Source organism: Schistocerca cancellata, chromosome 11 (assembly GCF_023864275.1).
Source record: "Schistocerca cancellata isolate TAMUIC-IGC-003103 chromosome 11, iqSchCanc2.1, whole genome shotgun sequence".
In the NCBI taxonomy this organism is placed as follows: Eukaryota; Metazoa; Arthropoda; class Insecta; order Orthoptera; family Acrididae; genus Schistocerca; species Schistocerca cancellata.
The window spans coordinates 165,446,925-165,699,708 of NC_064636.1; the positions used below are offsets into that span (position 1 = coordinate 165,446,925).

The 252,784-nt window shown below is 41.5% G+C and overlaps 2 protein-coding genes and 1 non-coding gene across 3 annotated transcripts; 2 read left to right on the forward strand and 1 right to left on the reverse strand.

Moving 5' to 3' along the window:
• Positions 1-21,699: 21,699 nt before the first annotated feature.
• On the reverse strand, positions 21,700-164,329 carry LOC126108402 (uncharacterized). The gene is made up of 6 exons (XM_049913612.1): positions 164,254-164,329; positions 163,980-164,166; positions 100,415-100,571; positions 81,204-81,314; positions 49,769-49,980; positions 21,700-21,970 (listed from the first exon to the last, which is right to left on the reverse strand). The coding sequence occupies exons 1-6, from the start codon at positions 164,327-164,329 to the stop codon at positions 21,700-21,702; spliced, it is 1,014 nt and encodes a 337-aa protein (XP_049769569.1).
• Positions 62,633-62,707, forward strand: Trnas-cga (transfer RNA serine (anticodon CGA)). The gene has a single exon. It is a non-coding gene; the product is annotated as a tRNA-Ser (tRNA).
• A 317-nt stretch (positions 164,330-164,646) lies between the features above and the next one.
• On the forward strand, positions 164,647-220,369 carry LOC126108438 (protein SCO1 homolog, mitochondrial). Its single transcript, XM_049913654.1, has 5 exons — positions 164,647-164,958; positions 165,083-165,281; positions 176,634-176,831; positions 200,955-201,163; positions 213,680-220,369. The coding sequence occupies exons 1-5, from the start codon at positions 164,905-164,907 to the stop codon at positions 213,827-213,829; spliced, it is 810 nt and encodes a 269-aa protein (XP_049769611.1). The 5' UTR covers positions 164,647-164,904; the 3' UTR covers positions 213,830-220,369.
• Positions 220,370-252,784: the final 32,415 nt, after the last annotated feature.

Sequence of the window (252,784 nt, forward strand, 5' to 3'; positions counted from 1 at the left end):
ATAAGGCACAGGAGATTTGATTTTGTGCTAGGTTGGAAAGATAATTACATTCTGTGAAGGCCACAGTGAGAATCTTGGTATATTTCGAGAGGAACCACTTGTCACTGTAGATGCAATGACCACGGGTGACTAGGCTGTACGGAAGTGACTTCATGGAACGGAACGGGTAGCAGCTATTGAAGTGGAGGTATTGCATGTGGTTATTAGGTTTGATATGGTCAGAGGTACGGATGTAGCCAACTTTGAGGTGGAGGTCAACGTCTAGGAAGGTAGTTTGTTGGGTTGAGGTAGAACCAGGTGAAGCAAATGGGGGAGAAGCTGTTGAGGTTCTGCAGGAATGTGGATAGGGTGTCCTTACCCACAATCCAGTTCGCAAAGATGTCATCAATGAATGTAAGTAAGTGACGGGTATAGGATTTTGGGTGTTTATGAAAGATTCTTCTAGACAAAGCACGAAGAGATTGGATTATGATGGTGCCATGCTGGTGCCCATAGCCGTACCCCAGATTTGTCTGTAGGTAATGCCTACAAAGGAGAAGTAATTGTGGGTGTGGATATTGTTGGTCACAGTGGTGGTTGGTTTGGGATCTGGCAGGCATTGGGAAAGGTAGATTTCAACAGCAGTAACCCCATGGGCATTAAGGATGTTACTGTAAAATGTTTCACCAGTGGCAGAAGTGCTGTGGCCAGTGTGTATGTGCGGATGGGAACTACTTCGAGGTTGTTGGTGACCATTAGCCCAAATGTAAGGTTTTCAACAGATGGCAGCACTAGTCCTGAAAATTTTGGATAGCACCTCACAGATCAATTTGAAGGTACAAGATTAATGATATCGGTGGAAGTAATGTGTGGCGTAAGATACTGCACCGACAACCAATGTGGTCTCGCACCCGTCTGTTGTGCACAGCCAAGACAGTCGATACACTGTGGTTCGTAAGTAGAGTATGCAGTGTGGTTTGTAAGGCGACAAGAGAAACACAGGAAAGAATAGAAAGAAGGATGGACACTGAGTATAGTAATGCATTAGATAATAATAACAAAGGAAAACAGTGCTGGGTTGGAATCGAAGAAATGACGTCAGGCAAAAATCAGACAATAGAAAATCCAGGATGGAATGTAACAATATTATGTAAAGGGAAGTTGCTATTCACCATATGCTGAGTCACAGATAGGCACAACAAAAAGACTGTCACAATATAAGCTTTCGCCCATTAAGGCCTCTGTCGAAAATAGACGACAGACACGTAAACACAGACACACGTGCATGCGCCCGCTAACCCGACTCACAAACACACGACTGCAGCCTCTGGCAGCTGAAGCCAGAATGCGAGCAACAGCAGCAGTGCACAATTGGAGCGCAACTGGGTAGGGTTACAGAGGAGTCTGGGGCAGGGAGGGGGAGGTATAGCAAGGTAAGGGTGGGGAACAGTGAAGTGCCGCTGGGGAGCGCACAAGGACAAGGTGGAGAGAGGGTAGGGTAGCTAGAGGTTAGATGTAGGGCAGGAGAGCGGTGGCTGGGAGGGGAGGATAGCAGAAGAGGAGAGAAGTCAAAAGACTGGCTGCATTGGTGGAATAATGGCTGCCTAGTGCTGTAATGGGAACAAGGAAGGGGCCGGATGGGCGAGAAAACTGTCAGCGACCTCATTCCAAAAATCCAGCAGGATCTCCAGTCTCTCGTCAAATCCTTATGTCCATTCCAAAACCTCTCACTCGAGTCCACCACTCTGCTCACCCCTACCACTCCCTGCACTCCTACCTTCTACTTGTTTTCTAAACAAACACAGCCCGGGACATACGGATCCTTCCTGCCAGCACCAGCTTTTATGAATTGCATAGGTGGGAAACCCCCCTGCAATATATCCTACATTCCTGTAACCCGTTCCATACCGAGAAGTCCCTTCTGTACGGCCTAGCCACCTGCGGTCGTCACATCTGTAGTGATAAATGTCCTGCCCACTGTCCTTCCCACCGCTCTCACAGTGGCAGTCTGCCGTCCACTGAACCTACACGACATACTCGTCCATCCGTACACACTCCTGCTCCTGAACCCTTACCTCGTGGCTCGTACCCCTGTAATAGACCTAGAAGCGAGACCTGTCCCATACGTCCTCCTATCACCACCTATTCCAGTCCAGTCACAATCGTCACCTACCCCATCGAAGGCAGAGCTACTTGTGAAACAAGTCACGTAATCTACGAGCTGAGCTGCAACCACTGTGCTGCATTCTGTGTAGGGATGACAACCGACAACCTGTCTGTCCACACGAGTGATCACCACCAAATTGTGGTCAAGAAAAAAGTGGACCACCCTGTTCCAGAGCATGCTGCCCAACATGACATCCTCATTGCAATGACAGCTTCACAGCCTGTGCCACATGGATCCTTCCCATCAGCACAAGTTTTCACGAATTGCATATGTGGGAACCCCCGCTGCAATATATCCTAAGTTCCTGTAACACTCCTGACCTCAACCTTTGTTCGTCATTTTTCTCACCCATCCAGCCCCTTCCCTATACTCATTCCAGCACTAGACAGCCACCATTCGACCAACACACCCAGTCTTCCCCGCCACCGAACCCCTTCCCTGACCCTCCCCTGCCCGCTGTCTAACCTCCCAACTGCACCTAGCTGCCTTACCCTCTCTACACCTTGTCCTTGCGCACTCCCCAGCAGCATTTCACTATCCCCGATCCTACCCTGCTTACCCTCTCCCTCTCCGCCTCAGCCTCCTCCTTATCCTCACCCAGTTGCCACTCCCATCATGCACTGCTGCTGTTGCTCACAGTGTGTGTGTGTGTGTGTGTGTGTGTGTGTGTGTGTGTGTGTGTCGTGTCACCTATTTTCGACAAAGGCCTTATTGGCCAAAAGCGTATATTGTGACACTCTTTTTGTTGTGCCCATCTGTGACACAGGATCTCCAATATATGGCGAGTAGCAATTCTCCATTACATAAGATTGTTATGTAAAACATTTTAGCTAAATTCTACATTCAGTTGTTTTTTCTTCTTCTTTGTTTTGTAGTTTGCTGGTTACCCAGAGCATCAAATACAGCACTGACACTTCCCATACTTCACTTCGTGTGGACGAGACCACAGACTCCTGCAAAAGAGATATTTGTTATGGGATCAATAGAAAATTTGATGAAAATCAATCTGGGACACATCACCTAATACGTAGTAGTTTTCTAAAGCACACCAAGAAACAAAATTTGCCAGAACTGTGCATGATGCACTTTTATAAATAAATTCTTTATGAGTAACATAAGACTTTCAGTTCAACTAACTCTAGTGGAAAAAGCATATTTCCCCATAACTTAATACAGTTTTTGTTTTGTTTTTGTTTTGGCCATTTGAGAACTACATTGATTTAGGTCAGCTTTGTTTCTTCAGGTCTTTATCCTTGTCTAGTGTTCTTTGTCTCATACTTTGCAATCTTCATCACTCTTCTCTCCATTATGATTTTTCCCTGGGTCTAATTCTGTCCTGTAAAGCTGTCAAAAACTGAACTTTAATTTGAAAATCACCCTGTTGTCATTCCCTGGTTCTTGTATTCCCATTTCTTTCAGAAAACTCTTTACTTATGGATCCAGCGTACTTCGGTTCTTTTGTTCACAAGAAATTGTATTATTTGATGTGTCAACTCCCACTGGACTGTTCTAAGAATGTGTCTGAGGAATGTATCACTTTTTTTCCTGGTAAGATCCTAGATTCTCTCTATCCGAGCATACAGTTCTTGGTTCCTTTGCCATCTGTATTGACCATGTGGTTTCTTTGCCTTTTGTATTGACCATGTCATGTTCATCAAGGTCCCAATATCCTCCTGAGAATCCTTTGTCCCACAAGTTCTAGTCTCTTGTTCTTACTAGGATCAAACTTCCTGCGGTATATAAGGCTTCAGGGCAGAATAACTGCCTGATAATGTCTAGACTTTGCATTGAATGAAATGTACTTCTTACTGTAGACATTGATACTTAGTTTGCATTTGTGTTTATTTGTACTCCCAGTGCTTCTTTTTTCTGCCAGCCCAGGTTCCATCCATTCTCCTAGGTATTTAAACCATGCCACTTTCTTAATTTTCCCTCCTTGTATTGTCATCCACCTAGGACCTTTTTTCATATAATGAGGGAGATCTGTAGGCCTGCTTTAAATGCTTGTCTCTGTACAGCATAGTTTGGTTAAATGCCTCTTCTAATGATTCTGACAATATCACAGCATTGTCTGTGAATGCCAGACAGTCTACCCATATCCCTCTTTCTGTGCATCCTAGTCATATACCACCCACTTGTTTCATTTCTCATCACCATTCCCTTATTGTCTTATCAACTGCACAGTTCAAGAGCAAAGGTGGAGTCTGTTTCCCTGTCTGAGTGAAGGTCTCTGAAAGCTTTCGTCTGAATTTTACCTTGGATGTTATGTTGCTTAAAGTCTGTTTAATCAGTTCACTGTATTTTCTATCCAAACGTATCTCCTCTAAAATTTAGGCTTCCATGAAGTTTACAAATGTGAGCACAAAATTCTTGCTCCTTAGTTTTTGATGTGTGACTACCAGTTTCAGATTCAAGATTTGATCTGCTCTGTCCTTCCTGAAGCCTCCTTGATACGCACCAATTTTTGAATGTAGTTGGTTTTCCATGACATTCAGCAGTGCTTTTGAAATTATGTTATAGGTCACTGATATTAATGATATTCGTCTGTAGTTCTCAAGTTTGAACTAATGGATTTTTTTTTGTGTATATGGGGGGGGGGGGGGGGGGGGCGGCAATATTTCTGCTTTAGCCCCTATAGTTTCATGAAATTCCAGCAGGTGGCAGCATTATACTCAGCTCTCAAAATGGCATCTGTAATGGGGGTGTTTTCCAACAAGAGTGCTATCATTGAGTTTCTTTTGCCAGAAAACCAGAGCATCACAGGCACTTGCAGAATGTCAACTGAAATCTGGCTGTGGACAAAAGCACAGTGAGTCATTGGGTGAGGCGTCTGTTATCATCGCTACAAGGTCACACAAACCTGTCGAATCTCCCGCATGCCGGCCGGCCGCACACACTTGTGACTCCTGCAGTTCTGGAACGTGCAGACACCCTCTTTCGAGGTGATCGCTGGATCACATGAAACACCTCATCACTCAACTGGATGTCTCTGCTGGCAATGCTGACACACTCGTCCACTAGCTGAGGTACTGAAAGGAGTGTGCTCGCTAGGTTCCTTGCCACCTAACAGAAAACCAGAAACAGCAAAGAAGGATTCTCTCTGCAGAATTTCTTTTGCATTACAAGGCTGATTGTGACAATTTTGTGTTAAACATCTTCACTGGTAATGATGGGTAAGGACAGAGATAGGAGGGTGGTAAGGGGATGGAATGGAGTTGAGAATAAAGTGTGTGAGAAAGCTGTTTAGGTGGTGGGAAAAGTGTCACTGGGATAACAGTACACCCATTAGGAGGGGAGGGGGGGGGGATAGGCAGTGGCCGGGGCAGGGGGAGAGGGGGAGGGGGGGGATGACACAGAATCAATGGTGAAATGGGTGGGGAAGATACCAGTTAAGTGGTGGGAAACATGTCAGTGTAATAGAACCTAATAAATCTAATGACTGGGGGAAGTGGATAGAGGGAGGGGTGAAGGGGGAGGGGCAAAAATGCCAGTTACCAATCTATGTAAGGGAAATGGAAGTAGTAATTACAGGAGGTGGAACTGTTGGATAAGTACAACACTCTATTCAGGATGTAAATCTAGCACTGGCCAATGGAAATGTGGGGAAGGAAAGTGGGAGAAGGGGGCAGAAAGCTATAGACCATATCAAATGTGCTTGTGTATAAACAAATATATACCAAACGCCATGTGATAGAGGTGTAGTGCACACATCAGTCTCTTTAGTTATATTGTACAAATACTGAAGGCATAAAATGAGTAAAGGAAATTAACTTGCTTCAATGAAACTAACTACACAAGGTACATAGTTCACAAAGAGATTGAACGTGCTTTATCCAGACCCCGAAAAGATACAGATCACTTGTTTCACATGACATACTTAGGTCACAACTGTCATGTTGTTTATCAAAGTCATTTACAGACATAAAAGGGAGAAGGAATGGAGGACGGTGAGTGAATGAGATGCATTAGGGGGAACATCAAAGAATGTGGAATGTACAGCCAGGCATAAAATAGCCAGTATAAATAGTATGGTACAGCTATGGAGAGACATGGTGAAAATAATAATGTAATATAGGAAATTGTAATATTATGTATCTTGTGTAACAATATAAGTCATAAATGCTAAAGTATAAAAACTTATCCCAAATATGGAAACATTAAAATTTGATATGCTAAGCAGGTCGCATTTGTTGTATACAGATGAACTGGGATACAAGAGATATTCTTTATGTTTTGTTAGGTTATTCCTTCTTAGTTCTATGATTTCTGGGACCAGGATGTAAGTGTACATGTTGGTTATGTCAAGTGACACAAGTGTTTCGTTACAGGGAATTTTTAAGTCTTTCATTTAATGGGCCACATCTGGAGAATTTCTGGCTCTGTAACTGTTCTCATATCTATAGAATTCCCTAAGTAATCTAATTAATTTTTTATGATTTTGCAAGCTGGGCTCTTGATGCAGTTAACAATAGGTCTGACAGGAACATAGACTTCACCTATTTTAGATTGTGACCTCTTTGATGATGTTCACTTCAAAACTGGTATCAGTGCCCATGGCACAGTTGTGGCAAAAATGATTACCAAAGTACAAAGGACAACTAAAACAAGTGGAAAGATATATATGTTCAGTAAAGTAGATAACAAACATCAGTAATGTCATACCTCAATGAGGATCATGAAACTTTCAGCACAGGGCAGGAGCATGTAGAGGAAATATGGTTCAAGTTTAAAAGAATAGTTGATCAAGCACTGGATAGATATGTAGCCAGTAGAAGAGTTCATAATGGAGGGAACCTCCATGGTATACAGTCACTGTAAACAGATTTCTAAAGAAACAGAAATTACTATGTAATAGGTGTAAAACAAAGTGTAGGGTTATAGATAGAGAGATGGTGAATGAAGCGTGTTTGGCTCTTAAGAGAGCAACATGTGATGCCTTCAGTGACTATCACAGCAGGATATTGTCAAATGAATTTTCACAAAACTCAAAGAAATTTGGTCATATGTAAAGGCTGTTAATGGCACCAAAGTTAGAGTCCAGTCCCTAGTGAATGAGACAGGAACTAAAACTGAGGGCACCAAAGCAAAAGCTGAAATGCTTCACTCTATTTTCAAACATTCCTTTACAAAGGAAAATCTGAGAGAATTGCCCCAATTTAATCTTTGTACCACTAAAAAGTTGATGTGATGATGATGATGTTTGGTTTGTGGGGCGCTCAACTGCGTGGTTATCAGCGCCCGTACAATTTCCCAACCTTTGCTCAGTCCAATTTCGCCAATTTCCTGGATGATGATGAAATGATGAGGACAACACAAACACCCAGTCATCTCGAGGCAGGTGAAAATCCCTGACCCCGCCGGGAATCGAACCCGGGACCCCGTGCTCGGGAAGCGAGAACGCTACCGCGAGACCACGAGCGGCGGACTAAAAAGTTGAATCGAATAAGTAATAGTGATGGTGGTGTTGAGAAACAGCAGAAATCAATAAATTGAATAAAGCTCCATGGACCAATGAAATCCCTATCAGATTCTATACTGAATATGCTGCTGAGTTATCACCTCTTCTAACTATAATGTATTGTAGAGGTCTCAAACAGAAAACCATGTCCTGTAGTTGGAAGATGTACACACCACACTTGTCAATCAGGAGGGCAGTAGAAGTGACCCACAAAACTACCATCCAATGTCCTTGACATCAATTTGTTGTAATTCTTAGAACATATACTGAGCTCAACCTAATTAGGTATCTTAAACAAAAAGATCTCCTCATTACCAACCAGTGTGGGTTCCTAAAACATCGATTATGTGAAATCCAACTTGCGCTCTTCTCACGTGATGTAATAAAAGCTTTGGATCGAGGCAGTCAGGTAGATGCACCATTTCTTGATTTCCAAAAATCATTTGGCTCAGTACCACACCTGTGCTTATGATGTTGATGACATGGGGTATCAAGTGAAATTTGTGACTGGATTGAGGACTTTTTAGTAGAAGGACACAGCACGTTATCTCAGATGGAGATTTGTCATCAGATGTATAAGTAACTCTGGGTGTGCCCCAGGGAAGTGTGTTGGGACAGTTGTTGTTCATGCTTTACATCAATGACCTTCCAAACAAATATTAATATTAACCTCAGCCTTTTTGCAGATGATGCTGTTATCCATAATGAAGTACTTCCTGAAAGAAGCTGCATAAATATTCACTCAAATTGTGATAAGATTTCAACATGGTGCAAAGATTGGCAACTTGATTTAAATGTTCAAAAATGTAAAACTGTGCACTTCACAAAACAAAATAATGTACTATCTTATGAGTACAGTATCAGTGAGTCACTGTGGAATCAGCCAATTCATACCAATATCTGGATGTAACACTTTGTAGGGATATGAAATGATCATGTAGGCTCAGTTATGGGTAAAACTGATGGTAGACTTCAGTTTATTGGTAGAATGCTGGAAACGCACAATCAGTCTACAGCAGAGATTGCTTACAAATCACTCGTGCAACCAGTTCTAGAACACTGCTCATGTGTGTGAGACCCATACCACATAGGACTAACAGGAGACATTGAACACACACTGAAACTCTAAAGCAATCAGTATAGGCATGCATATTCAAATACAGACATATGTAAACAGGCAGATTACAGTGCTGCATTTGGCAACACCTGTATAAGACAACAAGTGTCTGGTGCAGTTGTCAGATTAGTTACTGCAGCTACACTGGCATTTTATCAAGACTTAAGTGATTCGAATGTGGTGTTATAGTTAGACACGGGTGATGGGACACAGCATCTCTGAGGGGTAGTGATGAAGTGGGGATTTTCCTGTACGACCATTTCACGAGTGTACCACGAACATCAGGAATCTGGTAAAACATCATATCTACGATGAATCCTCCCACAAATTGCTGCAGATTTCAGTGCGGGCCCATCAACAAGTGTCAGCATGCGAATCATTCAAAGAAACATCATCAATACAGGCTTTTGGAGCCAAAGGCCCGCTCGTGTACCCTTTGATTACTGTATGACACAAAGCTTTATGTCTAGCTTGGGCCTGTCAACACTGAAATTGGACTGTCGATGACTGTAAATGTGTTGCCTGGTCAGACAAGTCTAGTTTCAAATTGTATCGAGCAGATGGACGTGTACAGGTATGGAGACAACCTCATAAATCCGTGAACCCTGCATGTCAGCAGGGGACTGGTCAAGCTGGTGGAGGCTCTGTAATGGTGTGGGCACGTACAGTTGGAACGATACGGGATCCGTGATATGTCTAGATACGACACTGACAGGTGACATGTATGTAAGCATCCCATCTGATCACTGGCATCCATTCATGTCCATTGTGCATTCTGACGGACTTGGAGAATTCCAGCTGGAAAACGTGACACCCAGCAGGAAAATGTGACACTCCAAACATCCAGAATTGCTACAGAGTGGCTCCGGGACACACTTCTGAGTTTAAACACTTCTGATGGGTACCGAGCTCCCCAGAGATGAACATTATTCCGCATATCTGGGATGCCTTGCAATGTACTGTTCAGAAGAGATCTCCAGCCTCTAGTATCCTTCCAGATTTGTGGAGAGCCCCGCAGGATACACGGTGTCAGTGCCCTCCGGCACTACATCAGACATTAGCAGAGTCATGCCATGTCACGTTGTGGCACTTCTGCGTACTCGTGGGGGGCCTACATCATATTAGGTAGGTGTACAATTTCTTTGGCTCTTCAGTGTGTACAGAGTAGGACGGCACAAATGGTCACTGGTTTGTTTTATCCGTGGGAGAGTGTCACAGATATACTCTAGGAACTGAACTAGAAGACTCTTGAAGATAGATGTAAACTATCCCAAAAAAGTCTATTAACAAAGTTTCAAGAACCAGCTTTAAATGATTGCTCTAGGAACATATTACTAACTCCTAAGTATCGATCACATAGGGATCACGAGGACAAGATTATAATAATCACTGCATGCACGGAGGCATTCAAACAATTATTCTTGCTGCCCTCCATACGTGATTGGAATGGGTAAGAGCCCTAATAACTGGTAGAATGGAACATACCCTCTGTAGTTTGCGAAGTATGGTTGTAAATGTACATGTAGAATTTGGGAGCACTCAGATACATCACCAAACATTGCCTAACCTTCTCATCTGAAAACAAAAAATAGAAAACCTGATTCTTTGATTTTGTTTTTTAACTGTTAGTTAAATTTTAAAGTAGGGTTTTTGTCGATTTTAGTAATATTGTCACTACCAGAAAAATTCTAAAATCTTAGCCTCATAATCTGATTCTTTCCATAATGACAACAGCATTGTCCCCTCCTTCATCCCCCCCCCCCCCCCCCCCACACACACACACATATCCACTTCACCCAATCACTGTGCCATTACACTGACATCTTTTTCACCACTTACTTGGTATCTTCCTGACCCATTTCATCTCTGATTCCATGTTATCCTTCCCCTCCTCTCCCACCCCTCTCCTCCTAATGGGGACACCTTCTCCACACCTTAACAGCATTCTCACACACTTTGTCCACAACTCCATTCCACCCCCTCCCCCTCCCCCCAATCCCTGCCACACCCCCCCTCCTCCTCTCCACACTTTCACTCCATCTTTACAAACACCAAATTAATGTATGTATTTTGCAGTTAATATCTTATATTTCATGTTTTATATTTCTTCTGCAGCAGATTGATTACAACACAAAATATTTTAATGGCAAACTTTCATACTTTTGTGTACCATGTTTACGCATTACGCACAGCCGTTCTTTATAATAAGATTCAACAGATGACCACGTTCTACATTGCACTGACGTATGAGTGTTTCTCATTTAAACCATGTAGGATTCTCCTTTTAGCAAGATGTCACATTTTTATGCTATAAACATACTGTTTTCACCTCATACTCACAGAAAACACTGTTCTTTCGTAGATGAATATACAGATGTATTTTAACCTGATATGAAGAGAAGATACACAATTCACCCAAGGATGCACAAATTTTTGTACATACGATCTTTCTGTAGCCGTGGATTATGCAAGATACAATTACAACCTGTAGCGCTCACCTTCACCCGTCAGTCAACCAGTAACTTCCGTAGAATATTTTCAGATCATACTCACTGCACATATAATTACTATATCGGTGTTCATTCTGTGGCTCAATTGTTTTACAGGTGGAGAACACGTTTGCTACCTGTCTGCGATACAGTAGTTGTTTCTGTACTTATCTCCACACTGGGAGATCGTGATGATGACTTCATTTAACAAAGACTAATTATACCCAACATGTAAGCAGTGTTACTTTGATCATTTTTAATCTGACACTGAAATGGCATACTGATGTTAATTTTGATCCTTTTCGCTTTCTACGCATTTGCACGAAATTTTTTTTTCCTTTTCGCTTTCTATGCATTTGTACAAAACATTTTTTCAGAGTTGTACTCAGTAATGGCTTATGGCCAAAATTGTGATAGTAATGTAAAATAAAGAAGTTGTGCAGTCGAATGGCAGAAGTATCATTCAAACATTATTACACGGCTGTGGCCCAAAAATATGAGTAGATTACGACCTTCTCCTTCTCCTTCTCCACGACAATGCGAGGTCTTACACAAATGTGCGCACCTGAACTTCACTGGACTGTTCCCCCTCATCCATCAAACAGCCTAGATCTCACTCTTCTGACATCCATCTGTTTGGCTCCACAGGAAGCAGTATGTGGACAGTGAGGAGTTTATAGATGAAGCAAGAAATTGGCTCCAACGTCCGTGTGGGGATACGGGCACTCCCAGTAAAGCGGGATAAGGCTGTAGCAATGAACGGAGACTGTGTTGAAAAATAGGGTTTTGTAGCAGCCGAAGGAGTGGGGAGTAATGAACACGAGCAACCTGCTCTCAGAATAAAAAAGAAAGTGTTCGATTACTTATCGAATACCCCTCATTGCCAATGTCCACCCTTCTAGAAGCTGCTGCTCTTCACGCATTCTACTTATAATAAGTGTCAGTTCCGCGATCGTATTCCCGTTAACACGCATCGAGAGTTCTGCGACAGTCCCATCTTCCCCGAGAGCTTTATTATTCTTCGAGGTGTTTACGGTGCTCCTAATCTCTTCTACAGTTGGTGGTTTTGAGTCGAGATTTGGTTCTTTCTAGTTATAGCTGAATGTCTCCGAGAAAGCTTTACAGTTTAGGAGCTCTTGAAATTACTTGGCCAAGATCTGACTGTTTTCCACATCACCTTTCCTTCTTTGTTCTTAAAGCAGAGGCTTGGGAGATTATACCAACATAAGTTAGTATTGAATGCTGTATAAAAGTTTCCCATATTTGTCTTTCAGAAGTCCTTTTCTATTAGAGTTAAGTTTTCCTTCTCATATTTTCCCTTGAGATTCCTGACAGTTTTGAAAGTGTTTTTCCTTACTTTTTGGAATTTCTTTTATTTTCTGATGTTTTCTGAGAACAACAATCAACCCACACTTTCTAGCATAGTTTGATTGCCTTATCTCTTTCTGCAGTCCACTGTTTGTGTCTCCACCTTTCCCCTCAGAAGACTGTTTCCTTCACACAGTTAATGCTTCTTTTAACTGTGAGGGTCACTCCAAAAGAAATGCACATTATTTTTGTAAAAATACAGATGTCATTCTGCAAGTGTGAAAGTTTTACACTGTGTAGACACATCCTTCCTGCTCGTTTTCAAACTTAGTTCAACCTGTTCCCGTGAGTAGCGCCAACACTGCATGTCTTCGAGATGGCTGCTACACTTGACATTCGTCAGAAGCAATGTGCTGTCATAGAATTCCTGTGCTGTGAAAACGAGACAGTGGGAAACATTCCTCAACAGGTTGAAAAAGGTGTACAGAGATGCTGCTGTCGATCGCAGTACAGTTAGTCGGTGGGCAAGCAGGTTACGTGATGAAAGCGGGCACGGCAATATTGAGGATTGTCCTTGCAGCGGCAGGCCTCGTACTGCACACACTCCAGACAGTGTGCAGAGAGTTAATGAATTGGTGACTGCTGACAGACGCATCACAGTGAACCAATTGTCACGCTACATTGGGATAGGGGAAGGAAGTATTTGCAGAAGACTGAAAGTGTTGGCGTTAAAAAAGGTTTGTGCCAGGTGGGTTCCCAGGATGTTGACAGTGTTTCACAAAGAAATAAGAAACACGGTATACAGCGAACTTTTGGAGTAGTACGAGAATGGTGGAGATGAATTTCTTGGAAGAATTGTGACAGGTGATAAAACATGGCTCCATCATTTTTCACCAGAGACGAAGAGGCAATCAGTGGAGTGGCATCATGCAAATTCACCCAAGGAAAAAAAATTCAAAAGCACAACTTCTGCTGGAAAAGTTGTGGCTAGGGTGTTTTTCGATTCCGAAGGACTCCTGCTTGTGGACATCGTGCCAAGTGGAACCACCATAAATTCTGATACATATGTGACAACACTGAAGAAACTTCAAGCGCGACTGAGTCATGTTTGACCACATCGGCAAAAGCAGGATGTTTTGCTGTTGCATGACAATGCACGTCCAAAAAACCATGGAAGCGATCATAAAACTCAGATGGACAACACTGAAACACCCGCCTTGCAGTCCTGAACTGGCTCGATGTGACTATCATTTCTTTGGGAAACTGAAAGACTCTCTTCGTGGAACATGGTTTGAAGATGATGACTCGTTTGTGCATGCTGCCAAACAGTTGCTCCAACAGGTTGGTCCAGAATTTTACCGTGCGGGTATACAGGTGCTGGTTCCAAGATGGCATAAGACAGTTGAGAGAGATGGAAATTATGTGGAGAAATGAAAATATTGTTCCTAAAGGGTGTATCTACACACTGTAAAACTTTCAAACATGTAGAATAAAAGATGGATTTTTAAAAAATAGTGTGCATTTATTTTGGATGACTCTCACATTTCCATCCACTTTAGTTCTTCTGATTGAAATTCATCCTAAAATGTTTGTTAATTCTAAGTTTCTCTGTGTCACACTTCACTTAGTGAAGTATTTTTAATGGTATTCCCAATTTTTTAAATTTTAATTTTTTGTGGCTTATGAAAAAAATGAGAATAAGTTCCTTGTCATGTCTGGAGATGCAGCTGCATATATGAAGAAAGTGCTTACAGTTTTTAATTATAAATTAAAGCATGCAACTTGTCTGGCACAAGTCAGAATAGCTGAAGAATTAAGATTCCGTAATACTGGACTGAATGTTTTAATTTCCAGGATAAATAAAGTATTTATTAGAGCTCCTTCAAGAGTAAAACTTTTCAAGGATATGTTACCAGAAACATAGCTGCCATCAGGACCTGTTTCAATGGATCACAGTACACAACTTGTGGCTGCTAGTTACAATTCTGATGACGTAGATGTTACAGAGATATATATCTCTGTTACAGTGTTTAAATATTTAAGCTGCCTGGTCAGATTGTATAAACCAGATGTCATCCTCACAGTCAGTTTTATTTGAATGAGAGTGACATTGTTATAATTACACTGTAATATTTTTTTCTTAGTTACACAACTAGTTTTTGGTTAAACTATTTTTGAGTTTTTATGCAGATCAAGGTGCGATAGACATGAAAACTGGAGTGAGCTCACTCAATGTCCTACCATTCACAATGGTTTAGAAACAATGGTAGAAATGCTTATGTTCACGACTGCACTATAAGCAGGCTGGTTATAAACCATTACAAACAGTAGCATTTCTACTACAATTGGTAACCCATCATGAACAGATTGTATGAATTTACTGCCAATTTCATTTCTATATCACCCTGGGGGTCAGTAAAAAAGTCTTCTAATATGGAACTAGTTGTGTAACTAAAGTAGGTGTTAGTAAATGCAAGGTCTGTTCAAAAAATTCTCAAACTGTCCACATCATTTTTCTACACTAATGAAGTTGAGAATTATAACAATGCATTGTGACATAAGAAACCAGACCTATATTCCAATAATGCTGGGGAATTATAGACTCAAGTTTGTACTTGTATGTTACAAACCATTGAATTTTACACACATACAAGTTTTGCATACTACCTGTGGTAATAAAAAGTGCTCATTAGATTTGCATAAATATAGTATATTGTAATGGACACAACTAACAGTCATTAACAAAGTGAAATTATTACTGTTGTTATTGGAAATTTCTCATGAAGTGTCAGAGTCTATAAGGAGTTCTGTTTTTATATTAGCTCATCCTCTAAAATTCATGCTTGATGTACTGTTAATGTGTATTGTCATGCAGAGTTCTGGTGGTTTTAGTGCTTATATGCAAGAATATTTTGGATGCTTTTGTGCTTATTGCTCCATCCTCTATTGATCCTCATTTTCTCACAAACATTGTGTTGTCTGTTAAAATTCTGATATTGCAACTAAGGCTATCCACTAAGTCATTAATATTTAAAACAAACAGCATTGGCCCTATAAGATTTACCTAGGGCGCTTGCAAAGTTTCACCTACATCTGCAAATAATTCCCTGTCTGGTGTAATCTGCCACATTTGGCCTGTTGCGAGGTTCTGAGACCGATCACGAACATTTTTAAATATCCTAGCAAATATACTTTCTTTCATGGTACTGAGTCATATGGTTTTCAAAAGACCGGAAACAGTGAACCCACTCAGCTACCGCACTTCTGAGAACACGAGAACCTGTGATCGCTCTTGCACATTTGGTGTTTTTGCAATCTGCATCAGCTACATTAAATAAAGGCATAAAATACACACAGACTGCGAACTGTACCATTGAAATGTAGCAATGTGCAGCATATCCACTTGCCCTGATATAACCCCTAACACAAATCTCTCTCTTTTTTTTCCCTATCTAATCTGCTGGGTTGGTGCTTCACTTCATAGTGTTTCTCCATAAGTTTAATAAACACAACGGATACACATAATAGAGACTCTGGACATCAATAATATAATCCCAACAGTCTGCCTACGCTAGAGTAAAAGTTTTCGATTCTGCGACTGTAGAAATTGTGTAGTTTTAAAGCGGAGAACTTGTCGAGCCGTGTTCAAAGTGCATTTTTATTAAGAAAGGAAGTTCCTCGAAGGCTGTTTGACAGAGAGTGGAAAATGTGAAAATCTCAGGGTACAGGATCAGGTGAATAAGGTGGATGTGGAATGACTTTCCAACACAACTCCTGTATACTGTTTTTTGTCAGTCCAGCAGAATGTGGGTGGTAGTTATTATGGTATAGCATCCCTTCACACAGTCCTGGTCATTGTTCTCAGATTGCGTCTGCAAGACATCTCAGTTGTTGACAATAAATGAAAGCAGTGATGGTTACACCTTGGCATAGCCTTTCACAGTACACCACACCATCACTGTTCCACCAAATGTGTAACGTTATCTTTTGTGACTGCACGTATGTCTTTGTATGGGGAGTTGTTGTTTTGTTTGGGCTCAACCATTCCTTTCTTTTCCCTATGTTAGCTTAAAGACACCACTTCTTATCACCAGTAATGATACAGAATAGTAATGGTTAGTATCATTCACAAGCCATTTGAAGACTAGCCAGCAGAGATGCACATTTGGTCATTGCTGATTTTTGTGATTTTGGTTTGGAGCATACAGAACCCATGCACCTGATTTTTGAACCTTCCCCATTGCATGCAAATGTTGCACGATGGTGGGATGATCACAGTTCATCACATTTGCCAGTTCTGGTGTAGGCTGACATGTATCACTGTGGATTAATGTGTTTAAACAATCAGCTTCATCAAACCCCGAAGGCCTCCGTGAACACGGAGGGTCACAAATGTCAAAATGAACCTTGTTTAAATGAGAAAAACATTTTCTGGCTATGCTCTGTCCTATGGCATTGTGCCCGTATGTGCGGAAACATCTCTGGCTGTCTCCTTCTACTGAACTCAAACAGAAGAATGTGTCGGAAATGTTCCATTTTCTCCACTTGGCACTCCATTTTCTAATTCCACAGCTCCACTCACTATAAATGTTCCATTTTCTCCACTTGGCACTCCATTTTCTAATTCCACAGCTCCACTCACTATCTCCAAATGATACAATGACAATTGCAAACTCAAATAGCAACAGAAAACTACAAATAAAAAATGATAGTTGATAAATAAACCCACAGCAGCCAGAATACCAACATGCTAAAAACTTATGCACCAACCTAATATATACAAAAGTCATGTGAAATGTCAAAATTCTTTTCTGAGCTGTATTTTTATGGTTCTTACTGTCTAAAGTATAGCTTATATTTCATTGATCACCAAAATATAGAGATTCTTTCCAGAAACATTTTATTTCAGGAAAGCACTAACATTTAAGGATTAGTTAAGACTGTGGGCTAAAAAATTTTTACTCTTAACAACAAAATTTTGTAGTTTAGGAAATATTAATACTCAGAATTTTTTTTACAGCAACACAAGACTGCACAATTTTTAAAATGTAACCCTTCAAAAATCCATATTACCATTCTGTAGCCCTGATTTCCCTCTGTCAGAAATGTATTTGATACTGGGAAAGTCAATGAAATATTTAAGTACAGAAGTTTCTTTCTGGAATAATCTCAACAGTCTTTAATACAAAATGCTGGAGAAATTTATGGTCCAAAAACTGTGCTCTTAAAAGTAGAACCCAGTATGAAAGCAATTTAAGACCTAGACAATAACTGAACAAAATGAGTTCATTTAAGAAGGTATTGCCTATAATTCCAATTTTTTGTGTTATCATCGTGAGGATTAAAGAAAAGAAAAAATTGCATTCATGCGTGAAGGCAGACCCTCTCGAATTCATTCTTATGTCATTAATGAAAATGTACATGTAAGTCAGATGCATTTTATTATTTTGTAAACAATTTGTAGACAATTTTATACGAGAACCTACAAATAGCCACAGTGGACACTCTCACAGCCAGTCAGACATTGCTAAGCACAAAGCTCCACGCTCAGGTTTTCGTGCTCTGTACTCACTGTGTCGATCCGCAGACACGGTCGGTCGTATAGTGTTTGCTCCGTTCTACCCTGTGGTATAATCTTCTGGGACATTGCAGCTACAGTGAAAAAAGGATTTATTGTAAAGAAGTTTGCAACAAGAGTGTTGTGCTGAACAAGGTGGTGCAGTGGTTAGCACCCTGGACTCGCATTGAGGAGGACAAAGTTTTGAATACGCATCCGACTATCCCAATTTAGTTTGTCTGCAATTTCCCTAAATTGAGCTTGTGCTCAATTTATAATGACATCAGTGTCAGTGGGACCTTAAGTGTCAGTCTTCCTTCCTTTCTTCTTTCCTTCGTCGAGAATATTATGGGAAGTTGATAACATCTTTCAGAAGACATTTCTGGGACCTATGGATTCTTACAATTACATACTAATACTTTTACTCCCAAATGGATGGACTGTGAAAGTCACAAACACAATACTATAAGTGGAAATAATTTCCATATAGAATATGTTTCTCTCTCAATGGTTCAAAATGAAGCTTTATTCTGTCCGTAACAGGTTTATAGATGTCAGACAGTGAATAAAAAATCCTCAAAATATTTAAAAATAAAGTAGAAAGACATATTATTAGCTACTCATACAATTTATCACAATGCTTGAACTCAGGGATGTAAATTTTGCATAACTCTAATATTTGTATTAGACAGATCCCGACTTTGCCAACATATAGCCTCTGATAGGTGTCAGTGAAAAGTTACATAAATGCTTTGTTTGGTGTATTAGATGAAAAAAAAAAAAGACCGGTTAATGCAGGAGGAGGAGCCACTGCTTGTTTCAACTTAGGTAACTTACGAAAATAAAGTAACCTAAATGGTACATGTGATGAATTGTCTCAGAAAGTAAAGAAAACAAAAGTTACAAACAAAATACCTTTATTGGCCTTCAAAGTAATCACTATTAGCTACATCAGTTCAAAGCTGATAGAAACTGTCAGCAAATACTTCTTGTGGGATCACGCAATGCCAGGTATCTGCATTATTACAGAAGATGAGACCTGGTACTAGCAATACGATTCAGAGACTGAGTGAGCCAGAGGTGCAGTGTTCACCGTCTTTCTCACCTCGGGCCAGAGTAGGAAGTTTTGACCGATCGAGCCCTCACTGTCGTGAAAGGTGATCGATGTCGTCATTTTCTTAGGTTTTGTCAGCTGACTTTTCTTGAAAGGCAGGTAGGTGATGAACACCATGCCACTGACTGTCACTCGGTCACGGATCATATCGGTAGCACCACATCTAATCCCCTGTAATGATGCATGTATCCGACAACAGGTACCCACAGCACTTTGAGTGATTCCATGAGAAATGTTTGCTGACAGTTTCCAATAGCTGAACAACTGATGTCAGACGTACGTTGTAGCTAATAGGTGGTATTCTGAAGGCCAGTAGAGGTATTTTGTTTGTAACTCTTCTTTTCTTTACTTTCTGACACCAATAATAAAAAATTATATTAGTACAAAGTAAATATTTCCTGCATCCATAAAAACTGAGTCCTCTTGGAGCTTTATAGCAAATTACATGCTAAGTAATTAACAGAACTTTACAGTCCCTCAATCTAGATAGATAATTTAAATGAAGTTATGTATGTTTTTAATTTTCTTTTGAATTGGTGGAGATTCCCAATTTCTTGCTTATTTTAGACAGGAGCTTGTTGAACATCTTCCCACCAGTGTATATAACTCCATTCTGAACCCTGGACAAGGGTGTAAATTTCTTGTATAATATGAGATTCTTCAGAGTAATATATTCTACTATTACCCCTGATGAAAGATGTTCGTGAGAGCGGATAACATATTTTAGATAGTTATTACACCAGGTACGTTCTGTACACACCCTCGTATTACGTCTGCGCAAACGAACTGTAAATAACACCAGTTGCAGACAACGGCAAGGCACGATGCGAATAAGAAGCTCCACCTATTGTGGTGGTGCACTCGTTCTTTGGGACATCACAGCACCTTGAGGGACAAGGAACAAAAAGAGGTGCACAAGAGTGTCAATGAGAAAAAAACAAATGATTGATGTATAGTTGTTACAGCTCTTCTCAATTGTTGGCTGATGTCAAAACAAGAGTTATGTATGTTGAAATAATCTGAGATATGTCCACCAGAAATCAACACTGATGTCATATATAGAGAAAAAGTAAATGCAAGATACAGAAGAGTTAACAGTACATTGTTTACTTCATTTCATAAATAGTTGGTGTAGATCTGAGTTCCCTCACAGCCTTTGACTCTCTACAGATGGAGACGAAATCACATACCCAGAAATAGCAGCACTGTGTGGCTAGTCCACAGCATTGAGAAAGCTATGAGAAGGTGACCGCCAAGTTCAAATAAGGTAACAGTGATCGATCAAAGCATCGAGATGACAGATCCATTGAGAAGTGATGACATAGTTATGACTGGTAATCGGAGAACATTTTATTTCACTTGAAACTCTACACAAAAATTATTTTTGTGCCATGTGTTGTGACTGTTTATTTCACAGTTTAGTTGAAACTGATTTTAATCATCAGCAAAGATGAAGGAGTAAATGTATTGGGAAATTAGTGTAAGTATTCCAAGCTCCTTAAAAAGGCTTCTGCAAAATGTACTGTTATCCACTTCATACAATATTCTTATTGTTGACTCCAGCTGCACAAACACATTATTTATTTCAGGCGCACTGCCCCAGAAAATAGGCAATGAAAATATGCAAAATAAGACAGCTCTGTTATCTTTTTGTAAACACAATGAGAAATGCTTCTAACAGCTCAACATCAAATTTCTCAATTAGTTTATCAATGTACTGACTCCATTTTAACTTGTTATACAGCTGGGTACCAAGGAATTCGAGGAATTTTATGCAGTTCGTTTCATTTAGTATAGGGCCATTAATGCCTACAACTGCTGCCAACATGTAATTATTCCTCATTTGAAATTTGGTTTACTGGGAAGGGAGGGAATGTGCATATATGTGTGTACTATAGCTTGAAATAGGAGTCATCCAAAAGCTAGCAAAGATTTCAGTCTTGTTTTAAATCTAATTTATAATCATTTCTTCTGGGCAACTTTTTCTGTTCTATTGAAGGATTTCTACTTAAAAACTGGTAGCCATTTAAAAAAATGAAAAAAAAAAACAAAAAAACACATGTGTGTAAGTGTTCATTAATGTTACCACTAATCACATATAAGTGTCCTGTAAACTGTCACATTCCACATTATTTCAATAAAAGAATCATTCAAATGATCCACGGAACATGTAACTAACTGAGTAACTATATGGCTTATGACAACTCATTCTTTACTCCTTAAATTATTTATCTCTCATCAGCACTTTCAGTTACCACTTTCATTGAACTGTACTAGACTCAATGTGAGTCAGTATATTACTGACCTACTATATTACAAAAAATGCTGGGAATGCAAACTGCAAACTGATCACTACTTCATCATTTAAAATAAATGTCTTTTGACAATATTCCAATACACACGTGCAGTGTTGCCTCGTCAGACGAAAATTCTTACCGTCACACACCGTATCACCAGTAGGCGAAAAGACCATCGGAAATGCGATCGCAGTAAGTAAGATTACGATGCGATTAGATACTAGAGATTACCCGCCTCAGGAGGGCACCGAGCAGCCCCGTGGTGTGCGCCAGTACCGCCACCGCCGCTTCCACGTCCTGGTGTGCGATCCCCGTCACTGCGGACACCTCCAGCACCGTGTCCAGTGCGGTGCTCCCGGGTGACACCTCCCCACTGAGCAGCAGTCTGTCGGCGTCGGCAGCAGTCACGAGCAGTGCCGAGAGGGTGACCGTGGCCACCGACAGTAGGATGCGGTCGCAGCGGGCCGCCACCAAGTCCTCGTCACTGTGGACGACCCGTTTGTTCGTGTCTCTGTCTGCTCTTTTTACTGTCACTGACACCAAATAAATGATAGTTACAATTGAGTCTCTAATAATGAAACAGAGTGACAGCTAAGCTCGGTATTAATATGATGTGATTTTCAAAGGTTCCCAAAATATATTAATTAAAATTATTACTTCTTATGTACATCTTATCCTGCACTGTAAACTTCAAAGTTTATTTCATTTAGCATAGGGCCATTAATGTCTACAACTGCTGCTAACAGGTAATTATTCCTCATTTGAAATTTGGTATACTGGGAAGGGAGGGAATGTGCATATACAGGGTGTTACAAAATGTACGGCCAAACTTTCAGGAAACATTCCTCACACTCAAATAAATAAAAAATGTTATGTGAACATGTGTCCGGAAACGCTTAATTTCCATGTTAGAGCTCATTTTAGTTTCGTTGGTATGTACTGTACTTCCTCAATTCACCGCCACGATTTCGTACGGGATACTCTACCTGTGCTGCTAGAACATGTGCCTTTACAAGTACGACACAACATGTGGTTCATGCACGATGGAGCTCCTGTGTCCGGAAACGCTTAATTTCCATGTTAGAGTTCATTTTAGTTTCGTCAGTATGTACTGTACTTCCTCCATTCACTGCCATGATTTCATACGGGATACTCTACCTGTGCTGCTAGAACATGTGCCTTAACAAGTATGACACAACATGTGGTTCATGCATGATGGAGCTCCTGCACATTTCAGTTGAAGTGTTCGTACACTCCTCAACAGCAGATTCAGTGACCGATGGATTGGTAGAGGTTGACCAATTCCGTGGCCTCCACGCTCTCCTGACCTCAACCCTCTTGATTTTCATTTATGGGGTCATTTGAAAGCTCTTGTGTACGCAACCCCGGTACCAAATGTAGAGACTCTTCGTGCTTGTATTGCGGACGGCTGTGATACAATACGCTATTCTCTAGGGCTGCACCAGCGCATCAGGGATTCCATGCGACGGAGGGTGGATGCACGTACCCTCGCTAACGCAGGACATTTTGAACATTTCATGTAACAAAGTGCTTGAAGTGACGCTGGTTCGTTCTGTTGCTGTGTATTTCCATTCCATGATTAATGTGATTTGGAGAGAAGTAATGAAATGAGCTCTAACATGGAAAGTAAGCGTTTCCGGACACATGTCCACATAACATATTAACTTTCTTTGTGTGTGAGGAATGTTTCCTCAAAGTTTGGCCGTACCTTTTTGTAACACCCTGTATATGTGTACTACACCTCAGGAGTGAATACATTGATCTGTACATTTCTGCCTCTTTTAAAATGCACCCTGAAGTCCATCGTTAAGATTGTGGCATCGATAGGTCACATCGACCATGTAAAGCATAATCTTTGAACTCTAACTGCTCTGACGAGCCGCCACATTAATGCTCCAGTCAGCCTTTGTACCTTGTACAGTGTACAAGTGTATCTTTCTTTGTGCTGAAATATATGTATGTATAGACATTTATGAGAACAGTTTGATGCATATACAGTTATCCGTATTCACGTTTCCCACATTGGTGACCCCAAAGTTTCTATGTCTTCCGCGACTTCCGTGCCGGCTGTGTGGAATCAACGAGTTTTACGTTCGACGCCACAGCTGCCTCACCCTACGTTTTATATGAGGATTTGGAGGCTCATCTACTACTACCAGGCCACCCCAATCCTCTTCCAACGGTTGTTTCGTCGCTAGTGGACAGTGATTCGCAACCTCCGACAAATTTAACCTCAAACTTTGCAGCTCTACAACAGCTGAGTGTTACGCCATTACCTCAAACAATGGACTCAGGTCCCGCGTTGCTGGACTGTGCACGCCAACATGTGAAAGGTGCAGTGGACGATTTCCAGAATCGTGTAACAATCGATCGCTTGTGTAGTATTCAAAGGGACCCAAATTCGCACACGTGCTTTGATCCTCTACACGCCAAAATGTAGGTTACAGTAGTGCCGTGTGCAACGCTGCTATTCGTGCAAAATGCACATGCGGTCAACTGCTATCAAGCTATGCCAGTTTTGCCTTCCTCACAATTTAATAATGGACATTTTTATACATCAAGTTTGCCACGCTCAACCACCAGATCTGTCACCCAGTTTCTAGACCACGTGGGTTTGAGCACACCTGACAGTGCTTAGCCATCCAGGAACGTTGTACTACGACAATGTGACTGCCAGCAGGTTTCACCAGTGATTTATGGTGCTACCACATGGGGTGAGTTTCCAATGTGCACAGAAAACTCAAAACTCTCGCTGTTGCCACACTGAGTTCCAAAGTACGCCCCCCCCCCCCCCCCCCCGCACCACCCCCCGTTCCCTCGCCACTCATGAGGGCCCTCGATTCCGACCATACAGCCGCTCGCTCCTAGTGCAGTACCGTCTGCGCCTGCCGAGCTCTGACCTTCTGCGTCATTTCTGAGGTGGACAATTTAAGTACTGTGCCTTTAACCTCCGGTCCAGTCTGCAGGCCTACCTCACGCACCGCTCATCCATTCGTTCCCACTGTACCGACCGTGGCTGCCGCATCGTGCTTCCGTGACTCGTCAGGGACATTGCAACCGGTCATTGTTCGGGACGTGTCTGCTAGTAACACACCCACACCAGTAGTGCCAGGTTACAGGACAGCATATCCTACCACGGGACAGCAGGCCTTACAAGATACGCCAAAGACACCCTCGTCTGTCCCCCCTGGCCGTCTACTGAAGCTACCTCCTTTATACGAGGACAACCCCGTTTCGTGGTTCGCACTTGTGGAGCACCTTTTCGAGTTACATCAGGTGACTGACGACAACTCTAAATTTCTATGTCTCATCGAGCACCTCCGTGACCACTCGGATTTAATTTGTGACCTCCTCCTTTCGCCTCGAGCACCTCCGTGACCACTCGGATTTAATTTGTGACCTCCTCCTTTCGCCACCGCCTCCACCAAAATACGAGTTTGCCAAGAAGACGATATCGGACCGACTCGCCTGCTCGCCACAGGAATTAATAATCGAGATCCTGTACGAGGAACACCTGGGGGACTGCACTCCGTCACAACTCTGGCGCCGCCTTTGGCTACTTGTGAGTGAACACACTATGTCGGACATTACCCTGTGGGTGGTACGGTCTGCCAAGTTACCTACTGACCTGCAGATAGACCTGCTGCTACACTCCTTTGAGTCTATCGGCTCTCACCTTCGCATCGCAGATCGGCCGTATGCACAACTGTGACAAAAACAACCGGCACACCTCTCACCACCGGTCGGCACTATGCCGCCTGTTTACCGGCCGTCTGTGGGCAGAGACAGGGCTCATTCTGCCTCCACGCCATCTACACCACCAGGCAGTACTCGTTTGCTCTCTCCTCTTTCCGAGTTCTCGAGAATCTCACACGCACCGTACGTCCCAGTTTACATTCCGGAACAGATCGACGAGGACAAACCTCCTCCGGTGTCACAATCACCGCAACCGCCACATCTGGCTCATTAGTACTGTCGGTACCACAAGATTTTCAGGGATGAGGCCAAGAAGTGCAGATGACAAGGAACTAGATGTCAAGACAGTGCACAGCACGTCCCTCCCCCGAGAGTGCAATCCGTCGAGAGTTCGTGCATTCGTCTCCTCGGAAGGCTCGATCTAAATTAGGGGCAGGCACACTCACGTGCCACACCCCTCCCCACACCTCTACTCCTGTACTCCCAGGCCATACGACGCATCGTCCGCCCCTGCTGGCTGTCTGATTGTGATGTGGACCTGAAGCCAGTCACTGTGGCTTCGCATGCCACCCTGACTGAGATGGAGCATCCAGTCGTGCGCCTGCCGCCTCGCACCACTCACTCCGGCGCCGACGCCCACACGACCGCCCCTCGGGCCTCACAGGCCATACTCCGTACTGCGGGAGAAAGGGGGGGGGGGGGGGGGGGGGGCTGTGTGGTGTCGCGATAGGTCAGAGCAGACACGTAAAGCGTGAGCTTTAAACTCTGACGAGCTGCCACGTTAATGTTCCAGTCAGCCTTTGTACCTTGTACAGTGTACCCGTGTATCTTTCTTTGTGCTGAAATATATGTATGTATAGACATTTATGGGAACAATTTGTTGCGCATACAGTTATCTGTACTCCCGTTTCCCATAAGGTGTTTAGTACCCTATAAAATCTCCACTAGAATGTCCTCCATTGTATCAAATCTTCACTTCTTCAACACAATTTTCATCTCTGTACTCTTTCTCTGGTGTGTATGATGTGTGGAGAACACTGTCATTCTTATTTTTGGTCAAAAATTCCTGAATACTGAAGGTGGGTGGATGCTCAGTACTTGTTCTCAGACTGGCAGGCCACACATGATGAGATTACGACGTGCTCGATACACGATACGGAGATCCACTCTCGTGGTGGTCAGACGTAGGAGGAGGAGGAGGAGATTAGTGTTTAACGTCCCGTCGACAACGAGGTCATTAGAGACGGAGCACGAGCTCGGGTGAGGGAAGGATGGGGAAGGAAATTGGCCGTGCCCTTTCAAAAGAACCATCCCGGCATTTGCCTGAAGCGATTTAGGGAAATCACGGAAAACCTAAATCGGGATGGTCGGAGACGGGGTTGAACCGTCGTCCTCCCGAAGGTCAGACGTGACAACAAACACGCACGGCCTGACATTCCCGTGCAGTCTGACATTGGGACATTGTCACATCTGAATGCCCCACAAATTTGGATATTACACAATTCCACCAGCCATCCAAATGGAGATCCACAATGAGCCCCTTTCAAACACTGTCAGTTGCTGTTTGTAAGTTGCATCCTATGTCCTTCACAGTGATCAGTTAATATCTGGATCTGTTTGTGGGCCTTGTACATTCTACCAGGCCACACAGAACTCACATTCAGAAGGACAACAGTTCAAAACCACTTCTAGCCACCTAGGGTTAGGTTTTCTGTGATTTCTCTAAATTGTTCCAGACAAGTGCCAGGATGGTTCCTTTGAAAAGGCACAGCCAATTTCCTTCCCCTCCTGAACACAGTGTCAGTGTGTTCTCTGTCGCTTCTTTTAGCTGAGGTGAAGAAGGACTCTCCCATTACAACAATTGCTTAGTTTCAGGATTGTAGCAATAAACTAAACTTTTGTCACATGTGACAACTTTTGGAGGAAAGTTTGGATTGTTCCTTAAGCAGTTACTGAAGTTCCCTGCAGACTTCTATATGATGTGAATTCTGATCATCTCAAAGCAGTTATGGCACAATTTTTGCTGCAATCCTCCTGTTTAATTCTTCTGACAGAATACATCCACACATACCACAGGTAATTCCCCAGTTGTCTCTGATGGTCTGTCTACAATATTTCAGGGTCAGGCTGCTTGATTTCTGAAGATTTTCTGATGTGATATCAGTAGATAAATGTCCAGAATGGTCCTGACCATCAGTCAATGTTTTTCCATTTTTGAGATGCTTATTTTAGTTGAAAGTCGGTGTCTAATCTAAATTACTGTCTCTGAAAGCTCGCTTCAATATTTGGTGCATTTCTGCAATGGATTTCCTGAGTTTAAGACAAAACTTTCTATACATAAGGTGCTCCTTTGAGTTAGCCATTGGAAAACCACAAACTTGAGGAAATGTTATAATGGAAATTTGTTCACTGATGACTAACTACACCACTCAGCTTGCAGCCACTTGCCAAGCTGATTCTGGGGGGATGTACGGTGAGACACCTTGCAGTATTCACAATCATTTGTGTGAAAAATACAAATTTCGGGACCATTTGGATATGGCCCAGTTTCATTTAAATGGGAGTACAGTTCCAATATGCAAATCCAAGTGCTAAGAAATAGAGGATACATAAAATAACTGTATGAAAAAAACAGTAGATAGTTAATGTCGATCAGTTCAAACTGACTTGTGAAACAAATTAAAGCTTTACCTTTCTTTTTGCATGAGCTGAGCAAAAGCTTGGGAGGTGCTTGACACACACTATGTTGTCAGTCAGAAGTATAGCACAAGTAATGGGCCAGACTGTGGTTTGCTCTCTTGTGCACTTTTGAAATGTAGCATACGCTGTAAGCAGTTCATGTTGGCAGCTCAACTAAAGTACACTTACCGTGTTGGCAGCCTTTGTGTTGAGTGCAAATATCAGCAATTTATTGCTGTTGGTCATAGCCTATCAGATGACTGTATATGAGAATCAGTGAATCTAATGATTTCTACTGGCAGAAGACACTAATTAACTGCTCCTGTTTTCAATATGGAGAGGTATAGACAGGTTTCCTGAAGCCAGAAAGACAATCATGTAGAGGAAGAAAACAATTATTAAAAATCACCTGGCCCTCCAAGTTGGGAATTTGGGCATTAGACCTGGACTCTGTCCTAGAAGGAGAAACCATATGCAAAATTTCCCAATTTATGCTGGGAGTGGGATGTATCAGAATGGAGATGGTAATAGGTACAAGAAAGGAAATAAGAATTACAACGTGGAATATACAAAGGATTGCCATAAAGAAACATCAAGGCTTGAAAGAAATAAAGTGTCTTGACATTGATGTAGTGTATATAACACAAACTAAAGGGGAAGGGCAGAGATATGATTAGATATATATTAATAGTGGTGTACCAAAAGAATAATGAGCTTATACCAGAGTTGCCATTTTCATAAAGAAACAATTAAAAAAAAAGATAACTAGCTGGGAATATGTCAACAATAGAATTCTGCAATTACAGATGAAGTTAAAGGATCATTTCATGGCAATTATCATTGCTCATTTATCAAATGACGATGCTGATGAAGCGGAAAAAAAAGACCGTCCACTTATTCTACACCTGACTGACAAGACCTCATAGAAATAAAGAAAATCACAAAGAGATAGTTTTACTTGAATGAAAGTGCAGGGTGGAGAGCCAACATCAATGTAGTGGGACAATATAGTGAAAACACAAGAAATAATAATGGTGAAAGGGTTATAGAATTATGTCTCCAAATTGTCTTGGGAATTCTAAATGACTGGTTCAGACATACAGATATCCATAAATATACACAGACGAAACAGAGCATTCATCCATCTTAAATCCATTATAAACTATGTCATAATCAAGCAAATAGTAAAGCTAGTAGCACAGGATATGAGGGCTATGAGAGGTGCAGATTGCAGATTAGATCATTTTTTTGTTAATGGTAAACTCTTATTCAAGTTTATCCAAAACACAGAGATTCAATTAGACACTGAATCACAAAAAAACACTAATAATCAATACAACTTATAAAGTGTTGACAGTAATTCTAAACATTTTCATACCACCTAAGGCTATCAAAAGAAAACATGCTACTGTTGAAGAACTTTCTGCAGAAAATATGTACGAAACTGTTAAAGAAGCTATTCATAAGGCAGCTTACGAAGCACATTGAAAAACAGAAATGCAAAAGAAAAATAGAAAATTTGATGAGTGGAGGAAAAACACATTGCAAGAGCAAGTAGAAAATGAGATGAAAGCTAATAAGTAGTAACACAAAATAAGACAATGGTTGGCAGGAATACAGACAGAGAAGAAAGGATGCACAGAGAATAGCAATTAAGCCTAAGAATGAGAATAGCAGAAAACTACCAAAGAGAGAAAAAAGCAAGGGGAACACATGAGAAAATAAAGCCTGGAAGAATAAAGATCAAGCAGACATAAAACTTTTTAGTATGCAAGAATTGATACAACATCAACTAGGATTACTACACGAGAATAGAGTGGCATTCACTGAGAACCCACCAGAATCTGAAATTAAGCTGTTTTATACCAGTGGTAGGGTTTCCTGTCAGGTACAGCTGGTTCATGTTTATCTTCCTAGATGGCAGTTGAATACAAACAACTGAGAAATTCTAAAACAGACTTGCCCTCTGTGCATGTAGTGAGTGAACTAAGCAAACAACAAGTCATTTCTATTGCAACTTTTGTATGCAGTGGTGCTTAAACCCACAGTTTACATCTCTTCGGTTCATAATGCGTGCTTCATATCACACGAGGTGAGCTTTCTGCCACTTTACTTATGTGTACTTAAATCACAAGACATAATAGAGGGTGATTTTTTCCTCCATGTGCAAACTCTAGGGATTGATTGATGATAAGGTACAGAACAAAAAAGGTCTAATGAAGTTATGTCCACCAATGCTAGGTTTCTGTGCTAGAGACCATTTATTCAATCATACATTATTACAGAGACAGCAATCTAATATGCAATGTACCATGCAGCCACAGCTGCAGTATGTGTTGAAAGTGTGGTTTCCACGTGTTTCAACACATGCGTGTATCTGCCGTAGCATGTCACGTCTCTCATATTCACATCAGCCAGGCTGCATCCGAACAGTGTCAAAGGCAGCACGAATATACTTCTCCAGTGTCTCAACACCTGGAATGGGCTCTACATACTTTTGAGATGGCCCCATAACCAGAAATTGCACAGGTCGAGATCCGGCGAATGAGCAGGCCACGCGACCCTCGTCAGATCCGTCGACCAGGGAAAACACGATCGAGATGCGTCCGGATATTAAAAGTGAAGTGGGCTGGAGCACCGTCACATAGTAGCCACGTAACCCTTCGAATCGTCGATGGCACTTCTTCCGTCGGGGGAGGCAAAATCACCTGCAACAAACACTGACAGTTCTGGCCTGTCGGGCAATGTGGAAGGAAGACCGGTCCCAAAATACGGTAACCGATTATCCCGACCCACACATTCCGAGTGTACCGATGCCGATAATTCGCTGTCACCATACTGTGGGGGTTCTGCATACTATCCCAAAGATGACTGCTACGAAATCTGGAGAAACCGTTACCTCATCTGTGAATAGGACGAATGACACAAATACTGGAATCGTGGTTGCCTGGTGAAGTAACCGGTGACAAAATTGCTCCTGCTGTGGAAAGTCTGTTGCCAGTAAGCCCTGCACCTGCTGTAAGTTATAAGGGAGTAACACTCGTCACGGACAATTTTCCACACACTCGTCCGGCTTACCCTGTCCCGGCGAGCCGGCTGCCCGGTACTGACACGGTGTCTAAACAGTTCGGGTATGTCCTCCACGATTTCCTGCTTCCCAAAATGACCCTGTCTCAAATAAATGGTGAAACACTGTTGCAAAAATTGAATGATGCGGTCGTTGCCAGCAGGGATAGGTCTGCCGATACAACCTCGCTGCCCGTCCCCCGTTGCCATTTGCCTTTCCACAAGTAAACACCGTGTCGGCAAGCTCTCGATTCGAATACGGAACCACTGTGTACGAGGCTGTATCACATTCACTACAAGGTGAGTCAGCAAGAGAAGTGAATCAGACACAACATCACCAATTACTATGGCAGGAGAGGGCACTAAGATGTGATGTACGAGGGCAGTATCACCCTCTAGGAGGAAACCACGCATACTGTAACCGCGGCTGTGAGGTACAGTACGTATTTGACCGCAGTCTCTGTAACAATATACGATCGAATAAATGGTCCCTAGCAAGGAAACCACAAATTTCCTGATGTGAGTTCATTAGATCTTTTGTGTTCCATATCCTCTCATCCATCAGTCTCTAGAGTTTTTACACGGTGGAAAAAATCACCCCGTATTTAAACATATTTCAATGTACAATAAATTTTAAAACAATTTTTGTTCATTGTTATGCTTTGCTTTATTGCTGATTATGTCTGGCAGATTTTCCTGCAATCGGTATGCAACAGTCTCATTACGAGAATGTCGGATTACAGTAATTGAGCGACGGTTACTCTCTGTAGGGGCTTACCGGCCAATGACATTACTGAAGCATTGGAAGCAAGTGATGGCAAAGATGATTCACCGTGGATACTATTATGTTTCCTCCAGTTAAATCTGAAACTGATGTTGATTCTTTTATGTCAGACAATGAAGCAGAAGGAAATCCTGTACATCTCCCAAGAAGACTACACCAGTACTGAGGTGAATTGTCAGTGCAGTCAACTTCTGATTAAGATTGAACTAGAAGTTTCAGATAATATGCTTGAAGTGGGTGACATTCAAGTGAACTAAGAAAATGCCATTCAAGTGAGTGATGAAAATGTGGTTAGTGTACATGAAATGACACAGCAGCCTAATACCGACTAAGCCGAGAGCCTCCCAACTAGACAACAAGAAAAGGCAGTACATCATACAAGAACTAAGAGTGACATAAGCGTAGGGAAGAAAGAAAAGGGAGGTAAATTGAAAACAGATGCACACGATAAAAAAGAAGAAGGCATCTTCGTGCATGAACATGAAGAAAAACTGAAATCTAAACCTCTTGCTGTCTCAAACAAGAAAAGAAAGTGGTGTAAACATGAAAACAGTGTGGGAGTAAGATTGCTTCATATGTCATTTACAGCCCGAGGTCTGCAGAGTTCATCACAGAAAATTTGGAAGCTACATCACATTATATTTCCACATATTTTGAATGGGACCAGGAGCTGTCATCACAGTCAAGAGTAAGCAATATACAGCTCAGAAAAACCTAATGACATGTTCACAACTGAAAACATACTTGGCTTTATTGAAACTTTTCTTGTATCATGCAATGTGAGACATTATCTCTTATACTGGAGCACTTCACAAGATATGCACAATGAGTTAATATCCAGTGCAATGAGGCAATAATCTTTCAATGCATTTTGCTGGTGACACACAAATAAATGAAGACCCTTTTTCCAAGATTCACTTGTTTTCTGATGTGATCAGTGTATCACATAAAATCCTTGATGTGCCTCAAAATTTGTCAGTTGATGAGACTTTTGATTCCCTACTTTGAAAGACGCTGGGGTAAGCAACAGAGAAGAGATAAGCAATGTGTTCTGACTTTAAAATGTGGTCTTTTTGCTCCAGTGATGGATATATGCTATAAGTTTAACCACACTGTGGTTTGAATACCAAGCTGGAAATCAATGGAAATTGTCAAGGCTATGATGTAGTTATGGATTTGCTGAAAAAGCCAATGTTATAGCAGACTGTCATTTACTTTTTGACAATTTCTTTAACACTCTAACACTAATGCAGGAACTTTAGAGCAGATGCAAAGGAACTACTGGTACAATGACAGAGAACAGAATGAATGACATCCCACATGTGATGAAAAAAAGCTTGAAAGGAGAGATGGGTTCACTTGAGAAAGTACAGATTGCAGACTCATTTACTACTTTTGATGAGTAGACCAACTGTGTGTTCACCAAGGCCCTATCAGTAGCAACTTGTGGTGATATGGCAAGTACACTATCTACAATAATTCTGGTGTGATTGATTACATCTAAGGGTTGGTTGTGTACTGCTGCCTTTGGCCCAAATAGTTAAGCATTTATTTGGATTAGTATAATAGTCAGTGAAATTTTGTAGACTTAAGCACATGTTTTTGAGTATATTAAACCAGAATTATCAACAAATGATATGAGGTGTAGTATCCTGAAAGATAATGAGATAGCATAATGCATTGGTTTAAAGTCAACATGTAAATTTACTTGCAAGCAAAGAATCAAACAAGGAGAACATGTATGAAAAGGTGGCCATACATTTCTAAGTAGACTTGCAACAGATACTTAAATGAATCAATCTATAGAGCATAGCAAAGCAAGCAGAGCATTAGTTGAAAAGTTCCAAACAAGAATTGCTTGAGTGCAGATTTATCAAGGGATGAATTACTGGAGAGATGTTTAGGTGGCCACACACAAAATGCAAATGAAAGTTTTAATTCCACTATTTGGCAGTTAGCTCCTAAAAACCTGCATTCCGGACTAAAGGTCATTGAATTGGCATCGTATTTAGCAACGGGCTTATTCACTGAAGGAAATTCGTCCCTTCTGATGATGTTAGGCATGAAAAGCTTCAACTATGTTGAACAAATGGATAACCAGTGTGCGAGCTGGCAGAATCGACATAGTTCATTGGAATCGAAGGAAGGTCTAAAAGCTCAAAAAGCTCTGCAGCAAGCGGAAAATGAAGCCAGTGAGGAAGAAGGATTACTATATAGTGCCGGAATCACAGATTAACCGGTAAGCATTTTACATTAATGTTAACATCCTTGAATTTCTAGTTTCTGAGAATTTATTTTTCAAACACATGTATCTCGAAATGACTTTTCTCACATTTGCGTGCAGTCTAACTCAAAAAGTATATAACCGATCATTATGAAAATTTATAGTATGATTCTTTATAAAATTATAAATTATATGAACCAACTTGTGAGGTGATATCATGATTTTAAGTGTATTTTTCTTTGCATAATTAGAGAAAAAACTCGTGAAAATTGAATTAAATTGTTCCAATGCCTGCAAAATTTTTAATTTTCATTATTTTCACCTGTATTGAGGTTTATATTCTTAGAAAATAAGTTATAACTTTCTGTGGATATCACAGCGTATCTTTGTTATTTCTGGCTGAAATTATTAAAAAAAATCACAAAAATTGTTTGGAATATGAATGAAATGATGTCAAAAGTTTATTAAATTCTAATTAATTCTTCTCACCCAAAAAAATCCCAAAAAATGAGTGTCAAACATCCTCCTAATGTGGTTTCCCCCTTAACACTTTGCAGTGTTCTCAGAGTTCCATTAAAATTTCTTAAAGATCAAATTAACTTGAACACTGATATCAGTCCGACTATTCACTTGCTTAATACTTAAATGTCCCTGTATGGTCAACTACAGTTGTACTTAATGTGTATTACGACTATCTTGAACTATTTAATCACGTGTGGCTCATCAATTACCCAATCTTCACTCCACAAACGATAATTTCAAGAGACTATGATGCTCCTCTGCTTACCTACTCTAGAGCTTGGTCACATGACCAACCAATGCAGTCAAATCTGCTACTTTCTCTGGCCCACTTATCGAAAATATACTTCACACTATTTTGAATACATTATGAAAGTTCAGTAAACATATTCTTAAATCTACATGTATTTACATCTTACTCTGCAACAAAATATCTATGCTTCCTTCTTTTTATTTATTATTTTACTTTTTGTTGTGACTCGCCGATCATTCAAAGTGCCACCGCGCAATTACGCGCGTCCTCTACGTGCGGCGCTGTCTGCCAGCCATGCAGCAGCTGCGCCACCTAAGCGGCCAGCCCAGCAGCGGCCGCTAGACTGGGACTCTGTGGTCATTCGAATGCTAACGTGTACACATGTCTTACTTGTCAACTTACTCTGTGACTTATATGTGTTGTTGTGTCGTTCCGAAATATATGTGTTAAACTTGAAGTTCTAACAATTGGCGATAAGGTAGTGGATTTTTCCTTTCCACCTTTGACTCACAGGGTTCCATGGCTACTGTCGAGCAACTATTGCAAAATCTCCTTGAACAGCAAACGCTTCTAACAGCGGCGATTCGTGATTTCGTCGCGGCGTCAAATGCGGGGCATTTCTCGTCATTGGCTATACCTCCTTTTCCTCCTTACGACGAGACGGCGGAAGACTGGTCTGATTATGAAAAACATCTTCGACAGCACTTCTTGGCATTTCATGTCACGGACGAACAACCATGTAAGTCTCTGTTCCTTTCCTGGATTTCACCTCAAATGTATCGGTTGTTGTCGCCATTGGCACCTTTGGAGGATCCTGCGTCTTTGTCCTTTGCTGAAATGTGCTCACTTCTGTCTGTCTATTTTCAAAAGCAAACGCATGTGGTAGCCTCTCGTGTTGCCTTTTATCGTTGTCAAAAACAACCAAATCAATCCTATCGCGCTTGGGCTGCTGAACTTCACGGCCTCAGTCGAAAGTGTCAATTTGTTACTGACGTTCACAAAGAATCCTATGCCGATTCCATGGTACGGGATGCTATTATCCGGTCAGCGCCTGACAAAGAAGTTCGGCAACGTGCCCTTCAGTTGGCGAATCCGACTCTAGATGAAGTTCTCTCCATTGCGCAGTCTTTTGAAATTTCTCGCGCCGCTAGGGCGCAAATAGAGGTGTGGGGGGTGATGTCAGGGGAAATACAACCTCTGTGCGCTGTTGATGACGCGTGCGGCGCGTCCCCGCTGGCCGACGTGGCCGCAGTGCGCTCCCACGCGCAGCCTCGGCCTAGCTGTAAACAACCCGCTAAGAAACTGCAGCAAAACCCCCGGCAACTTCCTTCATATCCGCGGTGTTTTACGAAACATTCACGCGAGGATTGTTCCCAACGTTGGGCTGTGTGTCACAATTGCAAAAAGAAAGGTCATGTGTCTTCCGTTTGCAAATCCGACCGCATACATGATGTTCATGAACATGACGCTGATTCTGATTCTGTGTTGTCTGTCAATTGCACTTCTTCCCTTTCAGGGAAGTTATTCCTCACTGTCCAAATCCTTGGTCGAGATGTTCGCATGCAAGTGCATACCGGTTCTGCTGCCACTATAATTAATTCTCAGACGTATCTTCAGCTGGGTTCTCCACTCCTGTCCCCTGTCACTCGGCAATTACGGACGTACAATAAACAGAAGATTTCTCTCTTGGGACAGTTTAATGCTGAGGTATCTTACACATCCGTCGTTCGCACTGTTCCCATATTTGTGGTCGACCAGAGCAACGCAGAAAATCTTTTTGGTTTCGATGCCTTTCACGTTTTTGGGTTCTCCATAGATGACTCTGTCAATATTGTCTCTGATGCTATTCCTTATGCTCAACTGGATTCCTTGTCGACGACATTTTCATCCCTTTTTTCTCCTGGGTTAGGCCGTGCAAATTACTTTGAAGCTCATATCACGCTCAAACCCACTGCTCGGCCTAAGTTTTTTCGGGCTCGGCCCATTCCTGTGGCCCTTCGTGATCGGGTAAAACGGGAGTTGGATCGTCTCACTGCTTCAGGGGTCTTGCTTCCTGTCACTTCCAGTAAATGGTCCTCTCCTGTCGTTGTAGTTGCTAAGCCAAATGGTGATATTCATCTCTGTGTCGATTTCAAAGCCACAGTAAATGCTCAATGCCTCATTGACACTTACCCTATGCCCCGTCCTGAAGAACTGTTCACTAAACTTGCTGGAGGCCAGTATTTTTCTAAAATTGACCTGTCAGAAGACATCTATCACATACTTGGGGTTTCAACTCTCTCGGGATGGTATTCGTCCGCTTCAAAAAACTGTCGCTGCAATCGATGCCCTTCCTCGCCCTACATCTGTTAAGGAACTGCAGGCCTTCTTGGGGAAAATAGCATACTATCACAAGTTTTTACAGTCTGTGGCTTCGGTGGCTCAGCGGTTGCATCGCCTGTTGCATAAAAACGTGCCTTTTCACTGGTCCGTGTCATGTGAAGCGGCTTTCCAGAAGTTGAAGACTATGCTGAAACAGGCCCTGTGCCTGGCTACTTATTGACCTGGCCAACATCTTGTTCTTGCCACAGACGCCTCTCAATACGGGGTCGGTGCAGTCCTTGCGCACCGTTTTTCTGACGGTTGGGAACAACCCATTGCTTATGCCTCCAAAACGCTCACGGATGCCCAACAAAAGTATTCTCAAATTGAGAAAGAAGCTTTGGCCATCATTTATGCTCTTCATAAGTTTGGTGTTTTTCTCTATGGCTCAAAATTTCATCTTGTTACGGATCACAAACCACTTGTTTCCTTGTTTCATCCATCAACGTCACTTCCCGACAAGGCTGCATACCGCCTCCAGCATTGGGCTCTTTACTTGTCCCGTTTCAATTATGAGATTCATTTCCGGCCAACGGCTCAACATGCGAATGCTGATGCTCTGTCTCGCCTTCCCACGGGTCCTGATCAGGCATTCAATAGGGATGAACTTTTGTGTTTCCACCTGGATGTTGCTGAGCAGCGGGTTGTGGACGGGTTCCCCGTCACTGGGGACAGGCTGGCGGCTGCTACAGGTTCTGACCCTACCCTCTCCCGGGTTTTACGCTGTATTCAGAAGGGTTGGCCAGATCGCCCGTCCACTAAGACTTCTGATCCGTTGCGGAACTACTACACTTTACGCTACCGCCTCACGGCTAGGGATGGTGTTATCCTCCTCTCCACTGACAATGCTTCGCCGCGTGTTGTGGTACCTGCATCTTTGCGTGCTTCGGTCTTGCGCCTCCTTCACCAAGGGGCACAAAATCTCTGGCGCGCCGTCACGTGTACTGGCCTGGCATGGACTCTGAAATAGCACACACGGTCGCTGCCTGCGGCCCTTGTGCATCACAGGCCGCTGCCCCGAAGTCATCTTTGTCACCGTGGCCTTTGCCTGAGAAGCCCTGGGAGCGCATTCGTGCTGACTTAGCGGGACCCTTTTTAGGTACTTATTGGCTCCTCGTAATTGACGCCTACTCTAACTTTTTTTTCATTGTCCGTTGCACATCGCCTACCACCGCGGCAACGACCAGTGCTCTCGCCCGCATTTTTTCTTTGGAAGGCCTCCCCTCTACTCTTGTTACTGATAATGGTCCGCAATATGCCTCTTCTGAATTTGTGGATTTTTGTGCTCGTCACGGCGTTACGGATGTCACGGCCCCGCCGTTCCATCCACAATCAGACGGTGAGGCTGAACGACTGGTCCACACGTTTAAGGCTCAGATGTGGAAACTTCTGACTTCTTCTGCTGCTGATGATGCGCTTCTCCATTTCTGGCATCTCACCGTTTCACCCCCACAGGCAACCACAGCCTGGCTGAGCTGTTACATGGCCGACAGCCCCGCACGCTACTTCATCTTCTGCGGCCTCCCACCTCACGGCCGCGGGTGCCTTCACTCGGCCGGTTCACCGCCGACGACCTCGTCTGGGTACAGGGATATGGCAGGTGGCCAAAATGGATGCCCGGGCCGCATCTTAAGACACCGTGGCAGACGCCTGTATGAAATCCAGACGGACACGGGTGTTGCAGTGCGTCATTCGGACCAGCTTCGGCCTCGGGTGCCAGCAACGCCTGTTCCGAATGCTGCCGCACCACCTTTGGCTCTACCTGACACTCGGGATCTCGGCATCTCTCAATACTCACAACGCAGCCCTCTCACCGTCATCGCGATGCCAGCACCAGAACGGACGCCACTAGGAGACGTGCCCGTGCAGGAACCGGAGAACCATCCTCTGTCAGAGCAAATCTACTCACCTCCTCCTCCAACGGACGCCGACACATTGCCCGTGTCTCCTGTCGTATCGACTGGACTTGCCGCAACGGACAGATTGGTGCACGGGGCCCCAGCAGATTCGACCCCTACATCTCCTGTCATCTCGACCCGTTATCGTCGGGGACACTTCCGTCCGTACGGGAAGCCTCCTCCTCGAGACTTTACGGTGAGTCAAACGACGCCTATGGACGTTAACCATCTCCAGGACACCTCCATTGAGACCAGTGCAACAATTTCAAAGGGGGGAAAAGTGTTGTGACTCGCCGATCATTAAAAGTGCCGCCGCACAATTATGCCCGTCCTCTACGTGCGGCGCTGTGTGCCAGCCGTGCAGCAGCTGTGCCACCTAAGCAGCCAGCCGAGCAGCGGCCGCTAGACTGGGACTCTGTGCTCATTCGACACACGTCTTACTTGTCAACTTACTCTGTGACTTATATGTGTTGTTGTGTCGTTCCGAAATATATGTGTTAAACTTGAAGTTCTAACACTTTTGTTCTTAAAGTAACTTACAATAGCTAGTCAAATGCATGTCTGTATTCTACTCATCGTTGCAGCACTATGAGACTTAAAGCACATCTCCGCAAACTGGTGACAGGAGGGTAATATCGTGGCGTGTGTAATGAGGTGTGGTTCCAGCCAGAGCACGGTAGTTCACAGCCCGGTGCTAGAGGGCACACGAGCACATCACGTGGCTATACAGAGCTAGCAGCAGCGTGCCTCAATCATCCACACGAGTGCAGGAAAGATTATGTTGACGTTCTTCTTTGACCGAGATGGCCCCCTTCTGATTCACTTCCTGCAGCATGGGACAACAGTGAGTGCCCAGCATTACTCGCAAACCTTGACCACCCTTCACCGAGCGATGAAATCGAAACGACCAGGCAATCTCACCTGTGGGGTCATTCTGCTCCGCGACAATTCAAAGCCTCATACGGCCAACACAGTCACTGCACTCCTGCAGGAATTCAAATGGGAGGTTCTTGGCCACCCTCCATACAGTCTGGGCCTCTCTCACTGTGTTACACCATTTTTAGTCCCCTTAAAAAGGCTCTGTGGGGCAAACAATTCACCTCAACGACCACGTCCAGCTGTACGTGCAGAACTGGTTAACATCACAGCGCTGGGAATTTTATGAGACACCCATTCACCACCTTGTGTCACAGTGGGACAAGTGTATCAACAGCCAGGGTCAACACTTCTAACTTACAGATACTGGTTTCTGTAATAACGTCTCTGGCTCATTTCTTTTTGAACTTCCCTTATCCATCTAGTCATGATGAAAGTAAAGCAGTCTGTTGGAGCAGTCAGAAAACAGGTAAAACTGAAGTTCCTCAACCTCCACGCATTGCTGATTATAATAAACACATAGGAGGGTTAGATGCACATGAACAGTAAACATATACGCATCGTGTGAAAGTAAAGTCAAAGAAGTGGTGGTGACGCTTCTTCAATTGGGCCCTCAATGCATCAGTTGTAAATGCTGAGTCAGTCTAATATCCTTCTTCTGAACCTCACAAGGGATCTTTGTGTCCGAATACTTCTTAGCAAAAGCATTCCTAGGGAAATCACCAAATCTTAATTCGAGGTTAACACTGCCACGAGATATGATGGTAAGGATCATTGGTCGGTCATAAGTGAGTGACCACGTTTGAGATGCGAGTATTGTGGACAGAGAACACTGTTGAAATGTAATATTGCCTTACACCCTGTAATGGTACTTGAATTATGTAACCATTACGGCACCTCATCTGAACCTCTCGATACCAGTAATATTCTACTGTGTTTCTGTAAAGTAGTTGACATGTTTCTGAGACAACATTCAGATTTTATTTCATTAATGTAGAGGTACTTTGATACATCAATATGTTTGTATTGCAATGATATTATTCTTATGTGTATTCTTTCTTTTGTCACTACGATCTTTGACGTACTTGTAACTCTGATTTTTGGGCGTGTAAGCGATTATTAGTTAGTTGTTAGAGAGTCGGACCTTGAGAAAGTCAAGTCTTGGACGTCATGTTGGAAAGGCGCATAATGTAGTCAGCTTATAAAATGTGAACTTTAACAGTGAGGAAGATGTTTTCAAGTATGTTTTGTATTGTGAAGTGATGTTTTGTGTGTTACATTATATTGCAACAAAAGCAATAAAAAGGAAGTGTAACTTAAATTCGAAGTGCTGATTATTTTTTTACATCACCATTGTGCTAACTTTGAAAGGTTTAATCTTCAAGAATGGTTTGTGAAGTGCATCTACAAAACTTTTGAATATAGCAGAATAACACCTAGGCCTCTTTGCATCCGAGCTTGTAATCACCACCACCCAGATTTTCGACGATTGAGCCATGATTTTACAACGAGACCAGCGTGGGAAACATGAAAAGATGAGTGCCTAGTTTATTCGTTATTACATGAAATGACTTTATTAACTGTGCTCTAATGACACCAAGCTAACATTTGGTTTAAGAATCATGATAGAAGGTTGTATACATGGAAGAACCCTAGAGATACTAAAAGGTATCAGATAGATTATATAATGGTAAGACAGAGATTTAGGAACCAGGTTATAAATTGTAAGACATTTCCAGGGGAAGATGTGGACTCTGACCACAATCTATTGGTTATGACCTGTAGATTAAAACTGAAGAAACTGCAAAAAGGTGGGAATTTAAGGAGATGGGACCTGGATAAACTGAAAGAACCAGAGGTTGTACAGAGTTTCAGGGAGAGCATAAGGGAACAATTGACAGGAATGGGGGAAAGAAATACAGTAGAAGAAGAATGGGTAGCTTTGAGGGATGAAGTAGTGAAGGCAGCAGAGGATCAAGTAGGTGAAAAGGCGAGGGCTAGTAGAAATCCTTGGGCAACAGAAGAAATATTGAATTTAACTGATGAAAGGAGAAAATATAAAAATGCAGTAAATGAAGCAGGCAAGAAGGATTACAAACGTCTCAAAAATGAGATCGACAGGAAGTGCAAAATGGCTAAGCAGGGATGGCTAGAGGACAAATGTAAAGAGGTAGAGGCTTATCTCACTAGGGGTAAGATAGATACTGCCTACAGGAAAATTAAAGAGACCTTTGGAGATAAGAGAACCACTTGTATGAACATCAAGAGCTCAGATGGAAACCCAGTTCTAAGCAAAGAAGGGAAAGCAGAAAGGTGGAAGGAGTATACAGAAGGTCTATACAAGGGCGGTGTACTTGAGGACAATATTATGGAAATGGAAGAGGATGTAGATAAAGATGAAATGGGAGATACGATACTGGGTGAAGAGTTTGACAGAGCACTGAAAGACCTGAGTCGAAACAAGGCCCCCGGAGTAGACAACATTCCATTGGAACTACTGACGGCCTTGGGAGAGCCAGTCCTGACAAAATTCTACCATCTGGTGAGCAAGATGTATGAAACAGGCGAAATACCCTCAGACTTCAAGAAGAATATAATAATTCCAATCCCAAAGAAAGCAGGTGTTGACAGATGTGAAAATTACCGAACAATCAGTTTAATAAGCCACAGCTGCAAAATACTAACACGAATTATTTACAGATGAATGGAAAAACTAGTAGAAGCCGACCTCAGGGAAGATCAGTTTGGATTCCGTTAAAATACTGGAACACGTGAGGCAATACTGACCTTACGACTTATCTTAGAAGAAAGATTAAGGAAAGGCAAATCTACGTTTCTAGCATTTGTAGACTTAGAGAAAGCTTTTGACAATGTTGACTGGAACACTCTGTTTCAAATTCTGAAGATGGCAGGGGTAAAATATAGGGAGCGAAAGGCTATTTACAATTTGTACAGAAACCAGATGGCAGTTATAAGAGTTGAGGGGCATGAAAGGGAAGCAGTGGTTGGAAAGGGGGTAAGGCAGGGTTGTAGCCTCTCCCCGATGTTATTCAATCTGTATATTGAGCAAGCAGTAAAGGAAACAAAACAAAAATTCGGAGTAGGTATTAAAATCCATGGAGAAGAAATAAAAACTTTGAGGTTCGCCGATGACATTGTAATTCTGTCAGAGACAGCAAAGGACTTGGAAGAGCTATTGAACGGAATGGATGGTGTCTTGAAGGGAGGATATAAGATGAACATCAACAAAAGCAAAACGAGGATAATGGAATGTAGTCGAATTAAGTCGGGTGATGTTGAGGGTATTAGATTAGGAAATGAGACACTTAAAGTAGTAAAGGAGTTTTGCTATTTGGGGAGCAAAATAACTGATGATGGTCGAAGTAGAGAGGATATAAAATGTAGACTGGCAATGGCAAGGAAAGCGTTTCTGAAGAAGAGAAATTTGTTAACATTGAGTATAGATTTAAGTGTCAGGAAGTCATTTCTGAAAGTATTTGTATGGAGTGTAGCCATGTATGGAAGTGAAACATGGATGGTAAATAGTTTGGACAAGAAGAGAATAGAAGCTTTCGAAATGTGGTGCTACAGTAGAATGCTGAAGATTAGATGGGTAGATCACATAACTAATGAGGAAGTATTGAATAGGATTGGGGAGAAGAGAAGTTTGTGGCACAACTTGACCAGAAGAAGGGATCAGTTGGTAGGACATGTTCTGAGGCATCAAGGGATCACCAATTTAGTGTTGGAGGGCAGCGTGGAGGGTAAAAATCGTAGGGGAAGACCAAGAGATGAATACACTAAGCAGATTCAGAAGGATGTAGGTTGCAGTAGGTACTGGGAGATAAAGAAGCTTGCACAGGATAGAGTAGCATGGAGAGCTGCATCAAACCAGTCTCAGGACTGAAGACCACAACAACAACAATGACACCTGCCACATAATAACTTTGTTGTTGCCCGAAAATGCAGTATTTAGCAGCATGAGAAACACCACAATCATTAATTTTTGACCTTTGTTGTGGTATGGTTGTTAGAACCCGAATGTGAAAAGCATTTTTGTGCACAGTAAACAGTGCACTGAAACAGACAATTCATAAAATGTTGATAAAGTTTGTAAGTATATAGTTTTACAATATGTGAACTTTGATTTTATTGCTTATTACAAAAACTGAGCCAATCTTTAGAATCCATATTAATTGACTTTATTCTAAAACACACTTATTGCAGTTCCATGCTACTTGACCCCTTCACTTACTACATGCAGGAAAAATTGCCAAACCAAAATGTGATGTCAATAAAACTAAAATCCATTTTATTTCGCTAAAATGTTGAAATGTGTCACACTTTAATGGTTGTATTGAATGTATATAAATATCAAAAGATTTTGGAAACATACTCCTAAGGAAGTCTCACAGGCAGCTAATGCCATGAAAAACAGATGGGCAACAGTTCAGGGATTAATTTATATAGAATTGAATAAAGCAGCAGCATTGAAACTTTTTGAGATATTGACAGTGATTTCTGACAAGTGCCTTAATGATGATGGAGCTCCAAAGGAGTAGAAAAAGCTGTCAGATTGATCTGCAAAGGCAGTATATATGGTAAAAATGAGAAATCAGCTATCTCAAGAATTTGAGGTGACAAAGGGGCTCCGCCACGGATACCACAATCGCCCCTACATTATTTAAAATATATTTAGAGGAGGTGTTGAAATTTCAGAAAAGGAAATGCTGGGAAATGGCTATCCCTATTGATGAAAGGATCTTGTTCACCTTATTTTTTTGCTAACGACTGAGTGATAGTAGCTCAGGATGAGGAAAATGCTAATCTTTGAAAATTAAAAGAAGAATCTGAAAAAATGGGAACTTACTATTGTGAGTGACACCATACGGATTATATAGACAATAAAATTGGCCAGTGCAAGTGAGCAATAAAACAACTAAATGGTATCCTCTGGAACAAAGTGAAGCTGTGGATTTTTCAGGCTCGATCACATTAGAAATGACATAATCAGAGAGATTAGGAACATCAAAAGAACAACTATAGACTGAATAGAAAGGAGGAGCCTTCTCTCATTCAGTCACTTGTAATATATACCAGGCACGAGATGTCCAAAATGAAAATGGCAATGGACACCACATCAGAGAAGAATGTGTGCCAGACCTTTCTGAGATGTGGAAGGATGACATTACAGAAGCAATGGCAGTGAGAGGCCTCGATGAATGAGACTGAAACGACGAAAAATTTGGCTACGAGACTTGAGGACAACCACAGAAAACTCACTGTAATAGAGGGTGTTTAAAAAGTATCACTTATCCTTACAGGAGGTAGTACTGGTAAAAAGTACAATAATAAGTCCTATAAACATACATATGGAAACAAATAATTACTGAGATACAGGCAGTTTCTCTCCTGTTCAGAAAAGACAGCATTCAGTGATGTAGGCTGTCTTGCAGTTGACATTCATTTTTGACTGTCTTTTTGTTGTGCCTATCTGCAACTCAGCATCTCTGCTATACGGTGAGTAGCAACTTCCCTTTTCATAATGTTGTTACATTCCGTCCTGGATTTTCCATCATTTGATTCTTGCCTGAGAGCTTTTCTTCAATTTTAACCCAGTGGTGTTTTCCTTTGTTACTATTTTCTTATGCATTGTATACTCAATGTCCATCCTTTTTTCTGTGCTTTCCTGTGTTTCTCTTGTCACCTTACAAATTGCACTGCACGCTCCACTTACGACTGCACCGTATCGACCATCTTGGCCGCCCACAACAAACAGCTACAAGACCACACTCATTGTTGGTGCAGCAGCTTATGTCTCACATTACTCCAGCCGATATAATTAACCCTATACTTTCAAACTGATCACTCTAACTGCATCAATCTCCCGTATTTTCGTGTGTTACTTCCCGCACCTTTCCGGTGCCATAGGATCTTATATCTCATCCTACGAACTGCTGCCCATCTCCCAGTCCCTCTCTGCTCTATCCCAGTTCACGGCCACTAATCCCACCTCATCCAGTCACATCTTCTGTCCCCCTTCTTCACACTTATCCACCCTCAGACCGGCTACCCACAGTAGTATTTATTTTCATTATTTATTCTTTACTTTCATACTTGTGACTTCTCACCAATTTTAGCGAGTTTTCGCCTTTCGCTATCATCAAATCCTTCAGATTTCATCTTGTTTCCTCCTGTTGCATCCATTTCATTCCTTTTGTGAATTTTCACATGTATTTGAGTGTATGTTTGCAAAATTTTTAGGATGTAATTCTACACTATATATGTAATTTTTAACATTTTTTCCACCACCATGGATTCTTGTTCCTTCCATCTGCGTCAATACAGAAAAGTTTCCTTACCCCTAGCCAGATCCCAGGCGCACGTACTGTTCCTGCATTGTTGCTTAGCTCATGGAATCCTCCCAGATTGCCTTACCATCAAATTACCCATCTCGGGCTGCCACCACTCCTTCCGCAATGACCTCCACCTGTTCAGATTTCGCCAATCCTTAAGCCCTCACCGACATAGTCTTGCAAAACTATATCAACCAAACCCAAACCTCCTTGCAGTACCTCCTCTCCATCTGCAAAATTCCCATGCTACGCAATCCAAAATTCCTGGAACTCATAACACACATTGAAACTCAGGAACTTCAGCAACATGCACAATGCCACCTCAAAACAGACCAGTAACACAGTCGTGAACCTTTCCTCCAGATGCCTTAGCTCCACAGAAATATCAGTCCTTTACAAAGGCCTCACGTTTTGCCCCACTCCCAAATTCAATCATACAGGACTTGTTAAAGGCCTCTTCTCATTCTCCCAGTCCCTGTAGTGGAAACACTTTTTCGCCACCAACCCTACCAATGAGACTCAACCAAAGACCAATAATGAACCCTGGCCAACTCATTTCACTCCTCCATTCAACCGTGATTCACACCTACTGCCCCAAATCACCCCCTGTTAACTTTCCAGAATTTCTTAAACTTGTACCTTGCCTCACCATCATTCCCCAAATCCCTCAACATGCAAATTAACCTTACATCCACAGAAAGAACTGCAGTCCACCAACTAAAAACTGATCCTGATCTTATAATCCTACTTGCAGAAAATGCTCCACCACTGTTATTTTTAACTGCTGGGATTACTTGGCGGAAGGACTTTGCCAGCTGCCAGAAAGTTCCACTTACAAAATGTGCCACAGTGACCCCATTCCAGAAATCCAGCAGGATCTTCAGATTCTCCTCAAATCCTTGGGCGCATCCCAGAATCTCTCCCCGGAGTCCATCTCTCTACTCACCCTACCTTCTACATGCTTCCTAAAGTCCATAAACCCAACCATCCAGGATGCCCCATTGTGGCTGGTTACTGTGACCCCACTGAGAGAATCTCTGCTCTCGTAGACCAACACCTTCAACTGGAAACTACCCTCCTATATAAAAGATACCAACCATTTCCTCCACCGACTCTCCTCCACAGTTCCTGTCCTTTTACCACATGGTACCTTGCTTGTCACTATTGATGCCACTCTCCTTTGCACTAACATTCCTAATGCCCGTGGCCTTACCACCCCCTCTCCCCCCGCTTGCCCCCACTGTGCGTGCACATCACTCTTACCTACAGTGCAGCACTGAGACACACAAATCCGAATGAGAGTTAGCTTCTTTCACAAACGTACACATAGACAAAGCAATGCAATAAGCTGTGAACAATCACATTTACAAGGATGATGATGTAGTTGTGAAATTTAAAATTATCCTGTCAAGATTTCCATGAAATGATTTACAAGGAAAATAAAGTTATAGGTATAATGGGTTCACAGTCTGAGTGATATGACCAAAGTTATTGAATATCTTTTTGGTTTCCATCTCAGAAAAGTAGAAAATTGTTTATTTTGTTTAATGAAAAACATTTCCACATACAAATTTAGTGTATTTTGACAGAGGATTATCTTAGGATAACACTGAGCAATTAAGAAGACTCAGCACTTAGTTGCTATCATCATTGCCAAATTATAAAGCGGTTCACTAACAGTTTTTCTAGTTTAAACACATTTAAGGTTGATCTCAAAACAAATGGACTATAATTAACAAATTAGTTAATTATTAAAATGATTGAAAATGCGCAACTGACTATTTCTGTTTGAGATAAATTGTCCAGCTTTTAGGGCAAAATTTCCAGCTAAATATAATGCACAGTCTGGCTTTTCTCTTTTTGACTTGGCAGTCCTAGCTGAACAATATACTTGATGCTGCATTTCATCTAAAAAATGCTTAACAAGTTGTTTTAGCAACTTACAAAAACAGGATTATTCAGAACAAGGAAAAGGAGTTGTGGTATACCTCACATAGTTGTGGTTGACAGGCTTATGAGTCCATTCATTTTGTCTGACAAATTAACAGGAGCCGTTCATCACCAGTTTCAGCATGACAAAATTACTTGTGGTTGTGTAGAATGTTACCTTTGCAAGACAGACAATAGATGTGGGATATACACAATACCTCATTTCCTAAGCCTCGCATAGCAGCACCTGACACACAGCAGCTTCTGGGTTGCTGCCGCCTACTAGCATGACCTCCATGTTCACCTGACCTTAATCCAATATATTTCTGATAGTGGAATCCCTGTATCCCACATTCAACAATGTGCACGTGTTACAGAAGTGTGTCCCACATGTGAATAAATCTGAGGGCAAATGAGAGTGTATGCATGAGTTCATGAGTCTTTCAGGAAGAAGGCTAAAGGCTTGGATAGTAACCACAAAGAGCAGTTCCTGTAGTGTCAATAGACAAGTGGCTGTCATAGGACAGAAGTTCCAACATCTTAACAAGTATTTTTGCTGTATATATGTTTGGAGGACTTTTTTCAAACATCCTGTATAATGATACAAAACTGTGATGCAGACTTATCACACAACATACCTAGGATTAATGTTTATATCATCTGTATAAGAGGCTACAGTATCAAATAAAAAAAAGTACTGTAAACAAATTTATGTTAAAAGGTAGCACTATGTCTAGTTTGAAAGACAAAGAAGTTTACTTCTGCTGTTAAATTTAAATATGTTTCACTTGTGAAAATGAGTAATATCAAGCACTAATATGTTCATTTTCATTAAATTTAAGCCACTCTGCTATTTAATAGTCTGTAAATGCAAACTGTGAAGCTGTAAACAAATGTGAATTATATATACTGTAATAAATACACACCCCTGGCTACAGAACAACTCTTTCTGTTTGGTCTTTTAGATATTATTTATCTTGTATCTTATTGTTTTGGCATTCAGTTGACCAATTTCATCTCTGTTACTGTTTGTTGCATTTTCATTTGCCCCCTAAAATAATGAAAGAGCCAAATTCAATTTGTTCTTCTCCTTGTAGCTGTGGAATATAGTGGACACAAAGAGAAGTGTGCTCACATGTTTGTAACATATTTGATAATAAAACTAATAGAACATTACTGTAAAACCATTAACCCTTTCATATTCTGTTAATAAGAAGAAAGAGTATTACACAGGCAAAACAGTCATAAGATTTCTCCCACCAGTTTCAGCAGCAGTAGTAGTAGTAGAAAAAAGGTATACAAGAATACAGAGCTCATCAGCTGAATCATCCAACATAAATTCAACACAAACAGAGCCATTTATCTGTGTGACACGTATGGTTTCATTTAAAGTGTGACTTTAACATTTATCTTTAGATCCCATACATCATTTTAACTTATTTTGAATTTCTATAACATTAATGAAATTTGGACCTAATGTGACATTACAATAGATAATCAGAACTTTTTTAAGTCAAAAAGAGTAAGTCTCAAATCGAAAATGAGAGTTACACATAAACGTTGCCTTTTCGGGTAGCACAGTGCACGAGTGTCGGGCACTGAAGCGAAGCCCTGGCTTACCTGACGTTAGACCCGGAGTTCCTGCGGGCAAATTCTGCGAGGCTGTCGTACACCTCATGGTGGTTGGCAGTTACCAGACGCAGAATCCTGCCACTCACTTCCCACAGCCGAGTCATGACACGTGGCGTCGCGAGTGCCGTCGGCACGGGGCGGAGACTGGACAGGAGGCAACACAGGGCATTCACGTACGTCAGGCTCGATGTCAGCGGAGGCTGCAAATGCGTACAAAATCGTCAGTGGCTCGACTTCAAACTTAATCCGTGACTTGTGACCGCATCTGTAGCTGTGGTGCCTCAGATGGGGAAAATTCGTCAGAAGTGTAGATAACACTAGAAGTGTGCGAAGAATTAGTGAAAACGAACCGATGTTCAAAAGTTGGAGCATCTATACAGACATACTTGTTATGTTATTCGTATATCTAGTTGCACAGGTTCCCTCTCGAACAAGAATCTTCAGGGATGTGGGACAAGTGAATCCACAAACTAACACAGGAAAACACTTGTCAGAAACTTATTGTAGACCATCACTTAACTGATATACTCTGTATATGGTAGAAGTACAGAAAATAAACATACAAAGACTTCAGAAAAGAAGTCACACATTATTACAGCAGGCCAAGTAGCTTTCGTCGAATGCTGCGTTACAGTGACACAGATATATGACACTGTTTCTCAACATAGCCACCGAGCCTCTGTAAATGACAGTCGGAACATTCTATCAATCGTTCAGTACCTCATCAATACAAATCTGCTTCTTAGCCGTGAAACCATTCGAGAAACACCGTGCAAATGTCCTCGGCACCAAAAAAATACGGGTTTTCTGTGAATCAGTTGCTCAATTGCCTGTTAGCTACGGCCGATGACAACGGCCTTCCTTCCCGATAAGCGCGACCAAAATTGTGCGACCTCCATCAGATTTCATTATGGCTCGATGGACATTATGTTTGATCTGTACACCACCAGAATTTTATAGTGAACTTGTGTGTAACTTAGATGTTTTACCTACAAGAATCATATGGTCCTGCATACTTTAACTTTAGCTTATATTTCTAGTTGCCACACCATTTTGCTCAAACACTGTGTTGCACCTGTTACCCTGCAGTAGAACAATGTCTACAGAAAGTCCTGAAAATGTACTCTCTCCTGCCAAAAAGCCACTCTCTTTGTCCAACGGTCACAGCTTCCGTACGAGCCCTAATTTCCTCGCCTCGTCTTCGTGGTCCTTATGCAAAATGTTTGTCGGTGACAGTAGGATTGTTCTACAATCTATTAGAAGTGCCATTTCTTTAAACTTTCTCAATAGTGTTCTGTGAAAAGAATATTTTTGCCTCTGGAAAGTCACACTTGTGTCTGCAGAGAATTTATGAACTACGTGTCAATTGAACCTGCCAGTAACAAATCTAGCAGGCCGTTTCTGAATTGCTTCGATGTTTTCCTTTAATCTGACCCCAAACTTGAGCAGTTCTCAAGAATGTGATGCATCGGCATTACGTATGAAGTCTCTTATATAAATGAGCTACATTTCCCTAGAATTCTCCCAATAAATTGAACTCGATCATTTACTGTCCCTGTATCCACATTCCATTTCGAGTTGCTTTGCAACATTATGGCTGTATATTTATTCATCTGACTGAGTTCAGCAGCTCACACTAATACTGTTTTTCCTACTCGTCTGCACCAATCTATGTTTTCCTATGGTGACAGGAGGCTGCCATTCATCTCACCAAATAGAAATTCTGCCCAAGTCACTAGGACGTATACAGAATTTTGTCAAAGGGGGCTCCAATTTGTTGAAAAGGACCCTAGAAAGACTAATACTATTCATTTATTCTGAAAATTTCCGTAAAGAATGATAAATCATTTTATTCAACAATGATCCTGGAGTTCTCATCGAGCAGAGATATGATTTCGTTACTTAGAGAGATGTATTTAGGCAGACCACTAAGAAACATTCGTGCTTCAACCTCCATTCATCTTCCCAGGTCATTTTGCACTCTTTGTATTCCAGTCTGGGGTTGAGCTGAGGAAGTGATCAGGAATGTTTGTGACACCATGATTATTAACCACAGGACTTTTGGAATGAAGAGATCTCTGTTCAACAGCATAGCTAGAACAATTTTTGATGATGAAAGTGCAAAAGATCCAGAATTATTCAACCTTACACTTTCCCAAATGTCCTCATTTAAGTATGAATCTGCCATTTCTTACAACATAAGAAAGATAATTTCCTGTATTAAATAAAGTTCCAACAGACAAATGCACAGCATAAATGAGAAGAATTTTATTACTATTTATTTATCATATGGCTTTTAGTGCTGGGAGTCTCTGAAGAGATGCTCGGCTCACCTTCGGTGCAGCTCTTTTCATTTAAGCAGAGGGACTGCATCTTTAAGGAACTGAAATTTGTCAGCAAAGAAAGGTATTTGGAAGGAATTGGTTGTGACCTATAGTAACAGACCAACCCCGTCTTTACCTAAATTGGAAATGGGAAACCACAGGAAACCATTTTTAAACTGTTTCACCTCTCGAATTCAAGGACTGCTACCTGAACGGCTCAGCACACAGAGCTACCCCATACCAGCAGAGAATTTGGAAAAACTGGTTGTTATACATTGTTTTAACATAAAATAAAATGCATCACAACAAAAGATTGAAGTCTCAAATTGAATGTTTTTCCTTTCATTGTGCATGTTTAGTCATTTGATAGTGCACGAATGCTTGCACATTTTAAGAGTTAATTGTACATGGAATTGGTGGCTTCAGTTATTAAAGTAATACAATAGCATAAATAGATTTTGGATAAAAGGGGGAAGGAAGGATTCAGGGCATAAACAGCTCAGACAAATTCAAACAGCCCACTGAAAAATCTTTTAGAAACAAACATACTACAGATTGTACTGCCATCACATACTCCTTTCACTCTCCATAAACCCCTCCTCATCGACCCACATAAGAAATGCTTTTCAAAATTGAGTACTGCACAGATGACCAGGGGCAACTTTTTATTGTTTAGGCTACTAATGATAGAATGTCAAGCAAATATTTTAAAGAAATGCAACCATCACAATTTGGATGATATTTTTGTTGATCATTGTGATTTTTGGGTGACACAGACAAACTGAAGTGTACTTTCATGCACTGATTTTAATTTAATGTTATTTGTAATGGCATTTACTGTTGCACTGCCATGTAAAATACTGAAATATTGCAACCCAAAGTTCCGCCAGCCTCCAAATAACGAGTCCAGTGTTGTTGTAGATAGGTAGGTAGACAGACAGACAGACAGACAGACAGACAGACAGACAGATAAAAAGGTAATTAAGCTCTTATAGTAATGTGTACATATTTTTAACTTGCCACAATGCTAGCGAGTGAATCAAAAGCAGTTTTCTTCTTCTTTTTTGTTACAAACCTATCCATAATTAGTAACTATCACAATAGCACACAGCACAAAAACAATAAACGAAAGCACTTACATTAAATTCCACTGGAAGTAAGAACTGAACCGATTAACAAAACAACAACTGAGATCAAGCGAAGTTAACAACTGTCACAGTTAAAATAGGGATGGACGATAGCCAATAATGCTATGAGTATATAGACAGTTTTAAACTCTCATTGGCCTTGCTGACTATTGATAGTGCAATTCCCTTTTTCATGGTATAACTGAAAATCAAAATATCTTTCAGTTTCACTAAATGGCAACTAGGTCACGTGTAATTTCATTTAGGTGATGGGAGGGGTAGTCCAAACCCCCTGGGCCCACCCTGTGATTACGGGTCACTCAACATGTACACTTTCCTACACACTACGGCATCATATGCAAACAGTCACAGATTAGTGCTCATCCTACCTGTCAGTTTGTTTATGAATACTGAAAATAAGAATGGTCCCATTGCACTTCCCTGGGGCACCACTGGCAACACCCTTGTCTCTGATGAACACTGACTGGACAGGACAGCACACTGCCTTTTATTACTTAAAAAATCTTCAAGCTATTCACATATCACTTATGTGTGCTCAGACCTTCATTAAACATCTGCAGTGTAGCTCTGTGTCTAATGTGTTCCCGAAATGTAAGAATATGGAGTCTGCCTGTTGCCCTTTTATCCACAGTCCACAGGGTATCATGCGAGGAAAGGGCAAGTTGAGTTTCACATGAATGACGATTTCTAAATTTGTGAATATCTTAAGTCTGAAGACTGGTTTGATGCAGTTCTTCATGCTATTCAATCCTGTGCAAGCCTCTTCATCTCTGAATAGCTACTGCAATCTACATCCTTCCAAATCTGCTTACTATATGTGTCTCTTGGTCTCCCTCTATGATTTTTAGGTTCATGGCAAGCATAATCAATGCATAACCAATACACTGAGGTCAGTGTCCACATCTGCCCCTGGAAATGCCTTAGAATTTAAAATCTCATTCTGAAATCTCTGTCTTACAATTACATAATCAATCATGTCTGAGCTACATCTGTAATTAATTGATAGACTATATATACTAGGTCACAAATACAATTAAATAATAGTTATACATTTGTGAGGATATGGGGTTTGTGGGTAAAGCAGGTGGCAGACTTCAGTTTATTGTCAGAATACTGGAGCTGTGCAATCAGTATACAAAAGAGATTACTTACAAATCACTTGTTCGACCCATCCTAGAATATTGTTCAAGTGTGTGTGACCCATACCAGATAGGTTTAAAGGGGATACTGAACATATACAGAAAAGAGCAGCACGAATGGTCAACCTGAAGCATTGCATTGTCTCCAGGTCTCTCTTAATGTATGCTCTCTGAATTTTAACAGAAAATTTTCCCCGGATTCACACAACCTCTCTAGTAGCATCTGGCACTAGAGTTTGGTGAGTATCTCCATAATGCTCTCATGCTCACTGATAAACCTGTGATGAAATATGCCTCTCCTCTTGGGATTGTCTGTATCTCTTCTATTTATCCTAGCTGGTGAGGGCCCCAGTCTGATGAGCAGTAATGAAGGATCAGTTGAATAAGAGTTTTGTAAACCAGTCCTTTTGAGCATGAATTATACACTACCGGCCATGAAAATTGCTACACCAAGAAGAAATGCAGATGATAAACAGGTATTCATTGGACAAATATATTATACTAGAACTGACATGTGATTACATTTTCATGCAATTTGGGTGCATAGATCCTGAGGAATCAGTACCCAGAACAACCACTTCTGGCCGTAATAATGGCCTTGATACACCTGGGCATTGAGTCAAACAGAGCTTGGATGGTGTGTACAGGTACAGCTGCACATGCAGCTTCAACACGATAACACAGTTCATCGAGAGTAGTGACTGGCGTATTGTGACGAGCCAGTTTTCATTTGGTGAGAGATCTGGAGAATGTGCTGGCCAGGGCAGCAGTCGAACATCTTATGTATCCAGAAAGGCCTGTAAAGGATCTGCAACATGCGGTCGTGCATTATCCTGCTGAAATGTAGGGTTTCGCATGGATTGAATGAAGGGTAGAGCTACGGGTCGTAACACATCTGAAATGTAACTTCCACTGTTCAAAGTGCCGTCAATGCGAACAAGAGGTGACCGAGACATGTAACTGATGGCACCCCATACCATCATGCTGGGTGATACGCCAGTATGGTGACGACGAATACATGCTTCTGATGTCGCCAAACATGGATGCGACCGTCATGATGCTGTAAACAGAACCTGGATTCATACCAAAAAATGACTTTTTGCCATTCGTGCACCCAGGTTCGTCATAGAGTACACCATCGCAGGTGCTCCTGTCTGTGATGCAGCGTCAATAGTAACCGCAGCCATGGTCTCCGAGCTGATAGTCCATGCTGCTGGAAACGTCGTCGAACTGTTCGTGCAGATGGTTGTTGTCTTGCAAACGTCCCCATCTGTTGACTCAGGGATCGAGACATGGCTGCACGATCTGTTACAGCCATGTGTATAAGATGCCTGTCATCTCGACTGCTAGTGATACGAAGCCGTTGGGATCCAGCACGCATTTTGTATTACCCTACTGAACCCACCAATTCCATATTCTGCTAACAGTAATTGGATTTCGGCAAACGCGAGCAGCAATGTTGCGATATGACCTTTATCAAATCCAACCTTTATCAAAGTCGGAAACGTGATGGTACGCATTTCTCCTTCTTACATGAGCCATCACGACAACGTTTCACCAGGCAATGCCAGTCAACTGGTGTTTGTGTATGAGAAATCGGTTGGAAACTTTCCTCATGTCAGCACATTGTAGGTGTCGCCACCGGTGCCAACCTTATGTGAATGATCTGAAAAGCTAATCATTTGCATACCACAGCATCTTCTTCCTGTCGTTAAATTTCACTTCTGCAGCATGTCATCTTCATGGTGTAGCAATTTTAATGGCCAGTAGTGTATTTATTTAGGCTTTCAGATTGGTATCTGCTTATCTTACAATTAATTTTACGTTACTGTTGCATTTCAGTACCACAAGATGGGTACTCCTAAATATATTGCTGTATTATTTTTTCGAGCGACTTAACGATAATAATTTAATCAAACTGTAAAGGGCCTTTCCACCTTTTTCTCAACAGTTCATGTATATCTACACCTACATCTATAATGTGCAAACCTCCATGAGGTGAACGGCAGAGGGTACATCCCTTGTATCAGTTATTAGAGTTTCTTCCTGTTCCATTCATGTATGGAGTGCAGGAAGAATGGCTGTTTGAATGCCTCTGTGTGTGCAGTAATTATTCTAATCTTATCCTCATGATGTAAGTGATATGTAGGGGGTTGTAGTATATCCCTAGAGTATTCATTTAAAGCTGGTTCTTGAAACTTTTTCAATAGACTTTCTCAGAATAGTTTATGTCTGTCTTCAAGAGTCTGCCATTTCAGTCCCTTCAGTACCTCTGTGACACTCTCCCACAGATTAAACAAACATGTGACCATTCATGCTGCCCTTCTCTGTATATGTTCAGTATCCATTTTAGTCCTATCTGATATGGGTCCCACACACTTGAGCAATATTCTAGGATGGTTCGCACAAGTGATTTGTAAGCAATCTCTTTTGTTACCCGATTACACATCCCCAATATTCCACCAATTAACTGAAGTCTGCCACCTGCTTTACCCACAACTGAACCTTTGTACACATTTCATATTCACCCAAAGTGTTACATCCAGGTATTTGTATGAGTTGGCCAATTCCAACAGTGAGTCATTGATATTATAGTCATAGGACACTACATTTTTTCATTTTGTGAAGTGCACAATTTTACGTTTCTGAACATTTAGAGCCAGTTGCGAATCTCTGCACCATGTTGAAGTCTTATCAAGAACTGACTGAATATTTATGCAGCTTCTCTCAGATAGTACATCATTATAGATAACTGCATCATCTGCAAAAAGCCTGATTTTACTACTAATATTGTCTGTGAGGGCATTAATATGCAACACAAACAGCAACAGTCCCAACACTTTCCTGGGGCATATCGAAATTTACTTCTATGGGGTGACATAGGAAAACTGGAACATTTCCACAATCCAATAAAACTAGAGGTGATGAAGGAAAAATATTGCACTCATCGTAATTGAAACCTTACAACTTTGCTATTTATGAAACATTAATGGCATTTATCATTTTTTTAAAATTACGTCCTTTAGATGGCATCCGCCTGTACGAATACATTTGTGAAATCTGTTCAGATTCCTCACTGATTGCTGCAACATCTCAGCTGGGATACTGTGAACTGCATCCCAGATTCTCTGTTTTAACTCATTCAGGTTTCTTGGTTGAGCCGTGTAGACTTTGCTCTTGAGGTAGCCCCACAAGAAGAAATCACAAAGGATAAACCTGGTGATCTAGGGGACCAGGGAATGTTACCAAATCCTGAGATCACACACTTGCCAAACAATTCTCACACATATGCCACTGATTGCCACACATGTGTGATGTCGCTCCACCGTGTTGGAACCGGGCTTCTTGACCGTTTGGAAAGTTGTTCAATGCAGGTGTAATAAAAGTTTCTAACATCTTCACATAACGATTGGCTTGACACTTATTGTGTTTCCCCATTCATTTGCAAAAAAAATATGGTCTGATAATCCCATGTGGTGAAACACCACACCATACTGTCACTTTACTAGCGTGTAAAGGGCACACGTGAATGTCATTAGGATTTGTGTTTGCCCAATAATAGTAGTTCTGTTTATTCACATAAACTGTGAGATGAAAATGTGCCTCATCTGACATCCACAACTTGTTTAGAAACTCATCATAAATGTTTATTTTTGTTTCCATTTGTTGACAGAATCCTAATCGTAACCGGTAATCATTGTCCTACAATTGTTGCACCATCTGTAGTTTGTACGGATGAAATTTTAAATTGAGATGAAGAATTCCGTGAACACTCTGCTGGGACATGCCAACCATTGCTGCTCGCTTACAAATTGAATGCTGTGAGCTCCGCAAGACAGACTCACATACGACATCAATGTTCACTGGAGAATGCACCCTTCTTGGCTGTCCTATTGGTTTCTTCGTGATGGCAAATCCAGTCTCTTCAAAGTTATTAATCCAACATTTTATCACGTGTTTCAACAGAATGGCATACAATGTCCTAAATTATAAAAATATCGTAACTCCCTCTGCCTCACTACCAAAAGATCATTGTTTTTATAAAACATTTTTATGGCTAATGCATGCTGTTTTCCATTCCACTGATCCACGATTACTTATATAGTGGACTGTTTACTCATTAACTGCCACAAACCCGCAGTGCTGCCACCTGCCCGTGGCTGCCACTACTCATTTCACACATTCCCCTTATTCTGTGTCATCCTGTACATCTGACAGTGACTCTCCATTCAAGTAACATGCTGTGTTCTCCCTGCTAAAAAGTCCTCAATCCAGTCACAAATCTCACATTATACCCCATATGATCATACTTTAGACAATAAATGTAGGTGTGGTACTGAGTGAAACGATTTTCAGAAATCAAGAAACACTGCACCTGCATGGTTGCCTTGATCCGAAACTTTCAGTATGTCACGTGAGAAAAGTGTGAGTTGGGTTTCACATTATCAGTGTTTTCTAAAACCGTGCTGGCAGGCATTGAGGCGGTCATTCTGTTCAAGATACCTCATTATGTTTGAGATCTGAATAGGTTCCAAGATTTTACGATAAATTGGTGTCAAGAATATTGAACATTAGTTTTGTGGATCACTTCTACTACCATTCTTGTAGACAGGTATGACCTGCGCCATTTTCCAAGAACTGGGCATGGATTTTTGTTCATGGGATCTATGATAGATTATACATAGAAGAGGGACTAACCCAGCAATAAATTCATTACAGAAGCTGATACGGATTCCATCGGGGTCTGGATCTTTGTTCAGATTTAATTATTTCAGCCTTCTCTCAATACCACTGACATTAATACTGATTTCTTTCATCTTTTCAGTATTATGAGAATTAAATTGGGGCAATTCTCCTGGGTTCTCCTGCATAGAGGAACATTTGAAAAGAGAGTTCAGCATTTCAGCTTTTGCCTTGCTAACCTCAAATTTCAGTTCCTGTCTCATTCACGAGGGACAGGATCTAACTTTGATGCCACTAACAGCCTTTACATACAGTCAGAATTTCTTTGGATTTTGTGAAACATCATTTGACAATATTCTGCTATGATAGTCATTGAGGGCATCACACATTGCTCTTTTGACAGCCAAACATGTTTCATTCAGCATCTCTCTATCTATAGTCCAATACTTTATTTTATACCTATTATGCAGTAAACTCTGTTTCTTTAGAAGTTTCTTTACAATAACTGTACACCACGGACATTTCCACCCATTACGTATGAACTGTTCTACTGGGTACAATCTATCCATTGTATGATCAATTATTCTTTTAAACTTGAGCCAGACTTTCTCTACGTGCTACTGACCTGTGCTGAAAGTTTCAAGTTCCTCATTGAGATATGACATTACTGATCTTTTTGTCTAGTTTTCTGAACATATATGTCTTTCTGCTTGTTTTAGTTATCCTTTGTATTTTGGTAATCACTGTTGCCACAACTGCATCACGGTCACTGATACCAGTTTCAATGTGGAAATTCTCAAAGAGATCAGGTGTATTTGTTGCCATAAAATCCAATACATTTCCACCAGTGGGGTTCGTAAATATCTGTTCTAAGTAGTTTTCAGAGCAGGCATTTAATAAAGTTTCACATGATGTTTTATCACATCCACGAGTAACAAAATTTAATTTTCCCAATTAATTGTTGGATGATTACAGTCTCCACCAATGATTACAGTACGATTGGTGAACTTACATCCAATGAACGGAGGTTCTCTCTTAAGCTTTCAGTTACACCAGGAGATAAGTCTGAGGGCAATAGAAGGATCCAATTATCATTTTATGCCCACCCTGATACTGAGTCTTGGCCAAACAATCTCACTTGCAGCTTCAATTCCTGTCTTGGTGGATCTGAGTTTTTTAATTTACTGTGACAAATACACCACATCCATTTCCTATTTGCCTATCCTTTTGACAAACATTTAAATTTTGCCCAAAAATATCACTGCTATCAATTTCTGGTTCGAACGAGCTTTCTGTACCTAGTATCGTGTGAGCTTCACTACTTTTCACGAGTGCTTCAAACTCTAGCACTTTGTTACAAATGCTTCAGCATTTTACCATTAGGGTTTTAATACTTTTACCTGTGGGAGGCAAATCTTTCGATCTTACACTGATACTTCCGGGTTTATTACAGACGTCATTATCTGGACTGGATGGAGAGTTGCTCGATCTAAAAAAGCCTTGTGTGCTGCCTACACATAATCAGCTACCTGTGTAGCAGCCTCTAATGTGTAGTGCACACCTGACCTATTTAGGGGGATCCTACAGTTTTCAACCCTACGGTGCTAGTCGAGAAGGTCACCTCCCAGCTCATCGTAGAGTCTCCGGTTCAGTCCTTCCATTTGACTCGGAACCGAGGGACGACGATCAGTTCTGGGAACGGTGCTGCAAATTGTGAGCTTTGTTGAAACTCCATCTACAAGACCTATCTTTCAACCTTCTCTGCCAGTCACTGGAATGACCCAAGAATGACTTTGGAGCCGAGATGACAGGCATCACGTTTTTCAATGTTTACCACAATCTGCAGTCGGTTGCACCCCGTTTCCTCAATGGCTGCTGGAGTAGCCTCTTTAGTATGCTGAATGAGGCCCCCAGGCACACTCATTGAGGGCACCTGGTGTCCTTTCCTGTCCCTTGCTGCCATTTCCCTGAGGGGCACCATCATTCGCCATACTTTTGAACTGCCAATGATTAATAGACTCCTACCCCTTTTGCATTAGCCTCCTCCTGACACCAGATGAAACTGGTGAAGTGAGTCCCACCGACTGTCTCAGTTTCAGTGAAACACAGTACCTAAAACTTGTCAGTTAGGGGGATCGGTACAACACTCTCCCTGGTCCCTGTCCCCCTGTACGGGATGCCTAGATCTACCACTGATGTGCCACTTCCTGTCTAGTGGATTCTTTCTGCAGAGGAGACAAAATCCGCAGGAGAGGACAGTATTTGAGGTACCTCCGGTAAAGGTATCACAGGTACCAGACTCTCGGGAGCTCTTCCGAAATATCGATTCGCAGCAGCTGTCAATCATTTGATAGTAGCCGGGGCAACTTCCTGCTGCTTACAAAAGTCAACCGACTCGTGCCGTGTTTGGAAACGGCATTCACAGTGGGGCTGCATTGTGGCTGGTGCAATGTATTACATGGGAGTAAACAAAGAACTTTAAATTAAACCTGCCGATTATCTTTTAATCTGTTGAGCTAGAAAGTTGCTAATTCTCTATAAGAATTGAAGCAGATACACAAAACAAGATTTCTATTAAGGCGATGCAAAAACCTGTGGTAAAAGTTGTTTCCTAAATCATTTTCATGTTAATTATAGTTGTTAGCAAACTGAAAAACCGAATTAATTTATGATAAATGCAGGTAATATACAGGGCTACCCGAATTTAAAGCCAACGACCTTGCCGCAGTGGTAACACCGGTTCCCGTCAGGACACCGAAGTTAATCGCTGTCGGGCTCGGTCAGTACTCGGACGGGTGGCCGAGCACTGTCGGCGAGCGGGCTGCACTCGGCCCTCGTCAGGCAAATTGAGCAGCTACTCGATTCGGAAGAAGTGGCTCCGGTCACAAAAACTGACAACGGCCGGGAGAGAGGTACGCCGACTTCACGCCCCTCCGTATCCGCGTCCAGTAACGCCTACAGGTTGAGGATCACACACCAGTCGGTCAGTACCGAGCCTGTTCGGACAGAGTAACCTGACTTAAAGGGAAACTAGATGTAACACAAAATGTTAGTTAGAAAGTCTGCTACAGTAACTAAATCACAAACCCCGAATGCTTGTAGATTGTGCAAAGGTCAATGGTGCCTTCCAAAAATTCACAAATATGCACGTTTATTTACGTCGATATACAGTGAAATTCAGGGTGTCGTATATATTTCTCGGATTCCTCCCTGGGTCTACCAGTTGTCCTCCCAGTCAGCCCCACTCCGGGAACCTGCATCACTTTTGTTCACCAAAATGTGTAAGTTGCTGTCAAATTATGTCTGTAAATGTACGCATGTCATTGCAATGCACGTAGACTTCTATTGTTGTCAGCTCCACCATCCTACTGGACTCAGGTAGTTGAACGCTACGACCTCAGTCACAAATGTCAGTTTGTAATCGATGCCATCACAAATGATATTTTCACTCTGCAGCGGAGTGTGCGCCGATATGAAACTTCCTGACAGATTAAAACTGTGTGCCGGACTGAGACTCGAACTGGAAGAATTGAAGCTGTGGGGACGGGTCATGAGTCGTGCTCGGGTAGCTCAGTCGGTAGAGCATTTGCCCGCGAAAGGCAAAGGTCCCGAGTTCGAGTCTCGGTCCGGCACACAGTTTTAATCTGTCAGGAAGTTTCAATACCCACTACAATTCTTATGCCGATTCTATGAACCACGGTGACACCGTTCGAGTGGCTCCCAATGAGGAGCTACGTCAACACACACTGCAGTTCGAGAGTTCGTAATTGGCTGAAGCGATAAATATTGCTCGATCTTTCGAGGTATCTTGTGCTGCTGGTGATCAGATTAAGGCTAAATGTCATCTCGCCCCAGTGGCTCCTGTTCCCGGTCGTAGGGTGTCAGTCAGTTCTCGGCCAGGAAGGGGGGACGATGAGACGTGGCGACCGTACAAATGCGGACTCCGCACGACACTGGACAGTAACTGCAGCAATGGCAGCACTCAGCACTCCCATCTCGCCTGTACTGTTTCGTATGACGTGACGGGGCCGCACGCTATAAGTGTTCGGCAACTTGCAACGACTGTACGAGAAAAAGACATGTAGCATCTGTGTGTCATTCCCACCGTCCTCCACGTGGACATTAATTGTGTGTCTGTAATGCTTACAAATTGTTACAAACAAAGTGCACAAAAAACAAGTGGACACAGCTGCAGCCATGACTTTACTGAACTTACAAACTTAAATTTGTTTCCAGTTACTTGACGTTTGGAGAGTTACGACAGGCACATATTCCAATTTTGGGGCAATCTATGGCTCCCACTATGTATAAATGTGTGGTTTATGCCTTGACATTTTTGGTAGCTGGTACCAAAAATTTGTAGAGCCTGGATGCTTTCAGAGCTTTTGGTTTTTCCACTTTGGATATAGTGCAACTCGGTTCTGACCATGTCTCTTCCCATCAGTTAGATTCCCTGTGTTCTTAGTGCTTGTCTCTTTTCAGATGGGTTAGGTTGTGCAATTCATTTTGCAGCCCATGTTACCCTGACACTTATTGTGTGGCAACACTTTTTCCTGGAGCGTCCTATTCCAGTGGCTTTGTGTGATTAAATGAAATCGGAAATGGACAGACTGACATTGCTGGGGTTCATACAGTCTATTACACCAAGTGAGCATTCTACACTCCTCATGACTGTTAAAAAAACTGATTGGTTGGCTTCACCTATGAAGTGACTTCAAAGTTTCATTTAAAGCTCAGTCTATCATTGACACCTACCATTTGCACTGTTGTGATGTTCACCTGCTTTATTTCTTCGTTTGTTGTCCTCAGAGTCGATGTACTGCGTTGCTACTCTGGCTGAAAAATGGGGGTTTGAAGTTCAACACTAACTACTTTAAACGATGTAGCCAACAGGTGCACATTTACGTTTCACAGTTCTTTACTTTTACTGTTCACAACCCCCAATAATACACAATTATATGGGCAGTGCACTATAGTTTAGCTTTCAATGAGCCTCATTAATAGTTTGCAGGCAAACCTTCACATACTGCTACAATAGTCTTCTGTTGAACACCTACAAACAGTAACAACCTAACCACACAATTCACAGTATTTCAAATTAATTTAACGACACTATCATTGTTTTAAGAAATGGCCTATTTTTGTTACACTTATTTCACAGTTAAGTTTATGCATTGTTGTTGTTCTAACCAACACAGGTTTCTTGCCTGAAACTCGGCCACGGACTGACTGTGTCGGGACCAAACATCGGGCCCTTACACATACTCACAATAATAGGCCGTGAAACTACACATTATTCGATGTTTAATTTACAGAAACTACAATTGAACCTACTCCTTCAAATTAACTGCATGCACTGAAAAATTGCATCTTTTTAACAGTTTCTTCTGCTGCAAGGATTAAGCCGTATTATTTGTTTAAATCATGAAATTAATAAATATAGTTATGCAAAAAATACTTTTGACAAAACTGGAAATTACTTTGGAATTAATTAAAAGTCGGCTTTGCTAACATGTTTTCGAATAAAGCCAAATAGATCTTTTAAGAATACTATTAGTTGTTCCATCAAATGTTTACAATTAGTACAGAATTTATGTTTGTTTATAAGTCAACAGTAGAATTTAAGTTACAAAACAATTACTGATTTCACCCTATAACAAAAGATACTAACTAGGAATAGTCAAAATAAATTAGAAAATCAATTACAAACATAAAACTAAGCACAAAATTAGCTCTGGTGTTATATTCTTTAAAACTGAGGGCCAACCTTTCTCTTTTATGGAAATGCAGATTACACTCACATATGTTAATAGTAATTAGTCAGGCATAAAAAAATGAATTTTAAGGAGGCAGATGGCAAAACAAGAGAGGAAGTAAAAATATCACAGCTAGCTTCGTTACATGGTCTGGACAAGTTTTTGGCGAAACTCGCTGGGAGCCAGTTTTTCTCCAAAACTGATTTATCTCAAGCCTTTTTACAGGTTCAAATAATGGAAAATCCAGGATGGAATGTAACAATATTATGAAAAAAAAAGTTGCTGCTCACCATATAGCGAAGATGATGAGTTACAGATAGGCACAGCAAAAAGACTGTCACAAATAAAGCTTTCAGCAATTAAGGCTTTCGTCAACAACAGATGTACACACACACACACACACACACACACACACACACACACACACACACACACACACACACACACACACACACATAACTCCCACACATGACTGCAGTCTCAGGCAGCTAAAACCACACCATCACAGTGTGGTTTCAGTTGCCTGATACTGCAGAGTGTGTGTGTGTGTGTGTGTGTGTGTGTGTGTGTGTGTGTGTGTGTGTGTGTGTGTGTGGTTTTTTTTTTTTTTTTCCCATTGCTTGAGGAGTCTATCTCACTTCTAATGATTAACACACTGTTCAGATTGTACCAGTACTGTTGCCTGCTACTTAATGTGGCTAGTGCCTGGCAATTTTTCAGCATTTTCTTCAAATAACCGACAATGTCTGTTCTGGGGTGCCTCAAGTATCTCGATGACATTGTCACAATGGGTGCTGCCACAGAAGGACATTTACATAACTATGGGCCTTGTTCACAGTCTTACATATTTCAGGGTTGGAATGCAACTTGGCCAAGTCACACTCTTTTCAGCCCTCCATTTTGTATTTCTCGGGACGGTGCTAAGCCGTATGTCACCGGGTTGCCACAGTCAGAGCTCTGCTTCAGCCTACAAATATCAAAGAACACCAAGCATTTTTTAGTAAAATTACTTACTATCACAAATTTATTCTGGGTGTGGCCACATTGTCCTGTCCCCTCCACGAGTTGCTTCACAAGAATGTTTCTTTTTTTGTGGATGCCAGTCCGCAACATTCTGCTCCTTGTTTTGGTTCTTTCCATCCTGGCCACCAGCTGCTTTTGGCTATGGATGCCTCTCAGTATGGACTTGGGGCCATCCTAGAACTTTGATATGATGGAGGTTCCAAACATCCGATAGTTTACACATCGAAAGCACTCGTCTGTGCTCAGCAATGCTACTCCCAATTTCAAAAGAAAGTGCCCGGTATTGTCTACGCCCTCAAAAAGTTTCGTGTGTTCTTGTACGGATCAAATTCCACCTCATTACTAACCACAAGCGCTCAGTTTCATTGTTTAATTCTTCTGATTTCTTGCCCAGCAAAACAGCACAACGCCACCAGTGCTGGGCTCCATTTCTGTCTCACTGCAACCGTGAAATAGGTTTTTGGCCTACCACACAATGCCAGTGCCAATGTGCTGTACCAGTTTTCAATGAGGCCAGATCCTACTTTGGACCAGGATAATCTCCTTTGTTTCCTCTCAGATGCTGAGGCACAAGGTACAGTTTTGTGTTACGGGCTATCGGATAGCAGTTGCCGTTGCTGTTGATTTAGTTTTGCATCGAGTTTCTCACCTCGTTCAGCAGAGTCGGCCAGATAGGCCTCTGGACAGGGCTTTTGATCCTTTGCATAACTATTTTGCTGTCCGTCGCCACCTTTCGGTATTTGACAGTGTCGTTCTCTTAGCTGAGGACAGACTGTCACCTACGACTGATTCTGGCTGCTCTGTGGTGCGATGTGCTTCAGCTCCTACATTGTGGACACTACCAAGTTATTGACCCATTGGCACATGTTTTGCTCTGGCATCAACAATGACATTGTACATCTGCTCTCAGCATGTTATCCAACAGGGGGGACTGTGGGTGACGCTCTCCCTGTGGCCTGCACCGCAGCGTCCATAGGAAGGCATCCACATTGATTTTGCAGAAACCTTCCTAAATTTATTGGTTGTCAACATCTTTTCTGAATTTCCGTATGTTATCTGCTGTCACTCAGTGTCAGCCACGGCTACGATTCAGGCCATTTCCAAAATTTTTCCTAAGGAGGATTTCCTTATACGCTTCCGACAGATAACAGTCGACAGTTTGTGTCTCGGGTCTACCACCGTTTTTGTACTGGTCAAAGCATTCACGACATGACTGCTCCTCCTTTTCACCCCCAATACTGCAATGAGGCAGAACGTCTCATCTGCACACTTGAGGTTCAAATGAAGAAGTACGATGCAGACTACTCCACAGATAACACCTCGACGCGCTTGTCGATGTCCTACAGGTTTACACCAGTGAACGATAGGAGGCCGGCCGAGATGCTCCACGGTCACCGGCCAGACGTCTGCTCACACTGCCCTGCCGACCGTCAGTGCGGACTTCATCGCGATTCCCTTCGGGCTTTGCAGTCCGATCTCGAGGGTTCAGCTGTCGACCGAAATTACTTCTGGCTACGATTCACAGCTGCCGAGGCAACTGCCTCTGTTCCGTACGTACCAGTGCGTCACTGTGACTGGCTACGTCCTCGCAGCACGGTGAGCGCTGCACGTCTGCCACCTCCACTCCACTGCTCCCTCGGCATCTGTCTCGAGTGGCATCCTTTCTGCAGGGGCAGAAACGCCCTTCTATCTCTCCTCCAGGGTCCGGCCTTCCGACACCTGCTTCCGTGCCTCCCTTTGACGATTCGCTGCCACTGGCAATTCTACTGCCAGCCGGGCCGGTTCCTCCGGGCCTCCGACACTGGCGTCCCTGGTACACATGACCGAGAGGCCGGTGCCTTCCCCGTAGGTACAGTTCCGCCGTGTCTCTTATGGTACTTTGCAGGGAACGGCTGCCTCGCTATCCACAGCCGTCTCGCCTCTGCCCGTACTGACCGGTTCCGGCCTCAAATCTCCTTCTGTACCACTGTCACGACGCACGGCATCTGCTGCAGAAGTTTCGACAGTAACACAGACGCCGACATCAGCGGAGCCCCCTTCCCTGAGGGAGGAGAGGTGCTATAACCCCGTACGTAATTCTGGGATACGTGCCACGGCACCGAGCCGCCAGTGCGAATATTCTGCCGACATCATCTGTGCGGGCTGGCAACCGGAATATGTCTGTGGTGGGCCGTGTGACTCGTGTACGTGGCTTGGCACCCGTCGTGCCGTATGCTGGAGCCCTCCTCTTTTTAAGCACAGTGTAACAGGTTCTTGCCTTCATATTGTGTTTCCACTTAGTGTCAGCAACTGCTTGTATCGGTACCTGAATTGTGCCTACAGTCTCAACTGTTGTTTGCTTACCTGTGGAAGAAGAATAAACAGTGGTTCATTGTGGCTGTGCTGTTGTGTCTTACAGTGTGATACACTGGTGTTTATTGATAGAAAAATGCATACTTTCAAAATATCTCACATGTAGTGTAAAAAAGGCATATAAAAGGTGTTTTTGAAAGTGGTACTATTGGTTAAAACTAGAATAGAATTTCCAAAGGTGATATGTTTGGAAACCAATACCTGTTCAGATAAGACCGTAGAAGCAGTTCAGTTCGTAGCCTGCATTTTATTTACAGATCAGGCAGGATTTACAGGATAGTAAATTACCACAGTACACACACGTGAATAGGTGGAATCCCTCGAGCATCACGGAGATGAGGTATCGGGATCAGTTTCATTGTACGGGTACATTTTATTGGAGAGACAAATAGGTGTCTCGTATCACCGTTTTGCGTACTATTAGTTACCCACACTGTTGGAGAACATTACCTTTGCAGAAAGACGATGTCTGTGGATACAGATGTTGGGCACCACCTCATTGTGACCTCGATGCAATGTTTCCCAGATGATAGCACGGCCTCTCTATTCACTGAACCAGAATCCGATGGAGCTTTGTTGTGGGGCAGTTATTGGCGTCGGTCCGTGGCTAACGTGTTACAACAGTGTCGGATGTGATCTGAGTGCAGTAATGTGTACTAAAAGAGTGCTCAATTCACTGTGAAGGAGGGTTGAAGAGTATGTCAGGATATGTGGCAACCACATGCAGCACTGCTTATAGTGTCTACTTCTACATAACAAACAGATGAGAATGAGAGGACAGGTCAGTCTACGTATCAACATGTACTCGTTTCCGGACTTTTCATTGTAGGAACTTTTCCTCTAGTTACTGTCCGCGTGCTTAGCTGAGTGGTAACACGTTTGCCTACCACACGGCAGGCTCAGGTGCGATTCCTGGCCAGGTTTGAGATTTTCTCCGCTCGTGGATTGGGTGTTTCGCTGTCCTCGTCACCATCTCGTCACCACCGATGAGCGAGTCACCCGATGTGGCCTCACCGAATAAGACTCGCAACCCGGTGACCGAACTTCCCCGGATGGGGCCTCCCGGCCGACAGTGCCACATGGTGATTTCATTTCGTTCTTCTAGTTACTAGGAGCGTGTGACACTTTTTAAACACCCTGAATACAGAAAATGAGCAAAATAATACAAGCATCTACCTCTTCGTGTTGTCTCCTCTTTGGTACCTAAAAGAGCCACAAGTTAGATCTCCATTCGTATTCCACAAGCCATCTTACAGCATGTGGCAGAGGGCATTTCTTATACTACTAACATTTTCTGCGCTTCCTATTCCACCTGTGAGCTATACGCAGGAAAAGATGCTGTAAAAACGCCACCTTACTCACGTCAGTTGTTGATAGGCTAGTGACATAGCAAGATGGATTTTTCCCATCTTTTATGGTTTTTCTACTCCCATAAATAACCAAAAAATCTTTTGCTAATTTTTATTTTATTTTCAATATATTTATTAGCACACAACCCTTATGAAAATCTCAAGATCTCATTTACATTAATTTCACTTAAATTTACTGTTGAGGTTATCATTGTGGTTGTTCTGTTTACAATGAGGTACTCAATTTTTATTATGGCATTCATAATTTGAAAATATAATTAATTGATGTTAGTACTACAGTTTGCAACATGCAAAAGCCTATCAGCTAATCCATGTACTTGGAAAAGGTTATGCACATCAACAAAAAGTCAGGCAGCCCCATTTTCCTTAAAGTACTTTGAATCATTTGAAATTAACATACACAACAATTAATGCCAAAGCCCCAGACTATTACCATTTTCTTTTGCAGATTTTGTCATAACTATTGTTAGATTCTAAACATTAAGAACATACTGTTGTTACTTTAATTTTTCTATACTAAATAATATACATCACTCAATAATTAGCTCACTAATTCCAGAATGAGATTTTGACTCTGCAGTGGAGTGTGCACTGATATGAAACTTCTAGGCAGATTAAAACCGTGTGCTGGATCGAGACTCAAATTTGGGACCTTTGCCTTTTGCGGGCAAATGCTCTATCAACTGCGCTACCCAAGCACGACTCACGCCCCATCCTCACAGCTTTACTTCTGCCAGTATTTCGTCTCCTACCTTCCAAACTTCACAGAAGCTCTCCTGTGTACCTTGCAGAACTAGCACTCCTGGAAGAAAGGATATTGCGGAATCATGGCTTAGCCACAGCCTGGGGTATGTTTCCAAAATGAGATTTTCACTCTGCAGTGGAGTGTGCGCTGGTATGAAACCTCGTGGCAGATTAAAACTGTGTGCCGGACTGAGACTCGAACTCAGGACCTTTGCCTTTCGTGGGCAAGTGCTCTACCAACTGAGCTACCCAAGCACAACTCACAGCCCGTCCTCAAAGCTTTACTTCTGCCAGTACCTCATCTCCTACCTTCCAAGCTTTACAGGAGCTCTCCTGCGAACATTGCAGAGCTAGCACTCCTGAAAGCACACACTCCGCTGCAGAGTGAAAATCTCATTCTGGAAATATCCCCCAGGCTCTGGCTAAGCCATGTCTCCACAATATCCTTTCTTTCAGGAGTGCTAGTTCTGCAAGCTTCACAGGAGAGCTTCTGTAAAGTTTGGAAGGTAGGAGACGAGGTACTGACAGAAGTAAAGCTGTGAGGACGGGGCGTGAGTCGTGCTTGGGTAGCTCAGTTGGTAGAGCACTTGCCCGCGAAAGGCAGAGGTCCCGAGTTCGAGTCTCAGTCCGGCACACAGTTTTAATCTGCCAGGAAGTTTCATACCAGCGCACACTCCACTGCAGAGTGAAAATCTCATTTTGGAAACATACCCCAGGCTGTGGCTAAGCCATGATTCCGCAATATCCTTTCTTCCAGGAGTGCTAGTTCTGCAAGGTACACAGGAGAGCTTCTGTAAAGTTTGGAAGGTAGGAGACGAGGTACTGACAGAAGTAAAGCTGTGAGGACGGGGCATGAGTCGTGCTTGGGTAGCTCAGTTGGTAGAGCATTTGCCTACAAAAGGCAAAGGTCTCGAGTTCGAGTCTCAGTCCGGCACACAGTTTTAATCTGCCAGGAAGTTTCAGCTCAATAATTAATAATTTCATGTAATTTATCCTAATTTGCAATATGGCACTCATATATGTAAACAAGAGGATGCACATCATGGAAGAATAGTAGTGTCTAGGTATTTCTCTAAATTTCAAAGCAACATTGTCTCCAAAACAAAATCTGATAGTTCATCCAAAACAGTAAAATCCACCTAGCCAATGTATGAAGCATTATGCAGTTTGCAAAATAACAGTTTATTCTTACATCCCCCCTTAAGTAGTTGTCACCCGAAATTGGCAGCTCACTTGGATGATTTATTCACAGGAAAGAGCTTCACTAATTGAGCAAGTGAATAATGTTTTGCTCCAGCTCTGGCCCCTAAGCAGTTATTTGGTTTGGCAGTGATAGATTGAGTTGTCAGATGTTCTCCTGAAGGATATCATGTCAGATTGGCAGCTTAGATCATTAAAATCCAGAGATGTTTGGAGGGTCCTGCCCAAAATCCTCCAAGTATTCTCAGTTGTGGAGTTTCTAAACTATCACTGTGTATGGCCAGGCATTGTGTAACTGAAATGTAAGACCAAGATATCTCGCCATCAAGTGTAACAAAACAGAGCATAGAAAATTGCCGACAAACTGCTGTGCTTTAAAGGTACTGCAGGTGACGAACTAAAGGGCCCGGCTATGAAAAGAAATTGAATCCCAGATCATAACTCCTGGTCAATGAGCCACATGGTGGGTGACAGGTTGGTACCCTCCACTGTCTGGGACATCTCCAGACATGTCTTCAGCCTGTAATCTCATTGACTGTAGTGGAATTGTCTTCAGCAATGAGCCTTGCTTTGAACTGAACCTCAGTGACCAGTGAAGATGAGTCTGGAGCTGCCCCAGACAGGGATACATTACCAACCTAACTGTTGCTTACCTTAAGGCCTGACAGCCAGGAGTGACGGTCTGGGTGTCACTTCACTTCATAGCAGAACCCCTTCGGTCGTCATCCGCGGTACCCTTACAGTACGGCAATATATTGGTGTAATTGTGCACCCCGTTTTGCTGCCATTAATGGCAATCCATCCTGGGCTCACATTCAGCAAGATAATGCCTGGCCACACACAATGAGGGTTTCTACTATTTGTGTTCTTGCTTGCCAGCAAGGTCACCAGATCCCTCACCAACCAAAACATTTGGACCATTATGGGCAGCGCCCTCCAACCAGTTCGGGATTTTGACGATCTGATGTGCTAAATAGGTAGAATTTGGCACGCTATCCCACCAGAGGATATCCGACGGCTCTATCGATCGATGCCAAGTTGAATAACACCTTGCATAGAGGCCAGAGATGGACCGATGCATTATGATTTGCTCAATTTGTAAAGAGCTGTTTCTCTTGAATAAATCATCAATTTTTTCTGAGAATGAAAAAAATTTGTTTGTCTGTACATGTACATCACATTTACCAATTTCCTTCTCATTCCGATAATTCGTTCCTTAACAGTGCATCTCCACCTCTGCCTCCCATTTCTTAAGTGTGTCCGTGCACCCGTGTCTGCAAAACTCAATAACATTAATGTTTAATAACTTCCAAGTGACTTCTGTATGTACGGTGAATGAACATTTTAACTGAAACTTGTCTTAATAAACAAGAAAATATGTGTCACTGTCATTGGAGCAGCCTACTGTAGAACATGGTGATTCTCATTATGGACTGACTTAACTGAACTAACATAGTATATTTCTCTGAGAAGTTAGTACGGAATAGTTCTAAGTGTAAGCTGTGCATTTTTGTGTATATGTGGACTGCATTTTGTGCCTAGAACCACTTCACCACTGAGCTGTCGGTAGATAAATGCAGGTTCTGGCCTCGTTCTATCAGCTGATAGATTTTTGCAGAACATAAGCTGGCCTGTCTCTAAAATTTAACTCTGCAAGGCATAAATCTGTGTTAATGCAGTTCTAATTGTGGTGTCATGCACACTATTGAGCAAACACCATCCTACACTCATTTACACTTTCAGTTTCAAGGTGACCAGACTTTGTGCTACTGACAAGAGACAAAAAAATCAGGTCAGAAACACTATAAAATGGTTTCTATAAGCCACCCTATGTTCATGAACTTCCCCGGTTTTCCAGCCGTAAACATTTCCCGAGATTTACTTCCGGGGAAGTCGTACATTTCTCGACTCTTCCCAGAATGTTTTGAAGACGAGTGTCCATTCCTTTTGTAAATCAGTGTCACCTGTTCACATTTACAGAGTGGCAAGTTACGTATTTACCTTTTCCTGTGTTTTCCTAGTAGTATATTTCTTGAATTTTAAGTATATTTTTCCATTCAAAAGGTTTAATCCCACGTTATGCAATTGTAAGTGTAAATTCAGGCGGTCCGTAATGCAGTAGATACTCATTGTTTTGTTTTGAAGACAACTGTCTATTTGTTTAGAAAGCCAGTTAGTCAGGCCCTCAACTGTCGCCCGTTCACATCTCCAGAGCAGTAAGTTATCTATTTAGCTTCCCTGTGTTTTCCTAGTAGTACATTTCTTAAATTTCTTGCACGTTTTTTTCTGTTTAAGAAGTTTAATCTAGTAGTTCCAATTGTAAGTGGAAATTCAAGTAGTCTGTAGCGTGGTTTTCATTTCTTCTGGATAGTCAGCCACAGAGCTCATTAAGGCATCAGTGTGGATTGGTGACACATCAGGAGGATAGCAAGTTGCATGTCAAGGTTTCTGTCTACTTTTATAGTTTACTTCTTTAGTTGATCTTGTTAGGATAGATAGAATGTGTGGATGCCGTGCGTGTGGATGCGAGAGAAACTGGCCGCAGTTCACAGAATACTGAACGCACTTTTGGCTACAGTCAGCCACCTTCAGGCTGGTGCCTAAGGGTGTAGCAGTGCTGGAGAATCTGGCACGTCAAGGTGTCACTCGTTTTACCCACGGGCTCTGCTGTCGAGACACTTTAGAGTGCATCCGACGTGGTGGATCCGTCCTCGCAGCAGGGTGAGTAGCGGTGGTAAAGTGTTTTCGTCACTCGAGGCGGAGGGCCAGTGTGGAGGCTGGCTGGCCCTGCCTATTCTCCCTGTGAATGAACAGCCAGCTGTTTCTTCAACAGGGTCTGAGCAGGTACGTGTGGGCGGTGGTTTTCTAGTTATTGGCATCTCCAATGTTAGGTGCATTATGGAGCACCTTAGGAAAATAACATTCAGAACTGGAAAGACAACCGATGTGCACTCGGTACGTCTGCAGAAGGACTCGTCCGGGATATGGAGGAGGCCTTCCCTGCAGTAAAAATAAATGTAAATGCCATGTGGCTAGGGCCTCCCATCGGGTAGACCGTTCGCCCGGTGCGAGTCTTTCGAGTTGACGCCACTTCGGTGACTCGCGTGTCGATGGGAATGAAATGGTGATAATAAGGACGACACGACACCCCGTCCCTGAGCGGAGTAAATCTCCGACTCAGCCGGGAATCGAACCCGGGCTGCTGTGGCATTCCGTCGCACTAACCGTTCGGCTACCGGGGGCGGACTTCCCTGCAGTTATCGAGCACGCAGGATGCAGTCGTTTGCACATTGTGGCTCACATCGGCACTGATGATCCCTGTTGCGAGGGTTCTGAGACTGTCCTCACTTCGTACGGGCAGCTGGTGGAGATGGTGAAGGGTGCTGGCCTTGCATGAAGGGTGGAAACAGAGCTTTCAATTTGCAGCATTGTTCCCAGAGTTGATTGGGGTCCTTTGGTTTGAGTCAGGTGAAAAGTCTCAACCAAAGGCTTCATCAAGTCACGGCTGCAGGTTTCTGGGTCTGCATTATCGGTGGGGAATTGTAGGACCCCTATGAAACATCAGATGCGCACTACACAAAGAAAGCAGCTACCTGGGTAGCAGCGTACTTGTGGATTGCATATGGGTTTTTTTTTTTTAGGATAGGTGGTAATTTGATGTACTCTGATGAACATTCAGCACTCGATATGAAGAAAGAGAAGTCAGATTGCTTTCAGACTAAAGACGGTTCAGCTGTCAAAATTTTATCAATAAATTGTCAAAGTATTCATAACAAAGTTTCAGAATTTACGGCCCTCCAGGAATGTCCTCGTGCTCAAATTATTCTTGGGGCAGAGAGCTGAAACCCGAAATATAAGGCTCTGAGATATTTAGCGAGTCATGAAATGTATATCGGAAAGACAGATTAGATGCCATAGTAGGGGAAGTGTTCAGTGCAGTTGACATAAATATTGTCTCTATTGAGGTCAAAATTGAGTGTGGCAGTGAAGTTACCTAGTTGCGTGTAACAGGTGTTGGTGAAACCGTGTTAATTGTTGGATGTTTTTACTGGTCATTCAATTCTGCAGTGACAGTTCTAGAGTCAGTCAAAGAAAGCCTGTCATCAGCAGTGCATAAATACCCAGATCTTGCAAAATTTGTTGGAGGCGACTTTAATGTACCGAGTATAGACTGAGATGATTATGGATTCACAATGGGGTGTACAGACAGACAGTCACATGAAATACTTCTGAACACATTTTCTGAAAAGTGCCTTGGGCAGCTAGCTCAGCAGCCCAAACATAATGGGAATATCTTAGACCTGGCAGCTACAAATAGGTTGGACCTTCACAACAATGTCAGCATATACAATTTCAGTATAGGAACGGGGATTAGCGATTGTGGTGTCATTATTGCAGCTATGATTAAAAAAGTTAATAAATCAGTGAAAAAGGCTAAGAGAGTGTTTCTGCTAGAAAGAGCAGGTAAGCAGCTGCTATCATCTCACTCAGGCAATGAACTGGCATCATTTAATTCTGGTATGATGGATACAGAGGAATGATGGGCAAAGTTTAAACAGATTGTAAATCATGCTCTGGGGAATTATGTGCCTGGTAAGTGGGTTAAGTGTGGAAAAGACCCATTGTGATTTAACACTGAAATCTGGAAAATCCTGAGGAAGCAAAGGCTATTGCACTCTCAGTTCGAAAGAGAATGCACAAATGAAGATAGGCAAGGGGTAGCAGAGATTCGTGCATCTGTGAAAAGATCTATGTGTGAAGCATACAACAACTACAACTGCCATACCTTACCAAAAGATCTGGCTGAGAACGAGAGAAAATTCTGATCCTATGTAAAATCGTGATGTGTGTCTAAGGCTTCCATACAGTCACTCACTGACCAGTCTAGTGTGGCAGTAGAAGACAGCAAGACAAAATCCAAAGTTTGCAGGAGAATTGTACAAATATACCATAGTTCGAACATCACATAGATTCTCATATTGAAGACATAGTAATAAGTATCCGTGGAGTACAGGAACAACTGACAGAGTTGAAAATAAAATAAGTCACCAGGTCTATTTGGAATCCCAGTTTGGTTTTACAAAGAGTAGTTTATGTCACTGGCCCCTTACTTAGCCTGCATTTGTCATGAATCTCTTCTCCAGCACAAAGTCACAAGTGACTGGAAAAAGTGCAGGTGACTCCTGTATATAAGAAGGGTAAATGGACAGAAACCCAAAATTACAGGCCATATCATTAACATTAGTCTGCTCCAGAATTCTTGAACATATTCTGAATTCAAATACAATAAATTTCCTTGAGACCAAAAAGCTCACGTCCACAAATCAGCGCAGTTTTAGAAATCTTTGCTTATTTTAAACTCAGTTTGCCCTTTTCTTAAATGATGTACTGTGAACAATGGATGAAGTGCAATAAACTGATTCCATATTTCTAAGTTTCTGAAAAGTGCCCCACTGCAGACTATTAATGAAGGTATGTGCATATGGAATAGGTGCCCAGCTATGTGGGACTTCATTAGATATGTGAAGACTTTGTAAGTAACAGAACCCAATGCATCGTCCTCAGCGGCGGGTGTTCGTCAGAGACAAAGGTATCACCAGGAGCGCTCCAGAGAAGTGTGATTGGACCACTATTATTTTCTATGTACATAAATGATCTAGCAGACAAGGTCGGCAGAAATTTGCAGTTGTCTGTTGATGTTGCTATGGCACACAGGAAGGTGGCAAAGCTGGGTGACTGTAGGAGGATACAAGATGATTTAGGCAAAATTTCTGGTCGGTACAATGAATGGCAGCTAGCTCTAAATGTGGGAAAATGTAAGTTAATGTGGACGAGTAGGAAAAACAAACCCGTAAAGTTCAGATACAGCATCGGTAGCGTCCAGATCGATACAGTCGTGTCGTTTAAATATCTGAATGTAACGTTGCGAAGTGATACAAATGGATCTAGCATGTGAGCACTGTGGTAGGGAAGGTGAACGGTCAACTTCAATCTATTGAGATAATTTTAGGAAAGTGTGGTTCATCCGCAAAGAAGATTGCATATAGGATGCTAGTGTGGCATATTCTTAAGTACTGCTCTAGTGTTTGGGATCCGTACCAGGTCAGACTGAAGGAGCAAATTGGAGCAATTAAGAGGCGTGCTGCTAGATTTGTAACCAGTAGTTTTGAAGAACAAGTAAGTGTTACAGAGATCCTTTGGGAACTTTAAATGGGAATTACTGGAGGGAAGGCGGTGGTCTTTTCGAGGAACACTGTTGAGAAAATTTAGTGACCCGACATTTGAAGCCGACTGCAGAAAGATTATACTGCCACCGAGGTACATTTCGCGTAACGTCCATGAAGATAAGATATGAGAAACTAGGGCTCATGCTCTATTTGTGAGTGAAACAGTATATAGATATAGATGCAGCTGTAGAATGTGCATTCTCAGCATTTTGACAGTAAACCTCTCCTCAGTGCACGTATAGCATCTGCAAATTTACTTGGAACGGTATCTCGATGATGCTCTCACTCTTAGTGAATGGACATGTAACAAAACATGTTGCTCTCCCTTGTATGTTCTCTGTTTCCTTCACTGATTCTAACTTGCATACTTCTCCTTCTTCTTCTTCTTCTTCCATTTCAAATAGTGGTGTGAGCCCATTCAAAAATCAAAGATATTTTCAGTTGTGTCCATCATTTCGTTGGCTGTCCTATATCCCATACTTCAGTTTAGTTAAAAGTAATGCTTGCCATGACAGGCACTCAAGTGGCATCCTTTTGATGTGTCCATATAATATTTTTTATTGCCTGATCTCTTCTGTGATTGTTGTTTACACATCTAGATGCAGTCTTACGTCTTAAGTTCTCTCTCTTGTCTCTTCAAGGCGGTCCAAAAAATGACCTTGGAAACCTTATCTCGGCTGCTTCATTTCTTTGTTCCTCTACTTTTCTTGGAATCCAATTTTTTCTACTACACATAAGATAAGCCATTGTGCAGTCTCAGTGTTATTTCTTTCGTCATAGTTCCGCCAACGTACCTCCTTATACAATGATTTATAGCATCGTATTTCTGTATATTTTCAGCCACATCTGATTCAGTTTTGTATATTGATATATCTGTTCCAAGATATTTAAAGGAATTATCTGTACAACTATCTTATTGTTTATCAATATTTTTGTTCTTCTCATTTGTGTCCCTTCCATTGTCATTACTTCTGTTTTATTTAACGATATAACCATTTGATGAGTTTGTGAAATGTTATTTAGTTTAACCACATGTTTGCTAGAAGAGAACCTAGTTGACCAAAACTAATGTAGTGTTCCTTTCCAGTTTCATCCTCTTGGTGTTTTTAGAATTCCATTCTTCTAAAACTTTGTCATCATACATACCAAAAAGAATTCGTCACAACCACACCCTCATCTTAGTTCCTGGTTTACTGTCAATAACTTTCCATTTTTAATAATTTTAGTATAATCATTCAGTGATTTAATATCATTCAATCACTTTGGAGTAAGGGACAAGTGTTGTAGCTAGAGGATAGTGTACCTAGAAACACACAAAGTTTTTTGGTTGGTACTTCAATCTAGTCACTGATTTCAGAATACATTGAGGAATGTGCACTAGAAACCACAATAAGCAGTTTCTGCAATTTTCTACAGTTTTTGTTGTTGTGTCTGTATATGTGTGGATGGATATGTGTGTGTGTGTGTGTGAGTGTATACCCGTCCTTTTTTCCCCCTAAGGTAAGTCTTTCTGCTCCCGGGACAGGAATGACTCCTTACCCTCTCCCTTAAAACCCACATCCTTTCGTCTTTCCCTCTCCTTCCCTCTTTCCTGATGAGGCAACAGTTTGTTGCGAAAGCTTGAATTTTGTGTGTATGTTTGTGTTCGTTTGTGTGTCTGTCGACCTGCCAGCACTTTCATTTGGTAAGTCACATCATCTTTGTTTATATATATATATATATATATATATATATATATATATAAATATATAAAATACATTAAATGAAAACAATTTTATCATTTGCTGTGGAATCAATACAGTGCTATTTTGTGTACTGTATTACTGTGTGTTGTCTTGCATATTGCTGTATAAGTCAATAGTGTATAATGTACTTACTTTAGTAAAATAGTCATTAAATGATTATAATTAAAAAATGAACATAAAACCAAGGTTTGCTTATTTTAGGGCTCCATAAAATATTGAATAAGTCAAAAGGGTTTCATCACCAAAAAAGTTTGAAAACTGCTGCATTACACCATCTTCAGGCTCCCCTATGATGAAGCTGATCATACAGATATGAGGTAATCATTATACGAGGGTTATTTTTCCCGTGTTGCGATTGGTCGTTAAATAGAAACCACAATGAAAGTAAAAATGTTTTATTTGCAACATTCCAGTTATTTCTCTATATAGCCACCACTCCAGCTTAGACATTTGTTATAGTGTGGTTTAACTTTTTAATACTGTCATCACCTGTGCTTTCAGCTATTTCTCTCTGCTGTCCTGCAGCTCGTTGTCTGTGCCAAAATACTGCCCTCGTAGTCAGCATTTCATGTGAGCAAAGGGATGAAAATCAGAGGGAGTGAAGTCCAGGTTGTATGGTGGGTGATCAAACAATCCCCATCAAAAAGCTGGCCACACACTGTAACCACAACAGCCACGTGATTGGGTAGTTCAGTTGGTAGAGCACTTGCCCGCGAAAGGCAAAGGTCCCGAGTTCGAGTCTCGGTCCGGCACAAATTTTTAATCTGCCAGGAAGTTTCGTATCAGCGCACATTCTGCTGTAGAGTGAAAATTTCATTCTACAACAAAGATGCTCCTGCAGCATTTTAGATGGGAATTGTTTGACGGCCCACCGTATCGTGTGGACTTTGCTCCCTCTGATTTTCATCTCTTTCCTTGCATGAATCAGTGGCTATGGGGACAGCATTTTGGCACAGACAATGAACTGCATACTACCATAGAGAAATGGCTGAAAGAACAGGTAGCTGCCTTCTATGACAAGGGTGTTGGAAAGTTGGTACTATGCTATGACAAATGTCTAAGTCAAAATGATGACTATGTAGAGAAGTAGCTGGAAGATGTAGCTAAATGTTGCAAATAAACATTTTTTATTTTCACTATGGTTCCATTTAACAAATGACTGAAACTTGAAAAAAAAAGTAGCCCTTGTACATCTCATAGATCATATAATAAATTGATGTCTGCTATGCTGAAGTTGTTTTCCTATTTACCAATTTTGTATACCCTCTAAGAGACATTTAATGACTATCCGGTATCCATATGATCAACTAGTATCACAGAGAGATGTGAAGATGGTGCAATGGAACACATCAACTAAACTGAACAGTTTAGTTATTTGCTGCCACTGTTCACACCACAAACAGGAATGCAACTTCAGCATAGTGTGTATTGATGTATTATATCTTCTGAGAGATGGATAATGGTTAGCTGGTATTCATGTGATCAACTGGTATCACAGATGGACCTCAAGTTTGCGTAAGGGAACACCAAAATTAATTACAATAAAAATACAGCTGTAGAGGTTATGCTTACTACATAAATAAAAGCTAGAATGTTTTTCAGTCTTGAGCATGTGCAATTCAGTAACTCAGTAACTCTACTACTTGGTAAGCATATTATGCAGATATTTGAATTTTTAAACTAGTCAATAAGCCACAATACACAATGCTTACCTTATAGTCTATGAGTCTAAGGATGTGAAATTCAGACAGACAGACAGCACGTATTGTGATTGCCCTGTCATTCGTGGACAAGTATCGAGCGAGAACCTTGGGTTTCAGGACCTGAAAGTATTACAACTGTGAGAGATGGACAAGTATGTATACATTGTTAATTCGAGTAATAAAATCAGAATGATATAGAATGGGACAAAGAGAGTAACTTGAACTACATTCTACACCAAAGTGAATAACAATTTTATGAATGTTAATAATTCAGAAATAACTGACAATAGTGAAATGACAAAAACTTTTGATCAGCAGTTGTCACTGTTACTTCACAAAGAGGTTTCAATGGTTCTGCAAATCTGTAGATATGCAAGCTGGGAGTAATATCACTGAGACAATTTCTCAGAGTCTGGCAGGAACATAAGGCAAGATTCTCAACAATTTGCAGCAGAACATAAATATAGTACAACCAACAGTGTGCGTATATAATTGCACAGTAAATAGTGCTTCTTCTTGCGGCTTCACAGCACTTCATGGGTCATTGCCTCCTTAAAAATTTCCTCTCTGCCCCATCATTCATCTTCCTTCTCCCTTCTCCATCCTCAAATTCCTAAGGCTCTGAGGTTTTCTTCCGCATCATTCAGCCGTCATATTTGTGCTCTTCCTTTTACTCTTTTTCCTATTGGTTTCCACTGGAAGGATTTCCTTGTGTACTTGTGTCCTCCATCCAGGCTATTCTTTTATTTTTAATGAGCCTTAGAGTACCAGCTCCCTGCATGAAAAGATCCAACTCATAATCGATCCTTGCTCTCCGACTATCATTATTATATCGGATCCCTCCATACATTTTCCACAGTATTCTTTATTCAAATAGATGAACCTTCACTCATGGTGCTCGCAGTTTGAGAGAGCGTGCATCCGTACATCTCACAGGCCTGCTTATAGAGGCCATCTGTGTTGCCCCCCTGTTGCACTCTGGTGAGCCACCAAAGAAACAGCACATTTAAGTAATTCCAAACAAGTGCTTGACCTATTCTTCATGCTGTCTTACTGTTGTCCAGTGAATATGTTCAGTGCTACATGCCACCTGTAAATAGGTGGTCCTCCATATTTTGTTTGTTCTTGGTATAACAAACTTGGCAACACATTTCAGTGTCAGTGCTAAGTCACCTGACAAACATCTCGGTGGGAGAAATACTCCAGTGTCTCATTGCCCAGTAGCAAGCTTGTTTGGAGCAACAGCAGGTTCTTGCCACTGCTCTCAATCACACAGTGTCTACATGTCTGTGGCAATCACCGCCCTTTCTGGTGTACGACGAATCGGCTGAAGATTGGGACTCGTACGAGACACGGTTACACCAACATTTCAAGGTTTTTTGCACGGGTGATGCAAACCGGTGTAGGGCTTTCTTCCTTTCCTGGCTTTCACCATGCATACATCAGTTGTTGCGCAAACTTGCACCTTTGCAAGAACCGGCCAGTTTACCGTACGATGAAGTGTGCAAGCTTCTCTCAGTGTATTACTGTGACAGAATGCATGTCATTGCAATACATGTAGAATTTTATTATTGTCAGAAATTCACACATCAATCTTACAAAGCCTGGGCTGCAGAATTACACAGGTTGAGCCATCATCATAAACTTGTCACTAATACCCACTGTGAATCCTACGCTGATCACATTATATGTGATGTTATTATTTGTCTGGGTGTGGATAGGGAAGTCTGTGAACAAGCACTAAAATGTGAGTATCTGACACCTACAGCTGTGCTCAATATAGCACAGTCCTTTGAAGTGTCATGGTCCACAGGCAATCAGATTGCTGCTGTGTGAGGAGAGGTATCTGAAGTTGCCGTGTTAGGCACGCCACAAATGTCCAGGATGACGGGAAAGCTGCTGCAGCAGGACAACCTTCAACAAGCAGTGTCGGTTGTGACCACAGCATCAGTGGGCTGAGTCACAACAGTGGACAGTGGCTGTGCACCCCCCCCCCCCCCCTTCTGTCTTCCTCGTACTGCTTTGTCCGACGTGAGCATACCGTGTGCCCTAAGCACTGGGTGATTTGCAACAAGTGTTGAAAGAAAGGCCACATTGCATTGGTGTGAAACTCCTCTTCAAATGTGGTAGACACAGTAGTACCGATGGAAATAAACTGTAACTCTACTACAACTGTTTCTCAGAACAAATTGTTTATTGACTTGCATGTGTTTAATAAACCATTAATGATGCAAGTGGCTTTACTAAACACACAAACGTATGTGAACTTTGGCTTCCTTCCCCTCAAACAGGTTTCACGGAAGCTGGTTAGCAGCTTATGCTCCTGTCTCTTACAAATCCATTGTTTTCCCTCTCACCTTCCCTGTTGTGGATCATTCCCATACTGCAGACCTATTTGGGTGAGATGCATTTAATGCTTTTGGTTTCTCCACTACCGGTGAGTTAAATTTAGTGTCAGATCAAGTTCTGTATCAGCAACTGGAGTCTCTCTGTTCTGTTTTCCCCTAAACTAGGTTGTGCTACCAGTTTTCAGGCCCACATTACCACGAAAGAGACTGCCCACACTCATTTTTTTCTGGGCACGACAGGTGCCTGTCGTGTCGCACGTGTCCGTCGAGGCCGAATTAGACCATCTGACATCGTTCGATGTCATTTGGCCTACTTCATCCAGTGAATTGGCTACAACACTGGTCACTGTTAAGAAGCTGACGGGTAGGCTTCACCTCTGCAGCACGATTAATGCACAGTCCGTAATACGTACGTACCCTTTGCGTTGCCCCGACACATCTCTCTCAAAATTGTCAGGCAGCCACTACTTTCCTGAGATAGTTTTGTTGGAAGCATACCTCCAGCTCACCTCGGATGAGGCCTCTAGGAGCCTTCTTGTTGCCACTGTGCTGGCGTAAGCTGTCGCCAGCACACGATTGGTAAAGACGTAGTGTGAAGATCGATAATAGGCGCTCGATTTTGCACACCTATCACGAGTGAGGCCAGAGACAGTCTCTAAAACAACACACTGCCAACACCCTCTCAATCACAAGTATTTAGGCTGCCACTGCTGACCGGACGATCAGTCACTCAGCCTCACTAACTCAGTCACTGTCGGACTAACTCACCAGTTTGGCATCTGTCATTCACTGCATTGCCGGCTCTGTCCGTATCTCAGGCTACGGCAGTACAGAGCGTCAGATTATAGCGAGATTACTGAGATTGTCTGCGAGAGGACTGTTATGGATGAGTTTGCACCACAACACGTGGACTCTATTAAAGTTAAATAATAGCTATCTATCTGTTCGTGTAAATAAAGAATTGTGTTAATCCACGGGTGCATTTGTGTTGTAAAAAGAGGATACCGACCACCAAACAACATCCTCTCCCTCGATTCCTAAGGTACGAGACCCTACAGTGGCAACGAGGATAGGATCCGACCCACACATTCCAAGCATCTCGTTGCTTACAATGGACAGCAAATTCCAGTGCTTCGACAGTGTAGTTTGCCTGCGGCTTACAAATCTCACACTGTGACAGTGAATTTTGCTGTGTTGAAATCGAGAGACAGTGAGAACATATTGGGTTTAGATGCCTATGATTTGTCTGGACTTTGATTGTCAGCTTTTGACCCAAAAGGCAGTGTCGTTATATTGGTTAAAGAATTTCCTGAACTATTTTCAGAAGGAATGGGAAAAGCTAATAGCTTTGTAGCATATGTTACATTGAAATACAATGCACAGTTTTTCCGGATCTGCCCCATTCCAATTATTTTAAGAGACAAAGTAGCCAGTGAATTGAAAGAATTGTGAGATAATGGTGTAATTGCTCTGATTCGAGCTAGTCAGTGGACATGTCATCACATTTTGTTGCCTAAGCATCTGGTCGCATATGCATTTGTGTTGACTTCAAGTCTACAGTCAACCTACAGACAGGAGTTGACACTTAACTGTTACCTCGTCCTGACAAACTCGTGCACAGGCTCGGTGCAAGATGTTACTTTTCTTAGAGAGATTTGCATGATGCCTACTTGCAAATTCCATTGGATGATGAATCACAGAAATTGTTTGTCATAAATAGACACTTAGGACTGTTCAAGTATTTGTGTCTGCCATTTGGCAGTACTTCTGTACCAGCCATTTTTCAACTGCTGACTGCAAAAGTGCCACTTTGTTCAAACTACCTTGACGATATTGACGTCCCAGGTCGTACAGAAGTATTGTCAGAAGCAGGACTCAAGTGTCACCACAAAAAGTGTGACTTTTTTCTAAACTGAAGTACAGTACTTTGGTCATGTGATAAAGAGTCAGGGCGTGCAACTTCCCCCCCTTCCAATCTCAATTGCTTGTAATCTGTGACCTGCTTGTTCCTTGCAATGTGTCTGAACTGCAGGCAGTACTAGGTAAGATGACACTACATTCAGTTCACACCGAATGCCGCTCAGATCACAGCTCCATTGCATCGCTTGCGTTGCAAAACCTTTTGTATGGACTACAGACTGTCAAGATACATTTCAGAAACTCAAAAATGCCTTGCTTAGTGATAGATGTTTAGAGAATTTTGATCCTGCGAAGTTGGTAGTTTTGCAAGTCGACACTTCTTCCTACAGAATTGACGCACGCCTCAAAGTTGCTCACTCGAGTTCAGTTCAATTATTCTCAGATAGAAAAAGAGGCTCTCGCTATTATGCACAATGTGACAAGATTCCGTCACTATTTGTATGGTCGCAAGTTCTAGTGACATATTACAGCCATTGCAGTCCTTGTTACATCCATCAAAGCCGGTTCCTACACACACTGCAAAAAAATTGCAACATTGGGATTTGTTCGCAGTATCAGTATGAAATTGTGTACCGACCTACAGGAAATCACGGCAATGCAGACACCCTCTCTCTCCTTATGATCGACCCAGACTCTGATTTTGATGCATCTACTGCATCTTTTTGCCAGATCAATGTGCAGGACTCTGAATTGCTGGAATCTTTTTCCCAGCACTACAGAAAAAATTGCACAGGCCATGGAAGCAGACCCAGATCTAAAGATTTTGTTGCATGTCTTGGCCTCATTCATTGAACAGTATAAAGAACTCAGTTGTGTGCCAGTATTTTACACATCAACATAACCTTTCAGTTCAACACAGTGTGATTCTAGTTCAAAATTACAGTGGACAATCGCGTCTGCTTATTCCCAAAGTATTGCAAAAGGATGTGTCGTGATTGCTCAACCGAGGACACGGGGGAATTGTTCGCACTAAACAGTTAGCGCACCAGCACGGTACTTGGCAGATCACCTCACAGTGTCGCACATACGTGGAAAACCTCAGACATCCAGAGCTCGGCCTAAAATTCAATCGCCACAGCAACGAGTGCACACTGACTTCGCAGGACTATTTTGGAACACTCGTTGGCTTATAGTGGTAGACTCTTTTAGCAAGTTCCTGTTTGCAGTGCCAATGGCTTCTACCACATCATGTAGCACAATACAAGCATTGTCCTCCATATTGTGCATAGATTTGCCAGAAGTACTTGTGTCAGACAATGGACCACAGTTCACTTCACTTTATCTTTAACAGTTTTGTGAACGAAATGGCATCCGTCATCTAACAAATGCTCCGTTTCACCCCAGTCCGTCGGAGAAGCACAACGCTTCATTCGCACTTTCAAACAACAGATGGCTGAGCTTTGCACCACCCACACACAGGAACAGGTGCTGCTCTTTCTCACCTCCTATCGCTACCACCCACAAGACAGACCGACACCAGTGGAACTTCTGCACGGCCACTGCTAACGGACGCTGCTACACTTACTATAACCACCACAGCATCTGACGCCACCAGAACCAAATTTGTGCACATCATTTGCCCACGATTTTGCTGTTTTTCTCCACTCAGATTCACAGCCTCACGGGACTGCACAGCATTTGCAGCCACCCACCGGTACCACCAGGAGAAGCAGACGGACAATGCGCCCTCGCCCCAGCCTTCCCCACACGCCGAACCGGTGGGGACGGACCCGTCATTGCCGTCATCGCCCGAGGACAAACCCTCGAGCCCGGACGTGTGCCCGAGTGACAGTTTTCCAGAGGACGTCTGCGTTACCTCGCAAGACTGACGGGAGATACAGTCGGAGTACACCGTCCTCCACAGTCACGGCTCCCGGCCTATCTCTAAGTCCAGCACCTGCCTCCCTCCCCGTCGTCATTCACACCTTCCCTACACGATGACGGTGACGCATTTGGGGGGGGGGGGGGGGGGAGGGGGAGGTGGGGAGAAATGTGCTGGCATAAGCTGTTGCCACCACACAGGTCGGCAAAGGTGTAGTGCAAAGATCAATAGTAGGAACTCGATCAAGTGTGCTTATCACAAGAGAGTCCAGAGACAGACTCACAAGTGACATGCTGCCACTGTCCCCTCGACAGCAAGTATTTGGGCTGCCGCCACTGACTGGAGGGTCAATCTCTCAGCCTCACTAACTCAGTCACGGTCGGACGAACTCACCAGTTTGGTATCTGGCATTCGTTGTAGTGCGCGCTGTGCAGATTATAGCAACACTACCGAGAGGGCTGTTACGGATGAGCTCGTACCACAACACGTGGACTCTATTACAGTTAAATAGCAGCTATCTGTTAATGTAAATAAAGAACCGTGTTAATCCACATGTGCATTTGTGTTCTAGAAAGAGGATACTGGCCATCAAACAACATCCTCTCCCTCGATTCCTGTGGTACGAGGCCCTACAGTCATTACGCCTTTTGCCCTATACCCGTATCGACAGTTGCCTCCTAGGCTCATTAGCGCACCTGCAATTTTTCAGTGTTTTTTAGAACGTGACAGCCACTGCAACCAGCTGCATCAATTATCTCAACGATATTATTGTTTCCAGTTCTTCCACTGAAGACCACATCAGCAATCTCCGGTCATCGTTTTCTGTTTTGCAGTCTGCAGGTCTCGAGTGCAATCTTGCAAAATCTCAATTTTTTCAGCCACCAGTTGAGTACTTAAGTTTTGAGGTTCCTTGCACAGAGGCAACTGTTACGTCATCATGTTGACGCAATAGTGACCTTGCCGTGGCCGACCTCCGTTAAGGAAATGCTGGGGGCAGGGGGGGGGGGAAGTTCTAGGTAAAGTTGTGCACTTCTGTAAGTTTTTACTGAACACATCCCCTGTTGCTCAGCCCTTGCACATGCTTTTGCATAAAAATGTGTCTTTTTCTGGGCCCCAACTTGTGACTAGGCATTTGCTTTGCTTCAATCTAAGCTTCAATCTGCTCTGTGTCCTGTGTCTGGCCACTTTTTGGCTTTGTCAGCATCTCGTGCAGACTACAGATGCCTCTCAGCACAGTCTGGGCACGGTGTTGATGCATAAATATGTGGGTGAGTCTGATTGACTCTTTGCTTATATTTCTAAGACTTTAACTCCTGCTCAGCAGCAGTTTCTCAGATTGAAAAGGAGGCTTTAGCTATTGTGTTAACCCTCAAGAAATTTCAGTTCTTCTCATACGGTGCTGAGTTCCATTTAATCACCGATCACAAGACATCGGTTGCTCTTTTTAATCCTCAGGCTGTCGTGCCAGACAAGACAGCACATTATTTGCAGTGGTGGGCCCTCTTCCTCTCCCGTTATCATTATCAGACCCGTTACTGGCTGAAGGTGCGACATGCCGTCACCTTCCGATCAGGGCAGACCCGTCAGGACGAGTTGCTTTGTTTCTGTTCAGGTGTTGAGAACTGGAATACGGTCAACGGTTTCCCATCGCTAGTGCCGTGATAGCATCGGCTGTCACTGTAGATCCTGTAGTTAGTCAGATCCCCTCTTTTGTGCTGCACATTTGACCAGAAAAACCCGCAGGTCGTGCCTCAGATTGGTTGCATAATTACTCCTCCCTCCAGCACTGACTTTCTCTGTTTGGTGGTGTTCTTTTGTAAGCTACAGAGGATGCTGCTCCTCAGTTCGTGATTTTCACTTCTTTATACCGTAATGTGGTGCGGCTTCTGCATGTCGGTCATTGGGGGATCTCTCGCAATAAATCTTGGGCTCGCCGGCATGTGTATTGGCTGGGCACAGACGAGGACATTATGGGGCTTGTTGCCACTTGCATTCACTTCGTTCTGCAACAGGTGGCCCCAAGGGTGTCTTTTTCTCCCTGGCCGACATCACAGCACCCGTGGGAGCATCTATATGTCGATTTCACTGGGCCTTTCCTAAATCAGTATTGCCTCATTGCAGTGGGCACCTATTCCAAGTTTCCGTACACGGCGCACCATCTGTCTACGTCTGCGGCAGCCACTATTTCAGCCTCGTCTAAGATTTTTGCCCTCGTGGGACTTCCGTATACTGTGAGTACCGACAAAGGCACGCACTTCGATTCTCGAGAATTTGCATCTCTTTGACAGATTAGTGGAGTTCACCATCTCACAACTCCAACATTTTTCATCCTCAATCTAATAGACAGGCTGAACATGTGGTTTAGATATTTAAAACTCAAGATGCGGAAGTACGTATCTGGTAGGTCTTCTGAAGCTGCTTTAGACCATTATTTGAGTTCGTACCATTTCATTCCTGTGGGGGGGACAAGAGCCCGGCAGAGCTGCTACACAGATGCCAGCCACGGACATACCTCCAACAGCTGCATCTGACACGACGTAAGTTGGCATCCCCGGCTCCACGACCGTCGTGAGCGAATGTGCATCTCTCAGCTCCGGCCTTCAACTGAACGGGTTTCCTGCCGTCATCGAGAATCACCACGGCCAGCACCTGTGCGACGTCTGCACTCCTGACGGGTGGATGCCCCGTCACTTCGACCTGCTGCAGCCAGCACGGCAGGCCCTCTTCTGGAGAGCCCACCGCCACCGATGTCTGTTACTGTGCCACACAGGTGGCTACCTGACAGATCACTATCTGGCATTCCTGCCTACGGCCCCACTCCTCGACTACCATCACCGGTGCAGCCCCCACTGCACCTGCTGCCGCCACCTCCGTTGCCGGGTCTTCTGTCGCCACTGTCACCGATGCCCCCCATCGGTGCCTCCGGCACTGGCCTCGACGAGGATGTCGCTACGGAGATGCCGTCCCCGGTCCTGCCCTACGGCCTCTCACGAGAGGGGGTTTGGTGCACCAATTTGACTCCCCGTCACTTCCGCACCTACTCGACGGTGCTTGCGTGCCACGTGCTGCAGCAGCCACCGTAGTCGGGCAATGAAATGGATGTCAGTGCCGTCCTCGGTGTTTTCTGAAATTCGTAATCTCCGTGCCTTGTGAGATCACCGTTTTTCTTTCTCGTGGTATTAGCACTTTTTCAGTACCCTGCTTTTTTGGTACCTGTACTTTTTTTCTGCATCATGCATTTTTCTGAGCCGTGTGTTTTTTATGTATGTATGTATGTGGTTCTCCCATCCCCAAGAAGGGAGGAGTGATGTACCTTCATTCACAATGTGCACGATTTCAGAGAGTGCGTGTCCATACGGTTCACAGGTTTGCTTATAGAGGCTATCTGGGTCATTCCCGTGGTGCGCTCTGGTAAGCTGCCACGGAAACATCATTACTTAAGTAATCCCAAACAAGTGCTCGGGCTCTTGTTTACGCTATATCACTGTTGTCCAGTCAATGTGTTCAGCATTACACACAACCTATATCTTACATGTTGCTGTGTGAAGCACTATATTTTGTACATTGTGTTTGTTCTTGCTATAACGCAAATATCCTGAGTTGCTGTTCATCACTGCTGGTTAGTGTCCGTGCATTACATTCATATGTAACCACTGGCCTCATCATAACTTTATATATGTAGTCATTCTGAGCTGTTGACTTACCATCTCAGATTTCATTAGCTTTTTAAATGTATGATAACATCTATTACCACTTAAAATACAGGCTTTTATTTCATTGAATATGGAATATACTTTATTAATGTTAGCCCCTATTTATTCAAAATTATTTTCATGCTCAAAACTGAAACCTGCTACTGTTCAGTTATTCAAGTTATTGTCACCCAGTTCTATGAAGTTTCATATATTCAGTCTTTGATTCATTATTCACTAGTCTCCTATGCTGTTTGGTTTCTTTCAGTTCCATCACTATTCTCTCCAATGACATCCTTCCTCAACTAATAAACACAATGTTGTCATCACACACAGCCAGCTGCACGGTCCACATACCTATGTACCCAGATATTTGCAGTTTTCATACAATTGCTTCTAACGTCAAACTGAAAAGCATTGTGGAAAGGGCATCCGTCACCTTGTCTGACTACTTCATCAATACTGATACAGTCAGTTAATTCCCAATCCACTGTCACCATTGCCTCGGAATCTGCCAAGGTTGCGTTAATAACTAAAATATATTTGGATGGAATGCCGAGCACTTTCATATCTGTAACATCTCTTCCCAAAGGAGACTATCAAAGACCTGCTCGAAGTCCATACAGATGTCGTCGAGTTTTGTATTGTATTTGCACGCTTTTTTCTGTATTTGTCATAGTGCAAATATCTGGTCCACTGCTGATCTATCAGGCCTACAGCTGCACTGATAATCACCCAATATATCTTCCACATATGATACTAGTCTATTACACAAGATTATGGATTAAATCTTATATGCCACATTCAACAGAGTAATCCCTCTGTAGTTAGAGCAACATGCCTTGTCATCTTTCTTACATATCTGTCTGTGTAAAGTAATGCCTCCTCTCCTTAGCAACTCTGCAATTATTCCATTATTTGCCAGAGATTTGTGATTTTTCTCCTGTTGACAGCTCACCACCTTTTCTTACTTCTGTGAGAGCAGGCTCTTCTGTTTTTGGTTCTACTCCATCCCATCGGTGCAATCACCCTCCACCATTTCTTTAAAATATTCTCTTCATCTGTCCACCGCCCTTCTCTTTGCTGTCAGCAGGTTTCCACTCTCAGTCCTATTATAATGCTCTTTTCTATTTTCTGTCTTCCTTTTTAAGGCTTCTACTTTCTTTTTTCTGCATATTCTTACTGTTCCTATCCTCTTTTCACTATGTATATGCAGCCTAGTTAATTACCATATTTTGCTGAAGACATTTTAATCTTGTTCCTCTCTTTATGTTGTAGCAATTGACTACATTCACCATTGTATCACTCTTCCTTTCTGGGTGTTTTAGATTCCCCTACTACATCTTTGCCGGAGTTATGATTTATTCTTAATACATTCTCATTCCTTCTCTACATCATTACTGTGCTCTACAAACTGTAATATCTACCTGTTTCAATTTAATTAGAATTATATTAATACTTACAGCTGCTGACGGACGTCGATATATATCAGTGGGGACAGGTGAAAATGTGCGCCCTGACCGGGACTCGACCCTGGGATCTCCCGCTTACGTGACAGACGCTCTATCCGTCTGAGCCACCGAGGGCACAGAGGATGGTGCAACTGCAGGGACTATCTCACGCACGCCTCCTGCAAGTCCCACATTCTCATCTCGTATGTCGACACACTACATTCGTAGTGTCCCATACCGACACACTCGTTACTCGTGGAAGACATTCTTACCGAGTCCCGTAAGAGTTCGGGGACCGTGTGTGCGTCCACACAGAAGAAGAAGGTCACGGCCGGTGTTGCCAGAACTACGTACTTATATTGATACGGTGTCCATTCTTTCGGAGATAGTCTGTTAACAAAGTTTCAAGATCCGGCTTTAAACCCCATATTTATTGTTCACATAGAGGTGATGAGAGTAAAATTAGAATAATTACTGCACGCACTGAGGCATTCAAATAGTCATTCTTCCAATGCTCTATACACGAATGGAACAGGACGAAGCCCTAACAACTGGTACAATGGGATGTACCACCTGCCGTGCCCCTCGTGCTGGTTTGGAGTGGACAGATGTAGATGTAGATTTGACTCAGTACCATACGTACATTTATTTTCAAAAGTATTGCAACATTACCTGTGGTTAGCAGTAACTACTCCTGTTAGCAATTCAGCAGAGGGCGAGTGCACAGCCTGTTAAATGGCTCATCTGCACCATTGCATTATGGCCTTACATAAGTGAATAACGATTATTAAGATGGCCTTTGGGACAGGTCAGTAAAATTGTGATATATAAGATAAGTGTAAATTAAGTAATGAAATTGAGAAGTAAGGTCATGGACCTTTGGGGTATTAATGTATGTTTAGCACACATTTGAATTATAATATTGCTTTATTCATAAAAAAATGCTTTGTTATGAATGATGGCCCTGCATATACTATACACAATGGCCAAGTTGAAGTCTGGAATAGTTCTAGCAGAGCAGCTGCAACCAAACAAACAGTTCACTACGTTACTGTCACCGTAAGTTGCACTACATTCACAGTTCAAATTGGGAAAAAAAGAAATTTGTGGCATAACTTGACTAAGGGAAGGGCTCAGTTAATACGACACACACTGAGGAATCAATAAATTATCAATATGGTAAGGGGAGGAAGTGTGAGGAGTAAAAATTGTACACAGAAGCAAGAGAGAAATGTAGTAAGCAGGTTTAATAGAATGTGCCACAGATATGATACACAAACTGTGGTGGTAGCCATTAAAACTAAAGCATTTTTTGTTGCATCAGGATTTTCTCTTGAAATTTCAACTACCTACTTTTTCCTCAGAGTGTGAAAATGTTTTGTTGGCACCCACCTACACAGGGAGGAATGGTCATCAGAATGAAAGAAGAGGAAGATTTAAGCACTTGTTTATCCTGCACACAGTTAGAGAGTGGAATGGTAAAAAAAAGCTTGAAGGTAGTTCAACGATCCCTCTGCTGAGCACTTAATTATAAATTGCAGATTAATGATTTAGATGTAGATGGTAGAGATGCAAAACAAATTGAAATTAACTTGTTTTCTAAATTTGTTACCTGCTCTAAAACACAGTCAAAAGTCCTGCAGAGGTGTTCATATCTTAGACATGTCTGCACTCTGACTGCTGGAACTGAGGGCTACAGTTAATTACATAAAATCATAAGTTACTAACTCTTAAACCACGATTTTTTTATCAGTCTTCTGAATGGTTTGATGTGGCCCACCACGAATTCTTCTTTCCTCTCCTGTGCTAAGCTCTTCATCTCGGAGTAGCACTTGCAACCTGCATCCTCAATTATTTACTGAATGTATTCCAATCTCTGTCTTCCTCTACAGTTTTTGCCCTCTACAGCTCCCTCTAGTACCATGGAAGTCATCCCCTCCTGTCTTAACAGATGTCCTATCATCCTGTCCGGTATCAGTGTTTTTATTTTTTATTTATTTATTCGTCAAATTCTGTAGCACCAAATTGAGGAGCAAATCTCCAAGGTCATGGAACGTGTAAGTACATGAAATTACAACATAAACGTAATAACAGATAAAAGTAAATGTTCATGAACCTTAAAAAGTCAGTCCATAAGCTTAAGTAAACGCTATCAGCAATACAATAAAAATCAGCTTAATTTTTGAAGGAACTCCTTGACAGTTTCGATTTGAAAGCACGTGGGTTACTGCTAAGATTTTTGAATTCGAGTGGCAGCTTATTGTAAATAGATGCAGCAGTATACTGCACACCTTGTTGCACAAGAGTTAAGGAAGTCCAATCCAAATACAGGTTTGATTTCTACCAGGTATTGACTGAGTGAAAGCTGCTTATTCTTGGGAATAAACTAATACTGGTAACAAGAAATGACAATCAGGAATATACATATTGAGAAGCCAATGTCAAAATACCCAGACTCGTGAACAGAGATCGACAAGAGGTTCGTATACTCACACCACTTACTGCCCGAACCGCCCGTTTCTGAGCCAAAAATATCCTTTTAGAATGAGAAGAGTTATCCCAAAATATAATACCATACGACAATAGCGAATGAAAATAAGCAAAGTAGGCTAATTTTTGTGTTGGACAATCACTCACTTCTGATACCGTTTGAATAGTAAAAATTGCAGTATTAAGTCTTTGAACAAGATCCTGGACACGGGCTTACTATCTAATATGAACTGTTCAGTTTCACTTATCATATGCCCATTCTGTGAAATTAAAATGTAGGTTTTATTGAATTGTGTGTTGGAAACTGTAAAAACTGAGTCTTACTGTGATTTAGCATTAGTTTATTTTCTACAAGCCATGAATTGGGGTCATGTACTGCACTATTTGAAACCAAGCCAATTTTGCACACAACATCCTTTACTACCAAGCTAGTGTCATCAGCAAACAGAAATATTTTAGAGTCACCCGTAATACTAGAGGGCATATCATTTATATAAATAAGGAACAGGAGTGGCCCCAGCACTGATCCCTGGGGCACCCCTCACTTGACAGTGCCCCACTCAGACACCACATCACAGCTGTTATCAACATTATGAATAATGACATTTTGCTGCCCATTGCTAAAGTAAGAGGTGAACCAATTGTGAGCTACTCCCCGTATTCCATAATGGTCCAACTTCTGGAGCAATATTTTGTGATCAACACAATCAAATGCCTTAGTTAAATCAAAAAATATGCCAAGTGTTCGAAACCTTTTGTTTAACCCATTCAGTACCTCACAGAGAAAAGAGAATATAGCATTTTCAGTTGTTAAATGACTTCTAAAGCCGAACTGTACATTTGATAGCAAATCATGTGATATAATTATCCTTACATACATAGCCTTTTCAATAACTTTTGCAAACACTGATGGCATAGAAATAGGTCTAAAATTATCTACATTATCCCTTTCTCCCTTTTTATAATGCAGCTTTTCTACAGAGTACTTTAATTGCTCAGGAAACTGACCATTCCTAAAGGAAAAATTATAAATATGGCTAAATACAGGGCTAACATGTGTAGCACAGTACTTTAATATTCTGCCAGACACTCCATCATAACCATGAGAGTCCTTAGCCTTCAGTGATTTAATTATTGACTCAATATCCATCTTGCCTGTATCACGGAGGAGTATTTCAGACATCAATCTCGGAAAGGCATTCGCCAAGAGACTTGTATGATTTCCTGTAGAAACTAAATTTTTATTTAATTCACCAGCAATGCTTAGAAAATGATTGTTAAATACAGTATATATATCTCTGATTTATCAGTAACAGAAATATTTTTACTGCAAACTGATTTTATATCGTCGACCTTGTGCTGCTGACCAGATACTTCCTTCACAACTGACCGTATGGTTTTAATTTTATCCTGTGAATTAGCTATTCTATTTGCATACCACATACTCTTTGGTTTGGTTTGTGGGGCGCTCAACTGCGTGGTTATCAGCGACCACATACTCTTTGCCTTCCTAATAACATTTTTAAGCACCTTTCAATACTGTTTGTAATGGGCTACTATAGCTTCATTGTGACTGATTCTAACATTTTGATATAATTCCCGCTTTGTTCTACATGTACCTTTCCTCTCCGATTCTGCACAGAACCTCCTCATTCCTTACCTTATCAGCCCACCTAATTTTCAACATTTGTCTCTAGCACCACATCTCAAATGCTTCGATTCTCATCTGTTTCTGTTTTCCCACAGTCCATGTTTCACTACCATACAATGCTGTATTCCGGATGTACATTCTCAAAAATTTCTTCCTCAAATTAAGGCCGATATTTGATATTAGTAGAATTCTCTTTGCCAGGAATGCCCTTTTTGCCATTGCTAGTCTGCTTTTGATGTCCTTCTTGCTCCATCCATCATTGGTTATTTTACTGCCTAGGTAGTAGAATTCCTTTACTCCATCTACTTCATGACCATCAATCTTGATATAAAGTTTCTCTCTGTTCTCATTTCTACTACTTCTTATTACATTCGTTTCTTCAATTTACTCTCTTAATCCATACTCTGTACTCATTAGACTATTCATTCCGTTCAGATCATGTAATTCTTCTTCACTTTCACTCAAGATAGCAATGTCATCAGCGAATCGTAAAATTGATATGCTTTCACCTTGAATTTTAATTCCACTCCTGAACCTTTTTTTTATTTCCATCATTTCTTCCTTGATGTACAGATTGAACAGTAGGGGTGAAAGGCTACATCCTTGACTTACCTTTTTAATATGTGCACTTCGTTCTTCGTCGTCCACTGTTATTATTCCCTCTTGATTGTTGTACATATTGTATGTGACCTGTCACTCCCTATAGCTTACCCCTACTTTTTTCAGAATTTTGAACACCTTGCACAATTTTACATTGTCAAATGCTTTTTCCAGGTCTACAAATTCTATGAACGTGTCTTGATTTTTCTTTAGTCTTGCTTCCATTATTAACCACAACATCAGAGTTGCCTCTCTCGTGCCTTTACCTTTCCTAAAGCCAAACTATCGTCATCTATCACATCCTCAATTTTCTTTTCCATTCTTCTGAATATTATGCTTGTAAGCAACTTGGATGCACGATCTGTTAAGCTGATTGTGCAATAATTTTCACACTTGTCAGCTCTTGCTGTCTTCGGAATTTTGTGGATGATGCTTTTCCGAAAGTCAGACAGTATGTCACCAGACTTGTATATATTAAACACCAATGTGAATAGTCATTCTGTTGCCACTTCTCAAGTGATTTTAGAAATTCTGATAGAATATTATCCATCCCTTCTGCCTTATTCAATTTTAAGCCCTCCAAAGCTCTTTTAAATTCTGATTCTAATACTGGATCCCCTATCTCTTCTAAATCCACTCCTGTTTCTTCTTCTATCACATCAGTCAAATCTTCCCCCTCATAGAGGCTTTCAATGTATTCTTTCCACCTATCCGCTCTCTTCTCTGCATTTAACAGTGGAATTCCCATTGCACTCTTAATGTTATCATCCTTGCTTTTAATGTCACCGAAGGTTGTTTTGACTTTCCTGTATGCTGAGTCTGTCCGTCTGACAGTCATTTATTTCTCGATTTCTTCACATTTTTCCTGCAGCCATCTCATCTCAGATTCCCTGCACTTCCTATTTATTTCATTCTTCTCCAACTTGTATTTCTCTATTCCTGAGTTTCCCGGAACATTTTTGTCCTTCTCCTTTCATCGATCAATTGAATTATTTCTTCTGTTACCCATGGTTTCTTCACATTTACCTTCTTTGTACCTACGTTTTCCTTCCCAACTTCTGTGATGGCTGTTTTTAGAATTGTCCATTCCTCTTCAACTGTACTGCCTACTGAGCTATTCCTTAGTGATGTATCTATATCCTTAGATAACTTTAACCATATCTCATCATTCCTTAATACTTGCATATCCTACTTCTTTGTGTATTGATTTTTCCTGACTAATGTCTTAAACTTGAGCCGACTCTTCATCACTACTATATTGTGATCTGAGTCTATATCTGCTCCTGGGTACACCTTACAATCCAGTATCTGATTTCGGAAAATCTGTCTGACCGTGATGTAATCTAACTGAAATCTTCCCCTATCACCTGGTCTTTTCCAAGTATTCCTCCTCCTCTTGTGATTTTTGAACAGAGTATTTGCAGTTACTAGCTGAAACTTGTTACAGAACTCAATTAATCTTTCTCCTCTCTCATTCCATGTCCATAGCCCATATTCTCCAGCAACCTTTTCTTCTACACCTTCCCCTACAACAGCATTCTAGGCCCCCATAACTATTGGATTTTCATCCCCCTTTACTTACTGTATTACCCTTTCAATATCCTCATCATACATTTTCTCTACCTCTTCACTTAGGCTTGTGATGTTGGCACGTATACCTGAACTATCATTGTTGGTGTTGGTTTGCTGTCGATTCTGATAAGAACCACCCTATCACTGAGCTGTTCAAATAACACACTCTCTGCCCTACCTTCCTATTCATAACAAATCCTACACCTGTTATACCATTTTCTGCTGGTGGTGATATTACGCTATACTCATCTGGCCAGAAAGCCTTGTGTTCTTTCCACTTCACTTCACTAAACCCTACTATATCTAGATTGAAACTTTGCATTTCCCATTTCAAATTTTCTAGTTTCCCTATCATGTTCAAGTTTCTGACATTCCACGCCCCGACTCGTAGAACGTTGATTATTCAATCTTTTTCTCATGTTAACCTCCCCTTTGGCAGTCCCCTCCCAGAGATCTGAATGGGGGACTATTCCATAATCTTTTGCCAATAGAGAGATCATCATGACAGTTCTTCAATTACAGGCCACATGTCCCGTGGATACACATTGTATGTCTTTAATGCTGTGGTTCCCATTGCCTTCTGCATCCTCATGCCGTAGATCATTGCTGAATCTTCCACCTTTAGGGGCAGTTTCCCACCCCTAGGAGAAGAGAAAGCCCTGAACCTCTGTCTGTTCCTCCGCCCTCTTTGACAAGGCTGTTGGCAGAATGAGGGAGATTTCTTATTCCAATGCTAATTATTAATCAAAAGTTAAGCAGTGGCGGGATTCAAACCCAGGACGTTTTGCTTATGGATCAAAGATGCTACCTCTAGACCACAGATCAACCATGAATATAAGGTTAAAAATGTTTGAACCAAAAATACTGATTATAAGACAAAATTTTTGGAATTTATAAATTTGTAAAACATTCCTCAACTGTGTAGATAAGCTCAACGACACTAGAAGCATGATAGGCAATGCCTGTCAACAGATGCAATCTATAGTTAGTGAACTGGTAGCTGCTGGTCACAAATATACACTAAAATGCCATAATGGAACAACTGATAAATCAAGTTTTATGAAACTTGACACGGTCAAGTTTATGAAGTATATGATCTTAATTTCCAATATAAAATTTATTTGTTTTGATTATTAATTTGTACAAGAATAACTAGTTTTGATTGGCTGGGCAATTGTCTCCAGATCATCAGAACCTCAACACAGTAGCTTGTCAATGCACATACTATTAGTATATGCTTGTACTGCATTTGACAAGTTACTCACTGAAAAAAGGTTTTAATTATCTGAAGACAATTGCTCAATTAATGAAAAACTGTCATCCTTGAAAAAATATGCAGCCAAGGCAAATAAATATATTGTCAAATCGAGCTACTATCACACAGTGTGGACTGGGAGAAAAAGGAAACCCTGACAAAAAAGGCAGAAATGAGGAGAAGAGACGTAGCAAAAGATCATAAAATACTTCAAAAATTAATTTAATAACTGTTTAATCAATTCACCTGACAATGACAAAAACCAATAATGATAAAATTTCTGTGCATTAAGGTTGAAATACATAATATTACTATTGTTTTTTATGTAATGCAAATTATTCAGCTGGGATGTACAGCCTCTGGCGTACAAGAACTCTCTCCTCATCATTTTCGTTTTGTACGATATATATTTTACTCACCCTGCCAGGACTGCCTTCAATCTTCGAGGCGATGCCCACGCAGCACAGCAAGCGCAGCATGAATTGCTTTTTGACCAGCGACAGTGCTCGCTCCCATTTGGCACTGTCTGTGCTTCTTGACCAGTTCCAGACGGCCATTATTTCACTGATAATAAATCTGTAACAATATCATGCTACTTAACATCCGACCTCAGACACCCATTATTACAGTCTTTGCTCATATAAAAGCTACACACACACAACACATCAGAGGGAAATAGAATCTTAAGCATAGCTGCAATTTCAGCAACTGTGTGACAGTAATCTCAGAAAGGTTGAAAAAAATTTAGAATCTTAAGCAGAGCTGCAATTTCAGCAACTGTGTGACAGTAATCTCAGAGAGGTTGAAAAAAATCGACTGACCAATTGCAAATAACTCTTCACCTAGGTTTAGAGTATTTTAAAACTGTCTTCTTCAGAACATGTAATGGACCCTAATAATTACATTAATGGCAACAAAACTATTTTAAACAGGACAAAGAAACAACTGTAGCCAAAAGATTGTATGCTAAGTATAGTCACTTGTTACATCAGATGCTGGTTAAGTACACTGGATAAAGCCAAATGGGTCTTATCATATCCGACGTCCATCTTAAAATAAAGAACACAAATAATCACAAGCCGTGACAGGATTGCAGCACTGTAGTATTACAGGGGAGTAGATTAAATGCCAAGTGTAGAGCCTCATTAACACACGGCTCTTGTCAACATAGAAGCTGACTTGTGTACGACAACTGGTTGGCTGATTTTTTTCGTCCACTCCAAATATAAAAAAATAGATTTGGGTGGGGGGAGGGGGGAGATCATCAGGGGGCAAAAAGTCAAAGAAATTTTTTAGAATAATGATATAAAATGGAATCAGCACAGCAGCAAGTGATAGAAAAATGTCAGTTTCTTAGCATATTTTGCACTTAGAGCATATCTCTCACTGTGTGCACTTGTCAGAAAGAAGGAAAAAAGGTTAGTGCTCTGCATCTCACTGTCAAAGAAGTTATTCCTTACAAATATAGCAAAACATTATGTCAATGTAATATGAGGCATAGCCATAAAGTTTGAATTATCACATCAAAAAAGTAAAGTCACTCAATTAACTTTTTGGATAGATAAAAAATCTACTCATCACACAGCAGCAGAACACAGATATAAAAGGTATTAAAGTTTGGAAGTTTCAGAGCCAGTGGCTCCTTCTTCTGGCAGAAGGGTTGAAGGGAAAACAAGAGAGGTGAAGGGAAAGGACCACTGAGGTTTAGGAAAAGACAAAGAGTTTGGAAAAATCGCCCAGAACCTGGGATCGAGGGAGTCTTACTGAATGGGACAAGAAGGAAAAATTGATTGTTGGGGCTACACAAGACCAGATCAAAGATGGAAAATGGGAAATACACAAGACAGAGATTACTCCCAAAACATTGTGCATCAGTTAATAAGAGTGAAAAGCTAAGCGTGTTGTATGTAATAGAGATGGGAGGGGGGCACCAAAAAGTAAGCGCGTCAGAAGATGAAAGATGTAGATAACTTAAGTGGAGTGAAGAAAGTAATAGTTACTGTGAAGATATGCTGCCACCTGAGACATTTATGTAAATTAAGGCCACCCACCTGGCTTTCATTTACATTCATTTCTTCAGTCTCCGTACTCCTTTCTTCACGTCCTATTAGTATTTTGTTCCTTTTATTTTCTGACCTGTCTATTTTTTTCCCTGTCCCCTACCTCTACCGTGTATAATATACTTAGCTTTCTGTTCTTGTTAATTCTTGCATGATATTTTAGCAGTATTACCCTATCTTTCATTTTTAAGCTCTCTGATTTTCAAATCTAGTCCATTGCAGCTCCAACCATCAGTCTATCCTTCTCATCCCGTCCAGCAAACCTCCCCTGACCTGGGATTCTGGATGACTTTTCCAAACTCTCTGTGTTTTCTTTAACCTCAGCAGGCCTCCACCCCTCTTTTTTCCCCTTGACCACTTCTGACAGAGGAAGTAGCCACTGGCTTGAAAGCTTGCAAACTTTAATATCTTTTATATGTTTGTTCTCCTGCCACTGCACAGAGAATAGATTTTTTATACACCCAATTACATTATATTTTCAAAAATTAATTTTTTGTCTGTTTGCATATACAAGTTTGCAGTACCACTACACATTGAAATCCCAGCACCATACTATCATAGCAGACTGCAAAGGAACCAAAACAAAACACTGCTGCTCACTGGTAAAGTGGAATTATTATATGCTAATTTCTTTCCTGCATTTGAAGGGGAACAATGCTGCAACAATCCCTGCTGACTTGATGGAAGATAACAACAAAAACCTACCATCATATGGCACAGAGATTAGGTACTCCGCACACTTTTGCATGGTCAAACAAGTCTGAGTGATGAAGAATCAAGTGGCAGGCCATCTATCTATGAAGTGAAGAAGAGGGAGTCGCAAGAAAATTGTGGACAACTGAGGCAATAACGGAGAAAGTGAAAACTAATATTTTTTTTATTATTTTTTATTTTTATTAATATATTTATTTATTTTTGTAGTTTTCTCATACTTGCATTATTCTTTTCCTCTACTGCTAAACTACAATCTTTATCATTTGATGCCGATTAACAGTAGAGGAAAAGAATAGACAAGAATGAAATTTTTACAAAGAAAAATCAGAAATATCATGGAACAATATAGAGAATTAAGGAGAATGGCTAACAGATGCTGGAAGAGTAAGAAAAGAGAGTGGATCAAGTTTCAAGAATTACAGAATTAGAAGAGCTAAAGGAACAGAGTGAAATGAAGGACTCAGAAAAAAGGTGGTACAAGTGACAAAAGAAGTTTTTAAGTGGTAATGTGTTGGCACGTATGTGAAGAACTCAGGAAAAAAGTTGTACCAGTTGCAGCCTTGATTAGTGCTGAGGTCTTTTGGCAAACAGTTTGCATTTCTAGGAGAAGCACATGTTTGCTGAGAAAAAAGGTGGTACGAGAACACTCCCTGTAACTGTACACGATTCAAAATGGCAAAAAACCATGAATAGAGATATTTGGTGCTGCATTATCCATGGCAAAGGAAGGTAAGACATTTATCAGTCATCTGCGTATGAATCAGTATTCGATATTGCTTATTTTAATGCTGTATTAATTTGTTGTATGGAAAGATTAGGTAATGATATTTTCATGAATAGTACCATACATATTATATTGTATTTCAGTTTTAAACCAACCTATTATTCATAAGGGTAAAAATCGTAGGGGGAGACCAAGAGATGAATACACTAAGCAGATTCAGAAGGATGTAGGCTGCAGTAGGTACTGGGAGATGAAGAAGCTTGCACAGGATAGAGTAGCATGGAGAGCTGCATCAAACCAGTCTCAGGACTGAAGACCACAACAACACAACAATATAAAAATTAAATAATAAGAATAAATTGTTCTATAGTCAATTAATGGAACATTTCAGAATATGTTTCTGACAACGAAAATAAAACAAAGGACATGTATGACGTAGAAACAGAGAATTTGAGTGCCTTACACTAAATTGATACAGACAAATATGTTTCAAGCACAGATGAAAGATCTGATGAACCAAGTTTGTGTCAAATAATGTTGAATCATTATAAAGTGTTTAACTTTCACCTATTTTATGCCAAATTAGTAATCAGTAATGGAACATTATATATTTTTCAGGCTGTGGTTGTAATGAAGATCATAAACCACAAGGGCAACAGAAGAAGGAAAGACATACCAGGACATGGGAACATAATGTAAGAGAACAATTTAAAAAAGTGGCCAGGAATATGGACAGCATGGTGGTAAGATTAAAGAGATAAGAATGTTAAATCAGTTCATGTATAACTGTAGGTATCTATGTGGTAACATTTATGATAAAAACCTTAGGAATATCTTCCACGAGTTATGGCTTTGTGTTTTTGGGAACTGCAAAACACATTTGTATTGTCTTGTGTGACTTTGAAACCTCCATTACAACATAAGGAAACTGTGATTCCATTCAAAAAGACAATTAGAGTGGATGAAGACTTCTTCTTAAATACACTCAATATTTCAAATGGACGGACTGCCAGAGCAACGAATCGAGGTAGTGAAACTCAGGTGTCTTCCCGGGAGAGGAGGGGTTTCAAAGGCAGACCATTGACATCAAAACCTCTTCTAGAGTCACCTAGGAAGCATATCAGTGCAGTTCCCCAATACACTAGTCATTACTCAAGACTACAGAAAACTGACAAACAGTACCTCTCACTGAATTTGATGATAACAAAAATATGTACCTTATACATAGAAGAATGCGACAGGTGTCGTAAAACACCTGTGAAGGAAAGGCAATATTGCCACATTTTTTATCATTCAATTTAATCTCAGCCTTCACTGGCTACATTCAGATACCTTTAATAACTGTATTTTCTCGTGGCCATAAAATTAATAACCGACATGTGCCAAATCAAAGAACTGCAGACATAATGGGAATGGTATCATTGTTAAGCCAAAAAAGCTTTGAAATCTAAGAGGAATGATCAGTCAACAGCCAAAGAGAGTGAAATGGGTGAAGAATTGGCCATTGCATTTGACCTTCACAAATCATTATCAATTCCTGTTCTAACCACAAACAAAGTATATTATGTGGCTTACAACTTTTGCATTCATAATTTAGGAACAGGCAAAGCAACTATGCTTTTGTGGAAAAACTATCACATCTCGTGGTTTACAAGAGGTTGCCTCCTGTTTGAATATGTTTCTGAAAGATCATCCACCTTCTAAACATCTCATAGCAAACAGAGACTATTGTGGAAGACAGAATAGAAACAAGAATAAGGCAAAGTTTTGAATTAATGTCATTAAGAAAGGTATTCCTGATGCTGTTAACAATAAATTCTTGGAGCCAGGTCACATGTACATGGAGGGTGATAGAGGCTTTGGCATAATAGAGAAACGTAAGTCTAAACTTGAGTATGTGTTTTTTACTGAAAACTGGGCTAACACAGTTTCTAAAGCAAACAAGAGCTTCAAGATTATAAAAAACACAATAAAATGATTTTCTTTCAGTTGATGCAATGGACTGCATTGTTTATATCAAGCTTTCTATGTGCAAGGATGAATCAGGACACCAATTGAGGTTGTCCTCAATTCATCTGATGTGCTTTGAGAAAAACAGGCCATTTGTAATGCTGGTGAAGTTCACCTTTGATCCTGATTTTGAATTCCCAAAGATAAATTTCCAAAGAAAGCTGAAAGGAAGGCAACCAACCATTCAATTCAGTGATCTGTACGAGGAGCCTCTTAAAATTAAGGAACCAAACTGGAAAAATCTTCAGGAACTACTACCTCTCAGTCATCCCATTTATCATAAATTCTATGTCACTCGAATATGATGGGAGATCAATAAAAGTGAGAAGAGGTACAAGCCAAAAATAAAGGCAGGCTCAAATAAAGATGGGAAAATGATAAGGGAGGAAGAACAGGTAGTGGGCAGATGGGCAGAATATCAAAGACACACTAGATAACAGCCTAGGAAAAGAACAGACAGCCCCACAGCAAGAACGAGGGGAGCCTGAAGCAGGCATTGATGAAGAAAGCTGATGATGCAAGAGGTATCTGTGGCTGCCCACGAGATGAAAAACAATCCAACCCCTGATGAAGAGGGCGTAATCTCTGAACTGATAAAAAGTGGTGGATGTGCTGTAATAAAGGAGTTGCACACATTAATATCACACATATGGGAAACTGAAACCATGCCGGATAACTGGAAAACAAGAATAACAATCTTCATTTATAAGAAAGGAGTGAATTGTGATTTATTAGCCTCATAACATTCACTTACAAATCATGTGATTATGGTACAGGAGACACGTCAAAAATTATAAACTAGACTCTAATATTAATTTTTAAAAATATATTTAGCCTGTGTAGCAGTATCTATATTTTTATAATAGAGGGAAAAATATATCTAAAAACAAAGATGATGTGACTTACCAAATGAAAGTGCTGGCAGGTTGATAGACACACAAACAACCTGCCAGCACTTTTGTTTGGTAAGTCACATCATCTTTGTTTTTAGAAGTATCTATATTTTCTTATTTTCCAGCATAGGTAAATATCTTTCTTGATAATGGACATTTTTTTTTTTTTGCCCCCACAATATAATGCTAATTTGGGGTTGATTTCTGCTCAAGTTATCAGTTCATCTTCCATGAACTCTTCTAATGAGTAGTAACATTTGTGTATAAGAATTTCATGTAACTTCTTTTTTAGTATCCCTAGTTCCATGTTTAGAATGTTTTTGCCTTTAAGTTTGTTGTAGACTTTCACGCCCATATATTGTGGGGACTGAACATATAATTTCAATCTATGGGCAGGAAGCATAAAATTATCTTTATTCCTTGTACTGTATGGATGATCAAATTGGTTTCTAATGAACAATTCTGGTTTGTTGTGTAAAAATATCATTAGCTTGTATATGTATAGGGAGGGGACAGTCAAGACTTTTAGTTTCTGTAATAATGGACAACATGATTCTCTTTGCTGTGCAGTGCAGATATTTCTGATAATTTTCTTCTGGAGCTTCAGTACACAAGATATATTATTGGAGCTCCCCCAGAAAATAATGCCATATCTTATCACTGATTCAAAGTAACTTAGATATGCTACTTTGCGAGTGGACATGTTAGTAGCACTTGATAATACATGCATGGCATATGCAAAGCTACCAAGTGTGCTGCACAGGTACTCAATATGTGTGTTCCAGTTTAAATTCTTATCGAGGTCTAGACCTAGAAAGGGACCGATGACCTCTGCAGTTTGGTCCCTTTAATCCTTAAACCAACCAACCTAGACCTAGAAATTTAGCAGAATGCACTTCTGTTAATTCTTCACTTTTATGATTTATACTAATTTCCTGGTCTCTTGGCTGTTTGGTTCTGAATTCAATCAAGTTTGTTTTTGATATACACTCCTGGAAATGGAAAAAAGAACACATTGACACCGGTGTGCCAGACCCACCATACTTGCTCCGGACACTGCGAGGGGGCTGTACAAGCAATGATCACACGCACGGCACAGCGGACACACCAGGAACCGCGGTGTTGGCCGTCGAATGGCGCTAGCTGCGCAGCATTTGTGCACCGCCGCCGTCAGTGTCAGCCAGTTTGCCGTGGCATACAGAGCTCCATCGCAGTCTTTAACACTGGTAGCATGCCGCGACAGCGTGGACGTGAACCGTATGTGCAGTTGACAGACTTTGAGGGAGGGCGTATAGTGGGCATGCGGGAGGATGGGTGGACGTACCGCAGAATTGCTCAACACGAGGGGTGTGAGGTCTCCACAGTACATCGATGTTGTCGCCAGTGGTCGGCGGAAGGTGCACGTGCCCGTCGACCTGGGACCGGACCGCAACGACGCACGGATGAACGCCAAGACCGTAGGATCCTACGCAGTGCCGTAGGGGACCACACCGCCACTTCCCAGCAAATTAGGGACACTGTTGCTCCTGGGGTATCGGCGAGGACCATTCGCAACCGTCTCCATGAAGCTGGGCTACGGTCCCGCACACTGTTAGGCCGTCTTCCGCTCACGCCCCAACATCGTGCAGCCCACCTCCAGTGGTGTCGCGACAGGCGTGAATGGAGGGACGAATGGAGACGTGTCGTCTTCAGCGATGAGAGTCGCTTCTGCCTTGGTGCCAATGGTGGTCGTATGCATGTTTGGCGCTGTGCAGGTGAGCGCCACAATCAGGACTGCATACGACCGAGCCACACAGGGCCAACACCCGGCATCATGGTGTGGGGAGCGATCTCCTACACTGGCTGTACACCACTGGTGATCGTCGAGGGGACACTGAATAGTGCACGGTACATCCAAACCGTCATCGAACCCATCGTTCTACCATTCCTAGACCGGCAAGGGAACTTGCTGTTCCAACAGGACAATGCACGTCCGCATGTATCCCGTGCCACCCAACGTGCTCTAGAAGGTGTAAGTCAACTACCCTGGCCAGCAAGATCTCCGGATCTGTCCCCCATTGAGCATGTTTGGGACTGGATGAAGCGTCGTCTCACGCGGTCTGCACGTCCAGCACGAACGCTGGTCCAACTGAGGCGCCAGGTGGAAATGGCATGGCAAGCCGTTCCACAGGACTACATCCAGCATCTCTACGATCGTCTCCATGGGAGAATAGCAGCCTGCATTGCTGTGAAAGGTGGATATACACTGTACTAGTGCCGACATTGTGCATGCTCTGTTGCCTGTGTCTATGTGCCTGTGGTTCTGTCAGTGTGATCATGTGATGTATCTGACCCCAGGAATGTGTCAATAAAGTTTCCCCTTCCTGGGACAATGAATTCACGGTGTTCTTATTTCAATTTCCAGGAGTGTATTAAGCTTCAGACCATTTAACGGGAACCGTGACTCCAGCCTGTCCAATGTACCAGTGACTCTATCAGGAATCGTTTCTGTTTCTTCGCTTTCTATCAAGACAGACGTGTCATCAGCAAACAGAACGGATGGTGAATTTATGTTTAATGGTAAGTCGGACCGAGGATCGAACCTTGCGGGACACCCTGTGTTATTGTTTTCTAGTCTGAATGGTAGATTACACCATTTGAAAAGATGATTGTTCTTTGTTTTCTATTAGATAAGTAAGAAGTAAGCCATTGAAGTACTGCACCCTTAATCCCATATGTTTCTAGTTTGTAGATTAGCAAGGAATGATTTACGGAATCGAAAGCCTTTGTCAGGTCGCAGAAAATTCCAGCTACTTTACTTTTTTTGTCTAGAGCTGTGCTAATTTTTTCTATGAAATTATTTATGGCATCTGTTATATAACAGCATTTGAAAATTACAGGAGTATAACAATGCTAAGCATGACTTATAAAATCTTCACAAATATACTAAATGAAAGGATACAGATGTGTTCAGAATAAATACTTGGGGAACATCAGTGTGGCTTCAGACCACAGAGAGGAACAACTTATCAAATTTTTGTGATAAGACTATTGGTGGGAAAGTTCTATGAACAGAATATTGATCTGCATTTCCTATTCATTGCATCAAACAAACCTTTGGCAGCATACACTGACAAGAACTATACGGAGAGCTGAGAGAGGCTGGCATAGGTACCAGACTAATGAGCCTAATCAAAATGATAATCTACATCTGTACTCTGCAAACTACTATGAAGTACATGGCAGAGACAAAAGCTAAAGTAAATATATTTACCAGGACAAATGAAAAATTTGTCTTTGATAATGGAGTGAAGTGAGGTGACAGCCTCTATAGTGTCTTATTCAATAAAGTCCTGCACAATTTAGTACATAAGATCAATAAAAGAGGCACCATATTTATGAAAGCTAGCCAGGTATGTGTGTGTGATGATGACATTAAATAGTAGGAATAAATGCTAACACAATTAAAGAAACATGCCTGTCAATGGAAACAAAAGCATTAGACCTTGGTCACATAGTAAATGAAAATAAAATAAAATGTATGATAATCCCACACTATGAGACCAGAAGAATCCCTAAAGATATTGATGGGAAATGTGTCAAAGGAGTGTCCTTTTTTAGTTATTTGGGAGCTTTAATATCAAATGAGAACAGCACTTTAAAGACTGTAAGGGAAAAAATAAAAGCAGGAAACAGAAGTTTCTTCACAAATTTACAACTCTTAAGAAACAGCCTTGTTACAAGAAGAACAAAACTCCTTATATATAGCTCACTAGTTTGACCAGTTGTGACACATAGGTCAGAAGTATGGACACTGACAGAAGATGAAAAAACTGCTCTAAGAACCTTTGGGAGAAAAGTATATAAGAATGCAAGTTCTCAGCAGATGTCAAAATGTGATCGCTTGGTGCCACAACAGTCGTCGCCAAAGAGAACACCAGCATGACGTTCCGTTGTTAACTTCATTGAGGAGAATTTTGGGTAAAGGACTCAGTTTTGCACCTACACCAAGTGCAGTACCTCTGATAAGCTTCGTGAGTGGTGTTGAAGAAGCTGTACAATGCCTTCCCATGGACGCTGCTGAAGAAATAAGAAGGCAAACTTGCCACGCTCTCCTGAAAGCTTCTCCTCAACACAGTAATATAACTTCTGAATAAAGGGGTGCACTCCAGAAATCTCGAAGGAGATCCGAACATAGTGGTGCTGAATGCTCATAAAGGTAACTCAACTGTTCCATTACCTTGTAGTTTGTTTTTGGAGAAGATGTATGGTCTACTTAGTGATACTATGTATAGAAATACTGATCGTGACCCCCTAGAACAAGTGCAATGGAAGATGTGTTCACTACTGAATTCTTCCTCGTTACCTCCAGGGGCCATTAAGCAGATAAGACCACATGGCAGCATACCACCAAGACTGAATGGTCTTTCTAAAATGCACAAAGAAAGTCTTCCTTTATGGTCTATAATCAGTAACACTAACGCCTCCACAAGTGATTTAGCCAAACAGTTTGCTTTCTTGCTGAGACCATTGGTTGGCGAATGCCAACATCATATATGGAACTCCACTGAGTTTATCAACAGAATGGGGGCTCTCCACCTAACTAGTTCAGAGCTTCTAATGAGTTTTGATGTAGTATCTCTTTTTACAAAGGTACCTCTTGCTGATTCCTTGGTCCTAATTGGTAAACAGATTCAGCCGGACATCACTGCTTTGTTTTGACAAGCTCTTTCCTAAACCTATTTTATGTTTAACCAAGAATATTTTGAATAGACTGATGGCGTCGCCATGCACAGCCCCTTGTCTCCCCTAGTGGCTAACTCTTTTGTGGAGGATTTTGAGGAAAGAGCACTTGAATCAGCAGTTTCTAAACCAACTGTTTTCTGGAAATACATGGATGATACTTTCAGTGTGGTTCCATGGAGAAGGAAAGTTAATGGAGTTTTTACACCATCTTAACTCCATTCATGAAAATATTCAATTTACTATGGAATTAGAGAAAGATGGTTGTCTCCCATTCCTGAATGTTAAGACGGAAGAGTGACGGCTCTGTGGGACATTCTGTTTACTGTACAGCAACTCACACTGATTTGTACTTGCACTCCTCAAGTTGCCGTCACCCATCCCAAACCATGAGTGTGCTTAAAACACTAGTACAAATGGCCCATACAGTGTCAAATGTGGATAGTTTACCTAAAAAACTTGCACATTTAAGGACAGTGTTCAGAGACAATGGATACTCAACCCAACAAATTAATAGGGCATTCTCAGCTGAAACTAAGAACCGGGAGCTAGATAAAGAGGAGAATGTGCCAGAAAAGTCCCTAGCTTTTCTTCCCTTCACATGAAATATTTCCTTCAAAATAGCAAGAATCTTTAATAATTTTCAGGTGAAAGTGATTTTCTGCCCATCATCTAAGATTTCAGACCTGCTGGGATCAGTGAAGGATAATTTGATATTTCAGAAAGCGGGAATTCACAAAATACCTTACTAGTGTGATATGGCTTACACAAGTCAAACAACACACGCAGTGGAAGAATGCTGCACATAACATAAACGTTGCACTCGCCTTCTGCAACCCAGCAAGTCTGCACCTGCAAAACATTGTATCTCCAATGGACATTCAATGAAGTGTGACAAAACATTAATTTTGGCCACAGCAACATCTTTTTGGGTCTCAATTATAAAAGAATCAATTGAAACGTGCATCGTGGAAAATCTAAAGGACTGTGACAGTGGCTACCAACTGGATAATGCGTCCCGTCATCTCTGAGATTTGCTCCACACGAAAACACCTGAATACTGCGATAACTGTCGTGAGCGACAAAGCGGATGACACCTGATCCTTGCAGTTCTACCAGCGAGGGCAGTGCCACCCGATGGTGTCGTCCTTCTGTCACCGTGACTCTGACGCGTGCTCGGCAGTACTATCGGCACACTGTATAAGGTGGAGTGGAGAACGTCTTTGTCAGTCTTTGATGGCTCACCTGAAGGCAACTGGCAGGTGTCCAGTTGAAATATCATGGAATGGAGTTTACAAAGGCCCACTGCAGTACCAAAATCTCATTGAACATGTACTACATAAACAGATCAATGTTTGGTTCCTGATCTTGCTACGCTTACGCTCTCGATTTGGTTCCCTCTTCAGACTCGCCATTGTAACATACCTGTCCAAATCTATTGTCATCGTCTCTACTGTTGTCCACAGCTGTCGTTTTTCCATTTGGCGACTCACTGTCGATGCCCTCAGCCAGTCGGCCTGCGTCTCCTGGTCGTGCCAGACTCTTGTTACTAGAAATACAGTGGCTAGGATATGTGGAGAGAATAGTGGAGGATAGAATTCAAAAGCAAATAATGAAAGGTATGATCCACGGTGTTAGCCAGAAAGGGAGACCTAGAAAAAGGTGGACTGATGATGCAATCGGAGACCTCACCAGCATGGGGGTCCAGGGGTGGAAAAGAGCTGCAAAAAACTGAAAAGCATGGATGAAAATAGCTGAAGACACCAAGGCTCACCAGGGGCTGTACTACTACGAAGAAGTAGTTTTCAACATTTTGCATGATATTTTGAACATGAGAAAGGTTGTTGCCCACTGGGTTCCACGACTGTTCACACATACGTGAAATACCCACTGAATCGAGGCAGCAGCAGACATGTTGCAGCTGCATCAGGCCAATCCAGATGGCTATGACACAGTCTTGCAGTGAGACAAACTATCTTCTTTAACTCTACTAGCATTTCATTTGTCAGATTCTGTTTTGTTTCCTTTGTTGAGAATCCTTTATGAAAGCCAAACTGAGGAGCAGTTAACAAGTAATACTCAATTAAATGAGTTGTTATATTATCATAGCCCACTTTCCAAACACTTAGGATTTCATTAATTCATTCTTTCACTCATCATATACCATAGACCCTATGAAAAAAGGAATCTTCAGATACGCATTCAAATGAGTCAAAGACCTAATATGTCAACTGTATTAACAGTAAACAATTGCTACACTATACTGCTTAGTCATATTCACACTTACTCCATCTAAAGTTTTTGAAGTAAATTAGGAAGAAACCTGTTACTCTGAAACAACTGCTGCCTCCTTAGTTATACTACACTACATGGCTAGTATTTATCTGCTATTAGTAACTAAATATTTTCTTCATTACAACGGTATTTTTCAGACATTTTTAAAATGTAAATACTGAGTCCATTTACAGTACCTCACTACTTGCAATACACATATATCTACATCTACACTCTGCAAATCACTGTAAAGTAAATGGTAGAGAGTACATCTCACTGTACAAGTTATTAGGGATTCTTCACACTCGATTCACATATAGAGGGCAGGAATAATGATTATTTAAATTCCTCTGTGTGTCCTGTAATTAATCTTATCTCATCCTCATAATCCCTATGAAAGTGAGACGTAGGGGGTTCTAGTACAGGGTGGGGCAAATAAAAGTGGCTCAGACAAGTGGATACGATTGGACACGAATGTACACACAAAACCTTACCCCGTGATGCACACACCGTGTACCCATCCACCAAATGGTCCACATTGGTTCAGAGTGCAGTGCAGGCTCTGTTAGTGCATGTGCAAAGGAGATGACGGTACTCACAGAGAAACAGTAGGTGTTTATTATGGAAAGTTAACTTAAAACAAAGTCATGAAAATGGTTGTGGTCAGTTGTTCCCTGAGCAGTTTAATGGTGTCAAAGACCTAGAAAATAGGGCCAAGCAGTGCATAGTCTGAGAAGGGCATCAGACAAGATCTGTTTTGAACAAGTCAAACAAACTTTCTGAAACATGCCCCCACATTGTAAACTGTGGCTGCAGTTCACTAGAAAATGCTTCAGAGTCCTATCAAATTGACCAGATGCCTGGACTTGCACATGCATCCCTACTTAGTATCTGTTGTTCATGCATTAAAACCATCAGACTCAGCATCTCCAGTTCTGTGAATGGCTGTTCACTGAGATAACAATGAATGGCGTGGACATGGATCTGTTCTTTATGTGTGATGATGCCTGGTTTCATCTGAGTGGTTATGTCAACTCACAGAATCACAGGTTCTGAGCAGCAGAGACTCTGCATATCTTGCATGAAACACCATTGTACAATCAGAAGGTTGGGGTTTGGTGTGCAGTGTCTACTCGCTGCATTATTGCTCCCGTATTCTTTTATCAGATACTGACTTTGGTGCATTACGTCGTTAACATTTTGAAACCATTTGTGGTAGCATTAATGGAGGAGGAAAAGACCTACAGTTACTTGCAATGGGATGGAGCAACTGCTCATACAACTGGCTGAACATAGGAGCAAATCTACACAATCTTCGTGCCTGACACAATTGTTAGCAGACATCAATTTGATTACGGCTCTAGTTGGCCACCCAGGTCACCTAACCTGTTATCATGTAATTACTTTGTGCAAAAACCCCCATAGTATTCACGAACTGCAGCAGAACATTTTGGATGATATTGCAGAAATTCCAGCAGTTCAGCTTCAGATCGCCTTCAGCAATTTGCTGACCAGGGCCCAAAAGTTGCCAAAAGATGAACGGTGGTCACTTTCAACGTTTGCTATAGTCAGCTTAGTATTGTATTTCCTTTCCTCTGCTATGTTTTTTTGTACCCAGTCTCTAAGCCACTTTTATTTGCCCCGTCGTGTATATTCCTAGACTCATCATTTAAAACCAATTCCTGAAACTTTGTAGGTAGCCTTTCTAGGGACAGTTTATGTCTGTCTTCCAGACTCTACCAGTTCAGTTTCTTCAGCATCTCTGTGACATTTTCCCATGGGCCACACAAACCTGTGATCATTTGTGCTGCTCTCCACTGTATACATTCTATATGCCCTTTTAGTCCTATTCGGTATGGGTCCAATAAACTTGAGAATATTCTAGAATGATCCATACAAGTGATCTGTAAGCATTCTCCTTTGTAGACTGACTGCATTTCCCTCGTATCCTAGCAATAAACCTGCTTTACCCACGACTGAGCTTATGTTATGATTCCATTTCTTATCCCTCGTCATCATTGCAATACGTAACCCTGCAAAGTGTTACACTCAGACATTTGTGTTAATTGGTTGCAACTGTGACTCAGTGATATTATAGTCATAGGATACTATGCTTTTTTCATTTTTTGAACTGCACTATTTTACATTTCTGAACATTTAAACCAAGTTGCTAATAGCTGCACCACTTTGAAATCTTATCAAGATTTGAAAATATTTATGCAGCTTCTTTTAGGTAGTACTGCATTACAGATAACTTCATCATCTGCAAAAAGTTTGAGGTTACTATTAATATTGTCTGCAAGGTCATTAATATACATTATGAAAAGCAAGAGTCCCAACACATTTCTCTGGGGCACACCTGAAGTTACTTCTACATCTGTTGATGACTCTCCATCCAAGATAACACGCTCTGTCCGGAATCGAGGAGGTCAACCTGTCCGAGATACCTCATTATGTTTGATACTTACAACTGTATAATACACAGCACTACTTACCATGTAACTAGCAGAACCTTTCAATTACTGAATCTAGATATTTAGATCATCTGCAGAAATAGTGGCTAATGGGGCATATTCTGAATTTTATTTTGAATTGATAAAGATTCTCAATGCCTTGCTGTATGGTAGACAGGAGCTTGTTGAATACACTATGTGAGCAAAAGTATCCCGACACCTGGCTGAAAATGACTTACAAGTTTGTGGCGCCCTCCATCGGTAATGGTGGAATTCAGTATGGTATTGGTCCACCCTTAGCTTTGCTGCAAGGGGTGCAAGCTCCCGCCGTGAAAAACACGACCACACTGTAACGCCACCGCCTCCAAATTTTACTGTTGGCACTACATACTGGCAAATGATGTTCACCGAACATTCGCCATACCCACATTCTGCCGTCAGATAGCCACATTGTGTACCGTGATTTGTCACTCCACACAGTGTTTTTCCACTGTTCTGTCATCCAGTTTTTATGCTCCTTATACCGAGCGAGTTTCAGGGAGAGCATAAGGGAACAATTGACAGGAATGGGGGAAAGAAATACAGTAGAAGAAGAATGGGTAGCTCTGAGGGATGAAGTAGTGAAGGCAGCAGAGGATCAAGTAGGTAAAAAGACGAGGGCTAATAGAAATCCTTGGGTAACAGAAGAAATATTGAATTTAATTGATGAAAGGAGAAAATATAAAAATGCAGTAAATGAAGCAGGCAAAAAGGAATACAAACGTCTCAAAAATGATATCGACAGGAAGTGCAAAATGGCTAAGCAGGGATGGCTAGAGAACAAATGTAAGGATGTAGAGGCTTGTCTCACTAGGGGTAAGATAGATACTGCCTACAGGAAAATTAAAGAGACCTTTGGAGAGAAGAGAACCACTTGTATGAATATCAAGAGCTCAGATGGAAACCCAGTTCTAAGCAAAGAAGGGAAGGCAGAAAGGTGGAAGGAGTATATAGAGGGTTTATACAAGGGTGGTGTACTTGAGGACAATATTATGGAAATGGAAGAGGATGTAGATGAAGATGAAATGGGAGATACGATACTGCGTGAAGAGTTTGACAGAGCACTGAAAGACCTGAGTCGAAACAAGGCCCTGGGAGTAGACAACATTCCATTTGAACTACTGATGGCCTCGGGAGAGCCAGTCATGACAAAACTCTACCATCTGGTGAGCACGATGTATGAGACAGGTGAAATACCCTCAGACTTCAAGAAGAGTATAATAATTCCAATCCCAAAGAAAGCTGGTGTTGACAGATGTGAAAATTACCGAACTAGCAGTTTAATAAGTCACAGCTGCAAAATAATAACGTGAATTCTTTACAGACGAATGGAAAAACTGGTAGAAGCCAACCTCGGGGAAGATCAGTTTGGATTCCGTAGAAATGTTCGAACACGTGAGGCAATACTGACCTTACGACTTATCTTAGAAGAAAGATTAAGGAAAGGCAAACCTACGTTTCTAGCATTTGTAGACTTAGAGAAAGCTTTTGACAATGTTAACTGGAATACTCTCTTTCAAATTCTGAAGGTGGCAGGGGTAAAATACAGGGAGCGAAAGGCTATTTACAGTTTGTACAGAAACCAGATGGCAGTTATAAGAGTCGAGGGGCATGAAAGGGAAGCAGTGGTTGGGAAAGGAGTAAGACAGGGTTGTAGCCTCTCCCCAATGTTATTCAATCTGTAAATTGAGCAAGCAGTAAAGGAAACAAAAGAAAAATTCGGAGTAGGTATTAAAATTCATGGAGAAGAAGTAAAAACTTTGTGGTTCGCCGATGACATTGTAATTCTGTCAGAGACAGCAAAGGACTTGGAAGAGCAGTTGAACGGAATGGACAGTGTCTTGAAAGGAGGATGTAAGATGAACATCAATAAAAGCAAAACGAGGATAATGGAATGTAGTCAAATTAAGTCGGGTGATGCTGAGGGAATTAGATTAGGAAATGAGACACTTAAAGTAGTAAAGGAGTTTTGCTATTTAGGGAGTAAAATAACCGATGATGGTCGAAGTAGAGAGGATATAAAATGTAGACTGGCAATGGCAAGGAAAGCGTTTCTCAAGAAGAGGAATTTGTTAACATTGAGTATAGATTTAAGTGTCAGGAAGTCGTTTCTGAAAGTATTTGTATGGAGTGTAGCCATGTATGGAAGTGAAACATGGACGATAACTAGTTTGGACAAGAAGAGAATAGAAGCTTTCGAAATGTGGTGCTACAGAAGAATGCTGAAGATAAGGTGGGTAGATCACGTAAATAATGAGGAGGTATTGAATAGGATTAGGGAGAAGAGAAGTTTGTGGCACAACTTGACTAGAAGAAGGAATCGGTTGGTAGGACATGTTCTGAGGCATCAAGGGATCACAAATTTAGCATTGGAGGGCAGTGTGGAGGGTAAAAATCGTGGAGGGAGACCAAGAGATGAATACACTAAGCAGATTCAGAAGGATGTAGGTTGCAGTAGATACTGGGAGATGAAGAAGCTTGCACAGGATAGAGTAGCATGGAGAGCTGCATCAAACCAGTCTCAGGACTGAAGACCACAACAACAACAACCGAGCGAGGTGTCGTTTGACATTTATCAGCAGGATGTGTTGCTTATGAGCAGCTGCTTCTCCGTGAAATCCAAGTTTTCTCACCTCCCGCCTAACTGTCATAGTACTTGCAGTGGATCCTGATGCAGTTTGGAATTCCTGTGTGATGGTCTGGATACATGTCTGCCGATTACACATTATGACCCTCTTCAACTGTTGGCGGTCTCTGTCAGTTAACAGACAAGGTCGGCCTGTACGCTTTTGTGCTGTACGTGTCCCTTCACGTTTCTACTTCACTATCACATCGAAAACAGTGGACCTAAGGATGTTTAGGAGTGTGGAAATGTCGCGTACAGACGTATGACACAACTGACATCTAATCACCAGACCATGTTTGAAGTCCGTGAGTTCTGCAGAGCACCCCATTCTGCTCTCTCACAATGTCTAATGACTTCTGAGGTAGCTGATATGGAGTACCTGGCAGTAGGTGGCAGTACAATCCACCTAATATGAAAAACGTATGTTTTTGGGGGTGCCTGGACACTCTTCATCACATAATGTATCTTCCCACCAGAACACACAGCTCCATTCTGACAAGGAAGCAAAGCCTACATCAAAATTATTTTTGTGTCTTGGATTGTGACAGTGTAAATCACAGCTCAGTTGAAACTGATTTTTATTGTGAGCAACAAAAACCATGAAGTAGTAAGTGTGTTGGGAAGCAAGTGTAAAAATTCCAAACACATGAAAAGCCTTCTGCAAGATGTACAGTTACTTTACACAGTAGTCTTACTGCTCACATATTCTGAATAAACACTTCATTTACTTCAGGTGCACTGCCCCAGAAGAGAGTTCCATAAGACAACAGGGAGTGAAAATGCAAAATAACCTAACATTCTTGTTTTTGGTCCAACACAAGGGCAGATGCATCTAAAGGCATAACACACCATACTGGGCCTTCAGATTAGATTATCTACAAGTTGAATGCATTTTGATTTGTCATAGAACTGGAAAGCAAGGTCATTGTTGTTGTGCTTAAACTGTACAACATGAGCCTTTGTGAGACTAAGATTTAAATTATTAGCTGTCAACCATTTGCAAGCGTGTTAAGCTATCATCTAAGCTGTGTGTGCTAGGGTTGATTAGTATGCTTGTATTATCATCAATAATTTCAATTTTTGAATATCCTTTGAAATCATTGGAAGATCAGTTACATAAATTAAGAAGAAAAATGAGCCCAGTACCAGTCTTTGTGGCACTCCACATATTATGTTCCCCATTCTAAGGTTAGTGTAGTGTCCAAGACAGTCTGTTAATGAGACTCAGGCCTCAGCAGCCAGAGACTGTGGTCACATGTGTGGGAGTTGCATTTGCAAGAGTGTGTATGTTGTCTATTTCTGATGAAAGCCTTGGCCAAAAGTTCACTTTCTGACAATCTTTTTGTTGTGCCTAATTGCGACTCAACATCCCTGCTATTTGGTGAGTAGCAACTATATTTTTTCATAATATTGTGCATTCCATCCTGGATTATCCAGTGTTTCATTGGTGAAGATGCAGATGCAGATGTCTATTATGAATTCAAGTATGAAGAAAAGTAATGTGAGCAGCAAAAACAATGCATAATAACAAGTACATTTACAATTCAGATAATAAAGCAAAGGCTATGTGGAGTGTTATAAAAAAAGAATCTGGTGAACATAGACCATCCTGCAAAAATATAAAGCTATTACAAAAAAAAATTAAAAACTGTCAAACCCCTTAAAAGTAGCCAATACTTTTAACAATTTTTCTCACAGACACTGCTGACAATATGATACAGTCAGACTTACATAAGGGCACCCAAGTCAATGAATACAAAATAGGTGCTTGTTGAGATTCAATGTACCCCTGCACCAATCTTGAAGAAGAGAGCATCAAACCTAATTGAAATACTTTCACACTTATGTGACTGCTCACTTCAGGCAGGCACTTTCCCTATTGTATTGAAAACATCTAAATTCATTCCTGTATATAAAAAAGGTGAGAATGATGATCAACAAAACTACAGAACCATCACAACTTCCTCCTTCATTTAAAAAGTATTAGAAAACATTATGTATGACAAACTTATGAAATATGTAAATAAAAACAATATCCTATTCAATGAACAACATGGATTCAGAAATAACTGCTATTTATTAGTGCATCGATTCCATATTTAACCTGATGGACAAGAAACAGGAATCAATAGGAGTATTTATTGACAGTCAAAAGCTTTTGAGATGGTGCACCATAAGATTCTGCTGTCAAAGCTTGAAAAAGATGGTACTCGAGGTCTGTCCAACAGGATCAGTTTCTTCCTGAGTAATCATAAGCAGGCAATGTGCATCAAACACACAAATATTCACCTAAAAACTGTATCTGAACACTTATCATATTTGAAACAAATTAAATATGGTATACCACAAGGATCAGTAATGGGATACCTTCAGTTCCTTCCGTATATAAATGATCTACACTTAAATGTGGATGCACATAAAATTCACAGATGACACTACAATTTTACTAGAAGGAGACAGTAAAGAACTGTTACAGTAATCAGTAAACATAGTCACAAAACAACTTAGCAGCTGGGCATAAAGTAATCAACTTGTGGGGAAAAAAAAAAAAAAAAAAAAAAAAAAAAAACATACACACATTAAAACTCCACAATGTTCCAAAGAAGTACATGTTTATTCCATTGGTCTCTGTTAATGGCGAACTTGTTAGCAACAATACTGCAACCAGATTTCTGCAGAGCAATGTTAAATAGAATAAGCATATTGAATACCTTAATGAGAACTGAGCAAGTCATGTTACCTTCTCTGCTCACTAAAATCATGCTATAGTGAGAAAACAGTAATGAATGCATACCGTACCTACTTCCATTCTCACCTTAAATATGGAGCCACTTTCTGAAGAAACTCTAAAACAGCTAATAGCACTTTACAAAAGAGGGCCATTAGAATCATGTATGCATGCAAACCTAGAGACTCTCACAAACCTCTGTTTAAGATAACTGGTATTATTCCATTACCATGTGTATGCATTATGAAAACCCTTATTTTGATTAAAATAAATGTAATAGGTAAGGTCTGCAGACAGCAAACAAACTATGATATATACTTCACCAGAAAAAGAGTTAACCCAAATCAACACATCTTTGTGCCAAAAACGTACATCCCACATGGGAGTTAAACTTTATAACAAACTTCCCAAAAACATAAAAACTATTATTGAGGTCAAAACCTTTGGAAAACATCGAAAGTCATATTTACAGCATCACTGCTTTTACTCCATTGAATAGTATTTAAATTCATGAAGTGTGTTATATAAATACTTAACACATGAAGAGTTTTATTGTAACCATAAATAAATATACCTAGAAATCACTTTCAGAAGCGTACTTATAACTTTATTTGTTGAATGTCTCATGCAAAAGATACGTTTGTAGACAACAGGACCAATAAATACAGAACAAAGGTAAGGTTAGTTCAAGTGAGAATGTCAGTAATGCCATAACACATTAGTCTGCCAAATATAATTTTTTCATCCACACAATCAAATGCTTCAGTAAAGTCTTGTTTAGGTCAGACAGAACTTCATTTGTAACATCTTGTATAGCTTCTTCTGTGGAGAATTCTTTACAAAAGATGAACTGAGAGGCACTTAAAAGTCCTGCCTACTCTAACTCTCTTGAAAATATTACAATGCATTAAATAGATCTGTAATGAGAGGTGGTTTGCCTCTTTCTGGGTTTGTAGGTGGGTGTTACGACAGAATATTTAAATCTGTTAGGAAATATGCCTCCAGTCATTGATTGATTACAAATATAGCTCAATTCTCACAATACCAAGGGGTAGAGGGGAGGGGAGGGGGATGAATGGAGGGTTACTTTATGCCCGCCTTTTGAGAACAGTGTAGTTTAGACAGTTAATTTTTATTTTAAAATTTAAAAAATATATTTATTGGTTTTATTTGATTCTTCTTACCATTCCATAAATGTTTTAAAGCTTTGAGATAAGCTTGATCCTTAAATTTAAGTCTTAGCACTAATATCACTTTCCACAATGAACATCATATTCAATATTTTCGCCGGCCACTGTGGCCGTGCGATTCTAGGCGCTTCAGTCTGGAACCGCGCGATCGCTACAGTCGCAGGTTCGAATCCTGCCTCGGGCATGGGTGTGCGTGATGTCCCTAGGTTAGTTAGGTTTAAGTAGTTCTAAGTTCTAGGGGACTGATGACCTCAGATGTTAAGTCCCATACTGCTCAGAGCCATTTCAACCATTTTTTTCAATATTTTCAGTTCAGCACCTTATGCAATAAACAGTATGTTGTAGGTAAAAGTCAACAACAATTAATAAAATTTGCATTTTTTAAAATTCTTATATGTTTTTCAGTACCCCCAGTAGTACAAACTATGGAAAATACTTAAATATTACTAAGAAGATTTTAAAAGATATTTGCAGGTTCTAGACCATCCTCACACATCAGTACCTCTTTAAAAAGTATGTTGTTAATATAAGTCAACAACAATTAATGATTTTTTTACTTTTTTTAGTGTGTGAAGGAGTTACTCCCCCACCCCCCACCCCCAGTAATATGAGATATTGAAAATACATTAATATTGCTGGGGTTAAGAGTAATACTATCAAATCAGCAAAAGAATTTGGAAGGCGTGAACTAGCTCTGTAATTAGAGGTGGTTTGCTTTCTTCCAGTCACTACAGCATGTTTAAGGATATTATGTCAGAAAATATGCTCTTAGTAATTAATTTATTACAAAGATAGTTAAAGGATAAGCCTGTCATGTCAGCACAAAGTAGCAATAGCCTGCTAAAGAGACTGTCATGACTAGCAGAATTACTACTTTTTAGTGACCTGATGAATTTTTAATACCCCTACAGGTCGCATTTTGACAGCCTAATGTCTGTTGGTGGTGCATACAGAGCAATGTGAGCAGTACACAGGGAGCTGTAGTATATTCCTAGAGTAATTATTTAAAGCAGGTTCTTGAAACTTTGTTAATAGACTTCTTCAAAAATCTTCCAGTTCAGTTCCTTCAGTATCTCTCTGACACTCTCCCATGGATTAAACAAACATGTGACCATTCATGCTGTCCTTCTCTGTATACATACAATATCCCCTGTTAGTCTTACCTGTTACAAGTCCCAAACACTTGAGCAATATTCTAGAACCAGTCGCATGAGTGATTTGCAAGCTATCTCCTTTGTAGACTGATTGCACTTCCCCAGCATTCTATCAATAAACCAAAGTCTACCTCCTGCTTTACCCATGACTGAATGTATGTGATCATTCCATTGCATATCCCTACAAACTCTTACACCGAAGTATTTGTATGAGTTGACCGATTCCAACAGTGATCCATTGATATTATTGTCATAGGATATTATGTTTTTTCGTTTAGTGAAGTGTGCAATTTTACATTTCTTAACATTTAGAGCAAGTTGCCAATCTCTGATCCATGTTGAAATCTTATCAAAACCTGACTGAATATTTATGTAGCTTCTTTCAGATAACTGTGTCATCTGCAAAAGGCCTGATTTTACTATTAATATTGCCTGCAAGTTCATTAATATACAACATGACGAGCAAGCCTCCCAGCACACTTCCCTGAGGCACATTCTAAGTTACTTTTCCATCTGATGATGACTCTCCATCCAAGATAACATGCTGTGTCCTCTCTACCAAACAGGCCTCAATCCAGTCACATATTTCACTTGATACTCCATATGACCGTACTTTTGACAATAAGCAGACATGGTATTGAGTCAAATGATTTTCAGACATCAAGAAATACTGCATCTACTCGGTTATCTTGATCCAAGGCTTTTGTTATGACATGTGAGAAAAGTGCGAGATGGGTTTCACATGAGCGATGTTTTCTAAATCTGTGCTGGTTGGCACTGAGAAGGTCAGTCTGTCCAGATACATCATTATGTTTGAGCTCAGAATATGTTCTACGGTACTACAACAAACTGATGTCAAGGATATTGAACGGTGGTTTTGTGGATCACTTCCACTACCCTTCTTGAAGACAGGTGTGACTTGTACTTTTCTCCATGAACTGGGCACTGTTTTTTGTTCAAGGAATCTACCATATATTACAGTTAGAAGAGGGGCTAAGTCAGCTGCAAATTCAGTATAAAATCTGACAGAGATTCAATTGGTACCTGGAGCATTGTTCAGTTTTAACAATTTCAGCTGTTTCTCAACACCACTGACGCTAGTACTTATTTCATTGATCTTTTCAGTGGTACGAGGATTAAATTGGAGCAGTTCTCCTGGGTTTTTCTTTGTAAAGGAACATTTGAAAACAGAGTTAATCATTTTAGCCTTTGGTTTGCTACCCCCAATTTCAGTTCCTGCCTCATCCCCTGGGGACGGGACATTAACTTTGGTGCCAGTAACAGCCTTTACATACAACCAGATTTTTTTTGTGTTCTGTGAATGATAACTTGAAAATATTCTGCTAGAGTAGTCACGGAAGGAATCACCTATTGCCGGCCGGAGTGGCCGTGCGGTTCTAGGCACTACAGTCTGGAACCGCGGGACCACTACGGTCGTAGGTTCGAATCCTGCATCAGGCAAGGATGTGTGTGAAGTCCTTAGGTTAGTTAGGTTTAAGTAGTTCTAAGTTCTAGGGGACTGATGACCACAGGAGTTAAGTCCCATAGTGCTCAGAGCCATTTGAACCATTTTTTTGAATCACCTATTGCTCTCTTGACAGCCAAACGCGTTTCATTCAGCATCTCTCTATCTATAACCCTATGCTTTGTTTGTAATCTCTGTTTCTGTAGAAGTTTCTTTACAGTGACTGTATACCACGGAGGTCATCCTCCCCCCTCCAGTATGAACTGCCCTTCTGGGTATATATCTCTCCAGCGCATGGTCAACTATTTTTTACACTTGACCATATTTCCTCTACATGCTCCTGACCTGTGCTGAAAGTTTCAAGTTCCTCATTGAGCTACGACATTATTGATTTTTTATCTTGTTTACTGAACATATTCACCTTTCTGCTTATTTCAGCTGTACTTTGATAATCATTATTGCCACAACCCATCACGGTCACTGATACCAATTTCAGTGTAAACGTCCTCAAAGAGGTCAGGTCAATTTGTTCCCATTAAATTCAAAATATTTCCATCACCAATGAAGTTCCTAACAATCTGTTCTAGGTAATTTTCAGAGAAGGTATTTAGTAATGTTTTTCGGGATGTCTTTTGCACACCACTAACAAAACTGTAATTTTCGCAATTGGTTGCTGGATGATTAAAGTCTCCTCCAATGATTGCAGTACAATTTCGGAACTTATGCACAAGTGAGCTGAGGTTTTCTCTAAAGTTTTCAGTTACATCATGAGATGAGTCTGGCAGGTGACAGAAGGATCCAATCATCATTTTATGCCCACCCCTGATACTGAGTCTGGCCCAAACAATCTCACTTGCAGCTTCAATTTCTATCTCAGTAGATTTGAGTTTCTTGTCTGCTGTGACAAATACATCACCTCCATTTCCCTATCCTTTTGATGTTTTTGTTGTGGTCTTCCATCTGGAGACTGGTTTGATGCAGCTCTCCATGCTACTCTATCCTGTGCAATAGGCGATTGGCATATTCTGTGACCTGTCAAAGGCTTTTGACTGTGTGAATCACAGCATTCTTTTAAGTAAATTAAAATATTATGGCATCACTGGTAGTGCTGCAAAGTGGTTTCAGTCAAATCTTACTAATAGAAAACAAAGTGTGTCATTACATAACACTTCAGCAGTAGGCAATCAGTCATCATCTGACTGAGGAGAAATTACATGTGGTGATCCCCAGGGTTCCATACTAAGTCCACTACTTTTTCTTGTGTATATTAATGACCTGTCATCCGTTACATTACCAGATGCCAAGTTTGTCTTATTTGCAGATGATACAAACATTGCAATAAATAGTAAATCAAATATAAATTTAGAAAGGACAGCTAATCAAATTTTTACTGACATTAATAAGTGGTTCATAGCCAATTCACTGTCATTGAACTTTGAAAAGACCCACTGTATGCAGTTCTGAACTTCCAAGAGATTTCCTTCTAATGTGTGTATAAAATATGATGACTTGGTATTGGAGAAGTTGAGAGTGTAAAATTCTTGGGATTACAACTTGATAATAAATTCAGTTGGTAGCGACATAGTAACGAACTGCTAAAGCACCTAAACAAGTCTGTGTTTGCAATGCGAATTATGTCAGACATAGGAGATATAAATATTAAAAAAAACTGGCATATTTTGCTTATTTTGACTCCATTATGTCATATGGTATCATATTTTGGGGTCACTCCACAAACTGAGAAAAAAATTTTAGGGTACAGAGGCGTATAATAAGAGTAATGTGTAGAGTAAATCCAAGAACATTGTGTCGAAACCTATTCAAAGAATTGGGCATATTAACCACAGCTTCTCAGTATGTTTATTCATTAATGAAGTGTGTTGTAAATAATACATCTCTTTTTCCAACTAACTGCTTAGTACACAGTATCAATACTAGCAATAAGAACAGTATACATAAAGATTTAAAATCACTTACTCTTGCCCAGAAAGGAGTCCAGTATTCAGCAATGCATATTTTTAATAAGTTACCAGCAAGCAGAAAGGTGGAAGGAGTATATAGAGGGTCTATACAAGGGCGATGTACTTGAGGACAATATTATGGAAATGGAAGAGGATGTAGATGAAGATGAAATGGGAGATATGATATTGGGTGAAGAGTTTGACAGAGCACTGAAAGACCTGAGTCAAAACAAGGCCCCCGGAGTAGACAACATTCCATTAGAACTACTGACAGCCTTGGGAGAGCCAGTCCTGACAAAACTCTACCATCTGGTGAGCAAGATGTATGAAACAGGCGAAATACCCTCAGACTTCAAGAATAATATAATAATTCCAATCCCAAAGAAAGCAGGTGTTGACAGATGCGAAAATTACCGAACTATCAGTTTAATAAGTCACAGCTGCAAAATACTAACACGAATTCTTTACAGAAGAATGGAAAAACTGATAGAAGCCAACCTCGGGGAAGATCAGTTTGGATTCCGTAGAAATGTTGGAACACGTGAGGCAATACTGACCCTACGACTTATCTTAGAAGAAAGATTAAGGAAAGGCAAACCTATGTTTCTAGCATTTGTAGACTTAGAGAAAGCTTTTGACAATGTTGATTGGAATACTCTCTTTCAAATTCTGAAGGTGGCAGGGGTAAAATACAAGGAGCGAAAGGCTATTTACAATCTGTACAGAAAGCAGATGGCAGTTATAAGAGTCGAGGGGTATGAAAGGGAAGCAGTGGTTGGGAAGGGAGTGATACAGGGTTGTAGCCTATCCCCAATGTTATTCAATCTGTATATTGAGCAAGCAATAAAGGAAACAAAAGAAAAGTTTGGAGTAGGAATTAAAATCCATGGAGAAGAAATAAAAACTTTGAGGTTTGCCGATGACATTGTAATTCTGTCAGAGACAGCAAAGGACTTGGAAGAGCAGTTGAACGGAATGGACAGTGTCTTGAAAGGAGGGTATAAGATGAACATCAACAAAATCAAAACTAGGATAATGGAATGAAGTTGAATTATGTCGGGTGATGCTGAGGGAATTAGATTAGGAAATGAGACACTTAAAGTAGTAAAGGAGTTTTGCTATTTGGGGAGCAAAATAACTGATGATGGTCGAAGTAGAGAGGATGTAAAATGTAGACTGGCAATGGCAAACAAAGCGTTTCTGAAGAAGAAAAATTTGTTAACATCGAGTGTAGATTTAAGTGTCAGGAAGTCGTTTCTGAAAGTATTTGTATGGAGTGTAGCCATGTATGGAAGTGAAACGTGGACGATAAATAGTTTAGACAAGAAGAGAATAGAAGCTTTCGAAATGTGGTGCTACAGAAGAATGCTGAAGATTAGATGGGTAGATCACATAACTAATGAGGAGGTATTGAATAGAATTGGGGAGAAGAGGAGCTTGTGGCACAACTTGACTAGAAGAAGGGATCGGTTGGTAGGACATGTTCTGAGGCATCGAGGGATCACCAATTTAGTATTGGAGGGCAGCGTGGAGGGTAAAAATCGTTGAGGGAGACCAAGAGATGAATACACTAAGCAGATTCAGAAAGATGTAGGCTGCAGTAGGTACTGGGAGATGAAGAAGCTTGCACAGGATAGAGTAGCATGGAGAGCTGCATCAAACCAGTCTCAGGACTGAAGACCAGAACAACAACAACCAGCAACCATTAAGAATTTAGTTTCAGACAAGGCACAATTTAAACATGATTTACAAGAATTTTTGGTGACCGTCTCCTTCTATTCCATCCAAGAATTTCTCAACAAGTGCAGTAGATCATTTTAATGAAAATTTATTATACTTTAATTTTTGACCATACTTGGTTGTAACAGCCAAGTAACTACCTACTGTGTGAATGATGGATGTATGGAAAGCATACGTAAGTCGTAAGTCTGTAAATAGTGGAAGTTTAATTTTAAATCTTGTACATAATTTGACTGTTCTTAACTGAGGATCATTGAAATGAATAATTTACTTTAATTTTTGACAATACTTGGTTGTAATAGCCAAGTAACTAGCTACTGTGTGAATGATGGATTTAATGAAAGCAGATGTAAGTACTAAACCTGTAGATATCAGAAGTTTAATTTTAATTCATGTACATAATTTTAATGTTTATTGACAGAGGATCATTAAAATTGATGAAACTCAAGTTTTTCTAATTTCATTTTTGTAATGTGTTTATATGACATGTTCCACACCCAGGAGGATCCCCTCTTTTGTGGGTCTATGGAATGAATAATTAATCTAGTCTAAATCTAATTAATCTTCATCTCCAAGTAACTATTGCAACCTACATCCTTCTGAATCTGCTTAGTGTATTCATCTCTTGGTCTCTCTCTACGATTTTTACCCTCCATGCTGCCCTCCAATACTAAATTTGTGATCCCTTGATCCCTCAGAACATGTCCTACCAACTGACTCCTTCTTTTAGTCAAGTTGTGCCACAAACTCCTCTTCTCCCCAGTTCTATTCAGTACCTCCTCGTTAGTTACATGATCTACCCATGTAATCTTCAGCATTCTTCTGTAGCACCACATTTCAAAAGCTCCTATTCTCTTCTTGTCCAAACTAGTTATCGTCCATGTTTCACTTCCATACATGGCTACACTCCATACAAATATTATCAGAAAAGACTTGCTGACACTTAAATCTATACTCGATGTTAACAAATTTCTCTTCTTTAGAAACACTTCCATTGCAATTGCCAGTCTACATTTTATATCCTCTCTACTTCGACCATCGTCAGTTATTTTGCTCCCCAAATAGCAAAACTCCTTTACTACTTTAAGTGTCTCATTTACTAATCTAATTCCCTCAGCATCAACCAACATAATTCGACTACATTCCATTATCCTCGTTTTGCTTTTGTTGATGTTCATCTTATATCCTCCTTTCAAGACACTGTCCATTCCATTCCATGCTCTTCCATTTCACGTCCTTTGCTGTCTCTGACAGAATTACAATGTCATCGGCGAACCTCAAAGTTTTTATTTCTTCTCCACGGATTTTAATGCCTACTCTAAATTTTTCTTTTGTTTCCTTTACTGCTTGCTCAATATACAGATTGAATAACATCGGGGAGAGGCTACAACCCTGTCTCACTCCCTTCCCAACCACTGCTTCCCTCTCGTGTCCCTTGACTCTTATAACTGCCATCTTGTTTCTGTACAAATTTTAAATAGCCTTTCACTCTCTGTATTTGACCCCTGCCACCTTCGGAATTTGAAAGAGAGTATTCCAGTCAGCATTATCAAAAGTTTTCTCTGAGTCTACAAATACTAGAAATTTGGGTTTGCCTTTCCTCAATCTATCTTCTAAGATAAGTCATAAGGTCAGTATTGCCTCACGTGTTCCAACATTTCTACAGAATCCAAACTGATCTTCCCCGAGGTCGGCATCTACCAGTTTTTCCACTCTTCTGTAAGGAATTCATGTTAGTATTTTGCAGCTGTGACTTATTAAACTGATAGTTTGGTAATTTTCGCATCTGTCAACACCTGCTTTCTTTGGGATTGGAATTATTATATTCTTCTTGAAGTCTGAGGGTATTTCACCTGTCTCATACACCTTGCTCACCAGATGGTAGAGTTTTGCCAGGGCTGGCTCTCCCAAGGCTATTAGTAGTTCTAATGGAACGTTGTCTACTTTTATTTAAAAGTATATCCTTTTGATATACGTTTAAATTTTCGCCGAAAATCTCACTGCTATCAATTTCAGGTTTCAACCAAAATGAGTCAAGTTACACATTAACAGGGAGCAGCAACCACTGCTAACCAACTCTATAAAGAATACTAACAACAAATTACGACTAGCAGTAATCTGTTTGTACTGATTATTATGCTCTCAGGATTTTTGAAAGTAAAAATATCTGACTATCGCATAATATCTGCTAAGAAGTTTTTACTGCATGTTTACATGGCATGTTAATTATTTATGCCATAAGTCATTATTCATTATGATCCAATTATTTTGATATTTGGTTGACTCATCATCAAGTGCATATCGAGTAGAATGAATACAGTAACCTTAAGCTAGACTACCTGACAAAAGAAGTGAAGCACCTAAAATATATGGCCAGATGTTAATAAAACCTCATCACTGGGGATGTAAATGATTAGAGTTGCAATCCTCTGTGGATGTAGGAAGTCCTACAGAGTGCATTAATGTTGTTCATGTTTAGTGTTGTTGTCAGACCAGTAGGTACACGAGATGGGTGAAGAGAATCACATGTTAACTGCCTGCAGATGCTGCAAGATAGTGTGAGATGGCATTATTAGTGTCTAACAGAGTTCGAAAGAGGCCTCACTTTGGGGTCTCCATTTGGCTGTCTGGTCAACTCTCACAATATCTAGATTTTTGGGGCATTCAGATGTGACAGTGGCCTGAAATTGGACTACTTAGGAATATGAGGACAGGCATACTTGTTGTCGAGGTTCTCGTCGACCGTGTCTCGCCACCATTAGGGAGGATTGCCATATTGTGTACTGTGCACATCATAACTCTTTTTTTAGATTTGTGCCAGCTATCCGAGATGTGGGTTCATAATGCAAGGTTCTCAGTAAATTTGTCTCAGTTTTGTCATTGCTGCAGCAGCATCATATTCTCTCTCAATCCATGAAATTTCATTTCATTTCCCCCTTTCCTTACGAGTGCTTCACTTTCTTTGTCAGGTAGCATAAATCTTAACCTAGTGAACTGTACAATGTAACCTGCACAAAAATCATGTACACCATTTGTATATCTGCAAATATGTGTGGGGTTAGATTCAAGGGAAGCAAGGAGAGAAAGAATAAAACTAAAAAATATAACACTGGTGTCAAATAAAAACAAAACAAAAACCAAAACAAAAGCAGTTCATTGGAGCTATGGATCTTTGATCGACTGTGAAATGAAAAGCTTCTGCTGCGCAACATTCAATACCTAATTTCTCTACCTCCTGTACTTTACACCCCAGTAACTAGGTAGTCGATACGCCGTCAATCGAACCTGTGCCATTCTTTGACTGTGACATTTCTGAGGACATCTGGTATCTGAGGATGGTACCTGTGATGATGCACTGCAAGTTTTAACTGGTCCTGTACATGATCTATCAGGTTTATGTCAACACGTACTGCAATCCGTTCAGTTGATCCCCGACTCCCAGACGTGTGTGTGTTTGTGCATTAGCACCTCTAAGTTGAACCTGTCAGCAAAATGTTAACTGTATGACTTGATATGGGTTGGAGGATACCACCTCAATAGTGTGCAGCCCTCAAATTACCCTAGACAGAGCTTAGAGCCATCTAGCACCAGGTAAGTGATCCCAACCCGCAACCTGACAGACCAGATCTGTGTCAAACCTGTGGAACTGCATGCCTGAGATCTACCCACATTATTCTAAGATGAACATAAGCTATGAGACAAAGCCTACACTCTTTGGTAAAGAGAATCCAACACCACGGACCTATGCTCCATTGTAAATGTTCCCTTTGACTGCTGACTCCCCTTCCATATCAAATACTCGTGCACCTACAGCTTAGGCATCTGCAGAAAACATATCTGTTTTGCCACTGAAACCCACCACAACTTCAACAACAGCCTCGCCCCCAATTTCCTCTAACTAAACTACTCCGCAGACTCGTTTGTGAACAAATTTCCTAGCAGTGTCCTCTTCTCAACCGTCTGGTTAATGCAGCTCTTGTTTCTGAAAAACACAAAAGTACATTCCTTGGTACACAGTAGAACCTACACTCTGGATGGCTCAGTACATTACCATACTGATGCTACAAATTTCCCACATCAGCACTTCTGATGTTGGTAGGTGGGACAGCTCCACTTACTATAATCTTACTCCTTAAATATAGAATTCTTTTTCTTTTTACATTCTACACATCATACATATATGATAGTTACACAGTTATATATGATAGTTGGCCCCCCACGAACCATGGACCTTGCCATTGGTGGGGAGGCTTACGTGCCTCAGCAATACAGATAGATGTACCATAGGTACAACCACAATGGAGGGGTATCTGTTGAGAGGCCATACAAACGTGTGGTTCCTGAAGAGGGGCAGCAGCCTTTTCAGTAGTTGCAAGGGCAACAGTCTGGATGATTGACTGATCTGGTCTTGTAACACTAACCAAAACGGTCTTGCTGTGCTGGTACTGCGAACGGCTGAAAGCGAGGGGAAACTATGGCCATAATTCTTCCCGAGGGCATGCAGCTTTACTGTATGGTTAAATGATGATGACGTACTCTTGGGTAAAATATTCCGGAGGTAAAATAGACCCCCATACGGATCTCCGGGCAGGGACTGCTCAAGAGGATGTCATTATCAGGAGAAAGAAAACTGGTGTTCTACGGATCGGAGCGTGGAATGTCAGATCCCTTAACCGGGCAGGTAGGTTAGAAAATTTAAAAAGGGAAATGGATAGGTTAAAGTTAGACATAATGGGAATTAGTGAAGTTTGATGGCAGGAGGAACAAGACTTCTGGTCAGGTGACTACAGGGTTATAAACACAAAATCAAATAGGGGTAATGCAGGAGTAGGTTTAATAATGAATAGGAAAATAGGAAGGTGGGTAAGCTACTACAAACAGCATAGTGAATACATTATTGTGGCAAAGATAGATACGAAGCCCACGCCTACTACAGTAGTACAAGTTTATATGCCAATTAGCTCTGCAGATGATGAAGAAATATATGATGAAATAAAAGAAATTATTCAGATAGTGAAGGGTGACGTAAAACTTAATAGTAATGGGTGACTGGAATTTGGTAGTAGCAAAAGGGAGAGAAGGAAACGTAGTAGGTGAATATGGATTGGGGCTAAGAAATGAAAGAGGAAACTGCCTGGTAGACTTTTGCACAGAGCACAACATAATCATAGCCAACACTTGGTTCAAGAATCATAAAAGAAGGCTGTATACATGGAAGAAGCCTGGAGATACTGACAGGTTTCTGTGGTGTCACCGCCAGACACCACACTTGCTTGGTGGTAGCCTTTAAATCGGCCGCGGTCCGCTAGTATACGTCGGACCCGCGTGTCGCCACTGTGAGTGATTGCAGACCGAGCGCCGCCACACGGCAGCTCTAGAGAGACTTCCTAGCACTCGCCCCAGTTGTACAGCCGACTTTGCTAGAGATGGTTCACTGACAAATTACGCTCTCATTTGCCCAGACGATAGTTAGCATAGCCTTCAGCTACGTCATTTGCTACGACCTAGCAAGGCGCCATTATCATTTGCTATTTATCTTGTGATGCATGTACCTTCAGACCGATGTTCACCAATTATAGATTAAAGTTAAGTATTCCAGCAGCTACATATTATTTTTACTAGACTCAACTGTTCCAGACCTCACGCCAGCCTGCGTGAGCTTAAATGCGTGCCTTTTGGCTACCAGTCATAGTGGCTTGGCTGTCTTGCCAAGTCACGACAAATTGGCAATGAGGATTTTGTGTTCCTATTGATTTACATGTGTCATGGCTTCGCCACAATCTCCAGATGTACTGTCCGAATTTTATCGCTTACAGAACCAGAAGACGCAGGCCTTATTGGATGCCCTCGGACAGCTCGTCCAGGGTCAACGTGCACTGCAAAACGATGCGGCAGCCGCCGCTCCACCGCTACCGCAGCCACAACACGCAGTTGCACCACCTTTTCATCCTTTTGATGCAGCACTGGAAAGCTGGACGGAGTGGTCACGCCAATTTGGATTTCATCTCGCCGCCTACAGAATTCAAGGTAACGAGCTACAGCCTTTCTTATTATCGTGCGTAGGCGTCCAGACGTACCGTGTGATAGTGAAATTATTTCCCCGACGCAACGTAGCAACTCTGTCCTACGAATAAATTTTGTCTGCATTAGATGCATATTTCAAAGAATCAGTCAATGTCGTTGCAAAAAGATATACCTTCTTTCGTACAAAACGTACTGCCGGTCAGACTAATAGAGAGTGGGTTGCAACCTTGCAGGGCCTTACTAGGGATTGTGCTTTTGAGTGTGAATGTGGACTCCCTTATTCAGATACTATGGTGCGAGATGCAATTGCACAGAACGTTTCTGATGTTCGTATACGGGAACAGATTTTGAAACTAGTCAATCCCTCCCTTCAACAAGTGATGGACATATTCGATCGGCAAGACACACTTGACTTTGCTCAGGAATCTTTTGAAACTTCGCCACCTGTGTGTCAGGTTAACCGGCCCGCCGGGCGAGCTGCACGGAACAGTAAACAGTCCTCGCGCCCGGCTGCGCCCAAGCCACCTGGCTCTCAGCCATGTGTCCAGCGCCAGCATGCAAATGCAGTGAAATCATGCCCGCGGTGTGCTACTAGACATTCGCGTGAGAATTGCCCGTCATGCCAAGCTATTTGCTTTTTCTGTAATAAAAAGGACATGTTCAAAGTGTTTGCCAGAAAAAGCTCCGATCAGACACTCACAACCATTCCAGGCCCTTTGCTTCACGCCGGAATCGGAATCGAACCAAGGATACTCAGGCTCGTGACACTTCGCCCATGAAAATTCATATAGTTCATGCCACTCCTCCCAGTGCCACTCTCTCTAACAGTGACTGTGTTCGTCCCACAAATAGTGTACGTAGACATCGCCGGAAATCCCGTCACGTCGCAAGTGATTCTGTACCAGTGTCAGTTCATGTTGCACGAGACAGTCGCTCTTGTCGTCAGCAGGGCAATAAACTTTTTGTTGATTTGGACAATCGAGGCAAAGTGATACCATTCCAGCTCGATACCGGAGCTGCAGTTTCACTCCTCAATCACGACACGTACAAACAGCTGGGCACACCTCCGTTGCGTGCCGCAAATGTTAAGCTAACTAGTTATTCCGGACAGGCGCTCCCTGTGTTAGGACAGTGCAGCCTTCTTGCAACATACAAGGGACGAACAAAACTTGTGTCATTTTACGTACTTCGTTCTTCTTCTGCAGTGAACTTGTTTGGTTTAGATTTATTTCAGTTGTTTAACTTGTCTATAGTAAATCAGGTCCTATCAGTGAACCAGACTGTGCCTTCAGCCAGTGTTTCTCGTCTATGTGACGAATTTGCAGACATTTTTGCACCAGGCCTCGGTTGCGCTAAGAACTATAAAGCACATTTGGAACTGAAAGTAAACGCGCAACCGAAATTTTTCAGAGCGCACAATGTTCCCCACGCATTGCGTGATGAGGTCGCAAAAACATTACACGAGTTGGACTCACAAGGTATAATTGAACGTGTGCAGGCTTCTCTCTGGGCTTCACCCTTAGTAATTTTGCAAAAACCTTCCGGAAAATTGAGACTTTGTGTGGACTTCAAGGCAACAGTGAATCCACAATTAATGACTGCAACTTTTCCTTTACCCCGCCCAGAAGATCTTTTAGACAAACTGTGCCCGGGTAAATATTTTTCGAAGTTGGACCTTGCAGATGCGTACTTGCAAATACCGGTGGACAAAGACTCCCAGCGCGTTTTGGTGGTTAACACACATCTTGGATTGTACTGATTCAAAAGACTGCCATTCGGGTGGGCATCCGCCCCTGCATTGTTTCAGCAATATCTACAAACTGTTTGTGCGTCGGTCCCTACTGCAGCAAACTATCTGGACGATATTGTGATCTCCGGAAAGATGGAAGAAGAACATTTAGCCAATCTCAGAGCGTTATTTCAGGTCTTGCGACAAAATGGTCTTCGCTTGCGGAAGGACAAATGTGTGTTTTTTGCTCGTGACTTACCCTATCTCGGACACGTACTCAATGCCCAAGGCATACATCCCAGTCCAGAGCACCTCCGTGCCATACAAGACTTGCCTCCACCACAGAATTTGAAGCAGCTACAGAGTGTGCTGGGAAAAATAAATTACTATAACAGATATGTGCCACATGCCTCTTCCATTTCAGCTCCGCTTCATCGCTTATGGCGTAAGGGTGTTCCGTTCGTCTGGACGGTGGAATGCAAACGCGCCTTTCGCCAGTGGAAATCGGCGTTGCTTTCCAATACTTGCCTTACGCCATTCGATCTCCGGAAGCCCCTTTTGTTGATGGTGGATGCATCGGATTTCGGGATCGGTGCTGTGCTTGCGCACAAAGATGGTTCGCACGATCGCCCTATTGCCTTTGTGTCCAAATTGCTCTCATCTGCGCAATGAAATTATTCACAGATCGAGAAAGAAACATTCGCTCTCGTACTTGGTGTTACAAAGTTTCATGATTTCTTGTATGGTCGTCACTTTACCATCATCACAGACCACAAACCTTTGACATCGCTTTTTCATCTGACCTAGCCTGTACCTCCACGTACAGTGCAGAAATTCATTCGCTGGTCTATTTTCCTCTCGCAGTACCGCTACAATATCTTGTATTGGTCCACTGCTAAGCACGGAAACACCGATGCATTGTCCCGTTTGCCTGTTGCTGAGGATAGAGCATTCGATTCCTCCGAACTTGCTTGCATGTTCATTGATTCAGAAACCGATGACGTGGTCAAATCGTTTCGGATTGATTTTCGTCGTGTAGCTACAGCCACAGCTGCCGACCCTGTCCTTGCTGCTGTTCTGCGTTTTGTTGCTACACAATGGCCCTTGTCAAATTCACAGATCGAGGATCCGTTGGTTCACCGATTTTTTGCTCACAAGGAGAGACTTTTTGTACGACGTGGTGTTTTGCTGTTGCGTTCTGATAATGATCAGTCCAGGGTCGTGGTCCCACGTTCGTTACAGTCCTCTGTCTTACGGCTTCTCTACCAAGGACATTGGGTTATAGTCCGAACGAAACAACTTGCTCATCAGCACTATACTTGGTTCGGAATCGATGCTGCGATTACACAAATGGGCTCTTCTTGCATGGTGTGTGCCGAACAACAATCAGCACCACCGTGGAAATTCTTTGTATGGCCAAAAGCCACTTCCCCTTGGCAACGCTTACACATCGATTTTGCTGGTCCATTCTGGAATGCTCGATGGTTGGTTCTGGTCGATTCCTTCAGTAATTTTCCTTTTGTTGTCCGGATGTCTTCCACGACGTCATCTGCCACCATCCAAGCGTTGTCTGCTATCTTTTGCATTGAAGGTCTTCCACAGACTTGTTTCTGACAATGGCCCACAATTCATGTCCGCAGAATTTCAGTCTTTCTGCAAGGCCAATGGTATTCAACATCTGACGTCCGCGCCATTTTCGCCACAGTCAAACGGTGCCGCTGAACGTTTGGTCTGGACTTTCAAGTCACAGATGTTGAAGTTGAAAGAGTCGCATTCTTGGGAGGACGCGTTATTGCTCTTTTTGTCCTTGTATCACTCTCAGCCCTGAGATGGTTGCTCGCCGGCTGAGTTGCTGCACGGTTGCCCTCATCGAACCTTGATGTCTTTGCTACATCCGCCGCATCAGGTTCCTGTGCAGCGGCAGACACCTGCTTTTGCCCCAGGCGACGTTGTATACTATCACAACTATCGAGGTTCACGGCGTTGGCTCTCAGGGCGCATTCTTCGCTGCCTCGGCCGTGCTATGTATCTGGTTTTGGGTGCCTCTGGTGAGGTGCGTCATCATCTCAATCAGCTGCCCCTCTGTCGTCGCACGGGATCTGCCGCTCCCCGTCTGCTTTCAGTGACAGTGCCGTCCAGTCAGCGCCCTGGGGACCCATCTACTGGCTCGCCTCAGCCACAGGTGTTACCGACGCTGCCTTCCATTTTGCCCCATGGCAACGCACCGCCTCCAACGCCTGTTCTCTCGCCGGCGACGCCCACAGTGGACGCGTCGCTGCAACCGCCGGGCACCTCCCTGGGTCATGCGCCGCCGATCACTTCCCGTGACCAGTTGTCCTCCGCCATGGAACTCTTACCCGCTCCAGACCATCTGTCGTCTTCGCCCGTCGGGTGCTCCGGCTCGATGGAGGTCGACCCTTCGGCCCCTCCTGTCTCTCTACGGGCGCATACACCGCATGTTGGCGTGCACCCTGGACTAGGTTTTCAGGCATTTCCTAGCTCCCCTTGGACCGAATGGCAGGGTGCGGGTGGCACAGCCTCGCCTGTTGTTAGGCTCCCCACCTCGTCGCATACGTCAACATGGGGTTCTCCCCACGGCGGGCGGCAGCCTTATAACACAACTGTTCGCCGATTTGCGGGGGAGGAATATGGTGTCACTGCCAGACACCACACTTGCTAGGTGGTAGCCTTTAAATCGGCCGCGGTCCGATAGTATACGACAGTCCCGCGTTTCGCCACTGTCAGTGATTGCAGACTGAGCGTCGCCACACGGCAGGTCTAGAGAGACTTCCTAGCACTCGCCCCAGTTGTACAGCCGACTTTGCTAGAGATGGTTCACTGACAAATTACGCTCTCATTTGCCCAGACGATAGTTAGCATAGCCTTCAGCTACGTCATTTGTTACGACCTAGCAAGGCGCCATTATCATTTGCTATTTATCTTGTGATGCATGTACCGTCAGACCAATGTTCACCAATTATGGATTAAAGTTAAGTATTCCAGCAGCTACGTATTATTTATACTAGACTCAACTCCTTTAACTGTTCCAGACCTCACGCCAGCCTGTGTGAGCTTAAACGCATGCCTTTCGGCTACCAGTCATAGTGGCTTGGCTGTCTTGCCAAGTCACAACAGTTTGAGATAGATTATATAATGGTAAGACAGAGATTTAGGAACCAGGTTTTAAATTGTAAGACATTTCCAGGGGCAGATGTGGACTCTGACCACAATTTATTGGTTATCATCTGTAGATTAAAACTGAAGAAACTGCAAAAGGTGGGAATTTAAGGAGATGGAACCTGGATAAACTGACTAAACCAGAGGTTGTACAAAGTTTCAGCGAGAGCATAAGGGAACAATTGACAGGAATGGGGGAAAGAAATACAGTAGAAGAAGAATGGGTAGCTCTGAGAAATGAAGTAGTGAAGGCAGCAGAGGATCAAGTAGGTAAAAAGATGAGGGCTAGTAGAAATCCTTGGGTAAGAGAGGAAATATTGAATTTAATTGATGAAAGGAGAAAATATAAAAATGCAGTAACTGAAGCAAGCAAAAAGGAATTCAAACGTCTCAAAAATGAGATCGACAGGAAGTGCAAAATGGCTAAGCAGGGATGGCTAGAGGACAAATGTAACGATGTAGAGGCTTATCTCACTAGGGGTAAGATAGATACTGCCTACAGGAAAATTAAAGAGACCTTTGGAGATAAGAGAACCACTTGCATGAACATCAAGAGCTCAGATGGAAACCCAGTTCTAAGCAAAGAAGGGAAAGCAGAAAGGTGGAAGGAGTATATAGAGGGTCAATACAAGGGCGATGTACTTGAGGACAATATTCTGGAAATGGAAGAGGATGTAGATGAAGATGAAATGGGAGATACGATACTGCGTGAAGAGTTTGACAGAGCACTGAAAGACCTGAGTCTAAACAAGGCCCCCAGAGTAGATAACATTCCATTAGAACTACTGACTGCCTTGGGAGAGCCAGTCCTGACAAAACTCTACCATCTGGTGAGCAAGATGTATGAAACAGACGAAATACCCTCAGATTTCAAGAATAATATAATAATTCCAATCCCAAAGAAAGCAGGTGTTGACAGATGTGAAAATTACCGAACTATCAGTTTAATAAGTCACAGCTGCAAAATAATAAGGCGAATTCTTTACAGACGAATGGAAAAACTAGTAGAAGCTGACCTCGGGGAAGATCAGTTTGGATTCCGTAGAAATGTTGGAACACATGAGGCAATACTGACCCTACTAAGTAGCTAATTTCTTATTCGTGCTATATTTCATAAAAATTATGGTGTAACATAACATTTTGGGGAAAGTGATATGTTGACCCATTTCTCTGTGGATGATGAATAATAGTCGTGACTTTAGCAGTAGTTTTTCTTTTTAATTAAGCAAAAATACTGATTCACCTGATGTGTGAAAATTTTGTTCCTGATACAGATAGATGTAGCATGTCTGCAACAAAGAATGACAAGGGCAGTCTTTCTTCAAACTGTGTTGGACAAGTTACCCTGTCCCCCTATCGTCCCAGCAAGGAAATGCAACCCAAGCCGTGGAATAGCAAAGATCATGACAATCACGCATCATGCACCATGGTGCACAAAGAAAGTGGCCAAAAGAACATTTACAATGGGACCTAGCTGAGTGGTGTTGGGTTCTCTTTATCAAACAGTATAAGATTTGTCTCACACTTAAACTCATGAAGAAGCAGTCATTTGACAGGTCTGTACACAGAGAGACTGATTGCATAGAATTGTTCAATTCTGTAAATGAATAGTATTGTAACTAATAATTTTGTATATGTGTATTTTACAAGAAGAAGTTGATGTCATTCAGTACAGATCAAGTGCTGAAATAACATTTTAGCTAGGACAGAAGAGGACACAGTGATGAAGAAATCTGCAGTTGCAATACATGCACAGTTATTCTGATACTGGTTTGCAACACAGAAAGCCAGAATTAGTACGCAACAGTAACCAAAACTCTTTCAAAATCAACCAACATAGAATGGAGTACTTTGAAATTTATTATTCACTGGATAGTGTTCTGACCACCACTGAAAATAACATAATTTGTTCAACTGGGAATATTTTATTTAAAGAATATTAGTGATTCACTACATATGCAAAAAACATGAAGCTGAAATTTTCAATGAGCAATTAGTTGTTTGTTTCTTAACTGGTATGTATCATTCAAAATGCCTACTCTTTCGACAAATATTATATTTTTTCCCAAAACTTCATTTTTCAAAAGTTATTGGTATTCAAAATTTTCATGTTCCAGAATGGTCAGATTTTAAATTGGGATCATTTCCAAAATTAAATGCCAAAGCAGTCTAGGGCGCTCCAGTCGTGGACTGTGCAGCTGGTCCTGGTGGAGGTTCAAGTCCTCCCTCGGGCATGGGTGTGTGTGTTTGTCCTTAGGATAATTTAGGTTGTGTGTAAGCTTAGGGACTGATGATCTTAGCAGTTAAGTCCCCTAAGATTTCCTCTCTCTCTCTCTCTCTCTCTCTCTCTCTCTCTCATACACACACACACACACACACACACACACACACACACACACACATTCTTTGTTTTTTTCCAATATCATTTTCTGATTGTAATGCAATATTCATTTTGTGCTTCATTTCTCTTCCTCTATACATCTTTATTTGTAGCCTTGATTTTTATTTATTCCAAAAATGCCTATTTCCAGTAAAACAACTTGTTAGTTCATTAATTATACAAATTGGGAAATTTCACTTTCTCAAGATTTTGTCAACAAATTGTGAGAATCCTGTTTCTGTCAATATTACTTTCCCACAAAACATGGCCAAAGTCAAAGGAGTGTGCATTTGGATGTCTGTGAATGTGAGTAGTTTTGCTAGAAAAATAGGAAGAGGAATACTGTTTTCTGTTATGTGTTTCTATGCTTCATAGATCACTCCACTATAGGTAAGTGGTTGCCATTCCCTTATTTTACATATCTAAATTTTAGCAATTTCTGAATCACACAACTATTAGTTAAACAAACTTATTTCATTGTTTATGGTGTCTTTTATCTTTTCCTCTTTTAACTTTCCTGTTTATTATTATTATTATTATTATTACACTACTTTCTATGTTATAAGCACATATTTTAGCATTTTCTGATTCCGGTATTAAGTCCATCTATGAATAGGCATGTCATACAAAGACTCAGTCAGTGCAGGGTTAGATACCAAAATGTAAACATCATGTAACTTGCAATTTGTCATTACATAAATATCATGTAGGCAGTCTGCGCTCAAGCTGTCAAAATGAAAATTAAGCCATTAGACTATACAGTTTCTATGCTTTATTTAGCACAGTAACAGTATCCATCAAAGTTGATGTTGAACAGTAAAAGTATTTAGTCACCGTGTAACATGCAGAAATGTCATACTATTTGTCAGTCAGAACTTGATAGTTAAAGTGTAATATAATATGTTACCACTTTAAAACATCTATACTAAAACAGTCTTAGTTTAGGTGGAGAACTGACCTGTGATGTAAACAGCCTGAACTCCTGGATACAAGCTGGTCATCATAAAGTTAAGAGTTTTAATAAAAATGGAAGATTGTAAATTAATTACTGCTATGTTTTGTTTGTTATTTAACACCTTGTCACAATACACAATAACTACAGGATTATTCGAGAGGAATTTCAATAAGACTTCAGAGGTATAAATCCAGGTTGGTAACACTTCACACTGAATGAGATCCTTTCCCTCCCGATAGTGCCCCCATTATAGTCTACTGCAGTCTTTAACTACCCTCCTATCGTCTTTCCCAAATCGTATGACAGTCCCAAACCATTATCACTGCCACTACAACCACCCCCACAGTAAAGATTTTCCCATGTGCCCATCCACTACCTTTCATCCCAGTGCCACCACTGGTAAATCCTATAGCATCAAAGGCAGAGCAAGACGTGAAACCCCACTTTATGTTTACCGACTCAGATGTGCTCATCGTATGCTGTTTTATATTGGAATTACCACTGCTAAACATGTTGAGCATATGAATGGATATGGAACATTCTGGCTTGAGGACACACAGATCTCAGTTGCTTATCATGCACTATAGCATGACTTAGGGAAATTGTGTGAATGTTGCAAACACAGGGGCTAGCTGCATATTCCGACCTGATATTAGTTTCTCCGATCTCAGATAAGGGAGCTTGCTCTCCAACATACCTGTGAATCCTGCCACCCTCCTGGATTTAACATCTGTTAACACTCAATCCCTGACATACCTTTTTAAATTATTAATTACAATAAAATTTATTTATTTATTCATTTGGCAATTTTCTTTTTGCTTCCGTTTGTTCCTTAATTTCCTCTCTCTCTGCTGCACGGGATTAGCCGAGCAGTCTAGGGCGCTCCAGTCGTGGACTGTACAGCTGGTCCCGGCAGAGGATCGAGTCCTCCCTCGGGCATGGGTGTGTGTGTTTGTCCTTAGGATAATTTAGGTTGTGTGTAAGCTTAGGGACTGATGACCTTAGCAGTTAAGTCCCATAAGATTTCACACACATTTGATTTTCCTCTCTCTCTCTCTCTCTCTCTCTCTCTCTCTCTCACACACACACACACACACACACACACACACACACACACACACACACACACACACACACACACACACACACACACACACATTCTTTGTTTTTTTCCAATATCATTTTCTGATTGTAATGCAATATTCATTTTGTGCTTCATTTCTTTTCCTCTATACATCTTTATTTTTCACTCTGCCCTAATATCACCTGCCAACTCAATGCTTACTAATACAAAGGGTGTCCCATAAAGAGTGCAGCTTTTTAGTGCATAATAACATTCTAATTTAATGATGAAGTTATGTAATTTACATCTTATTGCAGTATATGATGCCTTTGATTATGTATGAAATATGATATTACTCAAAGGCTCTCCACAACTCTGTAATCACACTGTTGTTCTTTTGAAGAAATTTCCCATACTTTTCAGCATACTCACACCTCTAATTATGAAATTACACACCGAATCCTAGCTGTGAGCTCTGGAAGTGATTGTGGTTTGTTGATGTACTTACGAGATTTCAAATATCCCCACAGAAAGATGTCACATGGTATCTGATCCCAATATCTGTGTAGCCAATTCATGTCACGATTGCCAGAAATAATCCAGCTAGGGAACCTCTCTCATAACAAGTCCATCACTGCTATTGATGTGAGACAAGCTGAGCCATATTTTTTAATCCAAAACTCACCAGCATTCAAATGATTCAGTTCAGACCACAGAAACACTCTTAACATACTGCAGTAGCATTTGCCATTTATTTTTAATGCATTTCCGGGCCTCAGCCCAAGTGCCATACCATACAGTCACTCATTTTGGATGCTTCTCTACAATTAATGGATGATTTTCTGTGCTCCTAACTCTTAGGAAGCCTTTCAATAAAAAATGCCTCATCATCGAAAATCATGTTGTCAATGAAACTATTGTCCGCTCTTCGTTTCTCAAGTAACTGACAGGCAAATGCTCAGCACTTTTTGTGATTATTTCACATCAGTTCTTATATCAGTTGGATTTTAATAGACCCAAAGGTGCAGATCTTCTTTCAGAATTCATTTCATGCCAGTTCTTGGGATATCCTATTTTTGCAGACATTAGTGAACAGATTTCACTGGACTTAAAAAAATATTATTGCCTAAGATATCAATGTTTTCTGTAGAATGACTAACATGAGGAGGTTAAAAAATGGTTCAAATGGCTCTGAGCACTATGGGACTTAACTTCTGAGGTCATCAGTCCCCTAGAACTTAGAACTACTTAAACCAAACTAACCTAAGGACATCACACACATCCATGCCCGAGGCAGGATTCGAACCTGCGACCGTAGCGGTCGGGCAGTTCCAGACTGTAGCGCCTAGAACCTCTTGGCCTAACATGAGGAGGCCCCAAGGGTTTAATGTTCACAACTGAACAAGTGTTATCAAATTTAGCACTCAGTTTCATCACAGTCAACTTATTCAATGCATTAAGTTGACCACACATTTCACAGAGTTTGTGAACATTCTCTGCACAACATTCACTACATTTCACTATGATAATGCACCAGTCTGTCATGAAGTGATCCATTACTAACCACAACGGAAACAGTTGAAAATTGTGCAATGTTTAGTGCTGTCAAATTACTAGAACGGATACAGTGTACATTTCAATAATTGCATTCTTTATAGGACATCATTTATTACTGTTGCCCTCCTACTCTCTCTGATGCTTCATCTTTACTTTTGTCTTCCCTCAACCTCAGAACATGTGAGTCGCTCTCACCTTGGTATCTGAACGATCTGCACCTCCTTTCTAACCCTCCCAAATCTATCTATCTTTTCTTCCTGAAAAAATAATGAATAAATCTTCCATATACTTGCTGATACGCAGGGTAAAAGTTTTTTCAGTGATTTATGTAATACAACGCAAAAGTTTAGTTTAAGGTTAAAGTATTAATTCTACATATCACACATCTGAAGACAAGTCAAGCAAATTTTATTGTCATCATTATGTCTTATAGCATAATAAATAAACTTGTCAAATAGATCTATAGCAAGCATTTCTTAGCAACTATGTGATAACCATCCATATATTTTTCTTTTTCCTGCAAGATGGCTTGGAGGAGCATGCAACGAATGCACTACAGGGTCCTCTATAGTGGTATCCCCATATTAATGCTCATTCTTTTCTACAAGTTCCTTTTTAGGTATTGACTAGGTCCAAGTCCCTGAATGCCCTCCTTCATAAGAAGATTTAGGTAACAATGTGAATGAATAAATATATCCATTAAGATAGACGTAGAAGTGATTGTGCAAGGGTTCTCTCCTTCTCAATACAATCTTCTTACTCGTTTTGGAGGAACCCCATCTTCCACCAGTAATAACTACTATTATGTAGTAACAGCTGCTGGTAGGTTCACACACAAGGGTACACAAAATTCTAGCTTTCGCAACCAACGGTTGCCTCATCAGGAAAGAGGGAAGGAGAGGGAAAGATGAAAGGATTTGGGTTTTAAGGGAGAGGGTAAGGAGTCATTCCAATCCCGAGAGCGGAAAGACTTACCTTAGGGGGAAAAAAGGACGGGTATACACTCGCACACACACACACACACATATCCATCCACACATATACAGAGACAAGCAGGACTTGGAAATCATTAAATCCATCACCTCTAGCCAATGTGCTATGCCACTGGTTGTCATTCGCAAACCTTCAGGGACACTGCATTTGTTTGGAGATTTCAAATCCACTATTAATGCTCAGTCAGTACTGAATTCTTATCTGATCCCACAGACTGATGAAATCCCTGCAAAACTGGTGGGTGGCAAATGTCTTTCAAAAATTTATTTGGTGGAGGCATGAATACATATTCATCTGGTTTCCACTCCCTGACTGATTATTGCTATCAACACCCCATTTAATGTATAGCATTACATGTGCTTGCCTTTTGCATCGTGAGCGCCCTGCTAGGTGTCAGTGATTATTAGAACTGTTAATATGCTACATCTCCTGTTGTAAAAATTCTCTAGATGACATTATCATCACAGTGTCCTAATGCAGGAACATCTTGACCTTCAGACTGTTTTCACTAAACTGCAAGAGTAACCTCTGGAAGTCAAAATTTTTTTCAGGCAGAGGTAGGATATGTGGGCCATCATTATTTCAAAGGACAGCGTTCGTCCTATGCAGAATCATTTAGCAGCTTCCTGAGCCACGAAACCTGAAAGAACCCCAAGCATTTTTGGGAAAACTCAGTTATTATTCAAAACTTATCCCCAATGTGGGAGATGTCATACATTCCTCAAAAACTTGCAGAAGAAAGGTGTTCCTTTTTCTCTGGTAAATGGACTGCAACAAGAAGATCACCAGTGTCAAGTCATCGCTAATGTGTTCCCCACATCTCAGTACTATACATCGGGTAAACAGCTGGTTCTTGCCCCAGAGATGTCCCAGGTTGGATGTGGGGAGGTTTTGTCTCACAGGGAAGCTGATGGAACTGAACAATGTCTGGCATGTGCTTCAAAGATACTTCAAAGACATTGACATCTGCTCAATGCAATTATTCACAAATAGAAAGGGAAGCATTAATGATCATCTGTGTGGTCCGCTAGTTCCATGTTTTCCTTTATGGAAACAAATTCCATCTCATCATCAACATAAACTGCTTGTGGCACTGTTCAGCCTCCTTTCTCGCTTCCTGACAAGATTATACAAAGACTTCAGTGGTGGACTTTATTTTTGAGTGGGTACCTGTACGAGATCATCGTCATCCCACTGCTCGTCGTGTCAAAGCAGATGTGCTGCCACAATTACTCACTGTTTCTGCCCCAGAATTCAACAAAACAGAAGTTGTGAATTTCCAGATCGATGATAGTGTGCAGCAGGCATCAAATAGGCTCCCAGTCACAGCAAAGTTCATAGAGAAAACACCCAGCAAGAGCCAGTGCTCTGTCAGGTGTTCCATTTTCTGTCAAAACATTGGCCCAAATGGTTACCCACTAAGGAATCAGGCCCATTCTGCATTTTTCCCCCTCCATAATTGGCTACCAGTGGTCGACGGAACACTTCCCCTCAGTACGGGTTCAAACGAAGTTCACATTATCATCCCATTGTTTCTGTGGTCTCGTATTCTTGTGCTTCTACACAGTGGCCACTGGGTTATAATCCACACGAAAATGCTAGTGTGATGTTTTGTTTACTTACCCAGATCTGATTCAGTGATAGAGAATCTTGTCCACGGGTGTAAACAGTGTGCTGTGTGCCAAACAGCTCCCCCACAAACTTTCGCTTCATGTCCCACACCAAATCACATTGATTTTGCGGATCCTTTCTGTCATTCCACGTAGTTTGTAGTGGTGGATGCACTGTCAAATTACCCAAATGCCACGCGCACGTGCTCAACCTCGGAAGAAGCTATTGTGCAGGCTCTAACGCATATTTTTGCAATCAAAGAATTGCCACGGATGATCAACTCCGATAACAGCCCACAGTTTGCCTCAGCATTGTTCCTCAATTTCTGTACCTGGAACGGTATTACTCGCCTCCCGTCTGCACTAGTTTACCCCCAATTGATCGGTGAGGTGGAACGCACGGTGCGTACATTTAAGACGCAATTGGCAAAGTGCTCGGTGGACTCGTTAACTGTTACAGCATTGCCTCTGTTCCTAAACATCTACAGGACCACCCCACTGAACAGCCACAACACAACAGAGGTTCTCCGTAGCCGACAGCCCCGGACGCTGCTACATCTGCTCCATCCCGTGCCACGGCCTGTGGCACGGCTACGCCCTTCACGATATGCCGTGGGCAATCCGATACAGGTGCACACCTTTGTCGGTGGCCGGGACGGATGCCAGTTACGGTACACGAGATGCACAGTTGGAAAACACTCACCGTAGATGCTGGTAGGACATCACTTTCCTACCGTTGGAATTGACTGTGCCCTCAGTGGGGCAATGAGCCACCGTAGCTGCAGCGGACACTGTCAGAGAGCTCCCACGCAGTCACTGCCCTCTCCCGAGGGCAGGGCACAGTTTCCCGGATGTGTTGGGGGCACTGACAATGTCGACACGGAACCGCTTCCTTCCCCGGACACTCGACTGGTGTCCGGTGGCAGCTACCTGGATGCCACACACTCACTGGAGCACCGGTCAGGCATTCCCCTGTCTTCGCTACCTTCATCTCTCGCTGCCACACGATCCACACCGTTGTCCGGGCCACTTCCATCCCTACACACCACTAGGCTGGAGGCAGCTTACAACCAGTCCGTGCAAGAGTGACGCCTCTTCAGATCTGATGAGCCGAGGGGAGCTGACACTGTCGCCGTGTAGCCGCCGCTCCACCGTTGCCACCACTGCCGTCATCGACATCGGATCGCCTGAGTGGATCGGGTGACTTCCTCACCCGAACTGACCTTCTACCGACAACAGTCAGTTCGGCGAGGTTCTCCCTTTCTGTGCACCGACACCTGTGGTGCTAGATTTGCAGAAGAGGTGAGGGTTGTGGTAGTGTGCCCACGTAATCCGTCACCGCAGAGCCAGTGACGACTGGGCGAAGTGAGCGTGCCGACGTTGCCTGCAGCTGGCAAATATGAACGAGTCGGGCTGCTGCCAGTGGTGCCTCATCCATTTGCATCTTGTCCACTACACACAAATGTTCTCCTGTTATACCAACTCCATGCCAATGTGCATTCAGCATTCAGTGATAGGGCTCTGTACTTGGACAGTTAATAGCTGTGTTGTACTGTTTCCCTAACCTTGTCATTATTAAGTGTGTAGTTGTCAGCCACACATAATTTTTGTGTATGTAGTTATTGTCAATAAAGAGTGTAAATACAACAAACCACTTTTTGCTATGTGAGTGTATCCAATCACCTCATACCCTGGGTTAAGGAAGGCCACTGAAGCAGAATCAGCACTCTCACGATAATAAATCTGGGCTATTTATCATTGCAATTTGCCGAATACATTCTCTCGAACACCCTGCTGGGTTTATTGGTGCTTGTGCTGTTGACGACACTTTGCTACAAACTGAGTTCCAATGTGCAGACTAGTGCTACACAGTCAAGTGAACTAAGTGCATTCTGTCATTTATTGTATCTCGTATTTGTGCGGTAAAGTGTGGCTATGAGTATTGAGCAGGAATAAAAGCAACTGATTTCATTGATTAGTTTCACACAGCAGCAGCATATATTGCACATGGTAAAATGCAACTAAGTACCGGTGAATTATATTATTATAACATTTATTCCATCAGGCACTTCCCTTATTTTACTCTATGCAATCGTGTATAGAGGGCCAAGCGTAACTACCGAGCTTTTCTGCCATCGGATGGTATTCCCTGCTTTCTGTCATCAATCACCATATATTCCTAACTGCAGAAAGTCCTCAAAGGTTCCTTTCCTCCATTTTTTTCTTTTGTGTCTCTAGTGGGGAATAAAAGAAAGGGATTTCAAAGGCCATATGTGTTTATCTGTCTGAGTGACATGCTCTGCCCATATGAACTGTTTGGTTCTCATCAGGCTTACAATATTCGGTCTGTTATAGCTCTAGCACAACTCCCAGTTATGCAAGATCTTCCATTCCCCACTGATCTTGTCTTGTACCAGATCTTAAGGCTTTCTGCTTGAAAATGAGAAGATGATTAAGTCTTTTTTCTGGGCACTCCAAATTATGCAGCCATACCACCCAACACGTTGGATCAGTGCTTCGTACAGCTGGAGTTTGAAATTCATTGAGACTGTGCAGCTTAAAAAGCTGATTCAGGCTGACATACAATCAGTTTGCAGCTCGGATCCTCGCACTTATTTCTGCCTCACGTGATGTGTCTTGTGTAAAGATTTCTCCCATATATTTAAAATTAGTCGCAACTGCTACCAGCTAGAGTGAGTCTCTTGAATAACCATGAGTCCTGCTCTTCATCAGATACTCAGTTTTCAGTTTATTCACAAGGAGACTGATATTGTTTGCTACCACCTCCATGCTGTCAGCTATCCACATCAGTTCTTCTGTAGATCTGGAAACTAGTCCACGTCATCGGCAAATGCGAGATGTGGATTTTTTCACCTTATATCTTGAGCCCTTCAAAATTTTCTCTCGTTACTTCACCCCTTTGAATTTCATATGGAAAGCATCAAAAATATCAACAAAATTCAGATCGAAAGAAAAAAAAAGACAATAAAACTTCTATGGCAATTAAAAATTAATTATTTTATTACTAAAGCATGACAATTCTTCTGGGCACAATTGTGTTTCTAGCAGAATATGAAAATCTTGTTGACGTAATAGACCCACCAAAGGCTCAGTCAATGACTCAAGTAATATTGAAACTTCCTGGCAGATTAAAACTGTGTGCTGGACTGAGACTCGAACTCGGGACCTTTGGCTTTTGCGGGCAGGTGCTCTACCAACTGAGCTACCCAAGCACGACTCACAACCTATCCTTTCAGTATCAATTCTGCCAGTACCTCATCTCCTACCTTCCAAACATCACAGAAGCTCTTCTGCAAATCTTCTGGAAACATCCCCCAGGCTGTGGCTAAGCCATGCTCCGCAGTAACCTTTCTTCAAGGAGTGCTAGTTCTGTAACGTTCGCAGATGAGATTCTGTGAAGTTTTGAAGGTAGGATACGAGGTACTGGCGAATTAAAACTGTGAGGAGGGGTCATGAGTTGTGCTTGGGTAGCTCAGTGGTAGAGCACTTGCCTGTAAAAGGTAAATGTCCGAAGTTCGAATCTCAGTCTGGCACACAGATTTAATCTGCCAGGAAGTTTCATACCAGTGCACACTCCACTGCATAGTGAAAATTTAATTCTTAAGTAATATTCTCAGACAGACATAAAAATTTGGTACTGGTATAGAACAATGAAAATAGAGATAAGCATATCAATTCAACTACAGATCTATTTCATATCTTAGTTGCCATCTTGTTCCTCAGATCATATTCCTAAGGAATATTATGATGCTGAATGTGACAACAGAACAAACAAAGAGCATATATGAAAAAATTGTTTATATGACTACATGCTGGGCACTTACACCTCCTTCCCCCCTCCCCTGCCCCAAGGATTCCTCCATGGAGTGGAAGGTGCTGTTAAGAAAATCTATCTTCAATCTATGTACGTTTTATTTCCATGGGTAGGCTGTCAAACAGTTTTATGGCTGAGTATTTCACCCCTTTCTGTGCCAGAACCAGATTTATTAAGGGGCAATGCAGATCATTTTTCCTTCTAGTGTCACACTTGTGAATCTTTCTGTTACTCTCAAACTCAAAAGGCTTGTCTATAGCGAATTTCATAGGTGAATAAATGTAATGTGAGGCTGTGATGAATATTCCCAGCTTAAAGATTTTTGGAGAATTATTGTGAAAATGGCTCATAACAGAATACCGACTCATTTTTCACAACATAACTTCCTAACTGTCACTCAGTTTGTTTTCCTATAAGGAAACAGCACCAACCTGACATCATATTTTAATAAGAAAAACGCACACTTGCAAGATATAAGCCCCAGATACTGATCTCACATGAAAATTTGGACCATAATTCTGACAGGAGGCAGGTATGGTGCTCTGAAAGTACAGCTTTTAAACTTTCACGCACACCGGTCATTTGTCATTCACCCTGCCCCACTGCAGTTGCCTAATGCCCGAGCGTGAAGCACTTTATACTGGAGCAACAACTGGAGACCTCCTATTCGTGAGATATTGAGTGAGGGAAGAGCAGTGGGGAGATGGACACATCTGTCCAATGTGTTTTGAAATATTGTTTGAGGAAACATATTATCCTATGAGAAAAATAGCATTTAATACGGATACGTAATATACCCACCTCACGCACATATATATTTAATATTATTTTAACAATATTCTCATATTGGCATTCCACAGCTATATATATGCCTCAAAATCAAAATGAATGAACATAAGCACATGATGAGTTGCTACGAAATGAAGTTAATGATTTTTGTCTTACAATTTAATCACCCTAATCACTAAAAGAATAGTGGGTTAACTGCAAATGCACTTAAATTTGACAGTGCCAGCTTTAATGGTAAAAGAAGTTAACACACAACAGTAAAGTTAATAATTAAATAGAACTACTCTGCTTCTTTTATGAAATACTAATATGTTTCATTCATTTACAATTCATTTGTAAATCACAACATAAAAATGTTCACAGCGAAGAGATCTCTGGTACCAGCTTCACATTAGAAACCACGCACACTGACACAATGAACAAAGCGTATTCCCAGTGTCAAAACAGTATTTCGAGAAGCTCTTGCTCACCACACTGTACAGTACATCACATTCGGGCATCAGGTGGCTGCAGTGGGATAGAGACAAGAGCCCAGATCTGCAGTAACAAACTCGTACAACACAGTTCTTGAAATGTTTGGAAAGAATGAGTGCAGCCCACTAACTGTGAAATGCACATATCCCAGGATTCCTTGCTCTGAGTCCGTCAATCACCACTGACAACAGGCCCAACAGATCTTCATCGAGAACGTTTTCCTGTCCGCCATTTAACATGATACATCACTTCTGAACCGACACTTTGTTCATCACATAACTGTAAACCTCAGTTATCTGACTCTAAATATTGATGGGCTGGACTTTTTGTGCATTTAAAAAATGGATAACACTACACATCTCACACTTGGGGGGATCATCAATTTTGTCATACATTTTAAAGTTTGATAGCTAAGCAGTAAGCAATTGTATTGAAACATAGCTGCCACCAAACTGAAGCAGATGAGTACCGAGGTCAATGATTGGTCATTGGTGATGGTGGGGGAATGCCGTCATGTGTCAAAGCAAAACGTTCTTTTACTCTCTGAATTACCCTCGTAGGTTAACAAGGCAGCACGGTAATGCAGATGTACTGTGGCACTCATTCGCGGGATTCTACCCAGCTTTTGACAGACGTGAAGTAGTCTACATCTACATATATACTCCACTAGCCACCAAGCGGTGTGTGGCGAAGGGTGCTATTCGTGCCAAAGTCATATTCCCCCCCCCCCCCCCTCCCCCTTTGTTCCACTTACAGATCACCCGAGGGAGAAACAACTGTCTGGACGCCACAGTACGACCTCTAATTTCCCTTATCTTTGAATGGTGATCATTGCACGATTTGAAAGTTGGTGGTAATAATACATGCTCTACAACCTCAGCGAAGATAAGATTTTGGAATTTAGTGAGCAGCCCCTTCCGTTTAGTGCATCATCTATCAGCAAGTGTGTCCCACTTCAAACTTTCTATGAGATTTGTAATACTCTCGTGATGACTAAATGTACCAGTCACAAATCTTGCCGCTCTTCTTTGGACCTTCTAAATCTCTTGAATCCGACCCAACTGGTAAGGGTCCCATACAGACAAACAATACTCTGAGACTGGACAAACTAAAATATTGTAAATAATTTCCTTTGTTGAAGGACTGCATCGCTTCAGGACTCTACCAGTAAACTGCAATCTAGAGTTTGCCTTACCCGTTACTTGTGTAATCTGATTGTTCCATTTGAGATCATTTTGAATAGTCACACCCAGATACTTAATGGATGTTACTGCTTCCAAAGACTGGGCATTTATTTTGTACTTGTACATTAATGCGGATTTTTCCCTTGTTATAAGCAGTAGGTTACACTTACTAATATTGAAAGATAACTGCCAGACATTACCCCATGCATTTATTTTCTGCAAATCCTCATTGATTTGTTCACAACTTTCGTAAGATACTACTTTCCTGTAGACTACAACATCATCAGCCACTGTCAGTACCATCAACCAGATCGTTTACGTAAATCATAACAAGCAGCGGACCTATTACGCTGCCCTGGGGTACACCTGATGTTAAACTTGTTTCTGTTGAAGTCTCCCCATTCAGGACGACATACTGCTCGCTGTCTGTTAGAAAACTTCCTATTCAACCACATATGTCATCAGATAGACCATAAGCGCACACTTTTTAGAGCAAGTGACAGTGTGGAACTGAGTCGAACACATTTTGAAAGTCGAGGAATATGGCATCAACTTGGGAGCCAGTACCTAGAGCCTGTTGTATATCATGCAAAAAGAGGGCCAGCTGTGTCTCGCATGACCACTGCTTCCTAAAACGGTGCTGGTTTCTGCAGACGAGCTTCTCAGAATCTAGAAAGGTCATTATGTCTGAACACAAAATATGTTCCACAATTCTACAACAAATCGATGTCAGTGAATCAGCCAGTAATGATGTGCATCCGATTATCTAGCCTTTTTATAGATTGCTATGACCTGGGCCTTCTTCCAGCCCTGTGGAACTTCCTGCTGTTCCAATGATGTCTGATAGATGATGGATAAGAATGGTGCTATATTTGTAGCATAGTCAACATAAAATCTTACGGGGATACCGTCTGGGCCAGATGCCTTCCTGGTGTCTAAGGATCTTAACTGTTTTACAATCCCAGATGCACTAAACACAATGTCAGTCATCCTTTCATTTGTTCGATAATTGACAGTCCTCTATCGTAAAGTTTTTGAAAGCTGGGTTTAGAATTTTGGCCTTCTGTTTATCATCATCCACTATATTACCCGTACTGTCAGCAAGAGGAGGTATTATTTGTAGCATTCATAGATTTTACATAGGACCAAATTTTTTTGGGATTATTTTTAGAATCTGCAGATAAAATATTGCTTTAAAATTCGTTAAAAGAATATCTCATTGACCTTTTGCAGGTGCATTCATTTTGCATAATTTCTGTTTGTCAGTGGGGCAGTGACTACATTTAAAACAACTGTGCAAAATTCTCTGCTTTCTCAGCAACTTCCTAATATGTTTGTTGAATCAAGGTAGATCCTTTCCCTCCCCTATATTTTTGCTAGGCACATATTTCTCTAGCACGTGGTGCACAATACCTTTAAATTCCGACCAAAGATGCTCATTATCTTTATGTCCGGCAGTGAATGCTTGGAGTGACTATGAAGATATTCATTAATTACACTTTTATTTGCTTTCCCAAACAAGAAAACTCTACGCTGTTCCTTTGGTCTTTTTGAAACTTCCACTGACATAGAAGCCACAATGACATTATGGTCATTAATACCTTCTTCTAGATTAACCCCCTCAAAAAGATCAGGTCTGTTTGTAGCCAAGATATCTAATATGTTCCCATCTCAACTTGGGTTTCTAACCAATTGCTCAAGGTTGTATGTCAAGGGTGCTCCTAGAATAACTTCACACGAGTCTTTGCTTCTGTCCCCTGTTTCATAGTGATGATTACTTGTAGCACACAAAGGGTAGACTTCTGGTAAGAGATCATTGCACAGTACAGGTCACCCAGAAAGATCCCGTGTTCTGACAGGCAGTTCTTTTTGTGTGCAATAGTCGGTCTGAGCAACTGCGCAGGAAGCACTCTGGTCTGCTTCGCAATTATTTCCTCCCCCATCATCGGCTGGCAATAGTCAACAGCTCACTCTTCCTTCACACCGACTCGGATGACCCCTGCATCATCATTCCTCTGGCTCCGTGGGCTTGCAACCTTGCTCTCCTACACTGTAGCCACTATGGTGTGACCCACAAGCAGGTCCTCACACGGTATTTTATCTAATGGCTAGCACGGACTGGCGATTGTCCACGAGTACCGACAGTGCACCGGTCAGCAGGCAGCACGGCCACGAAATTTTGCTCCACGGACCACACCGAGTGGACCGCGGGATTGTGTCTACGTCAACTTCGTGAACCCCTTCTGTAATACTACGTGATGTGTGGTGATTGGTGCACTGTCAAATTATCCGCATGTCACACACGTGCTCTTCAACAAGATGGAAGGGACTGTGTGATCTCTCACCAAGGTCTCCACAATTACAGTTGCCCCAGACGATCATCTCTGATAATGGCCCACAGTTCGCTCTGGCATTGTTTCCTGATTTCAGGGCCCACAGTGGTATTCCCCAACTAATGTTCACATTATTTCACTCACAGGTGAATGGAGAGTATGAGAGTATGGTGTGCACCTTCAAGACACAGTTTAAAAAAATTGTCGGTGAACTCGTCTACCGATTTAGCATTGCCTCTGTTTCTCAGCACCTAAGTACTGACCCGCAGCCACAGCCAAGAGCCACAGACTCTGTTGCACCTGCTCTCTCATCCACCACAGCCCGAGATGCATTCGTGCACTTCAAGATACTCCCCAGGCAACCCTGCCCTTGCTAGTACCTTCCACCAGTGGCCCGGACGATTGCCAGTGACAGTGGCTGACGGTGGCTGCCCAGACACTCCCCTTCCGCAGGGGCATCCGGTGGCCCCAACCCGGACATCACTGGTGCCACACCTCACTGCCGACGGCAGGGCTTCCGCACCACCGTCCCGTGCAGGTTCCTTCCGACACACGGCTCACCGTCGTCTGGTCACTTCCGTCCTTACACCCCTCGGGGCCAGAGACAGCTGATTGACTGACCCCGTGATGACGACACCACCAGCTCACCGTAGGAGGGGGGATGTGGCATCACGCTCACGTACGCCACAACCAATGGCGCAGAATTCGATTCTGCGCCGGTGGCAACAGGTCGAGACGAGAGTGCCTGCTTTGTCCACTGCCAGTGCCACAGCTGGCTGAGTGGTCCCAGTGGCACACTGCCAAAGCAGCCACACTCAGTGAAGGTTCCGATTACCAACTGCATCTGTCCTGTGATTTTGTACGATGAACACTCCATGTTGAAACTTCCTGGAAGATTAAAACTGTGTGCCCCACCGAGACTCGAACTCGGGACCTTTGCTTTTCGCGGGCAAGTGCTCTACCATCTGAGCTACCGAAGCGCGACTCACGCCTGGTACTCACAGCTTTACTTCTGCCAGTATATCACCTCCTACCTTCCAAACTTTACAGAAGCTCTCCAAAAAACCTTGCAGAACTAGCATTCCTGAAAGAAAGGATATTGCGGAGACATGGCTTAGCCACATCCTGGGGGATGTTTCCAGAATGAGATTTTCACTCTGCAGTAGAGTGTGCGCTGATATGAAACTTCCTGGCAGATTAAAACTGTGTGCCCGACCAAGACTCGAACTCGGGACCTTTGGAAGGTAGGAGACGAGATACTGGCAGAAGTAAAGCTGTGAGGACCGGGTGTGAGTCGTGCTTCTGTTGGTAGAGCACTTGCCCGCGAAAGGCAAAGGTCCCGAGTTCGAGTCTCAGTCGGGCACACAGTTTTAATCTGCCAGGAAGTTTCATATCAGCGCACACTCTGCTGCAGAGTGAAAATCTCATTCTGGAACACTCCATGTTATTGGACTCATCCTATACAACTATTCTTCGGTTAATGTTTGCGCAAGCCTGTGTAGTTCTGATGCTCTGTCACTACTGTTGTACTTCTTGTGCATTTGCTTGTTGTAATAAAGAACTGTAGATACTACAATATTGAACTCCCTGAGGGCAGTAGCATTGAGATAAAAGATACAAAATTAAAATCATGGCTGTTCCATTTAATGAATTTTTCATAAAATCAGCAGAAAACAGACAAAAAAAATCATCCAGTGAAACCATTTCAACAGATATACTTAGACAGGTAATGGATAGTCCATTTTTTTCAAATCATTTGTTAGAAAGATCATAAAAATCATAGGGACACAAAAAATAGTACCTCTTGTGGCAATGGTGGCCAACTTTAGCCCATATAAAGAGATATTCGTCTGCATTTAATTTCTTCTTTCTTCTAGTACTCAACACAAATGGCATACTTGGAACAAGTGTACCATATGGAACTTTAGCTAAGAGTCCTGTTGTCTCAGCTATACTCCATGTTTTCCATCATAAAATATTAGCATCTGGAAATGCTTCAAGGCCACCATAATCACAATGATTTCCCCACACTACAGCAAGTGTGAGCCATGTACTACCTCCAAACGGAGCCTGTACATCACATGTGAAGTTCGGGCGGAGTCCTCGAAACACATTTGGACCTTCAATTAATTGTTGCTTGTTAAACTGTCCAGCCAAGTCAATATCAATTGCCTTCAATGCAGAGTGGGATTTCACTTGATCATCACTTTCAGAATCCTTGCTCGTCTGCATGGAGGTGATAATCCTATTCTAGATACCTCAATGAGCTCAAAATGTGTCCTAAGCTTCTACAACAACTGGATGTCAAAGATGTTTGGTGGTACTTATGTTGATCACTTCCGCTACCCTTCTCGTAGATGGGTGAAATCTGTGCTCCCTTTTAGTGTTTGAGCAATTTATTTGTTTATCTTTTGAATCTATGGCTGTACAGAGTAGAAAAGATATTGAGCCATCCCTTTATTATTACACACATTTCTTGAAAATTTATTGCAAGTTTTTCGGTTAAAAAACCATCTTTTGTGAGTCTAATAAAGATCACTTTTATTACAGTTGCAAAAGACATTATGTAACTTATATAACTTCCGCAACTGTGACTGCAGAAGAAGGACCTCTTCCGACCTCACACCAAGCTGTCATGTTGGTGGATAAAATACAGGACATTATACAAACGTTTGTCACAAGTAAAACATTTAAAATCAAAAGCCACCCCATGCACATGGCCATGTCCATATATTTTACACACACAAGATGATTGTTACATAATCACAGTACACAACATATTGCATAGTAGCACATCTGTTTAATTAAGTGGACATGTTGTAATCATTGTACATCCACCTTGGATGGTGTATAATGCATAACACTTGGTGTGAGGTTCCAACTCAAAATGAACATGTTTTTTTGATAAAAGTTTTGAAAACCTGAAGATGACAGCAAAGTTTGGTGAAACTGGTTGTTGTAAATAAAGGAATATTTATGTAATCTGTTTTAAAAAGTTTTTACTCCACATAAAGGCAACATTCCATTGGAACTACTGACGGCCTGGGAGAGCCAGTCCTGACAAAACTCTACCATCTGGTGAGCAAGATGTATGAAACAGGCGAAATACCCTCAGACTTCAAGAATAATATAGTAATTCCAATCCCAAAGAAAGCAGGTGTTGACAGATGTGAAAATTACCGAACAATCAGTTTAATAAGCCACAGCTGCAAAGTACTAACACGAATTCTTTACATACGAATGGAAAAACTAGTAGAAGCCGACCTCAGGGAAGATCAGTTTGGATTCCGTAGAAATACTGGAACACGTGAGGCAATACTGACCTTACGACTTATCTTAGAAGAAAGATTAAGGAAAGGCAAACCTACGTTTCTAGCATTTGTAGACTTAGAGAAAGCTTTTGACAATGTTGATTGGAATACTCTCTTTCAAATTCTAAAGGTGGCAGGGTTAAATACAGGGAGCGAAAGGCTATTTACAACTTGTACAGAAACCAGATGGCAGTTATAAGAGTTGAGGGACATGAAAGGGAAGCAGTGGTTGGGAAGGGAGTAAGACAGGGTTGTAGCCTCTCCCCGATGTTATTCAATCTCTATATTGAGCAAGCAGTAAAGGAAACAAAAGAAAAATTTGGAGTAGGTATTAAAATCCATGGAGAAGAAATAAAAACTTTGAGGTTCACCGATGACATTGTAATTCTATCAGAGACAGCAAAGGACTTGGAAGAGCAGTTGAACGGAATGGATGGTGTCTTGAAGGGAGGATATAAGATGAACATCAACAAAAGCAAAACGAGGATAATGGAATGTAGTCAAATTAAGTCGGGTGATGCTGAGGGTATTGGATTAGGAAATGAGACACTTAAAGTAGTAAAGGAGTTTTGCTATTTGGGGAACAAAATAACTGATGATGGACGAAGTAGAGAGGATATAAAATGTAGACTGGCAATGGCAAGGAAAGCGTTTCTGAAGAAGAGAAATTTGTTAACATCGAGTATAGATTTAAGTGTCAGGAAGTTATTTCTGAAAGTATTTGTATGGAGTGTAGCCATGTATGGAAGTGAAACATGGACGGTAAATAGTTTGGACAAGAAGAGAATAGAAGCTTTTGAAATGTGGTGCTACAGAAGAATGCTGAAGATTAGATGGGTGGATCACATAACTAATGAGGAAGTATTGAATAGGATTGGGGAGAAGAGAAGTTTGTGGCACAACTTGACCAGAAGAAGGGATCGGTTGGTAGGACATGTTCTGAGGCATCAAGGGATCACCAGTTTAGTATTGGAGGGCAGCGTGGAGGGAAAAAATATAGGGGGAGACCAAGAGATGAATACACTAAGCAGATTCAGAAGGATGTAGGTTGCAGTAGGTACTGGGAGATGAAGAAGCTTGCACAGGATAGAGTAGCATGGAGAGCTGCATCAAACCAGTCTCAGAACTGAAGACCACAACAACAACAACAAAGGTTGGCTTTAGCACAAAAAGAGGTGCGCAATGCCTCAACTAAAATTCTGGATAATTTACTCAGTGACGTAAAATGTCTTACAGACAGCAAAGTAAAATTTGAAAATAAACTGAAATAGTTTCTCCTTGACAACTCCTCCAAGTCCATAGAAGAATTTCTATTATTGTAATGGGTAAGAGGTGTGGATAGGAATTACTAACTCACACCAGTATATTTAATAAAAATAATAATAAACTTATAAATATTCAACCTGTAGCCATACTTATAAATTAATTTGCAATGTGATTGTAATATGACTTGGTCCACATCATTACAATTTACTGTGCAAATGATGCATGCAACATAAAACTAACTAGCTTATTTCTTTGTACATGTTCAATATCCCATATTAGTCCCATTTTATATAGGTCCCACGGATTTCAGTAACACAGTATTCTAAGATGGGGCACACAAGTAATTTGTAAACAGTCTCCTTTGTAGACTGATTGTGTTTTTTCACTATTCTGCCAATGAATTGAAATCTGCTATCTGTCTTACCTGAAATTGACGCTATGCCTTCCATTAAACTGCTCTACCAAATCCTGTGTCATATTTGACAGCATTAAAATGTTGTTAGCAAAACTTAAAAACATTGTTTCTCCTTGCTGAAATTAAATTCCCTTTCCAACTTTCTCTTCGGTTTCCTTTATTACTTGCTGAATGTATGAATTGAACAACATGGTGGATACACTATAACCTTGCCTGACTCCCTTACTCGCTCCTCAACAACTGTTTCTTTCTTTTGTCAGGCAATTATTATAACTGCAATCTAATTTCTGTACAAGTTGCAGATACACTTTTCTTCATTGTATTTTATGCCTGTCACTTTCAGAATTTCAAAGAATGTATACCAGTCAACATGTTCAAAGATGTTTTGTAAATCTACAAATACTATAAATGTAAGTTTGTCTTTCTTCAATCAGTTTTCTAAGATAAGTCATCTATCAAGATAGAAACACATATACAGTGTATAATGTTAAATATGGCAGACGTCAAGTTACGGTTCTAAGCTATGTCTTATTCCATCTATTCATATAGATGTACAACAACTTGTTCAGGTCCAAAAATATATTACACATGTTTATGTGTAACATATTCATGACACCAATAAATCAAACAAGGAGAAGACTGTAGGACAGGCAAATGAAACAAAAATCTGCATCAACATCACACAGTGATTCTCCGACAAGTCTCATGATAAAAGCAGGCTTCTACAGATTTGCACAAAAGAAACACTCTTCAGTCCCTGCCATAACTATGTTCATTTAACATCTAGGAACTGTAAATGCCACAGGGTTTCTTTGATTGTGGATTTAGAAAAATATGAATGTGAGACAATAATTTAAATTTCACAAACAAAAAAATGAGTACTATTTGCTACTGTATGGAGATTATTACTGGGTGTAGCAGATAACAAAAAATGTGCACTGAGCACATGTGAAATTGCTGTTGAGATACAGTGTTATTTTTTCAGGAAACTTGTCTATCATTAGAAACTGCTTTATCATCCACAAAAAGGCACTACAGAGACCACACAAAATACAAACTCCAAGAGCTCATGCATGCCATTTTTAAGAAGCTCAAATTCTTCCTTTATTATTTTTGTTCTTACTTACATAGAGAAAGCATCATTCACAAATAAAATTACAGACACTGCAAACCACTACCATGTAAAAATGACATAGTCCCCAAATAACGTAATATGATCCAAGGTAAAAGCTGGAACTATAGACTGAGAATATGTGAACAAAATGTAGATAAAACTGACGTCTACTAGCCTGGAACAAACTTTCTAACAAAATTACCACATAAAGAAGGCAAAGAATTACAAGATCTAAAAGAACTCTTAAAATGGAACTTTTAAGAAAATAATTGTATGGAATGGGAAAAGAGAGAGAGAGGGAGAGAGGGAGAGAGGGAGAGAGGGAGAGAGGGAGAGAGGGAGAGAGAGAGAGAGAGAGAGAGAGAGAGAGAGAGAGAAGAAGAAGAAGAAGAAGAAGAACTGTGCAACTGTATTATCCTCAAGTATTGTGTTAGTTACTTTCTGTACAATTAATAATACAGAATGTGTATGGTGTTTCATTACCACATCATTCTCCTACATACACTGTAATGCTAATCTGTATCTAGTGAGAATGTATTGTGAAAAAAAACTAAGTTGACACTTGCCACAGTGTCTGATAGGATTCACCATAAATGGGAAATGCCTTTACCATTGCTCCCACCAGCCACCATGCTGAGTGTCTACTTAGTTTGTGCATACAGTATCAGTCATGCTGTTGCTATCTGTATACTGGACACAAGTTTTGGTTGAATTAGGAAATTGTAAGCCTCCTGCAAAAAAAAAAAAAAAAAAACAGTTTATAAGGCCTATTATCAATATTCCTACTTGAAACATGTTCCTGTGATATCATTCTCATTGCAAAAAAATGACTTATCCAACTGAATCCACGTAGAGACAATATGTTGAGGGCCAATACATAAATAAATATGTAGAATCATTTGTGGTTTCCTTCATCCTTTCTGTTTTCATTAAAAGGCAACCCTCCACATTTAATATCACAAATTGCAGAATTTCGAATCAGTACTGTACGAATACAGTAGGTCAAAAAACTCAATACAAACCTATCCAAGATCTCTATGGTTATAAATTGGGCTTCTGTTGTTTGATTAAGTCGCCTGCCAATACAAAATACCATGTCAATCACTTCTCGGCTGAGAATCATAAAGGGTATTTTATCTTCCCTTCTCTTTTCAAAATCTTCTGTATTTTTCATCTCGAGGTTCCGCCAAAAAGCCTTTAGCATAGAAGCTGCAATGCCACGCAAACATTACGATATCAAATGATTAAGTGAGAGATTTTGCCATGAATACATGATATATTTTTCGTATAACTTGCCTAAGTTCTCGGGACTCCATGTTTCCGATAACCCACAAAATTCCGACAGTTCATAATGAGCATCATTGTCTTCCATCGTGAGTACAGAATGCTGCGTACCTTTACTTCATCGCTGCTTTGGAGTTACTTACGCGATAAAGGTTGAATTCAATACAGAACATAATTCGGAAACATGACGTTAATTTTGCTAAAAAATCACTACTCTTACGAGATATCTTTTCCCTTCCTGACTGTGGGAGCACAAAAAATTTGGAGTCCACGCAATGTTACGATTGAAATTAACCGCCATTTCCAAAGATGTTAGTTTTATATGTACGATAATTATTTGGTTGATAACAAGAAAGTTCTCTTCAAAGATTGTAAATGCAATGCCGGTGCATTGCAATGACTCACTAGGTGATGGCACAGTCTAACAAAGACTGTGGTGATGGTGTGAAATTGTATCGATTGAAAAAAAGAAAAATTTAGTGACGAATAAATTCATTAGTTATATAGCTGAAAACATTTAATACATAGCATGGAGAGTGTCTACTCCTGCCAGAGTGCTATACGTTCACAAGAAACGCCGTATCTCTGTAGTATATGAGTGATGACCCGTACGTAACCTCTCTCTCGTTACTAGTTTGGGCGTGCGCAGATTGTGTGTAAACAATGTCGAAAGTTCTGCCGAGACTACATTATTTGTTCAGAAATAGAAGTAGTCTGGTTAGTATCCGCTGAAAAGATGCAACATACATTTTACAGAATCAAGTGATTTACGTTTTCGTATTTAAGTCCATCAGGGACAGCAAGTTCAGTAAAAAAAATGGTGTCCTGTTTATTGTTTTAGATGACAAGAACATGCACCGGTGTCAGAATGTACGCTACGGACGATTCAACTAGTACAACGACGAAGATTCCAGGTGGAAAAGAAGATGGGAAGAAGGGAAAGGGTGGTCCAGTAACCTGGAAAACAGTGGGTATCACAGCTCTTGTAGGTGGTTCCCTGGCAGCTTTTATGCTCCATTTAAAGAACGAGAAACAACAAGGTATATTTACACACAGTGCTCACTACATATGTCACTTAGTTAAGTAATTGTATTTTCTGCCTTAGCTGCATTTCCATACTATATAGATGTGCAACACTTGTTATTGCTGCATCTAATTTCGTACCATATTCAACATCACACTGTAATCTGTCAATGTGTTTAAAATGTGAGTTGAGTGCTGCATGTTAAATGACAATGCTTGTGAGTGCCTTTATGGGTACTGTTGTTAAGTTTTCCATAATTCATATCATCATCAATTTCCTCACTGTGTGTCTACACAACAGACACCCTACCTAATATTATGTCTCGTTGAGTCGTTTCTTGGACACCGTAAGTATTCTTGTATGATGTTTGGTAACTAAATATGGAAGTAGTTCAGCCATGGATTATGAAGTTCATTCCACATTATCGGGAATCAAATGAAGTTTTTACTTTAGACTTCTGCCAATAGACTGGAGCCCTATTATTTGAAACGTTTTTCCTTGCATTGTTTTACATTTTTGAGTAACTGTTTTGAAGGCCTACTGTTAATTTGAAGTATACCATATTGGATAAGAGTTTTTACAAAATTGTAAAAAAATATTGATAGTATGGTCATGTGTCATACAAAGAATGTATACCAATAGCAGAAGATTTTCCTACCCTCCCATTGTAGTTTGACTCTTTGAACATCAGGTACACAAATTTTCCAATTCATGTGGTGGCATCAATTGAACATTAGTAATGCAAGATCACTGGCCCACCTGTATGCTTTTCTTAAATGACTCTTGAAATATGCATGCCCTCATGTTACATTACTCAAGCAAAATGTAGTAAAGATGTGTCTACTCATGTTTGTATAGTAGATGTTGTCATACCTCTCATTCGCATTCAGCATTATGCATTCACACTTAAATACCTGTACAAATGAATTTCCCATACGTGTCATCAAGTGAAAGAACCTCCAGTGATGTGGAACAAGTCTAGATATACATTAATAAAAGGCTAGAAAAATAATAAAAACTTTATCTTTGATCTATATTATTAACAGTAAACCAACACTATTCTCCTTAATGCTGTTGGTGCTAATGCCAATTAAATGTAACCCAGTAAATTGAAATGAAAATCACTGGTTTTAGGGGGAGAAACTGCTACTTTCCGGGTTGTATTAAAGAGATGGCACTGTTTATCTCTCACTTAGCAACAGGAGATAAACATGCTTTAATTAATGTAATTAGGGGATCAAAAGAATCTTTGTAACATAATTGAGAAAGCAGCCTTTTTTCTCTTCAAAATAATAATTATTTGATTAGAGCAGTATTTTTTGTAGAAAATAATTACCTACAAGTGTCTAAACAGAAGTCTGTTTACAGTACACTATTACTTATGATGCCACTTTACAACAACATCGGTACTTGCAATGAAGCTAAGAGGAATTTTCCTTTAAATTTTCTAAAACTTCTATGTTTCAACAGAGAATATAAGAGTTTCTTAGGTATCTGTAATGTACTGATTTATTTGTGAGAACTACGTGAAGCAAATGCACTACTTTTAATAACTTTAAAGAGTATTACATAAAAGCACCTGCAAAGAGTTTCTTTCAAGTCAAAGAGTAACTTAAATGAAATACAAAGAATGTATAGCATTAACTATTTGTCCAAAGTGAAATTAAATGTGTCATTTCAGTATGTCACATTTGTCCGTGGAGGTAAAAAAAAAGAAGCTAGTTGTCATTACTTCACAAACTCAAAGCTGACATCTCACGTAGCCCAAAACATTAGGTTCACCACATTTATACCTCCATTGTTCACTGCTGTGACACCTCCGTTACATTACTCTAATGTGCCCGTGCCCAGGTTCGACTGTCTTTGGTGGTTTGATTGTGTGGAGACATAGTTGTTTCATCAAAACTGCCACTTAACATTGTTTACAGATGTAGTAATTAATCCAGTCATAGCCTAAAGCTTAAAGGAATCACATTTCATTCATAAGTGGAGACGTTCAAGCCATATTTTCGTTTGTATCATGAATTATGGTTGCACTGTTACCTTTATCGTAGTGGTTTTATTTTAGTCATTTGACTTCAAATTTGCTTTACCTTACTCAGTGTCCATTCTTTCTCTTCTTTCCTGTGTTCTTCATTGCCTTACAAATCACAAACACTCATACATCCGAACAACACCATATCAGTGGTATCGTCCCCACACAACACTTGGCTACGTAATCACACTGATTGTTGGGGCAGCATCTGCTGCCCTAAATGCCTCCCACCGATAATTATTCATTGATCACATTTCCTCCCACTTCAAGAGAGAGGTTCTGGTTAGAACAGCAGTCATGTGCATGAGTTTTGTGTGTGTGGTTGTATGAATGTGTGTGTGTGTGTGTGTGTGCGCGCTTTGCTTCCTTTCTGTGGAAGGCTTTGGCTGAAAACTTAGGTGAACACTCTTTTTGTCATGTCTGCCTGCTGCTCGGCATGTGAGTAGCGATCTACCCACTTCACAGTATAGTTATTTCCTCATGAAGTGTGTTGTAAATAATCCACTGCACTTCAACAGGAACAATAGGGTACATAAGTACAATACCAGAAGAAAAAAATTACATTCATCATGCCATATTAAGGCTGTCTGTAGCACAAAGAGAGGTTCACAGTGCTGCAACCAAAAGTTTTAATCATTTACCTATTGATATAAAATGCCTGATAGACACCAAAGTAAAATTTTAAACTAAACAAAAAATGTTTCTGTTTGATAACTACTCCTATTCCACAAAAGATTATCTGTTACTGTAATGGGTGAATGTTGATGGGTAGGAATTACTAACATCTGTCTGTCTATAATCAAAACAGCAAAAAAACTAATAAATAATCACCATGCAGGCATATTTACAAAAAAAAATCTTGACGTCAACATATGATGACTCATTCCACAGCATTACAATTTATCATGCAAATGATACATGGAACATGAAACTAACTAACTAACTATTGGTATATCACAAAACATGGTTGTTGTTGTTGTTGTTGTTGTTGTTGTTGTTCTTGTTGTGGTCTTCAGTCCTGAGACTGGTTTGACGCAGCTCTCCATGCTACTCTATCCTGTGCAAGCTTCTTCATCTCCCAGTACCTACTGCAGCCTACATCCTTCTGAATGTGGTATAGGCTTATATACTTTGAAAACCTCAATATGAAATTCAAAATAAAATCAAGCAGATGATCAAAGTAGATGAACATTCCAATTGTGCTGTATTTGGTTATTCCTGAAAAACTGACAGAGATATTGGAGAAATATTCTGTGAACTGATGCAAATAGGCTACTGTTGGAAAGAGAGGCCTACATCTTACACAGGTTAGGCAACCATTGCTAAAAAAAATTACTTATACATGTTACAGGAAAATACCTATTTTATGGGGTCTTGATGTGTTTGAGACCGGACCCTTATCACATTTATAGCATTCCACAATGCTGGAAGATTTTTAAAAAATTATATCCTTTTTTTCCTGTAAATTGCTATTATTGGCCACGCGCTGAATGACGCATCTATAGATTTCAATGTGAGACATGCAAACTACAGTGAAACTAATGCACTGACAATCTAATAAAACAAGAACTCTATTCTGCATGGAAGCATGCCTCTCTGAGGTTCTATTTATTTGACATTCCAATAATCATTCACTTTGTTGGCATGCACAATATACAATAGCATGCCTGGCTTCTTTCCTTGTTGCAAAATGTTCAACAAAGAACATGTAGGTAAGCTTTTTCGAAATGCGAATATTAAAAATGTGCATATGAGTTGAAAGTTGAAAATGTGACTAACAAGAAGCACTACCAGTAAACAAACAAGCATTAGTTTTGGATTTCCTGCTTCATTTGCCATCAATACAAATATAGTAAAAGTGGAATAAAATGCATCATGAAGGCATCTTTTTCAAATCTCATGGTTCTTGGTTATTCGAATTGCATCAACAAAATCAGGTTACATTAAGGAGGCCAAATGGGCCATATTAGCTAAGCAAATACATATTCAAGAACAGAAAAATGTTCAAAATTGCTTTTCTGCACTATGTTATTCATGGAAGCCCTATAATTTGCAGTAATAATGAGGAAGAAGCAACTGTAAACAGTAGTCTGCTAATGTTTTGGGCTACTTAAAATGACAGTAGGCCCGGCCAGTCTGGCTTCAAAACGGCATACAGTGTAATTCTATAGTGACACCTTCCACCCCCCCCCCCACCCCCACCCCACCCCCCTTACTTTTATCATGTAAAGAGAATAATCTTTCTCTTGGAGTTTTCATCATATTGTCGGCAAAGTGATTCTGTGTTGACACATGCTGAATGGCCAGAACTTCGTTCCATTGCTTTTTTCAAATTTATTTATTTGTTTATCGTGTGATGACAGGAGAAAATATTAGACAACTGTTCACAACAAATACATGTATATTTCTACATTGATGCGTGGAATCTCAGGTTCGTAATGGGTTCATAGTCCCAAGTCCACATTTGAAATACAGTCAGAAGCTTCTGCAGACAAATTGTGAAGGTGCGTTTGAATTCTCCGAGGGAACATTCAAATGTTATATCAGGGTGTATACACCTTGGGACACATGGGAAATCTGGGAAAATTTGGGAATTTTTTATAGAAATCTGGGAAAATTTGTTTTAGTTTTCAGTTAATTTTTTGTAATTTTGACTGGTAATAACTGATACTTTAACAAAGAATTTTACTTCAGCCCGCTGCTGCAGAATTATACTGCAACAGTAAAACATAAATGAGAGACTAACACTTTGACTGAAAATGCGTTCATCTAGGTAACCCACAAAATGCTCGGCACACGGCAGGGAAATTTAAAATCGTGCTTATCAGAATATTCAACTGCTGCAATTTTAATCTGTGCTGATGGGAGTTATGTTTAGCTGCATGTTGTGCCAGAGAGTGGTCCGCTTTGCTCTCGGCCATAGTTTGGCAGTTGCTATTCATTCTGGTGGACAACTGGTTGTTAGTCATACTAATATAAAAAGCTGTGCAATGCTCGTAGCAGAGCTGCTATATGATATGGTTGCTTTCAAATGTGGCCCAGTCTCTGATGGGGTAGCATAAGCTGTGGTTTTGCACTGGGTCTTCCACAGGGATATGATCCAGGAATTGCGGTTGGGAGTGGGACAGGAATGGAATATGCCGTTGTGGAAGTCGGGTGGGCAACGGAACGCTACTTTAGGAGGGGTGGGAAGAATCTCGGGTAGGATGTTCTTCATTTCAGAGCGTGATGATAGGTAATCGAGGTTTAATCGAGGATGATAGGTAATGGAGGATGTGGTTCCCTTGTTCATATCCAGTGTGGTACTGGAGGACAAAGGAGACATTTGTTTGTGGACTAGGTCTGCATGTCGGACGGAATGTAGCATCTTTCTTCTGAACAACACAGGCACTGCAAAATTGTATTTATCTGCTGGTACTGGGCAGGTAACTTTCAATTAGAATTTTTCCCCCGTATGGGAATACACATAATGAACGTACAAATGCAGGTTACTGACACACAGTTGGTGACGTGGAAATTTGATTCTGGCTGTGAGTCGTGCTCTGATACCCTAGTGGTAAGGCAGCTGCTCACAATACCGTATTTACTCGAATCTAAGCCGCACTCGAATCTAAGCCGCACCTGAAAAATGAGACTCGAAATAAAGGAAAAAAATATTTCCCGAATCTAAGCCGCACCTGAAATTTGAGACTCGAAATTCAAGGGGAGAGAAAAGTTTTAGGCCGCACCTCTAAATCGAAACAAAGTTGGTCCATTGTAATACGAGATTCAATTTAGGTCGAATGAAAGACAATACAGCTACAGTAGTTTGGTTCGAGTCGTAAGCTTAGCAGTTAAGCTTTACCAGGTAGCCATTGCTATGCGTCAGGCGATCCGTCCGTATTTATACGGGTACCCTTCCTTTTTCACGTGCTTCGTCTGGTTTGAATCGATTGCTTATTTTGCTTTGATCTGATAAGTGCCGTTTTCTTTGTTATAGGTGTTTACGTCACTCTAAGCTGAAAATGCATTACTGTACTGTGTCATGCATTGTTTGTCGTATTCTGATAGTGCGTGTGTACGGCATCTCATTAGCGAAACAATGGCAAGAGACTGCAGTTTGTTGTTACTTACACTGCTGCTTCCTTTGATAATGATCAACAAGAACCAAATAATAGACTGCGTATGATAGAACATGTTCTGAACGAGAGTTAGGCGCAAATTTTTCTCCGTTTGAAAATCTTTGCGGCCGCTTCTTTAGTACATTAAATTCTGCACAGAAATTAGTCATCTTACATTTAAAATCTAGTCAGTTGCCGTGCTTCATTTCTGACTATATCACTATTAGGCATAAGAATAATACGAATATAAACATGACACGATACGTATATTCTTCCGCGTTTGCTGTTGTTTCACTCTAGTTTCGTAGTTTATTAGGCAGACAGGATTTAAATGAGAGCAGCAAACACGAAAGAATACATGGCAAAATGTTTATTTTCGTATTATTCTTATGGTGAAGAGACTACTGCATGTGATTCACATTTCATCAGGTTCCTATTAGCAACCATCTCTTCTCACGGGTAGGAAAAAACTCGGAACGTAGAGTTGGCCATATTGACAAAACATCCCTAACAGTCTTGCCAGTTGGATTTTCGTAGTACATTGAAATTCTGCTACATTCGAAGATGAACAATACGGAATTTGTATTTATTTCGTTGGACAATGTATGAAAATGCAGTGGTCGAAACTCGGGGCGGAGAAAAAAAAAGGTTTTGGCGCCAGTATTTATCTTTGTGCCCACAACGCATGCTTGTGTAGCGCTACATATATTCGACGGCAGAAGTTAGTTGTGGCGGCACCTACCAACATTTTTCAGAACTTCCGCTTGCTTTGCACTCGATTCTAAGCCGCAGGCGGTTTTTTGGATTACAAAAACCGGAAAAAAAGTGCGGCTTAGATTCGAGTAAATACGGTAAGCAGGAAATCCGAGTTAGACACCTGGTCGAGCTCAAATTTTTGTTGCCATAGTTTCATTATAGAGAGGACGGTTGTCGACATTCAAAACTGCGAATATATCTTGTGTACTCCGTAATGGCTGTAGTCATCACAGGGCCTGCTCCCACATGTTCAAAATGACATTGCGTCTTACTTCTGAACGACATGGGCACTGCAGTATTGTATAAAGGAATAGGCCAGACGTGTAGCTGCCGTAGTTCTATATTGGGACAGATCACACTGACAAAAAATCCTTGGTTTGATGCTTAGTGCTTGAAGGTTACTGACAATGCAACATTATGCAGGCAAAAATATGTGGGGGAACCTACAGCAGCAACTTAACTATTCTTGAAGGGAAGTTCCAGGAAACATTCTGTCATAACATAAAATAAGTGAAATAGCGCAGATAGAAAGAATATTTTAACAAATTACTGAATGCTTTGACTGTTCGTACGAGTCAGAAAGGAGGTAATGCATAACTTAACTGCTGATACATTGGTCAAATGGTCCAGTTTATTATAAACTACTGTTGCCCGCAGCTCGCTCGTACGTGAGTAGTTTTATTGTGACTAGTGATGGTGAGTAAGCAAGCTATTGCCCATACAGTAATGTCAGCTGCTTTCACATGTCTGCCTGATCGGGTAAGCATAGTTATAGTTCATGATGTGTGCCCCCCCCCCCCCCCCCCCTGCTAAGCTCTTTGTGCATTTGCTGATAAGCTCGCTGTTGAGTTGCAGTAAGCTGCTCCTTTGCTAGCTGTTGTAATCACTGAAGTAACATCAAATACTCTCTCAGCCCATGAAGTTTCATTTCATTTTCTTCTCCCCTGCTAGGTGTTTCACTTTTATTACAGGGATTGCAAGAAAAGGAAAAAAATTAATAATTGTCAGTGTTCTGACTCTTTCCTGTTTGCGCGCATGTGACATCGTGCATCACAATGTCATTATGTCACAGGATGAAGCAGACATATGTATTGTTTGGTTCAGTTGACCCAGAAATAACAATTCAGAAAGCATTTTAGCAATAGAGATGAACATCTGAAGCTCAGATTTTTATCTGTGTTGCTAAAATGCTCCCTGAACCTGTGCCAGTTGCAGGTTGCCTATCTAACGACTTAGAGGGTAAGAAGAAATTTGACCAAATTCAAAATGTTGTCATAACCTACTTATTAAGGGGTGTAATCTTATGTCAAAAGTTTAACTCGTTAAGACAAGTCTTCCATTAGAAAATGTGTGTTTGTTTGGAGACAGCATAACAGCAAATACTCAAAATATATTTGGCAGTATTTCAGAGTGAGCGAACTTTGTGACTACCGATGAACTTGACACAGAATTTCAAAACCTTTATGAACCGTTTTCCTTACTGACATTCCCCACAAAATGGTGAAACGAAAAAAGTTTATTGTTTACTACATTTTCATTGTTTATGTAGTAAAACTTAGCATAAGTACAGCATTTTAATTTTTTTACTTCATTACTACTAATTCTATTTGCAACCAAATTTGTGGACTTAGCATAAGTACAGCATTTTAATTTTGTTGCTTCATTACTACCAGTTCTATTTGCAACAGAATTAGCAGACAGTATCCACGTATATCATTGAATGTACCTGCAAAATAATATCATGACTCGACACATAGTTGTAAATTTCATTTCATTTCATTTATTTATTCATCCAGAGATCTTGTTGTGTTATTACACGTAGATGTAGGATAAGTTACATTTAACATGCTTTGATACATAAATTTACTTATTTTGTAGGTATTCAGTTACATGCATAAGTATAGACATTCTTAAGATATACATTTATATAAATTGTATGAATATAATAGAGGGAAACATTTCACGTGGGAAAAATATATCTAAAAACAAAGATGATGTGACTTACCAAACGAAAGTGCTGGCAGGTCAATAGACACACAAACAAACACAAACATACACACAAAATTCAAGCTTTCGCAACCAACAGTTGCTTCGTCAGGAAAGAGGGAAAGACGAAAGGATGTGGGTTTTAGGGGAGAGGGTAAGGAGTCATTCCAATCCCGGGAGCGGAAAGACTTACCTTACGGGGAAAAAAGGACAGGTATATACTCGCGCGCGCACACACACACACACATATATCCATCCGCACATACACAGACATAAGCAGACATTTGTAAAGGCAAAGAGTTTGGGCAGAGATGTCAGTCGAGGCGGATGTGCAGAGGCAAAGATGTTGTTGAATGACAGGTGAGGTATGAGCAACGGCAAATTGAAATTAGAAATTAGCGGAGATTGAGGCCTGGCGGATAACGAGAAGAGAGGATATACTGAAGGGCAAGTTCCCATCTCCGGAGTTCTGACAGGTTGGTGTTAGTGGGAAGTATCCAGATAACCCGGACGGTGTAGCACTGTGCCAAGATGTTCTGGCCGTGCACCGAGGCATGTTTAGCCACCGGGTGATCCTCATTACCAACAAACACTGTCTGCCTGTGTCCATTCATGTGAATGGACAGTTTGTTGCTGGTCATTCCCACATAGAAAGCTTCACAGTGTAGGCAGGTCAGTTGGTAAATCACGTGGGTGCTTTCACATGTGGCTCTGCCTTTGATCGTGTACACCTTCCGGGTTACAGGACTGGAGTAGGTGGTGGTGGGAGGGTGCACGGGACAGGTTTTACACCGGGGGCGGTTACAAGGGTAGGAGCCAGAGGGTAGGGAAGGTGGTTTGGGGATTTCATAGGGATGAACTAAGAGGTTACGAAGGTTAGATGGACACTCTTGGTGGAGTGGGGAGGATTGAGAGGATCACCCTGTGGCTAAACATGCCTTGGTGCATGGCCAGCACATCTTGGCACAGTGTTACACCGTCCGGGTTATCTGGATACTTCCCACTAACACCAACCTGTCAGAACTCCGGAGATGGGAACTTGCCCTTCAGTATATGCTTTCTTCCCGTTATCCACCAGGCCTGAATCTCCGCTAATTTCAAGTTGCCGCCACTCATACCTCACCTGTCATTCAACATCATCTTTGGCTCTGCACTTCTGCCTCGACTGACATCTCTGCCCAAACTGTCTTTAAATATGTCTGTTTGTGTGTGTATATGTGTGGATGGATATGTGTGTGTGTGCGCGAGTGTATACCTGTCCTTTTTTCCCCGTAAGGTAAGTCTTTCCGCTCCCGGGATTGGAATGACTCCTTACCCTGTCCCTTAAAACCCACATCCTTTTGTCTTTCCCTCTCCTTCCCTCTTTCCTGATGAGGCAACAGTTTGTTGCAAAAGCTTGAATTTTGTGTGTATGTTTGTGTTTGTTTGTGTGTCTATTGACCAGCCAGCACTTTCGTTATGTAAATTATATGCTGTACATAGCTAATCATAACTTTTTTGATATGTTACATACAGTCATCAGATAATGATTACAGAGTAACACTACATTGTGTTATCATAAGTGCAGATGAGCCATAACAAAGAACAGTTATATATGTGAATCGAGTCAAATAAGTCAGTTGAAAGTAATATTTTAACACATGCAGTAAAATACATTACAAAAGTTGTTTTAGATTACTATTCATAAATTCTTCCACTGAATAGAAGCAGTGCTTCTGTAGGATTGACTTTATTTTGGATCTGAATCCTTTCTGGCAAGACCTGACATTTTTAGGTAGCTTCTTGTACAGAAGTACTCCCCTGTGCCTTACACTTCTGTGCCCTTTATGTAGCCATTGATCAGCTATAAATATGTCATTGGAATGACGAGTATTATAATAGTGAACATCTCTATTTTGTGTAAATATATGGAGATTTTCATGAATGAAACACGCTGTTTCATGAATATAGATACAAGGCACTGGCAAAATACTGAGCTCCTTAAAGAGATGTTTAGTGGTGGAATGATTGAGATGCATGAAAAACTAGCTTTTTCTCAAAATGGAATGGACACTACTCGGAGTATATTAATCTAATGTTTCATAATGAGAGCACTTAATGACTTCCAACAGACTGCAAGCATAATTTCAAATCTTCTCTCACTTGCACGCTTAAAGTCAAATATTTAACAGATTAACTCAGTTTTAAAGTAATCAGACGTTTCGAGCAGTTTTATATGTGAGAGTTCGATTCTTTAAATAATTGGAGGGTTACCGTTATGTTTTTATTGGCAGTACTAAGTGTTTTGATTCTAGAAGGTAAGTACTGGCCAACAGTTCGTAGTCATAATTGTATAGTTTCTCGAGTGACTTTCCTTTCGATGCAACAAACTGCACAAATACACTGCCTCAAATGGCAGTAAAGCTACTGCAGGTGTCAGTCGGAATTGCGACGCCTCAGCTACGCGGTACCGACAGTCGACAAATTGCGATCGGTGCTTCACTGTACGCAGCGCGCGACCGCGAGAGGAAGCGGCAGCTGGGCAAAGCGGCCATTGGCGGTGCCTTCGAGCTCGTGGACTGCGAGGGCCGGCCGCGCTCCAGCCGCGACTTCCTGGGCCAGTGGCTGCTCATCTACTTCGGCTTCACGCACTGTCCCGACATCTGCCCGGACGAGATCGAGAAGATGGTCGCCGTCATCGAAACTCTCGGTGAGTTTCCGGCCTGCGGCCGTGACCCTCTGAACTCACTTTAATGCCTCGTCACTCGTAATTCGAGGTGTCGACTCGTCCTTTCGAGTCGGAGTGCTTGTCGGTGCCGTGCTGAACGACTGTCGTGAAACTTTCCCACAGGTATAAGTCCTTCTGATGATGGGGGGGGGGGGGGGGAAGCAGATCCCGGGTGGAATGGGCAGGTGCGAGAAAAGATAATTTAGGAATGAAATACTGGGTACCAGAATGAATCGTTTGTTCTGCAACAGTGTGTGTGCCGATTTGAAACTTCGTAACAGATGGAAACTCTGTGCCGAAGTGGTACTCGAACCCGGAACGTTTCCTTTCGCGGCGTGCGCTCTACCGGCTGAGGTATCTGGGCACAAGTCGTGACCTGTAATCTCTCCCTTTTGGAATTTTAGATATTTTATTGTTTATGTAACAGTTTGACAATTGGACTTTTGACGGAGACAATTTACAAGAAATCACATCCGATACGGAAATAAACCAGCTACCTATTATTTGTGACAAGTCTGTAATAATGTCTGTTGCCTTGGTAATTAAACATTGTCAGACGTGCTATAAAAGACAACACATTGCATATAAACTTAGGTTATTGGTCCCCAACAAAAAATTTTTGTTGCTATGCTTTCCACATCCAAAATTTTGCAGGTTGTCATTCTGAGTAAGTCACTATTTAATTGATCTCAATTCCTTATCAACACCAGTTTCAACTTTTTGCACAATCTCCTGTAGATCATTAATACACAAAAATCGCGACCAGGAACTTCTGTTTTACTCACACTAGAAAAACTAACACTTGTTCCTTCCACATTAACTTTGATATACGTGATAATTAATCACTGTGCGACTTCATCGTACAATTCTTTCTCTCCATCTTCCACATCGCATCTAGCTTTTACTTCCACCGACCTCATTTCTATGATCCGACTGACACTTCTAGCTCTGGACACCGACCGACTCACGTGCCCAGTTGTGTTACTTACTGGCACAGAGCTGGTGCAACTCAACAAAATAAGGCACGTAGTGTTCCACAGTTTCCAGAATGTGCGACTCAGTAGTTAGCACGTGTCAGAATTGGCTCGTAGTTCGTGCCGGCCAAAGAGTAGGAGTGCAGCTGAGCGAGTGCTCTTACAGGTGTACTCTTGCAGCTTTACATGGCGGAAGAGGGGGAAGATGAAGAAAAACTGTGTAGGAGGGTCATGAGTTATGCTCATATAGATTAGTTAGTAGAGCACTTACCCACAAAATGTTATGTAGCTGCTGCCTTGCTCGTTGTAGTCGAAGCTAAGTCGGAACACTTCACAAGATCTGTCACCCGACATAACACGTGACATACTTACCTTTTTCTTTTAACTCGGTGCCGTAGTTGAGTGTCTCGAAGTAGAGGTCCTGCTAATCAGTGCCTCTGAAATCCTGTGTTTAGCGAAGGAAAGGCTCGACTTCTTCATGTTTCGCAGCTGGTATTGGAGCAAAAGAAGATTTAGTGTGACTCGTGAATTTCAGTAGAACACACTTTTATAAGACATATGCCTCAAAGGCACAACCTGAAAATTAACATTATCATATATGTCATTTGTCGCAAAACCATCGTGTCTTTTGTTTTCGTTCTTGGAGAGTGCGGTTGCCCTTCGACGCGTGAGCCACTGCTGACCTGTGACACCGAAACGTAAAAGGACCCACCCACAGCAGGTGAAGCCATTTATTTGTCATCACACCTCGCCGGTGCACAGAATATGTTCTGCGACTTACTCCCTACTTAGTATTATTCTGTCACTTTCATCTTTCCTGGAATCACACAAGGAATGTGATATGTCATTTGCCTAAACAGCATGTAACACTTTGTTTTCCCCCACTTACAGGAAAGATGTCTGAACCTCTCACAATCTCAAAAAAGTAATTGATTTTTCATTAACATACAACTATAAACAACCTAATTACTAAAACACTGGATATGATTTTCTTCTTTAAAAAGAAATCAGACTCCATTTTTAATAACAAGTATCTTCAGTTTTATTGCTTCATTTCAGGTAAATTGTGCAGAACAGTGTTAGTCTACTTTGTGTATCTTCATATTATTTACTTTTTGTTGCCTGAAAGTGCAGTCGTGTCACGATATTGTTACTTTACATTCTGCATGGTGCAAAAAATTGTCGTGTAATGACCAGTCTTTCTATAAAGCAAGATATCACTTTAATATTTACAGGGTGATTCACGGAGATATGCAAATATTTTAATGTGTTATTCTAAAAGTAAAACTGAAGAAAAAAGTTCAGATAAACATAGGTCTGCAAATGTTTAGTTATGGAGTTACGGCTAGTAAAAGATTTTGCCTGAAATTTAGCACCTTCGCTAATATGAATCCATCGCAAAACTGTATGAGGTTAAAGTAAAGCACGATTTTTTTTTTTTTTTAATCTAATAAAATATGTCCCAGGTGTGTATCTGCAGTAGTTTTCCAGAACATCCAGAGAAGCAAAGATTATTATACAAGTAAATTTGTTTACTTTCCTTTAAGAATGTAGAAACGTTTATGTCATTGTTGGCAACAGTTAGTGAGTTGTTTGTCGTCTCCTAACCTTGAAACAAGTTAGTTTTCTGTATTGTTCAGTGGAAGAATATAACAACAGCCAGCCGGAGTGGCCGAGCAGTTCTAGGTGCTACTGTCTGGAACCGTGTGACTGCTACGGTTGTAGGTTCGAATCCTGCCTCGGGCATGGATGTTTGTGATGTCCATAGGTTAGTTAGGTTTAATTAGTTCTAAGTTATAGGGGACTGATGACCTCAGCAGTTAAGTCCCATAGTGCTCAGAGCAATTTGAACCATAACAACAGTGTATTTAAGTGAAACCACATAGTAAATGTTGTAGTTTTGTAGATTATATATGAAATAGGAATGCCTTTAAAATGTATGTCAGAGGAATTTTTCCAAAATTATATTCTCTATAACTTCTGTTGAAAACTTGATAATAAATCAAATTTTTATGAAATTACTACTTTGCCTTTCTGGCTGTTCTGGAAAATTACTGCAGATAACATGTCTGGGACATGTTTTGTTAGATTCACCAGATCAAGAACAACAAAATAAATGGAAATCGTGCTTTGCTTTACCCTCATACAGTTTTCCGGTGGCTTCATATTAGCGAAGTTGTTAAATTTCTGGCAAAATCTTTTATTAGCCATAGCTCCGTAACCGTACATTTGCAGATCTATGGTGATATGAACTTTTTCTTTAGTTTTACTTGTAGAATATCTTTGTGAATCACCCTGTATACGTCTACTGTGTCATCACTTACAGTTTTTATATTCATTTAATACTGCATTTGCTTCAATCCAGTATAGTATTCTTGTTCACTTCTTGTATAGTACATAGTTAGTTACCTTTTACCTTTTCTCACATTATATCTACCTGAGGAGTTACTTGTCGGGTATATGCCTACTATTTGGTGTCTTAGAGTCAAATCTCATTATAGGCTCTAGTCAACAAGTGTGTAACATTCCTGCTCCAACCATTTTCATCTCTACTGTCAGGTAAGTCTATTCGATTATAGAACTAGTTTGTAGAAAAATTTCGTATCGTGAGCACCATAAAGCTTCATACTTCCGTGTTCACTGCACTTAACACGTCTTCTAAGGGCAGTCACTGTGTTAAACCTGTATATCCTTATAGATGTAGGCGTACCCTCATTCCCCTAAAAAAATGTGGTACAGGTCATTCCCTCAATGGATTCACCTGATCAAGGTATAGACCATTCCTTCTGTGGGTCCATGTAATCTTACCTCTCACCTACGTACATAAATTAGTACATGTCATTCCTCCCACAGATTCTCCTGACGAAGGAATCGGCCATTCCTCCTGCAGATCCACATACCGTCTCCCTCTCCTACACCTCATCCACTATTTGGGTGTGCCCCATCCTAACTTCATCAGTAAACACAGCCACTAGCCCACTTTTTCTGCCTTTTCTCACTCTAAACAACAAGCTTCTCCCAGAATTGCTCTCTGCTGACATTACCTGTTCGTTCTCTATCTAAACATCTTAACTCCTCTGTTCTAACTTCTTTTTCATCTTACTCTTATTTATGACACATATAACATCTCTACATAAACATACTTTTCATGCTTATCTTTCTTGCTTCTACTTACTGATACAGTTTATAGTTTACTTTCTTATACTTACTAGATTTAGACAATACAAAAGATTACGAATAATCAAACCTTCCCGTACTCTTGTTAACTCTTTAAGATCTTGCTTCTTATTGGGCTACGGACATTAACATGCAATCAGTTTGTCTTGCCATCCATCTCTTATCTGGTCTCTTCTCCCCTATAAAGTGTGGCATGAGTAACATGTGTCACTTACTTAACCCAAAATATAGAACCTGATAATTTATTGTCGTCATCATGCGTGAAATAACTGCCAGTGCAATCCTACTGTTGTATGCTGTAAATTCTACTATATAGACTTTAAAAGGAAGAAATCGTATGATAAGAACTTTGCCTATCGTCAGAAGGAAGATAGATTTCATACTTCTAATGGAGAAGTAAGAAACGAAAGTAGTCAGACAGGTATGTTAGGATGAAAGAAGAAAAGAAGACAGTACCCCATACATGGATTCCCTTACCACACAACACCTCAGAGTCCTGCATCTCCTAAGGCACTTCACAGTGGTGCCACAGGGAGAAGTTGTTTGACATTCACTACAGGACGGAGTGCACGGCGTCACCATCACAGTCACTTCAAAAACTGATCCTAACAAACTCCTATGAAAGGCAATGGAATAGGCAAGTGTATTCACGTAAGTCGTTACCAGTGGTCAGTATAATTTCTCCCCCCAGGGGGACCACAACTCTTTTGTGGATACGTGCGTAGCGAGCACGGGACCCCGAGCTAATGTGGCCTTCCTTACTTTCCGGGCTGCATACCTTCCCTTTCCGCATCCTTCCCCACCCCCATCTTCGCCCCTCCTCCCCTCACCTCTGGCTCTTTCCTTCCCTTTCTCCCCATCTGGGAGTATGGTTTGTGCCTACGTCCAGAGACGGACGCTCGTAAATGTAACGCATTCTTCGCCTTCTTTGCTTGTATGTCTTCTTCCTTCCTTTGTCCTTCTCTTTTCCTTACCTCTTCTCCTTACCTTTTTCTCCACTGCGGTGTTTGAGATCTCTCTTCTTTCCTTTCCCTTTCTCTGTCTTCCTCCCTGTGCGTGTCTGAAGGCCGACTCACGCATTTTTGTGCGTAGCCGGTGACGGGGTAACGCGTAATTCCCCGCCCCGGGTAGACAGGTAGGACACGTACGTACCCCCTGGTAACGGCCAGGCCCAGGGAGGGGTGATTACCCGAGCTGATACCTTCCATCGGAGACGCCGGTAATCGTGGGGGATTCTTCCGCAATGGTTTCCTCACCTTCCACTATGTCTGCTCACAAACGTAAGTTCACCGAGTCTCAACCACAGACAGTTCTTCCATCGTTGCCACAGTTCCTTGTCGTTTCTCGGTCTGACGAAGGTCACGACTACTCCACGGTCAACCCCTTTCATTATTCAGAAAGGTGTCGACACAATTGCAGGTCCTGTAAAGTCTTGTTCCAGATTACGGAATGGCACCTTGTTGTTAGAAACAGTCAGTGCCGTCCAGGCACAAAAATTGCTGCGTACTTCACTGCTCCACACCTTCCCTGTCCGGGTTGAAGTGCACCGCACTTTAAATTCCTCACGTGGAGTCGTATATACACGCTCCCTCGATGGATTGTCTGACGAAGAAATTCAGCACTACCTGTCTGACCAGGGCGTAACGGCTGTTCATAGAGTTATGAAAAGGGTTGACACGAACATCATTCCAACCCGCACTGTCTTCTTGACATTTGACAAAGTTCAACTCCCATCCAAAATCAAAGCAGGCTATGAGATAATTTCCGTTCGCCCTTACGTCCCAAACCCTACGCGTTGTTATCGGTGTCAGCGGTTCAATCACACCAGCCAGTCCTGTTCCAATCCGGCCAAATGTGTTACGTGTGGCAAGGATGCCCATGAGGGTGCTTGTCCACCTCCATCCCCTCGCTGCATCAACTGTATGAGTGACCACGCTGCTTCCTCTCGAGATTGCACCATTTTTAAAGACGAAAAGTTCATCCAGGAAATCAGAGTGAAGGAAAAGGTGTCGACCTTTGCTGCTCGAAAATTATTCGCCAGTCGACAGCCCACCGTGCCTCAGACAGGAAAATACAGCACTGTCCTTGCTTCTCCTCGGCCAACAAAGGAGGCGGCCATGCACACTTGCGACCTCACCTTTAGTGCCACAGTCGTCAGATCGGCCAGTGCAAAGATCGCCCGTTCAACCTCACCACTTTCGCCTGCCCGCTCTATGGCTCACCCTTCATCGGGTTCTGCTAAATCTCGAGCCCAAAAGTCAGACACCAAGACTTCGAAAAAAGAGCATACTCGTGAAGATTTTTTACGTACCCCAACTTCACAACCATTGGTTCCTCCTTCATCTAAACATCATATTTCCAAGAAGGCTACTAAGAAATCCAGTTCATCTCCTTCTCCGCCAAGGCGTGTCCCATCTACAGCACCACCTGGCGGAAATCGCCCTCGGCCGTCTTCTGTGTCGCCGAGGCACACTGCTGGCGACCGATCAACCGGCCGATCGCTGGTGGCAGGAGCTGCTCCTGAACAACCTATGGATTAGGATCTTCTGCCTTCGGCTGAATGCTATTCCATGCTGTCGGTCGCAAGCTCTGAGCAGCCATTGAGTTGACAGCACCCTTGGTCACATTCCTCAATTTTCTGTTCACCCTATGTCTATTGTCCACTGGAATATCCGCAGCATTCGAGCCAATCGGGATGAATTGTCGATCCTCTTACGATCCTACTCGCCGGTCATCTTCTGTCTTCAGGAAACAAAGCTGCGTCCCTATGACCACTTTGTTCTCCCTCCATCGTCCACACCAATGGCACGAGCAGATCTCCTTCATCTTCTTGGTCAGCTTCCACCTCCCTATTTGCTATTTGGGGACTTCAATGCCCACCACCCGCTTTGGGGATCTCCACATCCTTGTCCACGTGGCTCACTATTGCTAGACGTCTTCCACCAAGCAGATCTAGTTTGCCTCAACACTGGGGTCCCTACATTTTTGTCTGCCTCCACGACAAATTTATCTCATTTGGACCTTGCGGTCGGTACTGTTCCGCTAGCTCGGCACTTTGAATGGTTCGCCCTTGATGATACACACTCGAGTGACCACTTTCCATGTGTCCTTAGACTGCAGCCTCAACTGCCATATATGCGCCCGCAACGCTGGAAGTTTGCCCAAGCCGATTGGACACTTTTTTCGTCTCTAGCGACATTCGATGACCGTCACTTTCCTAGCGTCGACGATGAGGTCAGTCATATTACAGACGTTATTCTTACAGCTGCAGAACGTTCAATACCACGCACCTCCGAATTGTCCCGGCGCTCCCCAGTTCCTTGGTGGAACGAGGCATGCTGTGACGCAATAAGTGAGCGGCGATATGCTCTTCGTGTTTTCTGCCACCATCCTATTTTGGCCAACTGTATCCGCTATAAGCAGTTCCGTGCGCGATGCCGTTGTGTCATCCGCGATAGCAAGAAGGCAAGCTGGAAATTCTTTATTAACTCATTTAACACCTTCACTCCCTCCTCGGAAGTTTGGAGTCGGCTTCGACGGTTCTCAGGCGCGCATAGTTTCTTCCCGGTCTCTGGGCTCACTGTCGCGCATGACCCCGTCGCAATTTCTAACTCGTTGGGTCAGCACTTTGCTGAGATTTCGTGCTCTTCAAATTACCCGCCAGTGTTTCTCCCGAAGAAACGTGCAGCGGAAGTGCAACATCTTGCTTTCTCCTCGCAAAATCGCGAAACTTACAATACTGTTTTCTCCATGCGGGAACTCCAACATGCACTCTCTTCTTCTCGCTCCTCCGCCCCAGGACCGGATGGTATCCACGTCCAAATGTTGCTGCATTTATCAACACATAGTCTGCGTTACCTCCTTCGCCTTTATAATCGAATTTGGACCGACAGTGCTTTTCCCAGACGATGGCGAGAAGCTATCGTCGTTCCTGTTCCGAAACCTGGAAAGGACAAACATCTCCCCCCTAGCTATCGCCCCATTTCTCTCACGAGTAGTGTCTGTAAGGTTTTGGAGCGTATGGTGAATTACCGTTTAGCTTGGTGGCTGGAATCCCGCAGTCTTTTAACACCTGCCCAATGCGGATTCCGAAAGCATCGTTCTGCAGTTGACCATCTTGTTGCTCTCTCCACTTACATCATGAACAATTTTCTCCGGAAACGCCAAACAGTAGCAATATTTTTTGATCTGGAAAGAGCATACGATACCTGTTGGAGGACAGGCATCCTCCGCACACTGTTCTCTTGGGGCTTTCGAGGTCGGCTGCCCCTTTTTCTTCGCAAATTTATGGCAGAGCGCACATTTAGAGTGCGGGTGAACGCTACTCTCTCCTGTACTTTCTCCCAAGAAAACGGGGTACTCCAGAGCTCCGTGCTGAGTGTTGTACTGTTTGCCATTGCCATAAATCCAATTATGGGTTGTCTCCTTCCTGATGTCTCGGGCTCCCTTTTTGTGGACGATTTTGCGATCTACTACAGCTCTCAACGGACCAGCCTTCTTGAACGACGTCTTCAAGGATGTCTCGATCGCCTCCACTCTTGGAGCGTTGAAATCGGCTTCCGTTTTTCTCCCAGTAAGACCGTTTGTGTTAATTTTTGGCGACGTAAGGAGTTTCTTCCACCCTCCTTACATCTAGGACCTGTCAACCTTCCGTTTTCGGACGTCGCTAAATTCTTGGGTCTTATGTTTGACAGAAAACTGTGTTGGTCCTCCCTCGTTTCCTATCTTTCGGCTCGCTGTCTGCGATCCCTCAACACCCTCCGTGTCCTGAATGGCACCTCCTGGGGAGCAGACCGAGTGGTCCTTCTCCGCCTCTATCGCGCCTTAGTGCGCTCGAAATTGGACTGTGGAAGCATAGTCTACTCCTCTGCTCGGCCGTCTATTCTTCGGCGTCTCGACTCTATCCACCACTGTGAATTACGTTTAGTGTCTGGAGCTTTTTACACCAGCTCTGTGGAAAGCCTTTATGCTGAGACTGCTGAACCTCCGCTGTCCATTCGGCGAGCAGTCCTTCTGAGTCGTTATGCTAGCCATCTGTCTTCCATGCCTGCTAATCCAGCCCATGACATTTTTTTCCATTTTTCTGAAACCTTCTTGACAACTTGGGGTACAGCACCGCCTTGGCTCTGTCCACGGATCTGCCTGCTCCGTGACCTTTGTCGATTTCCCAAGGATGGTACCCCTTCACTTGTTTATCGTCGGGCATTTGCTGCTCTATGTGCACAAATGAAGGAAGCCACATTTATTTACACCGATGGCTCGAAAACATCGTTAGGTGTAGGGAGTGCCTATATTGTTGGCGACACCCCAAATCACTTTCGGCTTCCCGACCAGTGTTCGGTTTATACTGCCGAGCTTTACGCTGTTCTCCAGGCTGTCCACTACATCCGCCGCCATCAGCGAATACAGTACGTTATCTGCTCAGATTCTCTCAGCTCTCTCCTCAGTCTCCAAGCTCTTTACCCTGTGCACCCTCTGGTCCACCGGATTCAGGACTGTCTGCGCTTGCTCCACCTGGGGGGCGTCTCGGTGGCGTTCCTCTGGCTCCCGGGACACGTTGGTATCTGTGGAAATGAGGCGGCCGATATAGCGGCCAAGGCTGCAGTCTCTCTTCTTCGGCCAGCTATTCAATCGCTTCCCTTCGCTGATCTACGGAGCGTTTTATGTCGTCATGTTGTTCTTTTAAGGCACGCACATTGGTCGACACTTCCCCATAATAAATTGCGGGACGTGAAAGCTCTTCCTTGTGCTTGGACCTCTTCCTCCCGAACGTGTCGTCGGGAGGAGGTAATTTTAACTAGACTCCGGATAGGGCACTGTCTTTTTAGCCATCGACATCTTTTAAGCGGCGATCCTCCCCCACTCTATCCCCACTGCTCTCAGCTGTGGACGGTAAGACACCTTTTAATTGAGTGCCCCTATTTTAATCCGTTACGCTCCCGTCTACAGCTGTCGCCTGATATATCGTCGATTTTAGCAGATGACACGCGCTCAGCCGATCGCGTTCTCGCATTTATTAGTGCCAGTGAAACGACGTCAGTCATTTGAAGCTTTTTTTGGGGACAATAAACCCCTTCTGTAGAGGATTTTTAAGCCTTCCTTCTGTTTTTAGTTTCTCCAATTTTATGACTTTCGTTCCCATTGCTGCTGGTTTCCATTTTCGGTTTTTTACTGTTTCTTAAGTCCTGGACCGGGCGCTAATGACCATAGCAGTTTTGTGCCCTAAAAAAAAAAAAAAAATTGTCTGTGGTCAGTCTATTTGCTGGTCAATACTCGATAGATGTGATCTCCGTACCAATGATTGAACTGCCCCAATAAAATTCAATTACAAACCCAACCATTCTATTCTTTTTCATGTTTAAAAAATGTACAAAATCAATAATTCCTTATTCTAAATCCCAGAATATTTAGCTTACTATGTTCACAGCTTATGCAAAGACCTTCTGGTTTAAAGCATTTCTCTGCAAGTATCATAGTGCTATAACCATCATATAATAATACATGTACTACACGTACATCATACATCTTCAGAATTTTCCTTAAAATGTTAATTTATAGTTAAGTTTATGAACTAAGTTCATACTGATGCAGTTATCATTGAATCGACAATAGACGTTATGAATACAGGTGTTGAGGTCATATTTTTAGTTCTCTTTCTGCAAGAAGTGGTAGTAGAATGTATAATACTAATATAATAGAATAGTCAAAGGAGATAGAAATGTCCCCAAGAAAACTAAGATCAAGATACAGAAACAATTTAACTCGACCTGCTGGTGGACGTCAATCCACCGAGTTCACAAAGAGCATGAACTCTCCTGGGGCCTTAAATCTTTTCATCATATCTGTATTGTAAAGTCCTTTACCTTGCCCTGTATCACTGTCTATTACATATACTGCTTTTCAGTGCGGTACATTCTGAACTATAAAAGATCCACTGTAATGCTGAAAAAAATTGCTCGTTTCCTTCTTTACATTTGAGCTGCAATGAAAATCCCATACTAATACTAAATCATTTATATGATAGTTTTGTACAACAGTCTTCTTATTAAAAGTTCTGTCTTTTTTTTTGTGCCTGTGTAATCAAATTCTCTTGTACTTTCTCTAGCAACTTTTCCAAGTCGATTGCCAAAGAGTTTAGCCATGTAAATGCAATGCAAGTATTCTCTATTATGTACCCTCTGTGACTACACTGTTTTCTTAGACATGATAACACTGAAACACTATATCACTATCTAGATGGAAACAAGTTTTCAATGTGGATTTTTCTGAACAGCTCAATCATTCTTACGAATTGCCATACCTCATCATGTAGCCGAAGTAACTGCAAGTACAAGTACCACAGTGAGTTGCATCACCCAGCGCAACTGACGTTTCAAACACAGTGACGGACAGTACGGGCCGTACAGCAGCATCCCTGCAATGTTGCTCAGCTACTACTGCATCCCCACCGACGTCTAGATTCGAATTCTTCTTCTCCGACATTATTTTATTCGTGTGTCGACATTTAATTGAAGTTGCTGTAATGTGTGTACCACAATTTTATAAGTATGGTTTGTCTTCAGATTTCACGAATTGTGCCGATAATTCCTTTCGCTTTCTTCTCAGCAGAATGTTACTGACTTCAGACAGTACAGTTACATCTGTTTATTTATAGTTTCTCCTTTTGTTTAATCCTTGTTGCTCTTAGCAATGCCATAATATATCACTCATTGAATTTCAAGATTTCATAAATTTATAGTTATCTTCTTCCATTAGCTCCACTGCTCAGTGTTCTGTACACTGTGAGCCAAATGAAATGTTTTGTCTTGCTAATCGTAGGGTTTTATGTAGCTGCCGGCTGATTCCTTGTAGTCAAAGTGAATTTATAACAGTACACTAGATCTCTCACCTGATGTAACACGTGATGTATTTACCTTTTTCGTTTAAACCGGTCATCGTAGTTGATTGTCTCGAAGTAGAGGTTCTGCCTAATCAGTGCCTCTGAACACCTTTGTGTAACCGAGGAAAGGCTTGACTACCTCACATTCTGCAGCAAAAGAAGGTAACTTCTGCTTGTGTCCACTACTCTCCTTTTATAAACATATACTTCCTTAAATGGTTGTACAGACATTTCTGTGACTCGTGAATTTGAATAGAACACACCTTTATGTGACATATGCCTTGAAGGCACAACCTGACCAGATTACCAAATATTTCATTTGTCACAAATCCATCTTGTTTTTTGTTTTTATTCTTGGAGAGTGGTTGCTGTTTGACCACCAATTCACCGTCAAGCAACAGTGCCAAAATGTAAAAGACCCTACCCAGAGCAGGTGAAGCCATTTATTTGTCACCACCTGTTGCCGTTTTCTCGTATCTTAAACTTACCATTTAATGTTCGCACATAACAGAAATGGGTACCCGCCTAAAGTACACATTCCGCTACTTACTCCCTACTAAATACTATTCTGTCTCGATCGTCTTTCCTTGTACTACACAAATAATGTTAAATGCTGTCTGACTAAATGGTACGTAACACTTCAGTTCGAGTCCCGGTCCAGTACACATTTTTAATGTCGCCGAGTTTCAAATCGGCATACAGTGCACTTCACAGTGAAAGATTCATTCTGGAAATACCGTTTATTTACTTAATGTTTTGGGTAAGACTGTTGTGAAGCTGCCGGTCAGAATGGAAATGAATTAGTGTTTAGTTCCTTATGTGGCACATTTTGTTTTGCCTGTCCGATTCTGCAATACGAACTGTGACATTCTGCTCTTTGAACTGGTCTCAGTACTTGTCGATTACCTCTATTGTGCTCTCCGATGTCTGGGGAAACTTATTCGCAGTATTCTTGTCGACACCAAAAGTACTTTTGGATTATTTTGTGGGCACTGCTTTTTTTCTATCCCACTGTCACAAATTCCACCACACAGAAAACTCAGTCGGCCTCCACCCTGCCTCCGACGAGCTCTCACTCGACACCACGGAACTCGCAAATTGTGGTAGTTTGTGGTCAGTGTAAAGCGTGCAGTAGGGTGTCCGTCTCGGAGCTGTCGAAGTAACCGATTCGCGACAGTTCATTGTGTCACAGTAGTGCCGACTGCTGCTCAGATTGCTGTGGCATATACAGTACAACGTGACAGGGCCGTGAACCGAACACAGTGTTCTTCCCTCTCCACTCGGCTTGCAATCAGTGACGCCACCACTTCTTACCCCCAGCCTAGCAGCTGCCGACTAGAGGCAGGGAAGCGTGAGGAGTGGTTCGTTTGGATGCAATTCTCAGAGACTGTCGACAGAGTTGCCGGAGACGGCGGTCGTGTGTGCGTGAGTTGTGTACGAGTGATTGTGGGAATGTCTGTGTGCTCTCATTTTCTGACAAATGCTGTGGCCAAAAATTTAGTTGTGAGAGTGCGTTTGTCTTTCCCGTGTGCCCGTCTGCAGCTCGGTGATCGTCGGTACGGTGAGTTGCTACCTGTCTTCGTCAGTATCGATTCTCGGACTATTAGTGCAAGTTATCTGTTGCACGGATCGATCACCGCAGTCTCGTTTCGTCTACACGGTGTCTGTAACGTCTGAATAGCTGGCTACGCCAGTGGACTTCCACGGCGGGAAGAAACGGCGGGCCATTTTTGTGGGTATCTCTAACGAGCGGACCTACCGGGCTGGAGCCCACCGTTTCCCACTAACGTGCAGGCCCTGCCCGTCGGACGTAGTCTCGCCGACCTGCCCGTGGGCCGGGTCTATTTGTGTGTGGCGTAATGCAGCCGATTTTCGTGGTTTATCTGCGGGCCACGGCCGACGCATTTCAGGAATTGCGACTGTATCACCACAAGTACATTGTACAGTGCAGCATTTTATAGACATTTTATTTGTTGTGGTAAATTTTGTCATTTCAAAAGTAGTTTATATATTAGAAAGTATGAGCGATAAGAACGAGAAAATTGTGGGAGTCACTGCCAGTTTGTACACTGTACTCTTATATTTCTCGAAAGTAAAATCACACAGTACCTGTAAAATGATAGACATAACACAGTAGGTAATAACCGACAGTAACGAACATAGAAGAAACGACATTTTATTGGTGGTCACCTATAGCGTTGGTTTGCACAATTCTTCCCTGCCTTATATAGTTCTTTCGAGAGGCCTACTATTGTCTGAGGTTATTTCTGAAATCAGTGAAGGTGTTTTAAATGTGTCTTTCGGCTCCAACGAAATGTGTATTTTTATCGCCAAATGTGGTTTTAATGAAACATACATACCATTTGTCTTGTTTTTCCCATCTAAAACCGGTTCATTGCAAAAGATGTTGATACCAGTACTTAAGATTTGTGCTCACATATTTACAAATATAGAAGTCCTTCATTTTTTCTCAACTTACGTGGCTACTTACCCTCGACATCTCAAAATTTGTCAGGGAATTCAGAGAAATATCAGGGAATTTAACTCGGGGGAACTTGGGGCAACCCTGGTACGGTTAAAGTGTGGTACAGACCCCACAAAGCCACGGACGCAAGTTGTCAACGAGACACTGTGCGAGCTGGTGATGGCTCCACAGTGGTGTGGGCTGTGTTTACATAGAACTGAACTGATCATCGACTGGAAAGGGTCACGTTGGGCTACGTGAAGACCATTTGCAGCCAGTCGTGGGCTCCACATTCTCAAACGACGATCGAGTTACTACGGACGATAATGCGCCGTATCACCTGGCCACAATTGATCGGTTTGAAGAACATTCCCAACAGTTCGAACGAATTGTGTGACCGGCCAGATTGCCCGACGTGAATCCCGTCGAATATTTCTGGGACGTAATCGAGAGGTCAGTTTGTGCACAAAATCCTGCACCTTCAGTACTTCCACAATTACAGACTGCTATAGAGGCAGCACGTCTCATTATTTCTCGAGGGGCTTCCGTCTCGTCCGGCCCTTGTCACTTTGAGTTGCTGCCCTGCAACGGACAAAAGGAGATCCGACTCGATCTTAGGACGTATCCCGTGACTTTTGTCGACTCGGTATATATCTCGTTGTCGGTATTCGGATTAACTCGAACTTGGTTTCAGTGGCTTTATAAAAATATTGTTGTATCACTTTTTGCGTGCTACACTGCTCAGAGAAGCTGGTTAATCTGACAGACTCTGCATGTGACACAATGTTTTCACATTTAACAAATAAAATATTTATTTTCACCTTTTGCCAAATTAAAGTCACAATTATGTAGAATTGCTGTCACGACCCACATTGACAGACAATCTCTCTGGACGAAGTGCAAGTTGTGACTAACTTGTCCAGTGAAATGAAATGTCACGTGGCTAGGGCCTCCTGTCAGGTAGACCGGTCGCCCGGTGCGAGTCTTTTTAGTTGACGCCATTTCGGTGACTTGCGTGTGGACGGGGACGAGATGACGACAACACGACACGCAGTCCCCGACCGGAGAAATTCTCCGTGGCATTCCGCTGCACTGACCACTCGGCTATAGAGGCGGACACTTGTCCGATGTGTTCGGTAGAAGTCACTTTTGAGATTCTTCTTCATTATTTTACAGCTTTAGTGCTCTAATTGACGATCGTAGGCATTGAGTACGAAACGGCAATACCACTTCGAGTTGACTAGCAGTTGACCAAATGTGAACTCTGCCCGGTGTGGTGACACTCCATTCTTGACGAATTGTACAGGGCCGTGTTGCTCAGATCTCTGATCGTTTGAAATGAAACGTAAACAAAGTAACCATTTTGTAGGGATGTCCATATTATTACTGGTAAAAATTTTTAAAATGTGTTTTGTAAACAAAATTTACCTTTTTTTGCTGAGGTGTAAGAGGTGGCATTCTGATCAAAAATTCTGTCACGTTATTAAGACATGGTCTGGCACACAGTTTTATGTGCCAGAGAGTTTCTAAAACAGCAGAGTAAACATTTCATTCTGGACGTACAAGCATTGTTGTCACGTGTTTGTTTTGTGATCTTAAGTCCGAAGACTGCTTCGATGCAGCTCTCTGTGCTAGCCTATTCTCTGCCAGCTTCTTCGTTTCCAAATAACTACTGCAGCTTGCAGCCACTTGGACCTGATTACTGTAGTCTAGCCTCAGTCTCCCTCTACAATGTATACCACCCAGCAGTACTAAATTGGTGATCCCTTGATATCTCAGTGTGTCTCCTATACATCAGTTTCGTCTTGTCAGGTTGTCCTGTCGTAAAATTGTTTTTTTCCTAGTTCAGTACCTGGTTATTAGTTATTTGATTTACCCACTTAATCTTCAGCACTGTTGCGTAACACACATTTCAAAAGCTCCTACTCTCTTCTCGTCTCAACTGCATACCGTCCGCATTTCACTTCTGGACGAGGCTGTGCTCCACACAGGTACCTTCAGAAAGGACGTCCTGACATATAGTTTATATTTGACGTCAGTAAATTTCTCTTTTTCGTAAATGCTGCTCATACTATTGCTGGATTTGACATCCTCTCTATTATGGCCACAGTCAATTATTTTGCTGCCCAAATGAAAAACTCACCTGCTACTTTTAGTGTCTCATTTCTTAATCTAATTGTCTGAGTAAACGATAATTAACTAGTCCCCACCGAGGTATATCAACAACACCTGTCGGCAGCTGAGGGTTTCAGTTAATTATCGTTCATTCTAGAGAAGCTGCACGGTCATCAGTGGTATCTGTCCTTTCGAGAACAGTTACTATCTTCATATATAGTTAAATTATTACCCGGCCATTGACCTTCGTCTGTGCAAATGCGCACAGGTTGCCCAAACTCTTACGGGAATCGTCACCTTAGTGTGCGCGAGTAATGAGTGGATTGGCAAATATCTTAGGAACATTATGTATGTAAGCTGTGGACAGTTGGGAATGTGGGTCTCTCGGGAAGCGTGCAAGGGATAAGTCCCTGCAGTTGTGCTATACGTCTGTGTCCTTGGTGGCTCAGACGTATAGAGCTTCTGCCACGTAAGCAGGAGATCCCGGGTTCGAGTCCCGGTCGGGGCACACATTTTCAGCTGTCCCCGTCGATGTACGTCGACAAAACCTGTCGGCAGCTGAGGGTTTCAATTAATTATCATTTATTCTAGAGAAGCTGCACGGTCATCGACGGTATCTGTCCTTTCGAGAACAGTTATTATCTTCATATATAATTCTGTGAGTATTGCTTTATTTAATGTGATTACAGTTCATTACGTTGTTTTACTGTAAGTTCTTATTTTTTCTCCCTGAACTCCAAATCTCTTTTCAGATTTCTCCTGTTTTCCCTTTAATGCTTCCTCATTGTACAGACTGAATAATGTTGGCTACAGGAAAGAAAGCTGTTTCACTCTTTTCTGAACTACTACTTCCATTTCGTGTCCTTTGACTGTTATAACTGCAATCTGGTTTCTATAAAAATTATAAATAAACTTTAGGTTCCTGTATTTTCTCTCTTCCTTCTTCAGATATTTAGAGTGTGTATTCGATTCACATTCTCAAATGGTTTCTCTATATATATTCTTTGTAGGTCTTCTATCGTCAGGTTGGTTAACAGCTGTTCATCACGAATTTCTGTCTTCGGCCTTCCTCTTGAGAGCGGTGCAGCTGATATCCTCCGTGATCTGGTTGCTGTATTCTAGACCCGGTCTGCCTCTTATATTTTTCTATTCTGTTGTCCCTTCCGCGATACTTTTAATGATACCGTCGGGAGACGAGACCTCTCTTCCTCCACTCTGTGGAGCGCCTCTTTGTTTGATATCTTTGTCACACAGGAAATTTTGAACATTCTGCAGTAGCATCACATTTTGAAGGCCATTATTTTATGTTTTTCTGCTTCTACAAGTGTCCGAGTTTCCCTTTCGTACTGGAGGACACTCCAAACAACCGTCTCTGTGAGGTTTTTCCTGAGATGTTTGTCTGTGCTACTGTACATAAAAAGATATCTTCTCTTATTAAAAGCAGCTTTTGCCTGGTGGATTCACTTGCACTAGTCTTCCTTGATCTCCTGTCTGATGTAATTTTATTTCCTAAGTAGGCAAAGTATAATTTTACACCATAAGTAGGCAAAGGATTCGACAGTCTCTAGTTGCTTACTGTTGAGTGAGTGTCAGGCAACAGTGTGTTTTGATTTACCTTTATTAATTTTCATATTATAAGAATAGCAGACGGTGGTTTCCATCTGGGCCAGCGTCACTTCTGACTGTTCTGCACGTTCACTTAACACTGCGGCATCATCAGCAAATATCGGCACGTCTATTTTCTTAACGTGAATTTTAATTCCTCCTATAGCTCCTAGTTTCTCCCTAACTTTATCTGTTACCCTCTGAATATATCCCTCGAACAAAGGAGAGTGTGAGCAGCCCTGTCGTACACCCTGCTTGATAGTAACTACTTCTTGATGTTCTCCACACTTTATCACAGCCACCTCTTCTCTTTGCAGGCTGTACATTAATCTTCTATCCTTATACTTTATGCCAGTCTCTCTCAGCACATTAAAAAGCTGTCACCAATCTACCCTATCAAATACTTTTCCCAAGTTGATGAAGGCAATGTATGTATCTTGACCTTGCTTTAGTATTTTTTTAAGAATTAATCATAAGCCAGGTATTGCTACTCGTGTGCTTCCCTCTCTTCTGTAACTAAACTGGTCACCTGTGATCATTCCATCTATCCTGCTTTCTATCTGCCTTAGCATGAGATCAAGATCATTGAGACATGGCTTGCAAAGCTGAGGGTCCTATATTGTTCACATCTGTCTGCAGAGGCTTTCTTTGGCATTATGTTACTTTTTTTTTAAGTCTCTTGGGAGCTCCCTGGTTTCATATATAATATGTATGAGGTGGAACAGTACTCCATGTGGCTGTGCTCCAAAAACCTTGATGAGTTCCACTGGTATACCACCGACTTCAGTGGATTTCCAAAACTTTAGCTGCTCGACTGCCCGGTCATACTCGTTGTACAAGATATAATCTCCCTCTTATTCCAGATCAATTTCCTCAGTGTTCTCCAGTTCCAGATCTTCGTTATTTCTCTAAATCTACAAATGCTATAAATGTGGGATTATAATAATGTACAGAAAGTTGGTGTTGAGCATTACAGATTGTTTAGGAATAAATGAGATGACTCATTGAAAGTCAGAAATGCTGCATCATTGATAGGTACACAAATAGAAGTTACAGAGCTTGGCTTGCTTCCGGAATGCACTTCCTTTTTCCAGTTTGTAGGAAAAACATGCGCGCGCGCGCGCGCACACACACACACACACACACACACACACACACACACACACACACACCTACCTTCTCTCTCACACATCCACATGCCTGTCTCCCTATATTATGCTCAGTTGACTGCCAGCTCTTTCCCAGCCCATGGTGAGTGTACTGTGGTGAGGTAGGGGTGTGGAATGGGGAGGGGTGAGGGATGTAGAGAGGCGGGAGGTAGGGAAGGGTTTAGGGGGAAGCATCTAATGGCTTGTGAGAAAGTGAGGAGCCACCTGTGGGCTAGGTAGAGGGGGTGGTGGCAGGTGGCAGATTTCACGTGATTCCATAGACTAGGGTGTGAGATAACAGCACACAATTGGTCAATATGGAGACAAAAATTGGGTGGGACTACTGGGATAGGGGATGGTGTGCGCGCATGTCCACACTCCCCACCCCCCTTTCACACACACACACACACACACACACACACACACACACACACTATTGGGTGCAGGTGAGGGGCGCCAGCGAGTTCACTTAGGTTTAGGTCAGGACGGTTACAGGAACTAAGGATGTGCTGTAAGAATAGCTTCCAGCTGCACAGCTCAGGAAAGCTGGTGGTGGTGTGGAGGATCCAGACAGCATGGATTGTGAAGCAGGCATTGAAATCCCTCATGTTGTGCTTTGTGGCATGTTGTGCCACTGGGTGGTCCACCTCGTTTTTGGCAACAGTTTGGCAGTGGCCGTTCATTATAGTTGACAGCTGTGTGGTTGTCATACCAGTGTAAAACACTGGGCAGTGGTTGCAGCAGAGCTGGTGTATAACACAGCTGCTCTCACAGTCGGCCCAGCCTCCGATAGGGCGGAATAAGCCTGTTACGGTACTGGAGTTGGTGGTGCAGGGTGGGTGGATTGGGCAGGTCTCGCATTCGGTCTTGCACAGGAGTGTCATCCTTGTGGCAATGGGGTGAGAGTGTGAGTGGTACTAGGATGTTGCGGAGGTTGGGTGGGCAGTGGAACACCACTTTGGGAGGGGTCAGAAGTATCTTGCGTAGGATGTCTCTCATTTCAGGGCACGATAATAGATAACCGGAGCCCTAACAAAGGACGTGGCTCTGTCGTTTCAGTCTGGGGTTGTATTGGGTCACAAAGGGGCTGCTTCTTTTTGGATGGGTCTTGGTGGAATGGATTTGAGGAGCAGGTGTGTTTGGGGATATGGCACGGGAAATCTGTTTGTGGATTGGGTGTTGAGAGTATTGCCTGTCTGTGAAGAGCTCTGTGGGACCTTCAGCAAACTGGGCGAGGGAGTTCTCATTACTGCAGATGCGTGTACTGTGAATGGCTAGGCTGTATGGGAGGGAGTTTTTGGTGGGGAAGGGATAGCAGCTGTCAAAGTGCAGGTACTGTTGGCGATTGGTGTGTTTTATGTGGTTGGAGCCATCTGAAAAGAGGAGATCATCATCTAGGAAGGTGGCACAATGGGTGGAGGAGGACCATGTGAAGTGGGATGGGAGGGAAGGTGCTGAGGTTGTGTAGGAATGAGGATAAAGTGTCCTGGCCTTGGGTCCAGATTATGAAGACATCATCAGTTAACCTGAACCAGACTAGGGGTTTAGGATTTTGGGAAGCTAGGAATGTTTCCTCCACGTGGCCCAGGAAGAGGTTGGCCTCGGAAGGTGCCATAAGCGTGCCAGATTGGCTTTGGTTGGAGGGGTTGGTGACAAAGAACTGTAGGGAACAGGAGAAATAGAGTATGTCTTACACAAGTCCAGCATGATTAGATTTGAATGTGAGGCCTTTGGATAGGATTGAAATTTCTGTGAGGCTGATTTGGTGGGGAGATTAACAACAGTGTTCTAGAATATAACTTCCCTTCGAAGGTGAATTAGTTGTGGGTTACGATGTAGTTGGTTAGGTGTTCAAGGAATGGAGTGGAGGATTTAGAGTCTGCAGGCTATTTTGAGAGGTAGTGTTCAATCATGGCAAGGCTAGGGGTGTGAGAGACGTTGTGTGTATAGGGATATTGCATCGACAGTGACGAATACGGTCCAGGTGGTAAGAGTGTGAGTATGGTGCAGAGCCAGTGCAGGAAATGATTGGTATCTTTAATGTGGTTAGAGATATCGATGAATGAGGGCCGAGATTCTTTCGGTGGGGGAACTGTAACCAGCCACAATGGGGCACCTAGGATTTTTGGCTTTGTGAATTTTGGGAGCACGTAGATGGCGGGTGTACGAGCTGTTCTTGGAGAGAGTAGGGAGATAGATTCTGGAGAGAGGTTCTGGGAAGGGCCTATGGATATCAGCAGGGATTGGAGGTTACGTTGGACTTCTGGAATGGGGTCACTTCGACAGAGCTTGTAGGTGGAGTTGTCGGACAACTGGCAGAGAGCGTCTGCGAGGTACTCACTCCAGTTCATCACAACAATTGTGGAACCTTTGTCTGTCGGGAGGATGATAAGGTCAGGATCCGTTTCTAGGTTGTGTAGGACAGTCCTTTCTTCTATTGGAGAAGCTTGTTGTTCTTAGGGAGGGACCTGGGGAAAGATGGTGAGGCTAGGATGGAAGTCAGGAATTGCTGAAAGGTGACCAGAGATGACTAGGTGGCAGTGTGGGAGGGTCAGGGTTGGATGGTGGTATGAATTGGAACAGGCAGGGTTCGATGTTGCAATCAGATTGGCTTTGGTTGGAGGGGTTGGTGACAAAGAACTGTAGGTGGCAGGAGAAATAGAGTAGGTCTTACACAAGTCCAGCATGATTAAACCTGAATGTGAGGCCTAGGGATAGGATTGAAATTTCTGTGGGGCTGATTTGGTGGGGAGGTTAACAACAGTGTTCTATGATTGTTTCAGCTCTGGATTTCATGGAGTGTTGGTAGAGGGTTTTGGAGGATGTGGAAGGTTGAAAAGTCTGCTATGCAGGGTCTGGGTGATATGAGGGGTTGATGAGGAGCAACATTGTGGGTATGGTGGGATTGGATAGTGGTGCCTCAAGGCGAGAGTAGGATGCCAACAGGCTGGATAATTTGTGGAGGTGGTATTTGGAATGTTTCTCAAGGTGTTGGAGTGTGAGGATTTCAATTTGAGTGATTATGTGGGATTGCATTTCTTTAACATGTTCTCTAGGGAAATTCATAAAATCAGTATTGCCTCACATGTTCCCACATTTCTCCATTAGCCTTCCCTGAGGTTGGGATCTACCAGCAGTTCCATTCTCATTTAGATAACTGTTGGTAGTATCTTGCAACCCTGATTAATTAAACTGATGGTCGAATGGTATCCTCACCTGTCTGCACCTGCCTTCTTCGGAACGGGAATTACTAGATTCTTCTAGAAGTCTGAGAGTATTTCCCCATCTCGTATATCTTGCACACTAGATGGAATACCTCTGACAGATCTCAGTAATTTTGTGGGAATGTCGCCTACTGTAGGTACCTCATTTGAATTTCGCTCTTTCAGTGCTCTTTCAAATCCTCTTCGCAACATCATCTCTCTCACATCTCGTCGTCATTTACTTCCTCTTCTACAAATTAATTTCCCCTGGTCAGCTGTTTTATACAAGGTATCCCAGAAAGAATGGTGAATATTTAGGGGTATGACGGGAACGCAAATGCTCATTTGAACCGACAGTTACATATTAACATATGCCCTATTCTGAATGGTTTCCAAGATAGAGCATATTTAATGTCACTATTGCACATTTTTATTGAGTAACTCAAAAACTGCAACCCCTATTTTAAAATATGGTACAGTACAAAATTAAATTACATTAAATTTCACTTTTTCCCTAGCACTAATAGCTTGCACGAAGAGAGCGAAAGAATACTAAAAATATCACACGACATGCTTGTAGGCACGACATGCATGCAGTGTAGCTTAGGTAGCTTTTGTAGGCCAATTTGCGGTACGAAACTGTGGCAGGTTAAAACTGTGTGGCGGACTGAGATTCTAACTCGGGACCTTCGTCTTCGTGTGTAAGTGGTCTACCGACTGAACTATCCGAGCACAACTCGCGACCTGTCCTCGCGGCTGTACTTCTACCGGTACCTCGTTTCGTACCTCCCAGACGCCACAGAAGCTCTCCTGTGAAACGTCGGGTACAAGTACTCCCGGCAGAAAAGATATTGCGGAGACACGGTTATAGTCTCGCAGGAGAGCTTCTGTGAAGTGTGGAAAGTAGGAATGAAGTACTGGGGAAGTAAAGCCGTGAGGAGGGGTTGTGAGTCACGCTCAGGTAGCTCAGACGGTAGAGCACTCGTCCACGGAAGGCAGAGGTCCCGAGGTAGTCTCGGTCTGGCACACAGTGTTAATCTGCCAGGAAGTTTCATATCAGTACACATTCTCGTGCAGAGAGAAAATTTCTTTCCAGTTTGAGGTAGTGTCCCGATTTGATACGCCACACGTATCCTTTATCGAAGTGTTCATCTTGACCTCCTGTGTACTTCTGTGGTACATTGTAAACAATGACAGTGTATTTAATAATAAAGAAAATAAATAGCTGTCCATTAAATACGTTCTGTCCTGGAAACCGTTTGAAGGGGGGCACTTGTTTGTTTGAAGTCTTTTGCTACAAACAATCATTGCTGCCATATATCTGAATATTGACCATTCCTCGTGGGACACCCTGCATACTCCTTCCAAGATTCAGCTTTCCATTCTTTGGCTAGTACTGTCTTGCCACCTGAACACTCATTATTTATGTTCTGGATGTAGAAACATAATTGTCAGAAGTGCAGTAAAACATTAAAATACAAATATTTACCTACGACAGCAGAGGGTCAAGTAATTTCTAACTTTGTGTGTTCGGTTGCAGACAAGCTGGAGGACGTGCCGAAGGTGCAGCCGCTTTTCATCACAGTGGACCCGGAGCGAGACACGCCCACCGTCGTGGGCAAATACTGTGCCGAGTTCTCGCCGCGCATAATCGGGTTGACCGGCTCGCCGGAACAGGTGCAGCGTGCCTGCAAGGCGTACCGCGTCTACTCGAGCGCCGGCCCTCGCGACGTCGAAGACGACTACATTGTGAGTGTCGACATCTGCCTGACTCTGCTGCCTTCTCTCGCTGTGCCCGTTCCCAGCTATTGTCGTGATCTTCAGTCTCGAGAACGGTTCGGCACGTTTTCTATACTGTGCTATCCTGGGTTAGGAGAAAAAGTTTTAATTTTCCATCTACAGTGACGGCTTTTTATATTTCTCCTAGAATCTTTCCGTAATTTTTCTCTTAACAGTACGATTGAGTCTGCTAGTAAGTCCTACCGTAACACTGTAATGTTTATACACTTGCCGTATTGCTTTTACAAGTGTCGAAGTGCGAGATACTGTTCGCGTATGACAATACGGTTCTACGTGCAGCAAAAACTTACTGCACACGGCAAGGAATTGTTGTATGCAAATGGTATCTTGCACGTAGCCACTCGTACGGGCAATGTGGCAACCGTACAAATATTATGGTGTTACAGTAGGACTTGCGTGGATGGCTTGACAGTGGACTAAGATCTAAAACTGGTCACCATTTAAATAAAAACAAACTACTGTTCACTTTTACTGTTTCGTAATTTCATCGAATCCTGTTAAGTTCTGCCTACTGCTATCCAGAATGCTGGAAGTGAGACAATACTTTTTGTCTGTGATCTGCACCTAACTGGTCAGTATATTTCACCATTGTGGCCAGATAAATCCTTCCATTACTAGCCAAGATTTTTCTGAAAAAGAGAAGTTTTTCTAGCATCAAATATAAATTTAAGTTAACATACATAGTAGTTATTCCTGACACACGTTGAGTCTCACCATTATCTGAGATAAGTAAGCAGGAGACCTGTGTTTAAATCTTGGTGCTGGTACAAATTTTGATTTGTTGCTTTGTCCTGCATCATTATCTTTGATAAATTTAAGTGTTAGGATGCCTTTAGTGAAGGTATTTGTATGGGGTGTAGCCTTGTACAGTAGCGAAATGTGTACAACAAACAGTTCAGACAAGAATGAATAGAAGCTTTGAGATGAGGTGTTCAATATAAAATGGATACGTCAAATAACTAATGAGGTGATACCGAATAAGATTGGGGAGGGGGGGGGGGGGGGGGGAGAGAAATTTGTGGCATAAATTAACTAAAATGAGGATCGGTTGACAGGACACGTTCTGAAGCATCAAGGAATCTTCAGTTTGGTGACGGAACAAAGTGTGTCAGAGTCATCGAAGGAGACCGACGCTCAGCTGCAGGAATGCCCAGAAAGTAGTGTGTCGCATATTTATTTTTTATTTATTGCTCGGATACGTTCGACAAATAAAAATTCTACAAAGGATGACCCTTCTGCTTCATTACATTTTTGCCAGTGCATTTTTTGTACATCATAAGCTTTCTGGAACTCCTCCTGTGGGATGCTCTTCAGAAAAATGGTCAAAGCAGCACCCCTTTTCAGCAGAGGAAACAAATAGGTCCACCGGGGCCAGGCTGGGATTGTGGTGCAGCTGTGCCACTCTTGTCACACTGATACAGGCAGATAGGCTGTGACAATGGAGGTGGTGTGAACGACCGTGTCGTTGCGGTGCAGTTTTCCCGACGCGTGGAACTCCTTTTTGGATGCGGGTGCGCTGGCCGGGGCATACAAACTTGTGGTGCACTGTCCACTTTGCATAAAAAATTGACTAGCACGGACTTCATCTGGGAGCCTCCTGGTGTGGGGATGACTTCGTGTGCCATTCTGCACTCTGCCTCTCCGACTGCAGATCGTACTGAGAGACCTGTCACTCGTCCCCGGTGATGACGTCATCTAGGAAGCTGGGATCACCTACACACAGTTGCTCGAGTCCTTGACACACGACCGCTCGGTGTCACTTTTTCACGTCGGTCGAAATTCTGGACACGAGTTTCGCACAGATCTTTGGCATGGCCGAGTCTCCTGGTATGCCGATACGGTATCGTGAGCGACCGTTTTTGGAAGTTCGATAATTTTGACGTCGAGTGAACGCTCGTTTGATAGTGTGAATTCAGTAACTGGCACACACGAGTCGCACAGTCGTCCGTTAACGAAGTTGACGGGCGTCCGGCAAGGGCCACATTGGCGACCACCTCCTGACGTTCTCTAAATGTTTCGTGTCACCTGTTTGGCTGAGATTTGGAAAGGCAGTTGCCCCGGAAGGCTTTCTGAAGCACTCCAGAAGTTTCCGGCAGCGTCTTGTGGAGCTTCACACAAAACTTTATCGTGTAGCATTACTCTCAAGTTTTCTCCGTCATACGTTTGAGGCGACCACTGCGTAGAGGATCACGGAAGAACCCGTTATAACTGTCCGAGAACGATTGAGTGGCCTACTGCTGGAAAGCTGATGGACATCCCCCCCCCACCCCCCCCCCCCACCCCCCCCACCTCCCAACCCTCCCCAGCTGTTCCAACTACTCTGTGACTTACAGTTGCATCAGTTGCATTGCAAAATGTGGAACGCGTTACTTTCTGATCGCACCCTCTACAGTAAGCACATTCAGTTGGATGATGTAAGTTGCAGTTATTAGGAGCCAGTGAGTTTATGCTGTGCACGATGATAGTGACATGGAGTAGTAGATTGGGACTCGGGGGGGGGGGGGGGGGGATATGACAGGATAGGAAAGGGAGATGCTGGGAAGAGGTTTTTGTACAGGGGTTTAGTAGATATTGAATCCAAAACTATGGGGCCAAAGGATGTATTGCTAGAGTAACTCCCATATAGGTAGATCAAAAAAGCTGATGCTGGGGCGGGCATCCAGGTGGCAGACGTGAAAGCAGCCACCGAAATCGAACGTGTGCTCGGCTCGGCATTGCGGTCTGCCACAGGGTGGCGGACTCCGCTCTCGGCCACAGTTTGGCAGTGAGCATTCGTTCGAATAGACAGTAGGTCGGTGGTTGTGGCCAAATAAAATGCTGTGCAAAAACTGCAGCAGAGCTGGTATATGAAGTCACTGCTTTCACAGGTGGCCTTGTCTCTGCTGGGACAAGTTACACCTGAGATGGGAATGGTGTAGGGTGTGCTGGATGGGTGAAATGGGAAGATTTTGCACCTGTGTCTTCCACATTCATATGATTCTTGTGGCAGCGGTTAGGGAGTGGGAGTGGCATAAATTTGGAACCGGATGTTGTGTGGGTTGGGTGGATGATGGAATACCACATTGTGGAGGGTTATAAGAATTGTGGATAGTATGTTTCTCATTTCTGGGCACAATGATGGATAGTCATAGCCCTGACGAAGGACACAGTCCGGGATCTTAATGGGTGTCGGTTGGGGCGCTTCTTTGCAGCTAATTCTTAGGGGTAGTGGGAGCCTTAGGCAAATGTGGAGGTATGGTGCAAGAAATCTGTTTTTCAGAGTAGGATTGGTGGTAATGCCTGTCTGTGAAAGCCTTTGTGAGACCAGCATAACACTCGAGGGAATTCTCGTCACTGCAGATATGCCATCCACAGATAGCCAGGCTTAAATGAGAACGATTTTTTTGGTATGGAAGGGATGACAGCTGTCAAAATGCAGATACCTTCATGCTTAGTGGTCTAGCTGTGGACAGAGGTATGGATGGAGTCATCAGAGAAGTAGAGGGCAACATCTAGAAATGTGACGCATTGAGCTGAAGAGGACCAGGTGAAGCAGATGGGGAAGGAGGTGTTGAGGAGGAATTGAGGATAGGGTGTTTTGGACCTGGATCCAGATCGTTAGGATGTTATCGGGGAACCTTTTGGTGTTTTGGGAGGCCGGAAGCTGGTGTCCCTAGATGGTCCAGGATCACTTTCGCGTAACAGGGTACCATTCAGATGCCTAGGGCACTGCAAGAGATTTGTTTATGATTCTTGCCCTGAAAGGAGAATTAGTTACTTGTGAGGATTAGATGTGTAAGGAATGAGGTAGTGAGTTTGGAGTCTTTAGGATGTCAGGAGAGGTAGTGTTCTATTGCGAGGCCGTGCACAGGTTAACGTCTTAATATAGGAAGGTGGCATCGACAGCGACAAGTAGGGATGAGAGTGGTAACGGGGAGGGTATTGTCTAGACTCGGTGAATTTGAAAGGGTAGGCCACAAGCGAGTGGTCAGATATGTTGCTCCACGAGAGTAGAGATATATCGGTGATAGCACAGTAGCTACACTGGGGCATTGGGGATTGTTAGGTTTACAGATTTTGAGGTGAGGCAGGAGACGGGTCGGTGGGAGAGATTCTGGGACGTGATAATGATTTCAGTCGTGATTGGGGGTTTTGCTGGACTTCTGGCACGAGATCACTCGGTAAGGCTCGTAGGTGGAAGGATCAGACAGCTGGAGGGCGCCCTCTGTCGGGTCGTCACTGCGATTCGTCGAGACGGTAGCGGAGACTCGGTGTGCGGGAAGGACGGTGGGCTGTCCTGAGGTGATAGTTCTTTCTTCTGTTCAGAGGTTTGTGTTCTTTGTGAAGGGCCTAGGGATTGCTCCAGTTTCATCACAGGCCATATTCATTTCATCAGAGGTAGAGCCACACGTGAAAGCAGCCACATCGTATACCGGCTCTGCTACAGTCTCCTCACATCATTATCCGTGGGCACGACCGCCGATTAACTGTCCGCCCGAGCGAGTGGCCATCTCGGAGCTGTGGCGGAGAGTGAAGTCGACGGCCCGGTGGCGGAACACGATCGATTACAGTGGCCACTTCGGAACGCGTGCCGTCTGTATCCCGTTCCGCAGTTCCAGCTGTCCCGAACTACGTGGAATGGAGCTATCGTTGCAGCGTACCCTTTACTCCCACAGTCCTAGCCTCAGTGTCCGCTATCACCCGTAACCGAACATCTGCTGCTCCTCTGTCCTGTCACCCATCCCAGTCCACTCCCCCACATTGCCGCCAACGTGCGGCTCTGGTGCTCGTGTGTGGCATTCCTAATCTGTGCACCTGCTGCCTCTCCCTCCCAGACACCGGCTGCCTCCCTGACCCTCCTTCCCTCTGTCCACCTCTTTCTCCCACTACCCACTCCACCACGTCCGAATCGATCCATCACCCCAGTACAGTAACTGAAAAAAGCATTCGTCCAAAAGGTAGTAAAATTTTCATTCTGTTTGTGCACCCGTCGACGACTTCAGTCTTCTACTATTCGTCGAACTGTTACTTTCACTCTGCTAAATTATTAAACTCGTTAAAACTGTTTCTAGTTGCTTTACCGGGCTTAACGTACGTTCTGCCAGTGGCCTGTAAACTGTCATTACCACGAGCTCGTGTGTTTCCCAGTCCTTTATTGCGCACTGCATTCGGAGAGGCAGTTCGACTCATTTATTAACCTAAAAGCCTTGGGACTTTCTAATTTTTGAATCTAAAGCCACTACATTTTTTTTCTTACACTGTTTGTAGAGGTGTATAATATTAGCATGCCTTCATCAGAATTAATTTCTTAAATTTCAGTGAGTTTCTTTTGATTTTATGGTGTACATTATGAGTCTGGTGAAATTTGGTGAAATTCCATCTACACTTTCATTCCCCTATAAGGATATTAGAAGTTCATCCTTTCTTTTATTAATTAGATTTCTGTAGTGAGTGAGTGTTCTTTAAGATCCGTGACTTTGTCCCAGCACCTGAAAGGCACACATTTACTACCTTCATCGTAACATCACAAACGCCATTGACAAAAAGGAGAACTTCTAATATCCCTACAGACTAAGGAAAGAAAAGATGGAGTACCTGTCGATGGCTTGTACGTATCAGATCAATAAGTAGAAACCACATTGCCGACTCCACTGTCGTTTCCAAATTTCAGTCTACGCTGATGAAGTCTGTGGGGTCGGTGCTAAAAGTTCTCGGCCTCATCCGTAGGTCACAGCATTACGCGCACGACTTTTATCCCTCCAGAGTACGATAGGACTTTTGAGTAGGTTTTGTGTGAAATTTGCGGGACAGTTCACCCGGTAGCCTGCGGACAGCTGTCCGGATAAGGTGTGGCATTCAAATTCTCGCAAATGGAGAAAATAGAGTACTGTCCGGTGGTAAAATTTTTTGTAATTCGAGGCTCGATACCTCCCAAAATTTGTTAGAGGTTCGTAAATGTTTCTGGTGACTGTTCTCAGATTTACACTGAGACGAAATGTGCTGCCAAATTTAAACGAGGCCGTGACAGTGTCAGAGGTGAATCACACGGGGGACATTCAAAAAATGCTACTATACGAATGACTGCAGTAAAAGTGTGCGATAGCGTTGTAAAAAAACGATGTATACGGGGGATGTGAAATTGTAGAGATTTCGAAATCTCGTATGTGAAGCGACGAATAACACCGTCAGCTTTGTGTCTACATTTATAATTTATGTAACTGCGAGTGGTTTCTTTGGTGCACTCCACTGTCATCGGGCCTCTCTGTGGCAAATGATGGAGCAGTTGTCTGAAGGGCTGCACACACTAGCAGGTCTGTGCATGTAGATGTTTCCAGTCCTTTTATGATGTCGATTACCACTATTATATGACCAACATTTGTCACAGAGGACCCTGATGACAGTGGGGTGGACCACCAAACCACTCGAATTAAGTAAATAGTAAACACACACAAACAGCTTACTGGTTTTTTTTTATCGGTTCTCGTATACTTATCAGCTGCTGTGCCACTATCCGTTTGAAGGGGGAGGTACGAAAATTCAAAAGAAAGTGTCGACTACATTTTGTACGAAGAATTTCACACTAAAAAGCTTTGTTCAGGCGAGTGCCATTTCTCAGTGGATCGTAAACAAATGTGTGAGGTGACTGCTCGTGCTAAGTGGCAATTTCACGTTCGAGTCCTGGTCTGGCACGAATTTTCAGTTGTCACCACATATTCGTCGCATCACACAGCTAGCGAATCTGAATATTTTGTACTGTTAAACACTATCTGATCAAAAGTATACTTGCATCTATTAGTGGTCATTAAACATTCCACTGCCTCGGATGTGTACACAAGTACTGCTGTGCGATTCCCCAGGCGCTGTGAACACGTATACGGTTTTCCTAGTGCTACGGATGTCTGTACGAGTTCTGAGCCACCAACATCTCACTGCTGCAGACGAGTTTCTTCCGTATCTCGGTGAATAAAAAAGTATCTATCATACAACACGTGTATCTCATTGCATGCTATCATTTGCAAAAAAAAAAAAAAAAAAAAATTGTTTCAATACCTTGAATTATTTACGAAGTATGACAATTGGTCTAGTGCGACTGATCCACCATTCGGTAATCCTCCGATTTAAAAATTCCCACACTTCCAGATGCCAGTGTGGCGGTGGCCCATCCTGTTGGTAAACAAAGTGGTGCAAATCAGTCTCCAATTGTAGGAAAAGAAAGCTCTCGAGCATATACATGCCTTTCCCCATGAAACTGCACAAAACACATTAAACTTTGGAGAGTCCCTCTCATGTTGTACAACTTCATGTGGTTGTTCCATACCCCATATTTTCACATCATGATGGTTCACCTTTCCATTCTGCAGAATCTTGTCTCATGACCAAACAGTAAGTGTGGAAAAAACTGTCATCCTCCATCTCGTCAAAAACAAAATTACAGAACTCCACACTTTGTTGTTTCCCATCTCGCGAAGAACTTACAGTAGCTAGTTTTTCACTGTTTCGTGTGTAAATGTCGGCACCACACACACCAGACAAGCATCAGGGCATGTTGAGCTGTGAAGCTGCACAGTGAATGGAATTATTTTTTTTATTTTTCTTTTTTCTTTTTCTTTTTTATGAAACTACGGCAGATGCATTTGACGTCTATGGCCTTTTTGCCTTTACACAAACAACCTGGTTGTCAGAACTGTTCACGCCATTGTCTAATGCTGTTCTGTAGGAGAATCCACACCGTGCCTAGTACAAAAGTCATGTTGGACAGTTATTATTGACCCGCACTGCACAAAACGTAGAACACAAAACGCTTTCTGTTGTCACGACACCATTTTTAGTAGAACTGAAGTGGGTGCACACTGCTGCTTTTCTTGAAAAAATAATAGTTATGATTTTTTAAAAATAGGATGATTCTTTTTGATGCACCATGTATATTTCTTAATGAAATATCATATAGAGAAACTACACTGTCATTTATAAAATGCTCATTAAACATTGAAATAGACATCCATTTTTCCACAGACACATGTAACAACATACAACAGACAAAAGTTTCAACTGTATTTGTGAAACATATTTCTACACACAATCTAGCTGCATCCGACCATCCTGATTTAGGTTTTCCATGATTTCCCTAAATCGCTCCAGGCAAATGCCGGACTGGTTCCTTTGTAAGGGCACAGCTGACTTCCTTCCCCATCCTTCCCTAATCCGATGGACTGATGGACCGCCCCCCCCCCCCCCTCCCCCACACACACACACACAAAATCTAATATCTAATGCCTTACTATTGGTGTGTATCAGGTAATGAACTGAAGGCATTTGACATGGCACATTAAAAAATGCTACAGAATTCTTCCCCTTCCTAGTTCGTACTTAATGAGAATCCCTCACATGGAAAACAGTCCAACATTACTGAGAAAAGAGTGCAGGTGATTCATGTTTACAAGAAGGGTAAACATAATTACAGGCCAACATCTGTAATGTCAGTCTGTGTAGACCCCAGGGCATAGTCCAATCTCGAATACGGACATTTCTTCAGGGTAAAAGAAGTTTCTCCAAAAGAATCTGTGGAGCACAGATGAGGAAAGACCATTTGTGTTAAACACATTTTACGTTTTTTTTGTGTACACAAGATATTTCCACAGACTCTTAAGCGTAAATGTGTGCAATCACTCATTGTACGAAACCTCCACTATTGTGACGTAATCAGACACGCAACATGAGACAGCTAGAACCGACCACAAATTCTTGAGTGTAGTACACCTACAGCACCTGTGTCAGTGCTTCATACACCCAGTTAGGTCGGTTGCAGCAGGACAATTTAAGAGACTACCAGATGATATGTTTACACTGACAGTTCCTCACTACACGAACACCCCAGTGCCTCGCATTAGATATTAAGTATCTGTGATCTCGTCATAACTGCAACAAGAAATCTGACTTATCTAGTGTCCTGTAGTCGAGTGTACGTAAGGAGATCACTGACAGCTCACTGCACTGTTTACAGATTCCAGTTGTGAAGCACTATCAGCTGCAGGCGGAAACATAAGCTGTTTACGGAGCTGTGACAATACAGAAGCATTGCCGTAGAGAAGTTTACAGAATTGTGTTACGCGATAGGTTGAGGTAGGCGATTGAAACTACTGCGCTGCAACTGTCAGGGATTAACTTAGCTGTGCCCATTTGTAAAACAAAAACATTCGCAGACTATTCCTCTTTTGCTGCTGTCTCTTTAACGAGCTGCCCTTCTCTCTGCGCACAATTCGAGGTACGGGAATGCTTATCGAAAACTTTGACACGTTCAATTTTGCTGAACATTCGGCTGTGAAAGAGATATTTTTGTGGTGGATCCCGCACAATTTGACGAAAGTTAATAAATAGGAGGGAGAAAATCCTAAAATCTGTGTGTGATTTTGCAACGGGTACGAAACTTGGACATATTTATACGATTGGGAAACTGAGCTGGAGTGGCCTTTTTCGGTGTTCCTTAACGACCTGTGTAGTAACCTGCACACTGCTACATCTCTGCCGCCACCACCGCAGCGTGCGTCACACGTCTCGAGTGGCACGCCGTCCAGTCACTCCGGGCCCCTCGTCTCGGTTGCCTGCAGCTGATAGCCGGCAGGCCCTGCCGGGCAAATGCTCTATTTTACCGGCAGTCCTACATCAGTAAACTGTATAGTACGACATATGTTTATGTTGTCGTGCTGTGACCTAATAAACAGTGGATTTGTTATAACCCTGTCTCCTATTGTTTCCAGCGTCAGAAGCTGAGAAAAGTGTTACGTTCGTGAGGCACTTGCGAGAAAATAATTTAATGCTGGATGGTATACAATAATTTTTAAAGGATTGAAGAGCACTTACTGCTGAATGGTATACGACAATTTGTTTGTGTTGCGTCCACCTAATACACGTGGCATCCAATGTAAATGTGGCAGGAAGCAGTAACTAAACATCATAGACACAGGGCCAACTACATTTGACCAGAAATTGGCAACGCACCATAAGAACACTTAACAATAGTTTATCAGAGGAATTATTACACTACTAGACGTTTGTTTGAAGATGCGGTATTTCAGTGCCGTTTAAAGTTCACTTACATTTCTCAGGACGAACACAGGTCTAGTTCCGAAGTCGGTGAAAGATAACTTACTTAACTAGTCGAATGTCCGATTGGGCTGTCCCAGTGGTGACAGTAACAGAGTCTCGATATGTGCGCACTGTGACGTCGGCCGGGTGCTCGGCAGATACTGCAGCACTGGCCGAGTGGGGGTTTCGTGTGGCATCTGACTGTAACTGTGTCGTGTCACAGTGGAGATTGGCCGTGCTGCGTGTCACCCTCTCACTGTGTACGGCTGTGTACCATCTATTCAGCACTTTGGCACAAGTCATTGAAGACGGCACGAAAAACGACTGAAAACGTTTCACCAGTCTTCATCACGGCAATGCCAGTAGTCACATACTGTGTCGAACAACTCACTATTTGATGCAGAAAAACGTGGAATTAATGTCCCAATGCCCGTGTGCACCTGAGTTATTGTCAGACAACTGCCTTTTGTTCCTGACCGACAGTTTTCATTGTTCTGAGAGGCAGTAGAATCCTTCGGAAACCGTGTTTTTGACGTACCGCATCAGAGTGGAAAAATGTTTCCAAAATTGGTCAAATGCAACAAATTTCTAAAATTATCTGTCGTGAAGCCGTCGTACGGGCGTATCGTTAATCTGTAATGAGATTGTTACACACCAGGTGTCAAAAATGTGTGATTTATTTGTGATGACTTGTTCTCAGGTTACATTATCCAATTACGAAATTCTGTTAAACAAGGAAATGCAAATAATTGCTTCATTTCCTACACACACTTGCGACTGTGTAAATCTATCTATATTGTCCTGTAGTACTACAGACCTTAAGAGGTAAAAAGCAACAACAAGGATATATTTTCAAATAATAAAGCTCTTCATTCCACATCTCGTGTTGACACGTAAAAGTCACACAGATCTCAGTTATTAACTAAATGTATCCGCCCTCACCTACAAAAGATTGTACTGCTAGGTTACATACATATCACTGCCTGCAACGATGCTAATGACTGCAGTAAAATTGTAGAAATGTTTACATGTCAAGTCCTAGCAAATACTAAAAACAAATATTGCACCTTATGCAGAATAACCGACAGTAAACATTAAAACTTAATTTAGGACTTGCTAGGATTCGACATATAAACATTAAAGATTTTACTGCAGAAGATTGTTTCACTCGGGCAGCGGTGGCGAGCGGACCACTACTGCCGAGCACTCCCCTCGCGAGAGGACGAGCGGGCCGGTTGTTCGGTAGAGTCCACACGTGTAGTGTAATTGTCGTGCTGCTGTTTTAACAGTGCTGTGCAAATTGTGTGTCGTACAGTGGATGAGAGCCTGGTCACTGAGTCTGCAGAGTGACCTTACGATGAGACGACCGACGGTTGACCGTGATACGCTCGATGATATTCGGAAGATGAGCTGGACGAGATAGGACTGTGAATTTGATGAAAATAATGTAGTGTGCTAGATTTGTGTACAAGCGCACTGTGGAAGGAAGGCTTCAGCCGACGAATGACCGCCGTGACGTTGCTCGGAACGACCGTGACTTGTAAACTCCGGTCCCCCTTCCCCCCACACTCTGCCCCCCCCCCCCCCCCCCTGTATGTTCAGTACATCGGGGAAGGCTGGATCTAGCAACACGAAGCAATTGAGAATGTCGCTTCGTTCGACATCAGTTCGAAGTGCCTCGACAGTATGCTGCCGGAGCGACGTAGCGCTCGTAGTGCCGGAAGAGATGGCGTCACGTCGGAGCCCACACAATCTGAAACGGTCACCGGCATCTCTTCTCTGAGTCGATCGTAGCTCAGCTGACAGTCATTTTGGCAGTTGACACTGGTTTCTAGTTATCGAAGAGCGAATGATAGAAAACGTGTTTTTGTCCATTTTACTTGCCTACTAGCACATGTTCAAAGAGAAATGGTGTAATTTTACTGTTATTTCTGGCACACGTGTGAAGAAAAATTGAGTAATTTGAGTGCAGTATCCTTCTCACAGGCAAAGAAAAATGGCTCAGTTTTATTGCAATATTTACAGTGCAGTGTAAGACACTAGCACATCGTAACTGGCTACCACTGAGTTCAGTTCAGTATGGATTGATTTATGCAGTTGTCAATATGTGTAGAATTGTGATTTAACGATTTGTTGTTCCTCGTTTTATGGAATTTGATGACGGGGATAATGCAGTGCCAAAACGTGTTGTGATAAATAAATCACACATTCGACAACTGGTGCGTAACATTTTCGGTACTGAGAAGTCTATACTTAAATTTGAACGTTTTGCAATACTGTTAAAACAACATGTGTCAAAAAAAATTTTTATTTGAAAGTTCTTGTAAAACTTGGCTTTATAATGTAAATTTCCATCCCTTCATTTCATGTAAGATTTACTCTTTTTGTGTGGTACTGTTCCAGGTGGATCACACCATAATCACGTACCTGGTGAACCCGGACGGGGAGTTTGTGGACTATTACGGCCAGACGCGAACTGTCGAAGAGGTCGCAAACAGCATCCAGTTCAACATGGTCAAATACAGTGAGGTGCACAAGAAGTCGTGGTTCTAGTTTGCAGCGCCAGCGGAGTGCTGGCAACGCACGGCACTCGGCGAGCCGTATCGCAGGACAGTTGCCGAACCGATCGGAAGGCGGCTTGTCGGTATCGATCGGTGGCGGCAACGGGACGTTCTGTGCTCTCGTTTTAAGCCCGCCAGATCTTCCAGAATTTGCTTGCACTTTGGTCGGGCTCCTTTCTAGTATCGCAGTCGGAGGCAGAAGCGGGCTGTGAATAGGAAGAAGAGTGAAACGATCACTGCAAGTAATATTTCGGTGGCGAAATACGTCTAGTAACACGCAGGCATTAGATCTGTGGCAGAAACCTCAGGCGAGTTGTGGATGAGAGAGAAATGTATCGATCGTGCTTTTTGTATGCACTCTTTAACAAACAGGATGTGGTTGCACATTGTTCTTCTACATAACTCTCTAGAAAGTAACTGCAGGCGAAATAATTACTATTTCTAAAAATTTTTTTGCAGCGGAAGTGTAGTGTATGAGACTAGTATGCATTTCTCAGTGTTCTTTGAGAAAAAGGTGACTGTATACCACACATTACATTTTCCTCACCGTCAAACTCCGTACGGTAAACGCGTATATTTCGTATCGGCCCCGCTCGTACAGACTGCCGAGATTTTCTTCCACCGTTCCAGTATTTTGTCGACGACGGGATTTGGAGGTCAGTACCCACACGATACCTACCTAAAGGAGTAAACGTGCTGTTCGAAAACACTGAAAAAAAGTTGACTTTGGAATGTTCTGAGTACTAATAAATATAAAAGTATAAAATATTTTGGACATTCGAAAGAGAGTTGCGTGTAGCTCAGTACGTAGTGTTCTAGTATTGTAACAGCAGTGTCGTCAGTCCGATTGCCGCTACAGTCGACTTTATTTTTCTTTACCTTTACACGAGTTGGCTGTGGCGGCCTGGTGGCCCGGGCTCTAGGGGTCCTGGATGTTTCTTCATTCCTGTTTCTCCAGGAAGGCCTCAGGTCCACTCACCCTGCTGCACCCCTGTTGGTAAAGAATGAGCAGGCCTATGGGCTCCACACACCAGTAGGAAGGCTGTAATGCACCTGCAGTCGGGCTCATAGTTAGGTCATTGACTTTACATTTACCTTTACTTTCATGTGAACGGTATATTTATTATCAAATTGAAATACGAATTAACTAACCTCGGATAAAACAATGGAAAATCCGGGATGGAATGTAACGATATTATGAGAACGAAAGTAGCTACTCACCATATAACGGTGCTGCCGAATCGCAGATAGGCACAACAAAAAGACTCTCACAAATAAGGCTTTCAGCGATTAAGGCCTTCGTCGACAATACACACACACACACACACACACACACACACACACACACACACACACACACACACACACACACACACACACAAGTGACTGCAGACTCAAGCAACGGAAACCACACTCAGTTGCCTGAGACTGCAGTTGTCTGTGTGAGATATGTTTGCGTGTGCGTGCTTGCACGTGTCTGCGTGCGTATGTGTGTGAAAGCTTTAACTGTGATAGTCTTTTCGTTGTGCCTATCTGCGATTCAGCATTCAAACATTGGATCATAATTTTTTAATAAAACAACCTGTTATTTTTATTTAATAACTGTATAAAAATGCAAGTGCCCACAATACATAAAAATTTTTCTTAACAAAATTATTGTTAAACGAAGTACAGGGTGATTCTTATTAATGTCTAAAAACCTCGGAATGACGTAAGTAACGCTGAGGCAATTAATTTAATATAAGAGACACGGGATCAGAAATGTTGAGAAAAACCCAAAACATTTGATGACAAATGTCGAATGTGTGACATCGTCTCGCTGCACGTGCAGCAGTTGAGCCCGTCGGTCCGTCGCACCTGATCGCCCCGACCCGAGTCGAGTATTCACTTTGGTGTGGTGCCGTGCCTGTGTGCACAGCTGTAGTGCACGGAGCTTGAGGGTTGAGTCGTCTGTCTGACAGGCAGTATTTTTTTCATTGCGGAAGACATTTAAGTCTTTCCTTTGAGGTATTAATTTATTTATCGGTCTCACAGTCTATGCTGATTTATTGCAAAGTACAGCACAACAAAGACCGACCATATAACGCCACAAGTAAATCAGTATAAGCTACCAAATTGCATCGTTACCAGTAAATGGCCTATATTTTCTTTACAACTAATTCACTGTATACAACTAATTAACTGAGAATAAATAACGAAGGGGGTAAAGGAAAGAAACTTGAAATAAGGACAGCTTTTGCTCAGTTATACCGACTACAATAATCTGGCATCTTCTACATTAGGACGGATCAAACAGTGGAAAATCCAGAATGGAATGTTATTGTAGAACAGTTCACATTTACAAAAGGTGTTCAAAATTTGCACCATTTGCTCAAATGCAAATATTGCATCTCTCACTCATCCATTCACACACGCACTCAAATATACACACCCTATTTTGGATGGGACATCACGTGTCTTAACATTTGTCATCCACTTTCGGGGTATTTTTCAACATTTGCGGCCTCGTGTGCTTTAATTTAAATTACTTGTCTCGGTGACATTTACATCGTTACTGGGCTTTTAAAACTTCGATAAGAATCACCCTGTATATGTTTTGCATTTTTGTACCAAATTAAAATTTGTTACGAGCACTCACATTTCGTGCAGTTAGTAATAAAAATCTAAAAAAGTTATTTTTATTAAAAGTTATGATTTAATATTTATTAATTGACATTTCAATTTGTTAATAAATGTAGACAGCAAGTGAAGAAGGAAGAAAGTTTAAAAGTTGAGAATTGAACCATTGACTTCGCTAATGTGTGACTATAATGCTATGCAGTGAGCTACAAGTGGCTGTTTTTAAACACACAAAATGTTTTGTGTTTTAATACTTAAAAAGTTTTTGAAATCTTCAAAGTCAGTTTTTTTTTAGAACTGTAAGACTTCCGCGGCTGTACCGGTTTACTAGATTTCTGCACATTTCCTCAGTACACTTTCGGCGAATGCTGGGAAGGTACGACGTACAACTCGGCAGTCAATGTCTTACCAGGGGACTGATGATGACCTCAGAAGTTAACTCCCACAGTGCTCAGAGCCAGTTTCTTACCCAGTCCTCGTCGTCATGAGAGTGCCGAGTGGTCTGTGTGTCTGACAGACGTGCAGAGGACCCGCGTTTGATTTTCAGTACCGCCAGACAGTTTTCATCCCGGGGGAAGACAGGATCACTGTGGACACACTGTAGTGAGGCCCTAAAATGGAAAGCAGCGACTCCGAGGTCTGGGAAACTGAAAATGCCCCGAAGAGAGGTGCATCGATCCGGCAGCCCTCTGTTCCACGTCCGAATGACACCGTGAAGCGGGGAATGACGAGGAAGCTGGCCGCTATCGTGTGGACCTCTGAGCTTGCTCTTGAAGTTTCTTTTTACTATTCCTCGTGTGAATGGGCTGGCAGTCTTCCTCTGACGTCCAGGGTCAGGTGACGTGATGACCTTGCCGCACGAGGTCTGAACCCCTAGCCCACTGCCGGATGTACAATTTTTTTTGGTCATTTTCCTAAACTAATTACCTGAAGGCAGTTTCTTTCAGAATGGTTCAGCCTTTCGCTGCCTCATTCCCATTTGTCCGTGCTCTCTTATCTGTAACAACTGTATTGAGAAAGTCAAAATCTTCTTCTTTTCTTGTAAAGGCTTTGTCTTATCACTGCTACTGTTGTCCCCTGTCATGTGGTGTCCTCTTCATTTCTTGATAATTTTTGGCCTTTTTACATATAATTTTAACTCTGTAAATGTCCACAAAGTTTTGTTTTCCTTTTTTAGGCAACTGATCTCATTCAGAATATCTTCATTGGTTTTTCTTTCTTTCCGTCCGTCTGGCCCTCGTTGGCCTTCTCCAAAGTTACATTTCTGTAGCTTCAGAGTGCTTTGTCTGACCGTGATAGGAACCAGTTTTCTCAACTGTTCAGAAGCCGCTTCAGATGAACTCTTGGCAAATTGCTCCCTCTCCCCCCATACCGAAAGTCTTGTTCACTAGTTATCTCCCTTCATTGTAAACGTGTTTAATTGTTGCAGCTATTTTTCTGAGTTCCATACTGTATCTGTCATTATCTGTAATTAACGTGCCAAAAATAAAATGTGTTAAGTTTTTCATAATGGTTGCTTACGTGAAGGCAAGCTTCAGCTGCTGCCCCTTGCAGCCAGAACTGTCAGGTACCATTTTTCAGTGCCATTAGACAATGTAACAAGTGAAGTGTGAAGCAGCAGGGGTCTGTGCAGAAAGAAGGAACTGCCCTGAAGGTGGCCAGTGTGTGGTCGAAGCAGTGCATCTTCGAGTTCTTCCCTTTCTTCTGTTTGCTAAATTTTGAAATTCACAACATTAGTATTGCTAGAGTGCCAAGTGTTCGTATGTAATGACAGATGGTTGCAAATAAGATACAGTGTTCACATTACAAACTGTCTCGCGTTAAGAAAGTCCTATAAAATTTAATTTGAGACCACTGTTTGAACAGAAATATTTCAGACGAAGACTGCAGTGTCAGAATTTCCAGTTTAGTTGTTCCTCAATTTCAGTCTCATTGGTCTTATTCTTTTTTTCTAATTCATTGTACCTTGTGGACCAGTCTGTGCTTATTGTATGTTCATCTGCACACTTTCGTATTTTATTCATGTTATGGCATCCTCACTTATTCTTGTCACAATATTTTTTTAAAAAAATCTGTTCAAAGAAGTCTTACATTTACTGAATGTGATTATTTAGTCAGATACGTAGCTCGTAGCATTGCGAGCAGTTTACGGTATTGTGCACTTGTCAGCTGATGTCTTCAGTGGAACTTTATTGCATTTATTGTGTATGGCTCATCTTGTTGATTTTGCAGTGTGGTTCTGCACACTTTATTTTCAACTTGGCCAGCTTACTGCAGAAGAGATGGTCCTGCAGAGATTAATAGGAAAGAGAAATCACGAAATATGTTATTGGCAAGTGTGACGTGTCTTTTAGGTACGACAGTAAGAGAGTCTCAGAAACAGTGACTTATATAAAGTGCTCTTTGTCATCTGTGTGTGCATTGTTGCTCAGTCAGTGGTGAAGTGCCTCACATATGACGAAAACTAATTAGTAATCTGCTTTCCTCACACACCTCCCATCTCTCTGCCACGTGTCGAGTAATGCCGTACTGGTAGTTCTCCAAATCTGTGTGTTCTCACGCCAGATCGATTCGTCACTCGAGAGATTTGCTCAGAACTGTTAATCCAGTAGTGTCACTTCTCATTAGCGACAATGTCCAGATTTTGTAAGTAGGCATCGGCCATCCTCGGTTGCAGTAGAGCGGAAATAAACCGCAAATCCCTCCACTCGTATGACATATCACATTTTCCGACAGAGTGGAAACGGCTACTTCTCGGTTTTGAATAAAAATGGTGGAGCTTTTTCATACAATCACATATGCTTTGCTTGTATGTTTTTATATCTGTCAGAACTTGTCCCAATCTCCCAACAGCAGGCAGTAGGTGTCTCATTTATTTTGCCTCAGTTTCATTATGTAGATTCTTCTTATTTATAGGTGAATGTAGCTATTTGAAATACTGTCATTTAAAGCCCACGATGGATTTTAGTTCATTGTACGTTTTTGAATTTTTATTGGGGCACCTGTTCATATTGTTATGAAAGTGATTTTGGAAGAGTGTTGTCTGTGTAGTAATTATTTTTGAAACTAGAACTATTAATTAGGATGACACTGTTATTTTTCAGCAAAACGAACTTTTTCATTTCACACTATTCTGTTCAGTATACACGTTATAGAGAGTACACACAGTACGAGGCAGAGTCAGCTTTTTGTAGCAGCTGTGTCGTATCACTGCATCGCACACAGCTTGTGGCACGTAGAGAGGGCCTTCCGTCTGTGCTCGGTGGACTATTCTGATGAACTTACAACATCAGCTGCCGGCCTATTGAGGAGCTAATGCTAATTAGTTTTTTGCTGTCACCAGAATAATGTGTGCGTGTGAAGTGAAGTGTAGCAGCTCGGGAACCTGTGTCGAGTAGACAGCTACGGAGCAATTTTGCACTGTTTATCGAATGTCACAGTGAACTAGTTTTCTGATTCTGTATTAAATACAAAGACAGAATTATACGACTATATTTGTTTAATTTTTGTAAACTTAATTTGTTACCATTTTGCGTTCATTCTTCTTAAAGAAATTTTTTTTAAATAAATGTCTTACAATATTTACAAACTTTTTGGTTGTTGAAGTATATTGGTGCTTTAGTAGTGTGTACCTAGTCATCTTTTGGGTGGCAGTATTTTGCTTATAGGAGTCTGTTGTTCCTAATTTATTATTTTACATTTTGTGGACACGAATGATGTACACAGGAACATCCTGCACATATTGTGTATTATCACGATGTGTCTGTATAATTCTTAATCTACAGTGCCTATTAACATAGTATTTAACTACAACTAAATAATGTGTTATATTTATGAAGCATTTAATTTCAATCTGGCTGCTTGCTGTTAACAAGGAATGAAATTTGAGTAAAGAATTCTATTTGCATTATAATTATTTCCATTTTTGCTACAATTTGATAAATTCATCATCCTACACACTACTTCTTCATGTTTCTTTAAACCTACAGTTTCCAATGATATTGTGAAATATGTTGAAATATATCTGTATTTTTTGCTTCAGCAAAAATTGTGGAATTATTTACAAGGCATTGTAAATCTATCATCGTGATGTGGTTAAGCGTACATTGGTAAGAACAAACAGGACTCTCACATTCCTTTCATGCAGTTATGGTGGTTTATCTTTATAAATAGTGTATCTTTCCAAACCTGCTGCTTAGTTCATTAGAATCAATAGAAGTAAGAATGATCTACAAAAGCTACTTTGGCCCAGAAAGGTGTCCATTATTCTGGAACAGACTTTTTCAATTACTTACCAGTAGCTATAAAAAGTTTAGCTGCTAATAAAGTTCAGTATAAGAGGACATTGAATGATTTATTGGTGACCAACTCCTAGTCCACAGATGGTTTTCTTAATAGAACTCATTAATGTATTGTATTTACACAAATTTAATATGCACTTTACTTTGCCATATGCAGTATTCAAAATTGAGATGTGCAAGACTCGATGCCACATTACCTTTGCGTACAGACTTGAATCCGTCATTCTCTTGCAGCAACACCATTGAAATTTAGGTATACATTATTGTTGGTCAACTACTGCTTAATGTGTTTGCATTAGCTGGTCACAGAATGGAAAGCAAGCAGAGAAGAACATTGTATGACTCTCCTTCCAAGCATAAAATAATTTTTCATGCTAGAAAATAAGGTAACAGGAGGGCAGGACATGAGTTCAGTGTAGCAGAGAGTAAAGTACACTTATGAAAGAAATGGAAACTGGCATTATTTGCAACCACTACTAGAAATAAATTCAGTGGCCCTCACAAAGGAAGACATCCTGACACTGAAGTAAAATTTTCAAATTTATCCATGAAAGAGGAACGAATTGGCAACCTCTGACTCGTGATAATATAAGAAATAAAGCAAAAGATGTTGCTGCAGTTCTTAATATACCGAGGCAAGTGTGTAAGGCTAGCCGCTGGATGGGTTGTGTGTACTTTATTAAACGGGCGGGCTTATCTCTATGAAGTCGTACGACAGTATGCAGGAGGAGCCAAAAATAACTGGATTTGAGCTGTTGTAAGCGCATACTTCTCAATTATGCATTGTGCTACCACGTGGTGATAGTTTGGGGTCTCCCACATCACCCAGTAAGCTGGCGTCAGTCATATTTAAGTGGTTTGTTTGTGGTGCTGTGTTGTTTGCATTCCCATTTCAACCTTTATCAATTAATCACATGGCGGATAAGAAGGAGCAAAAAGTCTGGGTGAAATTTTGCTTTCTGTTATGGAAAACTGCAGCCGGGACTATTGGGATGCGTCGATAAGCCTTTAATGATGATGCTTTGTGGAAATCACAGGTCTAAAAGTCATTTTCTCATTTTAAATCTGGCAATGTGTCAACTGTCACCCTGTGACGGGAATAAATGACAAAAACACGGCAACAATCAAATGTGCAATTGATGAAGATCGTCAAAGGACCATTGACTAAATTTATGAGGAAATGAAATTGTCACAGAACGCAGTCCAGCGAATTTTAACCAAAAATTTGCACATCAGATAGGTGTCTGCAAAATTTGTTCCTTGCTTACTCACAGATGACCGAAGAAAAAACTACATGAATGTTTGCTGCAACTTGAAGTGTGAGGTGCAGAATGATCCAAATTTTCTTAAAAGCACTGCGACTCGGGATGAGAGTTGGTGCTTCAGGCGAGCATCGAGCCACTTCACGACCCGAGAAATCACGTTAAATGCGATCCAGTGTGAAAATAATGTTGATTTGTTTTTTTATGTCAGTGGCATTAGTCACAAGAAGTTCATTCCCTCTTTCTGGATTTTTATCTGGATTATGTTACGAAGATTACGAGAGAGTGAACTGGTTGCTCCACCATGACCATGCTCCAACCCTCACAGGTTTTGATGGTCCGACAGTTTGCGATGAAAAACAATGTGGTGCTTGTACCTCATCCACCCTACTCATCCAATCTGGCTCCGTCTGATTTTTTATTTTAATTTCTTGTTTCCACTGATGAAGCAAAACCTTAAAAGGCTGTGGTTCAGTCATTTGGATGACATCAAGAAAACACTGCCTTAAGAGTTCCAGAATTGTTTTCAGCAATGGAAAAATCATTGGGACATGTGCATTATGCACACGGATAACATGAATACTTTGAAAGGAACTAAGATACTGCAGATGTAGAGTTCAATAACAATGCAAAATAACAAAACCTCCATTTATTTTTGGGTCCCCCTTGTCTGCTAAAAGTTTCCACAGAATTTTAAGAAAAACTTCAAGAATTTCAGTATTATATTATCACACGTGGGAAAGAGAAGAATCTTTTGATGGACCAAATGGGCAACACTGATTGGCTGCCAACATGGTTTGATGTGACATGTAATTACACGATTAATGAGAAGGGGAAAAAAGAAGTTGCTACCAGAACATCAGGGTGTGAAAAACAGTGCATAGCTATCAAGCTGGCAATTGGTGCAAACTTCTTCCCTCTTTAATAATCTTCAAGCAGAAAACAAAACCCCTAAAAATGGAAAGCTGTTACGTGATAAATTTCTGTTCTTCAGAAATGATTTTCTTGCCATTGTTATTCTACATTTTATATGCTCTCTATTTTGGCCATCATCAGTTATTTTGATGCCTAAATAGCAAAACTCACCTGCTGTTTTAAGTGTCCCATTTCCTAATCTAATTCCCTCAGCATCATCTGCTTTAATTTGACTATATTCAATTATCCTTGTTGTGCTTTTGTTGATGTTCATCTTATATCCTCATTTCAAGACCTTGTCCATTCCACTCAACTGTTCTTCCAAGTCTTTTTCTGTCTCTGGCAGAATTGCAATGTCACTGCCAAACTTCAAAGTTTTTATTTCTTCTCTCTAAACTGGAATTGCTACTCCAATTCTTTCTTTGGTTTCCTTTACTCTTTGCACAATGTACAGTCTGAATAACATTGGGGATGGGCTGCAACCCTGTCTCACTGCCTTTTCAACTGCCATTTCCCTTTTGTGCCCATCAACTCTTATAATTGCCATCTGGTTTCTAAACAAGTTGTAAATAGCCTGTTGCTCCCTGTATTTTACTCCTGCTACCTCCATAATTTCAAGGAGATTATTCCAGTCTACATTGTCAAAAGCTTTCTCTGAGTTTACAAATACTATAAACATAGGTTTCCCTTTCCTTAACCTATCGTCTAAAATAAATGTACGGTCAGTATCGCCTCATGTGTTCTAAAGTTTCTCCAAAATCCAAGCTGATCTTCCCCGAGGTCATCTTCTATCCGTTTTCCATTCTTCTTTTGTAAAGAAGTCATGTTAGTATTTTGCAACCATAACTTATTAAACTGATAGTTTGGTAATGTTCGCTCGTGAGAAACTGCTTTCTTTCCAACTGGAATTATTACATTCTTCTTGAAGTCTGAGAGGATTTCGCCTGTCTCGTACATCTTGCACATCCGATGGAAGAGTTTTGTCATGGCTGGTTCTCACAAGGTTATCAGTAGTCAAATTCTTCTCACAGTATCATGTCTCCTGTTTCATCTTCATCTTCTTCCCTTTCTACAATATTGCCTTGAATTTCATCTCCCTTGCGTAGAACCTCTATATACGCTTTCCACCTTTCGGCTTTCCCTTCATTGCTTAGTACTGGTTTTCCATCTGAGCCCCCTATATTCATAGAGCTGCTTCTCTTAACTCAGAAAGTCTTTTTTATTTTCCTGTAGATAGAGTGTATCCTTCCCCCCCAGTGAAATATTCTTCCAAATCCATACATTTGTCGTCTACCTATTCTGCACTTCCTGTCAGTCTCATTTTTGAGACGTTTGTATTCGCTTTTGACAGTTTCATTTGCAGCATTTTTATATTTTCTCATTTCATCAATTAAATCCAATAGCTCCTGTTATATCCAAGGATTTCTACTAGGCCTGGACTTGTTACCTATTTGATGCTCTGCTGCCCACAATATTCCATCTCTTGAAGCTACCCATTCGTCTTCTACTGCATTCCTTTTCCTTGTTCTATTCAACTGTTGCCTAATGCTCCCTCTGAAACCTCAACCACTTCTGGTACTTTCAAGTTATCTAGATCACATCTCCTTAATTTCCTACATTTTTGCAGTTTCTTAAGTTGTAATCTACAGTTCATAACCAATAAATTGTGGTCAGATTCCACTTCTGCCCGTGGAAATGTCTTACAGTTTAAAATCTGGTGCCAAGATCTCTGTCTTACCACTGTATAATAAATCTGAAACCTCCCAGTGTTTCCAGGTTCCTTTCAAATATACGACCTTCTTTCACAGTTCTTAAACCAAGTGTTAGTGATGATTAAATTATGCTGTGTGAAAAATTCTACCAGGTAGCTTCCTCTTTGATTCCTTTCCCCCAGTCGATATTCACCTACTATTTTTCCTTTTCTTCGTTTTCCTACTATCAAATTCCAGTCACCCATCAGAATTAAATTTTTGTCTCCCTTAACTATCGGAATTACTTCTTTTATCTAATGATACATTTCATCAATCTTTTCATAATATGCGGAGCTAGTTGGCATAGAAACTTTTACTGCTGCGGTAAGTGTGGGCTTCATGTGTATCCTGGCTACAATAATGCACTCACTATGCTGTTCGTAGCAGCTTACCTGCATTCTTGTTCATTATTACATGCATCCCTGCATTACCCCCTATGCAACTTTGTATTTGTAACACTGTATTCACCAAACCGAGTCCTATCCGTGCACAAAACTACATTAATTCCCCCTATATCTAACTTCAACCTATCTATTTGAGTGACGCTCCAGCTCTCGGCTGATACAGTCCCACAGAGTGCCAAGTTAAGTGTTTATTTTTTCCTATCTTTTTCTCATAGTATATGTTGTGGCGTAGCAAGACAGCCACGCCACTCGGAAGTAGCCGAAAGGCACGCGTTAAGCTCACGCAGATGGGCGTGAGGTCTGAAACAGGATACGTAATGAATGCTATAAAGAAAAGTACATAGCTTCTGGAATACTTTAATCCATCATTTGTATACAGCATTCTTGATGATACAAGTGAGACTCTCTCTAGAAATGGTTAATGGCGCCTTGCTAGGTCGTAGCCATGGACTTAGCTGAAGGCTATTCTATCTATCTCTCGGCAAATGAGAGAAAGGCTTCGTCAGTGTAGTCGCTAGCAAAGTCGTCGTACAACTGGGGCGAGTCCTAGTAAGTCTCTCAAGACCTGCCGTGTGGTGGCGCTCGGTCTGCGATCACTGACAGTGGCGACACGCGGGTCCGACATGTACTAATGGACCGCGGCCGATTTAAAGCTACCACCTAGCAAGTGTGGTGTCGGGCGGTGACACCACAGTATATTTATTAAATTTTGTGCGTGTTTACATTTAATAGACGAAAGCTTGCATTTTGTAAGTGTAAACTGGGGCTGTCTGTAATGCAGCTTTTATTTCTTCTGAACTGTCAGCTACATAGCTCATTGAGGCATCATCACCCGTTGGCGACACATCGGGAATGTAGCAAGTTGCGTATCTAAATTCCTGTTTGCTTTTATTGTTTACTTCTCGAGTTAGTCTCGCTACGAGTAGGATGTGTGCGTGCTGCGTGGGGAGACGGGAGGAGCTGGCTGCAGTTCACATACAGCCGAATCCATTTTCACTCCGGTCAGTCACCTCCAGGCTGCCGCTTCAGGGTGTAGTGATAACGGAGAAGTGGCACATCGCACGGGACGCCTCAGGTGTCACTCGTTTTGCCCACGGGCTCTGCTACCGACGCCTAGCGTCCCCGACGCAGCAGACCGGCACTCCGGAAGAGTGAGTAGTGGGTCGTAACGTGATTGCGTCTCTCGACAGAGGGCCAGTGTGGAAACTGGTCGTTCTGGCTTTGCCTATTCACCCTGTGAGTGGACAGGTGGGTGCTATTTCAGCAGGATCAGAGCAGGCATATAGGTGTTAGGCAGATAGCATTCAGGACTGAAAAGAAAGCCAATGTCCACTCCGTACGTCATCAGAGATGTGGAGGCAAAATTGCGTGTGGCTATCGAGTGTGCAGGGTGTAATCGTCCCCGAGTTGTAGCTCACGTTGGCACCGGTGACTCCTGTCAAACGGATTCCGAGACCGTCAGTTCGTACAGGCGGCTGACTGATGTGGTGAAGGCTGCTGGCCTCACGTGTGAAGTACGAGCAGACAGTCTCTGCTGCAGGTTTCTACACCAGAATGATCTTTTTAGGTTTTGTCGGACTCCCCTTGATATGTCAGTGGTGCACTGCACAGAGGAAGCATCTACTCGGGTGGCAGAGTACTTGTGGAGTCCACACAAGACTTTTTTAGGCTAGGCATTAGTATGAAGTACTATGACGAACACTCGTCAGTCGATATGCGGTAAGGGAAGTCAGACTGTGTTCGGAGTACACACACTGAAACAGTCAAAATTTTATAAGTAAATTGTCAAAGTATTCGTAACAAAGTTCCTGTATTTTTTGCCCTACAGGAAAGCTCTCACTCTCAGATTGTTCTCAGAACCGAGAGCTGGCTAAAACCTGAAGTGAAAAGCTCAGATATTTAGTAAATCGTGGAATGTATATTGGAAAGACATATCGGAGGCCGTAAGAGGGGGTGTGTTCACTGCCTCTACCGAGGTCAGTGACTGGTTGTGTATAACTGGTTTATGTGAAACTGAGCTAATTGTCGGATGTTTTTACCGGCCATTCAATTCTACTGTGACAGTACTAGAGTCGTTCAGAGAATGTCTTCATCCAGTAGTGCGTAAATACCCACGTGCATTGCTAGTAGGAGGCAACTTTAACCTAACGAGTGTAGACTGGGATGTCTATGGCTTCATTGCAGGCAGTACAGACAGACAGTCATGTGAACTACTACTGAACATGTTTTCTGAAAACTGTCTTGTGTAGCTAGTTCAGTAGCCCACACTCAAAAGGTCTAAGATGACCTTGTAGCTACACATAGGCTGGACCTTATCGATAAAGTCAGTATAGAAAAGGGGATTAGCAATTGCGTCACTGTACCGACTGTGACTGTGAAAGTTAACGAGCAGAGTCGAGAAGGCTAGGATAGTGTTTCAAACAGCAAATATGCAAGTGTTAGCATCTCACTTAAGAGAGTGAATTGACATCACTTAGTTTCAGTAAAATGGACATACAGGAATTATGGGCAAACTTCAAGCAGATTGTAGATTGTGGTCTGTAGAATTGCTTGCTTAGTAAGTGGATCAAGGATCGAAAAGACCCACCACGGTTTAATGATGACATTTGGAAAATACTGAGGAACCAGATGCTCTTTCACTTTAGATTCAAAAGAGAATGCAAAAATCACAACAAGCAGAGATTAGTAGATATTTGTGAAAAGATCTAAGAGTGAAGCATACAACTACTATCACTGTCATACTATAGCAAAAGATGTGGCAGAGATCTCAAGAAAATTCTGGTCCTATGTAAAATCACTAAGTGGGTCTAAGCCTTCCTTCCAGTCACTTGTTGACTATTGTGGTATGGCAGTTGAAGACAGCAGAATGAAAGCCAAAGTTTTAAATTTCACACTCTAGAAATCATTCGCAAAGGAAAATTGTACAAACATACCACCAGACTGACTCTCGCGTGACCCACATTGTAATAAGCGTTCCTGTCACAGAGAAACAACTAAAGGAATTGAAAACAAATAAGTACCCTGGCCATGTGGAATCCCAATTCAGTTTTTTCAAAGAGTACTCTATGGCATTAGTCCCTTACTTAGCTTCCATTTATCGTGAATCTCTAGCCCAGCTCAGTGTTCCGAGTGACTGTAAAAATGTGCAGCTGACTCCTGTGTATCAGAAGCCCAAAAGAACTGACCCATAAAATTCCTACCAATATTTCTAACCTCAGTTTGCTGCAGAATCCTCAAACATATTCTCTGTTCAAATATAACAAATTTTCTTGAGACCAAGTAGCTTATGTCCACAAATCGGCACGGATTTAGAAAGTATTACTCGTGTGAAACTCGGCTTGCCCTTTTCTCACGGTAACCAGCGGACTACGGATGAAGGGCAACAGGCAGATTCCTCATTTCTAGACAGCATTCGACACAGTGCCGCACTGTGGGCTGTTAAAGAAGGGACGAACACACGGAATAGGTTCACAGATATGCGAGTAGCTCAAAGACTTCTTAAGTAATACGACCCAATATCTTGTCCTCGATGGCCGGTGTTATTCTCTATATACGTAAATGATTTGGCGGACAGAGTGGGCAGCAGTAAGCAGTTGTTTGCTGTGGTGAATGGTAAGGTGTCGAAGGTGAGCGAGTGTAGGAGGATACGAGATGATTCGGGCAATATTTGTAGTTAGTGTGATGAATGGCAATCAGCTCTAAATGTAGAAAAATGTAAGTTAATGCAGATGAGTAGCAAAAACAAACCCGTAATGTTTGGATACAGCGTTAGTAGTGTCCTGCTTGACAGTCACATTGTTTAAATGTCTGGGCATAATGTTGCAAAGCGATACGGAGTGGAATGGGCATGCGAGGATTACGATAGGAAAAGCGAACGGTCGTCATCAGTTTATTGGGAGAATTTTAGGAAAGTGTGGTTCGTCTGTAAACGAGACAACATATAGGACTCTAGTCTGACATATTCTCGAGTATTGCTCGAGTGCTTTGGGTCCGTACCAGGTCGGATTAAAGGGAGACATCGAAGCAATTCCGAGGTGTGTTGCTGGATTTGTTACTGGTAGGTTCTAACTACACACAATTGTTGTGGAAATGCTTCTGGAACTTAAATGGGAATCCCCAGAGAAAAGGAAATGTTCTTTTTGAGGAACACTATTGCAAAAATTTAGGAAATCAGCATCTGAAGCTGACTGCAGAAATTTCCGTTGCGTCCAACGTAACATTATGTGTGGACTAATGAAGCGTGATACAAGAAAGTAGGGGCCATATGGAGGCATATAAGCAGCTGTTCTTCTCTCGTTTTGTGTGTGAGCAGAACAGGAAAGGAAATGACCAGTAGTAGTATGGGGTACTGTCCGCCACGTGCCGTATGGCAGTGTGTTGATGTAGATTTCCCTTTTTTGCATTTTTCAACCTACTTGCCTGATTAATGGATCTAAAATTCCACGCTCCAAAGTGTGGTTATCCAGGCAGTGAGTACACATAACAGCAAAACTTGCAGCATCTGAAAAAGATTGCTTGGTTGATCATCAAAATAATGTGCATAAAATGGAAACAACTCAGCTGAATACCCAGAAGACGGTACCATTAGTCAATAACACAGAGTGATCATGTCTGATATAGTATGTAAAATGTCCTGTATGGCTACCAGATAATCCAACAGACCACTGCCTGTAGCTAATTTAATTTCAGTATCTCCACAAATTCACTGGTTTTCAATACATAGCTTGTTACATAGGACATTAGCACTGCATTTGAAAATTTAGTGCTATTTCTGCTCTATTATTCTATTCTACAATATTAGTTTTTTTTCAAGATTTAAGCAATTTTCTGCTAAGTTTGCATGTTGGTCTATTCATTTTCACTCTGCTGCATCATAGGGGTATAGGAACAATGTGAATTTTTGAATTCATGCTGATTATATTCTTGCTTTCTGCATTGAGAATAAATACCAGTTTTTCTTCATGATACGTTTAATTTGTTTTTGTAGATTTGGGGTGGGATATTATCTGTAACAATCTTTTTTTTTTTTTGTGTGTGTGTGTGTGTGTGTGTGTGTGTGTGTAAAAATATTTGAGGCTTTATTTGTGTATTTAGCATAATTACTGCTGTAAACCTTTGTGTACATTCATCACTAAGGAATTGTGTTATTTTGTCTTAGTTTTTTGTTTTTGGGGCTTTTCTGTTAAACTTGCCTCTGTTTTTGTACATATGTAGTTTTGTTTACAAAATAGAGCTAATCTTGTGGATAGTGAAAGGCCCACTAAGTGAGACTTTTACTTCTAGTGTCTTTGCTTTTTAGTTTAATTTGAAAGCTAAATTTTATTTTCAGATTTCTATCCAAAAGAGTAATTTCTTTCTCTGAACTTAGCAGCTGTTACATTTATTGAGATGTTTACACTATGTTTACGTATATGTTATTGTAAAAGTAAGATAATTGGTAAATCCTAGAATTAACTGGTGAAACCTAAGAATTACCATCGCGTACAAGTCTGAAATTTCTCATTATATGTGTAGCTTTTGAACTTCTACCAAGAGACATTGGTTAATCTTAGGATTTATCAATGAAAACTGGTAAAAGCTGGATCGGAGACTCCCACCTCCATTGTGCAGGTTCAGACAAGTTTCATTGTTGCCAGTTTTGTGTTCAGTTTCTCTGTTGGCAATGAGTTCTCCATCTGCTCACTGCTACATAGTTTGTCGGTGCCGAGCATCATGCGTGCGGTCATCTTTGCGACTAGTTTTAGTGGTGTTTCTTCACCAGCTTTGCATCACAATGAGTGATGTTAAGCGTAACAGATTTTACAAACTTTTAAGTGAATCATTGAATAAGGACAACAATTTTTATGTAACTGTTGAGCAATATAATATTCTGGTAAGTGAAGTGAAAAATGCAAAAATTATTTCCAATAAAAATCTGTTCACTACAGATGTTTGAAGCGATACGATGTTCTCAACATCGGAAGGAAGAGAAACTCACAGCTCCGGTGTCTGCTGGAAAAGAAGAAATTCGTTATTACGTTCGTTTTGATGAACTGTTTAATGTACTACAAAAGACCCACATTGACATTGGCCACGGCAGCCGAACAGCGATTATTGTGGAACTGAATAGTAAGTACAAGAATGTGACTGTTGAATCAGTTGTTACTTACTTGAGATTACGTGAACCGTGTCAAAAAAAGCAAAAAACATTGAAAAGGGGTGTTGTAGTGAAACCTATCATACACAGTGAAACAAATTCACGATGCCAAATTGACTTAATCGACGTGCAGGGAAACCCAGACAGTAAGTTGAAATTCATACTTGTATATCGAGATCATTTGACAAAATTTGTTATCCTCTGCACATTAACTTCGAAAAGGGCTGATGAAGTAGCATATAATCTTTTGGACATTTTTACCACCTTTGGTGCCTCAAGTATGCTTCACTCTGATAATGGTAGAGAGTTTTGTAACCAACTCATTCAAAGTTTATGTGGGTTGTGGAAACTGAGGTACAGTCAGTCTCGGGGGATCAGTTGAAAGAGCAAATCGAGATATCGAAAATATGTTATCAACTTAGATGGAAACAAATGAAACTTCAAAGTAGTCTGAAGGGCTGAGGTTTGTCCAAGCAATGAAAAATAGGGCTTATCATGAAGAGATCATATGTTCCACATAAAAATATAAGCATGGAATGTTAAACACCACTTCCACTGACTCACAGGAAATTGAAAGTGATGGCCAAGGGATTGATCCCTGTGAATCAAGTACTGGAACAGAGGCAGAAAGTGCGGCTGCAGCAGGTGAGGAAGCACAAGAGACACAGGATTTGCCGACAATTAACAACTAGACACCGGCACCAGCTGACGGTTGTGACGAGACGCTGACAATTTCCGACAGTTTTAATAAACTGAAACGGATCCGAGAATCTGACAAAGAAGGTCTTCAATTGCACGCAAAGAAAATGAAAGCAGCCTCATGTTACAAAATTCCAAAACTTTCGCCTGGACAGAATGTGAGAATTAAAGTACTGGATGTAGACAGAGCAAAAATTGATGCAAAATCAATAATAGCAGTAGCGATAAATATTCAGGATGATGAATTTTATTAACTTGGTACCAAAGCTGGTAAACTGAAGTCATTTTACACTACGAATCAATTTACGTTGTGCAAGGAAAATTTTATCAATGTCGAAGAAGTAGCAAGAGAAGAAATTACTCTACGGGAAGTGGTTGCCAAACAATCTTTTGTTGAAGGAAAAGGGTTCTCAAAAAGTCAATTGCTTAAAAAAGTGTTTAACTAAAAATGCTTGTTTAAATCACCTTTCATATTATTTAATTTGGAATGCCACAATAGTCAGCCTTGTGGTAACAAAAATTAACATTCACAAGGTAACATTTTTTACGTCATTTTTTGTTAATATGGAATGTATATTTATAATCACATTGGAATGCAAGAATGTTTAAAATATATAAATTTACAATAAATACAAACTATTTCAATAAATTGCTAAGCTACCACTACAGCGCAGCACGTCCCCAGGTTGCGGATAGGGGATACGGCCTTCAAATATGAAGGGTAGCTGCGAATATAAAAAATAAGCAGTCGCGGACAGCCGGTGGGAGCAGGTGATGGAGTGGTGAAGCGTCCCTGTTTCTTATTCTCTTACTATCGAATCTATTCATCAAGAATCAGCAACATTAATGGGCATGGGTCCCTTTGAAGTAAAATATTCCAGAGGTAAACTAGGTTCCCATTCGGATCTCTGGGCGGAACCTACTTCGAAGAGATTCAGGTCGAAAGGAACTTTCAGGCTGGGAACACGGAACGTTAAAAGTTTGAACAGGCCAGGAACATTCCAGACATTATTAGACGAATTAGAGAGATACGATTCAGCTATTCAAGAAACTCTGTGGCAGGGGGATGATAGTATGAAGAGGGGTAACTATACATTTTTCTATGGAGGTGCGGAAGCTCACAGTTTCGGAACAGGTTTCGCAGTACAAGGAAAAGTGCTTCACGCAATCAGAGATATAAGGTTCATTAGTGACCAACTATCAGTTATAGTGTTGTCCAGTAGGTGGAATAGACTAGTAGTAATTAATGTACACGCACCAACTGAGGACATGGAAGAGGTTGTTAAAGACGGCTTTTATGAAGAACTAGATCAACTGTGGGATAAGTTCTCCTCGTACGATACAAAATTAATCATAGGTGATTTTAATGCGAAGATAGGGAACGAGGAAGCATTCCGGCCTACAGTTGGGAAAGAAAGTTTGCAAAACATTTCGAATGATAATGGCAAAAGGGTGGTTAATTTTGCTGTTTCAAAAGACATGATTGTTGAGAGCACATATTTCAAAAGCAACTTGGGTCTCTCTGGATGGACACACCCGAAACCAAATTGATCATGTTCTTGTAGATCAGAGATGGCACACTAGTATAGAAAATGTTAGCACTTTCAGGGGAGCAGACTGCAATTCTTATCATTTTCTTGTAGTTGCCAAAGTTCACCAACGGCTATCTACAGCAACATCAAGGTGTCACAATGCAGAACTTGTCAGGTTCAACACTGACAAGCTAAGTGATGAAAACTTTAGAAGGTACATGATAGAAATTTCAAATAGGTTTGATGCTCTCAGGACACACAAAGATCAAGACGAGGATGTAAATAAACAGTGGATCACTGTGAGGATTAATATCAAACAGGCAGCAAAGGTCACAATAGGTACAATTAAGAAGAACAGGAGGAAACCGTGGTTTGATGACGAATGCAAGAAATTGGTAGAGGAAAGGAGAAAAGCGCGATTAGATTGGGATAGAATGGGAGATAAAAAACGAGAGGAGTTCATGAACTTGAGAAGGGAAGTTGGTCGTAGGCTACAGGCAAAGAAGAGGGATTATTTGAACAATCAAATTACAAAAATGGAAATAAACAGTAAAACAAAAAACATTAGGGAACTTTATCTAGATATAAATGGGTATAGTAAGGGCTTCAAGGCTACGACAAATGCACTTCGAGGGGATGCTGGGGGAATACTGACAGACCCCAGTGCTATATTAAGTAAATGGAGGGCGTATTTTGAGCATCTATTAAATGTACACCAGGAAGCAGGAAATGAGCAGGCATATGAAATACATACAGCAGAACCCCAGATACCTGAGCCAATGTTAAAGGAAGTAAGAGATGCAATCAACAAATTGAAAAACCATAAAGCACCAGGATCAGATTGCATAACTGCAGAATTAGTTAAAAATGGGTGACAGAAATTGGTGGAATTAGTTCACAAAGTTATAACTAAAGTATGGAACTCAGAGATGATACCTGAAGAGTGGCAGGAGTCGATTCTAATCCCAATTTTTAAGAAAGGTGACAAAATGGATTGTAGTAATTATAGAGGGATATCGCTATTACCAGTATGTTCCAAAATTTTCTCGAATATTCTGATAAGCAGGCTTACACCATATACAGATGAAATTGTGGGGGATTACCACTCCGGCTTTCGGAGGAACAGATCAACGATAGACCAAATATTCACCCTGTGTCAAATTTTGGAAAAGAAATGGGAATACAATAAACCAGTTCATAATCTTTTCATAGATTTTCCAAAAGCATATGATTCAGTATTGCAGTCAAAATTGTACAGAATTCGTTTGGAACTTGGAATAACAAAGAAGTATGTTAGAAGTTTGAAAAACAAAAAGTAGAGTACGCGTGGGGAAATTGGAGTCAGAAGAATTTGTAATGGAGAACAGACTTAAGTAGGGAGATGCCCTGTCTCCGTTACTTTTTAATTTAGTCCCAGAATATATTGTACGAATGGCAGCAAATAATTCAGAGGGTGTGGAGTTAAATGGAAATATTAAGATATTAGCGTATGCAGATGATTTAAAAATCATTAGCAATAGGAAAGAATCTGTAACAGCAAATGCGAATACATTAATCAAGGCTAGTGTAGATGTAGGTGTAAGGATAAGTGAAGACAAAACTAAATACCTGGTTACTACTAGAATGCCAACAGCAGTGGATCAGGAAATGTTAAGAGTTGGAGACATGCAGTTTGAAAAAGTGAACACATTTAAGTATCTAGGCGTGGACATCACTTCGAGAAATGAGATTGAATCCGAACTGAAGAAGAGATTACGGGCGGGAAATGCGTGCTACTTCTCACTGAATAGATTACTTTCATCATGGATATTGTCTAGGAATTTAAAGATTAGAATATACAAAACTATTATTCTACCAGTTATGCTGTATGGGTGTGAGACTTGGTCTCTCACTGTGCAAAATGAAAAGCCTTTTCGAGTATTTGAAAACAAAAATTTTGATGAAAATTTTTGGAGCAAAAAGGGATGACATAAGCGCAGAGTGGCGACAACTGCATAACAAAGAGGTTCACAAACTCTATTCAATCCCTGACATAATCAGTATTACTAAATCACGTAGGCTGCGATGGGCGGGTCACGTAGCTCGAATGGATGAGGGCAGGGCAGCGCGCAGAGTACTGGTAGGGCACTTAGAGGGAAAACGTCCTGTGGGGAGACTGAGGCGTAGATGGGAGGACAATGTGAAGGCTGATTTGAGGAGCCTAGGTTTTGAAGGTGAAGGGAAGGAAATAGCCCAAGACAGGGACAGATGGCGAAAATACGTTGCTGCAGTTAGTAAGTAAGTAAGATTTTTTTTTAATGAATACAGTTTTATTAGTCGGTATGGGTATATCCTAAGATTTACCAAAAAGTTTCAAACATGTGTATATAATAAGAAATTTTGGACTTTTACCACATCATGATGGTAAATCTTAGATTTCACCAGTTAATTCTAGGATTTACCAATCATCTTACTTTTACAGTAACATATACGTTGGACTACCAAACTTTTCTGAATGTTTAGTTATAAGTGACACTCTTTCCTTTGTGAATCAGGCCTCAAACAACTTTCCTTTTCCATTAAGTTTCGGGTGTGCAGCCGCAAGACACAAAATAAAAGTGATTTTTCGTCCTCCACCTAAGACAGCTGCACTCGTGGGCTCCATCAAAGATGATTTGCTGCTCCGAAAATCTGGAGTTTACAAAATTCCATGCGAATGTGGCCTCTCTTACATCGGACAAACAACTCGTACTGTCCAAGAAAGATGTACAGAACACCAGAGGTACACACGACTTTTACAACCTAACAAGTCGGCCGTGGCAGAGCACTGTATTGATAATGGTCACAGTATGTTGTATGACAACGTCGAAATTTTGGCAACTACATCGTCATTTTGGGACTCGATAGTAAAGGAGGCAACTGAAATTCGCTTGACGACGAACTTGATTAATAGAGACAGTGGTTTCAATATTGATAAATTCTGGAATCCGGCACTTGCTGTAATAAACTCGCAAAGACGTCGGCACAGTGCAGCTCACAATGATATATCGATATGCCAACAAAGATCAACTGCGGAGTCATAGATACAACTCGCGGATTATGCACGTCTCTGCCGCCGACCAACGTCTCTGGCGCATTCGCATTTGTGGCCGCATGCGCAGTCGCGCGGTACAACAGTATAAAGGGACGAAGCAAGCACTGGAGCGGCAGTCTTGCGGCTCACTCTGAAGATGGCTGAACGTTTTACAGCCGAAATATTAGAAGAAGAAGGAGATTTCTTGCGGCTGCACACCCGAAACTTAATGGAACAGTCTTTGCGCCGCCAAAACCTGATGATTCACAACTTTCCTTTTTTTTCCATTCAGTTTATCCCAGAGAGTTGTGAATTATTTGCCAGTTATTTTCTTATCCTTTACAAAGAAATAAGTGAAGCAATGTCACGTGACCGTCAACAACTGAGTCTGGCTAAGTGATGGAGCGTGCCCCATCCACATTCTCCTGGTATACTTATGCTGTAAGATACTTTGTGTAGCATTAATCACCAGCTGTCCCACTGCGTCATGTGCACATTCTCAATGCTTCAATTTGACATCACAATTTTGGGACATCCTAAACATGAATCATGTAACACTACCAGTACTATTTTGTCCCTGTTTGTTGGATGCCATATTTAACATTACTAGTACCTGGTAATATTGCACACTGCTTCTATCATTCCCTGATATATTGCCTATTAATGACACTGATTCCCTTGTATGGGACTATCATATATGTTTTTATACCATTCCTTACATCAACATTATTTTTCCTTGTTTGATCTTGTTTTGTTAATACCAGTGACCAGAAAGAAATGATTTGGAGGTTGTGAAATGAAAACTGCTGAAAATGTAATGTTGTCACCATCTGTAGGAGGAAGAGTGGTCCCTGTAAAAGCAGTGAGGCCCCAAACTCACCACTAGAGGGCCATGACACGTGACAACAGACTGAGCATCTTTTGTACTCAGTAGTGCTGAAAATGGAGAAATGGGCCTTCAAAAGAAGAGCAAAGTAATGTAGCGCTTTTACTGACAGTAAAGGGAGTGCACGGGACAGAAATTCATCAAAGGATGGCACTATATGTCTGTCGAAATTTTGACAAGCGATCCAACCTCTGGAGCAATGACTGCCATTGTAACTCACTGGTCTTCAATAATGAGGGCATCCACCTGCCAAATAACGGTAGCAATAACGCAGTGCGGCTTTCCAGATTGTGTGTCGTCGGCCGACGACATCTGTCATCCTTCGAATTGCCTGTACCACATCTTCACCTTTTCGACGGACTTGCAGTGCTCTCTGCACACTTGTGCCATTATTTGACAATTTTCCTTACCCTGTCTGCCGTCAGGAAATGCCGTACACTCCTCACTCCTCTTTCGAAGCCTCCGTTTCTCTGTTTTCAGCATAACAGTGCAGTGTGTGGTCGACACGTGGACACGCTCGTTCCGTCCTAGAGTCGGTGTCCCTCTAGTGGCGAGTTTGGGCACTTGGCACTCTCGTAGCGACCACAACTTCTTCTGTAGTTTTATTAAAACATTTAATTTTTTAATTTAAATAGGAGTCTCAAAACTTTATTATTCACTGTATAATTTCTGAGTTACTGATAATAATTACTTCATTCGAAAAATTTTCTTCTAAAGAAATACTCGTGCTAGGAGATTTAAAAAGAACTAATTTCAATTGTTTATTACAGACAAGCTATGAAATGTAGAAGCACATTGTGCATGTCACTGGATAGTTCTGTGTTTGCAGAGCCACTACACCACATACTCAACACAAGCACCGAGCATTGCAATGCTGAAGTGGTACCCCATCTTGTGGGCTTCAGGGGGTTCCGTGTGAACAGATCTCGGATACACTAGACATTTTAATCGGATGTGCGTGGCTGACCAGTGCTCTTCTGTTTGCTTATGCAACCAGCTTCCAAGAATTTTGTATGCCAGTCATAAATTTGCTTGTGCACAGCCGGCTTCTTGCTGAATTGAAGATGGAATGCACATTGCATTGAACAATGGATTAACTTCACACAATTCCCAACACACAACATTATTTCTCTTGTGGTGTAGTCACCATGTTGCTACAAAGATATAACAGTATAGCTGTATCGAAACTTTGAACCTTTATCCAGTGACAGGCGTAATGTGTTTCTTTTATAGTTTGTATGCAATAAACAACTGAAATCTGTTCTTTCTTTTTGAATCAGCTGGTAAAGGTCAAATTTTCTATGAGCAAATAGTTCTTTATATTTAATTGAAGGGACTACCGGTTTCAGCTTTGTCGGTACATTGCATCGAATCAGCGGCGACGGTTGAAAATGTGTACTGGATCGGGATTCAAATCCGGGATCTCCTGCTTACTGGGCAGGTGTGCTACGCACTGCATCATCCGAAACACAGTGTTATCACAAATGCACGGACTATCTCGGCACGCCTAGTGGCCGACCCACATTCCCACCGAGTGCCACCTATTCTCAGCCTCTGCCCATTTTCTCCGTGCTCACTATTCTGAGAGTGCAACAGGAGGTCGGGCATACTTGTGCATCCACAGTGAAGAAGGCGGACTCATTGCCCATCTAGGCGAATCAATTGTACAAATGTGTGGTGTCTGTTCTTCCAGACATGTCCGAAAGAACAGACACCGTGCACTAGTGTAGCTCATTGGAAAGTCCTCATTTTCCTCTTTTCAACAAACACTTTACTTTTTCCGAAAACTTTCTATCACAGCAGTACCATAGTCCATAACTCTGATTGTTCTGCGTCCAAAAGAGCAAATTTTTACCAAAATAATTTGTTAGTTTGTTAACTATACCAATTTGAAAATGTCGCTTTCTTGAAACTTTTTGGTGGTCTTCGGGAATCAGAGAGTACATTAACATCGACCTGACAATGTTGTCCCTGTTATTTTACCTTTTTCTGATTGTACCAATCTTAGATAAACAAGGTTACATCATTGCCTATTGTGTGCCCCTTTTAATTTATTAACTAACATTTAATAAGCTTATATTTTACCAAACTGCAATTTTTGGTATTACAGGCATCTATAAATAGGCTCGACAGTAGTCAGAAAACACTGTTATTACGGCAGGGTTCAGTCTGCGTCAGGTAATCTCGGTCTGTAGTGAAATTACAAGCACCGAGTAGTTTTGGCAGTCTGTCAGTGCCAAACTAATAAAATATGAAGCCACAATGATTATCAGTTGTGTAGATGAGTATCTATCTATGACCAGTGAACTTTGTGAATGTCTTATTAATAATTGTAACTTATTGATCTGGTTTGAATATTGCGATTCGTGTTTGTTGCGAAGCTGGACACCAGAAAGGGAGTATTTTGTAACAATAAATATGAAGAGATTGAAAACCATCTGCTGTGTATTTTCTTTCAAAAATGCCCATCTGAGTACATTTCCCAGTCGTGTGACTTACAAGTCTTATTTCACGTGCCTGTTGATACTTTCTGTTGAAACTGCACCACTGGAATATTTGTTGTCACCTACCGTGCAGTATCTGTCTCGTGGTTCTGTGATCTGCTGCAGCTTTTGAGCTATACAGGGTGTTACAAAAAGGTACGGCCAAACTTTGAGGAAACATTCCTCACACACAAAGAAAGAAAATATGTTATGTGGACATGTGTCCGGAAACGCTTACTTTCCATGTTAGAGCTCATTTTATTACTTCTTTTCAAATCACATTAATCATGGAATGGAAACACACAGCAACAGAAAATACCAGCATGACTTCAAACACTTTGTTACAGGAAATGTTCAAAATGTCCTCCATTAGTGAGGATACGTGCATCCACCCTCCGTCGCAAGGAATCCCTGATGCGCTGATGCAGCCCTGGAGAATGGCGTATTCTATCACAGCCGTCCACAATACGAGCACGAAGAGTCTCTACATTTGGTACTGGGGTTGCGTAGACAAGAGCTTTCAAATGCCCCCTTAAATGAAAGTCAAGAGGGTTGAGGTCAGGAGAGCGTGGAGGCCATGGAATTGGTCTGCCTCTACCAATCTGTCAGTGACCGAATCTGTTGTCGAGAAGCGTACGAACACTTGGACTGAAATGTGCAGGAGCTCCATCGTGCATGAACCACATGTTGTGTCGTACTTGTAAAGCCACATGTTCTAGCAGCACAAGTAGAATATCCCATACGAAATCGTGATAACGTGCTTCATTGAGCGTAGGTGGGAGAACGTGGGGCCCAATCGAGACATCACCAACAACGCCTGCCCAAACGTTCACAGAAAATCTGTGTCGATGACGTGATTGCACAATTGCATGTGGATTCTCGTCAGCCTACACATGTCGATTGTGAAAATGTACAATTTGATCACGTCGGAATGAAGCCTCATCTGTAAAGAGAACATTTGCACTGAAATGAGGATTGACACATTGTCGGATAAACCGTTCGCAGAAGTGTACCCGTGGAGGCCAATCAGCTGCTGATAGTGCCTGCACACGCTGTACACGGTACGGAAACAACTGGTTCTCCCGTAGCACTCTCCATACAGTGACGTGGTCAACGTTACCTTGTACAGCAGCAACTTCTGTGACGCTGACATTAGGGTTATCGTCAAGTGTACGAAGAATTGCCTCGTCCATTGCAGGTGTCCTCGTCGTCCTAGGTTTTCCCCAGTCGCGAGTTGTAGGCCGGAATGTTCCGTGCTCCCTAAGACGCTGATCAATTGCTTCGAACGTCTTCCTGTCGGGACACCTTCGTTTTGGAAATCATTGCGCTGACTGCAAAACCACGTTCGTGATGAACACTAACCTGTCAATGCTACGTACTGATGTGCTTGATGCTAGTACTGTTGAGCAATGAGTCGCATGTCAACACAAGCACCGAAGTCAACATTACCTTCCTTCAATTGGGCCAACTGGCGGTGAATCGAGGAAGTACAGTACGTACTGATGAAACTAAAATGAGCTCTAACATGGAAATTAAGCGTTTCTGGACACATGTCCACATAACATCTTTTCTTTATTTGTGTGTGAGGAATGTTTCCTGAAAGTTTGGCCATACCTTTTTGTAACACCCTGTATACAAGAATGACTGGCCGCGTAAGTGAGTTTTCTAGCGTAGTTAATATAGAACACTTTTTTGTATATCACATTTTTATGCCAACTTGCTTATAGTGTGGAGGCAGTTAATTACTGACAAACAACCAGAAACATACAGCTAGCAGTACCCTCTCCTGTGACCAGCTGGTCCACAACTGTCGTAACTGCTCCTCAATATTGTAGATACCGGCACTGCAACAGAGTTGACATCGGAACTGATTCTACATATTCTATTTGGGACAGATCTCGGGATCTCAACAGCCGCAGGAGTACCTCGAACGTTATGCAGACAGTTCGTATAAATACGTGCCCCGCGTGGACGAACGTTGTCTCGCTAAAACGTGGCACAGTGATGCTGTCACACCGTCTGTGACATAGCACCGTGCCATCAAAGTTATTACTACCGGCAGCGAACTGAAGTTACACCCGACAGCTGCCCGCACCGTGCTACCGGGAATAGCGCAGCTGTGTCTCTCACGGTGGAAAAGTGAGACCTCGATTCGCCACCGGACACGATCTTACACGACAGCCCACGCTTCCCAATCGCAGCACTATTCCGCACAACCGTCTTGTCGTGGTGTTAACGGCGACCTACACGTGGCAGAGCAATTCCCCAGTCCGGCTGCTGCCAGTCTTCGACTGATGGCGTGGGACGACTCGGAATGCTGCAGGGAGTCCGTTACTCGTTGTCAGAAGGCAGAGACAGGCTCGTTGCACAGAATAGCTATCCTCCCTCGTGGTGGCCAGACGGGGTCGACCGGAACGTCGATGACGAGTATGCCCGTCTTCACGTTCCCCTGCAGTCCGGCATCGAACCACTGTCACATCTGAAAGCCTCACAAATATGGATATTGGACCATTTGATCGGCCGGCAAAATGGACACCCACTATGAGGATCTTTAGAAATCCTGTGTCTACTGGACCTGGTAGCGACACTAAACACTGAAGACTCTAATGCACTCTGGCGGCCATTCTGCCTGTACAGAAAATTACAAGTCTAATCATTTAATACCCCCTGGTGGTGTGTAAATGCACATAATTACACTGACATTCAACCGTGTCTTCTGGGTGCTTCATTTTTTCCAGCAAGTCTAAATTTATGAGTGTCTCCCAGTCAATTTATCTGGCCCGAGTATAAATTTTCAGTGTGTAGCTATCCAGAAATCGCGTTTAAAGAAAGTGTGCAGTATTTGCTCGACCGACACTTTCCAAGTTGAAAGATTTTGTAAATATGAGTTTAACATACAAAAGAGTTTTATTGTCTCAAAAATAAAATTCACCACATAAATAAATCAGTTAAAATCTTAATATGCCTTTAGTACAATAACTTTCATTTCTCATTTCTATCACCATGGGGATTTAATTATTTTAACAAAAGGCACGAGGAGTGTATAGCACCTAGAAGACACAGTTTGATGTCAAATTAACTTACACATAGACTGTGTTGTAATTCTCCAGTGGGCAGAATGTCCGCCAGAGTGAGTGAGTATTGTTAGTGTTGTAGTGGTACGCAAAATTGAAGCGTCACCCATCCACCAGTGTCAGCCCAGTTTGCAGGTGAATATAAGTTTAATTTAGTTTGTTTATGTATTTTTGTAATATTTTTTAATGGTTGTGAATTGTCTAAAGTATTTGTAATTTTTTTATGTACGGAGAGGGCGGCGCAACGAACGGAGACAGCATCTTCGCTGCCGGGACCAGAGAGAAAATTGCTGGCCACTATACGTCGTGGGTCGACAGCCAAAGAGCAACAGAAGATCCTGGAACCGAGTTGTTGCGTCGTGCTTCTAAAAAAATAAAATAAATGAAAATTTGTAATGTTTTGTACAACAATGATATCATAGGAAGTTTAAACTTATTGAAAATGTTAGTTTTGTCTCGTCAAGGCTCAGGTTCACGTCTGTATGTAGGAAGATAATAAACTAGTGGATGCTACTAAAGTTGAAATACGTGTTCTGAGGATTTATTAATGAAGAATTGTGTGAATGAATTAATAATATATCTGACAAGATTATTGAATTTTGACAGAGTTCATCGCAACTTTGAATCTAAAAAGTTTCTTCAATGTGTGGTTCTAATATCGATTAAATCAGATAATGTGTATCAATATAATTTCTGAGGAGAAACAAACGACATCTAAAATTGAAAAAGTTTACACAAACCAATTGACCCGAGTGACATAATTCTGCGTATACGACTCAAATGATGTTTTACAGTTTCATTCAAGAACCATTCTGAGACAATTTAAGAAGAATATAAATAATTTTGAAGTGGGTTGTAACTGACGTAGGTGACGAAGTCTATACATGGTCATATGTTGAAAGAAAATCATTTATAAAGAACTTATGTCGTTACACTACACCGTGGCGACCTTAAAAACAGGCCTTGTGTGCAACTAAGACACACAGGTACGAAACAAAACATCAAGAGTCCTTCGGAAGTCAATGCGAGTTTTTGTGGAGCCTTCACCAGCCAGCGGCGACTTCGCGGGTGTGGGCATCTGACGGAGCGCAGCCAAGCAGTACGGTCACGCAGTTATTCCACGAGAAGGCGCATCTGTTGGGCAGCAGCTGAACGCTGCAAACCCCGACAACCTTTTTTCTCCCTAAACTAACAGGCCCAGTACGTCAGCTGGGGGGCGTTCCTCCGGCTGGTATTAGAGGTGTTGCTGAGGGCTTCGCCTGTCTACGGCGGTGCCGGGCGTGGTTGCAGCCTGTGACGTCTCCGGTGTTCAACTCAGCTTCCTGCCGGTTGCGGAAGCGGGGTCGCAGCATCTCAGCGGCTGCATCGACGGTTGTTATATCTGCAGCCCATAGCAGCACACTGATCATCGAGAACTACAAATTACAATATTAGTGTACGGTGAGTCTGTTTCAAGTTGGAAGTGGAGTGTTGTGCATAGGGAGTGTGCTTTTACAGGATAGTTGACTACAAGTCTGCGTGCGTAACTAGTTAATATCTTACAATAATGTCGGGGAGTGAAATGTCAGACGAAGAGCAATCTATGTCCGATAGGAGCATGAGATCCCTTTTTAGGGCGATCGCTAAATTGAAACAATCTAACGAAGAATCTACTGCTAGATTAAAAGAGGAATTAAAACAGTCTAACAAAGAATCTACTGCTAGATTAAAAGAGGAACTTAAAGGGGAGCTAACAAAATCGACAGACAGGTTACAGGAACATCTTAATGAAATCAGTCAAGAATTAAGTGATAAAATAGAGGCTTCTAAAGTTGAAATGCAGGAAAAACTAGTAGGACTTAGTAATAAGATTGCGGATAATTGTAAAAGGTTAGAAGAACATATCCAGGAATCGCGTGAGGGAAAAGCTCGTATGCGAAATGATATTACTTACTTAACCAAGAGACTAGATAATGTCAATGTCTTAGTTGTAAATGAAATAGAGAAAAATAACGATAAGTTATGGGATGAATTTTCTATGCAAACAGAAACTGTTCGTAGAGAATTATTAGAATCTATTAAAGAGGTTTCTACCAGACCTGCAGAGATTTCTTCAATAGATAATGTAGAATTAGAGATACTAACTCTTCGAGTAGAAAAAGATCATACTGAAATAGAAAACATGAAATATTTAATTACCGAAATATGCAGTAACCTTGAGACTTCCAAAGATAATAACATAGATGAAGGTACAGAGCGTTCACATCGTGAACACAGTGAAGAATCGATATTAGCTAATCGTGTATCCAGTACAGAAATGCGAATACAGGAAATTACTAAACGGTTATCGGAATTGGATAATAATGAAAACATTTCAAGTAGTAGAAGTAATAACATAATCAGAGACAACAGTCGCATCGTGTTTGCTAGCTTGGACGATAACAATATAAATAAAGAAATCACGGCAAGCCAATCCGATGCAACTCCGTCTCTGCAATCTAAACAAAATCCAACTATGTCTCTCGCAGAATGTTGGGATGATATAACGACAAATTCAAATGTAGCAAGTCGATTTCCTGTATTCAAACCAGGAGGCGAACTTCACCCTATAATCTTTATAAAAGCTTTTGAAACTTCATTATCTCCTAAATGGAGTAATGAAAAACGGATTCAATTTGTAATAGGACATTTAGAAGCAGAATCTGCGGAATGGGCAGTACTGCATAGAACTGAATTTAGGGACTGGGATGATTTTGTTAAGCAGTTTAAACAAAATTATTGGTCAAGAGGAAAACAACAACACTTAACTTTAGAGTTGTTAGACCCTCCTCCATATTCTAAACGGTGGGGAGGTTATAGGAATTATTTCGAATGGCATTTAAACCGTGCTAAATTAATTGAAGAACCAATTATTGAAAGTCACCTAATACGAGTCCTAATTAGTAGGTTACCGTATTATGTAAAGGAAAGAATGATAGAAAGAGAATGGTCACAACCCTGCGAATTATTAGGATATTTAGAACAGTTAGATATACTTAACAGAGAAAGGGAAGACGAGAAATTTAGATTTGGTAGAAATGACCATCCTCGAAATAATAATAATTCAGAACCACGAAAATTTAACAACAACAATAATAGCTGGTTTTGTTATATAAAACGTCACTCTAAAGATAAAGAGAGCCAACAAAATCGTGGTAATAACTCTAAAATGCGGAAATTACGCAATAACAATAATGAGATAAATCATCCTCAAGTAATTAATGAAGGTCAAGTTGTAGGTGACGTTATCATAGAAAATTTGGAAAACTAGTAAAGTCCTTTAGTACGGGTCAACTAAAGGGAACTGTTAGTCAAGATTATACAAGACCCAATTGCAATTTATCATTAAGCTGCCAAATGGAAGGTGATTGGCAACAAGATTTACTTCAGGAAGACCCGTTATTAAAGGTTATATTAAAGATACCGAAGTAAATATTATAATTGATTCGGGTAACGAAGTAAGTATTTTATCTAAAGAATTATTTCAGTTTAAAAGAAAATATTGGAATTTTCCAACCTTACCTGTAACTGGGGTGAAAATTATAGGAGTTACTGGTAATAGAAGTCAAAATATTACTGAGGAAGTTTATTTAACTTTTGAAATTGCTAAACAATTAATTGCTCACTCTGTACTTGTCGTAGCCAACTTAAATGTGGCCATAATTTTAGGTATAGGTTGGCTGTGTAAATATAAAGCTATATTAGATTTTAAAGACTCTTCCTTAACCATCCATAAGGAGGCATGTGCTTTTAAAGTGAGGTTTTTTGATAATCAAGTACCTGAAAATTTCTACAGATCCTTACAGATTAAGTACACACAGACCATAAACATATTAACAGATTTTAGTGATTGTGAATATGAAGTATACCAATGTCAGGCTAGTAATAGTATCGAAACCGAAGTGAAAGAAAAATGTTATTCTACGAATTGTCTATCCGAACAAGAAAAGGAAGAGTTGGAATCTTTGTTGTTAGAATTTAGAGCCGTCTTCTCAGATGAACCGGGGAGAATTAAAGATTACGTTTGTAAACTTAAGATTAAAGATCAAAAACCATTCTTTAAGAAACCTTATCCCATTCCAGTACAATTCAAAGAACCGGCTAGTAGAGAAATAAGTAAGATGCTAGAACAAAACATTATCGAATGATCATGTAGCACTTTTAACAGTCCTTTGTGGGTAGTTAAGAAAGCTACTGGTGGGGTACGATTGGTTCTGGATGCCCGTGAATTAAATAAAATTATAGAGATGGAAAGAGACAGACCTATTCCTATGGAGGATGTACTTCTTAAGATTGCTGGTTCTCGTTACATGAGTACAATGGATTTAACTGCTGGCTACCATCAAGTAATGTTACACCCGGATTCACGGCAATATACAGCTTTTCTTTTTGAAGGCAGATCATATCAGTTCCAAGTTTTACCTTTTGGACTTAATATGTCGGTGTCAACTTTCATTAGGGCATTAGATTCTGCTTTGGGTCAGCAATTGTTACAAAAGATTATTTTATATGTGGATGATATTTTGGTAGCCACTAAAACGTGGGAAGAACACGTAACGATATTACGGGAATTGTTTGACCGTTTAATTGACAGAGGAATTACGTTAAAATTATCTAAGTCTTACTTCGGAAAGGAGGAAGTGAGATTTTTGGGGCATATAGTGGACAGTAAAGGTATTAGGCCAGACCCAGCACGTATTGAAGCTATTGCTCGATGCCCGAGTCCTAGAAATCGGAAACAACTGAAATCATTCTTAGGAATGGTAGGATTTCTGAGAAGATTTCTTCCAGGGCAGGATATTGTTAATCCTAAATTACTAGATTTATTAAAAGAGAAGTCAGTATGGCTCTGGGGAAAAGAGGAAGAGGAAGTTTTTAATAAGATAAAAGGAGCGTTAACGGAAGCCAAAATGTTATACCATCCAGATTTCAATCAGGACTTTTGTATGTGTACGGATGCCTCTGATTATGGTGTGTCTTGCGTAATATTCCAAGGTGATCTGACCAATGAAAAGGGATTATATCGGCCTATTGGATTCGCTAGTAGAACTTTAAATAAACATGAAAGAAATTATTTTGTAACCGAGAAGGAAGCTCTCGCAGTGGTATGGGGTTTTCAACGATTTAGAGGATTATTAATGGGAAGAAAAACAATTGTATATACTGATCATCAGGCTTTAATCTTTTTGAACAATTGTCGGTTACTTCACCGTAGACTATTACGTTGGGTATTATGCTTGCAAGAATTTCCGTATGAAATTAGGTATATAAAAGGATCTCAGAATGTAGTTTCGGATGCTTTGTCGAGACTTCCAGTAGGAATGGAGAATATTAACATTGCAGAAGAACCAGGAACAAATTACCATGTTTATTTCCTTTTTAACTCAGGAGAACGAACGTAAGTTTAAACGGATAGTAACTGCTATTAGATGCAATCAAAGAAATGATGATCAATATAGGGACCTTATACAAAACCTTAATAATGGGGACGAAACAGTTAACACCCGGGGTGTATGGTTATATTTTAACGACTTCTTGTACTGGAAAGCACAGAGGGAACACCAGAGATGGAAAATCTGCATTCCGAAAACTGTTGTGTATGAATTAATTACTTATATTCATGAAGGTTACGGGCATTTTGGAATTCATGAATGTATTAAACATCTAATGAAGTATTATTATTTCAAAAATATGTCCCATATTGTGAGAAGTATTATTAGGGCTTGTGAAACCTGTCGAAAGGTTAAAGTTAATAACAAATCTAAGCGTTATAAATTATATGCTGTAATTCTTCGAGGTCTGTGGGATCTACTGTCATTAGATTTTTTCGGCCCTCTGCCTCGTAGTTCAGGAGGATTTACTTATGTGTTTTTTGTAATGGAATGTTGGTCCAAACATGTGAAGCTATATACTTTGAAACGAGCGAATACAGCAAGCGTTATACGCTGCCTCACCCGAAATTACTTTGTTAACTGGGGCATTCCTAAACGAGTTATGTCTGACAACGGTAGTGCCTTTATTAGCCAAAAGTTTCAAGATATGATAAAACAATATGGAATCAAACATGTCTTAATTTCGAAATATCACCCTCAAAGTAATTTAGTAGAAAGAGTCATGAAAGAATTAGGACGATTATGTAGATCTTATTGTGCACATAAACATACTCGGTGGGCCAAACTAATGCCTGAATTCGAAAAGATATTAAATGAATTGCCTCACCTAACGACGGGATTATCACCTATAGAAATTTTAGGCAAACGAATTATAGGTGAGCCTTTACTAGCTGCTCTACCTTGGCCACAAGTAAATGAGATCCAACAATGCATCCCAGACGAAAAAGTTTGCGAACAGATTGTTAAAAATGCTGAATGGAGAATTAAAAGTTATAATCAACATGCTATAGAACCCTCATTTCAGGTAGGAGATCTTGTATTAGTACGATCTCATCCTAAAAGTTTGAAGATCAATAAGGAATGTAGAAAATTCTTCTTTATCTTTGAAGGTCCATATGTTGTACATCCCAAAGCGTTACTTCTTATGGAACCTTCGTCAGGGGTAATTAAAGGATTATATAGTGTTGATCAAATGAAACCCTTCATCCCTAAATAAGTTAATATTTAGTAGATGTTACATAGGGAAGAGCGTTCATAGTTTATTCATGTGAAGTTTTTCGTGACAGTTACGTGTTATTTTAAAGAAATAACAGAAAGTTTAAACAAGTGTTCTACAATAAGCTACTGGTACTTCAAAAAGAGAAAGATAAACAAAGGGGGATTTATATGGAAGAAATTTTGTTATTAGGTCAAAAGGAATTTTGTATATTTTATATTTACTCGGATAGTAGGAACCAAAGGGGATGGTTAATAATTTTAGGGACCATGGGCGTCCAGAGCTACATGGCTCACGAGAACATAGCAGAGTGCCTTTAATAGAGGTTTGTAATAGTGTTAATATAGAACACAGCAAACGGGGCTCTCTCGCTTGTTTCTTCTAAATAAATTGCCATTACCCAACAAGGTGTCCGAAGGCAAAGAAAGCCGTGCCGAGATTCTAAAGAAAGTTTTGCTTGATTTCTTCTTGACCTCAGGCATAAATAAGGCATTAGGGAAAAGAATGACCTAAAGTAAATAGTACTATTAGTTATTGTGAGAAACTTATTAGTAATATACATTTTTGGAAAGAATAACTCTTAGTAAATGAATAAAACTGAAACTAATTTATCACAATTTGAACGCTCTGTCCTAATGTAACAACGTTAAAGAACGTACTAAATTATTATTTATTAGCAACTATTAAATGAAAAGGAGTAATCTCCATATATTCGGTTATGAATTACCATAATAGTACAGTTAAGAGTAAACGACAAATAGTCACAACAATAGCGTAGTAAAAGGATTAAATCTATCTAAGAGCAAGGACTCTAGATTACGTAAAATGTGGGGAAAATGTATTAACAGTTAAATATTGTGTATAGAAAAGGTTTTATTTTCAGTTAAAACCTGACAAACTGAGCTTGTGGGTGTGGTATGTAGTGGGACGCGAAATTGAAGCGTCACCCATCCACCAGTGTCAGCCCAGTTTGCAGGTGAATATAAGTTTAATTTAGTTTGTTTATGTATTTTTGTAATATTTTTTAATGGTTGTGAATTGTCTAAAGTTTTTGTATTTTTTTCTTTTTATGTTTCATGTACGGAGAGGGCGGCGCAACGAACGGAGACAGCATCTTCGCTGCCGGGACCAGAGAGAAAATTGCTGGCCACTATACGTCGCGGGTCAACAGCCAAAGAGCAACAGAAGATCCTGGAACCGAGTTGTTGCGTCGTGCTTCTAAAAAAATAAAATAAATGAAAATTTGTAATGTTTTGTACAACAATGATATCATAGGAAGTTTAATCTTATTGAAAATGTTAGTTTTGTCTCGTCAAGGCTCAGGTTCACGTCTGTATGTAGGAAGATAATAAACTAGTGGATGCTACTAAAGTTGAAATACGTGTTCTGAGGATTTATTTATGAAGAATTATGTGAATGAATTAATAATATATTTGACAAGATTATTGAATTTTGACAGAGTTCATCGCAACTTTGAATCTAAAAAGTTTATTCAATGTGTGGTTCTAATATCAATTAAATCAGATAATGTGTATCAATATAATTTCTGAGGAGAAACAAACGACATCTAAAATTGAAAAAGTTTACGCAAACCAACTGACCCGAGTGACGTAATTCTGCGCATACGACTCAAATGATGTTTTACAGTTTCATTCAAGAATCATTCTGAGACAATTTAAGAAGAATATAAATAATTTTGAAGTGGGTTGTAACTGACGTAGGTGACGAAGTCTACACATGGTCATATGTTGAAAGAAAATCATTTATAAAGAACTTACGTCGTTACACTATAGTGTTCAGTATATTGTTACTGTGCCTTGGAAGATACATGAGGGTGGTTTGAAAAGTTCTTGGAACGGAATAGAAGAAAAGTACTTACATCCCTGAACGTTTTTTTTAATTTTTCAGTGTAGTCTCCTTGTAGATTAATGCACTTTGTCCAACGATGTTCCAGTGCCTCGATCCCATCTCGAAAATGAGTTTCCTCCAGGTCTGCTAAATAGTTGTCAACTCCTGCTATCAGTTCTTTGTTTGAACTGAATCTTCGTCCACCGAGAAATGTTTTCACTTTTGGGAAGAGATGTAAGTCTGACAGAGTCATATCAGGTGAATAAGGCAGGTGTAGGAGCAATTCATACCTTAGTTTGTGTAATTTTGCCACAGTGACAGCACACGTGTTTCAGGCGCACATTGTCTCGATGGAAGATGACTTTCTTTCTTGTTAAACATGGTCTTCTTTCGCATATCTTTTGTTGCAATTTGTCCAGGAGGTTCGCATAGTATTCGCCGGTAATTGTTTGCCCTGTGGGGAGATAATCTACAAACAGAATCCCCTTTGCATCCCAGAACATCGATGCCGTGACCTTTCCCAGCAAAGGAATTGTCTTCGCTTTCTTTGGTAGCAGAGAATCAGCATGTTTCCACTGCTTTGACTGTTGTTTTGTCTCTGGGGTATAGCAGTGCACCCAGATTTCATTTGTGCTCACAGTATGTCCATTCTCGTGCGTTTTTGATCCGGCATCAAGTGTAGCAGCACCTGTGTCTCCCATCTAGTTATTCCATACGTGTATTACAAGAGAACGGATAAGACAAGCCGGACAGAAGCGAGTGACAACAGTAGACGAAGTATTCATAGCAGCCAATGGTTGGGAGAGCTCTCCAGTGTGGCAGAATCAGCATTACAACTGTGTGTTTGGGGATTAGCCTATTCTTGCTGTTAACAACAATCTTTAAGTCATAGCATTAAAGAACTACATAATGTAGAATTATTTTTAGTCAAAGTTACACTAGTAATTATTTAAATAAAAGTATCTTCAAATATGAAGAAAAATATTGTTGACAATTAGATACTTCCAGCAAGTAACGAATCCTGCTGAGTAAGAGAGCACAAAGGCAATGGGAGAAAAGAAGATACAAGAGAATGCTAATAGTCCGTACCTAATTATGCAGATGGAGAGTAAAGAGGAAAAAGCATACATAATGTCGCAATATTTTAAAAACACGGTTATGGGAGTTAACATTCAAACGACAGACAAATTAAATGAGATTGTGAGATGGGAGAACTGCATTCTCTGAGTTACACCTAGAATAATATACAAGTTCAGTACCTTAAACTGTGCAGTTTGGCAGAAGTCCATTATCGAGTTCCAAACTGATACTGATAGAATGGCAGGACATTTTACCCATGCTAAGTTATTGCTGTTCCA

Coding starts and splice junctions, on each gene's coding strand:
- LOC126108402 (XM_049913612.1), bottom strand. CDS start 164,329: ATGGAAGACAATGATGCTCATTATGAACTGTCGGAATTTTGTGGGTTA. Junction 164,167..164,253: donor ATGGAGTCCCGAGAACTTAG/GCAAGTTATACG, acceptor GTGGCATTGCAG/CTTCTATGCTAAAGGCTTTT. Junction 100,572..163,979: donor ACCATAGAGATCTTGGATAG/GTTTGTATTGAG, acceptor ATATTGTTACAG/ATTTATTATCAGTGAAATAA.
- LOC126108438 (XM_049913654.1), top strand. CDS start 164,905: ATGTCGAAAGTTCTGCCGAGACTACATTATTTGTTCAGAAATAGAAGT. Junction 164,959..165,082: donor TCAGAAATAGAAGTAGTCTG/GTTAGTATCCGC, acceptor TTATTGTTTTAG/ATGACAAGAACATGCACCGG. Junction 201,164..213,679: donor ACGTCGAAGACGACTACATT/GTGAGTGTCGAC, acceptor GTACTGTTCCAG/GTGGATCACACCATAATCAC.